At 44.5% G+C, this 245,544-nt stretch overlaps 8 protein-coding genes and 1 long non-coding RNA gene across 22 annotated transcripts; 5 read left to right on the plus strand and 4 right to left on the minus strand.

The window, feature by feature from the left end:
- The first annotated feature begins 1,472 nt into the window (after positions 1-1,472).
- Positions 1,473-49,732, plus strand: ATP10B (ATPase phospholipid transporting 10B (putative)). The gene is given in 22 exon segments (XM_038150144.1): positions 1,473-1,783; positions 3,121-3,315; positions 16,273-16,477; positions 20,110-20,195; positions 22,916-23,022; positions 26,590-26,721; positions 29,107-29,234; positions 30,364-30,616; positions 31,527-31,762; positions 34,298-34,477; positions 35,028-35,613; positions 36,122-36,228; positions 36,909-37,035; positions 38,530-38,714; positions 40,822-41,134; positions 42,284-42,360; positions 42,954-43,079; positions 44,170-44,370; positions 44,956-45,036; positions 45,143-45,247; positions 45,678-45,865; positions 48,404-49,732. Coding segments are annotated over 22 exon segments (4,428 nt in total). The 3' UTR covers positions 48,903-49,732.
- A 27,434-nt stretch (positions 49,733-77,166) lies between these two features.
- LOC119706476 lies at positions 77,167-102,643 on the minus strand. Of its 6 annotated transcripts, none has more exons than XR_005258549.1 (7): positions 102,304-102,643; positions 93,976-94,076; positions 93,118-93,341; positions 92,687-92,838; positions 80,634-84,409; positions 80,149-80,325; positions 77,167-79,350 (listed from the first exon to the last, which is right to left on the minus strand). It is a non-coding gene; the product is annotated as an uncharacterized LOC119706476 (long non-coding RNA). The 6 variants fall into 6 exon arrangements; XR_005258550.1 differs by lacking the exon at positions 102,304-102,643 and adding an exon at positions 96,243-96,435 and having other exon boundaries at positions 92,710-92,838; XR_005258548.1 differs by lacking the exon at positions 102,304-102,643 and adding an exon at positions 96,243-96,435.
- Positions 102,644-103,697: 1,054 nt separating this feature from the next.
- PTTG1 (PTTG1 regulator of sister chromatid separation, securin) lies at positions 103,698-107,996 on the minus strand. The gene is made up of 6 exons (XM_038150236.1): positions 107,834-107,996; positions 107,077-107,179; positions 106,580-106,758; positions 105,694-105,772; positions 104,801-104,947; positions 103,698-103,846 (listed from the first exon to the last, which is right to left on the minus strand). The coding sequence occupies exons 2-6, from the start codon at positions 107,156-107,158 to the stop codon at positions 103,767-103,769; spliced, it is 567 nt and encodes a 188-aa protein (XP_038006164.1). The 5' UTR covers positions 107,159-107,179; positions 107,834-107,996; the 3' UTR covers positions 103,698-103,766.
- Positions 107,997-108,114: 118 nt separating this feature from the next.
- SLU7 (SLU7 homolog, splicing factor) lies at positions 108,115-120,757 on the plus strand. Of its 3 annotated transcripts, none has more exons than XM_038150233.1 (16): positions 108,115-108,203; positions 108,598-108,774; positions 109,385-109,538; positions 109,758-109,838; positions 110,381-110,545; positions 110,691-110,756; positions 112,212-112,259; positions 112,754-112,885; positions 113,168-113,265; positions 114,650-114,717; positions 114,915-115,054; positions 115,810-115,971; positions 116,401-116,505; positions 116,691-116,765; positions 117,000-117,104; positions 118,056-120,757. In XM_038150233.1, exons 2-16 carry the CDS (start codon positions 108,611-108,613, stop codon positions 118,233-118,235), a joined length of 1,743 nt encoding a protein of 580 aa, XP_038006161.1. In that variant the 5' UTR covers positions 108,115-108,203; positions 108,598-108,610; the 3' UTR covers positions 118,236-120,757. The 3 variants fall into 3 exon arrangements, with proteins under 3 accessions (XP_038006161.1, XP_038006163.1, XP_038006162.1); XM_038150234.1 differs by lacking the exon at positions 108,115-108,203 and adding an exon at positions 108,245-108,459 and having other exon boundaries at positions 118,056-118,235; XM_038150235.1 differs by lacking the exon at positions 112,212-112,259 and having other exon boundaries at positions 118,056-118,235.
- Positions 120,758-129,403: 8,646 nt separating this feature from the next.
- On the plus strand, positions 129,404-148,827 carry SHROOM1 (shroom family member 1). Of its 4 annotated transcripts, none has more exons than XM_038150400.1 (7): positions 129,404-129,695; positions 139,186-141,984; positions 142,781-142,851; positions 143,587-144,165; positions 144,561-144,708; positions 145,861-146,133; positions 148,223-148,827. In XM_038150400.1, the coding sequence occupies exons 2-7, from the start codon at positions 139,291-139,293 to the stop codon at positions 148,475-148,477; spliced, it is 4,020 nt and encodes a 1,339-aa protein (XP_038006328.1). In that variant the 5' UTR covers positions 129,404-129,695; positions 139,186-139,290; the 3' UTR covers positions 148,478-148,827. The 4 variants fall into 4 exon arrangements, with proteins under 4 accessions (XP_038006328.1, XP_038006327.1, XP_038006325.1 ...); XM_038150399.1 differs by having other exon boundaries at positions 129,410-129,750; positions 144,558-144,708; positions 148,223-148,826; XM_038150397.1 differs by having other exon boundaries at positions 129,410-129,695; positions 144,558-144,708; positions 148,223-148,826.
- A 7,225-nt stretch (positions 148,828-156,052) lies between these two features.
- Positions 156,053-159,346, minus strand: SOWAHA (sosondowah ankyrin repeat domain family member A; the record flags this gene model as incomplete). The annotated part of the gene is made up of 1 exon (XM_038150586.1): positions 156,053-159,346. A coding segment is annotated over one exon (1,524 nt), but the record flags the coding sequence as incomplete, so codon positions are not given.
- An 11,085-nt stretch (positions 159,347-170,431) lies between these two features.
- SEPTIN8 (septin 8) lies at positions 170,432-205,890 on the plus strand. 2 transcript variants are annotated; one of them, XM_038150064.1, is made up of 10 exons: positions 170,432-170,599; positions 187,491-187,605; positions 188,878-189,073; positions 189,736-189,922; positions 195,073-195,234; positions 196,660-196,756; positions 197,089-197,257; positions 197,508-197,640; positions 198,317-198,507; positions 204,827-205,890. In XM_038150064.1, exons 1-10 carry the CDS (start codon positions 170,570-170,572, stop codon positions 204,879-204,881), a joined length of 1,335 nt encoding a protein of 444 aa, XP_038005992.1. In that variant the 5' UTR covers positions 170,432-170,569; the 3' UTR covers positions 204,882-205,890. The 2 variants fall into 2 exon arrangements, with proteins under 2 accessions (XP_038005992.1, XP_038005993.1); XM_038150065.1 differs by lacking the exon at positions 204,827-205,890 and adding an exon at positions 200,320-203,145 and having other exon boundaries at positions 170,435-170,599.
- Positions 205,891-210,769: 4,879 nt separating this feature from the next.
- On the minus strand, positions 210,770-216,696 carry CCNI2 (cyclin I family member 2). Its single transcript, XM_038150587.1, has 5 exons — positions 216,601-216,696; positions 214,300-214,371; positions 213,053-213,193; positions 211,804-212,038; positions 210,770-210,981 (listed from the first exon to the last, which is right to left on the minus strand). Exons 1-5 carry the CDS (start codon positions 216,694-216,696, stop codon positions 210,806-210,808), a joined length of 720 nt encoding a protein of 239 aa, XP_038006515.1. The 3' UTR covers positions 210,770-210,805.
- Positions 216,697-220,347: 3,651 nt separating this feature from the next.
- Positions 220,348-239,544, plus strand: KIF3A (kinesin family member 3A). Of its 3 annotated transcripts, XM_038150307.1 has the most exons (19): positions 220,348-220,464; positions 221,729-222,011; positions 222,656-222,800; positions 223,066-223,150; positions 223,613-223,718; positions 224,474-224,613; positions 225,281-225,478; positions 225,862-226,036; positions 227,036-227,125; positions 228,721-228,792; positions 230,671-230,679; positions 232,261-232,417; positions 233,235-233,415; positions 233,702-233,812; positions 234,577-234,702; positions 235,351-235,404; positions 235,554-235,622; positions 235,831-235,955; positions 236,470-239,544. In XM_038150307.1, exons 1-19 carry the CDS (start codon positions 220,459-220,461, stop codon positions 236,516-236,518), a joined length of 2,181 nt encoding a protein of 726 aa, XP_038006235.1. In that variant the 5' UTR covers positions 220,348-220,458; the 3' UTR covers positions 236,519-239,544. The 3 variants fall into 3 exon arrangements, with proteins under 3 accessions (XP_038006235.1, XP_038006236.1, XP_038006237.1); XM_038150308.1 differs by lacking the exon at positions 228,721-228,792; XM_038150309.1 differs by lacking the exons at positions 228,721-228,792; positions 230,671-230,679.
- Positions 239,545-245,544: the final 6,000 nt, after the last annotated feature.

Here is a 245,544-nt window from a genome sequence, read left to right on the forward strand (position 1 = left end):
GCATTTCAACCTACCTTGATGTATCTCAGATACAGAATGAGGATCTCTGACAGGTAGTGAGTAACTCTGTCACCTGCAACTTATATGAAGATATATATATATGTATAATGTGGTTAAAGATGTATGTAGTACAGTCTCTATCTGGGTCACTTTTCCATCCACTGTTCAGACCTTAATTTAAGCTGAAATCAACTGGGGAGTTAATTGCTCAGGACAAGAGCAAGGTGGCAGAATCTTCCAGGTGTCCAGTCTTTAACTTAGAAAATATAAACTGCATCATTTCCCTACAATGTTTTCACTGAGTACTCACTGTGTGTTTTTGGTAACCACCAACGATGGAATTTCTGCCTTTTCATTATAAAATCCTTCAGTATCACAGTTTAAAGATTACACTGCTAAGGACATGGCTCTAAGTTAGTATATGTTGAATATAACTTTGATTTCAGTCAAATACTCATTCATTTGCCCACTGGCAGAGTAGTTTTCTCTTCTTCCAAGACTCATACATGCACATATTTTTGAGTATTATTAAAGGTTTGGGTTTTTTTCTAAAGAAAGTCACATACTCTGTATTTCCCCCAGTCTAAATCAGGAGGATTCAGTTCACACGTTTTGTTCAGTGGAACCTTGAAGCTGCACAAGGCCAGTACCTTTTATTTTTGGTTTGCTTTTGCACATTTAGTGCCTTGTCATTCATTGTATGGTAGTTTCCAGTTCTCAAACTCATGCTGTTTGAGTGAGATTTTGCTGTGTTCAGACTGAGCATTACAGCAGCCACTCTTGTGTGGCTGGAGCCCCAGCTCTGGCACGCTGCATCACACCTGCAGCTGTGAATGTGTGAGCAAACCAGGAGACAAATTTTCAATGATAATAGGATTAGCATTGGGAGATTTAATTCCTTTATCTCTCCAACCCATAAAACATCCATTGTTTTAGTGCTGGCTGGGATTTTCCTTTCAAATCAGATTTCTTTGAAGAATTTGGAAAACTGTTACCTGGGTGTGGATGTGATTAAGCTGATGCTGCAGCTCTTTATTATCTGAGTTATTAAAATTCAAAACCTGAACCAGTCCTGCTACAAGTAAGAATGAACAGGAAAAGGATTGTAAGAAAGTCAGACATTTTAAGAAAAATGCCTGAATAGATTTGGTGGCACTTTATAATTTGAAAAATAGGATACCGGATTCATGATGGAAAAGTCGATGCTCACCACTGTTAAATTGGCTTTATCTCTGTCAATTTGCTGTTCTAAGAAACAGAAAATAGATTTTAGATTTATTTTTTTGTCCCCAGAGATAGAAATAGATTTTCTTATATTGAAGATTTTGTTTTGTCTTTTATTCTCTGCAGAAGTTCTGAGATCGAAGAACATGCACTGCACTGAGCAGGACAATTGTCTTTGTGTTAAACCTCTGCTTGCAAAACAAGAAGGGAGTTTTCTACCAGAGTGGAATTGGATTTCAGCACTTGTCATGCATTTGTCTTTCAGCCTGCCCTCCCTGCTGTGAATGGCTTTGTCTGTGGACTCGGCTCGGTACCGGTGGCAGCGACGGGGAGCTCACAGTCCCTCCCAGGCCCTGTCAGAATCAGCACCACTGCTGCTTTCTGTCCAAGCCAAACCAAAACTCAGCCTAAACACATGGAGGATTGTGCTGCCTGACAATGGGAGACAGTGGAAAGACTGCAAACGAGCTTCTACAGTTTATTCTCGAAACAGGATACAGACCACAAAGTACACATGGTTCACTTTTTTGCCCCAAAATCTTTTGAGACAGTTTCACAGGTAAAAAATTCATTCAATGTAGGCACACGGTTTGTGGTGATTGGGAGTGGGGCTGGCCCAGCCCCATCCCCAGTGGGCACAGCTGTGAGGAGCAGGTGACAGCACTGACAGCAATGAGCCATGGAGTGCCCAGGGGCACTGAAACCACCAAAGGGAGCAGAGGGCACACAGGGGCACTGCATCAACATGAGGGGTAAAAGGCTGGGGTAAAGAACAAGCAGGGCTGATGCTTGCAGCCTTCTGAAGTGATGGTGCTCTGTGTGGGCTGAGGCTTTCTGAAATTGTGTACTTTGTGTATTGTGGCTGTCTCAGCTGCAACAATTCAATGATCCTTGAGATTCAAGAACTCTCTCTGAAACCAATATTTGAGTGCCATGGAAAAGGGGTGCTTTTGTAGTTGCAACTGTACTAAAACATAGGTGATGATAATTTGTAACAAAATGGCACTCAGTTGACACTGAAATGGTGGATTAAAGCAAGCAAGGGAGTGTTTAACCACTGCTGGGACCAGCTTTTTTAATTGAATGCTGCAATAATTCAACTTGTAAAAAAATCAAATTTTATTTAAAAATCCTTCTGGTTTTGTGTTGCATAAACCTCTGGTTTTTAGAACACAAAAGGAATTCATTGGATATGTTGAGACGCCTCTGAAATTTTGTAGATTTCAGCAGTTCAATTTTGATACATTTTTAATGTTACAAAGTGACCGTCTACCAATGTAGAAATAGTATATATGTATGTGCAAGTGCAAGGTCAGGTTTCTTTCCAAGTGCTGGTTTAAAATTATGTAAACCACCATAAAGAATCAAGTCAAAAAGGACTTGATTCCAGGGAACTATCACCACAATAAAGAGAAATGGAAGTTGTATATCCATCTCTAGCTTTGAAATTTTCATTCTGTATACTAGATTGGCCCATTCCTAATTCAACCTGCCGTTTGCAGAATCCTTCATGGATTCCTGATGGGTACATTTCTATATATCCATTGGTTAGTTTTTTAAGGTTTGTTTGGCTTTTGTTTAATTTTGTGCTTATTTTCAAGACTGAAGTGGTGAGGGACCATTAAAGACCTTGGAGATCCCAGAGACAAATATTATTTCCAATGCGTGAGAAAACTGGAGGTAGCTATAATAGTATGAAAATGTATGTTACAAGCTCTTCTGAAGAAAAAATTTGCATCTTGGTTAAGCAGCTGATTAATTTGTTCTGGAGAAAGGAAAAAGAGGGTAGAGGAGGGAAATTATTAATGTTCCTTTGGCACAGAATGCGGGTTGTTCATTAAGAAAAGGATACATTCTAAATTCTGACTACTTTTAATTTATTTTATACCTTTTCAGGCTGGGTAATCTTTACTTTTTCTTTCTGGTGGTTCTGAACTGGTTCCCACAAGTGCAAGCCTTCCAAAGGGAGATTACGATGCTGCCTCTGGTTGTGGTGCTGCTTGCCAGCATGACTAAGGATGCTATTGAAGACTACAGAAAACACCAGTATGATAAGAAAATAAACTTTACTAACACCAGGGTATATAACAAGTAAGTAAACTAAATCAATTATTTATTTCCTTGCTTCTGTTGTGATAGAAACTGCTCATCTGATTTTACAGTAACTCCCTCACTGACCTTTCAGAACACTGTAAGTTTGGTAGAACCATTACAAAATATTTTTTTCTACCTTAAAAATGCCTTTTTTATCTTACTTAAATCATCTCAATATCAATGAGGCTTTGTTTCATATCACAACAGCGTGTGCTGATATATACAGGTTTTCATTCCAAGTTTTCAGAGCAGCTTGTCAACACACACAACGTCCTCTCCTGATAGCAGAAGGATCTGGAGGATAAATGGAACTTACTCAAGTCTGGAACAGAAAACTGGGGCTGCACAGAAGACTGGAACAATGTCTTTCAGATGTTTCACACTAAAACCAGTAATATAGAAATTAATGATCAACTACATTCCAGGTGAATCATATAGTAATAATCAGGAGATGAAGAATCAGGATGGAAAATCATATAATAATCAGGAGATGGAAAAGTTTTAGGACTTCCAGTAAGCAGAGAAATCAATACAAGCCAGCTTGGCTTTGGAGCTGGTGCAACACCTGTGGGAAGCTGTTTGCTCAGTACTGACTCAGAAGGAAGAAGTAATTTCACTGCAATTCTTGTTGCAACATTTCGATTTCATCAGAGTTTCTTGTCCAAGTACTAACTTGAGACTGCTTACCTTGTCACTATATCGTGAAGTCGTGAAGCAAATAGGAGTTTTCATTTAAAAGAAGTTTAAATATTTGTGTGTTTTCCTTTCTTCATCTGCCCTTAAGATCAGGCCACAGAGAAAAAAATTGCTGTGATTTACATACATGTCATTAGGTCTTCTGGAAATTAGCCCTCATCTGTGCTACATATTTACATGTCAGAGGAGGAAGGTTCAAAGGTGCCTAGGTGAGAGAGGAAGGCTTGGGGTCTGTTGGGGAGAAGGATCAGGAATCCAAGTACATTGTACTTCACTTGCTTATGTCTATGTCTGATTCCTCTGGCTACAAAATCATAGGTTTACTTAGCTTGGGGGAGTGGGAGTTAGTTGTTTGTTTAATAATAATCGATCTTATGGTCATGAAAACAAACAATAGATAAAGGAAATAAAAGAGAAATACTGTCTGTACTGAGGCTCGTAGCAATCCTTTGTTGACATCTGGGACTCGGAGCTCTGCCCATTACCTTTGAGCTTCCTGGCAACTCCCAGGGTTGTAAAATGATTCTGAAACTGCTGGAGTGACCTGTGAAAAGCGTGTGTGTGTTCTCAGCTTTGCCACTGCTCTGTGTTAAAGCAGAGACACTTCATACGAGCAGAGAAGGGAAATGGTCTGAACAGGGCCTCCAGGCATCTGCTGGCAGGAAGAACAAAACATTCAGGATGCTTTTGGCAGACGTGAGGTGCAGCTGCCCCAGCAGGATCTAGGACCTGGTGCAGCTGAGTCAGGATGATCCCTGGCCCTGGCTACGTGGAGGTTGGAGTGGAGGAGGCAGCCCTGGGATTCAGACATCTCAACTCTTCTCTCCACCATCTGGGAGTTCATTTGGACTGTTGAACTCTTCTGACTTCATTGGTTTTCAACTTGAAGCTACTTTTTGAAAGAAAAACAAGATGTCAAGGAAAATTGCTCCAGGCTGCTTCTCTAAAATGACATGGAAAAAACATTTTTTCAAGGAAACCTGCTGCCAATGTGGTGCTCCAGACACCGAAATCCAAAATGAGGAACTGGAGAAGAGAGGAAAAGTAAGGAAAAGAAAGAAGAAAAATGAAAATAAACGTGTGATCATCTCCAATTTGCCCTTTGGAAGCAAGAAGTGGAAGGAAAATCCAAACAGATACTATGACTCCAATGAAATTAAGACCACAAAATATAGCATCTTAACTTTCCTCCCTAAAAATATCTATGAGCAGTTTCACCGCTTTGCCAATATTTATTTTGTGTTCATTGCACTGCTGAATTTTGTGCCAGTGGTGAATGCTTTCCAACCAGAGGTGTCTGTGATCCCAATTTGTACTATAATGGCCATCACAGCCATTAAAGATGCTTGGGAGGACTTCCGGCGGTATAAACTGGACAAAGAAATCAATCACATGGGATGCTACATTTACAGCAGGTAAGCTTTGTATAGCTTTTATTACCAAAAACATTGGGTCAAGATCTTTGATCAATGCTTTTTGCTTAAAAAATTAATAAATAACTGCAGAAAAATCACAATCATTAGGTGAAATAGGCAAAAGTCATAGACACTATATATCACCTGGTATTTGTTCTCATTCAGGGAAAGATTTTTTTTAAGTATTATTCTAATATTTTAGTTGTTTGGGGTTTTTTTTTAAGTATTATTGAACTGGGAAGTTAAGTTTGAGTTTCACTGTATTGGTGTGTCTGTCAGCCTCTCAGACATGCAGTGCACTGAAAACAGCTGCTTAAAGAGCTGCAATCTACTGAATTTCTAAGACATTTTTCAAGAAGTTTTAATTCTACCAACCTAAGGTAGCACAAAACAAGATCTGTCGTGGGACTTGTTTGCATTCTTGGATGCCACAAAATCACTTAAAAATCTGGCCCTTTGAGCTACATTTTATTTTATACACTATGTTGTTAACTAGGTTTCAGTCATTTTTCCTTTCTTAGGCACTATGTAAAATCAACCTGTAAAAACAGTCTAGAAATGAAAGATAGTAATTTATGCCTCTGTTTAGTCTCCTCTAAATGAATCAACTACATGTGTCTGTGATCACTTCTTCAAAGTGCTTCATGACTTCTTGCTTTTAGGACATTCAGAAGATTGAAAATTATGTTTTATTGTATCAAAACTGTTCTCTCAGCAAAGTAGCAAATGACTTCTCCCTGATAAAATATCACATCTGGGAGTCAGAAGTGTGAAACTTTCCATCTCTGTGAATGTGCCTGTCCTCCCTCAAAATAATCAACAGTGCTTTATATAACATGTGCTTTCATGAGCAAGATCTTGCAGAACTGTGGCTTTTATCACACGGGGTTGTCATTTCTGTTTGTTTCTCCTGCATTTGTTTGTCAGATTGTTATTTTTATGTACTGCTGGTTAAATGGGATGGCAATAGGTTTGCTTGTTTAGAGGCTAAACTTAGGCCCACATATAGATAATGATTTGTCATTAAAAAAAAAACCTGCACTCCTCTCCTTGCCAACTTTTAATAAAAAGCTGGCAATTTACCAGTTTCTAAATATTGTGGATCTAAGATCTCTTCTGCGGTGAAGAGTGTCAATAATTGTAGCTCTTTGGGTAGGGTGGCAAACTGCCTCTTCTGTCTATGTTCAAAATTTCAATCTGGGTGAATGTTCCAGCTTTTCCAGTGTTGCATTAGCCTGTGAGGCAATGGATTATTTGTTAATACTTGTTAAAACTGGTATGGGATAGAATAAGTGGGGCAGTAGGTGCTCATGAATAAATCTCCAGAGGGATCTTATTTATTTCCTCTTTACACACAGATATCAGATATCACAGATCAGTTCAGATCTGAAGGCCTTTTACCATGGGAACATGAGAAGTAAGGAATACAATAGAACTTGTTTTGTATAAGGGAAAAATATCCACCATGGAATTACAACATATATTCCAATCCAGATTCAAGATTGTTATTCAGAAACTTGAGACAGGCCTGCCTCAAAATTGGTTAGTCCATCCCATAAAAAAGATTTTGATCTATGAATCAGTCTTGCCTAGGATCTTGTCTTTCACCAAAGTTTTATAGCCCAAAAAGGTGGTGTAAGGGAAAGGAAAATGTGAAGGGTTTCAGACTACAGCATTTATCCTGTCTGGAAAAATTGTGGGTAATAACAATTGCCATCAGATCAGTCACTACAGCTTATTATATTATGAATAATTTCAATCAGGCTTCTCTGGTGCTTTGGGAAGCTGATATTTCTTGTTCTTCTTGCTAGCTGCAAAGTCATGGAAGGGCATGATGTCTTCTAATTTTCTTCCATATGAATCATGAAAATAGGTAATTGTTTTAACATAGGTGAAAGTCTTTTTGGGACACTGCAAATTTTGTTAATCTTGTGGCAGCAAAAAGTTATTTCTAAAAGAACAGCTGATCTTCCATCCTAGATGAAATGTTACTTAGATTTTAAGAGGTAACCTTGAAGTGTATGCTGTCTTTATTTCAAATTTTAATAAGGATTCTGGCACCTGTTCCAAAATACAAAGGCAAACCAAACTTTTCCAGATACTGAATGTTCTCCAAAACTTTCTTGAAGACCAGGGGAAATGCAGTAAATTGCCCTCTTTCAGCACAGAGCAAGGGAAATTAAAATTAAATAGGCTGGCCTGTAAACATATTTGTTCTAATTTTCTTTTCACAGAGATCAGCTGAAATGGGAAATCTAGTCTGCTGGTCAAATGAAAGAAAAGACATTTCCAGTAGTGTATTTAAGGAATGTTTAATTGAAAAAATGAGAAACAATTAATAGGCATTAAAGTGTCCTGGGGAGATGCAATAACCCAGATGTTTGATTGAGGAGTTTGTACTTTTGGAACCAAAAGTTTTGGAATCATAATCTGTGCTGTTGGAACGAATAACACACCAAAAGGAGAGAACAAAAATTGAATTGCAGATGGTGCAGACCTGAACACAGACCTATGTTTAAATGTCTGCTTTCTCATGGTGCTCTTTAAAATATACTTTGTCTACTTTAAATGTCTCTGATGCTATACTTTATTACCCTTCTTTGATTTCATTTAAATTTCTCAAGTCGCCTGATTTCATGGAACCTTAATTAGTTAGACTCCATCCATAACAGCTTATTATAATCTTCAAATAAGTGTGATTTTTATCATATTCATTTTGTTGCACCCAGATGTGGGTGAGGGTCCATAGTGACACAGAGTCCCCAGGCAGGTGCAAAGGAGAGCTGCTTTATTGCAAAAACCAGGCCTTTTTAAGCAGTTAGCCCATTATCAGTCACATAGTTTTAAAGCATAACAAACATAATTCAACCAACCACCACAGACCACGATGTGAACACACAATGGTTATAGAACTTGTGTTCATACCCCTAATTCAGCTGAGTCACTTTCCCACAGTCCTTTTGTACTTAGCCAAAGTAGCAGGCCTGAGCCATGATTTCACAAGGGTAACAAGGCCCTTATTTATAAGGCTCTACCTACATGCAACATTCAAAGACCTTTTCATCAAGACTGGCAGAGATTGCTCTCTTCATCTTTCCTGTCAGTCCCTCCAAAGCTCCCATAGTTATTTTCCCCTAAACTCTCTTAATTTTGTCATTAACTTACTAACAGGGGCCAGCACTGAATGTGGTACACAAACCTGAAAGGGAATGCCAATGCAATAGTTGTTAAAAGCTATTATATATATTCAATTTTCTTGAAGTTCTATAATGTTTAATTGATATGTAATTATTATACAGCTTGACTGTGATATGCCCCAAGGGTTATATCAAGTTCTGTAAATACTCCATGGCATCCATACAGGTTTTTGCATCAATTGCACTTTTTTGGAAGATTAAACCTATTTTTTCCCTAGTGTTTTAGTGGACACTAAGATACAAATGCAAAGGCTATGCACAGCTCAGTATGGCACAGCAGCAGCCACAAAAAACATTAACATTATTTAAGCTATTCATATTTCTTAATGGTAAGAACCTAAATTCAGGTATCTGAGACAGTGACTCAAAGAAACCTTGTTTATGTGCCTTGAATTATCCTGTGGCCCTTTTGGAGAAGCAGGTAAGCCAACAGGCATCCTAAATGAGGTAGCCTGATTACTCTTGCCATAGAAAGTTCCTCTGTAATACTTTCAGACCCTGTCATTTTCAGGTAGCTCCTACAAGCATCAATCTCCTCCTCCTCTCTCAGTCCACTGAGGCCTGTGGCACAAAAAGTTTAGGCTGGCCTTCACTCTGACTCTTTGTCTACTTAGTGTAAGGTTTTAGAACATTTAAAGATTCTTGCATCAGCACTAACTCTGGGTTAGCCCTGGAGCAGACGTATAGAAAGAAGGAAAAAACAAAGTGCTCCTAACTGTGGTGCATGAAATGAGAACTGCCAACAGCTGAAAAACTGAAAGTGGCTTAATCTGGACCCACTGTTTTGAAAGAGAATTAAAATTTTTCAGTCGATTGAAGTATTGTGATTGTGTGCTGCAATTTTCTCTCTGACAGCAATGGATATTTGCTTGCCTGCAGGTGACCATACATACTTTATGAGATGCTGGGCAGCAAAGGCTGCCCTTCTGTTTGAACCTCCTTCATCTGCTCTGTTCAGCTGGATCTCTGAACAGAGGAGAGATTGTGCCTCCTGTGGATGCTCCCCCTGTCTGGGATAGTGCCTGGGACTGGTCAGGGATGCAGTGACCAGCAGAGGTGTGGGGCATCTGGACAAAAGCAGAGAAAGGGGTAGGGCACATTCTTGAAAACAGGAATTGACCTACTGTCAAAACTCAAGAGTTTGAAGAAAAACAATTTTTCTCTAGACTCAGAAATATCATATGCAACTCATTCAACCCAAGGTGAACCTGAAAGTTTGTAAAGTAGAAAGCAGGATGAGAGGAAAATCCCATTCTAACAAGGGCACAGTGAGCTGAAAGATTTCTTGCCAACACTTAATTTAAAGTGTTGGTCAGCAGCACTGAGTTTTCACTTGTTAAAGAGCCTTTTCTTTCTGTTCTATTCTTTTTGTTTTCTGACAAAGTGTAACTTTAAAGACTAGGAGCCTGCTGAAGGTTTTCGTGGGTTCATTTTATACACCAAAAAAAAGGGGGTAAAGCCTGTGTCCCATTCGAAACCTCACCACAGGCAAAACTGCAATCAGTTTTCTTGGGCATAGCAATATCAAGGCTTCGGTGGTACCAGTGGTACCTTTTCTGGACAGTGTATCTCATCAGCTGGAGGCTGAAGACCTCCTGAATAGGTGAATTCCTGTGACAGCCACAAAGCATGTCCTTGGATTAGTTGCAAGTTACTACCCCTCTGCCTAACGTTAAACATGAGTGTTGTTCTCTGGCAATGGGCATCCCCTGCTCTGCCATCCCTCTAATTTTTGTCTGCTCTTCATGTACTGTGGAAATTTTGTACCTGGTTTAGCTGTGGATACCTGAATTAGCAGTTAGTTGACTGAAGGTACAAACAGTGCCTTCTGCTTGAGGCATTCTTCAGCCTTGCAGTGAGCTGAGAAAATGTCCTTAACCAACAGAACACTCAGGTGTGTTATGTCACCATGACACTGCTTGAAACCAGTGCTACCAAAATCATGAAGAAATTAAAACACCTTATGTGGGATATGATGATTGCATTGTGAAGAATTACGGGATGAGCTGAACTGCCTGAATGCAAACCAGCTCTCAGCGGGTCCAGGCAGCACCACTTGGAAGTGGAAGAGCAGTGAGCTGCAATTGTTGTCAGTCAGGGTGTATTGCTACAGGGAGGATCCTCAGTCTCTGTGGAAGAAAATCCATAAAATGCATTACTAAAGCTACCACTGCTTCGTGTACTGCTTGATCAGAGCTTTCTTCAAGATCTATTACCTGCCAAGACAATTAAAGCTGCTTCACAGAAAAGGTGCAATGGCTTAGCAGCAGGAGCTAATGACTAAACGTCAAGACCAAATAAATAAGAATCTCTGGCTTTGGCTCAGAGACGTGCAAAATCATGTCCTCATGGCATAAAGATTCAACCTAACTGTCTGAACTTTTAAAATACCATTAAAACCCGGAGAGTGGCAGGTTTCTACCATGTGACCTCAAGAGCTACATGGTCATATACAGCTATGACTATCAAAAGAGCTGACGTAGGCTGTGCTTTCCAGAAACTTTACAAGTGAATGAGAGTCCACAGAAACTAATACTAATGATTAGGGGACATCAACTGAGTCACCTTGAAATTATCTGCTCCTTCCAGCTGGTGCCAGGAAGAACTGTAACAATAGTATTTTGTTCAAGGCAGTAAAAAAAAAAAAAAATACATCTTCCTAAATACAAAAATCTACAATTTACAAAATTAACCTAGTAAAGTCTAAGCAACGTGCTGTTCACATCTGTTTTATTTTATTTCTTCAAAGGTGAGTTAAAATAAATCCAAAATCATTTATATAAACAAATAATGCATTTATAAAGTTCTGGTACTTACTTAAGGTTTACATAAGCATGTAATTGGTTATGGAAGTTGAGCATAGGCTTGTGTCATTGAGAAAGTAAGTTACTTGTTATGATGCTATAGGCAGTTTAGGCACATGAGAAGATAGGATCTGTTATTAGCATTGAGGAATTTGGAAGGCCAGTGTGATACAAGTGTATGTACTTTATTAGACTTTAAAAAAATTCCGTTTCAGTTATTTTTAAAAGGTGCTTTTGCTGTCTTAACATAGTGCTCAAATCCTCAGAGTTTGGTGCTGTGGGGAAAGGCTGGGGCTGGGCACAGGACTGGCTGCTGCTAAATGACATTGCTGGTGCTGCTGGGCTGATGTGCAGGCACAAAAACCCCAATGGGATGGGATGGGATGGGATGGGATGGGATGGGATGGGATGGGATGGGATGGGATGGGATGGGATGGGATGGGATGGGATGGGATGGGATGGGATGGGATGGGATGGGATGGGATGGGATGGGATGGGATGGGATGGGATGGGATGGTGGCAGGAGCAGTGACAAACCCACACACACCCTGGCACCTTCCCATGCCCAGGCAGCATCTGCAGCTGAGGAACATCATCAGCCAATTGTGCTGTACTCTGACCTAAGGACAGTTTCCAGAATCAGTTCCTGTCTGGCCTAGTGCCTTCCTTGAGTCCTAAATCTGCTCCTTTGTCATCAGTTTTTTTGTTTTGTGGCAGTACTCCTAATGGTGAGGTCATGGACATGAAGTGATCTTTGAAAATATTTTGTGAGGGGTTTGCATATAAACGCAGATATAATCTTTGATAGCATAAAGCTGTGCAAGATTTTTATTTGCAAAAATAGACTGTGAAGGGTAAGCAGCTGTGTGATTCAACTTGTCGCCCATGTAGAACCAGCATCCCAGGATATTGGTGTTTTTTATAAAATAGGTGGTGCTTGAAGGAGGCCATTTTCAAATGTAGCATTCTAGCAAATTTACATACAACAAAATATAAATATGTAGGTTTCTCTGTTGACAACAGTGATATATTTTTCTATGTGCCATGACCTGGTGACAATTTGGGGGGGTAGTGCAGAGCAAAGAGTATCTTTATTTTGAACTGCAAAGGATATTGAGATGGAGCTTGCAGTAATTCTAGGGAATAAGATTCACTGGACTAATTGTCTGATAAAACATTTCTAGATGACAAAGATTCCTGAAGATCTTTCTCTAAGGCAATCTAGGAGACATACATGCTGTGGAGCGCATGTGAAAAATTACTTTTATTTAATCTTTTCTGTATAGCGGAACAATAATTTTTCTTTCCCTCCATTCAACGTGCATTTTGATCCAGTTTTTCTTTGAAACTTATCCTTATTGAATCCAAGAAAGTGAATTCAAATTGTTGACACAAATTCAGTAATTTATTCAAGTTCCACCACGATCTCCAAGGGCAGCATGACGTTTTAATGATCCTTTTATTTTTCCTAGAAATGACTTCATAAAATCTGTTTAGTTCAGGCTTTCTGTTCAGATTTGAGGGGTTCAATAACAGTTCTGGCAGACATCATCTTGACTGTTCAAGGCCTCTTTTCATTGGCAGTATCCTCTGATGGGCATCATCATGATATCTATGAGCAAGGGAACACTTTTTGAATGTGCTTTTGATAAATTGCCCAGTAAAAGAGAGCAGGGACTGAGGAACTTTTATCTCACATCTTGTCTTCAGTGTGCCACAGCCCTGATACCACATGCTGTAAGAATCAAGTGTTCAGATTCCCACCTATTGAAAATCCCCACCTCTGGTGATTTTTATTTTATTGGTTCAACGCATCTGCCCTTTTTGTGTGTTTCTCTTCAGACCATCTTGGGTTTATTAAGCTCCTCTGTTTATTTAGCAACCAGAGCTTGTGCTGTTAACTTTCATCACTGAACAGAAAATGGGCAGTGTTCCCAGTTACAGGGATTGCTGAAAGGAAACTGCTTCATCTGAAAAATCTTGTTAGACAACTAGGACAATGCTGCCGTGGGGTGCACCAGTTTCATCATGAAGTACTTTTCTTCCTTTCATCCACTGGCAATTCCCTACAAAGTTCTAGAAAAGCTTTGTACTATTTTTAGTATTTTTTGTTATTAATCTTATAATCAAAAATTTAATCTTACAGGTTCAGATGAAGTTTTCTTCAGGAGCAGAAAATGTGTATTCTTTGAATATTCGTTGGGATAGAGTGACAGTTCACCTGAAGAGAGGTCTGGGATTCTAGCAATCCCTGAACTGCAGTCCCTGTGCCTAGTAAGGCTTTTCCTCTGATCTGAAAGACGTCATTTGGCTTTTCTGACTCACTCTCTCCTCTGTAATTAGTGCTGGGTAGAACCCTGAAGCTTTATGTGTAATGTAGGTTTCATAGAGAGCAACTGAAAAAAAAAATTACAAATCCATGATTTCTGTGGAGTATTTGGGCTAATCTAGTTTCTTCCAGCTGATGTAGAATGCAGCCAGCTAGACAAGGCCCTCCTATAGCTTTTTATGAGTGGACAAAATCAGAAATATGCTCTTTAAACTTCTAAATTGTGCAAGAGTTGACGTTCAGAGAGGTAGGATTACCATGGAGAAGCCACAGTAAACATTATATGCAAACTATAAATGGCATTCAAATGCCTAGGATGGCAAGACAAGACATCTGCTTCCTCTAAACTGATCTTGTACTCTTTCTTTCATGTTTTAAACAAAAAAATCAAGAAGTCCTATTCAGAAGGTGTTTGGCATGGAAAGGATTGGTATTTGCATAGTTGATTTGTTATATTAACTTAGTATCTGCTTTGTAGAGGATTAAATACCCAGCATACACTTGCTAAAATACTTTTCAAATAGAAATTTAACAAGATTTTTTTTAAATGCATAGCAGCATCTAATTAACTTACAACAAACCTCTGTTCTTCTGTGTGGTCTTTTATGTCTGCTGTTGCACAAAAGAAAAAGGACATGCAGGTAAGCAGAATCAGACAAAATAAGAAGAATGAAAAATTCAAGGAAGAAAATTAGTGTAAGATGAAAAAATATTGCTACAGCCCCATCGTTTAGTAAGTGCTTCAAAAGCAGCAGTAAAGGGATTCCAATAATCAGGTTGGGGGGTTTCTGGTTTTTTAATGAAAAGTCATTACCCCTGGGAAATGGACAGAATTTAACTTCTTGCATAACCTGCACAGGTAGCTGCTTGTTGTTGTTTTGTGGATAAGGGCACGAGCCAAGTGTGAGGGTTTGCCTGGCAGCGTTGTGGCTGGCTCTGCTCTGCAGCAAGCCAGGAAAGTGGGTTATCAGGAAGCAGCCCTTGGCCTGGCAGTCAGGCAGTGCTCGGATGTGTGCTTTGAACTGGAGCAAAACACTTTATCTCTCCCATCACTGCTCCCCTTCTCATGAGCAAACACCTCAATGAAAGATAGTATTCTCCATCCAATAGATGAGGATGATTAAAAACTTAACCAAAAATGAGACTCTGAGTCATTACTAAAGGGCTTTAATTGTCTGTCTGGTAAAGTATCATGAGCATTTTCCCTCTCACAGAGCAAGGCATAGGATGATTCAGTTATTCATCCTGAAAAAATAATTTCCTCTCAAGGAGTTAAGAGGAACCAAGTCATTGTTGCAGTGCATTTTTTCCCATTAACTAATTTTCAAGCTTATTGTGTTGTTTCTGGTCTGCTTAGATGGTTAAGAGCAGTTGAAGGATTAATTACTGAAAATTAAACGTCAAAAAAGGTCTGCTATTTGCTGAACTTAGTTCATTGATGAAATAATAATTTCTTTTCCTTGAACCTCATAGGCTTTTTTTTTTTAATTTATAAGCTCTTTGTTTCTTACTTTAACTTTTCTATTAAATTTGGGCTTTGGTTGTATTTCTTTTTCTTAATAGTAAGGGACCATTTGTCAGTTCTTCCACCTTTTGAGGTTGTTTCTCTGCACTAAGTTAAAATTTGTAACAACCTCTTGAGAGTTACAAACTGGAAAGACTTGAAGCAAGTGTGGCTGAGGTATCAGTTTGCCTCTTTCAGGAGCTGTATGCTGATGTTGGAAAGTGTCTAGGAAACAGTCACAGTCAAAAACAATAATCTGAACTTCTTCAATAAGATACTCAAAAATACCTCTGTTAGTCTGAACTGCCTGTTATACTTTGTGCAGATTATAGGACTGGTGCTAGAATGAAAGAGAACTGCTGTAAATGTTTTATTCCATGTAAAGATTTAGTTTGAATGTGACACATGGTGAAGCGGGGCTGTGGAAGTGTCTGAATCATTAATTTCTAGCTTCTGTGTTGTGTCCTTTAAGAAAAGGTCAGTCCCCATGCCCTATTTCTATTGCCATGTCTGGGGTCACCATTTATTACCGTGGGTCTTCTGGGCAGTCAGGACTTGGTGAAGGGAAGGAGAGATCTTGACTCCATTTCAGAAAGTTGGTTTATTATATTATGATATATATTACATTTAAAAGACCACACTATAACTATACTACAAAGAACAGAGAGAAAGATTCATCAGAAGGCCAGACAGGAATAGAAAGGAATGAATAACAAAGTTCTGTGACTCCCAGAGAGTCCGAGAGCTGCTGCCTCCTGGATTGGCCACCAAGTAGAAACATCCCACACTGACCAATCGAGGAAGCACCTGCTGCATTGCACAGCAGCAGATAACAAATTGTTTACACTTGAAGCTGAGGCCCTTCAGCTTCTCAGGAGAAGAAAATCCTAGCAAAGGGATTTTCACAAAATATCACAACCACATATTTCCTCTTTTTGAAGCCCCGCAACCCAGCAGTCCTGCCTTGCTGGTGTCCCTCATCACCCACGATATGCTTTCAATGCAACAGGGAGGAACACGCTTACGTGGAGAAGTGCTGGAAAGATGTCAGAGTGGGGGACTTTGTGCAGCTGCAGTGTAACGAGATCGTCCCAGCAGACATCCTGCTGCTCCACTCCTCTGACCAGAACGGGATCTGCCACCTGGAAACCGCCAACCTCGACGGGGAGACCAACCTCAAACAGCGCCGCGCCGCCATGGGCTTCAGCAGCCAGGTCAGTCTGGGGAAACGCAGCGCACAAAGGGGCACGGCCACTGTGCCACAGCAAAGCCACTTCCATGGGGGATTTACTTCTGCGTGGCAATTGGAAGAAAGCTCGTGGTCACCTGCCACAGCACCCGTGGGTTTCCTTATGGACTCTGTGTCTCCGTTGTCCTGACACACCACGCTCACTGCAGAGGCAGGTGGAGGTGTGAGAGCTCAGCTGGGAGCTGCTCTGAGGCACTCTGGGCTGGCAGTTTAATAGGAACTCAAGGTGAATTATAATTTTTTTTAAAAGTTATATGTTTGACATCAGTTTGTGATTCACCAAAAAAATCACCGTTTCTTAAAATCACCATTTCTTTTTCATAGGCAGTATAATTTCCTTTTTACACTTTAGTGCTCTATTCACAGGGCTCATGTTGGATAAACCTGAAGTAAACTAGAAAATATGACTTACATATTGTTGTTGCATTTTCAAGTATCTTTAAACACACAGCAGGGCACTTTTTCAAATAATCTGGAACAAGTTTAAGGTGTGGTAGCACATGAGGAGGAAAACTTTGTTCCATTGGAATCACTTCAGCAGACAGGAAATAAAACCTCACAGATAATTCTAGGAATTACATTAATTTATTTAGTAATTAGTGCCCGTGCTGGTAGGAAGATCTTTTGGGGTGACTAGTGTATGGGACACAGCTGTCAGGGAGTGACCAGACATCAAATAAAGCACACCATTTCCATGGCCAGTTGAGATCAGGTGCTGTACTCCAGTGTTATTTGCTTGTTGTTCAAATGGAAATCACTTTTCAAAGACAATTAAGGGCTTTCTCATATTGTGGCATAGCACAGGCCTTTTCCAGTGCCTTCCAGTGACAATTAGGGAGAGGTTTTGTACCTGAGACACACTGGATATTTTAATATGTAAAGATTTAGCAGAAAAACAGTAATCTGGCTACTTAACATTTTTAAATGTTGCATTTTTGTCATGTAGGTCTAATGTACATGCTAGATTTTCTATCTATTTTTCCTTTTAGAGGAGAACAGGGTGCTCTGCTATAACACAAAATGCAAACTTTTGCCTCAGTTCGTAATGTGTGGAAGTCTTCCATTATACCAGAAAATATCCCCGTGCTAAATTATGCCCCTGACTGCCTATTCATGGTGATTTTATTTAGCCTTTGAGTTGTCATTGAGATAAACTGTATGCCTAGGAATGTCTATACTTAAGAACTCCTGTTACATTAACAGGGTGGAATGCAATTCTGGCCATGGTACCAGCCAGTGCTCAGGAAGGTCAGAGCTGACAAAACTTCCTGTATCACCCGGCTCTTGTGGTGTGTTTGTGTAAGCAGTGGGCTGGATGAAAAACCCCAGTGCATGTAGTATCACACTGCAGGTTTTAGTGTGCCAGCTTCTTCCTTGTTCTTTGAGCTTTGCTTAGTTCTGTGATTTATGAGCTGCGTAAACTCCCCTCAGATGTAATTCTGCCTATAAAGTGACTCTTTAAACAGGGAGGAAATAAATACATATCAGTGAGTTCTTCAGCTGGGTTAGAACTCACTGGGGTTAGTTCCTCAGTTTAGGATGCAAGAAAGGTGGAGAGAGACTATTTACAGGAGCATGGAGGGACAGGACAAGGGGCAATGGCTTCAAACTGACAGGAGTAGGTTTAGCTGAGATATTAGGAAGAAATTCTTCCTTTTGAGGCGGTGAAGCCCTGAAACAGGTTGTCCAAAGAATTTTTGGTTGCCCCATCCCTGGAAGTGTCCAAGGCCAGGTTAAACTGAGCTCTGAATCAACCTGGTCTGGTGGAAGGTGTCCCTGCCCGTGGGATGATCTTTAAGGTCCCTTCCAACCCAAACCATTCTGTGATATGCTTAGGAATATTGAATACAACTCTCTGTAAAAGACTGAGAGAAAGGATTAATTTTTTTCCTTTTATGATGTTTTCTAAATTGAATTTTCAAATATAAAATTCTTGTCATCCAAAGAGAAAAAATTTGAGACAAGAAACATTCTTCTATACCCCTTTCTACCTGGCAGCCCAATCATTTTCTTTTTTAGCAATGAACATCCCAGGTGACTTTTGTATCTTCCTGTTCTCCTGTTGTACAAATACTCCTAGCAAAACCAAACATGAACTGATTTTCCTGTTGAGTTCACAGAGTTGAACAAGATTCACCAGAGGTAAAAATTCTCTCTTAACAGACATTCTAAAAATACTCAGCCAGATGGGTCAGAAGGTATGCAAAATGCCCTTATATTCCTGAAGTTTTTATATTTCCTCCAACAATTTTTTATCATATTCTCTACTTGTTTGTACTCATATAAATGTATAAAGAAAAAAAAAAAGGAATATATGTAACATTTATGAAAAAAAGAACAAGTGAGAGAAAATAATGTAAAAATCAAAGCACAGTGCTTGCTTTAGAAAAAGTTTGGGAGGCCTAGTAGCAGATTTGATTTCCAGCTTTCCTAACAGAGTATTTTGTGTTAAGTGAGCTTCTGTTCTTTTAAAATTCTGTGACACAGCAATAATTATTATCCTTCACATTCCTCACATCCCATTTTTATTACATTTTCTTAATCAAATATCAAAGTTCTGTGTATTTTTCGGTTAAGACTAAATCACCACTTATGGCACCCAAGTACCTCTCATTCTGTGTGCTTTCTGGACTGCTTCATGCAGTCCTAACCCCAGGCTGTTCCCTGAACACTGGGGAACTCAAGTAAAATCCTGTGACTCAGTTCAACTCCAAACTCTGAGTGAGCCCTTAGCCTGAAAAGCTTTGTCTCATTCTGTCTCTCCCAGCACTGTGGGTTTATTCTACTGCCTTCCCTCTTCTGGATTTGTTCATCCATTTTAGGGTTGGGTGGTGGGGGTTTTATGCTCTTAGTCTTTTAGTTTTCTTTGATTTTGTTTAGTTTTAGTTTTTGCTTTTAGTTTTCTTTGTTTATGATACATTCATTCAAATGTGTGTTCTCTTTATGATTATACCATCCTGGACAGTAACATAAGTCTTCCAGCATAATTGAAAATCCTGTAAAATCCTGAAATTATTTTCATTTGAGCTTGCTCTTGTTGACTACTGTTTTTGTTTTATAAGTAATCTGAATATTTCACAGAACCATAGAATCCTAGAATGATTTGGGCTGGAAGGAACATTAAATTTCATTTTGTTCTAACCCCTGCCATGGGCAGGTACACTATCCCAGGCTGCTCAAAGCCCCATCCAACCTGGCCTTGGACACTTCCAGGGATGGGACAGCCACAGCTCTGGGCAACCTGTGCCAGGGCCTCTCCATCCAAACAGGGAAGAATTTCTTCCTAATATTTAATCTAAAATCTACTATCTTTGTTATAGTCACTTAAAATTAAGACAGGTGTTTCCACTAATTGGCACCTGTGATGTCTTCTTCAATACCCAGCATTTTCTCCACTTAATTTAACCAGTTGTTATTCCAAGAGGACGAAATCCTCAGCCCTTCTGAAGCTTTGCTTCAGGCTGAATGAGTTAAAATGTCTTTGTCTCTCCTTCCAGGGCAAGTGTACCAGCCCTGGTGGTCTAAATTAAGCTTTTTTTAGTGTTTAGCATTTCAAATACTCATTGGATCTGACACTCAGTGTGTTTTCTCTTGTAGGATACTGTGTTTGAACCGGAATTTTTCCAAAACACCATCATCTGTGAAATGCCAAACAATGATCTTAATAAATTCAAAGGTTATATGTAAGTACTTGTTATCCATAAATACATTTTAGATCTATACTGTGATATTCCTCTTGGAGGAATTGGATGGAAGGAACATATTGTGAGGAAATTGATGGTTGTCACAATTACCTATTCCCAGATTCAGAAGTCAATATGAAATGTAGACTTGGACCCTGTTTTGTGGCAAGGTAGAACCAAGGCTTGGCATTGCATTTACAGTTGTTTCCAACAAATTATTTTCACAGAGATTCAGCTCTCTTCAGAACTTAGACATAAGCTCATGTACATTTGACCTGATGATTAGACTAAACTAGATTTTAGATAAATCCTTGCAATTGTTTAAAGGTATCCAGCTGCATGGCTCCAGTTTCTCCACATTTACAGCCACAGGGAAAAGGTGTCCAAGATCTGATAAACAATCCAGAGTTTCTTCCTATTAGAAAGGTAGAAAAATCAAACATGCATGCAAAATGCTACTGAACTGATGCACTAGACTGGTATAAAAAAATAGGGCAGGTTTCTTTTTTGTCTTTCTTCATTAAATAATTCTGGTACAGGCATAACAGCAAATTCAGCAGATTTATCCCCATTTATGAATTATAAGGGAAATTTCTCTGTCATGGCTCATGTCTTAAAATTCTCTTACCCTCCAACACAGAGCAGCCTTTCCCAAGGCTCTCTCCAGAGCAGTCATCAGTGCATTCTTATTCCCACACCACAGCAGAGCATTGCCCAAAACACCTACTGCCCCAGACCAAATGCATGCCCCATTGTTATGCAAATAATTGAACTGCATGAATGTGCCAGCATCCTCACCATGCCCCAGCTTTGCTAAATTTACCAGTAGCTAAACTAGGAGTTAATGGCTTTGCAAGAAGCAGTGAGATTGTTGCACCTGGAGGAGCTGCAAATGGCTGGCTCTCTGGCAGAGCAAACCAGGGATTATCTCCCATTAGCACTGACCATACCTAATCTGGTTTTGAGGCTGTGCCCTGTAAGAACGGTGCCTCTAACAGCAATGCCATTTCTCCTCTGCTGCAATATCTTACAAGGGAAAAAGAGGCTGAGTTTGTATTGACTGCTGGCTGTGGTTGTTTGCTTCAGGAACCACTGGGTACAATCTAAATTGAAGCAATCCCCCCAGTTAACAAAGACCACTGAGATTATGGAAATGTAGTAGATATGTCACAAGAAAACACACACAAATATACACCCTTAGGACTCAGGACTGCCTTCAAAATATTCAACTCTCAAGTGAAAGTGTGTAACAGAAATATCTTTGGTGAATGCCTATTATCTCGCTCGCTTGATGCAACATAGAATTAGCTGCCTTTCTCTCCCCTCTTCAGGAATAGAACAAAGAATTTGCTGGGGAAAATTTACTTGCTGAGGGTTAGTGGAGTTTCTGTCTTTGGTCTGCTGAGATTTGAGCTATTTTGTAAACACCAATTATTTGGAGCAGGCTACCTTTTTGTCCACGAGCTTAATAAATTATTGAGGCTCTATTGCCCTGCTATAAAATAGCAGGAATACTCTCTGATAAAAATTATAAGAAATAACTTAGTGAAATCCATCTGACATGTCCAGTCACAGACAATTCTGTTCAAGGGGATGCAAGAAGGCTTCTATTAAATGAGTTCCCCAAGGCTGAATTTAGATTCCAAGAAAGACAAATTTCTGGCATTACATTTTTACAATTCCACCAACTATAGGTTGTTGACACCTACACCTTTTCCCTTGTCTAGTTTAAGTTGTGTAATAATGTGCAGCTGCACTTAGACATTGGACTTTGCTTAGCTCTAATAAAACACCTAGCCTTGCCCTTCATTTGAGTGATGAGACTATTTACTGGTAAATGAAACACAAAATACCAGACAGAAAGTAGAGAGAGATGATTATTCTAGGGAAAAAAAAGGTCTTTTCTCACCCTGACCTTTACATAACAAAACAAGACAAAGCATCTCAGCTTTGGTAAAGAAATAGAAAAAGAAAATAAAGATTCTTTCTATTCTAAAGAAAATAAATTCTATTTCTTTGGTAAAGAAATAGAAGCTCTCAGCTTTGGTAAAGCTATCAAGAGGAACCGACCAGTGAAAATAAAAGCTGTGGGTAGGGGTAGGTGTGTGCCATCAATTTTCAGAGGCAAGCAACAAATTTCCTGCCTGATGGGCACCAACGTTATGGTTTTCACCAGTTTGTTCTGCAAGGAGAAGGATCTGGTCTGTGATGAGGCACCTTTGGCCAGGATGAAAAGTCTTTTATCCAGAATGAGAATGAGGAAGAGCTCCTCAGCCCAAAGACTGCTTCAGTGAACTGAGATTCACAAAGACTTTGGTGGCTGATGGAGTCACAGAGGGTCTTGCAGGGTGTAGATGTATTCATCTGAACCTCTACTCATCTTTCTAAAATAAATTTGTCTGTAAGAAGTGGCAAAATCATTCTTGTTTTCTTTCATAAGATATTGAACCTGAAAGATAAGTTTCCAAGTGAAAGCCAAACTTCCTTTGTATTGGCATGATGCCACACACTGTGCAAGTGGTCTTTAAAAGTAAAACTTGGACTTCTCTGTAACTTTTTGCTGGAAAAGTTTCCTTGAAATTAAGGGGAAATAAAAGCAAAAAAAATGGCCTACAAAATTACTTTATTTCAACTTGAAACAGACACGCACGGGAAAATTTTCTTTAGCACTCCATTAGAACAGAAAAATTAATTGCTCTATTTGATTATATTTCTTCTAGGGAGCAGCCAAACCATGAACAGGTAGGTCTCAACATTGAAAACCTCTTGCTTCGTGGATGTACAATCAGAAATACTGAGGCCGCTGTAGGAATCGTTATATATGCAGGTAAGACATACCTTTTATTTAGGTAAACTGAGAATTTCCCTGTAAATATCCTTAAAAAATAAGTAAAGTCTAATATTGCAACATAATTTGACATTTTGTTTTAAAAACTGGCAGTGCGCAGAAAAAGTATATAACTTTTTCTTTTAAGTGAAGGCATTACTCATCCATCTCCAAAGCCAGCAAGTCTTGCACTGGGTCTTTGGCAAGTGACAGTATCCTTGTGCATGTCAAAATCTTGTAAAAATATCCAGACAAGTAAAAAATTGCTCAGGTGTACCTAACCCTCAGCTCTTGCTATACTACTAATTCCATCTGTCATAAAATCTACACAGCTGCCCTAAAGGAGGTCTCACTGGCTCCTCAGGGGAGAAACCGGAGCAGCTAAAGAGCTAATTAGGAAAAAAAAAAAGTCACCTGTGAATTTCATTCATGCATTCAATCTGTGCCAGTGCCAGCACGCAGGAGGCAGTGAGGCAGCAGCTGGAGGTGCCAGCAAAAGCAGCAGCAGCACAGGTTTGTGCTGACACAGACAGAGTGTGTCTGTGCAACCATGAACTTCATGCAGGAGGCACATGGACAGAGAGAGATGGTGCTGGTGCCCAGATCAAATGCAGCCGTGCCAGGTTCAGCAGTGGGTCAATTCATCTGTTTCTCAGCATCTTTTACCTTTGGTGTGTTACCACTGCTTTTACTCAATGAGCATGATTTATCATTGGCTTTGCCAGCTGTGTCCTCTTCTGCATCAGATAGAGTGTATCAGCTTCCCTCTTCTTTGTAGATTAAATAAAAGTCAATTCAAACACAATAATTAATACCATTAGCTATCATTATCTTTCCAGTAGAGTTATATTAACTGTTTTATGTCTAATCAGCAGCAAGGAGTTCAGGGTTTAGCCAACTAAAAGAAAAGAGAAGTCACACCTTTACCAGAGTCATTTAGCTTAGATTCATCTCCACAGCCAGGCACAATTTTCCTGACAACAGACTGTCTATTTCATTACCACACAAGTGGACTCTGAATGTCTGCAGCTCCCATACGTTTCCAAGGTAGCTTTACCTTTGCAGGTCTCTCACTGTGTGTCTCTGTGAACACCACGTGCAAGGGGGGTGCCCACCAGGTAGAGGAGGAGAGCCGGAGCCAAACTCTGCAATCTTTTTTTTTCGAAGCAGCTACTGTATAAAAATCTCAGTGGGGATCATTCCTGATATAATTGGAGTAATTTATCTTCCCTTCTCCTGTTGCAGTTCCTCATTTTCTACTGTTTAGCTCAGATTTCCCAGTATGTTCCCTTCACTGCCAGCACAGATCCTAATGTGGATCTCCATTTATGTTGCTTAAGCTGCCAGCAGAAAAGGTTGGAGTTTTAAAGTTATTCCCAAGACATGGTGGTTTTCATATGAGTAGGTCTTCAAATCAATTTCCAACTGAGTTCTTATTGTAATGTCAGCATAAAAGTTTTGGGGCTTTTTTCCCTAAAATTAGGCTGGCTTCAGTCACTATCAGCTTCATTTCTAGGATTCTTTGACATTGATTATACTCTGGCTTTTAATCATGGTCTGTGACCTTTTCTGAACAATCAAGATCAGTCACATAATAAGATGGCACACTTTCCATTTTTATGACTCTATTACTCCTCAAACTTTCTTTCTAATGGAAGCCTTTGTGAGGAGTGCAGCCATCACTTAGTGCAATCGCTTGGTCTGTGCAGTTCTCATCTGACCCGAGGACAGTTATACTTTTCATGGCTACCCAAATTGTTCTACACAAAGCAATAGCACTAAAGTACAAAAACCTCATTACAGAGTGACAGCCAATGTAGTTTTCTCATTCTGACTGGGACAGCAGTAAGAATTATATGCTTTTCATATACTAAAGTACCAGAAAGAAGTTTTAGATGAGCCCATCAGCATCTAGAAATAGAGAGACCATTGGGGTGGTAAGTGAGGTGTTGTGCTTCACAGCATAGGAAAGGGTGAGGATTAGAGGAGAACAAAGCAGTTTATTTCTCATAACTCTGATTTTCTGTTCCTTAGAAGGTGATATTTGTGTTACAGAAGTGTTCTTTTCCTGATATCACCTGAAGTGGAAAGGAATGGTAGAACTGATATTTGGAAATAAGCTCATCATGATTTCTTCCTGAAATAAATTCATCAACACTTCCTTGAGGGTTTTCTGGAAGGGATTAGAGGACTTTGGATTGTTTTGATTTCATTACAAAGCATTCCATTACACCCAACATGAAAAGTGAGGAACAAGATTCACACAGCTGCGGGAAGAACAGAAATGCAAGCAGCAGTGCTCTCCCCTTCAGTGTAGCTCTGTGGTTAAGAGATTTTGTTCACCAAAGGGAAGGCTTAGGGTTTGTTCTGAGTTCTGCCTGTATGGGAGTGAGCACACACCTCCTGCTTCACAGCCTGTGCACTGAATACCTGCCTAAGTGGAACAAGAGGGTTTGTACTTACGTGTGAGTTGGAAGGGCAAGAGCACTGGTGGCATAAACTGGTCCCACTGACACAGCTCCAGGTTATGTAAATAATTACATATTCATTGGAATAGCAAGCCAGGATCCCAGCTCTTGATTGAATGTCCTGAACATAAGGCTGGAGACTAATTTTCTCTCTAGCTCTCTTCTTAATTAATAACCACTGAGGTAAACCTGGAGTGAATCCAGCAGGTGTGATTGAACAGCACCTAACTTCCAGTTTTTGGGTTAAATCACTTCCCTAGAGAAACCTAAAAGGCAGCAAGGAAAACAGTCCTTGTCACACACATCATGCATATACAAATGAAAACTAAATGCAAGCCTGCAGGGTCTGTATTTTCAGGGAAAAGGGCTGCAGAAATAAACATAAAAGATACAAATCAATACAACAACAGATGGTGTCCAGATATCCCAGTTGTAGAGCCACGGTTTAGATAAGATTAATAGAATTTATGAAGTAATTTCTGCTTCTTGACTTCTTGCAGCACTCCTTTTTTTCATTATTATTATTACAGCAGCTCACTTCTATCTCACTAAGTTTAAGGATTAAGGATTTTTTTATTTCTCTTATGACTGTTTTGTCAGCACTTTACAACCAAATAGTGAAAAACTAAATATTATTGTTTTTCACTGAGTTGTTGAATTTTATTTAATATACAAAATGTAGCTAGTGGCTTTTGAATTGCTGAAAAATATTCAAATGTAGGTTTCAGGAATCTGTATAGCACCTAAACAGTTTGTTCATAAAATGCAAAAACATAATGCTATCATTCATTTTCTTGTTCTTCTCATGGATATTTGGCTTTTGATAGTTGATATAAACCTTATTATCCTACTTAATCTGCTGTCATTGGAACAGAAAAATGTATATGACAGCTGAAACCCATGATATAAGGGAGGGTTTTTGGTAAACTTCAAGATTTAGACTCTGATGTAGTCAGTCAAACAGGAAGATGGACAAGGAAAGTTCTGAATGTCAACATTAGCCATCCTGCTCTCAGTAGGGGAGAGAATACTTTTTAAAAAACCAAACCAAAATACAAAATATTGCATAAATATGATAAGATTCATTTGTGTTTTGAAGGTCATGAGACAAAGGCCATGCTAAACAACAGCGGTCCCCGTTACAAGCGCAGCAGGATAGAGCAGAGGATGAACATGGATATTTTCTTATGTGTGGGACTCCTGTTTGTGATGTGCCTTGTTGGAGCTGTAGGTATGAATCACTGACAAAAATCTTTTTCCCAAATGGTGATTAAAATTGATGTTATAGACATGAGTGAGATCTACAGCTGAATGCTCCTGGGGTCTTTAGGCTCCTTGGTCTTTCCAATAGGTGAGTTAAAATGGCAAATCTGAGCAATTCAGGTGAAGAAAACATGGCTATAAATGTTTCAGATAAGATTCATCCCCACCATGGTATCATACATGTAGAGCAAGAGAAAGCCATCCTGTGACTGCATTGTAAGAATTGATATTTGTCAGCTGAGATCTTCCTTCCTTCCACTTCCTGAGGGGTTGTTTGTTCTTTGTGCATAACAGCAAAAGAAAAATGATTTTGCTTTACTTTCATTTCAGTAGTGTCTTTCTCTAATATTAATGTTTGGGAGTGGTATTAAACAGAGACACACAATTTAGAACCCATGAGCTGCTCATAACTAATTCATTCAGTTTACATCCTCCACGGCTTCCTTCCTTCTCAAAAGCCCCTTTACATCAGGCTGTGAAATGGAGTAATTATGTTGGAATAGCCTGCATTTTTATGGGGTCTTCACAGGTGAGCACATGTGAATTTAGTAACTGGTATTTGGCACCTGACTGGAGTTTACTGGATTGGTAATCTCAAAAAGATCATTTTCACTGTGTGCAAGCACCTCCTTGCCTTCTGATGGCGATCTGTCCCAGGCCAGAATTAACAGGACCTCATATTTGGAGCAAAGGACCAAATTTTAAGTGTACTGACTTTTGAATGGGGCGATGCTTTAAGGAGATAGCAGGGGCTCCCATGAGCCCCTTTTTCTTTTAATGGATTTTGTTTCAGTGCCAACTTACTCAGTGCTACTGCTCTGATTAAGCAACAGTCAAATCAGGTTTTCCTGTGCCTGCCCTGGAGGTGTGTGGTGTGGCAACCGTCAGTCATCAGATGTGATACCATGGGAAGTAAGGATCATCCAAAACAGATGAACAACTGAACTGACTTGATCACTTCTTTAGCGTTACTGCTTCATGTTGCAGTGGGACTTTTGGCACCAAAATGGGATTTCAGTTTCACAACTGAGCTCTGTATGAGGGAGAGGTTTTATTTTCCTTGTTCCCTGGCTGCTGTTATCTGGATTTAGGGACTTGCCTTGTCTGGTGTGTAGGGGTTCTTGAGTAATAAAGTCCTTCAATTTGAGGTTAAAAGAAGTCTCAGATGAAAAAATTCAGCATTTAAAAAACAATTTGTCTGCTCACGTTAAAAAAAATATTCATAGTCTAAGTGAAAGACGTAGAAGTCCATCACCTTTCAGCCATCTAAAATGTCCAGAGGCTCTACCATGAGTTCTTGCTTTGCAGCCTTGTCTGAATGTAGGGTTCTAGGAAAAAGTATCTCTGGTGGATCAGTTATCAGGATTGTTCTTGCACACAGTGGTAAATTGGGGTAAGAAGTGGCTTATAGAGCAAAGCTGTCCTTGTACAGATGTGACTGTGGTCTGAAGCTGCCAAAAAGCATTGCTGAAATAATTTGAATATTTTTGGCAGCATTTCAGTAGGCAGATGCTGCAAAACAACTGCTTGGTTAACTGGTCTCAATGGAAGTTTTATTTGAGCTGGACTGATAGAGGCTTTTGGCATCTGGACAAATCATGCAATGAGGGAAACCAAGTTGTTTGCCTTAGCTCTGTGGGAAGCTTCTGATGCTGTAAATTTAATAACCTCCTTGACAAAAGTTTATTTCAATAAGGACAGTATAGAAAGTGGTAAAACAATTGTGATGGGATGTTGTTAAGTCCTGGAAGAGAGGCTTTGTTGTAGCAGTGCAATGATGTCTGCTGGTTTTTAAAACATGGAGGAAGAAGCAGTTTGAGATATGATTTATTTGAAGGAATGTAAAGATGAGTTGCCCAGACTGAATTTAGGTGATTTGTCAACTCTTAGCAAAGACAGATTGAAATCAAGAATGGTCAGGGAGAGTAGGAAATATTTTGGTTTGTCTATATACAAAAGTTCTATAGTTTACTTTTGTGAGAGGAAAGAGAGTCTTCATCTCTGAGGATCTTTACGGATAGATGATAGAGATGGAGACTTCCAGCAGGGAAACACAGAATGAGAAAAGATCTGTGCAGAGCTAAGAGCCATGGGGAACACCTGGCGAAGCAGAGGTGAATGAAAATATCCCTGAATGCTCACTTGTCACTAGCATATCAGCTATGTGCATGTGCTACAGAGCTCTGCAGGTGCTTTGCATTCGCCAAAAGATTTGCAGCATTGCTTGGGGAGCACTGTTTTGGAAATGCTCTCTCTGTTTTGTTAGCAGAGCAGTCCACATCTGCACATTTCAGAAGCTTTGTCCCTCACTCCACTGCTCAGCCGATTTCACTCTTGTATCTCATTCCCACAGGGCATGGCATCTGGACAGGAAACTTTTGGGAGCATCCACCCTACGATGTCCCAGACCAGAATGGCAATTTTGTGGCTCCAGTTCTTGCTGGTTTCTACATGTTCCTGACAATGATAATCCTGTTGCAGGTAAAAGACAAAAACCTCCCTGTTTCCTCCAAGGAAGAAGCTACTCAAAATTGAGTATAATCACTACAGAACAATTAATATCAATTAATAGCTGTGCAGTGCCTTCTTAATCCTATTTGAAAATATTGCTAGGAGTGTTTCAAATCAGCCAAGTGTGAAATAATGTTTCTTTTTTTCTTTTTTTTTTTCATTCTAACTGCATTTTTTTTCTTGCTATCAAAAAAACACAAGGATATAGATAGGAAACACATGTATAATATCTGTAACTCAGAATATCTAGCAGATGCAATAAAGAAGATATTTACATCCAAATGCCAGCTTTTTTTTTTTCTTTTTTTTTTCTGCCTATATTCAGAATTCCAAAATAAGAAGACCACTTAGCAGCTCAGAAAAACAGTGAAACAAAAATTGCCAAATTGCCAGTGGGGAATAATAACTAGGTATGGTTCATCTGGTCTAGGAAAGAAGCTAAATTAGAAGTAGGATACTTGTATATCTGAGTGTGATTAAGCCTAATTGGGAAAGAATATCTTATTGGGTGAGGGAAAAAATTACATTTACTTTTCAGATTTTTTTATGTCAGTGCTGAGATTTAAGTGGACAGAATTACTTTAATATGAACAAAATCTGAAAATAACTTTCAGAACTGCTCAGAGATTCCTTGGGGGATTATTCTTCATTACTGAAACAGAATATTTGTGCATCTTCAGAATTCATTATTCTTTCAGGGCAAGGAAGCTTGTGGATGGGAAGTGTTGTGTGCAAAGTAATGATTTGTGAAACTTTCCTGCACTAAGAGTCTGTGCTAGTCCATCCTTTCAGAGTTTCAGAGGGGTAAGAGCGAGAATGATCCTATGTCCAGAAAATGTGCTTTGTAAGGGCATCCTCCAAAAGACCCACCTTTTAATTTAGTACTCTAGGAATTCAGTCCTAAGTTTGCCACTTGTCCCTCTTTCTCCATTACTGTTGTGTGCAAGATTTTTTGCACCCCTGAATTCATCAGTCTTACATATATCTCTAGGAAGAGCTGTTTCTTTGGAAATCATTAGTATAACTGTGCCAGGACGTTGCTGATAGAAAGCAGTGAAATTTATCTCACCTCTCACTGAGAATTTAAACTCTCTTTCAGATTTTAATCCCCGTGTCTCTTTATGTGTCGATTGAGTTGGTCAAACTGGGCCAAGTCTTCTTAATTCACAATGACATTGACCTGTATGATGAAGAAGCAGATTTGCCCATCCAGTGCCGTGCCCTCACTATTACTGAAGACCTTGGACAGATCCAGTACATCTTCTCAGACAAAACTGGGACACTAACAGAAAACAAAATGGTATTTCGACGCTGTACTGTTGATGGAATTGAATTTTCCCATCAGGAAAATGGTGAGAGACAGTGTTTTATACTTGCTTTTTATGTCTGAGAAATTAAATGTCATTAATTTAAATATTAATACCAAAACATACTGAGCCCTCTGACTGAATGTAGAGTTTTTGTGAAATAGTCAGTTTTTGTGAGGGACTGCTGTTACAGAGATTCACAAAAGTGAAGGTGTTTTAAATGATTCAGAAGGCAGATGGGAAATGTTTTCCAGATCCCTCTGCAGGCACCTCCAGGATTTGCCCTGCATTCAAAGAGAACACTTTCATTTCTAAATGAACACCGGATGACCTTTTTTATAAGCTCACAAACTGATACTAGTTAATATTTAAACTCAATGGGTCCAAAAGTAATTGTTTCTGTGACTACGTAAACATACGCTTTTGTGTGATATGAAAAATACAGGCACTCATTTCCTGGAGTGGATCCTGGCTGCAGTCCGGGTCTGAAGGATCCTGGCACTCGGTGCTCTGAATTCACGGTGTTGACTCAGGCTCCTTCTTCGTCATTACTTTCGTGCTCTGTGTAGTGGAAGGGATCCTGTTAAGCTGGCAAGCAAAAAGATGTTTGTGTTCTGCGACTGAAAACATTAGCAGATTTGTGAATTACCATATTTCACTCTCCTGTTCCAACTGCAAAAAGCAGCTGAAGAGATGAAACATTAAGAGAAGCCCATAAAAGTGACTGATCACTTTAAAAACACATTTTTATTTTCTTGCAATAATAACAGTGGCAAGTGCCAGAAACGGCTGGACAGTGGGCAGTGAAATTTTTCTGGTGATGGCTTTTGAAATGTTTTGGCTTTGATTTAGTATGTTTCAGGGGTTTTAACTGATTGAGGAATTCCCCCCAAACAATGAAAAAAAAAAAAAAACAGAGAAGAATCAGAGGTCAGGTTTCATTTTTCTTTTACAGACAGGCGACTGAAAACACAGAAAGAGCTGGATTTAGACAATGAGGATTTTGCAAAGCTTCAGCACTTCACTCTTCCTCCCATGAATCTTGAGAGACCAGCCACCTCCAAGCACAGCACCGTGAGGCCTCTGAGGAGGTGCCAGAGCGACCGGGTGCGCTCCCAGGGACACACCAGGAGCAGGTCCCTCGGCCGGCGCGACAGCAGCCAGTCCCAGGTGGCCTTCAGCAGCCCCATCGTGAGTACCAGCACCTGAGCCAACACCTTCTAACTTACCCCTTCTGCTGCTTTTGTGATGGAAAGCTGTGGGAATCAGAAAGATGGAAATCTTCACAGACTCAGGAGGGCTTGATGCACAGCCTAAGAGGAAGTCTAGATTGATGTGAAAGCCAAGTACACAGACATTGAGCAGAGAAACCACAAACTTACATTTCTATAGAATATGCCTTGAGTAAGAAACTGTATTAGATAAGATGATGAAGGGTTTTGTAGTGTAGTGCAATAGAATAAGCTAAGAGTTCAGATGTTATAACAGAGACATTTATTTGTACATGTAATAGACCTTATTGGACAAAACTATCCACATTGCAGTAGAAAGAAGTATAGGTGACAGGTTAGAAAACAAAACACTCTATGGCAACTGTCCATTGGATTAGAAAGTTATATACTGTCTTGCAACAAAGAACTTGTGACAATCTTAGACTATGGCCGACTGCTTGCTGTCTTATAAATCTCATAGTCTTTGGGATGATGTTATCTAAGCAATAAATCATTCTTAGTCTGATCATGGTCCTGTCCCTTCAATTAACATGATAACAGCCACAGAAAGCCAACAGGTAGAGAGAAATCCAAGCCTTGCTGGAGCTGAGAAAGGGAAGGGGGAAACAAAGAATCTGAGTCGTCAATTGGAGCGTGCAGGCTGCAGTCAGGGGGGAGCAGGATCTGCTGCAATTTGGGTCTGAAGCTTCCCAAATTCACCCACAGCCTAATTAAAGTCAGACTGTTCTGCTCTTCTCGAAAGTTTTTTAAAAGACGTTTCAGACAAGGCTTTTGTGAACTTAAAAGGTCATACACTTTCAAAATTTGAATTCCAATTAAAATTAAAGGCCTGGAAAACCCATCCAAATCTTTTTTTAAAAAAAAATAGTCTAATAAATGCAGAATTCTCAGAACTCTATTTGCTGCAGTTGTTATAAGATCCTACTTACCTCATTCAATTCTGCTGTCATGTAGTAAGTACTACTCAGAACTCATACTGTTCTTGGAATATGGGAGTTCTGGAAGTTGTTATCCTAGTATTTTCCAGCCCAAACCTCATGAGTTGCTGAGAACATCTCTGTGGATTCTGAGAGCCCATGAGCCATGACTTGTGAGAGCTTCTTACAGGTCATGACTTTTGAAGGATGCTAAAGAAATTTCTTGCCAGTATATTTTCCAATTATATTTTTCACTGCCAGGCCTTTTCTTTTTCTTCTAGAAATAAACATTTTTTAAATTCACTGTAAAGCAATACCTGATGAACTAGTATCAAATGCCTCTTTTGCAGAAGAACATTAAGCTGCTGTTATGGAAATAACTAGCCTTAGCTGCTCAAAGGTGTCACTCTGTCTGGATAAATTTGACAATTTATCACAATGACAATTGAGAAGATGTAAAAATAGAGACATTTAGATATTGCACAGAGCCTGCCCTGTGTAACCTTTAAATGAGACATAGTACCATTCTACTACTATCCTTTGCCACCTGAGCCGATTCCCTATTAATAAAATGGGAATAATAAATTTTTGGTGTCTCAAAAGTTCCTGCCCTTTGGAACTTGCATCACCTCATCTGATGCATTTTTACTCTGCTACAAATCTGCAGCATCCTGAGTACTCCTGATATGCAGACTGTGTTTGTAGACCTGTGTGTATGTCAGCAGACAGAAGTTTGTAAGAAAAATCCATCTTTCAACAATGGAAAACGATAGAAAATTAACATTTACTCTCTCTACCTTTAGGAGTTCTTATGAATTAAGGGAGTGACAGTACATTTCCTTCTAGATTTAATAGTTCCAATAAGCAGTACCTTGCTATTAGAAACATTCAACAAAGATTTTCATTGTCCCATGATCATCAGGTTTTAATGCCATCAAGTAGAAGAAATGCTATCAAGTTAATGAGAAAACCTTAAAACTGAATGGCACCAGACATTTATATCAGCATTTTCACTAACAAAATCATTAACATTGAAAAGGTGGCAAATTTAAATTATTATAATCATTAGTGCTATTTTATTCAGTTTTCTTTTTTGCTTGGTTAGGGTTTTTAATATATGTTCAGGATGAAAATTCAGGTCAGCACTGTTTTCACTTAATGTGAAAAAGAATATGAGAAAAATTGTTCTGATAAATATTGATTTTTTTTGTTGTTGTTGTTTGTTTCGTTTTTAAAACCTGTCTCTGAGGCCACAATTAGCCTGTCCATTTTTTATTTTTCCAGAGGAAACTTTTGAGTTCAGAAAGTTGCTGCTGAAGTGAAATGCCCAGTAGTGCATTTTCTGATTTTCAGTAGATCTCAAAAGAAATAAAATTTCGAGATCATCTTCCTTTTGAAGATTCATTTCCTTCTAATTATCCAGTTATGCAGCTTTTTGAAAGACGTCTTTTTTTCATAGATGTTAAATACAAAAGGCATTTTCTAGGTCTAAATTCAAGAAGTCTGTGAAGCTGCCAGTTATTCCTTGAGGACAAGGGTAAATGAAAATAATCCTGACTGGGTAATTTCTCTTCCAGGAAAAGGACGTGACTCCCGACAGCAGGCTGCTGCGGCGAGTGCGAGAAGCTGCCCTCCAGACTGAGAGCTTTCCTCCTTTCATACAAATGAAGACTTCCACATCCTTTACTGACTTTTTTCTTGCTCTTGCCATTTGCAACACAGTTCTGGTCTCCACAGCTACTGAGCCAAGACAAAGGGTAATTTAACTTTAAATATATGAGGAAAACGGGTCATGCTTCCATTCAGCAACGTAGTGTCCAGTGAAAACTGAAGTGGTAAAAAATTGTTTGTTTGAGAGTTGTCTTCTGGTTCCTTTATATTTTTTGTAATATCTTCTACTTCCATGCCTGTGTATCCCTTCCTAGCTTGTATTCTTATGTTTGATGAATAGCTAAGGCTACCTCAGGATCTGCACTTTTTCTCTTAGATTTTGTATTATATATGCTGTAAGAAGTTTGTTGAACACACTGGGTTTTCTCTGATCTGCCAGGCAACTGACAGAGCTACAAGGGCTTCATTACATCTTTGCTTCAGAAGCAGAGATACAAATCACCATCAAATGTGGATGCCATCTCACATATTACTTCTCTATTAAATCCTTCCACCACAGTTAGATGGCAGGAGAGGGGAAAAGGGGAAAGTTGCAGTAATTGTAATTTAGGTGCAGAAAAGTAGAGGGAGGTTTTGAGAAGGCTCTTGAAGTTCACATTTATTTATTTTTAACCTTTGTTTTTCTCCTATTTCTAGGTCACAATCCCACCACCAATAAAACCTTCAGGAATCACCCTGGAGAAGATTCATCAGATATTTCAAAGGCTAAAATTAGCAAGCCTTAGTCAATCTTTTTCATCATCTCAGTCTAGCTCACAACTTAGTGCCAGCTTCAGTGCAAAGAACACCGAGGAGCCTCTCGCTGTGCTGGAGAGCTGTGACAATGACAATGACGGCTGTTCCAGCAGTGGAGGCCAGGAGCTCCAGGACAAGGGCAGCACAGAGATTGGTACTGCTTCCTTGGATGAAGTTTTTAGGTCTGCAACCAACACTTCTCTGCCAACAGACTTTTGTTACGAGGCTGAGAGCCCGGACGAGGCAGCTCTGGTCTATGCTGCCCAGGCCTACGGCTTCATCCTCGTGTCCCGGACGCCCGAACAGGTCACGGTGCAGCTGCCACAGGGCACGCTCCTGACCTTTGACATCCTCTACACCCTGGGGTTTGACTCAGTCAGGAAAAGGATGTCTGTGGTGGTAAGACACCCTCTAACCAAGGAGATTGTTGTCTACACAAAAGGTGCTGACTCTGTAATAATGGACCTGCTGGACAACTCCACCAAAGGTAATTAGCCAGGGAGCTTTTTCTGTTGTGTCTCCTAACAATAACTGAGCTGTGGTCTTTTCTGCATGAAATATTACATCTAGATATTAGGAATATAAAGAAAGAACAAACTTTGTCTAGTACTGTCCTTGCAGATCAAAACTGAGATATTTATTCCACTTCAGAAGTGCTTAGAATAAGGAATGGGATAATTAAAATTCACTGATAATAGTAACCCATTGTGTACTCTGCAATAATACTGTCATAAGGGCCTGGCTGTTGTTTTTCAGGTTGCCAGCAAGAGTGCTGTAATATTAATAAAAAGAAACACAAGTAATGTTATCTTAAAGGAAACAGGAGTTTTTAGCAAGATTTCAGCTTCTTCACAGCCAATACTTTTGAGCTTTTCAAGAACTTGGTATTTTAATGGATTCCATTTTCTCCAGTGCCTACTCCTTTTTAATCTTAGGCCATTAGATTGAAAATTATCTGTACTTAAAATATGGAATCTTTTCCTTGTGTTTCCCAGGTGACATTAGCTCAGACAAGAGACTGAAAAGAATAAAAGAAAGAACACAGAAGCATCTGGACTACTATGCCCATGATGGACTGAGAACCCTGTGCATAGCTAAGAAGGTGGGGGAGCACCAGGGTCCGTACGTGTCAATAGAACTGCTAGAAAAATACAGTAGTTATACTTCTGCTTCAGACAACCAGGCAGATATAGCCCATCTCTTTGTCCCTCTATTTCCCTTGTCTGGAGTATTTTTTCCCCTCTTTTTCTTCATTGTGACCAAATGAGGGGTTTTTAGTCAGTGTCAAAACATTTATTTCTGTTTCTCCTATAGTAACTCCAGCTGACCTACTCTACAATGGTTCCAAGCAAGAAACAGAGTCAGCAGAGCACCCAACCTTTTTCTCTTTTGCTTGGCATTCAGCTTACAAAAATCTTGCTCTCAGCCTGAATTAGTGTATTTTAGTGTCATACTTTTATACAGAAGTTGTCACTGTGCAACAAATAGATCATATTCAAGGTCTGGAGAAATGTAGATCAGCCCTCAGAAGCTATGTGCTCTCAGCTAAGCAAGAGATATGTGAGCAAGAGTTTCTCTACATCATGTTTTTGAGTCTCAGCTGTAGGTCATTTGTACAAACTACTTTTTCTTGCAGTTTTCTCTTGGAAAAGTCTGTGTTATTTTAAAGACGACACAGAACTTTACCAGTTTGGATACAAGTTAAGTCTCTGTGATCCAGAATGTTGGCATTCCTCTCTTATTTAAATTTCAAATAAACACTGTTTAAATTGTGTAATGCAGGTCTTGAATGAAGATGACTTTCAAAAATGGGCCAATTTTCGTCGGGAGGCAGAAGCTGCGATTGACAACAGAGAGGAGCTGTTAATAGAGACAGCACAGCATCTGGAGACCAAACTCACCCTGCTGGGTAGCTAAAAATAAGAATTGCCATTGCATGAAGCATCACTTGCTCTCCTGTGATAGTCTTGGCAGTATGGCAGTCAACAGCTTATACTAATTTATGTCTAAAATACTTCCTCTGTGGTTTGGAAATCTTCAGGCTAGGGAGATAAAATCCAATGACAGTGTCTATACAAGTTCTTGTGCATTTTGGGCAGCAGTAACTTTGAAAAAGTTACTTGCAGCTCTTGAGTGCCCTGAGCAAAGAACGTGCACATCAGCTGTTACTGTGGCTCAGCTGACACAGTAGAGAATGTAGTTCCCACAATTCAATTGTGCATCCAAATCCTTAGATAAACCTATAAAATACTATAAATTAATTTCAGTTTTGAGCACAAATTCTGAGGGAATTTTGGTAATTGAACTGTATTATAAAATCCAGTAACTTGAACATGTTTTGCTACTGAGTTCCTGCTGTTGTTGCATTGTTGTGCTTGCTTTGTGCACTTTGTAAAAAGATGTTTAGCATTTAAACCTGCATTGATTGACATTTCTGCATCATTCATCACCGTCATATCTAACAACATCATTCTGTTAAATTATGGAGCACTTTAGTGCTTTCTGTTCTATTTTGTTTGCAAACATTTTGTTCTTTACAACTTTGATTTTTGGAGTTGTCTCAGTCTCATTTTTCTCTGACTGCAATTTGTGCCCATACTTTGTTGGATGTCTGCGATTGCAAGCAATAGCTTCCATTATGGCTTCTCATAATCTCTGCAGTGATTTAAAAAATTAGAGTAATAATGGTAAATGCCATAAGCAGACCACATAAGAGGTAATGTAGATCTTGTCAGAGTCTGTTACCTTTTCCAATTACTAAGGCTCTATTTGCTTCCACACTTTAATTTGCAAAAAGTGTTCGCTTAGCCTAAATCAATATCTATCTTTAATGTACCACAGTTACAGCATCTTCAAGCTGACCTCTAGTGGAAGGGATAAGGAGTATTGTAACATTCAGATGGTCATTTCCCAACATCATCAGGATGAATGTTGGCATCTGCTTCTAAGTTTGTGCATGCTCAAAAAGAAAACGTACTGTACTGCTTCTTCTGCCTTTGATGGCTGAAGCGTCTGACTTGACAACAAGGACAGCATCCATTTAAATAGTCAAAGTTCATCTTTTCTGGTTGCTTTGATAGGACTTAATGCAGTAATTTTAAAATTCATATGCTGTGATTCCTCTGCCAGCACAGTGTCATTTTGGATTATTAGGAAGAAATGAAATGCATTGTTCTTGCAATGAAAAAAATGAAGAGACAGAACTTGACTGTTGACACGTTCAGACCTTAATCCAAATGCAGATCATGTGCCTGCATGTTTATTTGTTGGACAAAACCTTGGCTCAACTCTCAATAAGTTCAGGAGCGTGATTGGAAAGCAAAGAGCTTTTTTTAAACAAGAAAATAGCAACCTGATTTTCAAGAAAAAGAAAATTATTTCTCTTATTTTCCTATTTGCCCAGGAGCAACAGGGATAGAAGACCGCCTGCAAGATGGAGTACCTGACACTATTGTGTCTCTCCGAGAAGCTGGGATAAAAATTTGGGTGTTGACAGGAGACAAACAGGAGACAGCAGTTAACATTGCATACTCCTGTAAGCTTCTGAACCAAAGGGACACTGTCTTCACTATTAACACTGAAAATAAGGTGAGTAAAGGAAAACAAAATACACAAAATTTGCTATCTTACCCTTTCTTTGTGTCTTGCAGTTTGGCATTCCATTGCTTTGGACCTCACTTAACAAAGAACAGTCAAAAAACCCCAAATAACATTAGGAGCAAGAGGCACAGTGAGCTCAGCTCTTCCAAGGGCTGGCACAAGGCTGTGGAGGGCAGGCAGGGCTTCCTTGTGTGACCAGACAAGTCACCCATCTGGGTTGTCTCAGCTTTTCTCCCCAGAGAACCAGGGTTACCAATACAAGCTTGTTTTTCTCAATAAAGCTATTGTGAGGATCAAGTAAATACTGCTAAAATACTGTTTTCCTTATGGTGGCAGTTGCACAGAGCAGTGAGATGGCCTGGTTTCTAACTGCTTTTGTCTGCAGCTAGCAGCTCTCGAAACAAAAAAAAAACTCTGTGCAAATATCTATTTCTTTCAATGTCATGGAAATAGAGAAGCACACAAAGATGATGTGGAATCTGGCACAGAAAACATTCCAAGGCGTAATTCCATTTGAAACACATATCTGCTTTAACGGGAAGCAGCATGGATACATCCAGGATGGAAATTAGACGGTGGCTTGTGCCAGAGCAGAGGTGCTACAGGCAGGACTACCCTGGCTCCCAGAAATGCCAGCATGGGCACTGACCCACAGCAGCCTCTGTGCTTCCAGGCCCAGAAGCAGTCTGCATACACACGGGGACTTGTGGGAATCCCCATGGTTCAGGGGACACTGGAGTTTCTCCACAAGAAGATTTTGTTCCCTCACCTTCAAAATTAAACCAAAGACAAACTTCTGAAAGAGGCTCCCAATAACAGCAGTAAGGGACCCAAGTAATATATACAAAGCATTTAACCTGTTAATTTTGCTAAACTTATGTGAAGGTGTCAGTAGGAAGGGCCTCTCCTTACCCCTGAGCCCAGCAGATTATTCAAACACTGAAAATGAGATACCTTCCAAGAAGATGCAACATAATTAGGTAGCTTAGTGGATCGGTTTCAAAAGGCAAGTCAAGGCAAACCAGGAATTTCCACTACTGTTTTTGGTTTGTTCACAGAAAGATGACGTTTCTTCAATATTTTTAAGGGTTTTAAGTGTTCGTGCTAGGTGCAGGTTTTTATTAGATGTCAGAGGTACATTTGATTCCAGAACCTCCCACTTAAGTGTAATTTAAATCTTGCAAACATCCTACACATGTACCTTATGCTACATAAAGTGAAAATAACATTATAGAACTGAATCATCACTCAATAAAGCTGACAGAAAAGGCAGAAAGAGAAGTGATTAGCTCTTCAGATATTCAGGGCCATGCCACAGAAGGAGGACTTTGAGTACTAAGAGGGAGCAAAATAACTTTGATATCATTTTGGATTTTCTCTGATAGTGATGTGCCAATTTGGGAGATCTGAATGAGAGAGGTGAGAGCTTTCCCCTTAAATCTGTTTCTATCTAGTACTAAGTCAATTCCAGTTGTTGGCATCTAAAAGGGGACTTGATCCAACATGAAGCAGATTTGCTAAGACAGAAGGGCATTGTGTTTGAGGCACAGTGCTTGAAAATATGAAGTTTTATTTCTGTTTCTAATTGTGACACACGCCTGATATGTGACTTAGAAAAGGCCTAACTCTAAAAGTTACAGGGTAATTTTAAAAATGTGGACCTCTTTTTTTTCTCTTATTACAGTTTATTTTTTGTAGAAGCCAATGCTGCAATATTTCACATCATTCATATCACAACTAGACTTTTCAATCTCCTTAAAAGAAAATATTTTCTTTTTAATTTCTGAACTTTCAGCATAAATGCACACATGCCTTCCTGATGTAAAGATTATTAGATTTTCTTTTAGAAGAATTCCTTACCTCAGTTAACTGTCTGATAAAATGTGCAGTGTTTTCATTGAGGGATTGGATGGTATCATATTGAAATAATCTCCAATCAGATGAATCAGTGCATTTCTCAGTAAATTTCCCCTCATGTTTATCTGATAGGCTTAAACCCACTGGCATGATTATACAAACATGCATTTGGCACGGTGCTGTGCTGTAAAGGGAGGTGGAGATAACTATTTCTAGAACCACGTCTGTTTTCTCACAGGAAACTTGTGAATCTCTCTTGAATTTAACCTTGGAAGAGGTGAAGAAGAATTACGAGTACGACAAACCGCAGAGGAAATTTTTTGGCATCATCCCAACATCCTTCCCAGTCTCTGAAGCCCCCAGCCCCGAGTTTGGGCTGGTGATCGACGGGAGGACGCTGTCCATCATCTTCCAGGGAGGGCTGGAGCAGAAGTTCCTGGAGCTGGCGCGGCACTGCCGCTCCGTGCTCTGCTGCCGCTCCACCCCTCTGCAGAAGAGCATGGTGGTCAAGCTCGTCCGGAGGCAGCTGAAAGCCATGACCCTCTCCATAGGTACCTCCACTCTGCGTCTCACAGACACACCTGAAAGCAGGTTCTTTCTTGGACAGAAATGTGGGGAATACATTGTGCGGGGCAGATTTTTGTGTCTCAGGCAGACATCGTGAGGAAACAGCATTGATTAATCTTTCCTGATCAAAACCCATATAAAAGTCCTGCTTCAGCTTTCATGAAGCAAATCTGCCCCCCTTTAAACAGGATGAAGGCACTACAAATTCAGAATCTCCCAGCAGTCCTTTTCATGCACATCAGTACAAACACATGTACATATTACCTCCAAAACGTCCTTGTTTTGGGCCTGGAAATCACTCATCATTAGTCACTAGTTTGTCTTTTCATAAAGCCCTTTTCCTGTCAGATTTTCCCTGGTGAAAACAGAATTATCTCCAGAGTGGTATTAAGCACTGACTCGTTTGCCTTTTATCTCCAAATATTGTGAAATGCTTTGAGTTTTCTTCCCTGCTTTTGGTAAGTGATGCTACTAAAACCCTGGATGAATTGATTTAGATGACTCCAAACTAAACAAATACACCTCTGTGGACAAAACAGAAAAGGAAGTCTATCGTATGTTTGTAATATTACTTAGCCTTACAGTTCAAACCATAAGCTTTCAGCCTTCTGCTTCATTTACTTTACCAACTAACCTAATTTGCAATCTCCATATTGCAAGCAATAAGCATGGCTGTTCTTTCCCTGGAAATTTGGTTACATATTTAACATATTGCTGCAAGTTGAAATGAGCAAAATAATTCTTGAAACTGGTTGTTACATTGTCATCTGCAATCAAGTTTGTCACAGATTCAGAGAATTCAGTGAAATAGGGTGTTGCAAAACATGTTCCTGAGCATATGGATTTGGCCAAGCAGAAACACAAAATGATGCTGATGTAAATGGTGTTGGGGTTGCTGTGTCACCACCCAGCTGGTCCCAATGCTCGATTTTGCTCTGGTGGAGCCAGGGAAGGAGGGAGACCAAGACCAGAGCCTTGATGTTTTGCTTGATGCCACACATCAGTTCTCCTGATCAAGCTGTATAGTAGTACAGAATATTTGAAACAATCAGCATGGCTGAGATTAGTTCCTTCTTCTGTTGGAGGCACCCTTTCTTGCATTGTTATTGTTCCCTCCTGTCTTCCCACTCTAGGGGATGGTGCAAACGACGTAAGTATGATTCAAGCAGCTGATGTTGGAATTGGAATATCTGGCCAAGAAGGCATGCAGGTATCCTCTCAGTTTCTTTCTTCTTTTGTCAGGTAGTCCCTTAAGGCTTAACAAGTTTCATAGCAGCCCTACACTCTCAAGTGTCATCTTAAAAATGCAAGTTGGCATCATAAATTAATATGCAGTTTGTAATTATGGGTCCAGCCCCCAAAAAAAAAAAAAAAAAAAAAAAAAAAGAAAAAAGAAAAAAAGAGCATTTTGAGCCAAAAAATTATCATGTGAGATCATGTGAGGACAAACCTGTGTTTGCTCATGAGACTGGAAAATTAGCAGATGTCTGCCCAGTGTTAGGTGAGCATCTGGTTTCTGAATCTTCTCAGCTGCTGCATTTCCAGGTTTCCAGGTTTTGTGGATTCTCTTCCACAGTCTTCTGCCCTGTATCCTTTCCCTCACAACCCCCTTCCTTATTCTCCTTAAACAGAGAGTTCTGCTGAGATAGAAAGTTACAGCTATGTTCTTGAGGGTTCGTTTGTTGCTTTGTTTCTACTAAAATATTCAATAGTAGGAAATTATTTCAATGTCTATGTTCAAATTTCATTACATAGCGTGTGAAAAGGACGTATTGTAAATGACCTTCTCTCCTTTTCCCAAAGGCTGTGATGGCCAGTGACTTTGCAATATCCCGATTTAAGCATCTCAAAAAGCTCCTTCTTGTCCATGGACATTGGTGCTATGCTCGCCTGGCAAAGATGGTGATTTACTTTTTCTACAAAAATGTGGTAAGATGATTAAAATTATGAAGTTTTCATCCTAGCAAAGGTTAATTCCAGTTCTGAGGGTTTTCTCGGTTGTTTGGTTTTGGTTTTTGCAGGTTATACTCTTACTTTTTATGAAGCTACAATTCGTGTTTCTTCACTTAGCAAGTTTATAGTTTCCCTTGTTAGCAAGGTGCTGCATAGAGCATTGAGAAAAATACAGGCTCTAAATTTATTTTGAAATAGCATTATTCCAGAGGGAAAAAGGACTCAAGGTTTAGTAACTTTATATGGCAGCACAAGAAACTTTATTAATAATGCCCATGAGCCTCAAAATAAAATTTGCATAAGGAAGATCAGATTATTGGCACTTGAATGTAGATGAGTGTGCACTAAGAATTGCCTGCCTTGAAACCTCTGAATTTTTATAGGAACCACTTGCAAGTAATGATGCATTCATATCTGTCATTTTTATTAAAAATTTAATGTATATGCAAATGATCTAGGCATTGAAGTATGATATAAAGTGAAAAAAATTAAGTAATTCAATTTCTACAAGACTGGGAAAACAAGTCCATTTGACATGAAATACGCTCTGAGCATGAAAGGCTTTTTACCTAGAATTCAAGGTATCTGTTTTTTTGGTGAAGTTTTTAATAATTTTCAATAAGGATTACTTCTTATTACTGTTAAAATTTGTAATGGAAATGAACACTTTGCTTTTTTTGACTGGACATCCTTTTAGAGTTCAAAGGCTATTTATTTGCAATGTGAAATAGTTCTCCAGACTAGGATGCTGCTGTTCTTTCATCTCCCCCGTAGCATTAGGGAGCGGCACGCCTTTGATTCCACATGGACAACGAGATTCTAAAATCTGGTGCTCAGGGCTGTGAACAATTTACTTAATTATTCTCTGATGTGTTCTCAAAGGACCAGAATGGCTTTTAAAAAGCTGTATCACAGTGGATCACTGTGAAACAGACCCTTAAGGTATATTGCTTTCTGAAGTAGTGCCTTTAAGCAAAATCCTGTCCTCTGAGGAGGCTCTGTTAATAACCAGTGTCTCAATAAATGCCACAGGTGGAATTATGTGCTTGTATTTGCTTCTCCCCAGTGCTATGTCAACCTGCTCTTCTGGTACCAGTTCTTCTGCGGCTTCTCAGGCAGCAGCATGATAGATTACTGGCAGATGATTTTTTTCAACCTCTTCTTCACCTCGGTACCTCCTCTTCTCTTTGGAGCCCTTGACAAAGATGTTTCTGCAGAAACGCTCCTACGTCTGCCCGAGCTGTACAAGAACGGACAAAATTCAGAGGTATGTCATGACTGCTGAAATAACTGCTTGATAATACAAAGGACCACAGGGGTTTTTGTTTAGGAATGAGGGAAGGAAGAAAGGAGTTTAGACTTACTTGGAATGTTGAAATGACAGGGACCCAATCTTCTGTCTCTCCAGTAATGCATTCCCCTCCATGGGAGCTGTGACACCATAGGTCACTAGATAAATATGGCAAATAATCAAATTTAAATGGCACAAAATAAGTGTTGCATTACAAGAAATGATTTTTGACCAATTTTATAACTCCAGAAGGAGCTTGGATAAAGAATTTGAGGAATAAGATCCCTTGTGAAGGGATGTGACATTGGCAAAATTCAGCTTTTAATACTCTTGGTTGACTTGGTAACATTTCTACGGTCTATCTTTACTTAACACAGATAAAATGCCCATTTAGAGATAAGCCTTTGGTTTAATTAGCTGCTCAGGAGGTATTTATTCATGGAAAGAGACCAGTTAGCAATAATCAGTAGTCTGAATGGAAGACAAACAGCAATTATGTTTGCAGGACAGGCTAGAGACATATATCCCATCTTAATGACTGTTATCTGTAAACTCCTGCAGATATACAACTTGTCAGCATTTATTATTACAATGTTGGATGCCTTCTATCAAAGCCTCATTTGCTTCTTTGTTCCCTATTTGGTAAGTAACAGGCTTATTAATACTCTCACTCTCCTGTCCTCCTTAGAAATAGTAAATTCAGTTCTGAATAGTCAGGATTCACCACATCTCCCTGCCTGTTTTGTAGGTGTACAAAGACTCTGACATAGATGTGTTTTCCTTTGGAAACCCCATCAACACCATCTCCCTCCTGACCATTCTCTTGCACCAGGCTCTAGAAATGAAAACATGGGTACGTATTTGACCTGTTCACAGCACTGGCTTTTTTGTGAATGTTGCATCTTGTGTAGGCATAGAATTCTCTTTTAGAGTCATTTACCTGAATTCTGGGTCACAAAAGGTAAGTAACAGGTACACTAAGATTCCACAAAGGACCAGAATTTGTTATTAGCCCCATGTTAGTGCCTTCACATGCCCAGTGACAGAATCTGTTTCTATCGTGCCTTTGGACAGGACAGCACCAAATACTTGCGTACCTCAATATATGTGGAAGTGTTACTTGGAGAACTGTATTCACTACTTTTTTCTAAATTACTTTCTGGCTGTTTCTCCTACTGCAGATTTCAGTAAAATGCACTGTTACAAGCACTCTTTCTAGCTGTCTTTGTCCCCTCCTGTCTCACACCCAGTCAGGGTCTCACTGCCATCGCTTGTGCTTGCAGACCGTGCTGCAGCTGGTGACAATGATCTGCAGCGTGGCTTTCTACCTCATCTTCTCCATCATCTACAACGCTGCCTGCCTGCTCTGCAACCCCCCCACCAACCCCTACTGGATTATGGAGAGGCAGCTCAAAGACCCCATCTTCTATTTATTGTGCCTCATCACCCCTGTCATCGCGCTCTTACCAAGGTTTGAATGTTTTCCTCTGTTTTCCTTTTGTGGGTTTGCAGACACGTGAGAGAAGAAACAATTGTGATGTGTACAGATATGTGATGTGTCAGACACGTGCTGTACAGGGATAATTGATCATCTTGGAAGTCAGATGCCCGAGTTCAACCTTCCAGTTCATGAACGATTTGTTTATTCAGTTATATAACCCTAGATCAGTCACTATATATCTTCTACTTTTCCCTTTTCTTTTTGGGATGCATCAAAATTTACCAGTATAGATCTGCTATGTTCACTGTCATGATCACAATGTTGTTGAGCAGATCAAGATTATGAGCAAATCCTTGAAATTAGAGTCACTAAATATATTTTGGTTTTAAGTACATTATGATGCATTACTAAGCTGAATTTAAGAGCATTTCTATATGAAAAATATTCACTGCATCCTGAATTTTAGTTTAACTTTGTATTGCAAAAAATCAGATATGTTAAAGATAACTTTAATTGAGACTGGATAATATTTGGAGAGGGATAGCTATTGTGACATGTTGCTGAAAAAATGGTTTAAAAAACAACATGATTCTGTTCCCATATATATATTACCACTTTTGGTGTTCAGTACATTACTAATTCTTAAAGCAGGTATGTTTTGAGTTGCACAATTTGTTTCAAATATTTGTTTGTTATTTGCTTGGACATTGAAAGAAATGGGTTGGTTTGACTATCTTGCTAGTTTCCTTCTCATCCTAATTCCCATGAAGTAATGCAGCACACTGGTATTACAGAATTCAAGACAATATTTTTAGTATCTGATTTTGTAAGTGCTTTAAGGCATTAGAATCTGAGCCTTAACTTTGACTGAAAAGGAACTTTTCAAGAATAGATGGTGTTTTTCTTCAAACTATTATTATTTTCCCATTTGAGTTGAGATGCTCTTTTGATTTTATGTTATATAATATAAGTTCAGATCAGAATAAACAACACAATTCAGTAAGGTCTCATGTCTTCTAGGCAGGGCATCCTTTTCCAGTCTGTTTTGCTCCTGCATGACTTTTGTTTTCCTATCAGCCCTCATTCACAGTGACATTTTTGACCCTGAGCTTTCTGCTGAGAGCTGCATCAAACACGTGGTTAGAGAGCTTGTGTCTCCATCTTGGGAATTTAGCACACTTAAGATCCTTGCTGCCTCAGCAGGTTACTGAGGTTAAGGGTTATACATTCATATCTTCAAATCTGGACAACTGCTGCTCCTTAGTATTGGTACCCCAGATTATTTTCTGCACCCTCCTTCCAGATCACAGCAGTGGTGAAACCACCCTTTGCTAAAATGCACTAAATTTTAACTTCTATTCCACGGTCCATCACACTGTGCTGCCTGCTCCCCATCTCCTCATTTGGTATCTTGAGGTTCTGGGTTCCTTATGACAGGTTTTTTTAAAATAATTGCTCTCCTGGGTTCTTCCCCTCAGTACTGCCTTTTGTTTGAGCTGCAGCACTCGGGGAGCCTTGGCCTGTGCCCTGCCTGGCCTCACACCCTGCAGGGCTGTGGAAGGCAGGAGCAAGCGAGAGCAGTTTACAGGACAGGAGACACAGTTTCCCAACCCTTCTCTGTCATCCTGTCTGGTTTACCTGGAACTTGCACAAAAGATACAGGAAACAAGCTGAGGGGAGAGACACAGGACATTGTGACCCACAGCAGATCTACACAGAAAGTCTTGGGCTCTCCCAAGCTCTTAACTTCATGATCAGACCTGAGATCCTGTTGGGATTGACCAGCCTGAGCACAGGCACAGCAAATAAACTTTATCCACTCCGGCTCAAGCAAGCCCAAGAAATCCATTGCCTTAAAAGCCCTTTCTGTACTGTTGCTTGTTAGCCTTTTTAATCTTGTAAATCTTGTTTATAGAAACATTGAGCAGCTGGATGTGAGGGTGGAACCTTTTGAAATGCAATTTCACAGAGTACCCATGTTTGTTTTAAAATAATGTTGAAGCCACCTATGTAAAAGTCAAATCCTAATAAAAAGATGCCTTGAAAGAGACTTTGATTTTCACACAAAGCTGGCATGGCATGGAGAGAGGATGTATGCAGTCTCACAGCGCACAATACTTAGTTACATAAGTTCTCTGTCCTGCAAAGGGCAGGGAGGACATTTCTGTTGCTGCTTTCTGAAAAAACCCAAAAGCTGAGGTTTTTAACTTCTGGTTTTCTGTTATCTAACAAATTATGAAATCTTCTTAAGCCTGCAACTTCCATATTTTCAAATATTGCATCTCTTGAGGTTTTTTTCTATTTTTCTTCACTGTTCAGCAAACAAGTAGTTATGAATACTAAAAAAAATGATAATATATACATGTTATTGACTCTATACAGGTCAAGCTAAACATATAGTAACATGTTGTGTTAAGATCCAGGAGTTAACTTTCATCTGCCTGCTATAAGGTGTCTACCAGATGTCTGTAAAGCAATGAAAAATTAGTATCTGTATTTGGGACATGTGATGTAGATTATGGAATGAGCCCACTGATAAAAAAATCCATTCCCTTCCTCTTCCATCAGGTTCTTCATTTTTGCTCTACGAGGAACCCTTGGAGCATCTCTTGTTCTGAAAGCACAGCAGGTAGATAAACTTCCTAAGGAGCAACAGGATCGTGAAATCCAGAAACTAAGATCAAGAAAAGAAGCTGCTTCTAGTGCACCTGTGGCCTCATCTGCATCTAATGAGGACCTTGACCAAAGCATCAGCCACTTATGTGTGTCACCATTTCTACATCCAGCAGCAGCCCTGGCTCCCAAGGACACAGAAATTCAGGGAGTTTCTGCCTCTAATCCTCTCGGGAGAAGGACACATGAGGAAGGCTATTGCTTCTTTAACAGGTGGGCAGAGGAAGAATCTGCTGCTACTGATTCTTCAGCAGGGCCTTCCTCTGGCCACGATCCCCTTGTAGCCAGCAGGGAAACAGCTCCTGGGCAGGATGGTGGCAGACTGAGTAAAGATTATCTCAAAAACTTTAATTATGGAAGCCACCGGCGGTCAGTGAGTTCAGTGACACTCTGAAGAGATGTTCAGAAATGGAACCCACAGCCCATGTGGAGAAGGACTCAACAGGGAAAATAAAAATGTTTATGCTTAGCCATTATTCTCACCAAAAATGGAGAGAGAGGCAGCTGGAGTAGTGCAATAGCAACTCCAATATGCAACTTCAGCTGAATGCATCATTGCCTGGGTTAATCAGTCCATGACTTCTTGATCTTCCTGGTTTGGCCATGTCACAGGAACATTTCATGAGCATCACACAGTTGCTGAGAATTGTTCAATTACTTTCTTTCAACAGATATTTTTGTATCATATTAATAGGGAATATTTGTGAAGTTTCAATGTTATTATGCTATTGAGTTAATAGAAAGAGAATCCATTATTTATTAAACCAAGTCTTAAAACAACACATCCCACTCTAGATTTTTACTATCAAAGTCTTAAAAAGAGCTTAGTAACTTAAAAATTATAATCCTGCATGAAAAATTACTACCTGCAGATACTAAAGGTACTTGCAGAATAATAGCAATGGAGAGGCATTAGAGAATGTTCCGGGTTCTAATATATGTAATTTACGCATACAACAATATCAGCTCTACAGCATGTGTTCCCTGAAGAGTAAGACTTTTATGCAGATAGCAGTTTGACCTGATATTGTTAAGAAAAGGAAAATGAGCTTATAAAGATGAAAAATACAAATACTGAACTATGTGAACTGCCAAGAAAACTCTGTGGTAAGAGAAGTCTACTTCCTCATCCCTACAAATGTAGACAGATATAACAAGTCACATTCAAGGATTTATGTCCTAGAATTCTTAAGTTGTCCCTGATTTTTCTTCTAGAAATTCAGTTTCTTATTTCAGTTCTCTATATTGTTATGTGGTGCTGCTGCACTCAATCAAGTATGAATCCTGCTCCTCTGCACAGTTGGTCACATTCATTAGCTGATGGATCTCAAGAATGGAGATTTTGACAAGCCATATATAAAGGTCCCTAATCACACTGTAGTAAGTACAAGGTGTAAAATGACCAAAATATGCATAATGTGTTATCCCTTTTTTGTATCTCAGGGCAAAAAAAAGATGCAGAAGAAAACCATAAGATGTCACCATTGTAACTACTTATTGCAATGCAATGAAAGGTGACTGATATTTCTCATAGAAATGTTGACCAGTAAGACCATTTCCCAAGGTTTTCTTCACAATGTGGGATGAAATCTTACCCAGTTTAAAATTCAAACCATATGTACTTTTGTGAATCTACTACTGTTTCTGATGTAATATGTTTTTAACCTTTTTATACACGCTGTGTTTAGCTATTTGCTACCTATGACAACATGTGCTCTTTCTAATAACCTATTTAACAAATGCTAATTTAACTTCTGCATGTTATAATAGTTACTGTAGCTAGAGTCTTCAAGTTCTTACTTTAAAACAACTCAGGCCAAATTGAGTAGCATATCTGCCACTGGGATTTCTGATAGCCAGAGCAAGATTATCAGTAAGAACTCCTTTTGTTAGAGTATTGTCAGCAATTAAACAATTCAGTAAGAGATTTTTTTTTGCTTGATGCGAAAAATGAAGGAAAATAGTTATAGATGAGATTAATGTTATTGGAGGGCGAGATTGCTCAAATGTTTGCTCACTAGCTGGGAAGGGACCTGGGGCAGCAAGACTAAAGATCAATCCTTTACCATTCACAGCTTTTTTTTTCATTAAATGGTCCATTTCCCTTGAGCTTAAAGAGGATGTCAATTGCTTACATATTGTATTGCAAAATGTGAAGTATTTTATAGAAATAAGTGTGATAAGGCCATGCTTTGCTGTGCTGTTGAGAAGACAAAAACAGAGGTGGAGTGCTTTTCCTACTGTCACCCCTGAGCAGCAAACTCCTGCTTCCAGAGGCTGCTCTTCTGCATAGTAGAAACCCTTATCAGAAGAGCTAGATGACAAATGTATCTGAATGAGCACAGGATAGACAGGATATGTTTAACCAAATCTGGAAGACTTCCTGAATTGAAAGCCAAGAATTAATCTCATGTTTTCTCCTCTGCAAAACAGTTCTACCATGGATTTTGCCCTGCTTTAGGGTTAGAAATAGCATAGAGGGGAGGGAAAACAGGATTGATTAAGAACTGCAACAAAATAAGCCCTAAAAGCTATTTAGTGATGCATTTCCTGCTGTGTCTGGGAATAAAAGAAGTGGAAGAGTCATCCTCTAAGTAGTTTCTAGGCTGTAACCAAAAATAGTTATGTTGGTTAAAAGAAAGAAATAATCCAATTTTGCATGCCTTAAATAATTCTGTAGCTAAACATACAAACTGATAATTCTGTTGTGTGGTAGATTGCCACAAATGGTCCAATGGATGAATTTACCTGGAGAGTTTGCAACACAGAGGAAAACCACCCCTTCATTTTCCTTGATCCTTGAGGAGAGAGAAAGCTGAAATAAACAGAAGAGAAAGGCAGCACCATGCAAGGCTTGACCTCTGCATTGCAGCTGGCTCCAGACTTTCTGTATCTCCCCTCCTGGGTGACAGTGCTGCCAGCCATCCTCCCAAGCAGATGCTGCCTCAGTTTGGACCCATATTAACTGCTAAACAGTGTGATCTCCCTTCTGCTCCTGGCTATGCACTTACCATGAACTATCTCATGTTAAAAAAAAATGTTGAACAGGCACTTACTTCCCTTTGATCATGAGGTAAATTAGCTGAGACTATCCATCCTTTGGGGATGGAAGATCAAGAGAAAACTTTCTTTTCCAGTGAAAACAAGCCTACAGCAAGACAGATAGTCTCCTAAGGAATTTCTTTGGAAGAAGGGAAGTGTATTTACTAAATGGGTTATTTAGACCTAACTGGATTTCCAAGGTAGCTTTATTTATTTTTTTCAAGACATATTTAATAATACTGTCAAGGTCCATGTTCCATTAATTCTAATGTGAATGCTTCATAACAGAAAAGGTGTCTCATTTTTAATGTATCCTCGGGTGATATTCAATATTTCATATGCTTGGACAATAAAACAAATTAATGGAAGGAATGTGTGAAATTACTGCATTCTTTTTATTCTTGCCCATGATGTTATTTTAATGATAGTGCATATGGAGCAGTGCTTTGAGCTACACATAGCTTTACCTACGTGGAAAAGAGGAGGTGACATCTCACACAGAGGTGAGCAGGAACTGACCTGCCGGGTCTGTTGGCTCACAGATGCAGTCCCCTGCTGCTTGCAATGGTCAGTGAAGAGCCATGCCTCATGTTCCCAAATTCTGGGCTCTTTTAACAGGAGATGCAGGAAGTGCAAACACATACACCCCTTGTTCATGTCTGTCTCAATACAGGCAGCTGGAGATGTCTCTGGCAGTCACTGCTGATTATCTGCTGCAAGTCAGCAATAACTGTGCACTGTAAAACCCAGAACTATTCAGGTGGGAGAGAAGAAGGATTCCAGCTTGTTCTCTTTCCTTACACATCTCACTTTTAATACTCTGTGGAGATGGGTTCTCTGCTGAAGCACAGCGAGCGCTACTTTTCCCAAAGATGAATTGTATTTACTTTCCCACTTTGTTGGCTGGTGCTGAAATGTTTAATTCATTTGTTTGGCTGTAGTTTGAGATATGAGTACAGAGCTATTAACTTTAGGGGTAAGGTGACTGCAGGCAGGATGTGGCATGATTAGATACTTGTAAGCAGCACTGATGAGTAAAAATATAAACGTGGAGACAAGAGGCTCTTGAAGATAATGATCACAGAGGGTGGGATTCAAAAAGAAGACCCAATAATACTGAAGAGCTATAAAGTACTTTTGACATTGCCAGGGACTGGAACTTGCTGCAATTATCAGTACAGGAGACAACTGCAAACAGAACTTGCTGTCTGGCTCTTTAATAAAACACCAGCTCATGCTCATTTACATGAAAAAGGTGGAGACTGAATAGAGCCTGAATCATTATTTTTCAAAAAAGATCTGAGGACCTGTGGTCTGAAGGCATAGAAAGCAACAGTTATTCCCCCACATTCCCAGTGCAGCTACTGAAGTATGCTTCCACATCCAGCCATGCTTTCCCTGTTAGTGCCCAGAGAGCTGGTGTGCTTATTGTGTTCTTCAGCAGGAGAGCACAGCTCTATAAATTATCAACATAAATGACAAAAGGGTCAAGTTTTGGCTCACAGAGACTAAATTTTGACCTTCACAGAAACCATGTCATGCTGCTGCTTTCTTGTACCCATTACTGTACAACACCATAAAGCTGAGACAAAAATTTAATGGAACTGGGAGGGGAAGCAGTAAAAATATTTGCAATAAATAGACAATACAATGGAAGAAGAGCTGAAACAGAGATGGTTCCTGCCTTTTGTATTCCTCTTTATTTTACTAACATTTTTCTATTTAACATCTAATAAATCATTTAGGGAATTTCCAGACATTTATTGGTTTTATTCAAAAAAATACAAACAGAAATCAATAGAGTGCAGGCAGGTCAGCTGAGTGCATTTGAAATCAGCTGGCTTCCACTGGAGTTTTAATAGTGCCTATCTCATTTTGTTAATACTTTAATTCTAAGGGCTTTTGCCAGGAAGGACAAATATGTCAAAGCTCAGTCCGAATGGATCCTCTTTCACAATGTTTAGGCAGCTTGTGGCCAGTGATTTCATGGTCTAAGCCAAGATCTGAAGAGCAGAGGAGCCTTTCATTCTGTTCCTGTGTACATGGGATGGAATGGGAGTGAACTATCAGTATCAAGACCAGGAGTAATGATAAAGGAAGAACATGAGCAAGTCCAAGACCTTCTGGAGCTTTCAAACAAATTCTTGAACTGCTTTCCATCAGTGTGTTGACTGATCCAATGACTGTTCAGATGTCATTAAGGGCTTTAAGTGTCCATGTAACATGCTTTATGAGAAGAACAAGTGAAGTGTGCATTCATGCATGTTCCTGGTAAACTGCAGAGGACTGAGAAGAATTGCCACACTCTTGCAGTAGATAAAATGAGCACAGTTTTAATCATGTTTTAAGAGGAGGTAATGCTGTAAAGACTCAAATTGGATTTCTCAAATTTTTTTAATGTGTAAATACTGGGAATCTGTTCTCAGAATCCTTTGCTCAATTTCATAATCTTCAATATCACAGTAGGGAGGGAATATAGCACACAGACATCAAAGAGACAGAATTGTGCTTGCAGCTATTAGTTCTTACATTAAAAAAAAAAACCTAAAGCTAAAATTTAGAGCCAATAGGAGTCTAACTCTCCCACCCTCTTCAAAAACGCAGTCCAAGCACCACACCAAATAAACATTGTAAGTCCTAATACTGATTTTGAAGGCAGGTTATTTAAAAGGAATGTTCTGGCACTCCATGTGCATTTGACTTGCATTCTTTAAAATTTAAAATTATTTGCAGTTTCTTGAGATTACTTAACTCCTTATTTGTGATATATTTTCACAGAATCAAACAAAAGTCCAGTGTCTCAGGAGAGAAAGAGAATCCATGTCACCTATTTGTCTACGCAAGCCTTTATTAACAAAAACACCAAACTCAAACCCTGTGAGAAAGGGGATTAGCCCTACAGTGGAACATGCTTGAGGAGAACCTGCTACTGGAGTTTTGAAGATTTATCCATGATTTGCCATCAAAATAGTTTTTCTTTACTTCCAGTTTGTAGAAATATCTAACATCAATGGTGGGGATCTGAAACAAGCTCATATGCTGTGAAGACTTCCATGGTGTACAAAGCATTATTGGAATCTATTTCATACTCATCTGTTATTGTGAGCATAAAATGTGCAAGTGTTCCCCACTGCTGTAAATGTCAGCATGCTGGGGGCAAATGCTTTGATTTTCTATCAGCAAATAAGGTTAAACTATATAGTGTTTAATCATGCTTGGCGAGAGTGATGAACTTTAAGGAATGAGTTTCCTTCCAATCACTACATCTTCCATTCTGAAAAGCATTTACGGGATCCTGAAAAAAACTTCCTCAGCCTATAGAGCACTAAAATACAAACCATTTAGACATAAACATTACTGTGATTGAGGAAATCAGGTATTTGAGCATATAATATGCAAATAAACTTTGAAAATCAGACCTCTGATTTTCTGGCACCTCTAGGCAGTGAAATTTTCTGCATTTATAGAAGAGTATACATTATCTGGTAGGACACAGCCTAAAAACTGTTGATTTCTAAATAAAGCAATTGTATTTACCAGGCCAGAATGTAAGTGGTTAGAAGGTAGGAGTGCTCTGCTAGAGTAACTGAAGTCTGGGGTTTTATCAGTGTGGAGAATCTCACCTACACTCCCCACCTGCTCATTCCAAAAGGAAAGCTGCAGGTAAAGGCATGGAGGAGACTTGTACAGGGGTTTAAAAATATAAAATTTCAACTATCAAAGGCATAGTGGAAGATAATACTGGTAGTATCTTAGCAACCAGTGAAAATTCAGGAAAAGCTGTACAGGAAAATCAGCTACAGCCCATTTTAAGGCCCTCTCTGGTTTACATTTGTTATGTGTTTCTGAAACTGGCTTTTTAGTCACAGTATTTGAAAATATTTTTTATTGTAGTACTTCATCATCTTCAGTTTCTGCTGAGGGAAGATACATTTTTATACTTGGATCAGTAATTACAGATTTATTAGAGCAATTTCATTAGTGTGTGCCTGCCTTGAGGGCAGAGTAGAAGAGCCAGTAGTGAAAGGAGGGGTTGGTGCTGTGCCCTGTGGGGTCAGTGGCAAACACAGAGACAGGGCCTGCCTGCCCTGAGAATCAGGACAGGTCTTATGTGATAGCTTCACCTTTTTTTCTGATTACAGTGGTTTCATCAGTGTAACTACAGTCTAGATTTTCAGGATTTCTGTGGTCGCCCCGCTATACAAAAAAATTACACTTTTTTTTTTTTTAATCATCTGAAGTAAAGATGTTTGTTTCATAGCAGTCAAGGGGCTTATGGCAAAATTTTATCACAATGCAGAATTAATATGGCATCAGCCTGTTTTCAAAACATCAGATTTCTGTTCAGTGCTTTTGGTATAAAAATGCAGAAATCTTGAAGGAAAATGGAATTTGCAGAGTTAGTCAAATATGAGAATAATTGATGCACATAAATGCCAGTACATTAAAGATTCATATTCACTTTGTTGCTCTTTGATTGTAGGAGTTTCAGCACCTATTGCATGCTATTATTTCTATCATTTTTAACCTCCATTATAATGGCAAACATCAAAATTTGAAAACTATTTCATTGAAAGTATGTCCTTAAATATGTTCTATTTGTTACATATACTAATGTTTGATTCTCATACTGGAAACTTACAATTACCTAAGGAAAAGCAGAAAATAGCTTAAAGTGAAAACAAGTTTTGTTTCAGATATCCAAAGTCATTTTGTGGGCAACCCTCTGTTTTGCAATTTATTCAGATCTGCTTGCTGTTCAGTGATAAATGAAAACCTTTCTAAAGATTGACAAGAAATAGGAAATTATCCAGAATCCCCTAAATGCTCACCTTCAAGAAATATATTGCCTTAATAGACTTTATCTTGCTCTAATCAATACAGTCTCAATCGAACAGATTGTTTCAGCTCACAAAAGGCAAGCAGACAATTAATTGTAAAAACATTTTTATTGGCTTGTGTATAGTTCTTTCTTTGTTAAGCCACTAATGGCTCAACTGTGTTAAATAATCAGACTCTTGGGAAGAGGAAAATAAATCATTTTACTGAATTTCTGATAAAGAAATTGTATATAAGTAGTTTTAATCATGTTTCAATAAGACTTAAACTCTATGTATTGAAACTCTCTGTTACCAACAGTAAGGTGTTATAGGTCTTGCTATTTACTGTGAATTCATCCCTCTCCAGGGCCTTTTGTCTAGCTACCTGACTTGGAGCTGGCTCCAGGGCAATTTTTAATTAGTATGTTGAGGTTAAGTTGTTGCTCGCTCGCTCCCCAGGCTGTCCTTGGCCAGCCCCCTAAGGATGGTCTTCCCTCAGCACAGAGGTCCCAGGCCAGAAAGATGCAGGTGCCAGCAGCAAAATGGATCATTGTGCTGCTAAAACAGAAACAAAACGTGCCTTGGCAAATGTCTTTTTTCCAGAGCTATCTGTGCAACAAATGCTTTAAAAGTTTCTCCTTCTGCTACAGCACTGAAACAAAACCAAAATGCACAAATACCTCAAACCCACCAGGTCAGGCTGCCTTGCAGGCCCACATCCCCTAGCAGGGTCTGGCCCTGGGGAGCTCTCCCACAGGTAAACAAATGATCTGCTGTAGGTTTCAGCAGTCACAGGTGCCACTCAGGAATTCTGACAGAGGAAAACACCTCCAGGAAATGGGAGCCATCTCTCCATGCTTCCCTCCCAGACGGTAAGAGGAGATAATAATCCTTTCCTCTACATGGAACAAGTGATATGAGAATAAGCAGGCTTTAAGCTGTAGGGGCAGGAATGTTGGCAGAGGGAGAGGATGCTAGGCAGAAAATATTTGTGCCAAATGTGGAGAGAATACAGATCAGATTTATCAGGAGAAATCCCTACTATTGTCTTTACCTTATGACAACTAAATTTCAGAGGGAAATGTGAATAGATTCACAATTTAAACAGTACTAATGCCAATAGTTAACACCTTGGACAATAAACTGGAATCAGCCTCTTGAGCAAGTACAAACATTCATCAGCACTGTTTCATGTCCTGCCACTCCAGCAGCTGACACCCATGACATTCAAATTTCTTTAAGTCTTTCCAGACAATAGTAACAAGACCCTAATGGACAGATTGCACCTGTCCATTAGACTAAATTGACTAGTTTATTGTCTTCATAGTCTTTTGAAGAGTGATAAGCAACAGCTTGGGTTAACAGAGAAGATTTCTGGATTACAGCCTTCACATCCATCCTGGGAGGGGGCTGATGCTGCCCTCTCTGGTTTGGAAACATTCAAATGAGACTGACTGCCAGCAGGTGATGCTACATGAGAAAGCTTCTGAGCTGGGATTCCAGATGATGCCTCAATCCCTTTATTTGAACAATAAGGGAAAGAGTGGCCGGAGGAGTAAGGAGAGGTAAGCACTGTGTTAATACCTGGAGACCAATTAACAGCAGAGCGTGAGCTGCTCAGGATCCCTGAGATGGTCTCAATACAGAAGATGAAAGTTTTCATTTTAGGTAACTCTGAGATTCCACTCAGGGCAACAGGCAGCTAAGCAGGGGGTGGCATTCACACTAGCATACTGATCCAGCACCCTGTCTTTCAGGGAGACTGGGAAGAGTCTTGTTTTTCATGTATTAAGTACTGAGCCCTCAAGATAAGAATCTCACCCGGTCATGCAAGGTACCAAGGGGTTTTTTTTCTTCTCAGAATGTCTATGAAAAGTGATACTCAGTAATTGAAAGTAAAATAATGAGAAATACTCCCCCTTGTTTTTTGTACTTTATGGGTAGCTTTTTTTTTTTTTCAGCAGCAATGACTTTCTGCAGACACCTGCTGCACTTGCAAACACAAATTTTTGCCTGCTCACTTATGCTGGGCAGGATCCAAGATTCCCAGAAAGAAAATCCTTACCAGGCAGTCAAGTGGGCAACAGTGCTACAAATAGTTCCCTCTCGGCCAGAAGCTGAAGGCTTTATTTATATATGTATGTGTGTATATATATGATGTATACATATTTATATATCTTCATATTTAAATATGTATACATCATACATACGTGTATTTTGATACAATGGATTGAAATGGCTGGACATGGCAGCTTGCTGTCCCCAAATAAATGTGAGATAAAGCCTGCTGAGCCCACACCCAGCCACAGCCCTCCCAGGGGGGCAGGGAGTGCCTGATCGAGGCCAGGGGAGGAAAAACGAGGCAGAGACTTCAGAGGTGAGCACACGGTGGCCATGAGCAAGCAAAGAGGCAACCAAGTTTTGCACCTTGCTGCAGATACCAGCAGGTTTCTCTTTCTAAGTCACTGTTTCTTGCACAGATGCAGCCCAGATTTATATAATGTTTTATGAAATGAGTTTCCATTTGCAATCCCCATCCTTTGCCTTCTTGTTTCTTCTTCTTCTTGGATGTTTTCTTTCTGCTTCTTATTTCTCGAGGAGATCTGTAAACATGAAAAGCAAGAATGGAACAGAGCTGAGCTAATTAACAGCTGTGTTAAGCTATTATTTACCCTGCACAGGAACACATCTTAAATCGATGCCAGTTTGGATGACAGAAATGATACTGGAAGAGACAGGCCAAAGCCTTGAAAGCCCATCAACACCCTCTTTTCAAACTCACGATTTTGCTTCAGAACAGTCCACTGAGAGACATTTCCCGGCTCCATAGGTCCCTCCCTGGAGGAAAATTTTTAGAAACGCATTTCTCACCAATTCCAGGTAAATGAAATCACCTTGTGAACAGTCTGAGTCAGTGCAGCACGATTACTATTTCAAACAGGGAAGAAAGAAATCAGGAAATATTTGTCTTAAGGAAAAAAAAAAAAAAAGGAAAATAAAGAGAAAAATTTACAGGACATTTGCTCTTTTCCTCCTTTTTGCTGTCATAAAATTCTAATATTACCTGTTATGGCACCAGCTACTGGGAAGGAGCCAGAAAAAAACAGTGCTTGCTCTGGTTAAGGATACATATTTTCAGCATTGACTCATCTGTCCTGGCTGCCCAAGCACATCATGCACATACATATGTTTGTTACACAGACTGGGTTCATGTGGGTTTGCAAGGGCTCTGACTGAGTGTGGAGGAGGTTGCAAAGATGCACTTCAGCTCAGCTGGTCTGCATTTCAGTGCAGGCAGCAAAACAAGAATAACTACAGCTCAGGTTCAAAGCTGTGAAACTTGTTACATTTTCTGGATCACTCTATGTTGTTGCTCATGCAGATACATGAATTTGCTCTGAAAGCAACATGGAAAGACTTGCATTGGCTTTATGAACCAAATCACAACTGGCAAAAAATGCAATCTGAACTTGCATGCAGAAAGGAAAAAAGCCTCTGTCAAAATGAAAGCAGGATGTTTGGTTGGACACACTGCATCAACATTACAAGCTCTCATTTGCTCAGCAGACTGAGGTATGGCAGTGTCACCTAGCAACTTCTGAAGGGCATTCAGACTTGGCCATGCTGAACTCCACAGAAAAGCCTGTACACATTAACTTACAAACCAATATGTTTTATAAATTTGTCAAAAGCATCACATTTGATATTAAAAAATTAACACTGTACAGGAGGAAAGGAATCAAAGAATAATTGTCATGCTGGCAGTAATGCAGTGGGGGGAGTGGAACTTCTAAACATGAAATGCTGTAACCCTGGGAAATAAAGGTGTGCAATTCCAAAGTCTCTCCTCTGAAAGGTGTACAGGCACGCCCAGAAGATTTATAGACATGTATGTATGAAGGTGTCTATGTACATTACTTTAGAAAGGTTCCATGTTTTTTCAGGTACTTATATTAGCTCATTTTCCAAGTACTTATATTTGTTATGTTTTGTCCAAAGTATTTAATACTTCCTTGTATGTACAATTCCTTATTCTTCAGTAAGTCTGTACTGAGCTGCTCTCAGCTCTCAAGAAGATCAAGGCATGGAGCATCATGGTGGGCTGCACTGTTAAAATCCAGTCACTTCCCATGGCATTGGCACTGCCAGGACTAATGGAGAAGATAAATCTGTGTGGAAAAGTTAAGCCAGAATGAACAGGCATGGTGGGCAGCAAAACTTGGGCTGATTTTGGCTGATGGATCAGCTCTGGTGAGGATCAAGTCAGCTATTCAGTCTACAGTCTGTGAGCTTAAACTACAAAAAACACAAGAATTACTAGAAGTTAATTTAGGATTATAATAACAACTTTAATAGGGTATTTTGAGTGGTTCTACATGAGGCAGGTTTAGGCATTCCTCTGCACAGCTGAAAATAAAAAACGTCCCTTGCAGTGATTTTCTAGGTTTTATTTTAATTATTAAAAGCTTTTAGAGAAGAAAAAAAAGGAAAATTTCTGAAGAATTTTCATACTTGTAATGCACCAGGGCATTTGCTAAAAGTAAGGGGAACAGAAATTCTAGAAAAAAACAGGAGTGGGTGCACATCACATTGCATTGTCTGGCTCTTTGTGATTTCCATTCACCCACACAGAGTCTGCAGGTGAATTAGCTGCTCCCTGCAGCTCACCCCTGCACTCTGGCTTCTCTACACTTGCAGCCATTAGTCACCCACAGGTCATGCAGAGGGACTGCTCCAAGGTGGGGGAAAGAGCAGGTGCCAACGGGCTCTGCCTGCAGGCTTGTCTGAACAGGCTGTTCCAGAATACATCTAAGAAGTCTGCAATGATTTAAATCAAATCTGAGCCTGAAAAAGAGAAGAAGTTTGAGTGTAGGGGGAAAATAAAAAAAAACTTAAATGGAAGCAAGAGTGGAAAAATCTTTTACAATGACTCTTAAATGTCTCCCCTCCAAAACTTTTCCTCTGTTGCTTTCCTCTCATCTCCTGTGACTCTTGGGCTTAACCTCCTTTCAAACACCTGGACAGGCTCTGTGGGGCCCACCTGGCTTTGAGACTGTCTGTATTCCCAGGTGGCTGCTCCCTCCCCATGCAGGAAGGGCTGGCAGGATCAGATCTGTAGGGCAGCAGATTTCACACAACAAACATGATTGAGGACACTGATTATTCCTTGAGCCCTCTGTAATTCTCATTTCAAGTAATTTTCAAGTAATTCTCATCTCAATTAATTTTCTCTTACTGTGGCTGAGCCACGGGCAGAGCTGAGGTACCCAGAGCCCTGCTGGACCCTCCAGCTGCAGACTCTCCTGCCTGCCAGGCCTGCAAAGTGGGGGGGTGGCGGTGTCTGGGGGTGTCCTGTACAAAATAAAAGCACTGTTACTACTACAGTGGTTACACACTAAATCATTACCCCTTAATAACATGGAAGGTCTGACCTCAACCTACACATTTATTTATGCTGGGTCATCCCCATGGCCTCACAAACCAAAATTTTTATTGAGCAGTATTTCTCTTACACCACCTATATATATATATAAAACAATTATATAGAATGAATGATGGTAATTAGAAACTAAATCTGGCCTTGCTGCCTCCAGTCAGAACATTTTCTACTCCATGGGCTAAGATGAAACCACACCAGATCAGTGAGACAATTTTTAATCATAACAATGCTTCTTATCTCCCTGTTCTTCCCTCAGCTCCCTTCCAAGGCTGATATTTTCTGTGAGAGAACATAAGCAACTTGTTTTCTCCTAAAGTCACTGAGCAATGTAGACTGCCCTGCAAAGACCTGAACAGGCAAAAGCCTTGCTGCCTGGAAACCAAGTGTGATAAAAAGTGAAGTGACACCTCTCAGCAACAGCTGTTCCCACGGGATGGAAGGTGTCCTGTTATCCTTCCATGCTCTTGGGGAGCAGGAACAGCCTGGAACCAAGCAGAGGACACCAGAGCAAAAGAGTTTCCAACACACAGTAGCAGAGAACTCCCCTTTGGATCAGCAAGAACATAACATAGGATCCAGCAAAAGAAAGAGTAAAAACCATTTATTTGATGGGGTTTTTTCTGACCAACAAATTAATCACTGGGGCAGTTATCAATATTACATATTATATGCCTTTCCAGAGTTTTTGGTTCTACATTCCTGTGGTGCCTGAACAGCAGGCCTGTAAAGCTTCATAGACTGGACTTTGGCTCAATCAGACAAAGCTACCAGCCTCTCCTAAGAATAGAATCCTGTAACAGGGAAAAACAGCTTGTTTCCCTGAGAAAGGGTTCGAAGATTGGGACTGCTTCTTGCCCCTCTATAAGCTACTCTAAACCATCAAAGAGAAAAATGCAAACAGTATCTGAAAACAGATGCTTGTCAGCATGTAGGCATCTCTGGTGAACTGACCAAGTGTTACAGGTAACAATTGTCACTGACCAATTAGAAATAGGCATTATATATTTGTAAAACTCTATATAATGGGACATGGGAATAAACCTTTACTTTTCTTGGCTTCATGAACAAGAGTGTGTCTAGTCTCTCTAAAGTGAGGTCAACAGCAATTCCTTCCATCTGCAGTACAAACTGTCTCTGCCTTTTTATTTTTTAAAGCTTCCCTTTTCACCTCAGCACTACTTTCACTAACAAATAGACTACATCTTTCTGCTTCTTTCATTATTACTTTGCTCTACAGCTGCTGGAGAAAAGTGATGCTGAAGCAAACCCAGACTGCTACTGGTTACTTCTGTAACCCCAGAAGAAGTTTGGTTTTCTTCATCAGAACTAAGTTCCCATTTAGGAGACAGATGGAAAAAAGTTCAATTAGTTGTACAAATACTTCACAACCATGGGCTGATGAAGTCAGCTTCAGTTTAATGCTTTCTCCTGTGGTGATGTTGTAGCACCAGCCACTTGCACTTCTTCTCATTGATAGAAGAAAGGTGGTGAGAATTCACAGAAAATTCAGCATTGATAGAAAGATGGCTGGTGGGTGGGATACAAGGCAGAACACCCTGACAAGTGCCTGGCTGACAGCACAGGGAGGTACTTGTGAGCTGATGAGCACCAGCAGCAGTGAGGGAGGGGAGGTGACTGGAAGGCACAGGAAACCCAACGCACCTTTCTCTGCAGTGTGTGCAACTGCAACAGAAAATCAGTTTCTGTTCTAAATTGTTAAAAAACTCTTTGTGTTTATCAAAAAAAAAAATGCAAATCATGTAATTTAGATGACTGGCAGCTGTAATGGGCTGTAGAATGGTACTCTGCCAGTTTAAGTGGGATTGGGAATGCAATCTGATCTCAGAGCTGAAGAAAGAGCTCACAACTGAGGTTAAAGGCACAGAGACAGAACAATCTCCTGTGGAGCATCCCCAGACTAACAGTGGCAGGGGGTTAATGGGCCTTTCCAAAAGAAACCTCCTATTGATATGTCCCCAGTTTTGCTCCTAATGGCAGGGCTGAAACTGGAGGCATTAGATCAAATCACAATTCCTGATAAATTTATCTTCAGTGGTGGAAAAGGCCACTCCCTTCTACTCCACTAGCAGCTGTGGTCTGCTGATTGAGAGGGTCTGCCAAGATGCTGATATTGCATTTCCATCCAGAGCTTCCATGCTGGGCTGGAGCTGCAGTCAGGTCACACAGAGACAGAGGAGAGTCTGGTGAAATTCCCCAGAGAAGGAGTTTTTCCTCACAGCTGTTCTGGCTCTTATGCACATTCCTCTGTGATCTATCCCTGGGCAAAGGCACACAGGCTGCTTTTATCTGCCAGTGACAGCCAAGGTCACTGTTTGACACTGATGTGCAATGGTATTCCTGGGCTTCATCAGCCCCCTGAGCATGTGAATCACACTGTGGGTGGCTCGAGCTCCTACAGACACCAAAGGATGACCAGCTCCCCTGTCTCTCCACCTTCCTGCCCATGCACACTGAGGCCTGGGACTCAGGAACTTTGGGAAGCCCTGCACCTCCCAGGAGGCTGCAACCCCCCCTGGCTGAGGCACACGTGGACATCCCTCCTTCCCTGCATCCCTCCCTCCAGAGAGCTTTGTGCCCAGCCCCTGCAGCCCAGCCAGCCCCAACACTGCTGCACATTCCCACGTGTGGAGCCAGTTCTCTGCCAGCTAGCACCAGCCTGGGGACCATGGGCCCCTGCCTTCAGTGCCATTCACCCACCATCAGCTTCTCCTGAAGGTCAGCCCTTCTGAATTCCCACACAGCTACTCACAGACAAAATAACTAGCTCACAGACATTTTATTTTTCTTTTTAAGAAACCTTGTAGTATTGCAGTTCGCTCTACTTTTCTCGTTTTATTAATTTTGCTATGGCAAAATGAAAGCTGATAAATTAGAGACTTTTGTAAGGCCCACAGAAAATTAGGTTATATAACATCTTTTTTATTTATTTAGCTTGATATCAAAGTTGTTTCTTATCGTTCTTCAGGTATATTGTGCTCAGGAAAAAATTCAATTTTCTATTCAACAAGGAGGAGCTGATTTTTCTACTGCTGATTTTCTGTCTTTTTCTCAATTCTCACTCTGTTATTGGGAGAAAAATAACAAGCTTAGCTGGAGCTGGAGGAACCCTTCCAGCTTTGCACGTCACGCCGTGCCATTCCTCACACGATCCAAGTGGTCCACCTATTGGGCTCTGCTCGACAGAGCAAGCACCAAAGTCAGAAGTACAATGATGTTTTTCTTGACACAGTTACTTGCTGATGCTGACAAACAGAGTGACAGCTGTGCCCTTTTTAGGGCGAGATTTGTGCAGAAAACAAAGTCAAAAAAATAATTTCCTCGGGCGTTTTTCCCCCCTCTCCTGCTCTGCTCCTGCAGTCCCAGCTGTGCTGAGCTCCCGGGAAGCAGCCAGCCTGGCTGGAGCTGCAGATGGGTCCCACTTTCCCAGTCCCAAATCCTGCTCTCCATGGCTTCTATCATGTCTTGAATTGTTTCCACCACAAAACAGGGTTATTTTACATAAATTCTGATGGGAAGAGTGAGCAGACACATCTACACCCCCAAAACTGAGAGGAAGTAAGACGGAAGGAGAAGCAGGAGGGTAGCTGGAGACAGAGGTACCTCTTGGGAAACCCAGCAGGGCTGTAGGGTTTGGTAGGGTTTGGTAGGGTTTGGCCCCTTTCAGATTTACACCTGGCAGTGCCAGGCACAGCAGGATGGGGAGCATTCAGCCACCTCTGGCTGACACTCACTGGAAAAGCTCAAGGCTCCTGCCATGCTGCATTTCTGTGGAAGGATCCAGCAAGGAAAAACAGCAATCAGCAGGAAGCAGGCTTTGGGGTGCAGCTGAAATGTCCTCTCTCTGCTCTTCCCTGTGGCCACAGGCTGAGCAATCTCAGCCCTTTGCCCTGCTTCCCCCAGTCGGGCTGGAGACAGTGTGACAGGTGCACGAGAGCCCTAACAGTACCCTGATCCACCTGCAAAACACAGAAATACCAAAAATCCTGAGGAAAATCCACCTCTGCCTCTCCCACTTCACCGTCAGCAGAGCAGGTCTTCCAGAAACCACACGGCTCCCGGGGAAAGCAGAAGCACAGGCAAAGGTGATTTGCTCAAGGCTACCAGCCCAGTTACTGGTGGTTGCAACCACTGCAAATTTCATGTGATAGCTGTCATTTCATGGCTCCATTCCACCCAGAGAGCAGCGTGGGCAGCAGTGCCGCGAGTCACACACCGAGGCACGAGGAGAAGCTGGGGGTGCTCACGGGCAGGCTGGGGTCTGCTGCCCACGCAAGGATACGTGATGCTAAATAGGACCAAGGCATGTGGCAAAAGGTGTGCATCACTGGGAGCAGGGGCAGCGGGACAAATGGACAGTTGTGTGAAAGGACACCTGTGTGCATGGACACCTGTGTGGATGTACACCTGTGTGCATGGACACCTGTGTGCATGGACACCTGTGTGCACCTGTGTGCATGGACACCTGTGTGTATGGACACCTGTGTGTATGGACACCTGTGTGAAAGGACACCTGTGTGCATGGACACCTGTGTGAATGTACACCTGTGTGCATGGACACCTGTGTGTATGGACACCTGTGTGAATGGACACCTGTGTGCATGGACACCTGTGTGAATGTACACATGTGTGCATGGACACCTGTGTGCATGGACACCTGTACACCTGTGTGTATGGACACCTGTGTGAATGTACACCTGTGTGCATGGACACCTGTGTGAATGGACACCTGTGTGCATGGACACCTGGGAGGGGCACTGTGCACTGAAGGGCCTGAGCAGGTCTCTCTCACGGCAAAGTGCTGAAAATATGTAACTACTGGAATAACTAATCAGGACCTGACCCAGCAAATAGATAAGTAATTGCTGGAAGGCCCCAAGGTTCAGCTCCTGAGCTAATGCTCTAACTGTGTGTGTTAATCTCAATTATGCAGAAAAGCCCATACTTACTGTAATTGCAATCTTGGTATTTGATATGTGTAACAGAAAGGGACAAGTCAAGTGAATGTGTGGGTGACACCACTGAGAGAGAGCACGGAGAACACCGACAGAAGTCCTCATCTCCTTTTTGGTTTTAATAAAAAGAGAGTGTGACATCAAAACTCCTCCATCTCAAGAATCTGCCTTCCCTGGGTGCCATGGTGCTGCTCCAGAAGCACCCAAGTCAGCAGAAGGGGCCATGAAATTAAGGTCTCAGCAACCTGGAAACTTCAGGGCATCATTCCAGCATTAAACTGGAGAAGACATGGTGGCTATCTGTGAAACCAGGGGAAGGACAATAAACTCAGGGCAGGGGAGAGGGGCTGGGGCACGAGGCAGGTGGCAAAACAAACCTGAATTGCTTGTTTGGAAGGAAAGGAAAGGAAGGAAGGAAAAGTGGGAGGGAAGAAGTCAGTTGTTTCTCAGCCCAAGACACAAGATACCAGGAAATTTTCCCAGTGCATAGAAATGAAACATTACAGGAGAGAAATACTTTCTATATCTGTGGGTGCTTACATGTAATTTGGGGCATTAATGCAGCTGGAAATGACCCTAATATCACACTAATCAATTGTGATTTTCAGTATGACTTTCTATCCCGTTTCTTCTTCACACCTACTGGCCTGAAAATGGCAGTTCACCTGTTCAGATTTCATCATTAGATCTGGAAATTATCAGGTTTGTGCTTATATAAATATAATGAAAAAAAATCAGTTCTTCTGTTTAAACAAAAAGTAAAATAAATCCTTACACTTCCTTTTCTTTTTTTTTTTTTTAATGACAACAAAACTGTAAACACAGGTAGGAAAATAATTAATGCTTTCTAAGGAACTGTCAGGTGTGAAAAATATTGGAGGCTCAACAACCATATTAACGCTATGAAAAGTGTTAGACAGCAGATTATAAGATATGTATGACAGAAATTAAGACAAGAAAATCCTGTGCAAACACCCAATTTTTTTTCTTCTAGAATTAGGGCTGATACCCAGCAGCTGGCCGAGGGGATAGGGTCCAGGTCCACCTAGGCAGAGAGCCTCACCAGCAGTAAGTACCCCCAGGCAGTCCCACAGGAGCTCTGGGAGCATTGCTGTCTGTGTCAAAAAAAGGGCAGAGTTGTCTCATCCCAAAGACAAGTGAGTTCCTACAGCCATGCTCCTTTGTGACTCTGAACATGAACACCCCCCAAAAAGGTCAGGTTCTACTTGTTCTCCAGTGTCTGTAACCAGGCTTAATGAGCTGGGGTACTTTTCAAAGATGACCTGTCTGTGCTGACTGTGGTGCTCCCAGAGGAGCTGGTTTCAGGGATGACCTCTTCCCTGCCCCTCAGGGCTGCATGCTTTAGCTCCAGGTGCTTGGCATCCTGCCCGAGTCAGGTATGGGGAAAAGGCACTTAGTCCATCCAGCTGTTGATAAGCCCAGTGAAGAGTATCTGCCATGTCAGTCTATAGATAAAGGACTGTGACAGGAAAACATACTTTTCTGTAATAGCCTGAGGTTTTTGCTTTTAATCAAAAGCAAAATAAAACCTCTGAAATGCATCAATTTCCCATTAGAACTGGAAATGTAATGACATCCTACGATATTGCCTTTACATTTTAGTGTTCCGCTGACATTTCAGGAATTAAAAATGAAAAATTAGCTTTCAAAAAGCAGGATCTTCTTGATTAGAAAAACTTGTTGAAATTGTAACAGAAAGATCAGAACAATTTCATTAGTCTTCATTAAAGAAAATTAATATTATTTCTATTCCCTCAACATACAATCATCTATTACAATTATTAATATTGCAGATGTTTCTTTTGTCCCAGCATTTAATGTATAAAGCTGCAAACCTTCTTGCATGAAAAACAACTTATGATCTCTAGAATGACACGCAGTTCATCTTTTTTAAGTTCATTAATTTTCTGTAAATAGGGCAGAGTCGCTTTGCATTGTTCGCATTAATGGAGAGCTCAGAGCAGTTTACCCTCTCACTACTTATCATTCATTTGGGTGATAATTTTTAAAAGCTTTTAAATTAAAATGGTAAAGATAGTTAGGGGAAAGATACAGCTTTTCAGAATGTTTCAAGCATGATAGATTATCCCAGCAAAAAAAGATGTTTCTCATTTAAGAAATGTGCCAGCGCTGCCTGCACTCCAACCATTGCATTTCAAGGTATTTTTCAAGCTCCCCCTTGTTTTAGGCGGCTTGCCCATATCCATTTTGGAGCACAATTGAACCAGCCTCCTGCCTGAGTCCCCCCCAGGGGCTCAGCCTCACTCAGCTTGTCCCAGGACAGCTGACAGCACCGGGGTGGTGGCTGCACCCTGGGGCCTGGGCTGGGACCAGTGACCCATCGCAGCGTGGGGAGCCAGGCCATGCCACCAGCACAGCGACGGTGACACCTCTGGCTGAACTGGTCACCCTCAGCCTCTCTCAGGGCAGGATTCAGGGCAGAAGGAGCTGGCACAAGGTACACCTGGTACCACATTTGCAACCTCTTTTATGCATGCTCTCCTCATGAAAAATGCCTGTGTTTGTGGTAAGAACATTGCAGCCAAGGTATTGAGGAAGGAGCCCCTGTTTCCTTGGTTGTCACCCTTCTGCAGTGAGACATCTCTCAGCCCTCTATTCAACAAGGGAACTCTTCACCACATGTCCCAAAGCCCATGGGAGCTCCTCAATCCCACACAGTTCTGGCAGCAGCCTGCAGCTGGGACAGTGCCTGCGGGAATGCTTCTCTGGGGAGCTGCTCCTCAGCTCAAGCTTTTTTAAAACTTCTGTGTTTCTGGCAATAATCATTCATTGTGTTGCAATCCAGGTGCCCAACATACCAGTCAGGCACTTTTTGAAAATGAAACTTCACTTAAAATAAAAGAAGATGAAATGAGTCCCCAGCACACATCCAGGCAGGTGAGTCTGTTCTGCTGTGGCAGGAGCAAAGCCATGGATCCAGTAGGCTGATCTACACTAGAAGTGGTACATTTTGTTTGGTTGGATTTTGTTTGGAGCTCTGTGATAGACGGTATCAGTGTGATGTGTTAACTTTTCAACCAGCATCTCCCTCTGCTCCTGCAAGAATTTTGGTTGCCTGTCACAGGGATTTGGGATGGGTAGGAAAACTTAACTAGCTCTGGGGAATGATTTCATTTCCTTTCAAAAATCTGCTTAGAGGCTCTGAGTCAAGAAGGATGAGGAAAGGCAAAACCAACCCAAAACAGTTGCCCATAGTGGCAGCTCCCCTGACTATGGAGCGAGCCCAAAAGCCTGGCTAACTTAGACATAGGCTTGGTGGGCCTAAAATTAAAACAGAAAGCAGCCAATACTCCCTAACTTCACTCAACTATTTTAAGAGACATTTAAGTCTCCTTCTAGAACCGTTGTCACCTCATCAGTTTCCATTTCTAAGCCAGAGACACTTTCAAACCCAGTTCCAATCTCAGCCTCGGCTGGTGATCCTGCTCTAAAGCTCACACACCAGCCTGAGGCCACATTTCAGCCCACCCCCAGGCAATTTTAGTGCAGGCACAGGGGAATACTGTCACAGAAAGCAGAATCAAACTGTCAGTGGCCTCATTAAGAGGGCACCTCAGTCCCCTCTCCTGGAGAGCAGCACACGGGTCTTTAGCAGAACCAGAGCAGCCCAGGCTGGGGTGAGCCCTCCTGCACTGGCAAAGGAACCAGCAGAGAGCAAGGTTTGTTAGTTCATACCTTGCCTTTCCTAATGGATGTTACAGATATAAGTCCTGATTTTTTGTCAAATGGGCAGCATATGATTTCCCAGCCAGCTGTGCCCAGGTGTGAACAGACAGAGCTCCTGTGAGCTGTGTCAAACTGGGAGAAGGCATTTAGAGCTCCAAGGCTCACCCTCTGCTATTCAGACTGTCTATTAATCCAGTCTGACAGGCATTTCTGTGTGGGACTGGAGTGTGCTCTGTGTGTGCTTGTTTGCCTGTGTGCACACAGCTGTGGTTTCTTGTTATTGTTGGAAACAGTCAGGTCTGTGTCCCCCACCTGCTCTTCCATCCTGCTCCTTTTCTTGCAACAGAGTGAAGGAGCTGTTCACCACTTGCAGGCAAACCTGACCTGTGGCAGATCTGCTGATTGTGACTTCCATCCCTTCCCTGCATCTCCTGTCAGAGCACAGCTCCACTGTCTCTGCTCTGATTGCCATCCTCCCAAAACACAGGCACTCGCTTCCTTTAAAGCATGAGAGCCACCTCACTGAACACAGAGATGCACATGGGTTTGAAATTAATCTTGGGACAAATGTCAGCAAGAGCAGGCTTTTGCCCCATAGTTAACACAGTCTGAGGAGGCAGACTGACACCATCTAGGATGTCACATTCACCAACAGAGAAGAGTTTGGCCCCAGAAATTAGCAGCTCACTGCACTGAAATATTTGTGAGACTCCTCAGTGACTGGGGAATTGTGGTTCCTTTTGAGTCAATGGTGCCCTGGATCACTATTTTACTAGAAGGCAGGTGTCCCCTTCCCTTCACAGAGAGATTTAAAATCCAATGTCATGCGCAGAAATGAAGAGGTGACAGAATCAGACCTGACTGCTCCCAACAAAAGTTAATAGCAAACCTAGGCAACACACACGTGGCTCCGTGGCATCCATGCTGAGGAGCTGGTTTGAGCCAGAAAGCTGGACTCCAAGGCTGTTGAACCAGCTGGGAATATTGATGTGATTAACAATGATTTGATTTGGAAATCAATGTGAAGGAGGTTGTTTGCTTGCTTTGTCCAATTTAGTCCCTGAAATACTGGGTTCAATACAGGGAGAAATCCAGCCAAAGCAGGAAGGGGATTCTGAGGAGGGCTGGAGTGGGGTGTGTTTGTTATTTTATTCTAGCTGGGGAAAACTTGAGCATTCAGTCAAATATTTTATGTGTGTCTATAATAATCCAAACAAAGGAACAGCTGACAGCCCATGGTCATTTGAAGATGGAGCAATTTCTGTTTAGCAATCTTGCGACTCCATTTTCTCTATCTACATGCAAGACTTCCTAATAGTTATGTGGGTTTGCTGCAGTTTAGCTGCTAATGAAATACTATGAATTTAGAGGGAAGCCAACACAAACACGAAGTCTTTAAGAGAAATATTAAGAAGCCATTCCCCTGGGTCGCAGAGCAAAGAGGCTGCATAGGCACAGCCATTAAATATTGCCAGGTGTAAGATATTGGGCTTATATTCTAACCCTAGGAGGAGTGATAATTCATCACATATAGTTTGAATTAGAAAGGAGAGAAGCATTTTTTAAACTTTAGTCACATTAAATTGTCTTCTCCACTTCAGTTCCAGGGAGCTGCTACTGCCAATAACTCCTGGGAGCAGTGCAAGAACTCCTGGGTAAAAGTGTAGTGGCGTGGTCTGGGAAGCAAACTAGTAGTGATAGATAAATGATCTCTCCTGACATTATTATGTTTTTTTAAATGCATGAAAAACTCAGTGATGATATCCCAGACCCCACATAAAGTTCTGATACTGACATTATTTTTTTGCTAAGTAGCCACTTGCTCCATAGAAACCACTATAAAATACCACACAGCAAAGAGCAGTAAGTGTCACACCAGAGGGAAAAGCTTATCATCTTAGTATTGCCCTTGGGAAAGTGAACCTCCTTAAAATCAGCAGCTTTTCCTGTCATGATGTAATTATTTTATTATTCACTGTGGGAAAATGAGGTTTTTCCAGTCCCTCACTATCCAACAGGTTACTCAGACTCCCATGAAATGCTTGGTCTCTGCATTTAATTATTTTGGAGCTGTAGGACTCTCCCTGGCTTGAGCAAGGATAGATGGCTGATGCTCAGACTTCTGTAAGGGAGGGAAGTCCATGGAACACAGGAGCAGGACAGCCCTGCCTTGGTGCAGATCCTTCCCACAGGCACAGGCAGCACTGGCTGGCAGGGCTGCAGGGCAGGGACCAGAAGCTCTGCCCACAGCAGACAGAGCTGGATGATTCCCATCCCCACAGCCTCTAAGACTGTGCATCTCTGGGTACAAATGGAGGTGCTGGAGGCTGGGTGAGTTCTGCTGGGCAGAAAGCTGAGAACTGGCTGAGCAGTGAGCAGCACTGCCCATGTGTGACTGGAGTCACTGACAATCCTGGATACCCTCTGGTGAGGCTGCTCACAAACATCCCTTTGCCACCCTTAGGACCATCCTCTCCACTGGAGCTGTTCTCCTTAAAGACTAAAATTTCTACCTTCTCAGAAAGGTGTCACCTTTCTGATCCAGTTCCTGACCTGACAGGAAGGAAGTACCTCCTTTTGAGAAAGGAAATCACATCTGCAAGATTTTCACCACAGTTTCAGTATGTGGCCTGGACTCCTTTGACAGAAGAGCTTCATCAGCTGAAGGTACCTCAGTTCCTTTGAGCTGTGGGACCTCTGTAGCTCTGCTTTCTGTGCCAAGACATGTTTCCCCTTCAAAGAGTTCAGGAAAACTGAAGTAGCTATGGACCAAAAGAAGTGTCAAAATATCAGCTTATGGAGGATGCTCTGCTGCTTAGAGCAGATTAACACATTCTGCATACAAAAAAAGCACTGAATGGAAACATTCTCTGTATTTGGACACTAGGAAATACCAATATAATCCAAAGAAAAGCAGAAGAGTCCAGCAGTGAAAAACACCATCAGCAGTGAGGCTCAGCCCAGAGTGCTGCAGTTACCAAGTGAAAATGATCAGAGCAGTTTGGGCTGTGATCACCTTACACTCTGGAGGCTTTTCACTAACCTTTTATCTGCAGCTGAATTTCTCATGCATTTGACAATTTAAGTTGTGATTCAATTCACTGCAATCTCCTCATGAGTCATTACTGGAGCAACTCCTATGCAAAGGTAAAGCATTTTAAACAAATAGCTCTACCTTGCCTGAGATGGGTTGCAAACCCCAGCTGGTCACAACTAGACATTCAGACAAAAAGGATTTCTATTCTCACAGGTGACATCCATTTACACCCACTGATGCATTTTTATTTCAGCAATTCAGTGTTATCTTTCAGCCTTTTTGTGAAAGCATTCAGTGAGACTCTACCTTTTTATCAGGTATTTGAAAATATATTTACTCATTTACTCAGATAGAAAGACCTTGATGATTTGGACAGCAGCCATGGCTTTACAGATGAAAAAAAACAAATAGTTTTACAATTAAAATTATTAACTAATTTGAGCAGTTCTTCAGTAAAGGCAGAAGAGGAGACTACTCTCTCTCCCATGTGTGAAGAAGCAGTTTTGGTGCCTCTGTGCCTTGTGGAAAGGCAGCTCTACCCACAGGAGGGCAGTGCTAGATCAACTGTTCCTATTTCTGTACTAAACTCTCCCAGCATAGCACCTGCAGAGCTGGCTCTTTCTCTTTTAGACTGTCATTGCAGGCAATGTAAAGGCACAGTACCAGCCCTCACAGCACTCCATGGTGACAGGGTCTTTCACTCTGTGTCCAGCCTGAGCCAGATAAAAGCTTTCTTAGCTGCAGTGCTGCCCCAAAGATCTGCACTCGTAGGAATGCTCAGCACTGGGTCAGGGCTCAGCCCTGGAGACAATTGGCTCAGTATTAAGCCCAGCAGCCACCTAGACTTCTACCCCTAATTCCAACACCATTATAGACTAATACCACCACTGCCTGTACAGCAGTAGCTGAGCCAAATCCAAACCTTGCATGTTTGTGAGACAGACTTGGCTTGCCTTATATTATTGGTTTTGCCCTGTTGTTCGTGCTGACATCAGCAGTGTTGACAAAAAGCAAGCAATGCATTTTGATAAATCTGAAGATTGTGTTTGGCTTCCCAAGCAGCTCTGCAGCTTCACAAAAGGGACTGACACGCTCCTGCAAACCAGGAATCTTCAGGGAAGGGGGAACGAGATGAAGCAAATGTTCCTCAGGTTCAACTCGGCAATCGTCTGTGCAAACAGACAATTCCTGAAGCAAAGGCAACCACAGAGCTATTTTGACTAAATAAGCCTGGGATCACTGAATCTTTCATCCTGCCAAGTTCTAGAAAGGAATGGGAAAAGTTCACAGTGCCAGTCAGTGAAAGTAATGATTTTGAGAGCTCCCCCATTTTGACTTTACCCCTTGTTCCACTACACCTGTAAATTCTTTGCTAAATTTTGTATTTTTAAAGTAAAATCATGAAAACACAGAAGGGTTTGTGTTGGGAGGGACCTTAAAGATCATGCAGTTCTAACCCCCTGCCATGAGCAAGGACACCTCCACTAGACCAGGTTGCTCAAGGGCCTATCCAGCCTGGCCTTGAACACTTCCAGGATGGGGCACCCACAGCTTCTCTGGGCAGCCTGTCCCAGGGCCTCACCACCCTCAGAGGGAGAAATTTCTTCCTAACATCTAATCTAAACCTACTCTCTTTCAAATTAAAGCTGTTCCCCTTTTTCTATCACTCCATGCCCTTGTCCAAGGTCCCTGTCCAACTCTCTTGAAGCCCTTTCAGGTACTGAAAGGTGATCTAACGTCTCCCTGGAGCCTTCTCCAGGTTGAACACCCCCAGCTTCCCCAACCTGTCTCCATAGCAGAGGCTCTGCAGGCCTTGGAGCATCTTTGTGGCCTCCTCTGAACCCACTAAGTCCATGTCCTTCTTCTGATGAGGACCCCAGAGCTGGATATAGCACACCAGGTGGGGTGTCACAAGAGTGGAGCAAAGGGGCAGAATTCCCCCTCATCTGCTGGCCACCGTGCTTGTGATGCACCCAGGACACATTTGGCTGTTTGGGTTCTAAGTGAACATCACTGGGTCACGTTAAACTCGTCAAAGCACACTCCCAAGGCTTTCATCTCAACTCTTAATCCATCTTTGACCCAGCCTGTGATTAGCAATCCCTTATGTTTGGGATTGCTCTGACCTACATGCAGGACCTCACAGAATCACCAGGTTGGAAGAGATCTTCAAGATCATTGAGTCAAACCTGTTCCCTGACAGCACAACTAAACCATGGCACCCAGTGCCACATCCAGTCTTTTTTTAAACACATCCAGGGATGGTAACTCCATCACCTCCCCAGGCAGACCATTCCAGAATTTTATCACTCTTTCTGTAAAAAACTTTTTCCTAATATCCAACCTGTATTTCCTTTGGTACAGCTTGAGACTGTGACCTCTCGTTCTGCCAGTTGCTGCCTGGAGAAAGATACCAACCCCATCTGACTACACCCAGCTTTCAGGAAGTCGTAGAGAGCGATAAGCTCACCCCTGAGTCTCCTTTGCTCCAGGCTGAGCACCCCCAGCTCCCTCAGAGGTTCCTCTCAGGGTTTGTGTTCCCAGCCCCTCACCAGCCTCGTTGCCTCCTCTGGACACGCTCCAGTGTCTCAATGTCTTTCCCCTTGGCCCTGCTGAAGTCCGTGAGGTTCTCTCCATCCTGTCCAGGTCCCTGTGGATGCCATTCCTCGTCTCCAGCTCCTACACAGCCCCGTGCAGCTCACAGAGGTGCAGGGGTGCCCTCCATCCCTCTCTGCCCGTGCTCGTGACAAAGCTGGCAAACAGCACCAGGGTCTGTTCAGCCTCCTGAGGATGCCACAGCTCCTTCACAGTTTCTAATCTTATAATTACTGGCAAAGGTTCCTTCTCAGTTTCCCACTCCCCAGAAGGCTCAGCAGGCCCAACCTGTCCCACTTGATGCCCGCTGTCCCTTCCCCGCTGAAGGCAGGAGCCGGTTCTTCATTAATCCGAGATCCCGTTCAAACAGGGATCTGTCCCCGCCAGGGCTCTGCCGCGACACCCCTGCCCTCTCCCGGGCAAAGGGAGCCTCGCACCGTCTCTGCTGCTCCGGGGAACCGGGGGAAATCCCTAAAAACCCCCGAAAAGCTCTGAAAAGCCCCAGCCCGGCTGGCTCTGCCCGCTCCCCGGCACGCCGGGACTCTGCGGCGGATGGCAGCGCACAACAACCAAACAGCCAGATGGCAACACGCAGATCTGCCGGGGATAGTGTAAATATTGGGTTTGCTCAAGTAAATATGCACGTTTTCAGACTCTCAGCCAAATTGGAAGAGTATGCATCAGAGAACTTGGCTTTATCACAAGATTTCTCAGACCTCAAACCGAGTTGATATGAGCTGGTTTTATTTAGCAGAAGTTCAGAGAACTCGTGGGTCAGGAGTAAGCAGACAAGAGGTGCCAATGCTCACTTATACAAACAGGTGGCACCTGAGGAAACTGTCTGCCCACATCTCAGACAGCTTCCACTGCAAACCAGTAGCTTCAAACCTGTCCAGGAAAAAGGAAAAACAAACAAAAACTCAAGAGTGATGGGGCAGTCAGGCACCTAGAGCAGACAAAAATCCTGTCACTAGGAGCAAACTGCAGCACGGGGAGCTGCCTAGCAAAAAGCCCTGGCTGTTACAGCAGTAATTACATAAATCCCTTCGATGCATTTGTGTCAGAAGCATTGATCAAGAAACAGTATTAATTAGACCTAATCCACACCTCGGAGGCACCAGAAGGTATCAGCATGGCTCCAGGGGTTTAGGGCAGCAGACTGTGCATTTCAGCAAGGTTTCCTTAATTTCATCCTCTCGAGTTTGAAGGCATAAAGACAGAGAGGAAAGGAAGAGGGAAGAAAACAAAAGAAAAATAGCAGATTTGCAAATTTAACCTTTCCAAGGTGAGTTGTGTGGGAGGTTAAATACTGCTGGGGCTGTGCCTGAGTACCCTGTGATAGTTTGTGCCTTTGAGAAACAATATTGAAATATCACGGAGATACCAAATAACCCAACTACAAGCACATCTATTTGCTTCTCTCAGAGCAGACAAACAACAGGCAATTCATGAGCAAAGGGCTAAATGAACCCCCTGAGTTATTTACTGCAGGAAGGCAAAGTCTGACACCCCCAGCACTGCTCCACCCTTGTGCCAGCACTACTGGTTGCCCTGTCCCCCCAGTAAAAAAACAGGGTCTGCAAAATAGTGGGAGGCTGGCACAGACAGAAGGGAGGGGCTGGCACTTGGAAAGTGCTCCAGGTCTTAGGCTCTGAAGAGTTAAAGCAATCAGGGGAATCATAAACAAAAACAAAACAAAAGAAATAAAAGGGGGAAAAAAAAAAGCTAAGCAGCAGCCCTTACAACAAAAATGCATTTTCCAAAATTAATGAGATTTTGATAACACCCCCTTTAAAAATGGAATATTTCAATTTTGAAATGTACAAAGACTAAAATCTTCATAAATATCCTATTAAGAAACTTCTGATGCTGTTTTAGGTTTTCCATTGAAATACAGTGCATGGAGGTTGCCATAGCTACAAGCAAATTTTTAAATAACTGTTTTTCGTCAGAGCAGCTGCAGTATCCTACAGAAATGAAGTGGGGAAGCTGGAAGGAGTCTGACCAAATTCAAGCTCCTAATCAAATGACTCCAAGATTTTCATAAACACAGCTTAGAAACTTTTAATATAGGTCCTGGTTTTTAGAGAAAATACCACTCTGTTGACAGGACCCCAGGAAATGCTGTCAGCAGTGCCAGAGATCTCAGTCAAGAGAAGAGCTTTGTTTTCATGCTGGAAAACACAAAAATTTCCACTGCTAAGCCCCAGCCTGGTACAAGTCCCCAGGTACCAAGGGATGTGCTGCAGCCTTGGCTTGCTCTGAAGGGCTTTGTGAATGAACTGCTTGACTGGCAGCAGTGGGCTTAAAAATGCCCCAAGAGCCACAGATTTCTGATCCCAGGAAAAGCTCTTCCTTGCCTGAGCTTGTACAGGGAAACACAGAAGGGAGGAAATGTGAAAAACAAGTGAAGCTGTAAAACACTGGCAGAAGGCTTCTGAAAGGCTGTGATTTAGGTGGACCTTGCTCCAATGGTGTTGAGTGCTTGCTGGGCATCAGGAGGCTGTTTCTTCTTCTGTAGGATCTCTCCCTGGCTTGAGTAGGCAGAGCAACGTTCTGTGCAATAGTGTGAGCAGAAAAGAGACATTTCTGCACTGTGGGCACCTGTTTGGGGGAGGCTTAATCTAAGGACAAGACCGACAGCCTCCTTTCAACCTGTAATGTTAACTGTGGCAGAAGTCCTACAAAACTTCAAATAAAATCATTTTGTGCCCTCAGGCAACTATGTCCCTGTGTCCCAGTCCATAAAACAAAAATAAATAAAATAAAATTTGTCAATGGAACATCAAGAGATTTGACTCCACCAAAACAGTAATTGAATTGCCATCTATGGAAGGTGGAAATGCTTGGCTGGGTTTGGGTGATTTTCTAAACAACAAATTAATGATTATTATTAAAAACACTATTATGAATCTGAAGAAACCATCTCAGTGATTACCAGTTTTATGCACATTGCTGCATTTATCTACTACCTGTTTCTGAGAGGTACCTCCATAGCCCAGTGGAAGTGCTTCCTCCTGCCAGGGTGGGGATGCTTGAAGGCTCGTGTTGCACTGCTCTGCCACCACCTGCACAGCAGAGGAGTTTACAGGCAAGCAACAGATATTAATCCATACAGACAAATCTTCTGGACAAGGTAATTTTATTTCAAATGTGATTTAAAATTCCCTTGAAATGAAACAGCTTCCTTTCCCAATGACTGTATGCTTGTTTTCTCCAAAATTATTCTGGGGTAAAAGACAAAGAAAAACAAAGGGGAACAAAGTCAGAAAAAAACTTTAAATAAAAGTTAGAAAAATGAAAGTTAAAAAAGCTATCATGGCAGATTCTCCTAACAAACTGCTTTTTTTATTAATTCCAAGTACTCAAGGAAGTGTTCAAGGCCAGGTTGGACGGGGCTTGGAGCATCCTGGTCTAGTGGAAGGTGGCCCTGCCCAGGGCAGGTGGTTGGAAATTGATGATTTTTCAGATTCCTTACAAACCAAACTGTTCTATGATTCCATGATTCATGGGTACTGAGGCAGTTTAAGTTCTATCTTTAGCACAGAACAGAAATTTTTAAGAAAAGGTGGAAAAGTCCCTCATTTTAGAAATTAGATACCTCATGGCAGGCAGAAACATCTCAGGCACTCAGTGAGATCCTGGCACAAGACTGTTCAGCTGGCTTTGCCCAGCATCCCTCTCCACAGTGACAGTAAGAGATCAGAAAGTGGAAAAAAATAATGATACCAGAAAGACAAGCTAGTAAATATCTTTTATAATGTAAGTTATAAAAATTTCTCTTTGCCAGTGTGAAAATAGGCTAGCACCGCAGTGAGGGAGGGATGCCAATGAACAGAGAATTCTGTACTGTGCATGTATCCTGTCAAAGGGTCACACCTTCCTGTATATCTTTAGGCATTAACTTTTCTGATGTGCAGTTGTTTTTTTTTTTCAAGGAAAGAAACAGAAGATTAAAAAAGCACAACCTGCTGTATGGTTGGGCTGCCAGAAAAAGAGATTGTGAGTCATTGCAGGCTACTGACCTTAGTCAGCATATTGTGACTCCACAGCTTTCCAGCCCTGCTGTTCCTTCCTTCCCCAGGGCAGGTGAGAGGCTGTCAAAGCTGCAGAGGCACACTCACACTCACAGTGAGTGCTATTTCTTCTCTCAACTGTGCAGACATCAGGATTGCTGAACCCAACATAAACTCAGCATTTTCCTGGAAGGGAAAAGAGATGTTAGCCAAAAAGCCACTGTCTGCAAGGGCTACCTTGGCCTGGAGAGCCAAAGAGCAGGAGGGGCAGAGCCTTCTCCAGAGCAGTGAGCAATGCACAGCCACTGCTTGGAGAGTCCAAAACGATCTGCTGAGAGCCCTCCCTGCAGCCTGCACTGAGCCTCTCCTCTGCATCCAGCAGGCAGGGCACACACAGGGCAAGGCAGAAATGCAGAGGCTGAAGGAGAGGATGATGGCTGGGAGGCAGCCAAAGGGAGCAGCGGTCAGTGCCACAAGGCACCTCCTCCCCTTACCTGCAAAGGGAAACACAACAGCACCTCCAGACCAGGGACTGCTGCAGCTCCTCCCTCTGTGCTGCTTTGCTGTTTGCTCCCATTTTGCTTTTGAAGCAGTTCATCAGGCCCTCCAGCACAGGAGGTTTGCTTTTTCCACCAGATTCAAGCGTTATCTTGAAGCAAGGAGAAGATAATCTTAGGTAATGAGCCAAAAAAAAAGGTAATAAAATTTTTAAAAAGAGGGAGAGAGATAATACACAACATACAGGGGAAAAAAAGCAAAAAAAAATCTTCAAGAGATGTGCCCTGAGAGAGGCAGGGATGGATCAAGGACCAAGAAGTGGGGACAATATCAGTCAAGGGAGGGGAAGGCAGCAAACCACACAAGCAATGTGGTGGCACTGGGGCCCACTCCTACAAGAAGAAGTATGTAGGTGTTTGTCCTCATTTATTTGTTGTGAATAGTAAGCAGAAAACCACAAGTCAAAAGCAAAAAGCATGCAAGAGAATTCAGAACTTCTCCATTTAAAGTGTTTGGTCTCTCAGTTTGCTCATCTGCAAAATGCAGGTGCCCTGCTGGTCTGCCAGAGCTGTGCCAGGGGGATTCAGCCCATTGATTTATTCAGAACAAAATTAAGAGAGTGAGATCTGTGAATAAGCACCAGAAGGTGCCATAGGTCAGTTTAAAAGAGATATAGAGAGAGTAAATATTTTTAGGAAAAGCTTTACTTGTGCCCAAAAGTTGGTTTTAATCTATATCAGCATTAAAAAATTCAGGTGAAGTCACCTGAACGCTTCTGTACTGAAAAATGAAGTGAAAAATCAGAATTTCACTTTGGAATGAAACATTTGGCTCAACAGACAAATCCCCCAGAAGAGATGCAGTCATCAGAGTTGTGATGCTTCAACTGCTGGTGACTGTGCATGGAGCTGGTAGACTCAGTAAAGATTTAGAGCCATTAATGTACCTGATGTGTTGTACATCTGACAGAAACCTAGGACAGGAGCCACTGAGTCATTTTACCTTCAGCTCTGTGACCCTGCACTCCCCCATGTGCAGGCTGGGGGTGTGAGGTGCAGGCTGGGCCATCCTGAGGCTGCCCCAGTTAAAGTGAGGCAGAATAAACAGGAATATTGTGAGGCAGCAGAATGAGAAAGACAGATTTACACTGGTTTGAAACTGCACACTAAAAATACTTTCTGTTCTCCTGGAAAGGCACAGCAATGTCAGTAGGACAGCCTGGGGCTTGAAAACTTCTCTGGTTTAAATATATCAAGAATATCCCAAAAGAAGATGCTTTGTCATGAAGGGCAAGCAAGCCTCAAAAGCAGCCCCAGCAGCCTGGGCCCAAGGAGAGCTCACCGAAGGGTTGGTCACTGCAGGGCTGAAAGGCAGCCTTGCATCTGCTCTCAAATTAGCTCTGTATCTACTCATTTTATTCTGTTCTCTCACCAAGCAGCAACTGTAGAGCACAGAAACATCCAAGCAGCTCTGAGAGGAAAAAGGCTTGAGAACAATGAACCCTGGGAACAGCTTTTTCCTTCACCCTTTTCCACATGAATGCTCTGATCAGAACATATACTTGCTCAGGACACAAATACCATCTATTTTTTTCATTACACACAGGCTATGAGGCAGTTTTCCTACATGAAACATCCTCATTGATGGAGAGCTGGAGCCCAAAGCTTGACAGAGCTTTCCTGACTCTCCCCTGGACACAGCCAGCTCCATGCACTTGGGAAGGTTCAGCACCCCGCAGACGTGGCCGCCAAAATTTTTGTAGTGCCATCCCATTTGCAGTTTGCCAAAGGTATGGTGACCTGGGAGTTTGTAGGGGGTGAAGAACCTCACCCTGGGGGTACACACACCCCTCTGGCCCACCCAGGGCACCCTCTACTCCAGTGAGTAGATCACAAGAACCAGCCATCACCGGAGTAACAACAGCCCTGTATGTGCTCCCTGCCTGCATGATAGTGACTCCTTCACCCCTCTGCATTTTAACTACTTACCTTAGTTTGAGACAACAGTGCTACTATTAGTTCATTACTTATTCTAGGCTTATGATAAAAAAAAGGCATTACTTACACCACATTTTTGTTTTGTCACACAGGTGGGATTTCAAAGACTTCTGTACTCCTTGATTTCATCCATGGCCTTGTTACCAGCACGCACACATCACCCTCTGTGCTGCATCACTGCCCCAAGGCTGGGCTGCACAGTGAAGGAAGAGGATGAAGCTCTGCAGCATCTAATATCCACCACACTGCCTGCATCAGACATACTGTAAATTGTCCCATCCATCTCTCTTCTTTTGAAGATTTTGCCAACTCTGACCTCAAATTTCATTTCCTCTTTCTGACAGGGATGATAGAGGAGAATAAAAAGTAAAAAATTCAATATCACCCTTTCCTCTGTTTCTCCATCCTGTTTAATGGATATTCCCAGAGCAGGAGCTGGTGGAACCAGTGAGCTCTTTCAGGAACTGTAATCTCTAAACTGGTGAGCACAATACATCTCAGACAGCTGCAATTGAAACTCTTCAACCCCTAGGACAAAAATTTATACGAAAAGTATTATCAGTATGAAGGTACATCTGTATCCACAGGCAACAGTGATTAATATCTGATTTTTTTGTGTGCAAATACATATTCAGAATGAAAGGCACACGGCAGTTTTAAGCTACTTAGCTGAACATGCTCTTCCTGCACCTGTGGGATTTTAGCATTTCTATGTTTTTAAGAGCTCTGTAACACAGGGATAAGATCAGTTATGATCCACTTTACTGAGTTGGAAAAATGTCATTTAGGTGTTATTATTGCAGGAAAGAGGTGGGAAGCTCGTTGCTAATTGTAACTCTTTACATGTTTAAAGACAACAATTACTTTTCCTGATCCCTGAATGAAAAATTTTAACAGAGGTCCTCCAAAAAAAAAAAATCAACCTGTGACCTGAACGAATTCCCCCACAGAGGGATGTTTGTGCTACCAAACCTTCAAACAGCACTTACATTGCCATCACTAATTACACTGGAAACTCCCTAAACCAAACACTTTGGGAGCACGTCACTAACCTCAGGGAAGGAAATCTGTGTTTATAGAAGTGGGCTGGTTGGCTGGTGCAAACAAATCAGCTTTATGGTCACAGCTTCTGTCAAAAACGGGTATTTGGCACAAGACAAAGCAAATGAGGCAATAAGTGCACAGCAGTGGTACCAAGAGAGCAGGGTACAGTGGATTATCAGTTGGCAAATTTAGTGCTCAGCCCAAGGGAGGTGCAGGTGTTCCACGGTTTAAAGGAGCTCACCACAGCTGCCCACAGGAGAATGCACCACTCAGCAGGGTTTGGGGACCTTCTCAGGGATTCAGATGTAACCTTGATAACAATGAGAGGAAAGAATCAAGCTAATCAAACAGTGGGTAGCACCACAGAGACTCTGAGTTCAGAAGAGATTCAATCACTGCACAGCTATTTATCCTGAGAGAGTCAGGCCTTTGCAGTGACCCCTCCCTGCTGAAATGATTCACATCACTCGTGCTTCCTCTCCTGCTTGCTGCTATCACCACAAGAGGTAGAGAATGATCAAGTGCTTCTTTGATGTCCTGTGTATGTGAAGACAGAAATATCCAAGCTGAAGAACTGAGCCCCATGGGTCTGACAGCAGATTCAATTACAACCCATGGAATTCAGTTCTCAAAGCTGAGAATAAATGACATCCATTTTCAGGCTGTCCCAACACACGGCAGTATCTCATACTCCTGCTGGCTCTCTCCAGTGCCTGGCCTTCTTCCAGCAGCTGTAAAACAAGAGTGAAAACTTCACTGCAGCCAAATCAGCTGTTCCCAGACTATAGGTCAGAAGCAAAATAATGGCACTAGGATATATATTTTGAAAAATGAGCTATTTTATATATATCCCTTTGACACCAGAAGTGGCCACACAGAGAGGCACAATGTGCCCTAACATGTTGCAGAATTCCTAATAACAAAAAAAAATGTACAGCCAAGGAATATAACACTAAAACATTTTGCACTTTTCTGGAAGCCTTTCAGAATTTCAAAGAGGTGAGTTATAAATTTCCTTCTTTTTTTTTTTTTTTTTTTTTTTTTAAATACAACAGCACAGACACAGAGGTAAAATCTGCCAGAGTCACTCAGCAATCTTGTTAACAAAATAATCCAACCAGAAGCTGAAAAGAAGGAAATCTGGCACTGGTGCAGCCCTGCAGCGTCATCAGAGTCTGTGAGGCAAAAAAGCAAGTAGGAGCCTTCAGCATAACAGCTGCATGGTTGTGTACTGACACAACTTTGTCAAATTGTCACCCTCATCTCGGAGTGACAACCCCACCCAAAGGCGCTCTGGAGCACAGAAAAACACTGCTCAAACATGCTGGAAGTCAAAGGGACATCTCCCACAAGGAAACATCTCATCACCTCTGACAAACCTAGGAGAAATCACAAGTTTCATTAAACTACATATCCCAAACAGGGAATTTTTGAAGAAAAATAGATGTTAGATGCATATATGGACTATATATAAACAGTGTTGGGTAAGTTATTAAAAAAATTCAGATTTATTCGGAACATTTTAAAGATACTTCTTTTTGTTCCAGTGAGATGAGGTCTCAGAAAAAAATCTCTTTGGTTTCAATGAAAAGAATATTTGGTCTGAAATAAAATATTTGGATCTCAAGGGGATTTCAGATTAAATCTTTTAGCTTTAAAAACTAAATTTAAGGAAATTCACTGAAGAGAATGGCTCAAATAGAATTATTTTGGTTTGATTAATTGACTTTATTAAGTTATAAGTATTTTTTTCAGGGAACAATCCTTGCTAACACCCCATGCTACTTTCCCAGTACATCAGCCTCACATGCAGCCCCAGCAGTGTTGGCAGGAAAGGCAGCAGTGTGCCCATGTCTTTACAGCTCTAATTGTCTTCTCAGGCTGCTGAACCAGTCAACCAAACAACAGAAATTAAAAATATACTTCTTTAACTGTTTCTCTTGCTGGGAAGGAAACCTCTGAACAAACATATTTGCTAAGTAACTGCCGTGTGGTACCCACAGCCCAGCTCAGTCCTACCCATCTGTCACTTGACTCTGTGAGACAGGGAAGAAAAATCAAATTAACAAAAGTATCATCTTGCTAAGGCCCTCAAATAGGACAAAACTTCAACTGCAACTTTAAAATAAGGTACTGTAACAGTAAATTCTGCTTGTCTGATATTTCTAATTTGTCACTGGAATACTGCTTGCTAAGATCACTGCTGAGTTAATTAAGCAAGACCTTCACAAGCAGTGAATACCTCTTCCAATGCCAAACAGGAAAAACATCTCATGATCATCAATAAAACATCCTATCCTAAAGCAGAGAAGAGGTCAGGAAGAAGAAAGGGTGGAAGTGTCTATCCCTTAGGACAGTCTCCCCATCCTATGGAAAGTGCATGGCATTTCCACAGAGGCACTAGTGGGGTCAGCACCCCAGCTGGGCACAGACAGCTTTGGCACTCACCATGGCACAATCTGGCATACAACGAAAGAGAAAACATGAAATGCCCCTCCATGAGACCCAGTTACAGAGCTGCAGTAGCTCTAAGCTGCCCGGGCCAGAAGAGCTGAGCACTGGGGTGCTCCCCAGGCCTGTTCTCACAGGACCCTGAACTCCCCTGTGCCCTGCCCGGGTGAGGTCCTGCAGAGCTGCCTCTGCCAGGAGATGGACTTGGAGAGAGACAGCCCCAAGGCAGGGAGGCAGGAGAACATGCTCTAAGATTGCTCCCCTCCCTCTCAGAACCCTGGGATGGATCTGTCCCACAGTGTCCCCAGGGAGGACAGAAGCCCAGCTCTCCAGCAGCACACCTGATGGTTTAGTGAAATCCCTAAGGAAAGGTACAGAAGGGCACATCCTCATAATTCCACAGCCATTTTCCAGGTAAGTTGGCTTTACAGGTTGTTTTAACTAAGTAGGACAAAAGGTCACATTCTGTCTTTCAGTTTGCCTGCAGAGTTTAATGTCATTGCCCTGCATTGGTTATCTCTCATCTTAAAAACATGCCAGTTTCTGCTTTGACCCTTCATGAACTTCATACGTGACATTCTCTATCCTACCACTGTCCTTCCAGGAATAAATCCCTCCTTCTGAGAACCCACTTACTCCAGGATTAAATTCATGCATTTGCAAAAAACAAGACAGCCCATAAAATTATATTGTTCTGCCTTTGCAAGAGCAGTGAGGAGGCGAGTCTTTCCAATGGCCCATAAATCTGCTTCTTGGAAAAACACTATTTTGTTCTATTCCAGCAAGGTCCCTTAGTACCTCATAGCTTGGAGACCTTATTACACCAGATTTAACAATTCCTACAGGACAGATACTTAATAGACAATCATCCTATAAAGCTTTACTGCTACACCAAAAGGCAAACCTTTTTAGAGTGATTGAATAATGTTAACTGCCTGAAGACTATTCTTCCACAAGCTTTCTTCTTAATTAAATATATTTTAACAGGAAAAGAACATAAAGATCCTAAAGCCATCAAGTTACTGCAATGTGTAAATTCTCTGCATTTTCCCTACCATTCCTTATTTTTATTCTCTATGCTGCCATTACAACCTTTCTTTTTAGTAAAACATCTACGTTTGTCCAAACATATAACCAAAGAGTGAGATTTTAATGCTTTTTAACCAGTCAGTTATCTACTGCAGCTTCACATGAAATCCAGACACTACCCAAATGAGCTCATCATGGCTGGTAATTAATTAACACAGATAGGGAACTTGAAATAAAATATGAATATGGTCCCATTTCATTAGGAGCATAAATCATCTTTTTCACCCTTATTTCATTAAATATATTTTCCCCACAGCTAGCAGAAAAATGCATGTCTCACAGCTACACTGACAGCTGGGTAGTTGAAACAAGAGGGCGAAATGGAAGATGAAGTTATTCTGGAAATTTTGATTTTTTTTTTAAAAATAGGAAAACTCACAGTCAGAGAGGAGCACAGTGGCACCACTGTGAGGCAGGCAAACACTCGAGCCCAGCAGAAGCTCTCAGGTTCAGCCGTGCTGGCTGTGCTGCAGGGCAGAGCTGGAATTTCAGTCCAGACCATGGGCCATGTGCTCTGCAAAGCCAGAGTGACCCGCAGGGGAGTTGTGCTCACTGGGCAGGTCTGCCTCGAGCACGCCCTGCAGCACCTCCAGAGCAGCCTCACGCTGTGAAAACCTCTGGCTGGTGTCATGAACCCAGAGCTTGATCTGTAAAACCCAAACATTCAGTCCTCTCCATTTAAAAATTACCCATTTGTTTGATTTCACCCTTTTCCCACTCAACCCAGCACAAGCAACCTCATTTACTCTCCACAGCAATTCCAGTTCCTGTAGGAGCTGCCTGGGTGCTGGGCTGTGGGGAGCTCTCAGCTAGGGTTACCTCACACCAAAAACAATCCCACCCTTTCTGCACTGAGCAGGTCTCCTTCCATCACTCCCTTTCTCAGCAGAGCAGCTCTGCCACACATCCACAAGAAAGTCTTTACTCTGGTGCCTAGGTACAGGGCAAACACTGCCCATATCCTAACTTTAAATATTGTAAATCCCTCTCAGTACAGCTCATATGCAAGTTTGCAGGCAGAGTGCTCACACACAGATCTTTCTGTGCTCTATAAAGATCATGTTTGCCCACGAAAAACCCAAGGTCGAAGTTTCAGCTCAGGCTTAAAGAAAAGCCTCACCTAAGCTTTGCTCTTGAGCTCTGCCAGCATCAAGCAGCTCCCATTAGACACAGACACCGGTGTCAAGCACGCCCTGCTCCCAGGCTCCCCTCGTATCAGTGAAGCCCACAGGCAATGCCAGATGAGGAACTGTAGATATTCCCTCCCCTGAACCCTTCAGGATGAAAAATGGAACAGGTCCATAACACCTTTGGCCCAGCAAATACACAGACACTTTCATTATTTCCACACCACAGAGAAAAATAAAAATTTAATAATCTGGAATGGATAATTCTTATATTAAAAAAAAAAAAATCATGATGAATCAGATCAGCCCAAACACATATTTTGGGTTGTCCAGAAACAAGTGCATTTGTTCCAAAAATGCTTTCTGGAACTTCCAGTTATTTTCTGGCTGCTTTTTAATTTTAAGAGATAGTTACATTTCTATTGCCAATGTCTATTCCACAAATAACAAATATTCAGTTTCTTCTGCTGTAGAATTATCTCACTCTGCTTATCTTGAGGTTCAATTCTCTTGTTTCCATTTTAATCACATTTTCCAACACAGTACTTTATGCAACAAACCATTTTCCTTCATGGAAGATAAAAATGCTTGCATATTCCTTTTCATTTTTTAAATTAAATGAATATTATTTTTTGACCTAGAATTTACGATTTTTTCTGCATTTTTTCACTAAATTGGAAAAAGAATACATGGCAAAATACACACTAAGCATAAATCACTAAGAAAAACAGCATTTACACTATCAGCCATCTATATACATTACAGCTAGTAAAAACACTAGTATCAAAAGTGCATAATGAAAAGTTATTTCCTATTTTTAAAAAGTTCTGGCTAACAGCAATAATAAAGACTTCTAATACTAAGTATTATTTTTAGTAATCACTACACCATTTACTTACAGGGTAGTTACAGTACAGTATAGTTTCATTTATACTCAGCCATAATATGTCACAGCCCTGGAGACAATTTCAGCAAGCTTTATGCATTGAAAAATAGAAACTTTTATGGGCTCCATGTTCTGGCTTTTTTTATATATGCTTTCAGATGGCACTTAGTAACAGCTGTACTAACAGTGCCCAGATGTAAGGAATTGGAAAGCCAATTTTCAGTGTGCTAACAAGGGCAATGAGAACTGAGACGTTAAAAGCCCTTGCAACTGCTCAACCTCTACCTATTCTTTCTAATTTCAGCAATAAAATTTTACTGTAAACAAACAAGAAGTTTCACACCAGCTGACTGAGGACAAAGGAAAAGTCCTAACTCTTCAAATACAGGGCTGTCCCAAACCCAGTGACTCTTCTTTCCTTGGTCAGGATATCTGATAACCATGCCCAGGGCAGACGCTGGAGGTGACAGATGTACTGTCTCCAGCAGGGTGGGAACTGCTCAGCTGAATTAATTCCTGATAAATGGAGTGGAACACAGCAAGCTCAAAATGACTGGTCAATCAGAATGTTTCAGAAATAATCTAAACACCCAAAATAGGAAGATATAAAAAACAACAAACAGGAGAGAGTGGATGACCATTTCTTATCCCTTCTCAATTTACATATTTTTAATAATTCAAGAGTACTGGCAATGTTTCTTCTGCTGAAAGTGCACAGGTACTGACAGTATTTGTCACTACATAACTACTAGACTATATTACTAATAGAAAAACGGTTACATTCTCGGCAAGCAATTAAAAACAAACAGGCAAACATCAATTAACCACATTTTTGTAACCCTCCCATTATTTAAAAAAAGTAATGTCATCATCACCTAACAAGGAATTTACCTGGAGAAGCACAATGTAATAAACAACTGTAAAGCTAGTAATCCATTAGAAGCTAGAGATTTCTTCAAACAGGTTTTTTATATAAACACTTAAAATACAATAAGGTGCTGTATTTATATTGTAATTACACTGTAGCTATTGAAAATAAAATATTCTAAAGATCAAACAGCCCTTCAATACATGCGTGGTTTGTGCCAATACTAATGCACTGAAATAAACGAGTGCAATATCAGAATAACGGAACAGCTCAGCAGTGGAACTGCCCTGTCAGCTCAGAGGCACCTGCCAGCCTGAGAGCAATGAGCTGAGCCCTCGAGAAGGCACCCGAGCCCTGCTCCATTGCCCTGGGATGGCTCAGCCCAGGGGCTGTGAGCTCTGCTGCCAGACCCCAAACCAGGCCATGACCCATTGTGTTTAGAACATGAAAAACCGAGAGCTGGTTTCTAGAAGCTTCCAGAGACTGCCTGCAGGTACAGATGGCTCCTTTTGGGGCACGAGAAATGGTCCAAGATTTTTGTTTCATTAGCAAACGCTAAGGAATGCTCCCTACAGCCAGTCTGTGGGCACCTGCTGCTTTCCTCTGGGGTACACTCACCTCCTAATCAAAATTTTACATCTTGCTCTCCTTGAACTCATCAGATCTCATTTTAAAGAAAATAATTTAGGTATTATTTAGCTTCAACATAATCACATCCAAATATTTAGGCAAGTATGTTGTCTACAACTAATGATTCCATGAATTAAGATTCCATGAACTTAAGATCACTAGAATTGCCAACAAGGACCTGAATACCCGGTGTATATTAAAGGTTTAAATCAATTTTTTCAGGCTTCTCCTTGATGAATCCCCCAAGACCATCCCAGGTAGTCACTGATATATTTGAAACCTCTGTCTTGCAAAAGAGGCCCCCCTGGAACCCCGGGCCCTTGTCCTGCTATGCTGGTGATCCTCAAACTCCCTCTCCCAAAGAACTCCAGGCCCTGCTTACCCAACCACTGTTTAAAGAACTGTGAAGCTCTGTCCCCAAAGCACATTTAGATGGAGTCCAGGTATTTGAAAAGCTGCAGAAGAGAGAGCAGCTGGATTTGCTCATGAAATTACGGAATAGATTCAACAATGATAAAATCTATTTCAATCATGAAAACTGGTGTTCATCCTCTCTTTTGAGAAAAGATGGATAATGTGTTCATTTTGACTGATAAAAAGACATTTTAAAATGACCAGAAAAATTTATCATCAAAATAATTCACATTTTAATCACCATTTCCCACAAAAAAAAATTCATTTCAACATTTTCCCAGATGAAGATGAAATACAACCAAACTATGGCAATTAGTATTTTTAATCCACTAGCCAAAAGAAAGAAATCATCAGAAAAATGTCATTTGGCTAAATCTGGAATAATTTTTTTAACTATTTTCTAAAAGTAAAATACATACATTTGAGATACATTACATAATATATTTTGGCCTAAAACAAAAAAAAAATTATTTCTTTTTCCATTATTATTTTTGCATGTGACCAACTAAAATGCAAACAGGTTTTTTTTAAAGAAAAAAATTAAAATTTAATTCTCAAAATATTTAAATAAATTGACTTTTTGCTTACTTACCCAAGACTATTTGCTGCACTCAGGTGAGCTTTGTAAATAATTTCAGTTCAGTCAAAGCTGCATTTTTCAGTAAGCAAAGTAATCAGAAAAATGAAAGAGTTACTGCCTGTCTCTAATCACGCTAGTGGAGGGAGGGGAGCTGCCTTATCCTGCAAACTCCAGAAACCCTTCCCTGCACCAACCCAACAGGGAATTTGTTGGAAATTCCACCACAGGAGAGCAGAGATTTCTCCATCCCTTTTTTCCATGCTGCAAAGCAAATTTGGGTGCTTTGATAGATAAGCTAGAAGCACATACAAAAAATAAAAATAAACCATTTCAAAATAGTAAAGACTTGATGTGGAAGAAAACCAGGGACAGCAAGTTGAATTCTTCTGTTACAACCAAACATTGTAGTTTCTAAATCAGTAGCATTTGATGAAAAGAAAAAAATACATACATCAATTAACTCACATCCTCTCCCTGTTTAAATAGTTGTTATTTAAGTGGGTTAAGATACAGATTTAAAAGAAAAAAATGAACATATATAAATCATAATCAAGGAAAATACTAACACACATAATGATACCACCACCCCTTATTTCTGAATTCCATTTGATTTGGCATAAAGTCACAACAGCATTAGAAGGACAAGAGAAAAAATTCCTGCGTGGTAAAGAGAAGCACTAGAAAATGTGCAGATTCCCTGACACAACAGTATTTAAAAGTCATGTGAAATTTCTCATCACTTTAGCATAAATATAACTCAAAATTACTTCAAAGACTTGATATTATGTTGCATTTACAGAATGTAAACCCATCAAAGCCGACAGAACTATCCTGGTTCAAAACTGGAGGAATTGAGGAAGAAGTTGACATTTTGATTCAATCTTTAATGTGCAAATTACCTTTCACATATACAAAGTGTACTGGCACTCAGGCAGAAGACAAACATGTAATAAATCAGCTTACATTTTTTTTCGGCTCTTACTCACAGTGGAATCCCCAAAATTCATTTTATTTTATCTTTTTCCCACTCTTCAGCTTTTTCTCTTCCATTTTCTTTCCTCCTCTTCAATCAGCACAGGTTGGCATTTCTCGTTTTCTATTCTACACTTTGCTGTCTACAATGGAAAGGCGGACAGACGGACAAACAGCAGGGACAGAGTCACTGCCAGCCCAAGGTAACCTCCCCGGACTCCCACACTCTGCAGGATCTGATGCTCTCTCAAAAACATTTTAACTTTATAAAGGGAAGGGAATCAAAACTCATTTGCATATGGGTTCATTCCATCTCTTCAGCTCACATGTTTATAGCTCTGGAAAGTCCCTTTCTGATTCCCTGGCTGATAAGGAGTCAGGAAGGTAACACGGCCCAGCAGAGGTGAGACTGTTTTGCTGACCTTGCAAGAGGGGCATGCTGAAGCGCTCCATTCACCGTGCTGGGAGGGCTCAGCTGGGAGATCTGGGTGCTGTTTATCCTTTAGATTTCAAGGCTCAGAGCATGCAAGCAGAGTTGAAGGCTCAAGTCAGAGAAACCCCCACTCTTGCGCAGGAGGAAGCTCTGGTCAGGGCTCGATACTTCGGCTTCCTGTCTGTACACTACGCGGTCTCATCTGGGGAAATCCTGAAAACATTATCAGATGCCTGATAAGCTCTTTAGCTTTCAAGTACATTGTGATTCAGTTTCGGTCAAAACCTCATTTGAATACAGTTTTAAAGTCTAAATAAAAAGTGAGACTCTAAAGGAGAAGACATTAGACATGCAGCCTAACATCTGTGCATCCAAAACAATGTGGCTGATGTTTGATACCAGCATAAACAAATCTGCATTTCCATATCTGCACCAAGATGGTCAGAGCGTGTGTTCAGCTTATTAAAAAGGAGTGGAATGAGCTGTCTGGTTAATTAACACTTTTATTTATCCACAAACACAGCAGAAGCAACAGCACAGATTCCTTACTCCATTCCAACGTTGTTCACCATTGACATGAGGCAGATTGTTTCTGAGAGAGAAAAGCTGCTTAAAACTCTGATGCCCACCTCTCCCATGGGCTTTTCTGGCAAAACTGGCAAGTGACAAGACTTGTTTTGTCCCATGTAAACACCTATTTGCCAGGCATCAGACAGATTTTTGCAAACCCCGTTCACAGACTCAGAACAGGTTGACAGCATTTAACCCTGTGGATTTAGCCCTTGAAGAGAAACCTCCACCACCTCCAACATCTTCCAGTTCAGATGGGTATTTTGTGAGGACTCACCCACAGGAAACCACTCCCTCTCCACTGGTTATCTGCATCCCAGTCAGGCCAGGAGACTTTTCTAGGATACATTCCAGGAGGTTCTCCTTCACATACAACTTCTGAAGACAAAGAAATGCACTCCATCTATGAGTCTGGAAGCAGCTAGGAGCATTTTCCCATGTATTGCATGTCTGCAAGCAGAGAGAGCACACTCCCAGCACAGAAAACCTGTATCAAACACTCTCCATGACAGCTCTGATGTTCTCTGCTGCGCTTGCCCCAGGGGTTACCACAAAAGCATGCACATGTATTTATCAGCTACCTTGGAGAAAAAGAAAATTTGAAATATATTTATAGTTAATAACCACATTCCTCTGAGTGAGTACAGAAGTTCAGGCTGCCCATACTCAGGGCAGAGATATGTACCATCTTTTGTTTCTTCCCAAGATCTGGTTTACAGATCTTCAACTAGGCTAATACACAGGTCACAATTCACTAGAGCAGAGGTTTCAGACACAAAACCACTCACCATTTTAATACCCACATCAAAATACATAATAACAGAGATCCCAAAAGCATATGAAACTGGGATTTTGCTTTTTAGCAGCATGAGAGATCTGATGGGCTAAAAAAATATCATTGTGCGAGCTCTCAGATGCTGCCCTGGGTCACATTTGTGCACAGAGAAGCCAAGGCTCTAGTAAGACTAATCAATAAGGATGCTTAAATGGATTTGAATGAGTCAGTGCACAGGAAGAGAGGAACAGTGAAATCTCAGGCCGGGATTCATCTGTGTTTGCAGTGCTCACTTGTACAACTTTGAAAATGCCTCCTCACTCTAGTCTCGGATTTAAAAACATCTTTGTAAAAGACACTGAACTAAATTAATGTACTCCCTGCTGAGCAGTACGTCCTTGCTGGTTCCTTAAGTAAAGATAACTCAGGTTTCCTGTGTCCCAGAAGGTAGGTGTCATTGTGTGCACGTCACAGCTGGATAACCTCAAGCAGAGAGCAGCTGAACAGAACCCAAGGCCCTTGGGGAAAGCAGCACTTTCCTCAGCCCTCAGCACATCCTCCAAGCAAAAGCAGGAAAGTGAACAGTAAAGCCAAAATATGTACAGAGGCCTTTAGAGGGCAAGGATAACAGGACAGGTTCTTCACTTTGCTTGTGAAACAAATGCAGGGACCAACACAGGGGGCAAGGAAAAGAAAGTTGGTACAGACTGGAAGAGACTGGCAGTATGCTGTGCACTGCTCCTGACAGCTGACATCAGTCAGGACACTTATTATCATCTTAGCATCTCATCTGGAAAGTTCTGAAATTAATTTCTTTTTTGACAGGAAGTCTAGATCTCAGCCTGAGTGGCTGGAATCTCTTGAGGCAATATCGTGTTAAGCCAAACAAGAGTACTCTCAGAGCAGTACTCTCAGAAACACATGCACGGTGACGCAGTGCATTTTAAGGACACTAAATCACAGCCCAGGCGCCACAGCACCTGATAGTTCCAGCTTCTCTGCTCTCTTTACTGCTGTTCACTGTGTTCTTTACCAACAGAAGAAGCTGCCTTCCTTCTTTCACTGAGGGAGAAGGTCCTCCCAGAAGGGAGGATCTCTCCCAAGGTAGTTAAAATCTTTACAGAAGAATAAAACATGCAGGCATCAGAGATAAATCATGTCCTGTATATAAAATATCTTCCACAAAAATACAGCCTTCAGAAAGCAGAGTAGACATACAGTCATTTCATGCATGATTTCATAAATCTTTCATCCCCATTTAGAGTATTTCTTTGTGACAGGCAGTGAGGTATGAGTTATGAATTCCAACAGGAGCTGGAGCTCAGTCCCATTGAAAACTACAGCAAAACCCTCATTACTTTTGAAGAAACTGGAATTTCTTCTTCAATACTCTTAAAAGCAACTTTCACTTTGTTTCCCCTGAGAGGTTAGTTCTGTGGGTCTTTTGCTATACAGAACCTTATACACATACATATATTATTTTTTACTTTTGTGCATCTACTTGTCTGGTTTCTTTAAGCTGCATTGACTTACAAATTTTATGAGCTCTCCCTCTGATTTCTGTCTCATTGCTTTAATACCCAATACATTGAAGACAGCTTGAGCTGACAGAGAAACTGAGGAAATGCTTTATAAATCATGCACCTTTCACAGAGCACTTGGCACATTTACAAAGGCTATGGTCATATCACAAGCCAGGTAGGATTTGATTAGCCATTTCACCACCCACCCACTGTGACAGGCATATAATTAGGACACCGTGCTCCTACCTCTTAGGCAAGCATTGAAGAGCTGTCAGGCATGCCTGGGTAGCAGAAAGGAGAAGGGATGGTAGAAATAGCTCTTCTGTGTGCTCCTGATGACCTGTACAGCCTCCAGAAGCCAGAGCTCAGCTCATGGACAAGGCTCACAAAAGAGGGAGGAACATGCCAAGACAGGAGAGCTGCAGCACCCTCCATGACATGTTTTTCTAAACTGGGAAGTGTTCCCAGTAGGAAATGCCTGCAGAGATTCATACAGAGGCATTAACCTTCCCCCTAGAGCTTGTTTGTGTATGTGAGTGCATGTACATGCACATATTTCTTATCCTAAGAGAAGATTTTTGCTCCACAGTGGCACAGAGGGCTGGGATGTTGCCAGAACAGCCCACAGCCCCTGCAGCTTTGCTCTGTGTCCCTCATGACAGCCAGATTGCTTGTCCCCGTGCCTTAAACCCTGTCAGAGTTTTTCTACTCAGGTTTGTCATTCCTTTAATTATTTTCCTGTGACTGGCTTTAACATCTGTGAAAATAAGAGTCTGAGAGCCAGTGCAACACAGTCAGACCCCACACAAACCACAGTGCACCCAGAGATCTGCTCCCACACCTGCATCCTGGCCCCCATCTCCTCTCACGCCTCCCTCCCTGGGACAAGTCCTCAGGTTGCCTGCACCCTGTCCTTGATACAAACAGTGCTCCCTGAGATGAATGCAGCATTTCAACAGGTAAAAATATTCCCCTGTCAGCCAGCTCAAGTGAAAAGAAAATGATGCAAAGCACCAGGCAGCCCAGTACAATTTCTCTGACAAGCTTCACTCTGCAGTCAGAAGTTAGAAAACAGGAAGGTTTCAAATGAGTTACTAAGGCAGGAAGTGAGTCAGCCCTGAGCAAGAGGGACAGCAAACAGCAACCCCTTCCACCACAGACAGCCAGGCAAGACAGGGAGCCAGGCACCAGAACCAGAGTGAGCAGCCTGAGAGCAGAACACATCAGCAGGGCAGGAACAGAGAGGAAAAGTGACTCCTCTTCTCCAGCCACGGCCCAAAGGAGGGAAGGTTTTATCCATCCAGAGGACTGCCTGCTAACCAGTCTTCCTTCTCCCTGCAGCCCTAACCACCAAGCCACCAGCCCATCCCCTCCCACCCCTGCCCAGGCACACCAAGGCCTCCTGTGCAGCTCTGCTCAGGAGCAGCTGAAAGGAGTCCTCCAAAACAGCTCAGCTGTGAGTGGGATTGCAAGTCCCCTCAAGCATCAGAAATCTGAATCCTGGCCTCTCACACACTCATTTAGGTGCTTTCTGTTGGAAATAGAAACACCAACACTTCCTCCTCAGCTGCCATCCCACTCTGCCTGCGTTTCACATGAGACAAAACTGCTCTGGAAATGGTCCCATCAGCCTCCACAGGATAAGGAGGCCAAGGAGCATCTTAGCTTAGGGGTAGAGAGGACTCTAATTACTCGCCTAGAAATAGATGTTCATCAGAGAATTCATCTGCAGCAAACAGAAGAGCCATAAGCCACCAGTGCCACCCCAGCTGCCACTGCCAGCTCGGCACCACATTATGGCAGGAGTTGTGAGGAGCTGCATTTTGGGCATAGGTACAAAAGAGGCCCCAGTCCTTTTTTAGGTGAACCTCCAGGCACAAAAATTACATCTAGAAATAGAACCTAGGGAGGGAAGTCACACAGGCAGAGCTAAAAATTAAATTCTATATACTGGACAGCATTCCCCATCACACCAAAATGTTGCACTCCTGGATGTAGTGCCAGGAACAATATTTGGGCCTTAAGCCTGGACAGTCACACAAGCACTGAAACCCTCCATGGATAATAAATCCCCACCAACTTTTGCAGATTCCAAAACTGGGTAGAATACTTAAAGAATTGGCTGTTCCACAGGTGATGCATCTGGTTCCTATGTGTTGTCCTCTGTTTCAAACACATTGTTGAAGATATCAGGAGGACAAATGATGTTCTGCTCTCTGTATGAAAATTAGGAGGCTAATTCCAACTGAAAAAAAAATCTGGAGGACAGACAGAATTGGCTGGGTTCCAGCACTAGAAAAGGCCCTTGCCTACAGGAGATAATAATCTTCTGTAAAGCATCAAATCACTGCAGCAAAAGACTTAAGAATCACAGCATGGTCACACACACCACGTGGGGGAACCAAGACACAACTGAAGAATAAGATGAGCTCCCTCAAAAGCAACTAGATCTTAATGCAAAGCATTTCCAGATCCTTCCTAGTTTCAAAAGAAACTCAGACTAAGGCATGGGAAGCTATGCACAGAAGAAAGCACTTCAGGAGAAGGTTTTAATCCTTGAAAGAAGCCGTTGAGAACTTGTTATCTGAACAAAAAAAAAAAAAAAAAGGCTGGAGCAAGACTGGGTAGAAGGTAAAAAGCAAAATCCAGAATCTAGTTGCAACTTGCAAGTTTTGAATATCTTCCAGTGCAATAATCATTCTTAGAAAAATGCTGTGCTGTTGGAATAAATTTTTCCACAGGAATGTTCCCATTCTCATTTTGGCTTTTTTTTCTCACACATGCTTTGAGAGGTCAGCACACTCTTGGAACCAGGAGGCATTGTATTTACAAAATGAAGTTTTGTAAACTACTTTACACAGCAAGGTTTTTTAAGTCAGCTTTGGAATAAGAAGTCTTGGTTCCATAATTAGGGGACTCTTTAACTGACAATTTTAAAAACCTTTAAAAAATGTATCAGCCCCTTCACAAAATCCAGGAGAAGAAACATAATAAGCTCTACTCCCAGCAAAGGAACACACAGCTGCTAAAAACAGCTCTCAAAGGTTGTGTATTATTTAAGAAGGAATATGATGGACAAGGACTATACAACACCTGAACAGCCTCAGGAAGAAAACAGTACAGACAAAACTTACAAGCTGAGAAGAAGTTCAGAAGAAAGAGCTGTTCGCTACTGGATATGTTTAGGTGAACAGAACTTGATACATTCCCTGAAAATAAGCAGAATTCATCAGAGAGAATCACAACTTATTTCTGCTGCCTGAAGTTTCCACAAGCAGCAGGTACAGAAATCCAATTGTGGTTAATTGTATTTCAAAAGGAGATTGTGATCATGCTGAATGAAGTGGAAAATCTTCTGAACTAATAAATCCAGCAGCACCTTATATTTGATTAAAGAACAAGATGATAGGTGAGTTAAACATGATGTTAATTTATTGATTCTTGAAGCTGGAATGATTTTGGTCACCTGGCTTACAGAAAACTGAAGCCAAATAACAGCTGATTCATGCTTGGTTTTCTCTGGTTTTTGTTGTCATTCCAAAACTGAGTCATAGAGACGTTGAAGAACCTGCACTGGAACAACAGACAAAGAAAACACCTCTGTTTCGGAATCAGATGTTCCCAGATGGGGACATTCCAGCACAGAGGGTGCCCATGCCTGCTGCGACCTGCCCTGGGCACAGCCTGCTGCTGTCACACACGATGGCTCAGCAGCACACGGACCCAGCTCTGTGTCCTTGCCCAGCACAGTGTGTTATAGATGGATAATGAGATGATTGGCTCTCGCAATTAAAAGATAACTATTGTGTGAATATTAAGAAAAGCTTTAGTGATATATAGTTATGTTGTTGTAGGTTAGATGTCCTCTGTTCTCCCCATAGTTCCCTTTTCCCCCTGTATTGTTGCCATCAGACAGCCTGGGTTGTCCAGCACAGGTAAAAGAAGGTGTGCACATGTGCCCCTCACCTGGGGCAGTTGGGAATGGAAAAGCTTGGCGCTTAGGGGGTGCGGCATGGCAACTCCTGATCTCCAATCAAGTTACAAGAAAGCAGCCTCCACTGATAAATGGCAAAGAGCTGACTGACAGACTTTGGGAGGGGCCAGGGCTGGCTAATGCAACCCCCAGGAGTATAAAAGACTGAGCATTGCTCTTGAGGATGAATTGGCCATGTGGTACGCACGAGGGGCAGTTTTCAGCGCTGGAGCTTTTTCCTTATGTGGTCCTTTGTTGTATTTTTGTTAAGGTTTAATAAACCTTTTTAAATTTTCAAAGTGAGCAGTTGTTTCTCACAAGCACAACACTTCAGCCCCCGTAGGCACCTCTGGCACACAGACTGCTGACACATGGACTGCTCACACCTGTGACACACGGGCTGCTCACTGCTCACACCTCTGGCACACAGGCTGCTGACACATGGGCTGCTCACACCCCCCGGGCCACTTCGGAAGGGACACTGGCCATGATGGCCACTCACCCCACAGGGTGGCAGAGCTGCGTGTTTGCCCTGCCGGGCTGAGGGCTCCCAGGGCCCTGCAGTCGGGATTGCCGTGTAACAGCCCCAGAACACCCCTTGCTGCAGGGCCAGGCACACACTTGGGCTGTGTCTCTGCGGACAGCCCACCAGAGAGCTAAGAAGGAAGATTTGCACTGCACACCCCCGGCTCAGCCCGACCCACTGCACTGAGGGACGGCTCATCTCCTCTCCACGTTCCCAAGGGCACATGCACACTGCAGCTGGGAAAAAGTGACTATTTCCATGGGTTTTTCCTAAAACACGCTCACATCCAGCAGATGGCTATTTACAGGAGACTAATACAGCACCTTGCTTAGATGCCAGACGAAATTTGAGCAGCAGTGGAGAGAAAAGTAAAGTAACAAGCGGGGAAAGGCCCCCTGGGTGGCTGGGCAGCCATGGCCCTGGCCCCGCTCACAGGGAAAGCCCTGCTTGCGTTTCGAAGGACGGCTCAGGCTTTGCCTCGCGGGAAGGCAAGGCTGTGCACCCCGCATCGAGGAGGGCTCTGGGTCTCGCTGGGATCCGCGTTTCGCACGGACTGCTGTGGCCCCAGAAAGGGACGGCCTGATACTGCAGCGCCCGCGGCTACCAACCCCGCTCGGCGGGCACCGCGGGGCTCCCCCTTGTCCCCGGCGGGGCTGTCCCGTGTCCCCAGGCCCCGGCGGGGCTGTCCCGTGTCCCCGCAGCCCGGGCTCCCTCTCGCGGCTCCGCTCGCAGTCACGGCCGCACAGCCGCCTGCCAGGGCCTCATCATCGCCCCTGCCGCCCTCCGGCACCTGCGGCCCCAGGGCTCGGCACGGGGCGCTCCCTCCTAACGAGAGGGGAAAAGGCTCCAGGAAAGGGCAGCAGTACTACTTAGCTACATTCGCCCTGCAGAGACTTCGTGCAGCAATAAACCAGAAATAGTATGTTCTGGGGCGCATTAACCGTTGTAAGAGCTATGAAGCTTTGTGTGGAAGAGGAGATTCATGGCTTTGCTAACCCTAGAGAGACCAATTGCCTCCAGGCTTCTCCTTTCTGTTCTTTCTAGGCAACGGAAGATTAAAAAGTGCTCGACTGATGGACTGCTCCCTGTAGTCACAGTGTAAAGGCACTCCGAATTGCTTAGTGCCCACTCGTGTCCTCCATTTCCCATTAACGAGGCGCTGAAGCCATCACAGCCACCTACACCGAGTGCGAGGTACCAAAGGCATGCAGCACCACAGCAGCGATTTCAGGAGGAGGAGAAGCTCGAACAAGGCTGTTACCATGGTGCCACCCACTGCCAGAACTCTGCACACAGGATGGAGTAGCTGATGTGCACTGAAGTAACTTTACTGAGCCTGCTAAGAGATTGTTTTCATGTGCATCTCCAAATTCTCCTTACAGAAGTTCAGGTAAGGGCTTCAAGTGACTCTCACAGACAGAATAGCTCTTTTGCAGAGTGATAACCCACTCCTGAGCTCCCAGTCACATACCCATGAGGTCTGTTAAAGGATGCCACCACACAAGCATTCATTTTCATTACAGCCATGCCTTTACAATCCCCAATATCTCAGATCTTTGCAGGAAGCATAAACTTATCAAGCAAGTAAACCCAAATATTAGAAGCAGTTTTTAGTAAGATCACTGTTTTGGAGGAAAGTGCTCAAACAGCATTTTGAACTCAAGTTGCTCAAGTCAGCCTTCCTAACAATATCCCAAGAGAAAACAGAACTTGGTACGTATGAAGAGCTGTGTGTGTTACAGCTACATTAAAGCAGCTAAGGAAGTTGATTCTTTTAGTCACCAGTAGAAGTCAGTGCTAACACCTACCTGAAGCAATACAAAATTCCCAGTGCTCCTGTGCCAGCACTTCATGGGCTGACATGGAGCAGGCTTGCAGCTCTGAAGCCATGAGTTTACATTTTCCAAAGAGAAGACACTGCCTTTGTGACTGGTCTCTCCTGGAAATCACCAAGAGCAGGAAACTCCACCCACAGATGGAGTCTCACCACAGCTTTGTCCCAGAAATTCTCAGGAATGTGCATTTCCCTTTAATCTCAGTCAGAGTTGAACAGTAAATGAGAAACATAAAAGCCAGCTGAAACAAGTAGAACATTCTAATGAATGTTTAGAAAATTAAGCTTTGTAAAAGCAAAAGCTTCAACCTGCATTAACCAGAAATCCTAATGAGAGCAAAAAAAGCCTGAGATGAGGTTCACTGTAGCAAACAATTTACTTAATCCTACCACTACCATCTTATTTTTTACACCACAGCAGCACTCATCCTGTGCAGACAGACTGCCAGTACTCCCAAGCCTGACTCACCCCATCTTTCTGCACACCCATTCCACCAGCCCCACAAATAAGTATTTAAGCTCCAAAATTAAAGTCTGTCAGTACCAAGAGGCCTGTAAATCTGAAATGATTTAATTACCTTTGTAAACATTATGCAAATACTCATATTCAGTTCACTATAAAATCCTACAAGCATGTTTTAAATGCTTTAATATGCATGTATACACACATGTGGACATGGCCCAAAAGGCTTATTTATTTGATTGCACAAAGATCTAGGTTTTTGATCATAATGAGTATTTCAAAGTAACAAAAAAATCTCATTTCACCCTGATAAACTTCCATAACACATATGAAGTACTAGTGTCTCTCTCCCAGTGTGGTGTCTGTACCTACAAAGAGTGACTACCTAAATTCACATTAATGTCATATCCACACTCATACCACTGCTCCCTGGGGCCTCACATACCAATGTGTTTACCTGTGTGGCTGCCTACCAAGAGGCCACGGGATGGCACTGTGTAACCACATTGAGTGCCTCAGTCACAGGCACTTTCTGCAATACAGATCTACAGCTGCATAAGAACCCAACATACACCATATTAACCACTGTGAAGAGCAAACAGGTTCAAAGGGAAAATACCAGAATACCAGCTCTAGTGCTTACTTTACACTAGATACAAAATTGGTTCAAACCCATGCCTGTTTAATGGACCAAATTAGGCAGTGAGGTCAGAAGGATTTTGGCCTATCATACACACTCCAACCAGCAGGTACCAACTCTTAGATATGGGTGAAAATAGTGCATTATAGCCTTGCTTAGGAGCTTATCCAGGCTCTGCTTTACCTGCTTGTCAGATTACCTCCTCCTCAAAGCTCTATTTTGCTATCTACATCTTGGGCTCACTGAAAAAGAAGTACAATAGCACTTAGGTAAAACTAGCCTTTATTACAATACAGAACTATATGAAATTGGATCTCAAACTTCAGAGCACACATTAAACATCATAAATTGGAGGTGGCATGTCAATGATCTCATCAAGGGTAGCAAGGAAGTCAGCAGTTGATTGTAGCAAGTCTGAAAGTTAGAAAAAAAATCAGATCAGTCTCTCAGACTCAGAATGCACACAAACATAAGCTAGCTCCCAGCAGCCCAGCATTAACTTGTTGAATAAGCAAGGGAAATACAGCTTCATTGTAAGCCAATGCCACCTAACTGATCAGTTTGCAATGCACCACAAAAAGATGCTCAGTGTATTGCTTTCCACTAGGTAGAGTTGATTTTCTCCACAGTGGCTGGTATGGGCTGTGTTTTGAATTTGTGCTGGAAGCAGTGTTGCTAACTCTAGAATGGTTTAGTTGCGTGAGCACTGCTCAGCAACAGAGTCAAGGCCTTTTCTGCTTCTCACCCCACCAGTGAGGAGGAGGCTGGGAGGGCTCAAGCATCTGGAAGGGAGCACAGCAAGAACAGCAGACCCCAATGGGCCCAGGGACATCCCAGACCATATGGTGTCATGCTCAGCAGACAAAGCTAGGGGGAGAACAAAGGAGAGACACTTGGAGTTATGGCACTTGTCTTCCCAAGCCACCATTGCATGAGATGAAGCCCTGCTGTTGTGAGGATGCTGAACACCTGCTTGCTGATGGGAATTGAATTAATTCCTTGTCTTGCTTTTCTCAAATGCATGGCTTTTCCTTTAGTTATCGAAATTGCTTTTATCTCAAAGCACGAGGTTTTTCACATTTTCTCTTCTGATTTCTTCCCCATCCCACAGCAGGGGGAACAAGTTGTGTGGTGCTTGGTTGCAGCTGGGTTAAGCCACAAGTCCGACAGCACTTGAGACAATTGCCTGAACTGGCAGTGCTGGCCAGGTACACTGAGCTTGGCTACACAGAAGAAGCTGCTTGATACTGGTGCACTGCTCTGGTAGCTCAGACAGCAGCAGCAATTCACTGCTGCAGCCAACTGGCTTTTTGCCCTAACCACTGATGAGCATTGTGTGTAATGAAAATCATGCAAGCTTCCACTTACTGGATTCCCATGAAAGCTCTTCAGTCTTCCCTGGTGAAGAAGCCATGTTCACATATCTGTCATATGCCCTCTCAAATACCATGATGGGAATGCCACACAGGTTGATGTTTAGTTTGTCTTCTTCAGGAAGATCAAAACACTCAAATTCTGTTTAAGAAAGATTGTTAAGTGTGCAGTTATCTGGGAAGCTGCAAACTTCTAGACTAAATTAAATAGGAGCCAACCACAACAGTCTCCTCTTATGGGGTATTTACTTGCAGTTGCACCTTTCAGTTGTCCATGAAATCCCGTACACCAACCCTGATGCAAACACTAGGCTGCCCAATAGAACTGCTAATGCACAGCAGTTAGTAACTTCAGCAAGCAAAGCATGTATGTTTCACCACCACGGCAGGCTTTGGCACAGTAGTTTGCACACATCCACATGAAGATGAAAGCTTTAAGGGCACACTTTGAAGGACTGAGAATATCTGAAATGGGTTGGCCAGAACAGCTTTAGAAGTTGCATCTTCAACTATTATATCCTAGTGCAGTAGGAATCTCTTCAGTTACAAATCTTGGCACGCTTTTCTGTATTCCTTTGAATAGTCTATTAGTTATCTACTAGTCACTATTTAGTGAACTAAGAAGCTAATACCTGGTTATTTGGAATGTGTTTCCTGTCACCACAATAAGAGACTCAGAATAACACATCTGAGGCACAGCCATTACTGTCAGAAATACTCAGCTCGTTCCTGTTAAAGTATTTCAGAAGCAGCAAGCACCCTTGTGTTTCTGAAAGGACTCAGGAGAAATGCAATGCTGGCCTGTGTGCCACAGTAGCTTGGACAAATTCTTACACCACTCATGAAAGTCTTATTGTTAATTTTAATAATTACATCCATAGTTCTTACCTTCAGGATCCAAAGGAAACATATTTTCTATTTCTGGCCAATCTTCTTCAGCCACTGTATGGCAGCTTTCTAATCCAGTCTGTTAGTCATAAAAAGAGGAAGTAACATTATTTGAGCTGCTGTAGAATATTTTGTAGGGGCTTTCTTGTGCTGTTCAGGTCTACATACAAGCATACCTGTCATAATTTTCTCAGTCAGCCCTCAATTCTAATGTCTTCAACACAAATAATATGAATATGGGCAAATGTTTCAGCTGAGTTTATGTAGTGCAGTACTATATGTGGTGGTAAGATGACTGCACTAGAACAGGTAACTCTTGAGGTGTGGGTAAGACATTAACTCAGACTATTTTCTCTAGCACCATCTACATAGGTGCCCTGCATTTAGGCAGAATAGAGTTATTTTTCTTCCTAGCAATTCTGATGAACCCGTGTTTTGGATTCATGATGAAAAGCAGCTCTGTCAGCTATTGCCAAGCAGTGTTTGCACAGTCCAGGCCTTCTCTGCTCCTCACACCCCCACCAGTGAGGAGGCTGGGGTGCACAGCCAGGCCAGCTGACCCCAGCTGCCCAGAGGGATATCCCATACTGCACGGCATCTCCGCAAGGAAGATTGGTGGAAAGGCAGGGCTACCACTGCTCTGGGACTGGCAAGGCATTAGTCAACAGGTGGCAAGGAATTGGTTTTGTTTTTCTTTGAGATTTTTCACTATTAAAATGCCTAAATCTCAGCCCATTATTTTTCTCACATTCACCCTTCCAATTCTCACCCTCTACCCCATCAAAGAGGGACTAAGGGAGTGTAGTGCTTAATTACACCCCAGTTAAATCACAGCAGGTACATTATGGATTTCCCCTCCTCCCCAGCATAAGTGTGTTGTACTCACTTTGTTCACAGTGCAAGGCTGACTTTTCTGTATCAGGTTATCCCTCTTGCTCGTGACTCCTTCAGCTTTATTCACATTTCCAAGAGCCTTTCTGACAGAGCGAGATGCGACTGGAGAAGTACCGATTGCTTTTTTAGGAAGGGGAGTGTTAACTTGTGTTCTTTCAGCTAAGACTTTTGCTGGAATGGGGGGAGAAGAAAAAAAGCTTCAGCAACCCTAAAGCTTGCCTAAGCAAACTTTAGCAACCCTAAAGCTTGCACATGCTGGAAAACTAGCTGTCATGGAAATCACTGTTCACCATCTGTAACTCATAAGCCACACTTATGACAAAAGCACAGAGTTATCTTTAATTTTATACCAACTGAGGAGCTTGGAAGAATTGGTTGGGTAAGTGGATTTATTAATAGAAACCTGTTATCATTAAAAGCAGTGACTAACAAAATGTGATTTATGCCCTTCACTTGATCCCTTACTGGCTCAGGGCAGCAAATACGCACAAGATCCTGAAGGGAGCTTCAGGTGACTCTTGGGAGCAGGAAGGTCACTGTTCTCCTGATCAACAAAGATCAGAGTTGCCATCTTCAGACTGATGAGACTACCCTGTAGAGTCCATAGAAAAAAAAGGGAAGGCACTTCTTGTCATTTGTCTCATCACAACACACTTTTTAAGCAAGCCCCATTAAAAATAGAGCTGTCACATATGGTCTCCAGACAAGGGACCAAACCCCTACTTCCCACCATTATACAGCAGCTCAGCAAAAGCCCCTCAGGTTTGAAGGCACTATTAGTGCTCATCACTGCCTTTACACAGGTGAACAAGCAATTCCCCATTAAAGAGAGCTGCAGGAAAACTCAGAACCACAGTCAGTGAGGCTGGAAAAGATCTCTAAATAGTCTAGTCCAACCTAAACACCACCATGGCACTGAGTGCCACACCCAGCCTTTCCTTAAAGGCCTCCAGGGACAGTGACTCCACCACCTCCCCGGGCAGCCCTTTCGAATGCCTAACCACCCTCTCTGTCAGGAATTCTTCCTAATGGCCAACTTAAATCCCCATCAGCAGCTTAATGCCATTTCTTTTTGTCCAGTTGCTGGTTGCCTGAGAGAAAACACCGATCTCCACGTGGCTACAACCTGCTTTCAGGTGATCGTAGTGAGAGATAAAGCCCGTCCTAAGCCTTCTCTTCTCCAGGCTGAGCACAGCCCCCGCCCCTCCTCATCACACCTGTGCTCCAAACCCTTCCCCAGCCTTACCGCCTTTCTCTGGACGAAACTCCTTTTCTCTGTACAGCCCGAAGCACAAAGCAAGATTGGCAGTCCCAGCGCGGCCGTCCCACGATCCCTCAGCTCATCCCAGAGCGCACCAGCCCAGGAAAGGCCAGGATAAACCAAGCGCGACCCGCTCCGGAGCACCAGAGTGCCGTACGGGCCAACGGCGCGGCTTTTAAACCGGCCCCGAGCCGCCCATTGGCCGCTTCGACCCACGCGCGGCAGCCGATTGGCTGAGCACGCGCGCACGCGCGGCCGCACGCGAGCGCCGGGGCGGGGCGGGCACGGGGAGGCGGCTCCGCCCCGGAAGCGAGCGCGGCCGCGGGGCATTGTGGGGCGGCGCCGGGCCGGGCAGGTAAACAGGGCGGCGGCAGCGGGCCGGGGGCCGGGACCGGGCTGGGGCCGGGACTGGGACTGGGGAGCCGACAGGGGGGTTCTGTAGGCTCCGAGCAAGTGCTGGCGTCCCCCGCTCGGCCCTGCGCCCGGGCCTGGCGCTGTTTCCCCGCGGTCGTTCTCTCGCGTCTGTTCCGGGGTCGGCGCGGGCCCAGGGCTCGGTTAGCTGAGTGGTAATTCCGTGCTTTCGGCAGTGGCGCTTGTTTTTCAGGCCAGAGGTATGTCAGGAACGCATAATACGGAGTTGGCTCGTTTCACTGGGTGACAAAATCACGTTGAAGAGCTGTGATGTCAGAGGGTATTGATCTGCAAGGATTTTCTTTTGTTTTCTAATTTTTTTTTTTTTTTCTGCTAAGGATAAAAGCCAAAATGGCCTCGGGTGCGGTGGCCAACGCCCCTCCTGCAGGAGGGGCAACTGATGTGAGCCTGGAGGAACCAAAGAAGATGACGAGGGAAGATTGGAGGAAAAAGAAAGAATTAGAAGAACAGAGAAAACTAGGGAATGCCCCTGCTGAAGTGGACGAAGAAGGAAAGTATGTTTTACTAAAGCTATGGATGTTCTAAAGCTGCTGAGGAAAAATGTCTTTTTGAGTTGTGGTTACAGAGCAATTGTGAGGGTAACAAATGATTTCAGCGTGAGTTACTGTAGAAGTAAATAGCTGAACTTTGTGTTTTAATATTCCAGTCATGAGATACTCTCTAGGAAAATGTAGGTTCAGTGTTTGTTTTCTGGCAGCTACTGACAGATCTGCTAAGAAGTCCCATCCATGAAGCTAATAACACATGGTATTTTAAAAGAGAGCAAAACATAGCACAGGGGTCTTTTACAGTGTGCCTCATCTGTTGCCTCTCCCTTGCTTTCCCAGGGCTTGTTCCTTCTGAGAAATGTTGCTATTTTTTTTTTTGCTCAGTAACATTACACAGAATAAGCCATTTGCTTTGGAGTCAGGAGTTTAGGTGAATTCAGTGGCAACAAAGTCACAAAGTCTGTGTTTATCTAACTGAGAATTTACTGTGGTGTACCAACTTCATTATTTATTACCCCTCCTGAAGCACTTGAACTTTAATGAGAAGGTTGTTTGTTAGCCTGAGTTGTTTGGGTTTTTCCCCTGCCACGCGTTCACTGCTCGACATCTTTTGCAGAGATATCAACCCCCATATTCCTCAGTACATCTCCTCAGTGCCGTGGTACATAGATCCTTCCAAGAGACCCACACTAAAGCATCAGAGGCCTCAGCCGGAGAAGCAGAAGCAGTACAACTCCTCTGGAGACTGGTACAAACGAGGCGTGCAGGAGGTGTGCAGGGCGCTCTTCTCAGGAAATGAGGGGTGGGGTGGATTGCACGAGGAGATTTCTGGCTGTGTGCTCCTGAAGGGGGCGGGGATTCTTATCCAGCAGGCAGCACAGGCGTTTGGGCTTTGGGGGAGGCACACGCTCCTGGGGGGCGTGCAGACACGGGGCTGTTTGGGAGCCCCGTGTGAGCCGTGCCAGGGCTGACGCTGTGTTTGCCCCCAGCACGCCGTGGCCACGCGGTACCGCAAAGGAGCCTGCGAGAACTGCGGGGCGCTGACCCACAAGAAGAAGGACTGCATGGAGGTAACCCCCTCTTCATGGCTTTGGGGGCTGTGGGAGCTTAATCTCTGGGAAAAATAGCTGGCTGTAGATGGAATACTGGGCTTGGAACAGCTGTTTTGTAAAATGTTACAAGTAGTGAGAGATGGCCTAGAAATTTCTAAAGAAATTATTAATGAAGAGGGGAAGTGATACAATTCAGTGTGTCATCCATCAATTCTGTTTGTAATAAGATCTGAAATAATAGGTGAAAATGTTATTTTTTTGTTAATTGCATTAACTCAAATGCTGTTATGTCTGTCTTCCTGCTTCATCTCAAGTAGAAGCTACCCCCAGAAACTGTTTTAATTGCTTCCTTAATTGTTGAAAATATAAACAAGAATTTATGGGGTTTGAAGTCAGTTGAGCTGCATAAAAGTACAGAACTATTTGCATTTATTTACAATCAGAGCCTTACAGTGCTGAATTTAACTTGCTTTACAGAAGCTTGATTGATAGTATTTTTTAAAGGGTATGTGAGTGAGTAACCTAACAGACTGATCTAACCATCTTTTTTTTTTTTTCAGAGACCCAGAAAAGTTGGAGCAAAATACACAGGCATGAACATTGCCCCAGATGAGCACGTGCAGCCTCAGCTGATGTTTGACTACGACGGGAAGCGAGACCGGTGGAATGGTTATAACCCAGAGGAGCACATGAAAATTGTAGAGGAGTACTCCAAGGTTGACTTGGTACGTAGGGGCTGTGGTTTACCGGGGAGAGAGTTAGTGTTGGGTGTGGCTGGGCTGGGAGGGGGACACTTGTAATGGGCTCTGTTGATATTAGAGTTGGTGCTAAGGAGAAATGTTTAAACAAATGCATTTTCATGCTGCACAGGCCAAACGTACACTGAAAGCCCAAAAGCTTCAGGAGGAGTTGGCATCAGGGAAGCTGGAGCAAGTGGTGAGTAAACTTTGCTAATCTATTTTTGCTTAGGCTGAATAAATACAAAACAAATTATTTCTGCTTTCTGACTCTTACTCTCTACACAAGGTCTGCCATTAGGTTTTATGCCCTTCAGTAATTTAAAGGTTTTCCTAGCACCAGCATGTTCTGTGTCACACTCAAGAACTTGAAGCATCTTCTTTCAAATGAGAATTGCTTTGTGTTCCCCTTACAGGCAGAAATTCTGTGTGATTATTGTTGTTGCTGAAATTAATGACATGGAATTTTGGGTCAGAAGAGCTTGTTTTCCATGTAGTAATTTTTTTTCATCTACCAAAATGCTTTTCTCCTATTTAAAGATTGGTACGGTCTGCCTCGTGCTGAGGTGTGCAATGACTGTGCATTGATTTAGTAATATTTAATATAAATTGGGATAGGAAAAGTGTTTCCTTAAGAAGAAGCAAATTTAAGGTTTAAGATAAAGGTTTAAGATAAAGGTTTAAGATAAAGGTTTAAGATAAAGGTTTAAGATAAAGGTTTAAGATAAAGGTTTAAGATAAAGGTTTAAGATAAAATCACTGCACAGTGACTTACAAAATGGGGAAATAAACAGAGACTGCTGCTGGTCAGAAGTAGGTTTTTTTAGGCCTCCTTGCAGAGGCTGTGCTGTCCCCTCGTGGGTTGTCACTAGGTGGCACAGTGAGCTCGATCTGCCACCCAGCCCAGACTGTCGTGCTTTTTACAGACCTCCCAATAGAAGAGATTCTTGCTCTTTTCATGCCCGTCCTATGAAGCAAACACTGTTGGCTTCTGTATATTTACTGCTTATTAGTGGAACTGTAAGAACAAAAGTTTGTTTAAGTTTAAGAACTGTCTCTGAGAGAGAGGACTGAGACTGATTTGCACAGTCAGTGCTGCTCTGTGTTCCAGGGCTCACAGCTGTTCCCATCTTCACTGCTGCAAGTATTTTTCAGTTAATGACTAAGCAGGTTAAGAAAATAAAACCTGGCTGTGTTTGTTGAGCTTAAATTCTGCCAAAGTGCTTAGTATTCCTGTAAATCCTGACTAAATTCTTGAATTTAGAATCAGATCTCCTGAATTCTTCTTTAATCTTTCAGAGCTGCAACTTGGTTTTATTTACGTGATATAATATGTTATAGTCTAAACCCTCAATGTTCAAAGGCATAACAAGCTCTAATAACAGCTATAGTTTTAGAATTTGCTGTTCTTGCAAAGAATTAGAAATTTTGTTGGAGATGCTGTGAAAAGTTCTCCCACATGTGTCTGTCACAGAGACAGCTGAGAGCATTCTGCTAGAATGTTATGAGGCAGTGTTTCTGCATTTGGGGCCAATGGTAAATTGTATTTTGTATCCAGCATGAAGCTCTGCTTTGTTTGCCCTTTGTATCCCTGCCATCTTGCTTTTTTCCACTATCTTGTCTTCTCTGCTGATGTGCTCTTTGTTTGCTGCAGAACTCCCCAAGACACCAGTGGGGAGAAGAGGAATCAAATTCACAGACAGTAAGATGATTACCCGCTGCATCACACCACGGGCAAAGAAAGAGCCTGTAGTTAGTGCAACAGTAAAACAAGGGTGGCACGAGGGTTTGAATGTTGTGTCCATGCCACTGCCTACCTCTTCTTTTGGGCAGAGGTTGCAGGATTTCATAAAGAGGCTTTTTGTTTTAATTCCTATGTGTTGTCAAACCATAGAGATGCAAGCACATAACTACATTTTAACACATAGTATATTTTTGCCAAAATAACTTTTCTTAATATCATCGTAGTTATGTTTTGATAACTATTTCCATAGAAGGAAGTGAAAATTCTTTAAGAAGAGTCCTGAAGTGTTGAATATTAGATTAGCCTGAGAGTACACTTAAGCCCAGGTAAACTGTGCCTCCTTGTAACTACAGGGATTGCAGAATTTTAAGGAAAGCACTAAAATCAGATTGTTGTACATGTCTCCAGAGTGAAGGAACTCTTTTAGCTAGAAATTTTCAATTTCTCCTTAGGAAAGAGATCATAACAGTGAAGATGAAGATGAAGACAAATATGCAGATGACATTGATATGCCTGGGCAGAACTTTGACTCGAAAAGACGCATCACAGTCCGAAATCTACGGATCCGGGAAGACATTGCCAAAGTGAGTAAAGAGTTCTGTGCAGATCTTCTTCTGTGTTCCTGGGAGTTAATTTCAACAAATTACACATTCAGTTATTAATGACTTTGTTTATGGGCCTAGGGGTTTGGAAGTTAAGATCTGTTGTCAGATCTGTTCCTGTCCATGTTGACTTCATCGAGGTCATCCTTTTCCACAGATAGAACTTCTTAAAACATGTAAACTGGAGGATACAGGAATAACCTCAGTTCTTTCAAAATCATGAATATTAAGTATCTTTTTTTGTTTGTTTTTTTTTTTCCCTAGTACTTGAGGAATCTAGATCCAAACTCTGCTTATTATGATCCCAAAACAAGAGCAATGAGGGAGAACCCTTATGCCAACACAGGCAAGAATCCAGATGAGTAAGTTAAAATGAGGTCATGCTTGTATATCCAACAAAACTCTTAAAAATTACATTAATAGTTTTATATTTTCTTTTACCTGTATGTCCTTTAGCTAATGAATTTCTAGTCAGTTACCTGTGCACATATTAGTAAACCTAGAAAAAATGTTTATTTAGAAACACATTTTGGTTTAGTATATAAAAGTGGTATTTTTGTAATACTGACTGATCCTTAATCTTCAGGGACGTATGGACCATGGTTTAGTGTAATTATCTGTACAAGGGCTAGGACACTGCTGCATGTAGAGGTGATGCCTGTAAACAATAATTATATTTATGTAAAATATTTCAGTAACCAAATCTTAAACTTTATCCCTTGTTTCTTGATTCTGGAGACTAGCGTGGTAAGTTTGTGGTACCTAACAAAATATTTTAATTAGGAATAAGATCTCCTCCTGTATTAATGGATTCTGCATAGAAAATGCAGTGTGAAAGCTTTGGCACTGTCTAGATAGCTTAATGAAAGCTGCCACAGGCTGGCTTTTGGCTGCACACTTGGCTGTCTCCTTAACCCCCGAGTCAGACACTTGACCTGTGTTGTGCTGTGAACATACAGAGCAAACAGGTTGTGAGTAAAATGTATTCAGAGAGCAGTAATTGGATTAGCTCACTGCCATAAATAGAATGGCAGTACCTAAATGATAGCAAATACTGCTCTTTCCACCTCTCCTTGCCCCCAGCTGGAGTACTGCCAGTCACTTGGTTTTTTTAGATGCAGATGTTTTTGCTTCTCTATCAAGTCATAATTTGACCTTTGTTGAATGTCAATTTCTGCCCCCGTTTTGCAGATTGTAAATGTTTCAGAGTGGCTTTGGGAAGAAGAGAGAGTGGGGAATTGGATTGCTAGCATTTTTTGATCCTCAGTGTGTGTTTCATGTGCTGACTGTGCATCTCTTCAAGGGCTGTGCACAAGTGTCTCACTTTGCTGAGAGCAGTAAAGGTATCCCAGGCTTTCTTAAGCTCAGCTGGGTGTGGACTGAAGAGTCAGAAATCCAGGAGTGAGAATCACTGTGCTGGAATAGCACAGACTGTTTATGTGTATTTAGTGTGTAACTAGGTCCAAGCTTAACTTCTAATGCTTGGCATCTCAGACAGAACTCCAGGGCTGTGTCATGTGTCCCTTGAACACAGACATCACCGTTTTTGAGTGGCTGTCTAATGCTGCCATGGCTTTACAGGGACCAGAGGTTTTTGTTTCATATATTGAGTCAGATGCACCTTTTTCTCCTTCTGTTCTTAACTCTTAATGTACAAGAGAAATTTTTACTTGCCTGTTGCGCTTCTGTGTTTGCATTTGAGAGGAAATCACGTTACAAATGCTAAGATTGTGTTCTTTTCTGCAGAGTTGGCTATGCAGGTGACAACTTTGTTCGCTACACAGGAGATACAATTTCAATGGCACAGACCCAGCGTAAGTGGGCTTTGGGGTTGGGGTTTTTGAAGGAAATTGACTTAAAATACTTAACAATGCTGCTTTCTTGCAAAAGAGGAGTAAGTAAATCTTTATAAATTGAGGCTTTATTTGAAATTGCTTCAGAATTAAAGGATGTAATTTGAATGTGTGTCAGTTTTAGAGTAAGTATTGAGTGGAACCTCTTGTGTACGCAGTGTTTGCCTGGGAGGCTTACGACAAGGGCTCTGAAGTTCATCTGCAAGCAGACCCCACCAAATTAGAACTCCTCTATAAATCTTTCAAAGTGAAAAAAGAAGATTTCAAGGCACAGCAGAAAGAAAGCATCCTAGAGAAGGTAATAGGCATTTATTATTATTAGGGTTTATTTAATAGGAATTCTGTTGAGTTTGAAGTCTGGGTCTTGGGGAACAAGATTACTAATCCTATGTGAGAGGGCATCAGCTGTTCTCAGCAGCTTAGACTTAAAATATTTTTATATTTATACATATGATTCATCAACTGATGAATTTTATTTAGTATAGGGACCTTTGAAGGTCTGCTGTTATTTACATTATTGGGAGCTCTTCCCTAAACTGTCAGAATTTCTCCACTGAAGAAATTAGAATTCCTTTCTGACTCAAATTTTGGGTACAGTCTTTTAGATAAATACTTATTTTATATTTTGCAACTGGTGTCTTGGACAGCTGAAAAAGAATAATCCATTTAGATTTTAACCATGTCAACATTCAGGTTTGGAGGGGGGCAGGAAGTTTTACTCTGGTTCTACCCAAGCTGGTCTTTGACTTGGTCTCTAAAGATTTTCTGCTTTGAGTGAGGAATATCACTGTTGTCATTCTCCAAGCATAAAACCAAACAAACAGCACAACAACAAACCATGTGCACACCAAAACCCCACTAAACTAAACACCACAGTGGCCATAGGAGATGATGTATTTCTGTCTTAACTCTTCACTAAAGATTAAACTATCTTTGTCCACTTTTGTGCCTTCTTGACAAGGTACCAAAGCTGCTGTTTTTTAAATGTTTGTTTAACTGTATAAAAGGTGGGTTTTTCCAAAACTATTATGTGTCATTTCTATTTGCATTTAGTATGGAGGACAAGAACATTTAGATGCCCCCCCAGCTGAACTGCTGTTAGCTCAAACAGAAGATTATGTGGAGTATTCTAGGCATGGAACAGTCATCAAAGGACAGGAGAAAGCTATTGCTTGTTCTAAGTATGAAGAGGATGTGAAGATCAACAACCATACAGTAAGTCCTAGGTTGTGTTTAGAACATGTTTAAATTAAATACCATCCCATTGGAGATACATTACGATACAGTACAATATAATTATTGCACCAAATACATTCCTCCTGGCTTAATGTGACACTCTCCCTTTTCTGCTAAGGAGAAACTTCAAATTGTCATAGTTGTGATGTGAACTTGAGGAGTTGCATGGCAATCTTAAACTAAAGGAGAAGTCACTCTATTCCCCTTCCACTTTGAATATAAGTTGACCACATCCTGTTGTGATTCTCTTTTTTGACAGTGTACCTGTAAGGTTCATGTAAAATAGCAGAAGTATTTCTCTTAGATTCCTTTTGCACTGTTTGATTAACTTGCTTACCAGGACATCAGCTCAGGAGTACATTTAGCCTGCCTCTTACAGGAGTAACTGTGTGGTGTGTTCTCTTGCAGTGCATTTGGGGTTCATACTGGAAAGAGGGAAAGTGGGGTTACAAGTGCTGTCATTCCTTTGTCAAGTACTCCTACTGTACAGGAGAAGCTGGGAAGGAAATTGCTGTAAGTATTCTCTTGTTTATTCATGTGGAAAGAGCAAAAAAAGCATTCGTATTCTTACTTAAGGTTTAGACTGTTTTGCTTTTTGAGGGAGGCTGGTTTTTTAGTGATTTGTGGGATTTTTTTTTGTCCTTCCCCTTTCAGATATGGTCAGTAACAAAGTATCCTTGTTCTTGTCTGTTGTATAGAATGCAGAGGCAAGTTTAATGGAGGAGCAGCCTCAAGAGGAAGAACACATGACAAAACCCAAAACGCTCATGGAGGTAGGATGTTTCCCTTTCTCAGGAAGACAGATACTTCTCCTCAACATTTTATCTACTAACTTCTGTAGAGTCCTAATCAGCCTGAAAATTACTAGACTGCATTATTAGAGCATTAACATCTCAGTTTAAAACTAGGCGCTCAAGTAGGATTTATAGAAGTTTGGATTTAGTAGTTTGGGCATTATTAATGTTGGCAAGTTGAATCTTAAGAGTAACTTGTTTCCCACCTTACAGATCCACCAAGAGAAACAGAAAGAGAAGAAAAAGAAGAAGCACAAGAAGAGCTCGAATTCTGACAGTGAGGGTGAAGAGAAAAAGAAGCAAGAAAAACTAAAAAAGGTGCACTATAATCTTCAGTGGCTTTGTGGCAAAAGGAACATGACATTTTACAGCATCAGTTTTATGAAGCCCATCATGTAGTTCTTGGTGATATACCATGGGGTAGTTTGATGCTAATTTTGAGCTAAATTAAATTTTAAATGCTGTAAGATGTTCTAAAGTCCATCCCCTATTCCTCAGGCAAACCTTCAATAACTATTTAGTTTTGAATACTTAATTTAGATGACTTAGAACATTTCATGTTTAGGCACCTACTACACCTGTAGGTCTATAAGAGATGTGCAGGACACAATGATTTGTGTATTGAAGAAAAATGGAGAGATCAAAGGCAGTGTTAAATCTTAACTTAGCACTTTGTATCCCAGGCTTGGCCCAGGCTCACAGCTGATGTAATGAATCCATGCCCTGTGCCATCCCCAGCTGAGCAGCAGTGTGCTCCCGTGGCCACAGCAGCCTGCCTCCACTGCTCTCAGAGGAAACCTGTTAAACTGTGCTTAATTAAAGCAGGGTACAAATGCAACTTCTTTTCCAACAGTAGTAGTTTGAGGAATGAGATAGCACATAGCATTTAAAAATTAAAACCCAAAACATACAACAAAAAATAATGAACAATTCATTTGTGCTTCCTAGATCACTATTATATTTTAGGTAAATCCTCACTATTATATTTTAGGTAAATCCTGTGAGTTTCTTACTTGAAGTTGACTTTTGGAAAGAGATTACAGTGTCTTGTTTACTAAATAGCATTTTACCGTAATTTTATGTTAAACACCAGAAGATGAGCATTAAGTGAAATGTGCTGTGGGTGAGCCAGACAGATGTGCATTGCTTATCCCACCCTTGTGCTTGCTCCTTGCCTGTCATACAAGAATCTAAGACAAACCTTCATTGTTGGGTTTTTTTGTCTACATTTCACTGCAGAATTTTTGATTCCTTTTGCTCTCATTTCAGGCTCTGAATGCTGAAGAGGCTCGACTTCTCCACATCAAAGAAATCATGCAGCTAGATGAGAGGAAGAGACCATACAACAGCCAGTATGAAGCCAGGGAGCCAACAGAAGAGGAGATGGAGGCTTACAGAATGAAAAGGCAGAGACCTGATGACCCCATGGCCTCTTTCCTTGGGCAGTAGTCTCAGGAGGCATCATTCCAGTACATTAGACTTTTCCCACAGTTGTTTACAACTCTCTAGACACTCGATTCCCTTGCACATGTCTAAAATGGCAGAAGCCTTTCTGTGCTCTGAAGAAATTTGTGAAAGCTTCTTTCAGCAGACATGAGCAGTCTAGTACTTACTGGAATTTTGTAAATGAGTGTGCATGTATACAAATACAGGCACATATACACACACACATGTGTAATATATGCATAGATAAAATACATAAACCTGCCCTGTAAGATCTTGAAGGAGATCTGACTGAAATCCTAAGTTTATTTGGCCAACTAGTATGTATAGATATACATATTTGGCTAACTAATACATAAAGTTGTGATACTGACTAGTCAGAAGAAATGGTCAGCAGGTGTCAATATAGAACAAAAATTGTTGAGAAAAATTGACACAACTACTACTAGAGCTTCTTACTTGTAAATCCTGTATCATGACTGGAAAAGAATACATAGGTTTTCAATTACTTTGCAGCAAGTACTTTGGAAATGTAAAAGTTAATTGCTTTATTCTGGTTAAATCAATATAAAGATCTTAAGTGCTGTCTAGCCTTTTAAATGAAAGGGTTAGGTGAAGCTGACTGTAGTAGTTTTTAAATTCCAGTTGTTTATTCAAATACATTTCCACAGAAATTTCAGTTGTAAAGATCTGAGTTCTTGGGTTTCCTTTTGATAACAGTGTCCTGTTACATGGTGTGACACCAAGTGTCAGGCTCTAATCCCATGTGAGAACCTGAAGCAGCATCTGCTTTGGTTTGGCAATGTTAGTCCTTAAACTGGGAGTTTTCCCCTTTGAACTAATTTAAAGTTGAAGAACTGGGTGAAAAACTGCACAGCATGACTTTAGAGTTGGAAGGCTTGGGAATTACTTCTGTTGAGGCTTAAACTGTTTTTTCCAAGAAAAAACTGCTCTTTTGCACAAATAATTACATACAACACATACCTGTGACTGTCTGTGTGATTTCACAGACACCGAGGACTGAATGTTTTGATTTGGCACATGTAGCTAATGATAGCAATTCTGCACTGGTTTGCAATTTGTTCTGTATTAATATGATAAGTTGTTGTCATCTTATTGCAGAAGTTCCATACTGTTGTCTCCTTATTGCAAAAGTTTCAGACCTTCTTGCTGTTTTCTCATGGGCAGCTCTGCAGAGCACTGACTCCAGTTCCCTTCTCACCCAGCCAACCTGCTCTTTTGTAGCTCTCTTCTTCTCCCTGGTCACATCTGTGGCCTGTTAAAGTCAGGCCTGTTCCTAGTCTTTAGTAATTGACCCAGCTGTGACTCCTTAGGGGTGAGATTACTTTCTACTCTGTCTGTATTTTCTTATATGCTATCCCCCCGCAATATGTGATGCTCTGATTGGTGATCAGAATTTTGAGTATTTACTGTGTGTCTGATCCTTTGCCACTTGAGGTTGTGCCAGTGTGCCCTGCAACTGCTGTTGGCTTGGTCAGTGCCAAGTTCAGTTTTAGGGAAGAGGAGCTGTCAGCAGGGCTCCTTGAGCTATTTACATACCTTTCTCAAAGCTGCAGTTAAATTTTTTTTAGATTAAAGTCTGAAAGACTTTATAAAGGAGGTAATTCAGAAATAACACAGGAAACAACACAAAGGAAATGTCAAGGCTAATTTTGTGGATTCACTGCACGGAAACTTTAATACATCGAGTCTTGACTGAATTTATGTGAAGTCATTGGTTATGGATTAAAATTCAGTCCAAATTTAGGATACTTAGATTTCACCAGTGAGTCAATCCCAAGCACTTGGGGCAATAGTTGATCCTTGCCACATCTTTTACTGTAAAGGAAGAGAGCTCCTTTAAAGGGTTGTCAGGTTATTTATTTTAACCTTGAGAGGACAGTGTGTTACCCTGAGACTTGTTCTTAAACAGCTGCAACACTTATCTGATGATTTAAAAAAACCTCATGCATGCATTTCCAGCTGGAATACTCCAGTCAGATGGATAAACATTTGTCAGAATAAATGGCAGGAAATGTGAAGCAATGCTGATCCACTCAGAACCTTCCAGGAATAAACAGACCTGTCTGGTTTTCATCACGAATATGAAACAGAATTTCTCCTCTTTGGGAGTTTATTCTGGGTGCAGCATTTCATGCATAGAACTGTGTAAGATTATTTCTTGGATCATGAGGTTTTTTGTACTTGCCCCAGTTACTATACAGGCTTTTCCAAGAACGTGAAAGGAGTATGGTCAGAATTTAAAGATAGCATTTTGCTCTTCACCTGCCCAGGAGTAATTATGCATTGGGCTGTCCACTGAACGTAATAAAAGCAGTAAAATAAAGCAGTCCTGCTTTGAAGCAAATGTTTCATGCTAATAATTTTTATGATAATCAACATAAATCAGCAAGGGGTTTTTATGTGGAAAAAAGTTTCTAATATAAAATGATAAATACTTACTTTTAGATCGTCAACAACCTTTCCATGGGTTGGGAAACAAATAAAAATACTTTTTTTTGAGGTGAGTTTTGTGACAATCTGAGAGCCTGTAAAACATAAAGGTTTGACCCAAGGGTTTGTCAGACTTCTATAAAGTTAATAGAAGCCTTTGTACTGGTCACACCAGGCTGTACATTTATTGCTACAGTTGAATTTTCTGGTATCTGAAAACATAAGCCCTTTTTACAGGCCCATTTGTAGAAGACTCAAGAATTAATTACTTTTCACCATACATTGCAGAAACCCAAGCATTTGCAATTTTAAGTTGCTGACGCTGTCAAAACTGTCCTGAGGAATGCCCAGTATCTGTTCTCCAAGCTGCCCTGTTGATGTCTCCAGTCCAGAATCCTGATTTCTGATAGGATTCCTTGGCTTGTGCCAGGAATGGTTGTTCTCCCCTGCTGGGCTTGCTGCTCACGATGGCACATGGCCCCCACTGCTGAGGGATTCATGCCTCCTGGTCCTTCCAGCCTAAGATCAGACACACAGTTGATATTTCTGCCCAGTCCAGGCGTAGTGTGGTTGTTCTTGTGGCAGGTGTGCAGTTTGCTCCTCTCTCTGCCTCCCTCTCCCTTCGCCTCTCCCTGCTCCAGGAGAGCATTTGTAGATGCTCCAAGGCAATTGAATTGTAAGATCATGAGTAATACCTGTTGTGCTCGTGGTGTTTGCTGCTTTAGCTGCCTCCAGTGCTGCTGGGAGGCCTCAGCAGGAGTTAACCACTAAAAGAAGTGTCTCCCTTTCAGGAGTGTTTGGCAGCCCTTGCCAGGTAAATGGCTGTTGGTTCCACTGCCTCCCACGTACACTTTGGTCACTCTTTGATGGTTTTGAATACCTTGGGGTGGGGGTGGGGGGGTTAATTTGGGGGGTAATTGGCACAAATCAAAATCCTGTACTTTCAAGTTTTTTGTAGATAAGCTGAAAAAGTGATTTCTGATACGATTTGAAGCAATTCTTGCTTAACTGATTGATTTGTCAAACTGTGTGTGATGGGACAATGCCAAAAAGCAGTTCCAGCAGATCTTGGCTGACAAGGTTCTCTCATGCTTCTACTTGTGCAAAATTTTGAGTTTTCAGTTCCAATCTTACGAGAATTCCCAACAAACCCTTGACTGCAATAAGTTGATTAACTGGAGGCTCTGTAAGCAGCATCTGTTCCTTGGGAAGCTCAGTTAATATTTCTGCCACGTGGCATTTCCCAGCAAGGGCTGAACAGCCCCACAGATCCAACAGAGGCAGCAACAGAGTCAAGCTCAGAAGTGCATGGATGTGAGTGACTATGGGATGTCTCAGTCCCTCCCTGCCCTTCCTTTGGCACCAGCTGCTCTCCTTTCCCCCAGGCAGATCCCCAGCACAGAGGAGACATCTCAATCCCTGGTAAGCAGCATGGGCTGTGGAATTGCTTTGGTGCATTTCAGAGCTGCCTCGGGGGGTTTGGGGGGGCTCAGTAGGATCTCTTCTACCACACCAATGGAATTTGAGCTTATTCCTGCTCTGCTCAGGTCTCTTGGGCTTAAGAATCTGCCACCATAACCCGAAGTGACCCTGCCAATGCCCACAAAGCTGGCCTGGGGCACAGTTATCTAACACGGGAAATCTGCTCTGGTCGATGGAGCAGGGAACTGGAAATAAACAACTTGCTCCCTTTTGCCTTTAACTTACTGCATGAAAGTGGGTGAACAGCTGTGTAGCCCCAAAATGTCCATTGAGGAGCTTTCCTCAGCTCTGTGTCTGAGAAGCATTGAGTTCATAGCACCTTATATATATAAATATATATATATATAAATATATATATATATATTGCAAGTAATTTTGCCTAAATTATATAAAACAATGGGAAATGGGAAAAGGAATTTGCACATATTAAATAAAAAGGAAACCTCTTCCAGGTTTGTAAGTCAATTGTCATCATTAGACGAAACTAATAGAATTTCACATGGTCTATCTGGGAAAATTGCTTATTTTAATGTATATAAAATCAAATTTGAAAAGCAGAGATCAGTTGTAGCATCTTGTATATCCCCTCATAGGACTTTCAGAACTGACACCTTGTGTGCTTCCTGTTTTCTATTAATAACTTCTTGCAACTTTACCACATGAAAAGCATCTTGAAATTTGTTCCTGAGGTTTTTTCTATAGTGAAAACTCTTGCAAAAGTTGTTTGGAAATTTCCATTGTGCATGGCTTACAGGATAAGGTTCTTATTAGCAGGAATGTTTCCTAGAAAGGAAAATATGTGCTTCCTAAAATATTAAGTGTAAAATGGGTTTGATATCATTCTGTCATCCCAAAGCTTTCCGAAGTTCAAAGGAACTCCAGAATTTAAATGATTAACTGGCATTTCCAGACTCCTGGCCAAACTAACTCTTATCACATCTGAATGTTCTGTTATTAATGAGCCAGGTTTGCTTGGAGCCTCTGAGACCCTTTTTACTGTTTGATTACTAGAATAATATTGCTTTTACTTGTGAAAATATGTGCTCAAGTTGTATTGGGAGACAGCCGGATTTTTTTTTCTTTTTTTCAAAAGCTACATTGGTAGAATCACAGGATGGTTTGGGTTGGAATGGACCTTAAAGATCCCTAGCTTCAGCCAGCCTGCCCTGAGCAGAGACACCTCCCACTAGACCAGGTTGCTCCAAGCTTTGTCCAGCCTTGGCCTCCAACACTTCCAGGAAGGAGGAGTCCCTGCCCAGAGTCCACATTGCAGAGACATACATCAGATCCTGCTGGGTCTGCACATTTAAAAGCTCCACTGCAGAAAACAAAAGCACACAAGAAAGAAATACCTGTTGTCAGTCGTTCTCCTAAATTAGTCTGTTGTCAAAAGCCAGACCTTCGTGTTCTGTATCTCTGCTGTCCCCTGGTAATTTTTGCTTTAAGCCCTCCCCCACTGCTGGGTTGTGGTTTCACTGCTGTACCTTGGTTTGTCTGGGACCATGGCAGAGCTGCCCTGCACTGGATCTGGAACTTCATCGTGTAATGCTCCTTTTTCTTTGACATCTAATGACCACAGGGTTTATTTAGCCTCCTGTAACAAAGCCCCATTGTGCTGGAGTGTTGTGAGGGAAAGCAAAGAATAGCTGCTGCCTTGCTGTGTAACTGCAGTGCAGCCTGCCAGGAGCCCCCCTTGGATTTATTTCTCCAAGTGCAGAGGAGAGCAGCATATACTTGATGACAAAAGCAGGCAGCAGCTGGCACTGCTGCTCCTCAGCTGGACCCTTGCCCCAGGGGAGCCATCATGTCCCTCTCTTACTTCTCTGGCATTTTACAGCGTTTAAAGAAACAAAACATCACCCTTCCTATGGGAGCTGTTTATTTACACGTTGTACTGCTCTTTTAATACCTGTCTGCAAATGAAAGTCCTGAACACATTTTTTAATGTAGTGACAAGTGGTGTTTAAATTCTGCTTTTATAAATACCTGGAAAAATGAGAGCACCCAGCTTCTGAGGAATGACACATTCTCTGAGCAAAATGCCCTGATTCTTTTTTGAAGGCTCTCTCTTTTAAAGAGAAGAGTTTTGCCATTAATCTGTGTGGAATCATTATCAGACTGAGTGCAGATTTCTGGTAAATCTCTGTTTGATGGTAGAGTGCTGGACACACACCTGTGCTCCAGGTACACACCTCTGCAGGGAGCTCAGGGATCCCAGGCTGGAGGGACAGGCCCTGATGCTTTTTATGTTTCATGTCCACACTCCTTTTCATACTGAAGGAAGCTCAGCAGCATTCTCCTCTCTCTTCTCTCTCCTTTCTCCTGACATTGATTCAGAATTCATCCAATTCCTCTGATAAGACTTTCAGCTCAATAAACCACCAGGAAACTAAATAAAAACCCCAATCAGCTTCAGCCAGATCAGCAAACTGAACCAGCTCAGCAGAGTTCAAGTTCTAGAGCTGCAGCAGGCTGGTGTGGAGGAAGGGGGGGGAGAAGGGATGAAGGCAATTCTCCCCTTCCAGCAGCAGCTTGGACTCATTTCCATTGAAATGGCTCGAGCAGATTCTGTTCTGAGGCCCAGGGATCGCTGGTGATCTGTAAGCCATACACAATAAAGTTCAGCTGCTTTGAGAAAAAAATATAAAACTGTGAAATTAATTAAAACCACTTTTCCAGGCTGGCACAGCCCCTTGAACCAGAAAGGGAAAATGTTCCAGTGCTCTGTGACAGGATATTCTCTGAAGGTTTTCCTGTGGGTTCGAAGAGCCCAGACACTGCTGGTATAGTATTTAAATGTGCTCATAACCTGGTTTCACATGGAAAAACAAAATTTGGTGAGCTAAATATTTGTTTACTTTTCTAATGAGGCTTCCAGATATTGTTTGATTGTTCCCACCTAAAAAATCTACCCTTACATATTTCACCAGGGACAAATAATGTAACCTTGCTCAGTCAAAACTCCTAGTGAAGATTTACTTGTCTAAAAGAAGCCATATCAATGTAAGGTTTTGCAAACGTGCTTTCCCCAGCACACAGCTGCTTCCTCCTGCTCCATGCTGCAGCCAAAAACCTGTTCCTTGCAACTGCTTATAGTGCTGAGAATTGGGAAGCCAGCCTTGGAAGAAGCATGAGGAGAGGAAACTCCCCTAAGCTGCTTTGGCTGCAGAACATTTTGTATGAAACCAGGGACTGAAGGAACACGGGGACCTGTCTTTGATCCATGGAACATCAGGATGACTTAGAACAATAGTAGTGACTTTGTCAACCTTTCTTCAATAAACCATTGCAAATTAACTAGATAATAGGCAGTGTAAAAAATAGTTGGTTATGTACGGTTATAAGGTATTGCAGAAGGATTAAGTCCTGTAGGAATTATTGGATTCTAGTGAAAAAATAATGAATTTGTGTCAGTAATGACACTGCCTTAGTCCTCTGTCCTGGTGTGGTCACTAGGTAGGGCAGCCCCATCTGTGAAGAGTGGGGTTGATGAGATCTCTCAGGGATATTATTTTGTCCATTAGGCTGCTGTTACTTGGATGGTTTTGGTAGCTAAACCCCAGGATTTTTATTTTTCCTTGATATCAGTGCTGACCTAGTTCTGCAGTGAGTAACTGCACAGCCATCTGTATCCCAGCTGATGCCAAGGAATGAAAATATCCCTGAAAGGTAACAGCCCTCTGGCTGAGGGGAGTTTAGGGGCAGCATTTGCTATTTGTGTTGCTTCTCCTTTGGACTGCGCCTTTCAGCACCTGGGAAAAAAGGCTGGGAAGGCAGAACAGCCCTGAAGGGCTCAGGGGGTTTGGCCAGGCTGCCCACAGGTCCTCACTGGGGTTTGCTTTATCCTGCCTTATGGGGTTCAGCCAGTAGTGGTTTGGTGTATTCGGGACCCTTCAAGAGGAGAGTCAGTCACAGCCATGAGAAATTATTTTAATGTTGAGTTTCTCTGCTGTCCCTCCTGCCTGAACATATTTCTGTGGTGTTGGCACTGTCCACTGGCAGTAAAGGGGCAGTGGCAGAACATGGGGTGCCAGTGAAGGGGAAGCAGACATCAGCCCTGCTTGTGCTGAGCATTGATGGCTGCAGGTTTTATCCAGAATTGCAAGTTCCCGCTTTCAGGAGCTGCACATGAGTGCAGGACACATCCCAGCGCAGTGCAGATTAGGCAGCAAACCTGTAAAGTAGCATTAAGATGCAAACTTTGGCCTATAATCCTAATTATTGCTTTTCTACTCTCAAGCAGTTTTGTGCAGTGACCGCGGCGGTGCTCAGAAATGAAAGTTGTGCCAATGGCAACCCCTGACATGGTTATCAGGGGTGTCATGAGATTTTATGCATCTCTGAAAGCACCAGCTGTAAAAATTCAAGGCTTTCGTGAAAGTCTTAGCTTTCAGTTAAGAAATCCACCATGTATATCAATATTCTGAGTTGTGAGGAAAAGTTTGAAAACACATGTGTACTCTAAAAGTTTAGGTACCAAAGGACAAGGAAAATGAACGTCAGCTCTGTTGCTTTTATAAAATCCCTTGTTTATTTTAACTCTTGGCCCTTTTTATTATGGTTACTGTAAGTTTGTCAGTTGCAAACCTAAGCAACTTTGTTATTTGTAAATATCCTGACAATACTTTGGTTATTTCCTAGTGGTGGTGAATGGATGGTGGAGCAGTCCTGGCTGGTTCAGGGGTGAGGTTTTTGCCTTGCTTCTGTCATGTTCTCTGGCACTAATGTGTTCCAGTGTTTTTAATTGCCAAGAGCAGCTGTAAATTCTCTCTTTGGGGTGTTCCCATCACATCTCATTCAGCCATTATTAGTCATTACCCACCTTACCCTGTGATTGAATCCAAGGATAGAGCAAAGGGCAATTATTCAGCCCAAATCTACAGGACTTCATGTGAAGGCAGTGGGAAGGTTTTATTGCTAATATTTGTGACACATGGATTTACTGTGGCAGTTGGGGCCCTAAAGGAGGTCCCACCTGCTCCCTGTTAGCTCTGCTCAGTGTTCCACGTGTGAGTGGGACTGCAGAGCCCTCCTGGAATCCAGCATGGGAACAATTTGCCTCTGTGAGTTGCACACCACTAGAGCTGCAGACCAGATGAAACATCTAACAACTTCTTTACAAGGCAACTGGTTTATAAGTGAGGAGGAGCATTTGGAACATGTGATTTATAGTTGGGAATATTTTATCATTGGTGAATGCTACTGTCACACTCACAGTGCTGTGCATCAGTGCGAGTTACTGGTGAAATTTCCCCTGGTTTAGAGCTCAGGCTGGGTGACACTGTGGTGACAGGGCAGTTTCAGGTGATCTGCTGACACTCTGCACCTTGCAGAGGCTTTCAGCACCCTCAGGTTACGCAGGGATTGTGTTTGTTTTCAAGATTCCCACAGTTTTTAATGGGTTTATCCTGACTACAGTATGGTAAGAAGAGTGTTGTTCATCCCCAATTAAGATACAAGAGACACTTCATTGAAGGACCCTTGAACCTGGATGTCTGCACAGCTGTGTCACAGAGACAGAGGTCGGGCACTGTGCTGCGTCTGGAAAAGTCTGGACAGTTCTGATGTGTTGAAATGTCTTTTAAAATCTCCTTATACATATAAGGGCCAAACCTTACAAAGATGTGTGACAAAGCCCAGAGCCAAACCAAACTCCCCAGAGTGAACAACTGCTGCAGGGTTCAGCTGCTGGAGTCCTGGGAGAGGCAGGAGCTGGTGAATTAACTCTCTGAGGTGCAGGGTGGAACGATGGCTTTGACTTCCTCTGTTTTCTCATGTGGTAGGGTGGAACCTGGATTATTCCTGTAGGACTGAGGCCAGGCTTGTCTACAGCACTGTCCCAAACTGGTGATTCTGTGAAAGACCTGCACCAGCGTTTCACTGGCAAAAGGAATGTACAAAGGTCCTGTGCAGAGGAGGCACCACTGGAGCTGCCAGCTCTGCCCCCAGACCAGGGTTCTGCTCATCACTTGGCAGGAGAATTGCTCAGGTTTGCCTTTTTGCAGCATTTTTTTCCTTCTCATTTCTCGGACTGCTGGAAACGTCCCCTTTCCTCCTACTGCAGAACACTTGATCAGATACCAAGCCACTGCTGTGTGAAAATACCATTAAAAGCAATGACTAAACACTGAGTTAGTTACTGAGTAACTTCTCAGGAGCCCTTCTCCATACTTGGGGAGTTACTGAACTCCCCAAGTGTGCTGGTGAAAAAAAATTGAGCTGTGGGATGGCCTATTTGTATACAGGACTTTGAAGGGGAGCCTGGGTGGCTGCTCACAGGAAAACACAAAATACTAATTAAATGAACAATCAGTGAATAGTATTGCAGAGGCTCTTCCTGCTCAGGAGAAGTGGATTGAGACTGCCAACAAAAGGATCCCTGTCCTGTCCAGCTGCTCTGCAGCAGAGCTCCAAGCTCCCTGGGATGGAGAGCAGGGTGGGGCCAGGCACAGCCCAAAGGCTCGGCTTGGCTCCCGCTGGAGACCACTTCTGTCCTTCCCAACGTGTGAAAACAACACAGCCACAGGTCAGCAGATTATTTTTGTGGGAAATGAGGAAGGAATGCCCAGTGTTCCCTGGAGAGACAGCACATAACAAATCATAGAGCTCTGGCCTGCCTGGCATTATCCAGCTTAGTTTGAGGGAAAAAATAGTGGCACAAAATCAGCTTATTTTTTAAGCCCATCTGGAAACTAGTGGGAATTCATCTCACTGAATAAGGCCATTATAAATTATATCAGGCTTCATCACATATATTTGGGGGCAGAAAAAACTTATTGCAGACACTTGAGTTTATTCAGTCACACAACATAGATGAAATCCTTCTGTGTACTTTTCTGAAGAAAATATTTAGAAATAACTTTAAATCCCCACAAAACAAAAACTGTAGTATATAAAACACAGCTTCAGAGTTGCCTTGAGCTGCATTAACTTTTACTGTACAACCCTTTTTCTCTCCTCCTAAGAAAACAGTACATAATCTTTTAAGAAAATAAACTCTAACTCCTTTGTTGGATTAAATCTAACTCCTTTTAGCTGGATTTAATTCATTTTTGTCTAGCAGTGCTCCTCAACTGTCCCAGAGCAAGGGCTCTTGGCCAGTATGCAGTGACCTCAGGCTGGGGACAGCACGGGATGCTCCGGGAGTGGGGACAGCCCGGTGGGATGCACAGGAGCGCTTTGGGCTGCAGAGGCCTCCCCTGGTCTCTCCTCTGTGGCCTTGGCAGCGTTTTCATGGAATTTTTCAGCGGTGCCCACGTGGGAGTGGTGGCGGCCGGCCAGGAGCTCCAGCGCTGTGTTAATGATTGACTGCCGGGATAATGCAACAGCCCAGCCCCTGTGTGCCGGCTGCTGTGCCCCGCTGTGCCCCGCTGTGCTCCGGGGCACACAGACCGGGGCAGCGCCCGCCGGGCACCGGCACCCGCCGCCGGCATGGCTCCCGCTGGCCTGGGACCGAGCTGAGGGGACAGGTGAGAGATGGGAGCGGCTCTGACACCTGGAGAGCACGAGAGCTCGGTGCTGAGGGGACAGGTGAGAGTGGCTCTGACACCTGGAGAATATGGAGAGCTCGGTGCTGAGGGGACAGGTGAGAGTGGCTCTGACACCTGGAGAGCACGGAGAGCTCGTCAGGCTGTGATCTGCAGAGGTTCTGCTTCACCGGCTGTCAGATCTTCTCTGCTGTGGGACCAGAGCATTGGCTTCTGTTTCATAGAGAATACTGGAGGTAGAAATGGGCACTGTCAGTGCTCACTGGGAACCTGCCTTCAGATGCTGCAGCTGACAGGTAACCTGTGTGTGCAAGGTGTCCCTGCCCATGGCAGCCAGGGGGGACTGGATGAGCTTTCAGGTGCCTTCCAACCCAAAGCATTTTGTAGTTCTGTGACTAACAAAACCAAACAACATCTCTGTCTCTGTGTGTGTGTGTGTGTCTGTGTCTGTGTTTTGTAGATACCTGGTACATATTGCCTTCAGCAGTTGCTGTGCTGTCTGTTTGTGTATTTGCTTTATGCAAGAAAAGAATGAAAAGAACATTCTGGTTACTCTGGTGTTTATACTGTGTTTGCTGTAAGTCTGGAGAACAGGATTCTGCTGACCCATGGTCTGAGGAGATGCTCCTTAGCCTGTGGATAAGTGCCAGTGTTTGGGGAGGGATTCAGTGAGATCCCAGCTGCAGACCTCTGAGGGCCACAGTGCGTGGTGTCACTCGTCTCTCCTGACAAGCAGATTTTCCTTTACCTCAGCAGGGTCCCTTGAGCAGCTGGGGGACACCCCACGTGTCCTTGGCCCTCAGAGGGTTTGGTGCAGTTTGGCGATCCATGGGTTTGGGTGTTTGAGGCACACCCAGCCGTGCCAGGTGCTTGTGGCCTTGTGGCACGGGTGCCAGTTGGGTGCTCATGGCATCGTGGCAGCCACCCGCAGGGGGTTTGGGGGGTCTCAGCAAACGAGGAGGTGTAGAGTGTGCCATCCCAGCTGGGCAGCCTGGGGCAGGCAGAGGCAATGGTCCTGCTGGGGAGGGATGGCATAAACCTGGGGCATCAGCCCATCCAGGGCCAGGCAGGAGCTGGTGGAGGGTGGTGGGAGGAGAAATGTTGGACAAACAGCTGTGCAGGGGCTGTGTTTTCTGCCAGTCCTGTCTCCCCACCGAGGGCCGCCTCGGCTCTCAGGTGCATCTGCTGCCAAAGCCCACGTGCTCCCAGCCGGGGCACCCTCTGTGACAGCCAGCCTGGAAACAGAGGAGGGGGCAGGATGTGTGTTGGAAAATATTAAAACCACATTTTGAAATGTTTAACTTGGGGCTGGGAGCTGTCTTAGGCACACATGGTTGCACCAGACCACCTGAACTTCAGGGCTTGTCCTCGGGATCTCTGACTGGGAAAGATGGCATTTTCGGAGGGAAATGTGTGAATGTAACCAAACACAGAGGACAGAATTGAATTTGTAACAGAAAAATTGTCTTTAAAATGCTAAAATTATCAGTGTGTTGTAGTGTGTAAGGGACCAATTGCAGTCCAGCTGTGGGCAGTCTGGAGTGTCATCTGAGTCTAACACAGTCACACGAGCTCTGCTCTAACCTTCAGTGTACAGATTATGTGGGGGTTTTTAGAATAAATAAAATCTAGGTCTGTGCTAAGTGGGTCAGGTAAAGGGTCTGGCAGGTACACATTTCTACACAGAAATGAGCTACCTTGGTACAAAATGTACTTAATGATTCTCCAGCACAGGCGATGTTTGAGGCTAATGGTGAAATGCAGATTATAGAGGACTGATTTGGGAACTCAGAGGGGAATTTCTGTAGAATGAGTTAAATATAGAAAGGTGGATCTGCAAAAACTCACACCTCTCTGTTTGGATGGGGACTAGCTGGTATGAAGTGCTCCAGGAAATCACTCAGTCTCTTGCTTGTATGTACCCAGTAGACCCTGTCACTGAAACTGCCACTGCTCTCTGAATCACTCACCTGATATCAGAGGTGAACACCTGTCTTGCAGTCACCTGCTTAGGGAAAGTCTCTCACAAAAGCTCTGAGTGCTGCCTTTTCCCAGAATTGAAGTAATTTATGCTTCCCCCGGCATTTTTCCTCTGCCGTCTCCTGCCAGTCTTGCAGCATGTCTGGAGGGAGGCTGAATGAGGGTGGGTTTAGTTTGGATACTGAGAAGAAATTCTTCCCTGTGAGGGTGGTGAGGCCCTGGCACAGGCTGCCCAGAGGAGCTGTGGCTGCCCCATCCCTGGAAGTGTCCAGGACCAGGTGGGATGGGGCTTGGAGTGAGCTGGGACAGTGGAAGGTGTCCCTGCCCATGGCAGGGGTGGAGCAAGGTGATCCTTGAGGACCCTTCCAACCCAAACCATTCTGTGATTCTGAGATGTTCTTTGCAGACCAAGGGTTTGATTTCTGCCCCTAATTCTGAGCAACCCCTACCCCACCACTAAACCTGCTCTCATGTAACTATTGGATATTTCCAGATTATTTTTAACTACTAATCCAGGTTTTCATGTTTTGTTGTGGAGACCAGGGATGTGTTCAGTGAGATTAAGTATAAACACTGATGAATTCTGCCCAAACAAAAGCTTTGGGAAATTACTGGAATGCAATATAAAAAGGAACAGAGCAGTCTAATCTATTATTTCTTGTGTATATTTGGTGGTTTCCTCTTGTTCCAGTGGAATGTTGTGTAGTAACTGGATACTGCATTACTGTCTGCCCCAGCCCAAAGGCAGGCGTAATTATATTTAACATCTGGATGAATTAGGCTGAAAACAGACATCCTCTGGAATGGAATAGTTTCTCTCTCCTATGTCAAAATAAGAAAGAGCTAAGGGCTTTTTTTAAATACCACATAAATTGATATTACTTTATAATCCTTGATTTATATACAAGAAAATGGAAGTGCTAATGTTGTTAGCCAGTTATGTTTTAGACTGCTGCTATGAAAGACTGGAAAATTACATGATTTCCTGAGGGTAGTAAGGTATTAAAAAAATTAATTTGTAGTTAGGAGGAGTGTTGAGAAGCTGAGAGGCCTGGGTTCTGCCCCTGCTGGGGGACTCCAATGATTTCATGGCAAGGCAGAGTCCTGCTGGTGTGGCAGAATACAACTGAAGTTTGTAAGATACACTCTGAGGATCGGGGAGATTGTTTTGTTGGACGAAGCTCCACTTCCACCCCTGTGCTCGCTTTCTCTGTTTCATGTCTCCAGTCTCCTCCTCACTTGTGTTCAGGGTTGGGAAGTTTTCCAGGTGCCACAAGTGGATTCCTGTGCTGTCCTGTTCTCAGGGATAATCTAGGTGAGCCAGCCTGGCCATGTCACCCTCTGCTCTGGGAAGGTCTGCTGGGATTCTCTGTCCCATATTTTACCTGGTTATCCCTAGATGGAAACAACTTTGGGAATGTAGTGAAGAGAGTGCATTTCTAGATCTTCATGAAGTTCATAGCACACAGTCTAAAGCTTGCAAAGTTCAGCAAAAAGCTTCTTTGTACATTAAGGGACCAGAGAATGAACTTTTTGATCCATCTGAAGCCATAATTTAAATTATATAAACACATATAATTATAAACATAGATATTATATATATATATATAATCCCACTTCATCAGGGTGAACTGTACATTGCTCCTTCCCCAGTCAGTGCCTCTGGATCCATCCTTGCCTAAAACTGGAGCTGCAGCAGGAATGTTTGTTCTCATTGCAGGTTTGTCTGTGGAAAACATATCTACAACATGTAGAAATTGGAATCTGCAGTGTTGTTCTGGCAAGACTCTTGGACTGCAATTACAGAGCCATCCATAGAGTTTCTGAGTATAGTTTTATATTACAATAAAGCATATGTAGGTGCCAGAAAACCACAGTTCTTCAAAGATAAGATGGCTGCATGACATTTCCCAGCCAGCCAACCCTCACTAGTGAGTTTGAGTGAGTGTCAGCTCTCCCAGAGCTCTGATAAAGCTGGAAAAGGCAAATTCTGATCCAGGCAGTGCTGGGAATACACTGAGTTTGGGATGTGTGGTAGCTGGTGAAGCTGCCTCTAATAAGCACTTGGGTTTTTCTAATTATAGGCAATTAATAATGAACATGTTTTTAAAACTGTGCTCACATAGATTGCTAACCAACTACCAGCTCATAGGATTCTGGACTAAAGCCACGTCAGTGGAAGGAGATGTTGGATGGATTACCCCTATTTAAAGGCCAGTTTCTTCTCTTGTGAGCTTGACTTGCTGCCTAGGCTGTGGGAAGCTCAGTGCAGCCAGGGGCAGGTCAGAGGGACTATGAGAATTTTATTTTTCCCTGATGTTTCTTGGACAGCCTTGCTGGGAAGCAGTCAGCATGGTAGAAATGAGACAACATCTTTATTATAGGTATTAATTCTATTCTATTAATTAGTTAATTTAATAAAATATATAGTAGTTCTAAAGACATATGTTTAAAACTCAACAGTGTCATTTTTGATTTTTAGTACTTTAGAGTCTGTAATTTTTAATGCTCTTGGGGTGTTTTTGTAGCCTGTAAAAACAGTGTGGGGCTAAGTTTATGTCATCAAATGAATTTGATTAGATTTTAAAAAGAAATAAGGAAAATATGATGACATTAAAAGAGATAAAATGGAAGTGGTTAGGAAGAAATGCATACATTTGGGATGAAACTCTGATTTCTGACAAACTAATTTTCTGAGAAGCATTTACAGAGTTAGAAGAAACAGCAAGTGTTTGGTGTTTAATAGAATAGAGACTAATGCAGATGGAAACCAAGGGAAATTGTTGAGGCTGAATAAGGAAAGTCAGGGAATTCGAGGACAATGGAGAGGTATGCAGTGGGTGACTGCTCTAATTAAAAGGTCAGACTCCGCTGGGTGCTCAGAAAAGGTCTCTCACAGGGCTGTGAAGCATTGCCAAACCTGATCTTCCGCATTAATTCCTGGGCCAGAGCCTGGGCCACAGCTCTCACCTCCAAGAGCAGTTTATTTGGGCCATGGCTTTCATCACCCCATGTTAGGCAAATGCCAAATGTTCCTGTCCATCAGGGATGTCACCCCTTTGGGAAGCGGGGCCGGGAAGGTGTAGGATGGACCCACTCTGGTACTGTGGCTCCAGCAAAGCTCCCTTGTTGGTCACCAGGGATCTCTTCCTCCTTAGAGAGCCTGGCCTAGCAGGGTGAGGAAGATCAGGAAGGTTTGTCTATGCCCCTACACAGAAAAGGGGCATAGACTCAGATGCATTTTATTATTATTATTACTTTCATCCTTCTCTAAATTTCTCATGACACTTTGATGGCTCCAGAAAGCCTCAAGTGTGTATCCGTGGGTCTTACTGGAAATGTTTACATTCCTCAAACTATGGTGAAATTTATTTCTGTGTACACAAGGCATAAACCTCCTCTAAATCCCACTTAGGCTCTCTTTTGGGACTGTGTGACACTTTGACTTCCCTGGCTCCCAGTAGCAGGGTGAGCCTTCCACGGGGCCTGGAAGCCAAATGTGAGGTTTTGTCCTTGGGTGTTGATGTGCAATATCCTTGGTAACCATTACCTACCTGCACAATAGTTCTGGGAATTGCACTAAATGAGAAAAACATGGATTAGAGTCTTCAGAAATCTTAGCAAAATAATGCAGATTAGCAGACTGTGTGTTTTTTCAGTCAGCCAAAGGCAGTATCATCTGCTATGTTTGCCTTCCTGTTAGAAACCTGAAGTTGAAACCCAGGGGGATTTAATTGTTGATTATAGGCTAGAAACAAATAATAACAAAGGGAAAGTATCTATTAAAAAGAAAAGGCAGAGAAAGAGAGAAATAGTGACTTTCAGAGATGCTGGGCACACAGGCAATGCCAGCCACACTTTCCTGAATGGAGTATCCTTCAATTTCTCTCACCCTTTCAACAGTCATGTCAAAGTGATGGAATTTGAAGACTTCAGATATTTGTCTGGAATTTCTGGATATTTCAGAGTCTGGTCAAAGAAGCAGCTCTTATTTCAGATATCTCATATCTCAGAGATGGAGTCACTGAGAATGCATCCGTGTTGTGCAGGGGCATGGGTTCTGTCTCTCTGGCTGGAGGCCTGGGAACCTGTGCTAGATCACCAACTGATGACCTGCTGAATGTTTCTGGGATGCCAGAGACTGCACCTGACTTCCCCAGGATTCTGCACCTGGCTTCCCCAAGATTCTGGCCTCTCTAGGCTGCCGTGGGAAAGCCAGGAGGATCACCTGCTAAAGCAAGAATCTCTCAGGTGATCTTTTGGTAGCAATGAAATCTCAGGGTCTGGGGAGCAGATGGGTCAGGTGCTTCAGCCTGTGCAACAGACTGGAATCTGAAGAATTCCAGTTAATATTTACATCCAGTGTTTACCCTTTGATAAGGAACAGGTCATTCACTAATGTGGACATGACATAAGATTGGGAGGTTGTCAAGGTGTTTGCTTTGTGTTTTGCACACTTGTTCTCTTCTGGAGAGCCCTTGTGTACTGCAGTTTGATCCAGTTCAACAGCTGTGGGTTTCCCCTTCGTTTTCGTGGAGCCATCTGTATAAAAAGGGCAGTTAGACAACAAGAGAGCTCAGAAGGTTTGAACTCTGCTTGTGTTCATTAAGGAAAATTCTCATTCTTGCTTCTGTGATGGAAAGATTGTGTTGGTCACTTCAAGGGAGCTCCACAAGTGCACAAATCATTGCAGACTGTGTTATATGCCAGGGGCCATTTTTCCTGGGTTGTTGAGGGCAAATCAGAGGCAGAGAGAATACCTGCGTTTCTGGTGGGTGGTGATTTGTTTGGGCAAGCATTGTATATCAGTGCAAGTGAGTTACAGATCAATTATGGCACCTGGCGAACTCTAAATGAGGTCAAACAAGACCAAAGTGTAATTATAATAAATCTTGCCCTTGTAAGACAGGTAAGTTGTTCACTGACTGTGGTCTGGAGTCACTAGGTTTTCTCTGTACAGAGTTAATTTGCCAGACACGAGGCTTTGACATACTGAGTTGGTTGCAAAGAATTCAGGATTGTGCAATGCAGATCACCTTTCCCTAGAACAGAACAGGTTGATGTGGATTGAAGTTAAGTTAGCCTCTCTTTTTAACAACAAAAAACAACAACCAAACTACTTTGGAACTTAATAGGTTGATAGTGGCTTTATTTCTTCCTTGGGCATGGAATGGATATACTTCCCTGCATTCTTACACTGTTACTACAATTCCCTTCATCTTTCAGTGATTTTGGTTCTGATATACTTTAGTTTAACATTTTTTTTCTTGCTTTCAGTGATTTACAATGCAAGCAAGTGGGTCTGGAATGGCACATTGTATTCCAGCCTTGCCAGAATGTATCTGAGAGCCAGAGACAGCACAGTCCCTGAGGGAGCTCGGCCGCCTCCCCGCTGAGAGCTATAATGTCATTGTTCATGTCAGCTGAGTTTTAAGGACATTCATGATTTTCTCTCACATGGGAAAGAGAGGGCAGTTTCCACATAGTTCTTTGAACACATTGAGATAAATTATTCTGCTGCCAGGGTTTAGGAAATATCCTCTTCAAACAAACAAGACACGTTTTCCCTTAGTGTTTCAGTATCAGTCAGAGCTTCTTACCTCAATTTTCTAAGATACTGAAATGATATTTCCTATTACTTCTGGTATCATCATAAAATCCCGAGTCAAAAACTCTTCTCTGCATTGCCAACTTCACTGTAAATCCAATAAGGAGCTTGAAACAATGGGGGAAAAGAGATCTTGGGAATGACTGGTATAGGAAACGAGGAGAGCACTTCCATTGATAGACATGAACTAAATCACAACAGTTACTTGGATTCTGGACATTGCTGTGAAAAGTTAGAGTCAAATTCTCACTGTAAATCAGGGTGGCTCCATGAGCTTCCATGGAACTGTGCCAGCACATCCCAGACAAGGACTTGGCTCCATCTATTTACAGCACCATCAGCAAGAGCTGCTTGGAGACGTTCCACTGGGAGAAAAATTTAATTAAAACAAGGGAGATAGGAATGACAGAGCAATCTGTCTTCTGGGTCTCTTGTGGAATGTGACTCCTGTGGGGTTTGATCCTGTGCACCCACAGCACCTCCAGGTCCTGCTGAGCTCTCCCAGGAGTCACTGCCAGGGGCCAGAGCTCCAGGGCACTCCTAGGAAATGTGACTGCAATGGGGATACACCGTGCTACCCTCCCCGTCTGCACTGAGTGCCATTGCAATCATTCAATGCTTTTTTTTCCTCATCTGTTTCAGAAAATCCAAGGTTTTCCTTTCACCAAGTATCTCAGGTTTTTATTTCTTTAAATTCCTTAACACACCAGGGTGGAAAGGATGGGGAATGGCATCACCAGCCACTGATGTTTCCTATTTCCTTTGTGACCCTGTTATTCACAGACAGACAATTAAATTTCATGACTTTGTTTTAAATCATCTGTAAAGTGGGAGAGAACTCCAGACATCCTTGAGTTGGTTTCTTACTAAAATGTTAAAAAACAAAGCAAGCACACAGAAAAAAAAAAAAACAAAAACAAAAAAAACCAGCAGGCAAATTACCAGTTTGTGGTAATTTGTTGGGCTGTTTTCATTTCCCAGAAACTAGTTAATTTATTTAGTGTGCCCCACCAGTCCCAGTTTCATTTATAGATTAACTTGTGTATTTTGGCTCCTATCCATCTCTTCCTTTGGCTCAAAATGAATGATACCAGAACTGTCTTTGAAACAAGGCAGGAATGTGATTTTTTTTTTTTTTTATTAAAGAGAAACAGCACCCTGAAACCTCTCTTTCTGCCAGCTTTTTGAGGTCCCACCGCAGAAATAGGCAGATTAGTGTCTGGTGAGTTCCACCTTTATGAATAAATCAGACATGTAATATTCTGGAGGGATCTGGACACAGTTTGTGTCTCCTCAGAAGGCCTTTTTCTGGAGCAGCTTGTTGATGAAGCTTTTCAAGATTGTTTGTTTGCTTTCTTTTAATAACTAATTGGTTTCTAGAGCTGATTTAGATGAGAATTACTAAACGAGGTTGCTGGTTAGCACCAGGCTGGTGCCAAGTTCAGTCTTTAATTTGGGGCTCCTCCTGCCTGGGAGCAGGTCAGGGGGTTTGAAGCTGGCAGAGGGGCTGAGAGGGTCAGGCTGTTGGTGTGAGAATCTCCTGCTTGTCTTCTCTTGGCCCATTGGGTTGCTGCTTGTGGAGATCCATTTGTTAAACTAAACCTATGGGCATCATGGGCAGCAATCAGAGAGCAAGTGTCAAGTGCTGCTGATAAACACAGGCTGGTTTCCAGACTCTGCAAAAACTGTGCATTTTTCATACGTGAACTCTATGCTGGTGCTTTTTCCTAGTCCATTTAGGGGTTTGCAGGGGAGTTCTGAGCTGCAGCCATAAATATCTGGCCATCTTTTAAAATCTGTGACTTGGGACTGACAGCAGAATGTCTCATCAAGATGCTCTGTCAGTCTCAAGCACCTTTTTCTAGCACTCTGGGAAAGGTTTTCCAAGATGTGCCAGGAGAATCCTCCCACTGAGTCTTTTTCACACATTTCTCTTTCTTTTTAGGATCCTCTAGATATTACTGGAATGTAACTGTAGAGAAAAATGTTCATTTCTAACAACTCAGTTGTGGGCTTTTAATCAGACTTGGATTTCTGGAAATACTTCAACATGACTTCAGCTGGGAATGAGATAGAAAGGTGGACTCACAGGCAAGGTGGCAGAGCTGGGAAGCTGGTAGAGCCTGTGGCCTCTCCTGAAAATGACCATCTTTTGTCAGTGAAGTCAATCAGCAGCATGGACCATCTCTTGCACCTCCCTGGCAGGGCAGACTCTGCTTACAGCTCTTTCTCAGGAGGATCAAACGTCCCAGAGTACCCCGCACCATCGTGCCAAGGTGAATACTACTGTGTGCCTCCAGAGCAGGCCCCGTACATGGACTCGGAATATGTGACAGGAATTTATCATCTCAGTGCTGCCCACTGTGCCCTCAGATCCCCCCAGCCGCCCAAGGCACCAGAGCTGAGCACCCACAGCAGCTCCCAGAGCTGTGGAATTACCCCTGCCCAAAGGACTTCAAATCAGGGCCCTCCAGCCCTGGCAGCGCCTCCGCTGTCCCCTCCCAGGCACCTCGAGAGCTGTAACTCCACTAACAGGATTTTGGACAAGCCGAGAGAGAGACAAGGCTCTGCAGGGCACTGCAGCATGCAGCCAGCTCCTGGTGTGCCCCACAGCCAGCCAGCGGGCAGGCATGGACCATGGAGGCAGCACTGGGATGCAGTTGCAGAGCAAGGTGTAGGGCCTCCTAGGGAAAAGCCTCTGGAAAACCAGGGCCTTTCTTCTGATTTTACAAAGGTATCAAAAGTTCAGCCATTAAAGACAGAGGAAAATAGAGAGTGGAGCCCATCACAACAACCTACAAAGAGAAGCAATCCACACGTTTTCAGGAGACCTTCTTCATTCATTTTTCAAGAATATTTAAAGACAGACTCTGTGGCAAATGTCCCCAAAATACTTTCTGCGTATAATTCAGGTCATGGTAACAAAATTCCCAAAGAGATGAACTCCAAATCCTATCACCAAGCACATTCCAACCCCAGTGCTGTTAATGATACACAGGAAGTCAAACAGTGTCCCAGGGGTGTGTGTAAGCCAGGTGCCAGAGAAGCAGCTCTGCCAAGCACTGTGCCAGGGCCCAGCCAGAGGAAAGAGTCCTTGCCCTGTGCTCATGGCCCGCTCCGTGCTGAGTGGCATTCAGACATGGATCAGGATGTGTTTGAGGACAGCTCAGAATTAAAATATATGGAGAATGCTCTTCTAAATAAAAATGCTCCCAGGAAGCTGAACAGTTATGCAGACAACAATCAGTGCTGTGATTCTGAAGGAAAAATTATGAGCAATATTAGGGAACCAGTCCCAGACCAGCAAAACAAAGTGCAGAGATCACCACTGTCCTGCAGCTGCAGTGCTGTGGAAGTGGAGCACCCTCAGTGTGAGGAGCTGGATCAGGGAAGGAAGCAGTGCTGTGATGGCACAAGCCAAATGGCTTTTTTCAGACCAGAGTCCACATCTCAGTCATTACGTGAAATCCAGAAAGGAAACCAGGGTAACAACAGCAGTCCCGACCTCAGCACGTGTCTGGAAGAAGAGGAACCCCACATCCAGAAACAGCAGCCTGTATTTCAAACACAGCTCTCAAGACAGCTTCGGGGGGACCACGCTGGTGAACAAATAACCAGGCAGGCAACTCCCATGCTTTACTATCTGTCTGCAGGGAAAACCACCAATGTCCTGCACCCCAACAAGGACTCCAGGAGCTCACCAAAGGAAATTCCATCAAGCAGCTATGCTGCCACAGCACAGTGTCTAGAGACACAAAGAGAAGGCCATCAGCTTCAGAGGAGCAGCCACCACCATCAGCGCAGTGCTGATGATCTCCAGCTTCAGAACAAAGATCTCATTTTGAGGAGTCCGGCCTCATTCACAGAAGAGAGTTTCCAGAATGACTACATAGAGAAACTTAAAGTGGCTCAGAAAAAGGTTCTCAAAGAAACCTCCTTTAAAAGAAAAGACTTACAGATGAGTTTGCCTGTCAGACTGAGACAGAAATCCTCTAAAAGGCCATCAGTTGAACACCTTCGGTCTTTCTCGTTATCCAGTGCAAGTGAGGATGCCAAACCTGTTCCTTGCTCCCCCTCTCATTTAGAATCCTTGGAAAGTTTCAATAGAAATGAAGAAATAAGGAAGCCACAAAAAGGTCAAGCAGGGGGAAGGAAAAGGGTAACTCAAGAGCAAAAGAAACTGTGCTACTCTGAGCCTGAGAAGCTCAATCACCTAATGGATAAGGAAATATCATGGAGTCAAGTTAGGGATGAAACCACTGAGCAAGGTACAGTGGCATCCAGGAGAAGGGATCTGGAGAACAGAGGAAAGGCATTTTCCAGTTCAACTGTCTCCAGGACAGAACTGAAACAAATCCAGCACAGTGCACTGATCAAATACATGGAACGAAAGATCAGTCAAAGACCAGGGGCGTCACAACACCTCCCAGTGCATAAGCCACCCCTGCAGGAGAGGCTGTCAAATCCCAAAGGTCCTCCTGGCCAGACTTCCAACCCAAATGGAAGCAGGATGATGCAAAATGATGAGGTTTTCTGCCAACTTCTCTCTGAACAGAAATCCCCAGATGTTTTTTCCCCTTTGCCTTTTGCTCCCCCACTGAACGTGAGCAGCAGGTGCGATCCCAGCCAAGGGGACAGGAGCTGTACCAGCAAGTGTCCATCAGCTGAAAGTCTCCCACAGACAGGGGATTCTGCATCTGGGAGAGCTTCTGAGAGACCAAAATCCACTCCTTCTTCCACACAGGTAAGACACCAGTACCTGAAGGGGACATAAAGAAAGTCAAGAGGGGCTCTGGCATTGGAAGATGCATTTGCAGACCACGCGCTGTGTGCAGGATGAGGCTGTTTGTGCTCCAGCAGTCTTTATTGTTAATGACAGCAACAAAATTAGAGCCCTATCCCAAAAAAGTCATTATAGGGAGAATTTTATAAATGACCGACCCTTTTCGGCTCCTGAATTTGAAAGACAGTAGCTGTCAGTATTGTTGAGGATAATAAAGAAGATAAAGAGCCAAAAAAATAAAATTAAACATACCACTAAAATTACCCTTCTGAAGAGACTGACAAACTTCCACCAATGGTGAATTTCTGAATTGTTATGACAGTAGAGGTATCTTTTGTTGACAGCTGTTCTTTTGGTTCTCTAGGGGGAAAAAAAATTGATGCTACCTAGGAAGAGCGTAATAGCAATTTAATTAATAAAAAAAGAGGCAGACAAAAACACCTCCAAAGATTAAAAAAAATAATAATAAAAAAATAACAAAACCCAAACCTTTCCCCCTAGAAAAAACAACAACCAAACAAAACAAAAACAAAAACAAAAACAAAAACAAAAACAAAAACAAAAACAAAAACAAAAAAAAAACCACACACACACACAAAAAAAAAAAAAAAAAGACCAAAAAAAAAAAAAAAAGACAGTGAACCTACTTGGAGCTCTACCATCAGCTTCCCTTTCTGGGAATAACAAACGGGAGTAAAATTAAGCAGCTGCCTCGCCTGAAATGCCGGCTGCCCCAGTGTGCTGTTTTCCCTTCCAGGACTCGTGCAGATGTGCCAGAGGTGCAGCAGCACCGCGCCGGAGCTGTGGGAGCTGCCCCGGCACCTCCAGGTAAGGCTGCGGGGCTGTGCTGGCTCCAGCCCGTGTCCCACGGGTGGGACCCCAGCGCTGCTCCCCGCCTGCTCTCTCGGGACCCTTCGTCGTCCATTCGGGAATGTTCCCGCTGCTGTCTGGGTCAGCCTTTCAAAGGTTTCCACGGCGGGCAGGGCAGCGCCAGGTGCCCCCGAGCAGCTGTCCCTGCCCGGCCGCGCTCCATCGCATCTCCGGGATCGCAGCTCCCTCCGCCGAGCCTGGAGAAAACAGCATTCCCAACAGCTCGGAGATGCACAGTCCTAGAGAATATGTGTGATCAGGACTGGTGCAATAGGGCATTTTGTTGTGTTTTTTCAAAGGAAAAAATAACTGTGCCATTTACACATATCTAACTAGGAAGCTTGTGGTTTAACTCTCCATATTTGCTTTGCTACTTTGAGGAGCATCAAGGGAGATAAACATTTGAACTCTGTCTCAGCAAGGCAGTGATGTTGACTCCATTGTAGTAAAAAGTGTAAAATTTCCACTCTTTCAAAAAATATCTCAGTGGTTTCTGGAGACTTGAATGTCTTATTGAAAAAAAAAATTATTTTTTTTAATTGTCTAGTTTAGCAGGTTAGCATAAAAGCAACTGAAAGTTCCAGACAGAACCATAACATCAGAAACATTTGATCATAGCTCTTAAATAGTCTGCAAAAAATCTGTTATAAGAGGGAATGTCTCAAATAAAAGGAACTGTCTTCTACCTTACAGTTTCCATGATCCTGAGAAAGATGGAGCCAAGAGTGGTGAACATAATGACATAACTGGACGTGTGTGCGGTCAGGATAAAAAGGAGCAGACTCCTGAAATCCCCATTCCTGTCCCAAGAGGTGGAAGCAAGGAGAGTGCTCGAGTGGAGGAGGAATGCAGAACTCAGTCTCTGGGTGGGAATGCTGCACTCAAGCATCCAGAGCAGCAGCAGCAACCTGCAGCTCCAGAGCAGGGAGTGCATCTCCACACAGCACCAGCTCAGCCTCACCAAGGACACAAACAGCCAGCCAAAGGTCTCCTTGCCCAGGAAACATCCATGCACAGCGACCACGGGGATGTTCCCCTGGACAGGGACACACACCTGCCCCAAAGGAGGCTGCAGTCCTCGCAGGACCAGCGAGACCACGAGCTTGCTCTGGAGATCATTGCCAAAGACAGCTCTCTGGTGGACATCCTCATGCCTCATCCTCTTAGAAAAACTGCTTTGGACCTGATGGAGGGCTTGTTTCCTGTTAACATTTCCATGCTGGATAAATCACGCAGGAAAAGGGGAAAGGCACAGCATGTGCAGGAAAATGAGTGAGTAGACAAAAGCCATTATCTAGCACTTTGGTCTATTTTCATGTACAGGTACTATACATACTGCTATGAGAGTAGTAAGATGAACTTAAGCACATTGTTTCATTTTTGTTTAGTTGGAAAAACATATTGCTTTCTGATTTACATACCAAGAAATGTCTGAGGCTAAAGGTATATAATGAAAGAAAAGTGTTTCAGTGGTTCCTTATTAAAGGGACTCGTGACAGACCTTGGCTGCAAATCTTTTACTCTATATCTTCTAAAAAATAAGAGGATTTCCTGTGGTGAGAATAGAGGAGAGTGATCCTGAAGTCAAGATGGATAAAACCATGAATTCAGTGTTAGTGAACAAAAGTGTGTTTGCTTTGGGTATTTATTTTCTGTTCCAATAGCAGGAAAAGTCATGGAGATGGACCAGAAGAATGTCCAAAATCTGAACATGAAACCAAGCAAAGGAGCAAAAATCCTGCATGTTTGAGAAACCAAGTCCTGAAGAGGAACAGAGACAGCACAAACGAGCTGGATGACATCACATCTAAGAAAGTATGTAGATAACCATCACAGGAACCACTGTTTTTCCATCATGACAAAGAAATTCTTATTATTGTCATTATTACTATGTATGTTTTTATCCCAATAACGTTTCACAGGTAACTTTGGATCAATTTTTGCCAGTAGGTGAAGTCCTGGCACACTGGCATGTTGATCATGAATGGTGGTATTTGAATCCTGCCTGATTTGACTCAGATCTCTCATCTATCACCATTAAAGGTTTCCTTGCACCTTGCTTGCAGCCAGCTCCTGTGCAGCAGCAGCAAACTCACAATTTAACACTCAAATCTAATCTCAAAATCTGTAAAATAAACTAGAACTGGCAGCCTAAATAAGAAATATTCTTTACTCTGAGAACTGGCAGCAGTTTCTGCACATTCCAGGGTGCAATTCATTCCATACATGCAGAGAATGGGGGGCACAGCTGGACAGTGACAGAAGTATGGAGCTTGGAAGGATGATTATGTGGCTTTGCATAGTTAGGTGGGCTTTTCCCCTGGCCATGCTCCATCTCAGGTAATGGCAATCTGCTTTCCTGAGGCTCCTCCTGCTGTGCACATTTCCTGCTGTCTTTCTGCTGCTCCTGTTCATGGTGGCACTGTCCAGCTTCCAAAGAAGCTGGTGGTGTGCTCCCACTCAAGCCTTGAGGCCTTTTTCCATATAATTTCCTGTGAAACAGCCTCCTCTGATTACTTTTCTACCCAGGCACCGTGGCCTGCTTGAATTGCCCATGGAACTGACTTTTTCTGTGCATATGATAAGTGAAATTCCAATCAGTGCTTCCAAAGCTTGGTACAGAGCTGGGACTTCATGCTCACGTCTTAGAACAACAGTTCTGTGTAATCATGGTATAATCTTTATTGCAGTTCCCTTCTGACTGATTGGAAGCTCTCTGAGCCAGAGAATACATCACCAGCTAAGGTGATTACCAGTAATTTGCTTTTCAGAGTTTGAGAATTAAGTACAGCTTAGAAAATATCGCTGCTTTCCCCCCTGCTTTTTTCTTTCCTGTAGCTTAAAATTATTTTAAAAGTCAAAAATTTGGCCAAGACAATGTGAAGAAAATCCATTCTCTAGAACCGATATGGATTCTCTTTGGCAGTAACAGTTCCTGTGATTTTTTTTTTTTCCCATTTTTTGCAGCTGGAACTCATGGCCAGTCTCCAATCCAGGCTGCAGGCGCTGTGGGAGGAACAGGAGCTGGTTCTCCTGGAAGTCAGGGAATGTGCCAAGTGGGGCGAGGAGCTGGAGGTGCTGGTGCGGGAGCTGTGCAAGCCCAACGAGTTCGAGCGCTACCTGATGTTCATCGGGGACCTGGAGAAGGTGCTGAGCCTCCTGCTCTGCTTGTCCAGCCGCCTGGCCCGGGTCCAGAATGCCCTCAGCAGGGCGGATGGCAGCACGGAACCTGAGGAGAAGGTGAGAGACAACAGAGCTGCTGGATTGGTTTGGTCCACTTCTTTCCAGGTGGGACTTCTTCAAGTCCCAGGGCTGAAGCAGAGCAGATCAGGTCCCTGGTGAGGAGCAGGGTGCAGTGCTGGAGCACAGCCGTGCAGAGTGAGCCTGCAGCTGGGGGCCAGCAGCAAAACCTTCAGGGGTGGCCAGAGGCGTGGCCCTTGGACCCTCGGGCTGCTCCCTGGGGAGTAGCTCCAAACCTGTGCTTTTTGTGGGTTTATTTCTCCACTGATAATTTCATGGCCTTAATTATTTGCCTTTGAAATCATATTTCACTAAATGGGTTTGTCCTAGTGAGCAGGAAGGTGTGGTCATACCTTGAGATAAAGCTCACAGCAGTTTAATTCAACTAGCCAGCTTTGATGGAAAATGATGATTTGTCTCACGTCACCAGGAAATAATTTCAACTCTTGCAAAGTCTCCTTTTTGCTGAAGAAGAAAAGCCAAATTTATCCCAGGAATTATGCTTCCCTGCTATGCTTATTCCTCTTAGACATGTTTTTATCAACACAATACCTGCTGTAATCTCTCTTTTGGAAATTTGAGAAGCTTAGAGTTAGAATAACTGGAATTTTTTGGAGCTGTGCTGCTGCTGACCTATATCTCTGGAGGTTCATCACAGTTCACACAGAGAATAGCTCAGAAAAGGTCCTCTCATGCAGTGTGACATAGAGAGCCAGGATTCACCTCTTCCAAAATGTCAGTTGTGTTAATGTAATAATTTTAAACAGTATTTCATGCTTACTTTCACTTTATAATCTCTGGAATTACATTTATATTCTTCATAGGAAACACATTTAAATAATTTATTCAAATATTTGAATAAAATGCCTAATAAAGACTTGGTTAAGTGCCAACATTTTTCACAACCATCTCCCACTGCATGCATTTGCTTTCATGTCAGCAAAAAAAGCAGTCTCAATCTTTTACTCCATTTCTGGGGTGTCAGTAGTGACCATTGCTCTGTGCTCTATTTATGGACACTGTCCTGAAACAGAACACTTTCCAGCAGTGTAATCCCCATGAAAATTATTACAGCTGAATGAGAGTTAGCTAAAAGTGAAAGGTACAAAAATCCTGTAGAACAAGGAAGGCCCAACTCTTTAAAAGAAGCCTTTGATGAACAGTCACTGTCTACATCACAGTTATTTTACCACACTGATACCTTTCCGTAGTCTTAAAAAATGGAGAGCCAGACACAGTTAAGGAATAAAGGGTTTTTACCTGGGTATTTAATAAGGATCTTTGTGGTGCCCCACTTTGCTAAGGTGGAATGCACTGCAATGAACACCCACAATAGATGGCATATACAATTTTTAGACCTTTCAAATCAGCATATCTAAAGATGCCCCAGTGAGAGGCTTGGATTAACGGTGTGATCTCCCCCCATCCGGAAGAATTCCCCCTGGATGGGCTAAGTCTTCATTTCCAGGATATCTTCTAGAGAGCACTTTGGTTTCCCATGATACCGTAGGGTTTTCCCGCCTCCAACTGTGAGGCCTCCAGGGTGTTTGGTCTCCTGGCCTACCAGAATACCAGGACTATGCTGAATTATCAGACTTCAGGAATTACAAGTATGCATGCTAAGACTACTGAGGATATATAAAAGGTATCTAAAAGGTATATAAAAGAAAAGGCAAAAAATCATCTTGGCATCAACCCAGACTTTTTAATAGAAGCCACTCTATCTTTTTAATATGATAGTGGCACTCTGGCCACATGCAACACACAAAACACAAAGATACATACCTTAAAGAGCTTCTAATTGAATGAAGATTGTTACAGGATACTTTAAAAGGACCAGAATGTTAAGTATATTGATTTTTTTTCATGTGGGCAGCATAGGAGAAGTGAGCCTTGATGGCATTTACCGTGGCTTTTCCTTACAAGCCACAAGAATGAGTAATTCAATTGAGAAAAAACTCAGGTGGAACACAAAGCCCACAAGAGGAAGTAATTAAATTAAATCGACTGTGGCTTCCAAATGAGGAAACAGAGCCTGCCAGGAGTGATGGGTTCTCATGGTGTGCTGCTTTGTTTTTGATTCCATTAGCAATCGCTGAATGAACGGCACAAGCTCTTGTCTCGACAGCGGGAAGATGCAAAGGACCTGAAGGAGAATCTGGACAGGAGAGAACGTGTGGTCTCTGGAATCCTTGCCAAATACCTGACAGAGCAGCAGCTCCAGGACTATCAGCACTTTGTTCAAGTCAAGACCTCCTTGCTGATTGAACAGAAGGACCTTGAAGAGCAGATTAAATTTTTCGAAGAACAATTAGAAAATCTCGAGCAAAGCATCCCCATCTAACACCCACCACCAGGCCAGACAGTTTTATATGTTATATGTGATGTTTCCCTGGAAATCCACAGGCACTCTCATCACAGGGCTCAGTTTGCTGGATTCTTCCAATCCTGTTTGTGCCACAGCACTGACAAGTGTTCAGATGTTCTGGGATGCTCCAGGCACACTCTGGACGTGCCCTCCACTTGGACAGGCCAGCTGACAGCATCTCACAGTGTGTAGCAAACTGCCTTGTGGACATGACTGATAGGATTCATTGCTCCTATTAACTGAAAGTTTATTTCCCCTTCCTCTTTTCTGTCCATCTGTTTCCAGATTGACATCATCTCAATAAAAGAACCATACAAATATTTGCCTCTTGTGGGTGGGCTGAGTGTTTGAAATGAAAAATTATGTGGGTGTTCAGATTTGAATTGGTGATTGCACAAAGCCATAGGAAATGTTATGGACCATTTCAGTAAAACTCCTGCACTCATTTCTACTGTTTATATGTGTGACACAGTAAAAATATGCTGTAATGAAAGAAAATAATTACTTCCTTTCTTGGCAGTTATCACCCATGAGTCTTTCCTGGCTCTGTGTAATCCTGGTAGGCTGTTCAGAGGAGGTCAGAAAAAGCATGATCTTCACTGATATCAAAGAGCCAATCAGTCACGTAGCCAGTTTAAATGAACAGTTTTGTGAATCACAAACTCTGAGCTTATTCCTGCACAGTCATTTGCAAAGTCCTTGCTGTGCTTTTGAAGAATTTCTTTTTCAAGCAGCACCTTCAGGGGGCTGTTTTTAGGCAGCTTTCAATTGTCAGCATGCACAAAAAGCCTGAACATGTGGAGAAAAGCCCTGCTGCAGACTGGGCCAGGAGGAACCACTGGAAGAGATTATTGTTTCAGTGAGACTTTATATAATCCGTTGGCAAAACTCTTTTAAGCCAGTGTTTGCATTGAGTCAAACCAGTGGTGTTGCTGTATTTAAAATCTCACTGTGTTTTGTTTGCAAGAATTGAGTGAGAACAATATTCAGCCTAAACTACATACCTAGACCATGAATAAGGCAGCCACTAATTAAACTCAGGTTTCTTCCACAGCCAAAATAGATGTTCATTGTGCCATGATGGTGATGCTGGGCTTTACCAAAAAATGTTTTACTAGTGGTGTGTGTCCTGGCTACAGTAAGTGTCCCCACCACTGAGAAAAGCTGTCCTGCTCCTGAGGAATCTTCTCTGGAATTGCATGTCACTGGACACAAGAACCCTGGGAGCACAGTGACCAAGCTGCCAACTGTACTGTGGTTGTCTGAAAACCTGAGGGAAAATGGCCAGACACTGTAGAGCTTGTGAGTAATCTGCACAGTGGTTCTCAAAAGCCCATAAATACAGGTTTTTAATACATAAATCAGAAAGCTGCCTTTTGAAAATGTTTTTAAAATAACAGAAGCAATGTTAATGGAGTCAGTGGAGAATTTATAGAATACTAGCAATGTTAAATGAGCTGTTTACATACTAGCAATGTTAAATTAGCTGTTTACATGATTTGAGAAGCCTGACTTGAAGGTGCACTTTATTCTTATTATTCCTAGTTGAGGGGAAAGCACCTGATTGGAAATAGGTGTTTTGTAATTGAAGCTAATGCTTGCTGTTAAGGGGAAAATGGGTCTGCCCTGTTTAGCTTATCTTTTTAGGGCATTGTGCCACGGGGAGGGCAATTGCTACCCCTTCCACAACTGGCATTCACACATATGCTTCAAAGAGCAATAATTAAAAATAACTTTGACTCTGTTTAAAAAAAACAATAGGCTCCTTGGTACAGTGTTAGACTTTAAATTCCAGGCAAAGTGAAAAATGGACCAGTGACAGCATCAGAACCTCTCTGCAGGCAAGCAGAGACGTCCTTTCAAAGCACCAGCAGGTCTGGATTGTCAGGTGGGTCTTGGTTTTGATACTGATCATTTGTTAAAAAATTATTAGGAGGGTAATGAGTGAAAGTTCATCTGGACCTCGGCCATGTGCAGCATTCCTGGCACACCAACATACTAAGGCATGGTAAGTGCCCCTTTCTGCTCTGGTCAGCTGTGGCCTCTGAAAGTACCGACTGAAGCCAAGAAATAGTTTAAGCACATGCTCTTGAATCCTATTGCCTTTTGCTGAAAGTTTGGTATTTAGAGCACTAGTTACATCCCTATACCAACACATGGCAGCTTTTTCCCAACTTCAGCTCATGCAGTGTAGAAGGCAAGATGGCCAGAAACGCAGAGCATCTTCATTTTACAACACTGTGACCCCACACTCCTCCACACTGTGCAGTTTTTTCTGACCTTTTACCATCAGAAGACAAAATTAAGACCTGAACTCTCAATAGCAGTAACTGGAGGTCTTTTGGGGAAGCAGATCCACAGGGATTATGGCAATAAAAACCTGTGCGTGCTTCTGTATATTTATGTACATACCATTACTCACCAGCCTTCCATCCGTGACCCCTGCAGCAAGGGCACTGAGTTACCTCTGGCCGGAGCCCTGGAAAGTCCCAGCTTCAAGAGACTTCTGCACCTTGGCAACGCCCCCGTGCCGGGAGACCTCTTATGTAAACGAAGTCAGGTTGTGTGAGCTGGGGAAATGCAAGGAATGAAGAAGTTCCCTGGTACCTGAGCCTCCAGGAGAGCAGGCAGGAAATCCCCGCAACTGCCCAGCCTTGGGATCCTCCTGCTGCTGCCTGCCAGCCTGATCCTTTCCCAGGTAACACGTAATGTGAGCCCAGCTCCATGGAGAATTGTAATCGGAGCCCTGCGGGGAGCTGTCTCCGTGAATTAATGACGGCTGCAGCCAGGAGAGCGCAGAACAGCGGGGCTGAGAAGGAAAAGGTGAAAGAGGCAAAACGCAAGCGCCCGGATCTCCCCGTGGCGTGCCGGCGGTGGGAGGCTGGTGGGGTTCCAGCAACGATCTCTGCATCTCGCTTGGCCACCCACACACGAGTGCCGTGAGGGGAGACTCTGCAATAGCTCCTGTTGTGCTGGGCGAAGCAGGTGGGCCGGATTTGGGTCTAAGAAGATGGCTGGTACTGCCCGAGGCAGAGCCCGAGCCTGTGGCGCCCGCTGCGGGAGCGGTCAGCAGCAGCGCATCTGCCCGGCTGAGAGCAGTGCATCGGCCCGGCTGAGAGCAGCAGCGCACCCTGCCCGGCTGAGAGCAGCAGAGCACCCTGCCCGGCTGAGAGCAGCAGAGCACCCTGCCCGGCTGAGAGCAGCAGCGCATCTGCCCGGCTGAGAGCAGCAGCGCATCTGCCCGGCTGAGAGCAGCAGCGCATCTGCCCGGCTGAGAGCAGCAGAGCACCCTGCCCGGCTGAGAGCAGCGGCGCATCTGCCCGGCTGAGAGCAGCGCATCGGCCCGGCTGAGAGCAGCAGAGCACCCTGCCCGGCTGAGAGCAGCAGAGCACCCTGCCCGGCTGAGAACAGCAGAGCACCCTGCCCGGCTGAGAACAGCAGAGCACCCTGCCCGGCTGAGAACAGCAGCGCATCTGCCCGGCTGAGAGCAGAGCACCCTGCCCGGCTGAGAGCAGCGTCCTGGCAGCGACTGAGACATGTTAGACACAGTAGCTCATTTAGAACTGCATTTAACATCCACTGCAATGTGTGGGAGTCACTGCTGGACCAGGAGCTGCTGTTTCAGCCTTTTGGGCACTAAATGGAAGGATTTTATTTTGTTCTAAACCCCAGCCTCAGTTTCTTCACTAGGGCATTATGCTGAGGGACCTTTGTATGTGGAACTAATTAAGGAACAGAGAGCTGCAGGAGTTAATGCAAATGTACTCTGAAAAAAGATCCGTTTGGTGCTTGTGAGAGCTGTATTTAATAAGTAGAAGGATGTTCTCTCTGCTTTGAGAATTCATGGCAACCATCTGAATAAATTTTTTAAAATAAACTCGGAGCAGCATTGCAGAACTAATGTTCTGTGCCTGCAGGGAGCCCACATAGACATTAAAGAATAATCAGCCTGTAGGAATCATGCAACCTCTGGGGTTCACAAAAGGCTCTCAAGAAGCAGCACTTGAATTTCACTGCTAAATGAAGAGAGGCATTAAAGGTTATCAGAGACTCTGAAATACCACATGAGCCTTGAAGCTGAGTCATCTCATAGAGAAATCCACAGAGAGACAATGGGCTGCGCTGATAGTCTTGATTTAGACAATAAGAGACATTTCTAAAAATGTAAATAAAGACTCAGGGGTCTTTCTAATGGGCCCAGCCCATGGTGGAGGAGTAAGAACATCCCAAACTACCTCAGAAAGGAACCACTTGTGAAACAATCTCTCCAGAGACCCCTGCCCTGTGACAGCTCCTGATGGCATGGCTGGTGCCTGCAGGACCCCTTTCTGGGTGCCAGCTGCTCCCTGCTGAGCACAGGGTCAGTGTCACCAGATGTCACAGTGGCTGCTTGGAGAGGTCTGCTCTGGAGCTGACCCCAGCCTGGAGTGAAGCTGTAGCTCTGTTGCAAAGGGGAAAACTACCATGGGAGAGTGGTGGAAGAAAATAAAACAGAAAAATCATGGTGAGAAAATCTGTCTGTACAGCTGCAGTTTGTTATTGTCACCGTATTGGTGAATCTTATTGGTGTGACCATCTGCCTCATGCAGGAGCCTCATGCAGGAGTGGGTGAGGACACAGGGGAGGCCTGGCGCCCCAATACCTCCCATCAAGGGCTGGTGTGTTTGGGTATCAGGTTCTATTCAGTGGAAATGAATGTTATTTGGTTTGTGTCAGCTGTGACTCCACGGTGCTTGCTGTGCTTCTCAGCTGGAGTCTCTCTTCTTGTCTGGAGGGTCTCAAGGGATGGGGATGGATGATTCTCCTCTTGGGAAATGGTGGTTTGGTTTGGCTAAGAACTCATGCTTTCAGGTGAACAACAGTGATGCCCTACCTCGGACAAACACAGAGCAGAAGTTCTACCAAGAAAGGGAAAGCTGAACACTGCCAGCATAATTTTTATTGTGTACATCTCTATTCTCTCTTCAGAGAAAGGGAAGATGTACTAAAGCTGTGCTAATATTAACAGTATGGATCTATTTTGCGTGGTTCCAGGTTACACAGACAGTGTAAAGGCTCAAAGTGCTTAATGAATTGCTTTGTCTTCTAAATTATTGAAATAAACCTTGAAACTGGAATAGAAATATTCTTCATTAGGACACTGAGTTTTTGATCTGTGTTGTCCTGCTCTGCCCCTGCTCTCCCCCTTCAGCAAACAAACACCACACTGTTTGTGCCCGTGCTACATGCTGGCCAAGTCCCTGTTAACAAACTCTTAATTTGGGGAGTCCCACAATAGTACAAACAACTGGAAAGGACAAAAACCGCCATGCTGCTATTTTATTCAGATTAATATGCAAATCAGGAGGCAAGTACATCCAAGGAATGTAGGTCATGGTGGAAACATGAAGAGAGGCAGCAAGAGATGAGCAATGGGCAATCAGGGGACTGTCTAGAAACGCTTCCTCTACCTCCAGCTGGTGGCTGCAGCTCCCACTGGTCTTTTGGAGTTACTGTGACTCTTCCACTGGACCATGGGTTTGTGATGAAGCTGAAAGCTCAGTAAGACTCCTCTGCAGTGCAGGAACAGCGTTTCCTGGGTTTTCATAGTCCACATTTCTGCAGCACTCACAAAAGAATGGAGACAGCCAAAAATCTCTGTGAGCCTGACCACAACCACACTGTCTCACACTGCTCAAACAGCCACATCCGGGAGGACAAAGTCTGTCCCTTTGTGCAGAATTGTGGTTTAGGGTTTGTTTGCAGAGCTCTCCAGAGCAGGTTTTTGAGCTGATACTCCTCAGAACAAAATGTGCCAAGGAACAGACAAACCAAGTTATCCTTAGCAGGCAGACTGAGTCTGGGTCAGGCAAACAGTAGCTTTCCTGATGCCTAGTGCTGCTGCATTAAAATCTGAGCTAGTTTTCATTTGTGTAGGCCTCCACTGAATGCGCATTCACAGGGTGGGGGGAATGACATTGCTCATGCTGCCTACAGGCCTAAAAGCATTATCTTGATTTCAATTTGCATATCAGCACTGACTGTGTACTTTAAAGAAGTGACCAAGGTGATTATCTACATTTTATAGCAGGAAAACTGAGACATGCTGAGAGGGCAGGCTAATACCACCAAGCTGCTGAGTCCTGCCCCTGATCTGTGCCTTCCATCTCCAGCCTTCCCCACCACTAAACCCTCTCCAGGGGGCAGGAGCAGAGCTGAAGGGGGGGTGGTGCTTAGGTTTTTTGGTTTTTATCTTTCCTGCTCTTAGCTTTGATGGTGCCTTGGGCAGCTCCCAGCTCTGGGCTGGGCCAGGGATTCAAAGGCTGCGTGTCCAGCCCGTGGCACAGCCCCTGCCCCAGGCCAGCGTGCTGAGGGAACCCAGTCCTCCCCTCAGCTGTTCCTGTGAAAACATCCTGGCTAAACTTCACATTCGTCAGGTGAAAATCCTACTGTCTTCAGCCAGACAGATTTGGGCTTGAAAATGAGAATTAGAGAGAATCAGTCAAGCTAAGGGAGTCATAAAACAGCCCTGCTTTAGCCTTTTGCAGGAAAACACTCTCATGATTACTCATCACCCTACAGTGTACAGTGTCCCTTCCCACAGTTTGAAGGATGACATTGGAACCCAAAACACAGCCAGGCTGATGGACTGGTTTTACTTCAAACTGAAGGCACTACACATACCTGTAAGATGAGAGCAGTGTGTTCTCAATGCTCTCAGTACTCGTCTGCACCTGAATTTGAACTGCACTTCGTGTACTCATCCCAGCCTCCCGAAATACCATCCTTTCCTTCATCAGCTCAACAAGGAGGAGGAATGAGCTGAGTCACTGCACAAACTTGCTGGCAGAGCCTGGCCCGGCCTACCCCACCCACAGCACCTGGCCTTGTGAGCACCTCTGTGACACCAGCCTCCTGCCAAGCCTCCAGCACTCCCTGGGGAATGCTGGAAGAGGGCTCTCACTGCTGGCCATTTTCTATCACACCAGCTCATGGCTTGGATGCCTCCGAGGAAGGAGTAATGCAGAATTTTCTTGGTGATACATGTTGCAATGAAGTCTTATATCAGGTGTGACTTCTTTGACAAAACAAGAGCGAAGCAATGAAACCTTCTCCCTACTTTCCCAGGGTGAAATCACAGCCATGCTCTCCAGATTAGTCAGTGGGGTTTTTAAACACAAAACACTCCATCCTTGAACCCTGCCTCTGGCTCATGCAGGCTTGACTCTGAATGAGCACTAAAGTTCAGCAATGTTGTCTGAACAGGTATCAAGCCTATACTCATAATTATTGAACAAACTTCTCAATAAGGCCAAGCCAAACTGGAGTGTTTGCAATTCCCACAGAAACAGAACGCTTTCACCAGGCAGTGTCAGTGCCTCAGAGGTAACTTGAATGCACACACACACTTCTGTGGTTTCAGGGGAGAAGAAAAAAAAAGTTCTATGTCTGTACACTTGGAAAGACTCTTTAGAACAGAGCCCTGTTTTTCCCAGAACTCTGCAAGCTGGCAGAGTGCAGCACAGATCACAGCTTCAAAGGACCACGCTGGTCAATGGTTACACCAACTGCTAGAGAGCAAATTGGATTTTATTTTTTTAAACCCTACTCCAGATATAGAAGTCATGAGGTGCTTGATCATTAACCTCTGCTTAACAACTTAATTAGTTCAATCCAGAAGCAGACCGGTGCAGAATAATCCAGGCTCTTCCTAGAACAGGTGCCTCAGAGCTGGCTGCAACCTCTGATCACAGTCCCAACGAATGTCCCAACTCCAGGAACTTCAGGGAGAGTGTTTTGAAGTAAAGAAGGAAGTGCCTCCATCTTCGGTCCTACAGCATTCCTCGTGAGTGTTTAGGACAAGCCAATTAGAACCAATTACAAGTACAGAAGAAACCAAAACATTCCTGAAGTCACTGACCTGGAAAGAAAGGCAAAGCATGCAAACTGGTGTTTCAATGCAGAAAGCCAAAGAGAGCCAGTGCAGCATTGCTCTCACCTTCAGCACCTCTCAATGATACAGGTTTCTATCACAGTTTTAGAGAAAACGTGCTGGTTTAGCAGACTTGCTCCAGAAGTCAGATTCTGTTCACAGCTCTGCCTCTTGGCATTAATTTTAACCAAGCAGTAATTATAATAATAATAATCTTACTGCAAACCTAACATGCAGTTAGCATGCTTTTTGAGCTATGTGTAGTTCTATATATAGAACAATTATGTTTATCATTTAAAAGAAGAACAAGAATTCATTTTAGGTCAATGATTCAGGGTGTTAAGATAAACACTGCTTCAAGAGGTCATGCAGAGGTTCTATCATGAAACACCTAACATTACATAAAGCCCCGTGTTTATAAATATTTATTTTAAATAGGTCCAAATGGGCCAAGTTTTAAACAAAAAGAATGAGAGATACATGCCTAACTTTGTTTCCAGTTAGCTACTCAGAAACTCTGACAGATCCAATTCCTAGTTTTTCAGTTCAATTTTTCACTATCAATAAGGTTCTTTATTCAGCTTAAGTTGATTGAACAACAGTGAAGTTTAAATGTTCACAGTATCATGAAGATATGTGGTAAGTACCACCTGGTCAAAAAGTCTTTCAGGAAGAGAGAAAATCTTAAACCACAAGCCAAGATTTCAAACTGAGGTAGACAAGTCATGGTGACGTGAGTGCTGAAGGTCAGGGTCTATCTTTTTAAGTAATTTATCTAATAAAATGCATCAGGCAACAATTGAGATTGTCATGTTAGTATTTCTGATGTGAAATACTGAGTGAGAAGCTCTCAAAGTGAGAAACTTTGTTTTGAAAAAGTATACAATTTTTGTAAATAGAAATATCCTTCTACTACCAAAATAATCAGAAACATCATAGAAAACTATGCATCTTTCTTCTCATAATTTAATCCTGTTAGATAACAAGCCTTGTTAAAGTAGCCAGCTACCAGCTTGCTGTTCACAGTGTAAAATATGCAATCCTTCATCTTGCTTCTGCTCTCCAGCTGAAGAACACAGATCAGGAAGGCTGTACCTCAGGCATTTTGACCTGTCCACACATACATAAGCTGTTTTAGTTTTTCAACCGTTAAGTATAAAGTTTGTGGTCTCCACCAACAGATCAGCACGATGGTCATACAGCATGGATAGCACTTCCTGGCAGCTCCCTTTCCACAGGCACCTGGGGCTGGGTTTCATGCTGTGGGCTTTGGATGTAGACCCTGTCACTGATTCAGTTAAAAATCCAAAAAGACAGACACAGAGAGAAAAAATCCAAACTGCTTCTGCAAGAGAAAGCTGAGACAGCAGCCGTGCTATTAAACCGTTTTGACCACAGTAAGGCAGAGGCTAGTGGCCAAAGAACAGCTCAGAAACGGGTCTGCGTTTCACGACAACCTCTTCCTCCTCCTCCGCTACCTCAGAGAGCGAGGAATATGAAGGGAAGCCCCCTCTGATCTTTGGCTTCCTCCTCGGGCCCGTAGTGGCAGTCAGAAGCTTGTTTAAAGTTGAGGGCTTCCTTAAACCCTTGGTGAGATCATAGAAAGCCATGTCATCAGATATGACTCCCAGGAAAGTGCTAGTGGAGCTCAAGATTGAAGCTGCAAGCTTTGTAGACTTCTTGATGGGCACAGAGTGTTCCATGTTTTGGGAAAGGCTGGGGTCCCCCAGCAAACGCCTAATTGTAAGGGATGTCCCTTCCTTTAAGTACTGGTGCGGCTTCTTCCCACTGTAGTCCCTCAGGTCAATCTTGGCGTGGTAGCTGTAGACGAGCATGGTGATGATCTTCTCCTGGCCGTGTATAGCAGCCAGGTGCAGCGCCGTGTAGCCACCATGCGACCTGGCATCCACATTGACGCGGGACCCGCCCTTCTCGGCCGCTCGGATGATGTTGGTCACCATGTCGCAGTTGCCGCTCTTGGCGGCCCAGTGCAGGGCGGTGAAGCCGGAGATGAAGTCCCTGCGAGCCGCCAGGCTGGCGTCGCCCAGCAGCAGCCCGTGGAGCTGCTGCGTCCACTGCCCGTCGGCCGCCAGCACCAGCCACTGGTGCTCCGCCTGCTCCAGGGGCACCACCGTCTCCTCGCTGGCCCGGTGGTTCTTGGGCCCCCTCCGCAGCCCGGGCGAGCGGGACCCGGCCTCGTCGTCCAGCGGCGGCGGGGACAGCGGGCTGGCCGCCTGCTCGGGCGGCGCCGGGGCGGCGGGGGCCGGCACGCAGCGCACGGGCAGCATGCAGGGCTTGGGCGGCGGCTCCCGCCGGGCCCCCGCCGCGCCCCCGGGCAGGGGCACGCCGCCGCCGCCGCCCTGGAACAGGCCCCGCAGCTCGGCCACGGCCCGCGGCCCCGGCGGCTCCTCGGGGGGCGTCCCGGCGGGGTCCGGGTCGGGGACGGGAACCGGGTCGGGAACGGGAACCGCGGCAGGGGCGCCGGCATCGCCCCCCGCCGGCGGGGCAGCGCGGAGCTGCCGCTTCAGCACCACGAACTTGACGCCGTCGATCTCCTTCACCGTGGCCACGGCGTTCACCGCCGCCTTGAACCGCTCCCGCCGCGCCGCCCGCCCCTCCGCCTCCCCGGCCCCGGCCCCGGCCCCGGCGGCCTCCAGCAGCGGCCGGAAGGCGCTCACCAGCTCGGTGTTGCGCACCCGCCCGCCGCGCTCCCTCAGGAAGCCCATCACTGCCTCCGCGCTGATGTCGAGCTCCGCCATCCCGCCGCCACAGGTGGTGCTGGCGGATCCGCCTCCGCGCGGTGTAGGATGCCGGGAGCCCGCGGGGGTGGCCGGGCTCGCGGGCCGGCGGCACCTGCTGCGGGCAGCGCGTCCCGCGGCCGCTCCCACGGAGCCGCTCCGGCCGCCCGCCCCGCCCCGCACACGGAGCGCAGCGCCCCGGCCCCGGCCCCGGCCCCGGCCCCGGTCCCGCCCCGCCCGCGGGGCGGCGCTGCCGGCAGGGCCCGGCCGGGCGGCGGGAGCGGCGGCACCGCGCGGGGACGGGCGGGCGGCGGGGGCGCAGATCCGGCCCCGATCCCGACCTGAGAGTCGGTGCGGGCACGACGGTATCGGAGGCACCTCGGGCAGGACCCAACGTTTCATCCATTTACTCGTCTTCCAGCTTCTTAAAACGATTTTTTTTTTGTTTGAGGTTTTTTGTTTGGTTGGTTTGGTTTTTGATTTTTTTCACTAGCAGATAAGTGGAGCAGCATTGGGTAGAAATCACTCTGCAGAGTTTGGTCTCCATCGCTGGAAAAGCCTCAGGTGTTCTGTGGGACCTGTGATCCTACTGGGCAAGAGGCTGATGCCTCAAAATTAGCCAGAAGACGGGTGGATGGGTCAGTCTTGAAATATACTCACCTCTGTGTGGTACTATATATTATCATATGCACATACATAATAATATATTATTATCTGTGTCTTTTACCTGTGTTGCATCTACAATGTGGATGTATGTGTCTATTTAAACAATGAATTATTTACAGCATGGCTGCTGCTGTTCATGTCCACCAAAAGAGAGAGCTTCTCTTTTTATAGAGAAGCTGTCTCTGCTGTCTTACCACTTACTTGTGCCTAAGTATTTAACATTACTGTTCTCTGCTCTAAAGGAGAAAATAAATCCCAGAAAAAATGCTTTTCTCCAGGCAGAGTAGGAGGACTGAGGACCTCTTGGAGGGATGTTCAGCCTGCAACTTGTTTTCTCCTCTGAATGCTGCAGTTAAGATCATTAAATCGATGCCTGAGCAGTTTGTCTAGGAGAAAAGCTAGAGAAACTGAGAACAGAATGAACAGTCAGCGTGGTTTGAAGACAGATAAAAGTAACTGTATGAGAATGGGTAAAAAAATGCAAATCAATCTGGAGTTGTTTTCAGTCTAAAAACTTAATTAAATGGAATATCCTTTTATAACCAAGTGACCTGCCTTGTAGAGAAGTCTGTGCATGTAGTCTACCTGGACTTCAGCAAAGCCTTCAATACTGTCCCCCACAACATTCTTCTGGAGATGCTGGCAGCCTGTGGCTTGGAGCCCACTCTTTAAAGGGTTAAAAACAGCCTGGATGGCTGAGCCCAGAGAGTGGTGGTGAACGGTGCCACATTCAGCTGGTGACTGGTCACTAGTGGGGCTCCCCAGGGCTCAGTATCAGTCTGTTTAATATCTTCATTAATCATCTGGACGGGGGCTGGAGAACACCCTCAGTAAGCTCACAGATGACACCAGGCTGGGTGGCGGTGTTGATGTGCTGGAGGGTAACAAGGCTCTGCAGAGGGGTCTGGACAGGCTGGATCAATGGGCTGAGGCAAACGGTGTGAGGGTCGACAAGGTGAAATGACAGGTCCTGCACTTCAGCCCCTGCAGAGCTACAGGCGGGGGCAGAGTGGCTGGAAAGCCTCCCAGGCTTTCCCAGGAGAACCTGGAGGTGCTGGCTGACAGTGGCTGAGCCCAGGTGGGCAAGAAGGCCAAAGGTCTCCTGGTCCGTATCAGCAATAGTGTGGCCAGCAGGACAAGGACCGGTCTGGCACTCTGGTACCAAGGCAGGTGCCCAGCACTGGTGAGGCCACACCTCGAGTGCTGTGTCCAGGTGAACAATGTCCTTCGATTCAGGAAGGACATCGAGCTGCTGGAGGTTTTTAGCCTGGGGAGACCTTATGACTCTACGAGTACCTGAAAGGAGGCTGTACAAAGGTGGCGTTTGGCCTTTTCTCCCAAGCAGCAGTGACAGGACAAGAGGAAATGGCCTTAAGCTGCACCAGGGGAGGTTCAGGTTGGGCATCAGAAGGAATTTCTTTACAGTAAAGATTTCAAACTCTGGAATGGTCTGTCCAGGGAGGTGGTGGGGTGTCCATCCCTGAAGTGTTCAAGGAATGACTGGACATAGCAGTTAGTGTTATGGTTTAGTAGACAAGGTGGTGTTTAGTCAAAGACTGGACTTGATGATCTTAGAGGTCTTTTCCAACTTTAATGATTCTCTGATCAGTCTGTGTCAAAGTCTCCATTTTGAAGGCAATGTGACGTGTGTCCTCCTTGCTGATGCTGACTTCCCTTCTGCCTCTTTTTTACCTTTACTGAGGGTAGGAGGGCCTTTTCCCACAGACTGCATTTGGCATTCTTTCCCCTCGTCTCCATCTTTGTGCAAATGTCTGTAAAACTATTTCATGTTTTGCTAACGAGCTGGCACTGAACCAGTTCCTCAAAATAATTTTGCTGCTCTAATGCTCTTTCACATAATAACAGTGTGTAATCTTGCATTAGTTCTGTGTTTCTATGTGAATTGCACACCTCCCATTACTGTCTTTTCACATGGCCTGAGCAGCAGCCTTGTCCTTGCTGAGGCAGCCACTTGAGCAGTGCTCTGCAAAGCTCTATAGCTCATGGCATTGCCTGCCCTATGTAGAGAGCTAAAAATGACCCTGCATCCAAATACTAATTGCTGTGCCTTGTTTTCACTGTTCAGATCCTTACTGAATCCCTTGCAGGCATAAGAAAATCTCAGCAGTCTGTGATTTTTGCATTGCAAACTTTCAGCTGTACCCTAGGATTATAGTTCATATCTGCAAATGAGAGCGAGGAGGAGGGAAAATGATTCAGAAGAACAAGCTCTTATAAAAACCATTTTCTCATGTTACAAATGTTAAAGGGAGAAGTTGTTTCAGTTGCTTGAATTGGTTCAAGCACGGGGGTGGAGGGAGAGAGGAGAATCTCAAGCTCACTGCTCCGTCCCTGTGTGCACAGCATCACACCCCTGCCCCCCCGTATCCTTGGAGACCCACAGGGCTGCTGTCACATCCCACCTGTGTTATCCCCAGCACTGTCGCATGTCCCGGCTAGATGGTGACAGGGGGCGCGACAGAGCCTCCTCTCTTCGGGCTCCGCTGGGTCCCAGCTGCCAGCGGAGGCGCAGCGCGGAAACAAAAGAGCAGCATCACGGGTCCCGGGGTAGAACTGGGGTGACTTTATTTGATGGTAAAACTCCCCCTCACCAGGGTCCCAGGACCCCGAACTCAGGGCAAACAATAGCTTAGAAACGTGGGGAGGTCTCAGGGGAGGATACACTCTTCAATTAATCAGGAGAACTGGAGGTAAAATACAAGGTAGGAATACAATGTATAAACCCATGAAGAATTTCAAGGGAGAACAGCTTCAGTGAACTAATGGGGTTTGAAAGAATACAAAACTGACAGGGAAGTTTCTAGGGAGAAGGGAGGATCGAGGAGAGATTGGCATTTAATGGAAGGAGGAGAAAGAAAGTTCTGGGGAAAGGGTATGGATAGGAGAAGTTAACAACTGGGAAGGGGAGGGGGTTTAAACTTGGCAGGGAGCAGCTAGATAACAAACAGAAAACCAACACTTAACTAAACTAAATAACAATGAGGGAACAAGTCTAGTTTTAGAAACATAAGATACAAAAAAAGAAACCTGTGCCACTCTAAAGGCAGGGAGAGAACAGCATAAGGGAATTACAGAATCATAAATCAACAGTAAACATACTAATAAAACTAAAGAAAACACACTACAACACAGCACCATTCCTGCAGAGGGATGTCCCAGCACCAGGCTCCCAGGACACCTCACTGCTCCACACCCACACAGCCAAGCCTCTCTGAGCACTTGCAACGGGTCAAGGTCCAAAAAAAGGGGAGTTCCTGAGACCGTTCCCCTCTGCAGATCCTAGCATTCCCCATTGCTGCAGAGCAGAAGAACACATAGCCGGGAGGCCACAGAAGAGGAGACAGGATGTTTACGTATGCACCTCGTGCCAAGCAAGTCTGAACTGGTTGCTCTGGTTTAACTGCCCTGGCACAATGACCTCTTTGCCCAGGCAATGCCTGCAGCCACCTGTTCCACACACGCTCTCTGCATGGGCAGCCCATGCAATGTGGTTGTGCTCCTTTTCACAATCTGTCAGTGGGTTCCAGTAACCTAGCACATTAACACATTTTTAGTAACCTGACACATTAATGTGGCTGTGCTCTTTTTCACAATCTGTCAGTGGGTTTTAGTAACCTAACACATCAACCTCCTATATTATTTGTAATAAAGAAGGAAACAACACTTCTGGCTAATCACCCCTACCAGTTCAGACCACACACATCCTGTTTGCCAGTCTTTCCCTTTATCTGTTGGTGCCTTTTGGTTGCCCACCATTCAGGATGAGTGCCAAGTACCAGATCCAGCTCCCAATGAGCTCCTCTTAGCCTGCTGAGTGCTGGTCACACTGATCAGACTGTGGAGCAGAAATTAAACCCTTTGAGTGAATTTTATTAATACAGATAATAAAATCCTGGAACATTATGGGTGTTATATTCATCAGTCATCCAAAATTTCCAGCCTTAAAAACATGAGAAGTTTTGCCTCTGTCACCAAAAACCCACAAGGCAAGTATATCTTCTTGGGCTATTTACAGAATACTGTGGGCTGCTTTGTAGGAGATCTCAAGCAAACTGTCTTGATATTTTTCATTTATTGGCTGAGACAAAAGCAATACACAGAAGCCCATTATTAGATTAATTTACTACTACTTTTTTATACACAAATATTGCAGTTTGTTATTCCTGCATCATAGGCTGTAGACAGCTGGCCTCTATAACCATGTGACTGATGAGAGTTAGTTACCTTTCTGTGAAGAAGTTTCCCAAATTCAAATTACCATTATTACAGTGAAGTAAACTGCCCAGTGAACCTGGGAGCTTTCCCACCCCCTTAGAGGAGGAAGGTGAAGGTTATAGGACTGCAATTATCCACACCACACAAAACCAGGAAATAAAGTGGGAGATCAAGCACAGGATCTAGTCAAAGCAAAGAAGTTTCTACTGCCCAAAACTGAAGGAAGTGGTACCCTAGGTCTCACTCTGTCCCACATCACATTCTCAGAGCCACAGGGAAAATGAGATGCCAGGCTGGAAGCAAAAGGGGAAGAAAAGGGAATGTGAAGGATAGTCCCAGTCAGACAGGATGCTGCTGCTTTGTAGAAAGGCAAAGCTTAGCTGCTAATGACTACAGATGGGACTTCTACCTCAAGGAAAACTTATTTTCCTCCAAAATGAAATCAGGGTTGCCAGAATAAATAGGATTACAAAGCCAATGATTTCCTACTTTTCTTGTTAATATATTCATGTGAAACAAAGACGGCACATTGTGAGGGAAAATAGCTCTTCCTTTGTTCCATGGAGAAATGCAGTAATCTTCCCCAGATAAACAATTGAGCAAAAGTCTGTGAAGGGGGGGGATGGAAGGGGGGGAAGGGGAGTGGAGATTATTTACAGATAAAAGGCATTTTCTCATAAATGAGAAGGATTCAGCTCTAACTCAAGGTCCTCAGTAACCAGTTCAGAAGGTTTCCTAAGAGCAACCGTTCAAACAGTTTTCTGTGTATCTCAGAGTCTGTATTTATTAAATACTGCTTGTTCACACAGATGAGGCAAGGATTCATCCCAAGCATCCTCTGGTTTTCAGATGATGCCTGTGAACTCGATGGGATTTTAGCAGGATAATGCAAACCTGGTGTGAGGTTCAGTGTGGTAAAAGAATCATCAACTCACAGAATCATTTGGGTTGGAAGGGACCTTAAGGCTCCCAGCCTCCCTGCCATGGCAGGGACACCTTCCACTATCCCAGGCTGCTCCAAGCCCCATCCAGCCTGGCCTTGAACACTTCCAGGGATTGGGCAGCCACAGCTTCTCTGGGCAATCTGTGCCAGGGCCTCACCACCCTCACAGGAATGAGTTTTCTTCTAACAGCTAATCTAAATCTACCCTCTGCAGCACTTCAGCATTAGGTGGCAGGGAAATTTGGGGTCTCTTTCTGTACAGAAATAGACCTACAGCTCCTATTGATGTCCAGCTTAGAAAGATAGCACTTCTGGAGAAATGCCTTATAAGCTCCATATATTGTTGATATAACCAATGAAAGTTTAATGAAGTGCTTGGTGGTGTTGATGCTAAAAGAGTAGCTATAAACCATTTGATTTCTAGTAATCCCCAGGACACACAGTGAGAAATGAATAGTTATCCAAAAGCTGCTTTGTCTGGCCTGAGTTGAAAACCCTGAAGGAGATCTGTTTATCTGCACCACCTGGATTTAAAAATCAAGGATTTTATTTAGCCCTGAAAAGTTGGAGCCATCTTCAAAAGGCCTTGGTCTTGTTTCTGTACTCATGTGGCAGGTGGGATGATCTCTTGCTCTTTGTGCCTGCCTGGGAAGCCAAAGAGGCTGTGTGATAGCGTTTATTTCTCTCCACTTTCATTGCTTATACCTGTGCTCACAATGTGAAGAAGTAAAGCACCTCCTGCTGATCTCCCCAGCCATCAGGACCGTGCTGCTGCAGTGCCACCATCCATGCAGAGAGGGGCATTTCCCCCCTGTCCCCAGGACAAAGAGATTCCAGGGACACATTTGTGCCTCTCCAGTCCTTTGTGCTCTCTGCCCCAGGTCTTCACCTGTAAAAAACACATAGCTCGTCTTAAATTCCCTGTGGTTTTAGCAGGTACAAATATTCCATGAAATTTAAAGTCCTTGCAGGAGCATTCAGCACTATAATATAAATTTAATTACGGAGCTATTAGGAATCATTTGCATAACAATTAGCAATTAAAGGAGTCACCAAATCCAAGTCACTTCTCTTGAAGCAGTTTTTATGCAACTGAACCTTTTGAAAACAGCAGGTTTCTCTTGATTTGGCATTAGAAACAGTGGGCTTTTTGAAATAACAAGGTGATTGAAAATAACTGTGAGCTTTTGAACAGTGCTCTGCTGTCACAGAGATCTGCCCCAGGCTGGTGGCAGTGCTGCTGGACAAAGGGACAGAGGACTCCAGCTCCAGGAGGTCCGAGCAGCACAGCTCAGAGGCAAGAGGCAGCAGTGCTGGCTCTTGATCTGCTGCAATGTCTCAAAATTTCCTTTGTGCTGACCTGCAGCTCACAGAAACCAGCGACTGTTTGGCAATGAATGAACGAGAAGGAGGTTACAAACCAGCTGCGGGCCTGATGGTACTCAAGGCCAGATACAGAGAGGTGAGAGAAGCAATGGGGGAACCATAAATTCCACAGGAATTCCACTAATTGCCACAGACTGTTACTCACTCAAGACTGTGCTAAATCTCTGGAGTTAAAGAACGGAGACACAAGGAAAAAGAAAAACAGGGGGGTACACATTAGAAGGGGGTATCAGGCATTTTGGGAAATTTGCACCTCTCAAGTGCCTCAGCCAATGGGGAAAGAGAGAGGGAAATGTGGCTGGGAAATTGGGATAAAAAGGAGGCTGCATGCTCTAAAAATTTTGAGAGACCCCAGGGGAAATGCCCCATGGTCTCTCTCTTTTTTCGAATAAAGTTACAGGACTCCTCTGTCTCCTTTTTGGACATAAACTTCTGGTGTTTGTAGATTAATTTTCCTGACAGGAATCAGCTTTGGTGAGCCTTGTCTTGTTATGCTGTACACTTTATTGTAACAGAATAGAGGTTTTACTGAGTCAAAGTCAATTGCCTCTCCAAAAGTACCTGGTATTATGGCATTTCAGGCATGTGTTAAGCAAGAGTTTTACATTGTCTTAAATAAGGACTCACAAAGCTGATTGTAAAGTAAAAGAAACAAACAAAAACTTTCAGATCTTTTTATCTGTTTATTTTTACTTCTTTGTGATATATGAAAGCAGACTGGAAAGTCAACTCTGCTTCTGTATTAACTGTACACCAGAAATACCAGATTTTAGCTTCCACATTTTTGCTGAGGGAGCCAGGGAGAACTGGAGAACCTCTGGGAATCAGCCAAAGAAACAAGGTGATAAAATGAATGTCTGGTCTGCAGAAACATTTCACTTGCAAAGAGTAAATGAGTAAAAGGTTCAGCTAGCTTCTAACACTGCTCAGGCTTGGCTTCAGGTGCCAGGGACCAGCAGGACAGCTTTGCTGTCCCTGGCAGCATTAAGAGCTGTGGCTGTGACAGCAAAAAGGTTGGGGGTGGTTTTGGTAATTTTTGGTGAACATAAATTAACAGATGGTGTTCAGCAATGACCTTTTTAGAGAAGTACATTTTTTAAAACCTGTCTTTATCCACAACTAAGACATGGATTAGCAGAATTAATTTGGTTGTAGGCAGTCTGCTCAGGAAAGAGAAAAACAGCTCCTTTGACCTGCACTAGATCTATCATATTTCAAAAAGCAAATAATTTGGATTACACCATCTCAGAAAATGCCTTGAAATTGCTTAAAGGGAGAACACAACCTTGTCCCTAACCTCTGATGCCTCTAACCCATGCCCTCCCCCTTCAATTACCTACATCTAAGTTTATATCCTGTATTTCTCCAGCATAAGCACAGTGCCCTTCTGGAGTGAACAGTGTTTCCCAGAACTCCTGCAGCACTGTGTAGGTGGAACACAAGGAGGCTTGGGAAAAATCAGAGAGGTGGAGATGTAAAATACAGACACCTGTTGTAACCCAGCGACTCAGCGGCTGCCCTGTGGCTGCTGTGTGCACCGAGGGAGAAGCAGCCCTGAGGATGGGCTTTGAGCAGCTCAGCTGAGCAGATGCAGCCTGAGAGCAAAGGAGAGAGGGCTCTGTGAGTCCCCAAAGGTCCTGGGGGATTTCTACAGAGCCCTCAAAACTTGCACAGTAACCGCTCCACTTTTGTGCACGCTCTGCCTTTCTTTGACTCCTGTGTGTAGTGGTGAGAGGGACCAATCTGATTTTTATGTGTGCCTCAGCATATATTCTGTTCTCATAGGGGCAGCCTGTATGAGCCCTGTCCCCTGGAGGTTTCTCCTCGGTCAGGCCAGGGAAAGCCTCCAGGGTCAGACTGTGAGTGACCCCTCACTTGCTTGGAGGTCCACGAAGAACACACGGGAAATCAAGCTGTGGGAAGAACCTTAGCACATAAAAGCAGCTCACTGCGACACAGAGGAGCCATTTGTGCTTTGGGTTTCTCGGAGGGATCAGGGGCTCGTTTGGAGGGTCATCTTGGTCTTTCTCCCCCATCCTGCCTTTTCTTCTCTGCGGTTCTGCTTCCCTGCCTGCTTCCCCGTGGCCGTGAATCATCTCACCACCGGCACGACCTCGTGCTCTGCTGCCTCCCGACGGAGCGGCCGCCGCCGCAGCCAAGAGCCCCACGGTGCCTCCCGGGCACAGCCGCCCCACCGTGCTGGGCACCGTGCTGGGCACAGCCACGCCACCGTGCTGGGCACAGCCGCCACACCGTGCTGGGCACCGCCGCCACACCGTGCTGGGCACAGCCACGCCACCGTGCTGGGCACAGCCGCCCCACCGTGCTGGCCACAGCAGCCCCACCGTGCTGGGCACCGCCACCACACCGTGCTGGGCACAGCCGCCACACCGTGCTGGGCACAGCCACGCCACCGTGCTGGCCACAGCAGCCCCACCGTGCTGGGCACCGCCACCACACCGTGCTGGGCACAGCCGCCACACCGTGCTGGGCACAGCAGCCCCACCGTGCTGGGCACAGCCACGCCACCGTGCTGGGCACAGCCACGCCACCGTGCTGGGCACAGCAGCCCCACCGTGCTGCCCAGGCACCGCCGCCAGCCTACACCCTGCCCAGCCTGCCCCTAGCCGAGCTCGCTCGTACCTAGCCGCGACCCCCGCCGCCGCTGTGTTTCCTTGCTCTGCCCGCCACCCTGCCGCAGCACCAGCCCGTGGTGACCGGCCTGTCGCCGCCACCCGCGCCCCGCCGCAGCCGCGCCCCTGCCCTGGGAGCCTGCAGCCGCTCCGGAGCGCGCCCGGGGCCGCGGCAGCCCGTGCCCCGCCGGTGCAGGGACACGCAGCCTGCTGCTGCTGCTGCTGCTCGGGAGCCACGGGAGCCACGCACACACACCGCGGCTGCAGCACGCACCTTCCACCTGCCGAGTTGATGCTGACAGGTGACGGGGTTCTTGTGGTAACGCTCTCCCTGTCTTCTGTTTCCTTCTCATCTTTTCCCCTTTATGCTCGTTTTCCTATTCCCCCTTTAGTTAAAACACCCTTTTGTATCAATAAACGGTTCTCAGATATAATATTGCTGGGTTTAAGCTTTATTTTCGTCCGAGAAATCTATCAAAAGAATCCTCCCCGAGTCCCCCTTTTGTAGTGGAACGGGACAAGTGGTAGAAGGAATTATTTTCTTGGGGGGGGGTTCAAAATGATCCTCGTGAGTCTCCTCGTCACAAAGAGTGTTGTAGGCAGAAGTATTTGGTCTCTTTGACCAAACTCAGCTCTCCAAATCTGAAGAGTGGATTGCTCCGAGAGAGAAGCTGAGGAGGAAAGGTGAGGACATAGCAGAGACGGAGGGGAAAGCCTCAGACGAAACCAGGGCAACAGAGAGATCAGCGGTGCAGGTCTGGTTCAGTGCCCCAGCAGCACCGGGAGCGCACATGGCTCTGGTGAGCAGTTCCTGGGAAGCTGCACTGCAGCAGAGGGCACCAGAAAGCAACAGAACCCGCTCTGTGCTAGCAGCTCGTGAAATACCAGTGTCTGCGTTACAGAGACTGGCGGTGCCCTTGGCTCTGTGCCTTAGGTGGGAAGGAACGACGAAGAAATACTGCACAGCTCTCCGTGCATGCTTTAAATTGGCACAAACGCGGGCAGCGTTAATGGCCGTGCGCCCCGTGTCGCGGCTCAAACCCCGCTGTGCTGCCACTCTGGCGTGGCTGCCGCGTGTCACAGAGGCACCGCTGCCCTGCGGAATGCCACGTCCTGGGCGTGTGCGGCCCCTGCGGAGGATGCTCCCGGCCCTTCCGCAGCCACACTGTCCCTTCTGCTGCCAGGCCCCCCGTGCCATGTGCTCGCCCCCAGACCGGCACCTGACCTCCGGCAGGGGCCGGGAGCTGTTCCTCGGTTCCACTCCCCTCGACAGCCGGGGGTGCCGCGCTGAGAGGAGGCTGTGCCGGCCGAGAGGAGGCTGTCCCAGTCGAGAGGAGGCTGTGCCGGCCGAGAGGAGGCTGTCCCGGCGCTGCCCCGCCCCGGCCCGGCCCGGCGGTGCCCGTCCCCTCGGCTCCCCGGCCCGGCGGGCGGGCGGCGCCTGCGGCGGCGGAGGGCGGCTCCGGGAAGTGGCCATATTGGATCCATTCAGCCGCAGCCACTCGCGGCGGGCAGCGGCAGCAGCGCTCCCGCCGCCGGAGCCGCGCCAGCCCGGCCATGGCCGCCACCGACCTGGAGCGCTTCTCGGTGAGCAGCGCCCCGCTCCCGGCCGCGCAGCTTGCGGGTTCTTTGTGGCTCGGGCGCGGGGGAATAGCCCAGCGGGTGGTGGGTCCCGGGCACCGCGGGGATGCGCGGCCGCTGCCCCGCCGGCGGCGTGGGGGGAGCTGGGCAGGGAGCGCGGCGATGCCGGGGCCGGTGCTCACCCGGCGGGTGCGGGTAGGTCCTTGCGGGAAGGTCCTGCCCGCGCCGGGGCCGGAGGGAACGGCGGGTGAAGGGCTCCGGGGCCTCGCAGCCCCTCTGGTGCCGGCACCGGCACGGTCGGGGAGTCGTGCTGGGGTGGCCGGGATGCTCCTGGAGGGTACCGGGACCCGTGTGTCTGCAGGCGCGCATCACCCCGCAGAGACAGGCGGCAGGAAATGGGGTCAGACCTTCCCAAATAGCGAGTGTTTACATACCGCTGGTATCCAAACACTCTGCAGTAGTAACTTAGCGGTGTGTATACAAAACAGGGAGAGGCACGCTGATTTAAGCACGGGTAAAGCAAACCCTTGAGGCTGGCTGCTCTCTGAGCCAATGGATGAGGAATGCTGTACAGCAAATATGGAGCGTGACCTGTGCACTGCCGCCTCTCTGCAGCTCACATGTTGTATAACTGCTATCGGAAGTCAATCTGGCTAAAATCTGTCGGCCCAAAACTATTCTTTGTCTACAGCTTGAATTTTTTGTTGTTGTTGGAAGGGCTGTTCTCGTTAAATAGCTTGGTGTTGTGTCTTGTACTCTCTCAGAGCTGAAAACATTTTTACCGCATTAAATAGCACAGCTCTCCAAAGTCAAAGTAGTCTGGTGTGATATTACTAAATAAATGGGAACAGCAGTGGTGGCTGGCTGAATTATAGGCATGCCCTTTGAGCACAAGCAAGTCCCTGCTACTGTTTTCTCTGTAAGCTACTTTTTGCCAAGGATCTCAAACCCTGCTTCATTTCTTTGAATCCTGGCCCAAAAGTTTCCAGCTCAGGAATGACTTTTCAAGACTGTAACTTACTTAAAACTTGCATAAAGGAAAATTGAACTGAGGCTCTTATTTAAGAAAGCTAATGTTTCTAGGCTCTGGGAGGAGTAGATTAAGGGAATGACAGTGACAGAGAATAAAAACACCCAGACTCTCTCACTGCAATTCTTTCCGCACTTGTATCATATAAAAATACTTTTAATGTTAATTTGGTGTGCCTGCTGTTGCCTGTGCAGGTTTCCATAGGTGTTACAGGAATCTAAAATATTGCCTCGTTCTGGAGAAAAATAAATTAATTTGCTTTTTTTTTGGTGTGTACTTACATCAATATTCTGTCACTTTGATTTTTAAAAAATGGAAAAGGGGAAAAATCCTCCTGAAGGTGTTTGGCTCTCATTTTGGCATCAAAGGGAAGTGGCTGGGCTCCAGCATGGTTTGAGTGCCCAACTCCATTAGGAAGAAACCTGCTTGCTTTGTGCAATGAGCAGGGATGGGTTTATAGGGATTTTGAGGGTGGGAGAGCATCCTCTCGTTTCCATTTGATGTGGGGGAGACATCTGTCCCAGCTGCTGTTTCCTTTACCCCTAGCTTGCATCTCAGCTCTTGTTCCTCCAGCATCATGGAAACCTCATGATTCAGGTGCTCTGAGTTGTTCTTTCTGAAGGGCTTACAGGTTTCTTGTTGCCATTTTATATTACCATACCTCAGCTTCCTGAGCATGAAGTCCATGTGGGAGTAGCTTGTCACTGCCAAGCAAAGGTGATGATAAATTCACTTATTTTTACCAGCTGTTTGTATTTGCAGTAGGAAGTAATGCTGAAAAAGCTTCTGAAGTGGAGTTTTGATACACAATGGGTCATGATTGGTGAAGCTATTTATAGGTATCCAGCTGACACTGATATCCTGGAATGCAGTGACCCTTAGGTTTGGATAATGTGTTTTGAAAACTCCCCAGATGCACGCTTCCCTTGTGCAGTCCTCCAGATTGCCTCTGTCTCCAGCACAATAAAGTTCCCTTCAAGTGCTGCTGTTGGAAATGACCAACGAAAACAAATGAAAGGAAGCTCACCCATGGAAAGCTGCCTCTGAGGAAGCAGGATCACACCAGTGGTGCTAAACACCATCTTTGTTTTTGTGGCTGTAGTGTTGTGAGAGAGATTTGCTTCAACCCCTGGAGACTGAAGTTTTCTGCTCATCTGCTCTGGTAGCCACAGCTGTGTTCAGGGCTTGGGCTGCAAGCATCACTTCTGGAGCTGCTCACACCCAGGGTGGAAGGAGAACTGATAAAGTTTAGTTCATTTATGAAACACTTTTATTTTGTCATTAAAGTTCACAGCTTCTCCATTGTCTGGGCTGGCCAGTGCTGAGTTAGCACATGTGGTGACTGTACTGGAGCAGACACTAGCAGTATTAGCAGGGATGTTGGGATGTTGAGTGGGAAACGGCCCAACCACCATGGAAGCCAGAAGGTGCTTGAAATGCAGGAGCTCTGAAGGAGCTGGGAAAAGCTGTAAGGAGAAAAAGTGACAGAGAAGTGACTGGAGATGCATTGGAGAATAAATGGGATGAGATGTGAGACTGAGACTGTAAGACTTCTGCTTTCCCAAATCTGTTGCTTTCTCTCTTTTTAAATAAAACACTGCTGCTTAACTGTCTGCACTAACCCACAGCCTGGCATGCTGGTGCAAAGGCAGTGGGCTCCAAACTGAGCAGTTCTGTGAGAAGAAGCAGGTGTCCTCAGTCTCAGGGTTGGGCTCAGAGAAGAGTTTAATGTGAAAAGCTAACTTTGTCTGATTGCTCTGTGGGGACACCACGCCTGCCTGCACAGACAGGGATGTGTGAGCACTGATGCCCAGGGCAGAGAGCACTGGACACATCACATGTACCTGGCAGTGTGTGAGCTGTGGCTGGGGACAGCTGTCCATATGCAATCCTGAGATTTCCCTTCGTGTAAGTGATTGACAGCTAGGCTGGTACTGGCAGCTTTTTGATAAATTAATGTTCCTTAGAAGAGCTTGCAGAAAAAACACCACTTTATACAGAGGAAAGCTGAAGAGCAATTTCTTTGCTGGAAGTAGACGATGGGATTTGCTTTGTCTCAGGGAGTTGCTGAGCTTGGGGAGGATCTGGCAAGTTGGTCAGCTGTGTGTGAGCGTTACCTGTTTACACACCACTGCCTTTCTGTCACCTGCTCCCAGCTCTGTGGGAGGAGAGGGACCTTTGGATGGTGCCTGTTCCTGCCACAACTGCCATTGCCATAAACTTCATGTGTTGTTGCTGCTGTCTGTAAGCTCAGGTTCACTTAATGACTGCACAGCCTAAACCCACTCTTCCTGTAAGGGGCCAGTGTGATGCTTCAGTCTGTGAGAGATGGGCTTGGGGAGTGAGCTGAGAACAGCTCTGTGGTTCATGACCAGAAAGAAGTCTTATCACTGCAGCTGCTAAGCACAGGCTTACATTTTCTTCTAAACGAACTCTCAAGGAAAGCCTTTCCATGGCTCAATTCCAGTGGAAAACGGGGCTGATTTGAATTCAGACGTTCCCTCTGCTCTCTTTTTCGCCCAGGCAGTTGGCACCATTTGGAAGTTCCAGTATTAAATCTCTTTGTCTGTTTCTGCATTCAGTTATTTTACCTTTTGCCTGGATAAACTCAAGTGGTCCCCCATGCAGCGTGGAGCACAAGTGACAGATTTTTCTCTGAGCTGGTAGCAGGCACCAGAAAGCCAACCCAGCAGGAGCAGCCCTTCTCCTCCCTGCGCTGGCCAGCTCTTCTGCCTGTGGTGTATGCTTTTTTGGGAGGGAACGATGCAGAAAATGGCCTTCCACTGGAGGGGACAAATTGCTGGTTGCATCTCCAAGCCTGAGATCTCTGCCCTGGAATTTCGCCTGTCCTCATGCAGGAAGCCAGCTCTGACTGCCTCAACCACAGAATCTATTAACTCAACCACAGCCCATGGCAGTTAAACACTTACTTTCAATGTATGCACTGGGTACAGATGTTGCCCAGAATAAGATGCTTTTTGGTTTTTTTTCCTCTTCCCCGCTGTGGTGCTGTCACTGCTGGTGAATCCGGGGTGTCTCTTCCTCCTGCAGCAGAGATGCAACATGTTGTTCTGCGTGGGAGCTCCCGAGCTCTCCGAGGCACTCATAACTGCAGTGAGCGCTCAGGCTGTGGGTGGAAGGACGTGAGCTGGCGGAGGCTGAGGCCGTGTGTGCCCTCGGCATCGGCAAAACAAATGAGAGCCTGAAGAATAACTCCCTTTCAGGAGGCCGGCACGGTGTCAGGGCTTGTCATCTGTGCTGTGCTGGCAGCTGTCAGCCAGTCCCCAGCGTTGCTGGAAGGCCAGAAGCTCCCTAAATATTATCTTCTGTGGCAGAGCGGCAGGGCTGTCTGCAGCTGCGGGGAGAGGCACAGCCCTGTCTCTGAGTGCCCCGCTGTCCCCAGTCCTGTCGTCTCAAGGCACCGCTGTGCAAGCCAAGGGCCCATCACTGGGCTGTTTTTCTGCCTGCAGGAGCAGCAGTCACGCTCATCTTTCCTTCCCCTGCTCCTTTGGCTCGGAGCTTGGGAGGGGGAGAAACTGGCGTGATGCTGAATTGGCTTTTCCTGGGTTGTGCAATGAAGAGGAGGAATTTGGGAGGTGATGGGACTGAAGGAGACGTGCAGGGCGTGGGCAGGCTGCACGCTTCACCCCACCTGTGTAGGGTAAGGGCACGTTTATGGGATTAGTTTTGATTATACGGAGTGTTTTGAGCACACTTCAGGCTGTGGATGGGAGAAGCTGCCCTGTTTGTTTCAGATGCCCTGTTGTGCAGCCTTTGGAAGTAACATTGTCCTGTCCCATACTTGTTTTGTTGAGGTGGGCCTTGCATTTATGCAGAATCCTCTTGTTTCTCTTCTTCCCCACATCTGCATAGCTGCAGTGAGCTCTGGCTTTATACCTGAAGCTTTGCATTTGTATTCGTGTATCATAGAAGTGTCAGACAGCTAAGAGAGCCCACCTCTTCTCCCAGAGCAGCCCAAGTGAGGAAAAAAATCCTGAAAGTGCTCTTTGTCCTCAGTCCCAGCCACGTGCTTTCCTTCCCGAGCCTCTTCTCTGGCATAAGCAGCCATGATCATCCAGTTTGTGACATTGGGATGCAGAAGGTAAACCCAGACAGGGAATCAGCATCCTCCAAATGGGGTGATAGGAGATGTTCAGAGAGGAGTGGTGTCAGTGAGAACCACAGGATTCTTGGACGCAGCCCTAATCGCCGCTCTCGGCTTGTGGCTGACCAGGTCAGGGCTGTGAAGGCACCACTTTTAGATGTTCAGATTCCTTTGTGAAACCAGAAAGTGTCTGTCTCCCACACGCATGAAATTCCAGGGATGTCAGACAGCTGGAGCAAGGTTCCCATCGAGCTCTCTGTCTCGGGCTCTTGCCCTCTCTGGCTGCACCGCCTCAGACCCAGACTGTCGCAGGGAGCTGTGGAGCCAGGGAGCCTGGGCTGGGTTTCCATCCAAGGGTTGGGGTTCTCCCGTCCTCATCACCATTGCATGAGATGCTGTGATGAGTTTGCGTTTTGTGTGCAGGGAAACAAACATGTGGGGAATGCATCAAGTCCCCACAGGCAGCCTTCAGCTGGCCCTGGCTGTAACAGGCAGGGCTCAGCCCTCAGCTCCTGCCCTGCTGAGTTCATGTCTGCCTGCACAGGGCTGTACAGACATGCCTTCAGCTGTGGCTGCTGTGCTTCCAGAGCTGGTGGTGATGCTGGGAAATGGAACCTTCCCGTGTCTGCCAGGACCTCCCTGCAATCCTCAGCTCTGTTGCCGGCAGAGGAGGCCGTCCCCGCCGTGTTGCAGTGTGTGCACCCCTGGGTGCCCGGGCTGTGGGGGCAGAAGGGCATTGCCAGGTCTCTGCTCCACACCCTGCTCACAGCAGCCCTCCCTCCTGAGCCACACTGATCCTGGCTTTCAGCTCTGCCACAGGGAAATGCTGCCTGGGGAAGGTGGCAGCTGGCCTCCCAGCAATGTTCCCCTTCCCCTTTTTCTGCAGCAAAGGTGCTTCCAGCTTATATCCCTAAATATAGATTTATTCTGTATTTTCATACAGAACAAATAGTCCTTTCAGCTTATCTTTTTGCTGTATTTTTCAAATAGAGGTTTTATTTTCCTTTTTTCTGTTGCCTTGATTCTTCAGATTAAAGGCATTCTGTGCTAATACACTTGGAGGCTTTCTGGAGGCATGTGTTAATAGGATATATAGCAGTCAGCTTATTAGCTCTCAGAGGAGCTGAGTTGCTGTGGTATATTGTGGGATATTCTCTTTCTGATGTCTTCCAGGCATTATTACAAGAAGATGTGGTCAGCTGGAAGATCTGTTGGTGGAGATGCTGTGGGATGGTTGCATAAGGCAAACTGGGAAAAAGCATACAGTGCTGACCAAAAGCTCTTGCGTTCCCATTATATCTCTGTTCCCTTCTCTAAAAATATACTGGATAATAGTATTTATTGTAATTGGGCAATAAATTCTGGAAATGTATGTGGGAATGAGCCATGTTTATTTTAAGTGGTAACTAAAGCAAATAAGCTTGGTGACTGCTATCCAGTGTGGCTTGTTTGGAGTGATGGGGATCCAGATCCTTTTTCCCCTCTTCCACACTTCTTTTAAACTGCTCCAAACCTTTTTCATTCCAGACCTTAAGGGTAGGCACTTAGTTTATCTCCTGGCTTTGTCCCACAGCCACTTGTGTTTGCCAAGTGTCTCCTCTTCCTCGTGGAAGGATGCTGGGAACCCAAAGAGATTCCTCAGCTTAGAGCAGCTGAGTAAACTGGGAATGCATCGCTGCCTCGGGTGAACTTGGAGAAAGCCTTATCTAGTACAGGCTAAGATTAGGCTCTTGACAGGGTTAATTGGGGAGTCCATTAACTGAAAAGCCTCAGCAGCTTCTGAATAAATAATTTTTAAAAGAAACTAACTAGGGCAGTGTTGGGTGGCATTGTTTATATTTCAGGATCTTTTTTTTCAGTCTGTTTAAAAAGTTTCATTTGTATTTTGGACTTTGCTTGGTTTTGAATAGTTTATGGGGGATGGAATTCTCAGGCTGCCGAGAAGCTGAACTTTCTCATCCTTTAAGGTCATTTTTGGAGGAAATGTCTTTCATTTTTGGTTCCATAGTTTTCTTTATTTTTAACCAACTTTCCTTATTCTCAAAGACAGCCTTCATGTTTGCAAAGCACTATGCATAATGCCTGGTAAATCCTGCTTTGCTCCTGCTAAACTCTCGTCCAGGACTTGTGATAGAGGCAAAATGCCCATTTAATCCTCTCTTGATTAAGAAAAACCTCACAATTAATTAATTAGGCTTTATAAATGTTATAGGGAAATCACTAAATAACAGCTTAAGAAAAGAGGCATGTGGGAATTTTGCTTGTGGTGAAAAAAAGAGAGGAATTTAAGCCAGAAACAGTCAGTTTGTTTGCAGAAAATTAAAATTGATGTTGCATTCACAGGTTGTGAATGGATCAACTTGGATGTGTGTGGTATAAGAAGATGAGGAGCTTTACTCTCCCTCGAGACTTGGCTTTGAGCATGAGCAAAAACTGATATTTTAAGCCTGTACCATTTGATTTTGTAGATGTGTGTAGGATTTTTATTTTGTATTCTGTGGTTTGTGGTGTTTTCTTGAAGGAGGAAAGGCTGCTGGGGCTGAAGTGATGCTGAAGGCAGTGCCCTCAGCTCAGCTGTGTGCTCCCAGGTGCTGAAGGAGCGGGCTGGTGCAGGAGGGGAGCCGTGCAGGGTGCTGGGAGTGCCCGGCATCCGGCTGGCTGCTGGGATCCAGCACAAGGTGTGCCCAGCAATCCAGAGAGCTTTGGCACCAGCCTTGGCTACAGGAAAGCAGTTAAGGAGTTTGCCTAAGGAGTTCCTCCCTTCAAAGGAGCTTGGCTTTCTCACTGAAATCCTGTCCACCTACTTAGGGAGGAGGCTGCAGTGTGTGCTCAGCACTGGGTTTTGCTGCTGTGCAGCAGAGCCTTTGCTTCCCGAGGCTGCCCTGGGGCACGTGGGACATTGTGAAACCTTGGCACTGGCCCAGGGATATTTTGAAATATTTGTTTTCCATAGGTGCTGAGCATTGCACTTCACCGTGAACTCCCTGGTCACTTGGCTGGTCTTAAAGTTTGTGAACAGCTCTTAAAAATGGGTCGAAAAGTTAAAGACAAGAACCTCAGCTCCTGACCCTTCTTGCTTCTGTAATATAAAGTGGCTCTGATTTTTACTTGGCATGTCTTGGTGGTGACTCCATATGTGGTTTCTTCAGTGATGTTTTTGCCTGCCTGCAGTGCAGCTGGGAGCCAGGAGGGATATGAATAAAGGCTTGAGTGTCTGGGAAAATTCTTGGCATTCTTAGAAGAGCGGTTTAACGGGGAGGGGGGCTGGGAATTGTGTTGGTTTAGTGTGAGGTTTTTTGGGGGGACTCCAGTGTAGGCTGGAAGCTTATTGTGAGCGTGCAGCAACTGGAGATGGCTGGCTGGCACAGCGTCCCACACACGGAGAGCTGGCTTAGATGTGGCTGTGCTGCTGTGTGCAGCCTGTTGGAAAACAGAAGGGAGGGAAGGCACTTGGGGCTCTGCCCTGCCATTGCTGGGGAGAAGAGCAGTGCTAGGCATCACCATGTTACCTTTTACAGCTCTTTAGGGTTGCTGCAGCAGGGAAAAACAACAGTTGCCCTCCCTGCACAGGCGTGGAAGGCTCATGGTCTCAGGTGCATCCTGGTTGAGTGACTGGGAGCAGGAAGTAGCAGAGAAGATGAAGCTCTTCATCTTCTATTGTTGGTGTTGTAAGACAAGTGGTAAACCAGCAGAAACCCCACATCTGTGGGTTTGTTTTTTCTTCCTTTCTTCTTTCCCCAGCCTGTTATTAAGTGCTCCATGATGGGGATCTGAAATTTTAAGCCCACCCTTAAGATTAACTGAAAACCTTCAGAACTGGCTGTGTGCTTGCACTTTGCAAATCTCCTTGAGATCAGGTGCATTTAGATGTGACAATCTACTGGCCAGCCCCAGCTGAGTGTGCTTCATTTTGTCTCCGGTGCCAAAGGCACCCACAAGGTCACGCCTACTCCACCTCTGCTGAGCCCTCTGTTGAGACTGACTATGCTCAGAATCCTCTCACTGTCAAACCTGGTCTCATTACCTCTCTTGGACCATCTCCTTCTGCTTACTAGGCTGCAAAGTGCAATCTCATTCAGTGGTGCTGCTATCCATCTAATAGTCATTAGCCTGGGAGTACAAGACAGGTGATGTTTTCAGGTGTGTTAGTGAGTGTTTGGAGTGTTGCTCACACCACAGAGGTGTTTTTTGTACCTGGGGTGTGTGTTGCTGTTAAGTGCCCCTCAGCTCTGAGCTAGGCAGAAGAGATTTTCCTTCATGGAAACATGAGTCGGTGCTCACTGCTGTCTCTTTGCAAATGTCAAGTGGCATTTATTGAGCCAGCATTCAGAGATGGAGAGATTCTCCAGAGAGAGGTAATTTGTCAAAATTTTCTGCATTGATCCAGAAGCTGGGCCAAGCCCCAGGGCGTGCCTTCTTGGACAAAGGAGCTGAATTTGGCTTCTGACACTGTTTGCCCAAAGGTCTCTAGGCAAGTACTCAACTGCTCCATGACTCAGTGTACTTGTGAAATGGTGATAACTCCAAGTGCCCTCGCAAGGAATCTTGCAGCAGTGGCATTTGGGGGAAGCTGTGGGGCTGGGCTAGGGACCTGCATGTGCTGGACCCTGAAGCAGCCCTCTGTGTTTCGTGGTTTGTGGAGCTGCTGCCCGAGGTGCCCAGCCTGAGAGGGGCCAGGCAGTGCCCGTGGCTGGCGCTGCAGCTGCTGCCGTGCCAGCACACGAGAGCCTGTACCTGGGACCAGCTTGCCCTGCTGGAACTGGATAAACAGCCAGATATCACTCAGTCCTTGCTCTGCTCAGTTGCAAAAGGAGACTCCCTGCACCAGGATGGAATGATTTCCTGATTCCATGTCTTTCCATGCAGGAGACAAGGGAATAGCATCCTACAAACGCCACCGGTGCATGTATTAATCTTTGTGTTGCACACACTGCTGTGGATTGTGGATGGGGCGTGGAGAGGGTGAAGTCATTGTTTTGTGCCAGCAGCAGTGCCCAGCTGTGCCGGGTGCCGGGCCAGCCCCTCGGAGCTCTGCAGTGGCCGTGCAGGGTTTGGGGAGCCCTCCCTGCTCTTCTCCTGCTGCTCTCTGAGTCACTCTGCTCAGAACCTGCAATCTGCTAGCTCTGGTTTTTCCTTCTGTTTGGATTTGACTGTAGGTTGGAGGGGAGAGGATCTGTGTGTGCCTGGCACTCCATGTCCACGTGTTCCCTGCAGGGCAAAGCAATGCTCCCCTGGGAACAGCCGGTGCCACAGATCTGCTGCAGGGCATCCCTGTGACACAGATGATGTGACCCAGGCTGCAAAGCACGGGAGGATTTGTCGTGGTGTAAAGTCAAGGTGACATCCAGGATTGAGGAATTTAAAAACAAAAGTGTGCCTCATTAGTGGGAATTGAAGTGCTGTGGAAAAGCGCCATGCAGATGTTGTGTTGTTGCCTCTTTGTGTTTTCTAAGTGTGTGTGTGTAAAATATAAGTGGGAAAACTCTGGGAAGAGAAGGACCTGAAATTCAGCTGCCTAGTGAGCTCTTGGAAGACACAAGCTTCTCCCTGTGTGGAGAGCTGCAGCCTGGCCACAGATCCCGGGCTGGTGGTGCAGAGGTGCTGGAGGCAGCGTTTGGGAGCAGCAGATACCTTTGGGTTGAAGGTCACTGCTAAAGTGTAAGCCCTATTCATGTAGCAGAAAGGAGAGAAAACTCAGTTTCCTTCCTTCTTGCCCTGTAGGTCTTTGCTGTTTGGCCTTGGAAAATGTCAGCTTTTTATTCCTTCTCACTTATGTTTTGTTGGGCTGTAGAAATGGGAAAGGGCAGCTCAGATACAGAAAAGTTCTGTGCTGTCCCTCAGGGTATACATCCAGAAGTCATCACTGTTTGTCAGCTAAACCATGTGATGTTTTGTTTTCCCTCTTGATTTTATTCACCAGTTGCTTGTGTGCTGATGAAGCAGGGCCCAGAGTTTACATTACAAGTCCCATCATGCCAGGTTCACCATTTAAAAATAAGTATCAGCATTTCTGATTGTGGCATTCCATTATGCTTTTGTTTACCCATATGCTTTCGCCTGCATCATTCAGGAAGAAAAAGCCCAAGGGTTGTCTCAAGCAGGAAACACAAGCATATGTCACTAAGGAGAATTTTGTGGTGGGATTATTGAAAGATGATACTTCTAGAGATGTTTATTTTTTTTAACCAACTGATATCAGAATGATCCTCTCTATACAAGGTCCACTCTGTTTATAGTGCTCCTGGTGAAAGCAAAGGAAGCAGGGCCAGCACATCTTGAAGCAGTCAGCTGCTCTGCACCAGGAGCCCCAGCTAGGAGCTCTGCAGCTGAGGGGCAGCTGAACATGGAGCTGGTCCCATTGCTGACATTCCCCTGGGTTGTGCAGGCAGTGGTAAAACCACTTTTCCTGGAACGAGCTGCTGAAAAATGTAATGACGCAGAGTGAAACTGATGCTAATTTGGAGGTGAAGCATGAAGAGAAACTGTGATCAGGTTTTTATTTTTTGAAGAATCATAGGCACCCAGTTTGAAGCTGTACCTATGCACTTCTCACAGGTTTCTTTTATCACTGTCTGTGAAGAAGAGCCAAATTAGTATGTGGTGAAGTGGTGACCCTCTTATGGGCACCTGGATTTGGTCTTTCTGATTGTGTTTCTCTGTTGCCCTTTCTTGTTTGACTCGCAGTAAAGGGCCAAATAACATCTCTGCAGTGGCTGTGGTACTCGCAGTAAAGGGCCAAATGACATATCTGCAGTGGCTGTGGTACTCGCAGTAAAGGGCCAAATAACATCTCTGCAGTGGATGTGGTACTCTCAGTAAAGGGCCAAATGACATATCTGCAGTGGCTGTGGTGTGTGCCAGCTGCCCAGAGCAGTGCTGTCCCATCTGCCTGCCAGCCCTGCGGTCCTGCCGCAGGCACGGCCTCGGCGACCCTGCTGGGATGGGCTCAGAAGCTGATGTGGGTTTGAAGAGCAGATTTTGGTTCCCTGGGCAGCTCTGAGCTGTGTGGCCACAGGAATGGGCTGGTGTACCATTGTGCATCCCAGATGCACCCTCAGCCTCCAGCGGGGTGTCTCCAGGAGCTGGGGTGCCTGGTGCATTTGAAGCTCTATGGTTGGAGGTTTCATTTCAGTTCTTGTGGTGCTCAGCTAAACGTGTCCATCTCTGCTGCCAAGGACATGTCTGTCTTTCTGCTGCATGCTAAGAAAGGGGTCCTGTGATGTTGCTGTCAAATCAGAGCTAAAGATACATAAGATATCTGATACATCCCTCTGGGATGGCTGCTGTTCCTGTGGCCATGCCCCAGATGCCATTTCTGTGCCTGTTGCCTGGACAGAACATTTGTGAAAACTTAGGATTTGAAAATACATAAGTTCTGCTCTGCCCTTATGATGAATCTTTCATTTCCCACAAAATTCCAGATTCAAAATATTATTTATCCCCTTGGCTCTCTGCTTCAAGCCTGAAGATCAGCTCGAGGCACAGAAATCTTTGAAGAGCATGTTCAAAGCCTGCAAGTAAAACCCTGGCAGCTGCCCCATCATAGGATGTTATTAATGACCCAAGAAGGGATGTTCAGGGCTGCAGTTGCTATTTGAGGTGAGAGTTCCCACCTGCAGCCATTGCAGACTCTTAATTATCATGCTGTGTAATGGTGAAATGGGCTTCAAGAAAGCTGGGCTGCCTCGTGGTTATTTGCAGCCCCAGGATGGGGTCCTGCCTGCTAAGAAGCAGCAGAGTTGTCTCTGCAGGCTGTGAGATGGAGGGGCCTGGTTCACCCTGAGTGCTGTGGAGGGTGGGAGTGTGCAGGGAGCAGTGCAGCTGGAAAGGGCAGGGCTGTGCTCCTGCCCGGCTCTTGCCCTGGCTGATCCCAGCTGGCTCTGCCGTATGACCTGCCCAGCTCCTATCCTGTGAGGCAGTCTCATTGCTGGCAAAAGTATGGAGAAAATTCTGCTGAAATCCTTAGCTTTTGTTTAAAACAAACAAAAAGACAAAGAAAACCCCTCTACATTGTTGCATTAGTGCTTCCCTCATTTATTGCAGCATTTGTGTTCTGGATTGATTATTTGTGTTGAGTGTGGCAGGCTGGCTGTTTCTGCTGGAAGGGTTTCCATTTGGAGTGTGACCTTGTCTTCACTAGCAGGTGAACTTTCAAGCTGTCCTTGGGCCACCCTGGCACGTGGGATCTGGCCAAAAGGGCTGGTCATTTGGGGCTGCTCATTCAGGGCGTGGTTCCTTTCCAGCGCAGGTCCACACACCAAACTCCACAAGTGAGCAGTGGTTGTATTCACAAGGCTGCCAGCTTTCCAGGCTCGATGGATTGGAGGGAAAGTATAAAACAGGGAAAACTTTTTCCCCCTTTTCTTTATTTTCCTAGTCTTCCTACTTCCCAGCAGCTGTTGCCATTGTTTATCCTAACACAGCAAAATCCCTTTGGAGCTGAATGACAGCTGAACACACTGCAAGCACAGCAAATGGTTTTCTGCTTTGGTATCAGCAGTGCCTTGAACTTGAACCAGGTTATTTCTGCTGCTTACAGAAATAAAGGAAGCTGCATTTCAAGGTTACTTGCAAAAGTTATTCCAGTGAAGTTTGGCTCATTGATTTAACAGCTTTGAGAGATGGCGAGCAGCTCTGAGTAGGTGTATTCCTGTCCTGTAGTGAGCAGCGACTGAGTGCCAAAAAAATAAGAGAGAAAGCCCTGTGTGATGCATTTGGGTTTCCTGCAGCCAAGGCATGACTGAGTTCTCAATGCAGCCCTGCCTGGCTGGAGCCTATTTAAATGCAGCCTTGCTGAGCTGGAGCCTATTTTAAAATCTCGAGCAGTGGTGCTGCCTGTTGCCTGGAAACCTCCTCCCAGCCTCAGGCACTTTCAGCCTAATCATAGCCATCGGCAGCCTTTATTTATTTCCCATCCAAAATGTCATTCCAGGCTTCTGGTTTGTGTTTTTGTTTGCTTGTTTTTGTTTATCACTTCAAATGGAAAGACACAAAGTGTAACCATCAAGCCCAGTGGCTTTCTGTGGGAACAGCCGGCCCGGCTGTCACCGCATTGCAGTGCTGGGAGCTGGCATTTGGAGCTCTCTGAGCTGGTGCCTCGCAGGGACACAGGGAAGATGAGAAATGGGGCTGGGAGATTGGGCTGAGAGCCTGAGGAAGCCCCCCGAGCTCAGCTGGTGCTTGCAGTGGCTTGCTGTGCCTTGTGACAGCCTCTCCTCCAGGGGAAAGCCAGACCTGATCAACTCTGAGTCTCTGCCCAGCTCACACATGCCCAGAGTTCCCTATCCCAGTGTGGCAGTGCCACCCCATGTGAGATCCACAGCTCAGCACTCGGCTGACTGGAGCACCACAGATTCACCTTTAAACCCCCCTGTGTATCCTGGGGTCTGAGTTGGAGCACCTTTAAACCCCCCTGTGTATGCTGGGGTCTGAGTTGGAGCACCTTTAAACCCCCCTGTGTATGCTGGGGTCTGAGTTGGAGCACCTTTAAATCCCCCTGTGTATCCTGGGGTCTGAGTTGGAGCACCTTTAAACCCCCCCATATATCCTGGGGTCTGAGTTGGAGCACCTTTAAACCCCCCCATATATCCTGGGGTCTGAGTTGGAGCACCTTTAAACCCCCCCATATATCCTGGGGTCTGAGTTGGAGCACCTCCCTGTGCTGACAGGTGAATGGAAGAGAGTTCAACTTGGAGAGCCCCCTGTCTTAGGGGCTGGTTTTATTTTTAATTCACCTAAACTCTGGTCATCTCAAAACCTTAATTGCTGACATCAGTTACACATGGAAACTTTGAATGATTGCTCTTTCTGCTAAGTTAGTGAGTGTGATTGATCCTGATTGGACAGAATAGGATGGGTCACAGGAGCCCAGCTATGATTCAATTGTATTTTTGTCCAGGGAGTCACTTGGGAAAGCACTGTGCTAAAATAATCTGAAAGTGGGTAAAAAATGCTAAATGGGACAACCAGAAGGTTTTTGTGTGAGGCATGGAAGTTGTTTCAGCTGTTCACAAGTTGTTCTTGTGATTTAAATGATTTATTTTACAATACTGAGAATATTTGTTCTATCAAAGGCAGAGCTAAAGGGGGCTTTGACTCAAGATGCAGTTGAACAAAGGTTTGTGTTTTGTTTAGCAACCTTCCTGCAGGCACAGAGCAATATGCAAGGCTTATCACATCGTTTATTTTCCTCTTGGCTTCATTGAAGTTTGACAGGCAGCTTAGGCTCTTCTCAGGGATGCTCTTGTCTCTCAGTCTTAGTGCTGGGACATTGAATTCCAATTGTCAGGAACAGACAGAAGAACCAGAGCCAAACCAAGGGCAGACATTTTTCCATTCTCATCTTCTGCGTGTGCTGGTGATTAAGAAAAACAATCAATTGCCAAAGAAATAGTGAGGGTGAATTAATCACAATTCATTCTCTGAAGTCCTGTCTCCTTGCTTCTCTATGGGTGGCTGGGAGCCTGAGGGGCTCCAGGGGTGGAGGTCTGTGGTTGTGATATTTTGTGAAAATCCCTTTGCTAGGATTTTCTTCTCCTGAGAAGCTGAAGGGCCTCAGCTTCAAGTGTAAACAATTTGTTATCTGCTGCTGTGGAATGCAGCAGGTGCTTCCTCGATTGGTCAGTGTGGGATGTTTCTGCTTGGTGGCCAATCCAGGAGGCAGCAGCTCTCGGACTCTCTGGGAGTCACAGAACTTTGTTATTCATTCCTTTCTATTCCTGTCTCGCCTTCTGATGAATCTTTCCTCTGTTCTTTGTAGTATAGTTATAGTGTGGTCTTTTTAATGTAATATATATCATAATATAATAAACCAGCCTTCTGAAATGGAGTCAAGATCTCTCCTTCCCTTCACCAAGTCCTGACTGCCCAGAAGACCCACGACAATCAATGGTGACCCCAGATGTGGCAGTAGAGGTCTGGTCCCTGGGTTCAGCCATCATTTCTTAGTTGTGCAGAGAGGTGTGCATCTGTTGAAATTCCAAACTTACCTGGTTTTAGCCACTAGAAAGAGAAATGACCCTTCTGTCAGCTCCTCTTTGCTGGACTTTATAGCTGCTCTGCTCTGCCTTTCTGTCTAGCACAGGTCGTGGAGCCGCTGTCTCCTCGGATTTTGTTGTCTTAATTCCTAAGCAAAGCCTCTACAGGTGATCAGCCTCTGTGGGGGAGGGAGGGAACAGAAGGGAGAGCAAAGTGCACACGGGGGAGGCAGGAACAGGAACAGCAGAGGAACAGTGGAAAGCTGTGTGGTCACAGATGGTAAAGCAAGAGGGTTCCTTGCCCCGCCTGTGCCACCGGCTCCCCCAGTGCCTGAGTGAGCAAACCTCGCTGCTTGTGGCCATGGCAAGGGGGCAGGGACAAGCACTCAGGGAAAAATGCACAGTCTGTCAACTGAATTCACTGCTGGAGGGCTTGAGAAAATAAAATACAAAAAAAAGTCTAAGAGAAATGAGTGCTATAACACACCATGGTAGGTTTTCCTTTGCTAATCTCTCCCAGCTGCATGCAGTTGAAGCTCACACTGGTGTTTTCTTTACTTTGGAGCCTGGTGGCTTGGTTCCCCCAGCTCCCCACAAAGGTCAGTACCTCACACCCTCTCCTGTGGTTGGTGGCTGCTGGGGGGTTTGTGCTGTGGTGTGCCAAACACAAGCCCTTGAGGGCACTGCTGGGCTTTGCAGTGCCCAGGAGGGTGGGTGGTCTTGGGCTCATCAGCCTCATTTGCCATCTCAGTGCAGTTTGCTAATCTGGCTTCTTCTCCCTGGCAGAATGAAGAGAAGAGGAACCTTTCCCTGGGGGGCCATGTGGGCTTCGACAGCCTCCCGGATCAGCTGGTCAGCAAGTCTGTCACACAAGGCTTCAGCTTCAACATCCTCTGTGTGGGTGAGCATGGCCCTTGCAAACAGCCATGGGGGGAGGCTGGGACCAGCATTTGTTGAGTGTCCTGCTATGCCACAAGCCTTGGCAGTGACTTCAGCAAGTCAGAAATGCCAAACTCTTAAAAAACACATTGAGTCAAGCCAGGAGGATTTCTGTAATCAGTGGGTTATTGCTCATCATCTCTGCTGCAATAGCTTTGCAATAGGAGGGATCAAAGGAAGGCTATATATAGCAAGTTAAGTGTTTCCATATGCTAACTGGGGTGGCTGCATGAGCAGCTTTTGCTGGGTATGATGTCTAGGTAGATACAGTCAGATGCACCATGGGTTATGTGAGAGCTGCTGTTGGTAACTTGGTTATTTCTGAGTGTGAGCCTGCCCCCCCCAATCTGGTCACAAGAGGTTTGTGTCTGAGCTGTGCCTAGTCAGTGCTTTCCAGGTGTCAGAGGGTGTTAAGCGTGGTCATCTCTGTGCTTAGAAAGAGAGGGGAACTGTTCCTTACTGACTTTAAAATAACCTCGTTATATTCTTGGCTTTTAATTTTGGTGTTGATGTGATCTAGCATCAGCCAGCGGTGCTGGCTGGAGTACTAGAAACCAGTTCCTTTCAGTGATGAGATGAGCATCATTTCTTTTTTGGCTGGTTCTTGTATGGTATATGAGTCTGAAGTATTGTAACCTGCTAGACCAGCAGAAATACAGCAGCTCCTATGGCTTTGTGTAGACTATGCAGTGAAGGTTATTTCCTCAGATTTTGCCTCTTCACCCCCATGACCAATAGGGCTGTGTGTAGTGAGTAAGGGGTTTAAATGAGGCTCCTTCTAGACCAAACTGGAAAATATCAGTCTTGTTTCATTACCAGGAATTCAAAGCCTTTCTGGCTCACAAACAGCTTGTCAGGCAAATATTCTGGGATAGAGGTTTTTGTGAAGCATCCCAGGTGTCCTTCAACAGCTACTAAAATTGTCCTCTCCACAGCTTGTCTAGTGCAGAATCCCAAGCAAAGTCAGGGGTCGTGGAAAGGAAAGCAGTGTGCTTTGCTGTGCTGCTGTGTTTTGTGTGATACTGGGAAGCAAGACCCAAGTGCTCTGTGTTGTTTGCATTAACATGAGAGACCTCCAGGAAGGCAGACACCTGTCTGTGTGACACCCGTGTGACAATTACGTGTCTGTCCACGAGCCATTCATGGTGACCTTCCCCAGTGTCATTCAGTCCTCTAATTAACGTCCTTTGTGGCCAATCCACGCTGCAGTGAGCTGCTGGTTTGTCCTCCCTAGGTGAGACTGGCATTGGGAAGTCCACGCTGATGAACACCCTGTTCAACACCACCTTTGAGACGGAGGAAGCCAGTCACTACGAGAGCGCCGTGCGCTTGCGGCCGCGCACCTACGACCTGCAGGAGAGCAACGTGCACCTGAAGCTGACCATCGTGGATGCCGTTGGATTTGGGGATCAGATAAATAAGGACGAAAGGCAGGTCTTGTGCCATCTGCTTGGTGTTTCTGCCTCGTGCTTAGACATCGACTGCCTGCAGTTCCCCTTGCAGCGCTGCAGAAGTGTCTGTGTCTCTGGTAAAGGAGTCGCTGTCTGTAGTGGCTATGGTTCTGGGCACAAAGGGTAGAGGGTGAACAGCCAGAAAGAGAGGTCACAGGAGGTCTTTCCAGCAGGGATTGCTGTCCTCCCGGAGCATGAGCTGTTAACCAGCTGTCCTCAGAGCAGGGTCAGGAATTATCTGTTCTGAACGTGTCTCATTTAACTACACAGATGTCTTGTTCAAGCCCCAGGTAAAGGCTTTCTGGGATTCCAAGGTGTCTTGGAAGGTGTCTTGGTTGTGTTGCATTGCTGCAGACAGATGGCTGAGCCCTGAAATCTGGGCAAAGTTTGATATGAGGAAGTAGTCATCTTTCTGTGCTCCACTTTCCTTAGCCTTTGCAGTGCAGCCTCAGGAATCTCCAGCAACCTTTGGATTATAAGGTCTGTGTGTAAACACCACACTTTTCCCATTGTAAAGCTGAATTGTTTGAGTCTTATAACTTGGTTTTAGTGATATCATGGAACATCTGTGAGAATTCCTTCAGCCTTAGATGGTTTAGATTTGTGCTGCAGTAGCTGGTTTGCTAATGGGATGGTTTTAGTTACAGGCCAATCGTAGAGTACATTGATACGCAGTTTGAAAACTATTTGCAAGAAGAGCTGAAAATCCGCCGGTCTCTCTTCAACTACCACGACACGAGGATTCACGTCTGCCTCTACTTCATCACCCCCACCGGGCACTCGCTCAAGTCCTTGGACCTGGTGACCATGAAGAAGCTGGATAGCAAGGTAGGGGCTTGGAGACTACGGTCCCTCTTTCTGGAATGCTTCTCTTGGTGCTGCTTGTCCTGTGGAAGGTTTTGTTCCTTCTGTGCAAGTGCTGGACTCCTTCCTGCACGGCAGCTGAGCCGTTCTTAGGACTCTGGTAAAGCTTTGTCTGGCCTGGGCATTGCTGAGGTCCTGTGCTTGTTTTCTCACTGGCTTTCCTGAAGAATGTCAGGGAAAGCCTGTTTTCCAGTTGGTTGTGTAAATTCCAGAGTGTCCCTCTATTGTAAGAACCTTACCCAGATTAGCTGATATTTATCAGAGCCATCAGCTGCAGCTCTGTTGGGTGTGCAGGTGAGGATGCCTTCCAGCTTCAGCAGTTAGCTTGTGGAGTCCCCTTTGCTGTCAGCAGGGACAGGGGGCTGAGAGCCCCCAGAACTGTAGTTGTCCTAAGGTGGTGGTCAGTGCTGAGGAGACAAGGGCTGAGGGAAGCATTGGCTGTGTGTGCTGATGCACAGGGAGTGTGTGAGCTGTCACTGCTGGCATGCCAAGTGATCTGGATAGGAGATCACAGTATCTTCTTAAAGTGTAGATAGGGTGAGGAATTCTCAAGGTCATAGGAATCCTAAAAGTGGGTGATGAGAGGGTCTGCTGGGTTCTTTCTTTGTGCATAAGGTGTTCTGCCTTAGGGGGCAGGGTGTTACCCAACCAACTACTTACTTATGTTCATGCAGCTGGGAGCATGCTTCTGACATAGCTTTGGGTGTTCCAGCTGGCTTCCAGGGAGCTGCAGGAGGCTTCAAAGGTCACTAGTGGCAGTAATATCTCTTCTTTTCTTCTCTTCTCAATGATTTCCTGTATTGTTTTAGCAGCAGGGTGGTTCCTTTCAGGTGGCAGGTGCTGTTCAGCCTGCAGAGGGACAGGCATGGCAGGTGGCCCCCTGCAGGACCTGGTGGTCCCCTGGATTACACTGTGAGGGAGCACTCTCTTCCCTGGCTGTTGCTCATGTGCAGTTCTCTTGGACTTTCCTGCTGGGTTGAGTTCCCCTGTGCAGTCCCTGCTGCTTGCCCTTGCCACCTAGGGCTCATGGCCTGCTTTCCCTTGGCCCCAGTCCAGAGCAGGCACTGGCTTCCTGTTGCAGTGGGCTGTTTGTAGCTTTGGCTGTTACACTGACTTCATCAGGAATCTGAAAACTTTCCCTTAATAAACTTTTGTCTCTTGGTACAGTGCCAGCATTACATATTCCCAGAAATATTTTTGGAGGAAAGCTTTGCACTATTGCCCTTGGTGCTGGTAGTCCCACAAAGCATTTCTCTCCTTTCCTTCTCGTTCCCTACTTTTCACATCTCCCTGTGGTTGCCTTTAATGTGGTCCTTTGGTAGTACCAGAATAAATCCTTTGTGCTTGTGCACAGATGAAAACTTTGTGCGCAGGCAAATTTTTTATATTTCCAAACTTCCACTTTAATAGCCCTCTCTTGGAGTCATTTTATGCCTTTGTTCTCATCTCCCTTCTTGCCACAGCATGAGAACATCCTGGATTTCATGCTGTGGTGGCCTCACACAAGTGGGCACATGGAAATGAATAAGCAAGTGGAGCCCATTGATATTTTCTGGGCATCAGGGATTTCTGTTGCATTTCTGCACCGGTGTCATCCCAGGACATGGGAGTGCTTCCCAGGCACTCCCTGAGGGTTTGTGCACAGCAGCGCTGTGCCCTTTCCCACTACAGGCGAGCCGTTTGTGCTGGGGCTGCTGTGTGGGCAGGGTGAAGGGGGGTCAGCAAAGCCCAGGCAGTTCTGCTCTCGGTGGGAGCAGTGGGTGGTTACTGAGCAGAGGTGGTGTGCACTGGCTGCTGTGTGCTGCTGTGTGAGCACACCTGAACCTGCTGATATTGAGAGCTTTGTGTGGCCCTTGTTTTACAGGAGCCTGCGGAGATGGAAGGTGCATCAGAGGCAATGCTCTGCTCTGCTGCTCAGCCTCTGGGACTGGTTTAACAGGGAGTTTGTATGACTGTGGCTCAGTTCCACCTTTGCTTTAGCCCACAGGTGACATGATGTGTGCTCCTGGGCAGGCTTTTGGCTCTCTGTGACAATTTCAACAGCCAATCTTGCTTTTAGTGTAAAGTCTACAAAATCCCTTCTGGGTAAAGCTTTGTAAACAAAATCTTCCATTGTACTGTAAGACAATATCTCTTTGGCTGAGCTCATGGCCAGCTGTTATCTCGGCTATTTACTTACAGCCAGAGAGCAGAAGCATCTTCACAAGTGGTTGTAGATAGGTGGAATTTGGCTGGCTGGCTGCTGGTGGGAAGCACATAGGGCCTGACAGGTGTGGGATTTCCACTGGGTTTAACCTGGGACAAGAAGGAGATAAATCATAGTGCATTTGTATCAGATGAGAAGCTGATTTATTGAATTAAAACCCAGCCCTGTCAGGGGAGATGGTGGTGCAGTGTGTGCAGCCATAAGGGTCCTGGAGCTCACTGCTTGTCCTGGATGGTTTTCAGTCACCCATGTGCTGCTTGAGCTGTGGCTGAGTGCCTGCCCTCCCAGAGATGGCACATCCTAGGCAGGTGGGGGTGCTTCAGGCAGCCTGTGCCTCAGCTCTGTGGCTTCCAAAGTAGGATTTGCCTGTTGGCTTCACTGCAGCTTGTGTTCAGGAGCGGTTTGGAGATAGGGAAAAATTCAGCTGTGTTTCACAGGGCAGAAGTGCCTGCAGTCTTACTGCATCAGCAAAATTATTTTCTACCAAATGACAAGTTCCTGTAAGTTTTATTTTTGGAGATGAGAAGCAACTCTGGTCAGAAAGACTTGAGAAGGAGGTGCATTTTTGTTTGTGTGCATGGGAGCTCCCTATCCTGCCTGAAGCACAGACTTCCTCTGGTCATAATTGCAGCTCCAGAGCATGGACTGACAGGCAAGGGCACACTGCACCCCTGTCACGTTCAGGGGGTGACATGCCACTAGTCAACTGCATGATTTTATTACTAGATCTTCAAGTAGAGAATATTGCTCTTCCACCATAGATACAAGAATGTTGTTCTGGGATTTTGCCTTCAACCCAAGGTCAACATTATTTGTGTAAAAAGAGTGGACAGAGAACCCTCGTGTAGTTCTGGCATTCCTTCCTTTTATTTGGGTTTTAAAACCTGCTCAGCAGAAGAGGTGGCTTTTCTTCTCTAGCTAGATACGTATTGTTTTGTCACTAATCTCTGTGCCACAGGCTTGGCCTTGGCATGGAGGTGGGTATGTGGAAGGTGCTGTAGGGTCAGACATGCAGTTCAGTAGCATCTCATGTCTCCTTGGTTTCTTGTTTCCAAACTCTTCCATCCTTTCCCTGTGTTGTGAGGGAATCAACCCATTCTAGACTTAGGACACGCTCAAATGCCATATCCATGCCTCCCCAGTATTGATATGGCTGTTGATTATTGGAAACACAACTTGTAAAACCCCTTTGTGTGTGAACTCCGTGTCAGAAGGTGCCTTTTCAAAATACGAGAAATCTGGTTGAGGGCACTCCAGCCAGCCCTGGTTTGTGATTTGAGGAGTGCTGAGACCACAGTGGTGACCACAGAGCAGAGCCTGTCTCCTCTGCTGCTAGAAAGCTGCTCCAGGCTCTGCACCCCTGCGTTGCTGTAAGCAGGGCTGGAGTCCCTTGCTAAAAGAAGGGGAAGTTGCTTGGGCTGACCAGAAAGGGGTGTGAGCCCTGAGCTGACCCTTTTTCTGTGGGAGATGGTGAATCCAAGCCTCCTCAGGTCTTAGCAGGTCAGGGAGACACCCAGCTGTGGTCATGGCCCTTTTACCTTTGTACTGAGGATGTGGACCTGCTGAGCAGTGGAGCGAGCAGCAGGCCTTTTTCTGTGGGGGCTGTGCTCCTTGGAAAAAGAGTCTAGGCCAGTGGCTGAGAAAAACAGGAATTTATTCTCTCGGATACATTTGCAATGAGTAAACTTAGACTATTTTCATTCAGAGTAAGTAAATGCTTTTGTGTTTAGTGAGTGCTAAACCACTAAACAGAGACAGGGAGGGGGAGCGGTGGTGCAGGGAGAACCCAAGAAGTGTGGAAAAAACACTGACCTACAAAGAACTCGTGCTGGGAAAGCAAAGCCATTTCTTTTAATGGGCACCCACTGGAGACCAACTGGTTGCTGTGAATTTCAGCTCTGTAGGACAAAAAGCGTTGGCTGTAGGGAAATGTTAGATGGCAAACCAGACTTTCCCCTGATCTGTCTAAATTCTCGTGTTTCACTGCTGTGAATTTGGCTGCTGCTCAGACAGATGAGTTCTGCTGTTTGTTTAAGCAGTGGTTTCAGTATCACACGTGGCTTTTCTGGGCGCAGCAGCATTGTCTAGCACAGGTTCCTGTGACAGATCCAGCCTCACTGTAGCTCTGTTAAGCATGAGGCTGTAATGAACCCCATCCCTCCTGATGGATGTGGGATGTGGCCCTTGTTTACTTTTGATTTTGGTTACTTTCAGTCTCCTTGGGCGCAGGGAGACCTCCTCCCTGTGCAGCTGGTGGGTGGCTTTGAAGCCCAGGAGGATGAAGTTGTGGGGTATAGTGACTGCTGGCTGATGTGAAGCCGAAGCTGAGCAAGAGCAGCATGGAAATAAATAAGTCTGCTGTATGGCACCCTGCCCCTTTCTCCATATAATCCCCATGGCACAGCCAAGTTGAGATCCTCACCAAGAGGCTCATGGAGTCCTTGGGGAGGGTCATCAGCTGCTGTCAGAGCATCTGAGGAGTCTCTGCTCTTTCCACTTGAGCATGGGAAGGCTTCACATCAGCTCAGTGTGCGTTTCACCCTTGTGCTTGTCTTGTAAAACATCCTGTCAGCACAGCCAGCGTGGATGGGTGACAGCTCGGATGTGACAGCTACGCTGTGCCTGCCCCCCTCCTCGTGTGTGACAAAACACAGGGAGAGCGGGGCTTTGATTTGCTCCTTGTGTGCTTCCTGCAGGGTGTGTGGTTTATCTGAAGTCGTGTAGCCAAGTGAGTCCTGGAGAACTCTTCCCTCTAGTGTTCAGCTGAGCTGGGCTGCAGCTCCTGTGTAAACAGAGCTCCAAGGTGATTTTGGGAGATGTAAAACAGCCAGTGGGTCAGGATCTGGGACACCCCCGGGCTCAGCTGCTCACCAGGGTGTTTGTCTTTCCTTCCTCCCCTGTGCTCTAGGTGAACATCATCCCAATCATTGCCAAAGCAGACACCATCTCCAAGAGCGAGCTGCACAAGTTCAAGATCAAGATCATGAGCGAGCTGGTCAGCAATGGGGTGCAGATCTACCAGTTCCCCACGGACGACGAGGCAGTGGCTGAGATCAACTCTGTGATGAATGTGGGTAACTGCCACTCCCATCACTGCCCAAAGTTGTGACCAATTAAATTGCTGCACAAAAACACATCTGAAGGGCAAGTTTCATTGGGAATGTCCAGACACTGAATCTGTTGGAAAGCTGAGCTGTGGGTCTCACAGATGCTAAAGGCTGTTGCATATAGAATTAATTAAAATGTGGCTCGTGTTTAATCTGGGGACTCTCTGGAGAAACTTAGCTCTAGAATTTATTTTATTGAATTTTTCCAAAATGCTTTCCTCAAAATTAATTCTGTCTGTTCTTAGGTTGCTTTGTGTTTGAGGAAAAAGGGACTTTGAATAAAATGTGACAGTTAAGATTTACATTAGTCTTGTGACTTAAGGAGGCTGACCAGAGAAAACCCAATTTAAAGTAAAGTAGAAAATTCTTTAATCTCTATTTTGTCTTTTTTGAAATTCAGAGATCAGATTCAGACCTGACTGAAGCACATGCAAAAACACTTTTAAGCTTCCTGTCTCCCAAATCAGAGTGAAGCTATGGCAGTAGAAACAACTGAAATATTTCCATGTTAATTTTATAAATCTAAAGTAGCTTTTTCATCAAAATTACTGTTTTCCTGCATAGCTGTTTCTGATTAAATTCTTAGTTTTTTCTGTCACCCTTCCCCCCGCCATTTTTTTTTTAATTCAATCACCAGTTGGTTTCTGGGTGGACTGGGTACATGTGTTCACTTTAATAGTTCTTTTTTTGCTGAAACCATGAGAACCTTGGAGGATTCACTCTTACTTAAATAATTGCAAGCTGTGTGTATTGGAGAGGAAAACAGGAGTCATGCTTGCTTTTTTTTTTTTATTCTCCCCTTCCTTCCTCCAATGAAAATATATTTGGCCACTTCTCTATGAGTTCCACACTTCTGGATCCATTTCTTTTTAAACGTGAAGGATTTTGTCAGCCTCACCCTACTGAAGCACCCACTCCTTCCTCGCAGTCCCGAGGAGGGTGTCCTGTTTCCTCCCTGTGCCTGCTGCTTTGCAGGCTTGGCGAGCAGTGGGTACAAGTTGTATCCTGCACATGTCCCTTGCAGTGCCCACACACTCACTGCCGTGCCAGGGCCTGTGTGTGGATGTCCCTGGATTTCAGCGAGGCAGGGAGTGCCCCACTCCTGGTGTGTACAGCCTGGCAGAGGGATGGAGTAGAGCACTAATGACTGCGGTGTTCCTACAATATTCCCCAGCTGGTGCAGCCCAGACAGCATTCTCTGCTGTGGCCCCTCACCACTCTCTGTAGTAATTTTTCAGTTTGTAGTAGAGATTGCTCTGAATGTCAGAAATTTCAAAGAAAGGGCTCATGGAAGCGGCTGCTGTGCCTGGGTGAGGGGGAGCTAAGGGTCAGGCTGATCTCTGGGGGTCACCCCATGCACTGAGTCCCTGCTCTTGGCTGTGTTTCAGGCTCATCTGCCCTTTGCTGTGGTCGGCAGCACGGAGGAGGTGAAGGTTGGGAACAAGCTGGTGAGAGCTCGGCAGTACCCCTGGGGAGTGGTGCAAGGTGAGCGGCCCGAGCCCACCCCAAACCCCGTGTGTGTCAGGCAAACCCTCCCAGCTCTGCCCTCCAGCAGCACCTCTGCATGAAGGTGCCCTGTGACAAGCAGTGCAGGCGTGTCCCTGCAGCCTTTGTGGGCTGGCTGGTCTTCCCTTTGAGTTGCCATTCCTACGGCAGGTAGGAAGGTCAGCAGGAATCCCTGCATCCCGGGGGTTCTGTTGTGCCCTGAGCAGGACAACATGCTCCTCAGGATGCGAGTGTCTGGAGCCAGTCGTGTGTGCTCTTGTGTTCCCCCCACCACACCTGCAGTTTGCTGACTTGTCCCTTCCCTGTGTCAGTGGAGAATGAGAGTCACTGTGACTTTGTGAAGCTGCGGGAAATGCTGATCCGGGTGAACATGGAGGACCTGCGCGAGCAGACCCACACCCGCCACTACGAGCTCTACCGGAGGTGCAAGCTGGAGGAGATGGGCTTCAAGGACACAGATCCAGACAGCCAGCCCTTCAGGTGAGTGGCCTTCACATCTAGCATCAGTTTAGAGTGAGGGTTTGGTACTGACAGCCCCAAAAATGGGAAGTTTGTGGGTGAAATCTACAGTGCCAGGCTGGAAAATGCCAGCGCTGGGTTTGAGCTTTGCAGCTGATTCGGATGTTCCCTTCCCTGCCTGTTTTTCCAACAGCACAGACAGGCATGCATTTCCTCATCACTAACTCATCAGTATCCAGAGAGTCTGGATTTCATTTGCTTTCTTCCCCAGCCTCCAAGAAACATACGAGACCAAAAGGAAAGAGTTCTTGGGTGAGCTCCAGAGGAAAGAGGAAGAAATGAGACAAATGTTTGTTAACAAAGTCAAGGAGACAGAGGCAGAGCTGAAGGAGAAGGAGAGAGAGGTGGGTGTGCCAAAAATTTGTAAGGAACCCAAACTGCAGCCAGCAGGGAATCTGGGTCTGGGCAATGCATGAATCCTGGAAAGCACATTCCAGCAAAGCTCACCAGCCAAAGCACAAACACATCACTGGTTTAGGTGCCTCAGAAGCTAGTCTTCCCTGTCCTGTGCCACGTGGAAATACAGCTGCTGCCTGGGAGTGAAAGCCAGTGGCAGGACGTTTAGGTGAGCATCCTTGTCACAGAAACTCGCCTCTTGTGGCTCTCTGGACAGCAGAGTAAAGGGGGCAGCTAGGCTGGAATCCCCAGTCAGAGTGAGTCTCGTGGAGTCCCCGGTGTGAGGCCTCAGGAAGCAGCTGTGACTGGGGAGGAATTAAATGGGCCATCCTCAGAACTGGTGAGGAACAAAAGATCCTGCCATGTCCCCAGCCCCTGTGCAGAGCCAAAATCCCCTGTGCTCATCTCCAGGGCTCATGCTGCCTCTGGTTTGCTGTGTGGTGTCAGGCTGAGCTGAATTTATTGTGTCTTCCCTGCTTTTGGTGGCCCTGGGTGCTGTGTTCTGGCAGCAGATTGGTCCCTGTGGTGGGGGTTTGTGTGGGAGGTGTGACAGGGCTCCTGGGGCAGGGTTAGCACAGCCAGAACCAGCTGAATGCAATGCTCAGAGGGTCTGTCTCCTGCCAGCTGCATGAGAAGTTTGAGCACTTAAAAAGGATACACCAGGAAGAGAAAAGGAAGGTGGAGGAGAAAAGGAGGGAGCTGGAGGAAGAGATGAACGCCTTCAACAGGCGGAAGGTGGCAGTGGAAACCTTGCAGTCCCAATCCTTGCAGGCTACCTCACAGCAGCCGCTGAAGAAGGACAAAGACAAGAAAAAGTAAGTTTCTGAACTGGAGTCTTCCTCCTCTGCCACTGGAAAGCTGGGAGTCTGCTCACATGCTTTAAGGTTTGGTCAGTTGTTTAAACATCATACAGAAAGAAGGGGATTTTGGAATCCTAACTCCCATCCTTCTGATTCTTTGCTTAAAGCAGAGGAGAGGTGAGCCCCTCTGTGCCCAAGCACTGGCCAGAGAAGCCTGGGCAGCTGGAGGTGGGAGGGATTTGCAATTTGGGGCCATTCTCTAGAGGCTGATGGGCCCATGGGGTTCAGTCTTGCCTCTGTGATAGCCAACTCAGGTTGTGAAATGGGGCTCCAAGGCACAGTTCTGATTACAAGAAAATTCTTTTCCCCTAAAGGCAGAGCTCTTAGCTTGCTGCACATTAATTGACATTGCTGGAACAGGGGTATGTAAATATTGGTGTTTCAGCCGCCTGATTGTGTAGTGATAAACCAGGAATGGGACAAACAGGTTTAAAAAGAAAAGATATTGTGGGGGTTATCCTGCTTCCAATTCAAGCCAGTCTCTAAGGAACACTGGCTAGGGAGCAGAATAAGGAGCACTGTCATGCAAACTGGTAATTCTGCTATTGCAGCATTTTTTGTTGCTTCCCCATGCATGAAGGAGCTCAAGAGTCAGAACTGCATTCTATCAAACCCAGAGCAGGCTGGTGGCAAGGCTTTCTGAGCCTCTTAATGATGGCAAGAAAAAAAGACCAGGAAGAGTAGCAACACCCAAGTTCGTGCTTGACAGCACAGCATTCAGCTTCTCCCTGCTGATGAGATCTTGTGGTCTGTCATTCCCCTGCTGTGAGCTGCAGCACCAGAGGAGCTCATTCTGTGTACTGACATCCTAGCAATTTGTTTCTTCCTGTGGAAGATAACAGGGTAGATTACTTGAGTATTTCGTTGGAATGTAAATGTGTTGGTGCTAAAACTGAAGTGCTCTCTTCTGCAGACTGTTCAACATGCTCTGGGCGTGGCCCACCTCACGCACAGAGTCTAAATGGTTTGTAAAATTCTTTGCTGAAAATAGGGTTTAATCTGAATGAGGAGCTGAATCCTAGGGCTTTCTTGGACCCAGAACTGCTTGGGGAAGGTGAGCACAGTGGTAACTTGGGCAAGTGATGCCAGCAGCAGGCAAGGACTGTGAACATGACCAAGAAATGCTGCAGCTCCTTTTGGCTGCAACAGAAAAGGTTTTCATGCACTTTGCTGGGTTTAGCCCACCTCCAGCTGTGAGTCTGGACTGTTCCCTTTGGGGTAGTGACAGAAACGAGCCGTGGTCAGGAGCAGGGCTGGGAGGCAGCTCAGTGGCATGCAGAGGTCCCAGGGGCACCCACAGCCTGGGCTCTGCACACTGAGGGACCCCACATGGTGCTGGGCCAGGGGGGCTCTAGATCTAGAGCACAGCTAGAGGAGGTGCACCATCACCAGGACGGTTTTGGATTGGGTTTTTTTGTTTGTTTTTGTTTCTTTTCATAGCTCAAAATATGGGGTTTTGGGATTTCTGCTCAAGTGAAATATTGAGGAGAGCTAGTTGAACTCTATCATCTCCTGGTTCAAGGCAGCGTTCTTAGTAGCTTTAATAAGTAGAAAATGGTGATGGAAGAACTGCAGAAGTTGGGGGAAAGAGAAGTGTTTGTGGTGCTGAGCAGGTTGTGCCAGGCTGCTCTCACCTGAAGCCTTCAGCTGCCCCAGCAGTGTTTGTCCTCCTCCTCCTTTTTTTGTTTTAACATACTTCACTACACTTTGTTTTTGTTTGATTTTCATAACTTTAATTCATGCTTTTTTATGTTTTGTTTCTTTCAGTTAATCACACACAGACTTTCAGGCCAAGAGTGGACTTGGTGCTTTCATGTGTTAAGTTGCTTGAGTTTCCCACCCTGAGTGACCCTTCTCATAACATTGTGTGAGTGGACCAAAGTGAAAGAGAAAATGAGCATCTCCGGTGGTTGCAGTGTCCCGACCTGCTGTTTTCTTTTCAGAATTATCAGGAGGTTTGCAGGAAGTAACCTTACATCTACCTTTTATTAAACAAAGCCAACTAATCCCTCAAATAAGATGTTTTGTTCTAAACCCAGTGATGGAGCAGCCGTGTATGAAGTGACCATGACTGAACTCGTCTTACCACCAGCTAAATAATTGCTTTCTGCATTTTTTTTTAATTGGCCAAGGTGACTGCTGGAGGCTCATTGACCTCCCCTGTACATGCACAGTGAGAGGAGTGGTCTGAAGAATGCTGAAATGTTTGTTTTTCTAACAAAATTCTCTAGTTTTTAGAATGGGTGGAAGAACACAACATTTAGGCTTTCTGCAGGAATCTTAGTCAGAGTAACCCTCATTCCAGTAATTCTGTATTAATTCCTGAATTACTCTAAACACTATCTACATCATTTATAATAATATATATATATATATAAGGAGAGAGAGAGTGGTTAATAAAATTAATGGGACAATGTTTTGAATTTTCTTTACTGCTAAAGTAGGACATTTATAGAGAGGTTTTTCATAAGAGTTTGTTGTACAAAGTGGAACTACAGGATTTGTGTAACATTTCAGTTGTCACTTACCAATGTATTTACTGTTGTGGAAACTATTTAAGCCAACATCTTTTTACTCTTTAACCTTAAACCTAATACGTGCCTAATAAGGAGAATCCCCTGCTCTTGAGCTGTGCACTGTATTTATGCTGACAGGCTCTGTCCCTCTTAGAAGGTGCTTCTTTTGACAATTCCTCATGCCTAGAAATCACAGCCTTGTTTTCCTGAGCTACTGAGCTCAGAGGAACAATTAGGATCAATATTCATTTTTTCCACTCAAACCATTTTGTGACTAGGCAGGGCAATGACTGAACAGAGACTTCCTAGCTGTGTTGTCATGGAAAAATAGTTGGATCCAATTCCATCCATCCATCCATCAGATCCTAGGCTAGATGAAAGGAAATATATTAACCCTCACATAGTGTCTTTAGAGTTTATAAAAACACTGGCTGGCTAAGTGTTAGTTGTGAATGTATGTGGCTTTATTTAGTTATTAATATTACAGGATTTTTCTGATAACCTTTTTTTGTTAAAAACTTGTCTTTAAGCTGTCAGCAAATTCCTGATGTGCCGTGCAGAAGATGCAGGGCCCGGGTCTGAGCTGTCACAGGGCAGCATTTTGCTGGATTCTGAGGTTCTATAACTGTCGTGTTCCATTAAAGCAGCTTTTTCTCCCCTTTCTAAATACATGCTCAGGTATTAAACTGTTTTCCAGTGGACATTGGCCTTTTCTGTGGACATACTGCCAGTGCTGCTTCATGCTTGTAGGAAAGAACCTCACAAAGATCTCACTGGTACCTTTTAGAGCAGGCTTTTGTTGAAAGAATAAAAATTCTGCACTTGTTGGGAGTCTGCTGAAAGCTGGACATTTAATTTTTAAGGCTGTGCCTCCAGGTTAGATGTATTTTAAAGAGGAACTATCAAATGTTAGGGGGGTTAGTGTGGTTTTCTCAAACACATACAAGGAACCCAACCTTCTGTTTTATGCAAGAAGACAATTCCACCTCACCTCTCACTACAGACCAATCATGTAGTAGATTATTTTTTATTAATCTTTTGCTAATGGGAGAAACTGTTGTGCACCAATTGCCTGAGCAGGCCATGCTCTTTGGTTCATTGTTCTGCTGCCCAAGGCCAGTGCTGGGATGAAACAGCTGCTGCTGGTGTGCACCCAGCTGCCTCGCCAGTGTGTTCCCATCAGCAGTTCTCTCCTGATCTCATGCTGCAGCCAGCAATGTCTATGCAAACGATTTCTCTCTGCCCTGGCTCATCAGAGATCAATTATTTTTTCCTAGAATAACAGGTAGTTAAAAAATATTATTGTAACAGAGAGTAAAAATCTTCAAATCCATGGGCATTGTGGAGAAATTTACAGCATTTTCTGAAGAAGACATTCAGAATGTATGTAACAATATTTTCATGACGATGATTATTATATTACTTTGACTTTATGTTGTGACAGACATCCCTTGTCCTTGTAGTTGCTTGTTCAACATCATAATCTCCCCAACAGGACTCGGTCATATTTTTGTCCCCAAGTACTTGTTTTTTTCTGTTGGCTGAGACAAGATTTAAGTATTGTGGTAGGATAGTTCTGTGTCTTGTTTTTATTTAACAAATTACAAGTATGTTGTGATGCTGATCTCACCCAGTCTGAAGACTTAAAATCTTGTAGGCTAGAAAAAGTGAAAGAAATACCTTTCAGAAATTATTGAAACCATCCAGCTCCACGTCTTTTTCAGCTGTTTTATATATTTATCTGTAAAAGATTGGTATTAATGGGAAAAACTATCCATTTTTTTTATCATTTAAACGTTTATCGTCCTGTATGTTGTCTGCTTTCTAAATTAAACTGTGTTTTGTGGGTCTCTGGGGGGGGTCATGCCTGGCTGAGGTGGCTGCCCCAGGGGTGTACAGGGGGTGGTTTGGAGCTGTGGAGGCACCTTGGGGACACAGCCCTCTGGGACCTGCTGCATCCCTTTGCTTTGTCATTCCCAGCGTGTTGGGGTTCATGGTTTGTTTTGGTTTTTTTCTTTCTTTTCTTTCCACTCACTTTGTACTTTTTTTCTTTTATTAAATCTCACGTGTATTTTGAGTTTTTGTTGTGTCATTTATTTAGTGGTGCATTTTCTGTGCAATCTAATTATTTTCTGTATTATCTGTCACAACAGTAGTGTGTTATGATTGCAAGCTTACCAGTCACAGGCTGTCTTATGACTATTTGGGACAGTCAAGACTATAATTAGCTAATTAATTAACAGCTAGCTAATCATAGAGTATGTGGAAATGTACTTCCTATGTAATCTGGGGAGAAATTCTTAGGTATTAATCCAAAAGCTATCAGTGTTTGGGCAGAAGGAGCTTTGAGGCTTGTTGGTACATCTCCTTTGTGAGATCTAGTGACTGAGCACGGGGATGTACCAGCAGCTTTGCTGATTTCATGGTGCCCAAAGAGGTGATTTAAAGGTAGGGTGAAAAGGGAGCAGAGGTGGAGAGGTTTCCTGGTGGTGTGAAAAGGGAGCAGAGGTGGAGAGGTTTCCTGGTGGTGTGAAAAGGGAGCAGAGGTAGAGAGGTTTCCTGGTGGTGTGAAAAGGGAGCAGAGGTGGAGAGGTTTCCTGGTGGTGCATCCAAAGCTGTGTTTCTTGTCTGGAGGACATTATAACTTAGGTCAAGGCCAACCAAAGAGCACAGCTTTAGTTTGCTGCTCTGCTTTCAGAAAGCTGCTGAAGCTTTACCCAAAGGTTTGTTCTCAGTGTCTGCTCTGGGCCATTGCTATGTACCAAGTTATATTCACTCACCTTTGGGCCCTTCTGGGGTTTGTTTGGTATTGGACTGAGATCAGTGCTGCACTTCAGACACTGCCAGTGAGGAGTTGGGCTGATGCAGAGTGTTTACTGTAGCAGTGCTTCTGGTGGGAGGTTTTTCTGCAGCCCCAGCTTGAAGAACAAAACCAGGTTGGTGATCCTGGCTTCCTCTCAGAGCTTTTTTAGGAATATGCAGCTGGAAACCTTTTAGGCAAAAGCTTTAGTAGAGAATTACCAGTTGATACCAAGTGGTTTGTATGAAATGTTTACATCCTTTCCCATCCCAATACATTTTAAAGCCAAATCTGGAAGACCAGAGAGGAGCACATGCATTCAGGTACATCAGAGTTCAGGGAACCGAAGGTGATGGAGCTTTTACAGGTGGGCCACCTGGTGATTTGGATGATGTTCATTGGCAAGTGTCTTTCCAGAGGAGTAGTGTTAAGAGCACTCATTAATACTTGTGCAAAGCTCCTAGAGATGCTTTGAGGAGGAGGAGAAATGCATAGGTTTGTTAGAGAAGCAGTGAGGTGGGTGCTGCCCATGCTTTGCAGTTCCCAAGCCCAAGCCCAGTGGCCAAGGCCCCAGGACATGATGGCACTTTCCTTTGGGAGACAGCCCCACCACCTCGGCTGTCCCATCTGGAGAGCTCTGGAGCTGTGAGTGATGGAATGGGGTGAGGACCCTGCAACGCCACTGCTCCATCTGTGTGGGCTGGTTGGCTGCTCTTGGGGGTCTCCATCAGCAGTCCTTTCTCCTGTTCCATCAGCAGTCTTATCATTAAAATTTTAAATCAATCCTTTGATTACTAGTTCCAAACAAGATGTTGACAGCGGTGAGATCTTCTCCAAGTTGCAATGGGTTAAAATCAAATGTCTGTACAATAGATTGGTGCTTTGACCTTTCATGCTGTCTTTACTTAATGTAAATAACTGAAACTTAAATGCTGATTTTCTTTTGTTCTTTCTATAGCTTCTTTAGTCTTCCCAGTGCGTACTCCATAACAACAGGAAGATATGTTAATTAGAAGATTTATTAAGGCCAAAACATCTCATACAGAAGAAATTAATTGGTGCTTACACCTTTAAGCTTGCAATATATTGCACAGAAGAGAATATGTAGCAAGGACTAAAATTCACCATGTCTTTTGATGGGGAAAAGTTTGCTTAATCAGGTTTCTTGGTAAAGTTGAAATCCAAGATACTTGCCAAAAGGTAAACTGCTAATTCATGCTGCTGCACGGCTGGCACTAAATACAGAATGCTTATTCTGGGGCTCTTAGCCCAAGGGAGTTAACATTGACTGACTCCAGAGAGGTGAGGGACAAAGCTGGGGTACTGTGAGGGGCTTTCAGCTTTGCTGCTCGAGCTGCTGCAGTAGCAGGGTCCTGCAGGTCCTCTCCTCAGTCTGGTTTTGGGGTGTAACTGGGGAACCTGATGTCCCTAACCTGACATCCCTAGTTTGACATCCCTAATCTTTCAGCTGGATTCTCACCTTTCATAACAATAACTCTTCTGTGCAGCTTGCTTCTGTATACTTACAGGTTTTATAACCAAAATGTCCCAACCTTCATCTCTTTAGTTTTCTGAGGGCTGCACGTGGTGCCTCACCCCGTAACCCCTTCCCCAGAGCTCCCTGCCCACCTCCCCTCTGCTGCTTTGGGGCCAGGTAACCCTGCCTGGCCAGTCTGGGCTCTGCTCATCCTTCTGGGATGTGATGGGTGCAAAGGGGAACCATGTTAAAGCACAACTAAATGTTATTTATTAATGGAGGAGAAATGGTTTAAAGCTGGCGACTCAGTGTTCCTGGTGTAAGTTCTGTCTTTGTAACAGACTGACTTCCCCTTACACAAACACTTTTCTTAAAAAAAAGGAAAGGGGAAAAACAAAGTGTGATGTCTGTGCCCCAGTAACTTCACACAGGAACAGGGAGAGGCCCCAGTTTATCTTTGTTTTAAACAACCTTGTAAATGAACCTCAGGAATGACCTGTACCAAAGCTGGGTTTAATAAAAACAAAACTGACTTGTTTAACAAACATCTGTTAAAACCATGGTTTGTACACCAGGTATAACCAGAACAATGTCCTCTGTCCCTCTGTGGTCCCAGTTTCCCCTCATTAACCCTGTTGCCCTCTGATTAAAGTGTGATGTCCCCTGTGCACCCCGATGTCTTGGCACCTGCTGTCCCGTCTCCCTCCTTTTTTCCCCGACTGCTGCATTCCCCACTGCCCCGAGACTGAGAAGATAAGAGTGGCCAAAAGCCAGTCTTTGGCAGGAGCTTTGAAGAAGTCTCACCCTCACCCTGTGCCCCTACCTCATGCTGGTGGTGTGACCACAGTGGGACAAAAGCTGAGAATGGGGAGTATGGGTGTATGTGACAGGAGCCCCCAGGCTCCCGCAGAGGACATTGTGTCCCTGTAACCCTCCAAGAGACAGAGGCTGGTGTAGAGGTCCTGACTGCCCCAGACACTGAGTGCCTGTCCCTAGGGTGGGTGACAAGTGACAGTCTCCAAACCCTCTGGATGCCCTGGGATTTAGAACCCAAGTCAGAACTGGGAAATAGATTGCAGCTGTAACAGGTACGTGGCCTGAAAAGGACTGAACTGGACACGTGGAGAAGCTGTGGAGGCTGCTGCCACTTGCAGGCATTAGGGATGAAACTCCACAGCAAACATGTTCACCCCATGCTCTTCATCCCTGCCTGTCCCTGCTGCCACAGTGGGCAGGGATGAGACACCACTTGTGCCAGGGGAAGTGGGACCAGCTGGGGAGCACCAGGGTCTGACACAGCTGTGTCTTGGGGCCATGACTTCAGAGCTGGAAGTCTGCTTAGGAGGGCTCTCTCTGTCTTCCTGTCTGTGGTGCCCTGTAGGGAGTGTGGGAAAGCTGGAGCTGTGTGTGACCGTCAGGCTGAGCTATGGTACAGCCTCTGCTGCTGCTTTGAGGCTGTTCTAAATGTGCTTATGTTCCCTTTTGAGGCAGCCACTCTGATTCCTTTGGCAAAGCTTTCATCCGGCTTGGAGCTTTTGTCAAGTTAGATTCCCAGCAGGATAGGTAAATTGGGAATAGAAGCTTTTTGTTCTTTTTCCAAATTGCTCAGAAGATTTGATTAAGTTCTGTTTGTCATGACCATAGTTAGGTCACTAGGGGGATTACACTTGCATGTCTTGCTGAGGAATGGGAGGGGGCTCTGAGACCTGCCAGAAGCTAATGCATCTCTCCATCTCAGTGCACTTTCTGCCTTCCTAAAGAATTGAACTGTAAGTACTGCTCAAATTCAATTTAACACACCAAAGTCAATTAGCAGGAAAAAAAACTAATAACTGTATCGCTGCAATGCCACAAATGAGGTATGACTATTGCATTACTCTTGCCTTTGCAGTTTTCTTGTCTCTTGGTCAGTTCTCTGACCACAGGAGTTTATTTATTTGTGCAGCTCTTCTCCTAGGTCATCACACACCCTCCACAATTAGTGCCACTAAGTCAGGCTTATTGCCAGAAGCACCCCAGTGAGTGCTGTCTTGAAATGGGGCAGCTCCCTCCTCACCTGCAATGGCTCCTGGGTGACTGCATGAGCTGTGACATGGTTTAGCTGGGGGTTATGGATGGGGGACATTGTGGTAGATGGGAGGATCTGAAATGCTTTGCTCTTTCTGTAGGTGGTTTAAAACAGCCACAGAAAACAGTTCTGTGGGTGCTTACCATAGGGGATTTCAGGTGTAATTGCAGCTTTGTTTACAAGGTGGTGGTAGCTTCAGGCATCTGTAAATCTGGCCTGAATTGAGGCAACAACAAGAGGAGTCTGGGTTTGAGAGGTGTGCCTCACCTGGGCCAAGATACCCCAAGGGAAGGGACCTTACCAGGTCAGAGCTCTTTGAAAATACTCTATAAGCATTCTCTGTAGTTCTTCTGGGAGTGAATATTCCCCAAAACAACAATCCTCACAGAGCTAGCCACAACCACATCAGACCTGTGCCAGCACTCCCTGAATCTGGCACATTTTCACCAGTAACTGGTGTGCAGCAAATGGGACCTGCAGTGGTGAGTTGAGCTGCAGTTGGAATAAACTCACGTTGTACACACAGTCCAAACAGGTAGGCACACAGGTGAGCTGTCATCCTCTCTGAAACTCCCTGGGCAAAATAATTGTTCCTGACCCTTCTGTGTGTGGGGAGTGTTCATCTTGTCACTCATTGGTTGTCCAGACAGAGAGGGGAAAGGTGTTAAAGCTTCTGACCCTATACTGCTAGAAAAAAAAAAAAGAGAATCAGTGCTATTCTCACTACCCAAAAAGCTCCTTCTGTAACAAGAATGGTCCTGTGCAAGAGCAGCTCCTTCCTGTACCTGGCAGCTCATTCTTTGGGGTAGGAAGCTCCATTCTGAGCAATGGCAGAATGAAGAGGTAAGTGACATTCTTAGCCTGTGGAAGCCAAGACACAAGTATTTGTTCCTTTGTGGTAACTACAGTGCTGGAATAGGTTGTGGGAGGGAGCTGTGCTGCCAGAGAAGCAGCAGTGTGTCCTGGGAGCACAGGCAGGCTCCAGGTGAACTGTTCCCATCTCAGTGTGGCATCTTGTACCCTGACTGAGAACATGGAGCCCTAAAGGGCCTTCCAGCACTGCCTTTATCTTTTAGAATTAACCCCTGTAATGTACACTTTTGCATGTTGATCACAGAGATCTGCAGAGATTTTGAAAAGCAAGTTTGTTCGTGGGTTTCAACACTTCATCCAGCTGTAGGCAAGAACTGTATCCACAGGCTCACAGCTATGGGGGAAAACACGAGGTTAGGATTGTTGTGGTGTCGAGTTACAGCATGTTAATCACTGTGTGTAGAACTCTGCTGCTGGCATTGCCACGGGTACACGCAGCTGATGACAGTGCTTGAGATAGGGCAAGGGGATGGGAGGGAAGCAGAGCCCATCACACAGCCCAGTTTTCTGCAGGAATTGGTGTGGGCATCACCTTTCAGCTGGGCTATTCCAGGACCACAGAGACCAGGCAGACCAAGCTGATGTTTATTTAGTGGAAACTATTAAAGACAACTCGCCTCCTTCCAAAAACCAGGCAGTCAACTCACAGCTTGTGAGAGAAAAGGAAGGTGCTGCTCAGGAGGAGGGAAGAGCCCTACCATTAAATGAGAACCTTCCCTGTGGTAGCATAAATAAATGCCATGTTCCAAGCATGCTGCTGCCTGACCCTCGAGTATGCGGGGACCTCACAAACCTCATGTGGTCTAAACCAGCCCCAAGTCCTGCTCCTGCAGCATCCCAGGCCTGGGCAGGGCCCCCCCTCAGCCCAGCATCCACAGCGTGAGGTAGCTTTGACCCGGCTCAAGGGAATTCTGTGACTTTCACTGCTGGTTCAAGTCATGTCTGTTCACACAGGTTATTTGCACTAAGTCTCCATTACTGGATGTTACTGGAACACTTGGGGGCTTCCTTTGTGGTTTCAAGAGCTGCATGGCTTTCTCCCTGCACACACAGCGCTCCCTCTGGCAAATTTAACACTTGAGAAAGCACAAACAGCTGCTCAGCACATCAGTCCTGCATGGCTGGTGCAGGAATTCCTCTCCTACAGGATAAGGCGATGAAGAAGGGGAGAAGGCCAGAAACGTTCTTCTTGCACTGATGAGTTCTGCATTTACACAGCATTGTCTCCTTGCTCCTGTCCCATCTCTGTCTCCAAGTTATTTATCCCATGTCATTACATGAGACACCTGCTCAGTATTTAGCCTGTGCCAGTCCATATGAAACCCCCTCCTGTTCTGTGAGAGGATGGCAGGTATGGTGCTGTTACCCATCCCCTACTGGCTGGATTATACCCTCAAACTACGGTAACAATCACCTAAAAATGCCTATTGTTTAAAACACTAAACCTCCACTAAAAGGATTTGTGAAGCTGGCTTTTAAAAGTGCAAGAGTGGTTTAATCTGACCTTTGTAAAACCACTTTGCTATTAAGATTAAGCAATTTGTAAGAAATAATGTGGTTGTAATGGTGGAGGGGAATTATTAAAAGCATTTTATTTTGTCTAGTCTGGTAAAACAGAATAAATTTTAAAAACCCTCACCAGCACATGCTGGTTGGTGAGAGCTCAAGGCGCAATGGTGATTGTAGACAAGAAGTGATTTCCCACATTTCATAGGAGCTGTGATAGAGTCTGTAATGGCTTAACCAGGAAAAAGCACGGATCCCAGACCCCTGGATTACAAGGTAAGGCCTTAAGGAAAACTGGAGGTTTGATTCAAGCTTCTCACTGCTGAATCAAAACCTTGGTTCCATCTGAGATCTCTTGCAGAGGCAGCAGTGGGGGCTGCCCGTTCCTCGACAGCAGCTCCTGTTCAGCTCCCATGGGCCGAGCCAGATTAGCTCTAATGAGAGAACAATGGTGTGAGCTGGATGAAAGGCTCAATCTGTCAAACTTCATCATGGCTATTTTAAAAATAAACTCTTGAGGCGTTTGGTTCTCCATGAAGTTTGTAGCTGCCTGCCAACTGGATCCCTGGGCTGCAGAACTGTGACCAAGTCCCTCCTCTCCCCAGCTTTCTGTCTTTACATAATCTTAAAAGCGAGGTGGAGCACATACTGCTTAGGAAGGACATAAAAAATGGACTGATTATACCAAGTGTCTTTATCCTCTGAGAAGCACAATGACACTTTTGTCCTGTTATTTTAGCTGTTCTGTTTGCTGGGACCTGCTGGTTCCGCAGGTGCTGCTTCCAAGGCAATAATTCTCCACGAGTCCTTTTTGGGCGGCTGTAAGGGAGGACAGGAGCAGCTCAGTTGAGAGCATGAGCCTCCTGTGTTCATCCTCCCAGCACTCACTTCCCCATCCTCACTGTGCAGGTGTCTGAATCCATCACAGCATTCTTCAGTCTCAGTGGTTTGATCAGGAATTTGGGCTGCAGTAGGTGGGAAAGGGGCTGAAACAGGCTGGCTTACAGCAACCCTCAACCTCCCTTGTTGGGAACTCTGCCGTTCAGAAGGGTGCTGGCAGGTAGCCTTGCCTTGGGATGGCCCTGCACAGCTTGGCTGATGGGATAGAAAGTATTAACAGCATTGGGTGCCTGCAAGCACATTAACTCTAGATCCACCAGCTCTTTGCAGTGCATGAATTCAGTGCTGTTCACCCGTAAAGAAAGATGCAGATTTATTGTGAGTTCTGGATATGTGACTCCCTTGTCTGGCCACTGCTCCTGTCACTTTGTAATTAGGGGGAGCGTAGGGACAGGCTGCATGCCTCAGTAGATGCATAGCAGCAATATGCTGTTGATCCTGATGGAAAACTCTTATCCAGGAGCTCCTGACAACTACCCCTATAATTACTACTACTTCTACTACACAGAACTTGGGCAAATGCTTCCCCTTGGCAGGAAACAGCGGGGACAGCACGAGACCAGGTTATTTCAGACACATTCAAGAACTTAAAATGGGTGGATGGCAAGCTGATAGCCTGGTTCTTTAGCCTTCTAAGTGTGCTCTCTTAAAAGGCATGTGTTTCATGAAACTGGGGAAAAGCTTAAGAAAAAAATAGAGCTTGTCTTGAATCATTAGAAGTCAAACTGATTATATTTTTAGAGCTATGTGACTGTACTTAAAAGTTTTCTCAGTGTTCAGAAGGAGGTTGAGGAAACTGGGCAGATTTCTAGGTGCTCTCAGACTCTCCCATCATGAGAGAATTTCTCCTGGCTCAGGATGCAGGCAGCTATCTGTGGCCAAGAATTTGGAACCCTCCCTTCCCTGCCAAAGGGATGTCCCTCTCCCCAGTCCCACCCCTGAACTGCACTTTTGTTCCCTTTTGTTAGCACCAGCAAGGTCTGCAGCAAAGGCGGAACTAGGACACAAGTCTCAGGAGCTGCTGAAGTGCAATATTGGCTGTAAATACACATGGCTTTATTCTTTATCATGTCCTGCTTTCAGGATTTGTGACCAAAGGCCATTTTGCTTCCTACCTGTGCTTTTTTTAGCAGATCAGTAATAACAGGAAACCAACCAGGAGTCTGCCTCTCCAGCTCCAAGGTGATGATCACCAAAGCCAACGTGGAGCCCTTAAACTGCACAAGTTGGTGGCAGGCCATACAGTGCTGCAGCTGCTTGGTCAAGAGTGCAACGTGGAGGGAAGGATTCCTCTGAGGCAGTCTGGGTGGGAGATGGGGCCAGCTGGACATCACCATGGCATGGAACTGCAGAGAAGATAAAGTGTACATATATATATATATATATGAAAAGAAAAGCAGAAGTTAGTGAAGTTATATGTTTTCATGTCATCACCCAGAAGTACAGATGAATTTCATCTCATATCAGGAAACTTGAAGGCTTCCCCCACCTTTTTTTTTGTGTTTTGTGTTCATACTTGCCAATCATTGAACTGTTTTTTTGAGGTGATAATGAATGTACAAGGTCTATGTTTCCTAACAATTTCTGAGGATTCTACATTATCCGGATGGCTGTCAGGAGATTCCATTCAGGACAGCAGCTCCAAATCCAGTAAAACCAGTAATACTGCACTCTGAATTCACCAAGGAAACAAGTACCTACGAAAGGCAGTTTTCACAATCAGCAGCCTAAAATGGCTTAATATTTGCACATAATCTTAAAATAGGGATCCAGGATATGTTCATATCACATGAATTTTGCCTTACTAGTACATGATCGTTTCTTGAAGACAAAGTTTCATTGTTTCTATTAAATGTTTAGTAACTGCAATGTGAACTAAGTGCCAGACCAGGGTAGTCTCATTGCATAAATGAATAATGGGATGAAAAGGAAAATGGTTTAAGAAAAAAACCTATGTGGGAAATGTAGCAAAACTCTGACAGCTTTGTATGTACAGTATTAGTAGAAGGGAAATAGTTAGAAATATTTTTGCAGCTTGTATTTAAAAAAAAAAAAAGAAGGCATATAGTTGTGCATTATGAGAATCTTTTTAATGTCCCTTCAGTTTTCCTTTAAAGACAAGAGTAAATTTTTTTGAGCAAAATAGAAGGTTTTAAATAGTAGAAAATTTTAAAAAAATTTTAAAAATATAATTACTGTAATATTCTTTAAAAGGCTTGAAGATAGGTAGGAATAGGTAGTTTGCCAAGAATCTTGGGAAGGATGTGTGGGTGGGTGTGTGTGTGCATCTGTGTTTTTTAGTCTTATTTGATAAGGAGTTGTTTCTTTAAAGAAAAAACATTGCAAAATGTAGTGCTTACAATGTTTAAGAAATCAATTGGTGTTTCTGTGTAAAGATCCCACTGAAGCTTATCCAGTATAATTCTTTCCATTCTCAAGATCTCGGCTGGAGAGTGTTTACATCTGCTCTGCACCGCTAGCGTCTGCACTGATGGTATTACCTGTAAAAAAATTTTTAAAAATTAAAAAAAAAATAAAGAAACCAACGTCCTATACAGTGCTGTGTGCGCTTCTCTGTATTGTGAAGGGATCTGACAAGCTTATGCAAGTTTATGTTAAGCAGAATGCTCATTCAGGAGATCTCATCCTAGGTACCTCCCATCCTCCATGAAGAGTGGTCCCTGCTCAGCCCAGGACAGCTGCTGCAGACCCAGCCCACAGCAGGAATGATGCCGGGAGCCTCCCCAGTGTGGCATCAGTGATGCACCTTCCCTGCTACCACTGGCTTTGCTCAGAGTAGGCTTCCTGTCAGCCTGTTTTCAAGGCCTGCTGTGGTTGTCTTGTTTCCTGTGGTCATTGAGACAGCTTATTCTTTGTAGCTGAGAGGAAAAGTACAATAACCTCAGTGTAACACCACCTAAGAAATGCTGTGGAGAACATTCACTACCACGGTGGCTGTTTGAAGAGATGTGTATATCTGACTCCAGTTCCTGGTTTTCCTCTTGTTTTGCAAAGCAGAAGGAAGAAAAGAGGAGGAATGCAATCTGAAATGCTTTTAGCTAATGAATGTAAATGCCTGCAGAAGTCTATCACTGCATTTTTGCCATGAGAGCTATCCTGTGTAATTTCTCACTGGCTGATGACTTTTCTTTCTCATCTTGAGGAGCAGACATGAGTCAGTTCCTCACAGGGTTTGGAAACCAGTTTTGGCTCCGAGCAAACTCATCTATTTAAAGCTTCCTCTGAAGAGCCTCTGCTCTGTCACACCTGCTGTGCCCTCCCAGGAGCTGTAGCATGGGAATTGCAGCCCTCTGATGGGCATCTTGACTGTGCCCTCAGACTAAGCTGTACTGTAAGCCATGGATTCTGAGAAGAGGAGAGAGGTTTGAGGGCAGGACAGAAACACATCCATGACATAAACAAAAACGAGTCATCCGTAAAGGCCACAATTCTTTGGGGCAACTATGAAACAGGACTGAAAATGCTACTCTCTCCTCTTGAGGACTACTTAGGGTAAACAAATTAACACTTTTTCATTATGTCCAAGTTATTGAAAGATCTGGAAACATGAACAATTTTTAGTGTGTTTAAAATGAAACATACAGACCTCATCTTCATTGGTTTTTGCTGCAAGGACAAGGCAGGAAATAGCAATGTACTGCAGATATTTTAATTGGGCCTGAAGGGAGAAGAAAACACTGAGTAAAGAAGATAAGAGTCTTGGGGGAAATAATTGTCACTCTGTGATACATACACAAGTTTCAAACTTTCATTTAAGTTACAGTTGCTTCTGAATTAGTTTAGCTAAAGAAGCTGGAAATAGAACAAGAAATTCAAAGTGAAGCAGAATAAATCCTCTTATAGGTGCCATTTTTATTCATGTCTCTCACAACTTTTAGACTCTGCAATGTCACGGTATTTACACTGCAATGCTGCTCCTCACTTTCAGATATTGGTTCAGATTGGACTTCAGGAAGAATTTCTTCATGAAAAGGGTTATTAATATTGGAGGTGGGAGAGGGAAGTGGGAGAGTCAGCATTCCAGGGGGTGTTCAAGAAACGACTAGATGTGGGACTTAGTACTATGGTTTAGTTGACAGGGTGGTGATCACTCAAATGTTGGACTTGATCTTAGAGGCCTTTTCCAACCTTAATGATTCTGTGATTCTATATGCCAGTATCAGCCTAAATAGAATGGGGAGCTGCAAGGCTCAGCTCAACTCCTACCTTTGCTGTAGTTTCAGTGGCAGAAAAGGTCAACCCCACAGTTTAATTAAAAATAGTAGTCTAGAAAACAGAATATTAAAAGTGATAATGTGAATAATTTCTGTTTAGCAGAGAAAACCAGATGAGTTCTTTGTACTTACCATAGCAGTTGGACTAAGTTCACATAAACAATTCTAATGAGGTCAGTGGAACCTCATCAAACACTCAAGTACATACATGTGTATGTGTGTGTGTGTGTGTATATATATATATATATATATATATACATTTGCTTAATGGCCTTCCCCAGGAACGACCCTGACTGCTCCCTAAATCTGCTGCCAAACATCATCCCTGCTTTGTGTATAAACTGATTACATGCTCCTTACATTCCCAGTCAGTAATCTAGGCAGGGAAAAGCTGACAGAGATCTTTACCTTTACTGATTCCAGCAGCCTGTTGAAGGTGCTGGTGGCTAAGGTGAACGTTTATGGGGAAAACTGGAACTGGGAGCTGATTTCTGCAATCCAGAGAACTGTTTTTTTGTAACCTGACAGAGAAATATCTGTGCCCTGAGGGGAAGGAAAAGTTAGAAGAAAAATACAGTTAGTGCTTTGATGATTTTGTTAACATATCTCCAAAGGAAGACTCAAATCTTTTTAAGTGCTCTAATTAGCATTTTAGATGGCTGGAGGGTTGAAATTAAGGAAGTTGTCAGCTGTATCCACAGAGGGAGGGCAAGGGCACATTTTTGGAGCAGTTTAAAGCACATGTTCCACTCAGCCAGCCTCAACAGAGAAACTGGAGTCAGGAGTAGGTTTTGATTTACTCTGCAAGAGTTTTACCACCCTTGGATTTGCTGAGTGTTGGGACCAGAGCCAGGTTTGTGACTCCCCAAAGGTACATGGCAAAATGTACTGAGTTTTTTCTTTCCTGTATTTTATTTGAAGCTGCATTCAGGTGAAAGGGAGGACTGTGGCTGCTGTGAGAATAGCACCCAGGAGCCATGGAACATGCCTGAGCATTGTCATAGGAGAAGTAAAAAGGCCAAGCAGCTACACAGAACAGACAAGACTAAACTCCAGCTTGTTTAATATTACTCATCCCATTATCTGTTTCACTGTTTTGCTTAATCTGGTAGTAAAAGTACTAGATAAAAAGTAGCATTTCTAGACTATTGCAAAGAAGGCTGTTAAGGCACTTCTGTGCATTCTTCCATGGTTCTGCTGCACTTACAGAAGCAGCCAAGCAAAACTGTTTTGCATTGTATACAGAGGCCGTGGTGTCTTGTAGCTTCCTAAGGCAGCTTGGAATGGGACTGCGTTTCTGTTAGGCCTCAGTGAATTCCATCTTCTCCCACCATAACAGATGGAATTCACAGATAGTGCTGAACACAATCAGTATGTCAAATTTATGGTTTTACCATCAATTGGCTGCTCTTACCTGCTCTACCACATTATCCCAAACTATTTCACATTTCCCTAGATTACTTTTCTGGCTGAGTCAGGGCAAAATGCAAAGCCCCTGCTTTATACAAAGCATCAATAAAATGTAAAATGGGATAAATACAGACACTCCTGCCCCTCCATTCCTTAAGCCCCATGAGGGATGACTTTTGCATTCAGGTGAATCAGATGGCATGATCAGCACTGCATGGTTGCAGGGTCCTCTAGGGAATTCCAAAGAGGACAGGGGAGGATACCCTCACAGTGGGATTCTGCAAAACTGGCACTTTCCAAATGCTGGCCTCTCTGGCTAACGCATTTTCCAGAAAAAAAAAAAAAAAAAGGCAAGTCATGAGCTCTCTATATGTCCAGGACACTTCATGGCAGCTATTTGAGCCAGGAGGAAACTGGCTCAAACAAACAAACAAATTGGCTCAAACAAACAAAATTATAAAACAACATCCCAGCTCCTTGTGCTAAGGATGATTTCCTCTTTTGATGCCTTTCCAGTGCTGAGAAATTAAGAGCAGCCACAGGACTTGTTTGTTTGCAGACAGAGCAATCCTGATATGCATTTTCCCTGGAAGTTCCTTATGAAAGAAAATATGTCAGATGGCTGAACAGCAACACAGTCCACTTCTTCACTCCTGGGCTGTGTAATGGCTAGAGAAACCTTGGGTCAAGCAGTCCGGGTTACTCCATTTATCCTGTTTCACACATTCGGCTCTCCATTTGCCGAGCTATTACTCTGCAACCTGTTATCACCTGATTTCAAGTTTCTGGCAAATAGAGGCTTATGGTCTCCATTAAAAGGCTCTAAGTTGACTGTTCTTAGGAGGTTTATGAATTCCCAATTAAAAGTTTTCCTCAGAGCAGTTTAATCTTTGGAGATACCACTTCAGAAGTTCCCCTCTCCAGAATAGGGGGAGTATTTACAGGAAATAAACATCTCTGAACCATATCAGTACCACGTCAATGAGAACATCCAGCCTGAAACTATTTCAAGGCTTACATTTTGGTGTTTCTTTAACAACAGAAAAGAGATGTTACTAGATACAAAATTCCTGCTTTTCTTTCCAAGGAGTGGTGAATGTGGGCTTCCTCACAGTTTTTTTCGAGAAGCTCACACCATTATCTCTGCAGTTCCATTAAAAAACCCAAAGTGACATGAATCCTCTGGAAACTGCTCTACATTTCTAAGGCTGGAGCTCTGTGAGGTTTCCCTGAAAGCAGGAACCACATGAGACTAACTTCCCTTGCCACTGCGTGTCAGAGCATCCAAAGCCAGACCGCTTCACAGAGGGAGAGCTGGCAATGATTTATCTGACCGGTCTGATGCCCTGAGAAGTTTACTCTTGTGTAGCTGGGGGGGAAATAATAATTAAAATCTCGCCCTCTGGCTAGTTCCCACTGTCCTTGAGAACGACACGGAGCAGCTCCCGCACCGCCAGCGCTCAGACAGCCCCTCCAGCCCTGCCGAGTGCCCGGGGGGCGATGGGGACCCCCGTCCCGTCCCGCCCCGTCCCGAGCGCGTCCTGACCCGCCTGCCGGGGTACCGGGCACGGGGCACCGGCGGCGCTCGGCGCGGCTCCGCGGCGGGGCGGGTGCCTCGGCTGCTGCGGCGGGGCCGGCCCGGGCGGGCGGCGGAGAGCGGGGCGATACCTGCGGGGGAGCAGCCCCAGGCTGCCCGGCGCCCCCGCCAGGAGCTGCGGAGGCCGATCTGCGGGGCACGGCTCGGCTGCAGCGCCCAGCGCGTCTCTCGGGCCCGCGCGGCACCGCCCAGCTGAGCGCCGCCTCGGCCCGTGCGGGTCTGTCCTACCTGTCCAGAGATCTTCGTGCCAGGCAAAGCGCTCCCGGGATCCGGATGAAATTCTGCCACGGTGATAAACACTGTAAGCTTCAGCATAGCCCCCAAATCCGCTTGCTCCCTTCTCTGGCACTGGCTGTTGCCTTCACAGAGGCGCTGTCCCTTCTCTTTGACTTGACTCGCTCCAAAACACACATTTGCTGGATCCACACAATCCCAGCACCTGCCAGGACCTATTTTCCTTCCAGTCACAGGAAGTATCTTTTCTCTGTGTTTTTCATGGAGCGTATGCACTCTTGTCCCCTCCGAGGGCTGGATCTCTCTGCCAGCATCCGTGTTTTCACCCCAAGTTTTCTTCCACCCAGGATCTTTCCATGTCTCAAAGCCACTCTTAGCTTTCCCCTCAGATCCTGGACCACTTTGTTTTCCTCCTGGAGCATTTTCTGAGGGAAGCTGGTTCCAATATTTTATGTTAAACCTTTTCTCGTTCCTCAGCTGTGCCTGCCTACACACGACTCTCTGTTCCCTCACCAGCCCCTTGGGCTATACATTTTCTGGTGCTAAATTATTAGTCCATGAACCTGTGCGTGCAGCACAGCTATGAGTAACACCGCGGCAGTGTGTGAGGAGCAAAGAGACTTTGCTGAGTAGCTGGTCTTCAAGGTTCCTGACTCACCTGATCGTGCACACCTGGGGCTGAGGGAATGGCCTGTCCTGTCATTCCCGGTGTGTGCCCAGCCCCGTGATACACCGGTCAGCTTGGTGGGGGAGCTCTGCCAGGTGCAGATCAGCCCTGTCCACATTCCTGCTGCTGCTTACATCCCTCTGGCAAAAACACAGCACAGCCGAGGTACAGCCCTTGGGTTGTGTCTGTGCTTGGCACTGGGGATTCCCGGCCTTGCCAGGGATCCCAGGCCCCAGTGGTCCACAGCAAAGGCGATGAGGGGAGGAGTGGGACTGGAGCAATGCTCTGTGACCGGCCAACGGGATTCGGGTGTGCAGGAATACCCGGGGGGAAGCGAGACAAGTGTGATTCGGGGCATCAGGTACTGGGGAAACTATTCCTGGACCTCTCCTGTTGAGTAAAATTGTCTTTGACTCTTAAGGACATAGATTATGAAAGGACAAAGTCAGATTGCTGGAATAATTTAATCTAATTCCTTTAAGTAACTGACACATGGACAGTGTGATGTTGAAATGCTGGGAGTAGGAGAGGAGCAGCTGAGGCTGTGGAGGAGCCTGACAGTATGCTGCAAAACTTTACACTAAATTACAAATAACTTGGGAATGTTCTTCATTAGTGCAAGAATAACTCATTTATGTGCCACTTGGACTGTATCGTTTGTATATATTTAAGTTACTCTGCAGTTCCTCTATTTCATCAGCAATTCAAAATGTTACAGTCAGGAAAAGAAAGAGATTTTCTTCCTTGTGTAGAGAACAGGTTGGGGCTTGCAGCCCTGTCAGAGACCCAGAGCCCACTCAGACCCCATGGAGCCCTTCCAGAGCAGTGGAGCCTTGTCAGAGCCTCTGGAGCCCTGTCAAACCCGCTGGAGATCCCTCAGAGCCCTGTCACCCCTCAGAGCCAGTCGGGACCGCGGCTGGCCCCGCTTGGAGCCCTGTCAGCCCTCACAGCCGGTCGGGGCTCCGCTTGGAGCCCTGTCAGCCCTCAGCCCGCGGTCGGCCCCGCTTGGAGCCCTGTCACCCCTCAGAGCCGGTCGGGACCCCGCTTGGAGCCCTGTCACCCCTCAGAGCCGGTCGGCCCCGCTTGGAGCCCTGTCACCCCTCAGAGCCGATCGGGATCCCGCTTGGAGCACTGTCACCCCTCAGAGCCGCTCGGCCCCGCTTGGAGCCCTGTCACCCCTCAGAGCCGGTCGGCCCCGCTTGGAGCCCTGTCACCCCTCAGAGCCGGTCGGCCCCGCTTGGAGCCCTGTCACCCCTCAGAGCCGGTCGGGACCCCGCTTGGAGCCCTGTCACCCCTCAGAGCCGGTCGGGACTCCGCTTGGAGCCCTGTCACCCCTCAGAGCCGCTCGGCCCCGCGCTGTCCCCGCTGCCCCCGGGCCGTGTCCGGCTCGCCCCGCCCACCCGCCGTTCCCATGCCGACGGGGCGCCCCGCCCCCGCCGCCGCTCCGCCGTCGCCATTGGCCGGGCTCCGCTCGGCCCCGCCTCCCCCCGCCCGCCGTTGGTTGCGCGGCCGCCGCAGCGCGCGGGGGCCGGCGCGGGGCGGGGCGGGCGCAGGCGCGGTGCTGTTATTGTTCCGCGGTGCCAGCGCCGGGCCCGGGCTGCCGCGGCCGCCATCGCTACCGCCATGCCGGTGAGATGCGGGGGGACGCGGGGTGTGGCCCTCGGGGCCGCCCGGGCACTGCGCACCTCTGCCCGGCAGAGCCCGTCGGCTCCGTTCCCGTGTGCGCGCGGGAGCCGCAGGGCGGGCGGTGCCCGTCAGGCCGAGCGGGGCGGGGGCTGATGAGGGGCTGCGGGCGGCGCCTTGGCAGCGGGGAGCGGCGGTCCGGCCGCCCCGGAGGGTCTCGTCCCGGGGGCTCGTGGAGACACCGCATGCCGCTCCTGGTTTTGGCTGGCGCCCCGTGTGCTGTCCCTCCCCCGCCCAAGTGGGGCTGAGCCGCTCGCTGCGTTCGGCAGGACGGCAAAAGCCGCTGCTGAGGCCTGGGAGGAATCGGGGCAGGTGGCAGCTGGAGGGAGAGGCGCTTGCAAAGGGTTTCTTTTGGCTTGACATTCAGTATAGCTGCTCTAGGAGCAGTTAAACTCTCAGCTGCAGCACCTTTAGCCCACGGGAGTGTCTCTTAACTACATTCATCAGCCGTGCTTCAAAATTTGTTTCGGTAACTACATGAAAGAAAATGAACGTGAGGTTTTGTAATACAACATTCAAGTATTCTAAAGGATTAAACTTAAGCATGTATACTGAGGGTTGTAATTAAAATGAATTCCCTTCAGCCAGCACTCCCTGGTGTCTGGTTGTGTGCTCTGTGAGGTTTGAGAGTGTTTAGTCAGTGTTACTGAAAAAGAATTTTATGGATGCACCGAATTCCAGCAAACTTGTTGCAGATTGCAAGGTGAAATTGTTTCTTGGAAAGATTCTTACATGATGTTGAATGTGAAATGCTCAAGGTTTACTCATTCAGTTTCCATGCTGGCCAACTGAAGAAGATCCCATTGCATGAATTAGTGTGTTATTCTCTCAGCTTTAATTATAAACCAGTCCTGGTTTTAAGTCCCCAAGTTCATGATCCTCTGGAGATGTAGCTGCCCAAGCTGATTCAACAGTGTTTGTGCTTAAACACGCAGTAGTTTCATAGTGGGAGATGGCAGGGCTAGATTGGTTGTTAGGAAGAAATTCTTCCCTGTGAGGGTGGGGAGGCCATGGCATAGGTTGTCCAGAGCAGCTGTGCTTGTCTTGTCCCTGGAAGTGTTCAAGGCCAGGCTGGAGCATCCTGCTCCAGTGGAAGGTGTTTCTGTCCGTGGCAGGAGGTGGAACTGGGTTTCTTGCACTCCAGACCTTTCTGTGATTCCATGTTAACACTAGTGTTACAGCCTGTGTATTTTTGTTTAAATAATTACAGATTAACAAGCCTGAGAAGCCGGACAGGCCGGAAAGCTGTGACAATGTCAAGGTGGTTGTTCGCTGCCGGCCTCTCAATGACCGGGAGAAGGCTACGGGCTACAAAATGGCCGTGAATGTGGATGAGATGAGAGGAACTATAACTGTCCATAAAACAGACTCATCCAATGAGCCTCCTAAGACATTCACATTTGACACAGTGTTTGGACCAGAGAGTAAACAGCTGGATGTCTATAATTTAACAGCAAGACCTATTATAGATTCTGTCCTAGAGGGTTACAATGGTAAGTCCCTTGTTGTAAGGGAAGAATCCCTTCCTGTCTCCTATTCTTTGCTTCGTTAAAATTCCTGCTGATCTTGTGTAAGGGAATTTCACCTTCATGGGGCTGTAGCCTCAGATCATTTCTGTTGTGGCCTCTAACTTAAAATAGTCTGAAGGTACTTGCTGTTCTGAGTGCCTAGTGGCTGTACCCACTACTGTCATTAAGAGTGATAGATGGGTGATGAAGGAGACTCCTCTGAGGTCAGTTAGCTGCATGTTGTTATCCTTTATCTTCTCTTTGCAAAAGATCCGCACTTATGTCATTATCAGAATTCTCAGTGGCTCCTCACTGTACAATTTCAGTACCCAGTGGAACTGAAGTGTACTAGCATTTCATGCTTTAGTCACTCTGCACTTTTAAAACAAGCTGGCTTTTTATTAGACATCTTGCAGGCTGGATTAAGCAGCAGATAGGTCCTGTTTGCCCAGCATTTCTGTTACTCCAGCCTTGTATTCCAGTAGCTACTGGAATGGGTGGAAAATTTTAACTCCATGAAAATAGAGATGTTTTGTGCTATCAGTCTAAGAAGGGATGAAGTAAAACTGCAGTTAGAGTTTAGAGAAGACTCGGCTTCTTAAAGTTTCTTCTTTTATCTTATTCTTCAGGTACTATTTTTGCATATGGGCAGACTGGAACAGGCAAAACCTTCACCATGGAAGGGGTCCGAGCAGTTCCTGAGCTGAGAGGCATCATTCCCAATTCCTTTGCCCATATATTTGGTCACATTGCCAAGGCAGAGGGGGATACAAGGTAAATTCTTTCCCTTGACTGCTCCTGGTTTTGGTTTTCCTTTGGTTTTTTGTTTTTTAATGTGAGTCCATGTGCAGCAGGAGCCTGACCTTGACAATGATGACAGAAATGGTACTTCCCAAGATGAAAGGCTCCCACGTAGGCAGTTCTTGAGGGGCAGCAGGACTGTGTTGGTGTTTCAGTGTTTTCTTTGCACTCTGTGGCTTTGTATGTGGGACTTCAGCAAATGTTTTGCTAAGTGAACTCTCCAGCTGTTCCTCTGCAGGTTTTTAGTTCGTGTCTCTTACCTGGAAATTTACAATGAGGAAGTGCGGGACCTGCTGGGAAAGGACCAGACACAGAGGTTAGAGGTGAGCCTCCTCTTCTGAATGTGGTGTTTGTTTTAAATCAGAGCAATATTCTGTTTTAAAGTTCAGAGAAGCACTTGCAGGGGAGTGGGAGGTTGGGCCCCTCAGCAGTCCTCTTTCCTTTGCGATGCAATAGCTGGATGTCACTGCTGGCTTCTTTAAATTTCTTCCACTTGGTCAGTTGCACAAATTGGCTGTTATGCCTGAGGCAGTTTTGTACCTGCAGTTCTACCCCAAAGACCCCTCAGCAGTCCTGAGAATTGGAGACTGGGATTTAAAATCATGTCTTTACAGAGGAAAATTGTAGCATATTGTCATGCATGAGTCTTTATTCCTTATCTGCTCTGAGTGGAGTGTTTTATGTGCAAGCGAGAAAATGGAGGAGTAAACCACTATACTGTTACAGTATCACTTTGCTGTGGGGGATCTCCTAGGGATGCTCAGTCTGAACTGTTTCTCTCTTAGGTGAAAGAGAGACCTGATGTGGGAGTTTATATCAAAGACCTTTCAGCTTATGTTGTAAACAATGCAGATGATATGGACAGAATCATGACTCTGGGCCACAAGAACCGTACGTAGCCTTGCTGTGGGCAGGTTTATAGCTCAGACAGAGTAAAGGTCTGGTTGCCAGACCACAGTAGGAAGTCCTAGTCCTGTTGCTGGGAAGAGTGCTTGGTTGAACAGAACAAAAAGGGTATCTCCTCCCAAGCCCCTTTTGTGCAGGGTCAGGTAAAGAAGGCTGTGCTTCCCGCGTTGGCCAGTGCCAGTGGGGATCAGCAAAGGGAGGATGCAGTGAGGGCAGTCAGTGTTGTCAGAACTGCTTGTGTGTCTCTTGGTCCTTTTTCCGCTTCAGTTCTGATCAGGATGAACATCAGCCCTGTGCTGTAAGTGGGAGGTAATTCATTTTCTGGAAGGCTTCTTAGTTAAGCTCAGATTATTTAATGACTTAAAGTTCTGATTCCTGTTCCCCTTGGCATGGATTGCTGTGTTCTTATTTCCCAAAATACAACTGTTTTCAGGGATCTGCTGTGAACACCTTAAGCTATTGATCTTTAAACAGATGAGGACAGTTGCTGGTCTTGGGAGTCTGTGTTTGTCTCAGAGCTATAGCAGGCTGCAGGACCTTCTACTAGTCCAGGTTGGAAGTGTACTGCAACTTCAGTGCCCAAGAATAGACTTTGCTGCTGAGTCTGAGCATCCCTCTGCCATCTTCTGGAATACAGGGTTGGGTAAAGAGGTGGGAATGAGTCTCCTCTGAGAGCAGGAAGAGTTAGAAGATGATGTGATTAACTCTGGACGCATCACTGCTTTTTTCTCTATTAAAAGGTTCTGTTGGTGCCACAAACATGAACGAGCACAGCTCTCGCTCGCACGCCATCTTCACTATCACCATTGAGTGCAGTGAGAAGGGCGTAGATGGCAACATGCACGTGCGCATGGGCAAGCTGCACCTCGTTGATCTTGCTGTGAGTAGGACCAGCCAGGTCTTTGGCAAGACATTTGGTTTGGGTTGTTGAGGTTTTTCCAGTGGGTTGTGACCATGTTGTTCATCACTTGCAGGTTCCTTCCCTCAGTGTCACACTTTGAACCAATGTAATTGTGCTGGTAAAACATGGCTTTAGCCCAAGATTTACACTGAGGTACCTTTCCTTGGGGAAGATGCAGAAAAAGTGTGACTAAAGGCATTCAACTTATTTAAATGCATTTTAACTTACTTACATGATATGTATATGGGATGCTCTATGAAACTCTTTAGAATAATTGCAGTGTTGCTGTTTGCTGTTTCTCTGCTGATAGGAGGGGCTGTAGATGGCGGTTGGCAGCGCCAACTGGGGGGCCTTTTAACTGCTGACTGACTTCTCATAATGTTTTTGTTGATGGGGAGGAGACTCTCCATTTTCCCAGCTTCATTGCTTTAAGCAATCCAGAATTTGCTGGCACTGAAGGCTTCTGTTGAAGACTTGTTTGCCTTGTCTCTTTAACAATGCCTGAGATACTTAGCCAGGTTCTCTAATAATGGATGAAGTGGTTAGTGACATGGCTGCTAGCAAGATGTCACATGTAGCTGATTCTCTTTGGAGGGAGATGTATTAGAGGATCTGTTTTAACTCCTGCTTCATGTTCCCTTTGCAGGGTTCTGAAAGACAGACAAAAACTGGAGCCACAGGGCAGAGATTAAAGGAAGCCACTAAGATCAACCTCTCTCTCTCCACATTGGGCAATGTTATCTCTGCACTGGTGGATGGCAAGAGCACCCACGTGCCCTACCGTAACTCCAAACTCACGCGGCTGCTGCAGGACTCCCTGGGGGGCAACTCCAAAACCATGATGGTAAGCTAAGAGATGCCCTTTCCAGTTCCAGCTATTGGGCTGCATTTTTGCAGAGATAGCATAGTGACTTGAACAGCCTGGTGTTTACCTCACTAATCCTAAGCTGTTTGCAGCTTAGAGAACCTTCTGTGTGCATCTCTTTCTGTCTTTTCTCCTTGCCTCTGTATAGATGAGGTTCTAAACACAGCACATGTGTACATAGATGCATGAGATCAAACAGAACCTGTACTTGGGTGGTCAAAGGTGGCTTCAGTGTAGAAGCAGCAGGAAAGCTTGGGTAAGAGTGGCAGTGTGAGACTGTCAGAGCTGGGGTGGGGTTCCTGCAGTGCCTTGTGCTGGACTCTGATAGTGTGCTGCAGTAACTTGGTCTCCGTGTGTTGCAGTGTGCAAACATCGGACCAGCAGACTACAACTATGATGAGACCATCAGCACTCTCAGGTATGCAAACAGAGCCAAAAACATAAAGAACAAGGCCAGGATTAATGAGGATCCCAAGGATGCTATGCTCCGCCAGTTCCAAAAAGAAATTGAAGAGCTTAAGAAAAAACTGGAAGAAGGTGAGACTCTCCTTCCCCCTTGTGTTCCTGTCTGCATTATGCTTATTCTGTTTGAATGGGAACATTCTTTGCTACTCGAATATGTATCATATGAGGTTGGCCGCTGGTGCAGGTCGGTTTTCTGGTTTTGTTTGCCCTGCTGGATGCCAGGAGAGGTGTCTAAGGCGGCTCGTGGGGGTCCAGCTTTCCCACTAGGTGGCACTTGGCACTAGGGTGAGTGGTGGCCTCTGGGCTGGAATCTGTGCCCGGGTTTTCCTGGGTTTCCCTAGCAAGCACAGCTGACATGGTATCGGGAATTAAACTGAGCTGTACCAACAGATCACACTTCTTCTCTGGCTGGGGAGGAGGGATGCATTTATCAGCAGGAAAATTGAACCAAATTTGTGGTGCTGCAGCTGGGTTTCTAAACACTGTAGAGTAACAAGAAGCCTCTTGGACATGAAACTTCATAGGCTCATGTCTCTTATTAGTCCATGAATATGGAGTGATGCTACTCGAGGGATGCTTGCTAAACAGTGACGAGATGTCACAACATCTCTCTCCAGAGATACTCACAGAACAGCTGTAGCAGTAGCTCCAGCATGACTTGCTGTTTGTTGTCTGCCCCATTCAGAAGAAGCAGGAAGTGGTCAGTAATGCTTCTTTCTTTTTCTTTCCTCTGAGATGGAAGTGTAAGGTGGAAGAGAAGGTGTAGTAGAATCCTGCTAGGAAAACTTCATAGTTTCAGCTGTGCAAAGATGCTCAATTTTCCATAAAAAGTATCCTCTTGAGCTTTAATACATACACACTGACATCACAGCATTCAGTTGCTTATCCTGATTGTCCTTAAGTTTCCTGAGCCTTGGCAAGCTGTCTGCTTGGGCAACAGTTAAGGGCTTCTGCAAGTACTCATAAGCTGATGTCGGGCACTACTGTGTTTGGATAAATGCTGCTGTCAGAATAACAAGCTGATATGAGGTGAAGGAAAGCTTTTGATAAAAGCACACTCTTTTCTTCTAGGGGAGGAGATCTCTGGTTCTGAAACCAGCGACTCAGAAGAGGAGGATGAAGATGGGGAGATTGGAGAGGAGAAGCGGAAGAAACGGCGGGGTAAGACAGTAGAGATTCCTGTCAGTGCCAGCAGTCTCCTCTTACCCACAAGCTGGTGTAGGAAATGTAGCCAGAGCCAGGCAGGGACAAGAGGAGTTGTAGAGTTGCCCTATGCCGCTGCAATTATCATGCCTCTCCTAGAAACGAAGCCCTTTGGTGCCGTCTCTGCAGATGGACGGCTCCAAAGCTGTGTAGTACCTGCTTCCACTTGGGTAGCTGCGCTTGTTGTGGCATCATCCTTTGTGGTGGCTCCCTGGGTGCCGCAAGGTGGCTGCGTATGGCTTGTGGTGGTGTGGAACTTCCCCTGCTTACAGAGGTGGGAGGAAGAAAACACCAAAGATCATTTGTAGGCAGGTGTGGTTTTTATAGCCATGGGTATGATTGGAGGGGAATTTTGGCTGTGGTTTAGGCAAAGGATTCATCTGTCTTACAGATCTTCAGTAACTGACTCTTCTGGTGTCCTATTTTATGTTGATAGAGGGAAAACTTGACCTTTGGGTGTCTTTGTGCTAACTGAAAAGCTTAATGGGAGCTGCACATGCTTTTTATGGGAGCAGTCTGCAAATCCTGTGGTGGAGTTTCCCTTGTCCCACATCAGTGTTAAACTGCTGTGTATAATCTAAACTTCAATGAATGTTGCTGAACCTGGAACTGCAGGTCACTGTGTACCATGGGATGCTGTGGCTTCTTGGGAGCTTGCTCTTCTCCTAGAGCCTTGCTAGTAATTCCTCATGGATAGTAGAGAAATCAAGCCCAGTGCTACAGCCCAACTTCCAGCTTCTCTGCTAAACTTATTTTGACATTCAAACTGCCTTCCTGTCCTGAAGCACCCACATCTGTTGAAAAAAAAAATCCTGTTAAAGCATTCCTGCTTTTAGGTGTACTCTTTTCATTTTGGTGTCTGTCCAAGTAGTCATAAATTGCTTTTGCCATGCCTTTGGTGATAGTTGTAACAAGTTCATTTTTCACCTTTTGGTTATTTCTAGAAGTGGAAAGTGACCACTGTCTCCAAATGTCCTGTCCAAATCTCCTCCCAAGAGGAGACCACCTTCAAAGTGCTGCTTGGAAGGAGTAGAGGGTGAATAACTGACTTATTAAACTCCCAGACAAGTTACTCTAGTTAAGTTCCCTAAGGGAGCTGCTTCACAGGAGTACACACTGACTGTCCCTGTGTAAGCTGATGCTGCCTTCCAGAGTGAGAAGTGCACATTGCCATGTGTGTAAGACTGGAAAGGATTCATGGTCACTGAATCCTCTGCTATGGCAGATATCCACAGCCTTCTCCACTATGATCTGGTGTTCTCTGCTGTTGTTGCTTGAAATGGAAGCTGCCTTGGCATGTTGTTTTAAGCTGTAGTCTGATTAAGATGGGTTTTAACTGAAATGTCTTTCTGAGCATGCAGTTTTGTGCTGGGAAATGGAGGCTTTGCAAGCTGAGTCTGGGAGGGATCCTAGCAAGTGCTTCCTAATGGGAACTTGTGCCTTTTTGAACTAGGTTGCTGGCTCTTCTGGGTTTCTTTCCTTTAGAACTAACTTCCCATCTGCATGTTTCTTCCTCTCTGGGTTTTTCTGTGGGACGCATTTCTGTTTTCCAGGCAGTAGCAGCAGCAGTAGTTCAGACTCCACATGCTCTGTCATAGAGAAACCTCTGGATAAGTCCTTCACTAGTGAGTGGGAGCTCTTTAGTCCTTTAAGCTTTGGCCTTTCCATAATCTGCACACTCCATTTTGCAATGTTGCACTCTTCCCTGCTTTGTCTGTTGGAAAGATAAACCTCAGGCTGTAACTCTGCTAAAGCATGCCTTTCCTTTGCTGCTTCCATGCTTGAAACAGTTACTCAATGTGTGCATTGTTAGCCAGATATGAGAGAGAATAGGAAAGAATGTAGTAGGCTGCTTGAGCAAGATTTAAAGGTAATTGAGAAATAATAGGTTAAAAACATCCAGCTTGTGTTAAATGTGTCTTTTAAAATACAGGGGAAAAAGCGGAGCTAAATTTTTAATGGGAATTGCTACAATATTAATTCATAAAAAGGAATGCTAGATATGTATTCTGTATTATAATGGACCCTGCCTTCTCAAAATCAGTATTGGAGAGCAGTCAAACAGCATGAGGCTTATACTAGCAAAAAAAAATGTGACAATGTTTGGTTGTTTGGCTTTATTTTTGCAGATACTTTAAAAAGTATCCTTGGTGGTTGGGGTTTAAGTGCCCCATAATACTAAGTTCTTGATCTCTGTGGGACTTAGTTCAGAGGAGCAGGAGATCCAGATTTTGGTCTAGTAGTGAGGATTTTTGAGGATTTTTCTAGTAGTCTCTGCTCCTGGGCAGAGAGGTCACTGTGCCTGTAAAAACCCTACAGTCAGTGAGGACTGAGGAGACAAATCACATCTTGGGACTCAGCTTGTGGGGACTTCACCTGGTGTTGTTTTTATCCTGACAGAAGCACTCCACTCTTCTCCCTGTGTGGACAGACCCTGGAAAGTATTGCTGTGTAGTTCCCTCACTTTTACAGTAGTGATGTTACTGGAAAGCCTCAGCTATGAGAAGGGTGGTAGCAGGGTTAGAGGGAACACAACCCAGGGGAGACCTTTGGTGGATCCTATGACTGTAGCCTGGGAGTTCAAATTGCTTCAATCCTGCTCCTTTAAAGCTTGCTTGGACCCTGTTTTATTTGGATGAGGACAGTTAATAGCAAACTGCTGATGTGTCAGCAGGTGGATGAGTCCATCTCCTGCAGGTTTGGAGACAGCTCTGTAGGGGAATCGTGCTGGGCTTTTGGCAGTTGGGATAAGTGTAGCTTTTTGTGGTTTGGGATATTAACTGTCCTCTAGTGTGACCCTTCTGCATGTGGTGTCTTTCATTAACCCTTTCCTATCTTGCCTTTTGTGTTGCACTTGCTTGAATAACCAAAAGTGGCTCTATACCTCTATGGAAGCACCAGTTACTGCAAATTAACCTACTAATCCCCTGTGTAATTAAATGGAGAAATCTTGTGTTGAGACTCCCTGTGTGCAACTGTCTTGTATCTTGCAAAGAATTGGCTTGGAAATCTTGGTTAAAACTTAGAACATGTGTTCTGGATGCTGATATTTTACAGGTAATATAAAAGAATTGGCTCTCTTGAATGTGGGTAGCATTACGTTTGTTAATTGAAGGAGAAATCCACCCCCTTTAACTGTTTCTTAGGTCATGATCCTTGCAGCTGGCTCCTAATGTTGTGTTTAGATCCAGCATTGCATTGAATGGGCAGAAGAATGCAAGAGTGAGCTGAAGATTATCCTGGATTTGCAAAGCACTCTGAAGCACAGACACATTCTCTGCTTTAGCGTAACACAGTGCATTAGTGTTTGCTCTAATAGAGGGGTTCTTAGTTATGATTATCTCATATTTTCTACCCTAGTAACATGAATATAAAATTTGTTGTTTGTTCTGGTGCTGATGATCTTTGTCCAAAATGATCAAAGCAATAACATTTTCTCTCCTCCTCTTTTTATGTGTTTGCTGCCTCTCTGCGATTTGCTTTCTACTTCCTCTTAATGCAAGATCAAGCAGGTTGGTGTAATTGATTTTCACCTCCTTACATTTGCAAAGCTTGTAAAAGGATCTTACAGCTTGCTTCACTTCACCTTTTTCTCCTAAACTGAGAATATATAGGTCTGTGTCCTAATAGTAAGAAGCCTTTATCTGACTTATCTCATATGATGAGCTCTGTGTAGCACTTCCAGAAAGCTTCTTACTCAAAGGCTAATTAGTGAGAGATTTTTGCACCACAAGCCCAGAAAGAATCATCATCTGATTCTGAAGTGTAGCAGATGGCAATGAAGATGTTTGCTGTGGTGGTGAAGTCCTTGCCTTGCAACAAAAGTAATTAAAAGCTCTTGTGCACACAAAGAACTGTATATGCAGATGTGAAAATATGTTCATGCATGTTTACATATGCAGTACACTTCGCTGGCGTGTTTATGTGTATAATGTATATATGATTATAAACAAAATGCGTGTATATAAATGAAGCAGAATATCTTGAAGACTGGAGGAGGAGAAGCCTTTTACTGAGCAGCTTCCTTGAGTGTGCTCTGATGATGTGTATTATGTCACTGTGAAAAACAGTCAGGTGGCAGTCAGTGGCTCCTGTTAGTTTCAAGCACAGCTAGATTCTACATGGTTTTTACATATCTGGAAAAAAAAGCAAAACAAGAAAATTATGGATTCACTTGTGAATAAATGGATATTTAGGAGTTAATTTGGAGGAAATGCATTCTTATTCCACACAACCCCCCAGGATCTCTATGTTCACCTGCCTTAGGCACTCCTGAGATTGCAATGAAAGTTGGCTCAATACTTGCGAAGTGGCTTTCTAGAGCAGCAGCCTTACACTTTGTTTCAAATTTGGGGTGTTTGGGGCCAAATCTTGAGGTCAGTAGGTTCAGTGAGTTGCTCTGGCCACTCCCTTTGTAGCCCTACAAGACATGGACCTGGTGTGCTGCTGTGGTAGTTGTGTTGTAAAGACACAGCTGATTAAACCAGAGCCAACCTTGGTACTTTCAAATGTGTGGGTAGTCACTGTTACATAGACCAAATATCATCAAGAAGTTTCTTTAGTTGCCTGGTTTTCATAGGGCTGTTCTGAATTTCTCTATTTCCATAGTAGTGTTTTCTTAAAAATATCTACATGCTGACTTTGGAACGGGTAAGCCTGTAAGGAGGGCAGTGAATGAGTGGAATGGTAGAGATACTAATCTGAAATTTGAGTAACTCTTGGTAGCTGTGGGTCAAGCCAGTCTTGTGTTTTCCTTCCTGTGGCCTGATCTGCACTGTTGGAACATCAGAGTTTCCAGATTGGGCCTCTCTTCAAGCAGTGTTCCTTCTTCAGGTGTTCTTTGTATGTTTTATATTTTGGGGGCATTAGGTTCCAGTGATAGTTACACAGCACTGCTGCTCCATAGGAGCTGGTGACAAGTGGCCAATGTTAAAAAGGGATTTGAAGGACTGAGTTTTGCCCATTTTGAAGCTGATACCTAATGAAATTTTTGTTAATTGCAAGTACTGAATCTGAACTTCAAAAAAATGCTGTGATACAGAGGCTGTTTTACTTTTCAGTGAACTAACTTGTTTTACCATTATCTTTCAAAGGCAAAAAGAAAGTTTCCCCTGATAAGATGGTAGAGATGCAAGCAAAGATTGAGGAGGAGAGAAAAGCTCTTGAAACTAAGCTTGATATGGAAGAAGAAGAAAGAAATAAAGCCAGAGCTGAACTGGAGAAGAGAGAAAAAGACTTGCTCAAAGCTCAGTGAGTACCATGCTCTGAGCAGTTTGTGTGGTTGTGTGGGTTGTTCCTTCCTTAATCATACAAATATCTGGAGATGCATGGTAAGGTCCCTGTCAAACTTTGTAGAAAGTGAACATCACCCCTTGCTATTGTCAAGGTGAAAGAGGAGCTTATTGTGCTTTGAGAGCATAGAGTATGTGGGAAAGACAAACTTTTACCCTTTTGCCACTTCTTAACTTTACTTAGTTGTGCAGGATAGCCTAGAAACATAAATTGATCTCCCAAGAGCTGTGAGGAGCAGCAGTACTGTTCTGTAACAGGCCAGGTTTCCTGCAGCACAGTCACAAGTGTGTAATTGTGGGTTAGGGGTGCTCTATTCTGAAACCAGAAAGCTACTAAGGGCACACTACCCTGTGCAAATAGACTGCTCCAGCAGCAGCCAGCATTCCTGGTTTGCACTTCAGCAGCTGCCTTGATCTCTGTTCACTCCCCTCTATTTCAGCAGCTGCCTCTGGGCATTGCTGTGCTGGCAGGGCCCTTTTGGGCAGAGGGTGCCTTGAGTAGCCTGCTGATGCCACTGGGTGCTTGCAGCCCCACACAGAGGGGCATTGGGAAGCACTTCTCTGCTGACCTGGTTTTGCTTGATAGAAGGTGTTGGGAGCTGGAGCTTGGGGAATTTGCTGCTTTCACATGCACTGCCTCACCCCCAGTTAAACCCTCAGCAGGAGGACAAGTTTTTCCAGCCCTGTGAGTGCTGTCTGGGCTATAAAACCAAGCTGGACCTGATGCCTGCTGAGCACGGTAGGACAGGAAGTCTCACACCTACCTGTCTGTCTAGGCAAGAGCACCAGTCCTTGTTGGAGAAACTCTCTGCATTAGAGAAAAAGGTGATTGTGGGAGGAGTGGACTTGCTGGCAAAAGCAGAGGAGCAAGAGAAGCTTTTAGAAGAATCAAACATGGAACTGGAGGAACGAAGGAAGAGAGCAGAGCAGCTTCGGAAGGAGCTCGAGGAGAAGGAGGTGGGATTATCTGCTGTGGCTGTCTGCAAACAGCAATGGCAGGGCACACCAGGATATATTACCCACGTGTGGCTCTGCTCTGGAAGCTCTGCAGGAGCCACCCCTCCACAGGTCACTTATTGGCTGTGCAATAGATCTGAGATCTGAGCCAACCTGGCTCAGCCAGGGCTCTGTGCTCTTGGCAAATGCTTTGTTTATTCCAGTAGTTTTTCCTCTTGTTCATACTGTTGCAGAGAGTTTCTGTGATTGTTAATGTGTGTGTGTCTGTGCTAAATGTTGTCCACAGCAAGAACGCTTAGACATCGAGGAGAAGTACACCAACCTCCAGGAGGAAGCACAGGGGAAAACCAAAAAATTGAAGAAAGTTTGGACCATGCTTATGGCTGCAAAGTCAGAGGTTAGTATCTAAAGTCCTCAGCCAGTGATCCTGGGAGGCACTAGAGCTGGGAAGGGTAAGCCATCATCTTTGTAATGCTGGAAAATGTGCTGTATGTTTAGAAATGTCTTTCTGTACTGTCCATTTGGCTCACATAATTCAAGAATACTAAGTCTGGAATTAGGGCTTTAGAACAGCATGTTGTAGAGCTTTTTCCCAGGTCAGGCTGAGAAGGGTTACCTGTGAGACCCTAAGGTATAGAGAACTTCAAGGAAAACCTCTGGTTATTTCTGAAATAAAATGCAATGCTTTTTGGCAGCCCCATGTCCTGCTTTGCTGCAGCCCAAAGGCTTCTCTGCTCTGAGCTGCCCGTCCTTTAGGACTGCTGCCCCTGTTACCTCATCCTCAGTCACTGGATCAGTGTATCTTTGGCTGGTAGCTGGAGATCCTGTTTCATAAAAAATGCATTTGGTCTTTGGGATCAGAGATTTTCCTTGAAACCTTGCCAGTGATGCAACTTGTCTCATGCTCTTCATCTAGTCTTAGCTGAATCAGCTTGGATTGGCAGAAGGCCAGTTTTGGGTTTATGAAACTGAGAACTTAATGTTGTTTTCAGCCATCTCTGAGCTGAAATGTTTCAGACGATTTATTGTTCAGAGATATTCTGGTATTCTGGTAATAACCAGAGTTTGCTTTTGTTTTCCAAAACCTCATACAGACAAAAGAGGCTGTTACCATGTCTTAAGATAAGTCTGATGCCTCTCAAATGCCTGTTTTGTTTTCAGATGGCAGATCTACAGCAAGAGCATCAGAGAGAGATTGAAGGGTTGCTGGAAAACATTCGGCAGCTGAGCAGGGAGCTTCGTCTTCAGATTCTCATCATAGACAACTTCATTCCTCAGGACTACCAGGTGAAGGCAAAGCACCTGAGCCTGGGGCAGGAGTTGTACTGAGCTAATTTCAGTTCTCTTGCAGCATATTTTCCTAAAGGCTTATAAAAATAAGAAAACCACATTGACCACATAGTTAACTGGCATATTCACTATGTGCCCATGCAGTGGGTCTTTTCAAAATCTTTTTTTTTCCACTAGCTTGAAGTTGTGCTTACTAATGTCTGATATTAACACAAAGACTGGATTTCTAAATCTTTGACATTCTTTGTGACTCCAGTATACAGAAAATTCACAATGAGCTTAAATATAATATAACGCACATTATTTAATGGGAAAAGGGAAATTCTTTTTATGGTTTCCATTTTTTCCATATTGCAGTGTTTGCTTACTGCTGTCTTGATGGTGTTGGCATAATGGAGACCCCATGCTTTACGGGGGTCTCCAGTACATTCCATTTGGGAGTGGTATTTTTCTCTTCTGTAGACTTCAAATTATAAATGGGGGAATTTTTTTGCACAGGATGTAGCTGTCCTGATAGGAACAACTTGTAAGGAATCAAGACTGTTCTTCAGCAGCTTGACCGGGCCTTAGGATGTATGCTCTGGAAAGTGCACCTGGAGGGTAGATTGTGCAAGTTTAACACTTACTGTCCTGACTTCTTTGTAGGAAATGATTGAGAACTACGTTCACTGGAACGAAGACATAGGAGAGTGGCAGCTGGTAAGAATGGTTGCCTGGTTTGTGTACAAGCTAATGTTACTATGAGCTTCTGAGGGGTTTCGTTGAGCCTAGGAAGTAACTGATGAAGCTGTAGTCAGTTCTACTATGCACAGTAGATTTTACTAACAAACCTTTTTTTCTGCTTACAGAAATGTGTTGCATATACAGGAAACAATATGAGGAAACAGACACCTGTCCTGGATAAAAAAGAGAAAGATGTGAGTGACTGTACAATTAATGTATTGATGTATTGAACTGTACAGGCCCAAGTCCTGCCTGAGGTTGCCACTCTGTATTTAGAACCAAACTGTCCAATCTCAATTTGCTTTTCTTTTGAAGATATGGGTCTTTGAGTATAATGAAAGCAGCATTGAGTGTATAAAATTATTTGATGACTGTCTTATGAGATTTTCTGGTGTTTTTTAGCCCTTTGAAGTGGACCTTTCCCATGTTTACTTAGCCTACACTGAAGAAAGCTTGAGGCAATCTCTGATGAAGCTGGAGAGGCCGAGGACTTCAAAAGGAAGATCCAGGCCCAAGACTGGTAGAAGGTGAAGAACTCTGGGGTATTTATATGCAATGAGGGATTTACCCAAGGGAAGGCTGAAGTTTTGTATATGCAAACTTACCACAAGTCTTCAAACATCTGTTTAATGAGAAGGCAAAATTTTTGCATGGTATAGTTCAGTGTTGCCAGGTGTGACAGAATCAAGTCTCTTTACTGCACTAAATCTTGTCCAGAAAGACTTGTCTAGGGATTTTCTGGTGTTCTTTTGCTGCATTCTCCTCTTCCAGCTCCCTGCTTTATTTTGCTGCATTTGGTGGTCCAGTTTAACCCAGTCTGGCACATTGCCAGTGCAAACACTGGTACCAGTGGAGAGGAGAGGGCTGTTGGGGAGACTTCAGCATATGCTTTCTTGTGCTTTTTGTTTGGTTGGTTTTGCTTATGGAGAAGTCATGTCATGTAGTTTTGACTTTAAATGTGGCTGGTCCCTGTCTTTCCTAGACAGCATAATGATGTGTGTGTGGTGTTGTTTTTCCCTTTCCTTTCTGCTCTCCAAACAGAAAACGTTCGGCCAAGCCAGGAGCTGTCATTGATTCCCTGCTGCAGTAGTGTCACCTGGTCAGAATTCCTGTAAAAATCAGTGAGTGTATAAGGTTTGGCCAGAATATGGAATTCAAGAGATGGCACAGTTTGACATGGCTATAATTTTTTAATTTAAAAAAAAAAGTATTTTTCCTTAGTTGCCTGTATATTGTATGTTATATTAACATAATATTAAACTGGTATGTATGATTGATGGTTGTGAAATTCCATGTATTAAATGTGTTGTGCAGGGAAGCTTGTTGGTAATCCTTGTTGAAATGTATAGAAATAGGGTTCTAGATGTGTGTTTAAGTGCTAGATGTATTAGTTCAAAACAGTTAATGAAATCCTGAAATTAAGGCTGGTAAATCTGACTTATGCCCTGCTTTGCACATAACTGGCAGCTTTCACTGTTGTCCTCTGTTGCACTGATCTGTGTTTGAATGTAGTTGCTGCAAACCTTTAAGAGCATCAAATCTTTTTATTTAATATTCCTCACTGTGGCTGTTAACACACTGTGTTATGTGTTGAATACACAGTCCTTTTCCCTTTTTGCTGTCTTGCTGTACAGAGAAAGTAGCTGGGTAGGAAAAATATGAACCACAAAAGTCTTGAGATTTCTGAAAAGGGACCATGGGTGTCTAAGAGTTCTTTTTATTTTTATCAGTTTGTGATCTGCTGGCGCTGTGGAGAATGAGCCTTGGATATTAAGGCAGAAGAGAGCTTTTTTTCCTTCTTTTAAGGCTGTGTTACTTTGGCAGCTTTTTATGCTTCAGGGCTGGTATTTTTGTGTGAGTAGTTTTGTAATCTGAACAGCTGAGGTGATTTAAGGAGGATGCTGTAACACCAGGACTTGGTGTCAGCCATGGGGCTGTGGCACTGTGGCTCTGTTTCCTCATCTCTGGCTACAAGGCACTGGGCCACTGCCCTGTGCTGAGGATAAATTTGACTCTCCTTTAGTAAAACAGAAGGAATTGTCCAATTTTCCCAGAACAATATCCCCTGACATAGCTGGTGCTGTGTTCCTGTGTATACTGTGTGCATCTCTGGCTACACTCTGAGAGGACAAAATTTTTGGTCTTGAATAATAACCATTTATTTGTGATGGCTGCTCTTTTTATTTGATATTTATGCTGCTAATAGACACATATCACTTTAATATGTTGCTTTTGTGCCACAGAGAAAATGTATCTCCTTCAGACTGCCTGTGTTTTATAACTCCTCACATCAGCTGTGGGTGTCTCAGCAGCTCCTGTGCAGGGTGGAGGGATGAGCTGTGACCTCATCTTAGTGTTTCCTGGAGGATTAAAAGCTGTGATTGCTCACAGGGGAAGTGGAGTCCTTCAGTGTGACAGAAAACAAGACAGCTCCTCAGGTGTCTTGAGTCCTTGCTAGTAGCCACATCTGCTTTTACCAGAATGTTCCTGTGAAGTACTTAAAGACATTAAATTCCCTTTCTTTCTGTCATTATGGTTATCTGGAGGTACCTTGGGGTCTGTGACAGGATCTGTAATAGTTAAAACTGGTCTTGTAAGGACATTTTTTGCTCTGAAGGATATATTCAGTGCTATTCTAAACAAGTTGTAAGCTTTTTCCTGGTGTTTTTAATGGGTTTTTTTTCAGGATCATGACCTGGAAGAACATGCTGCCCTCTCTATTGGGGGGAGTGTCACCTGAATTCATACAACATACAGATACAAACACTGGCATTTGTTTTTTCTAGCCTAGCATTCAGGGGTAAATACTCAGAAACTTTCTTGATTGAAGCTGTAGTTGGTTTTGCTGGTGAAGAGCTGACCTTATCTTAAATGTGCTTGAATAGAGTTGGATTATCTCTTATTATATACATACTTCTCTTCAAAATATCCAGACTGAAAATGGCTTAAATGCTGCTTCAAGTCTTCCAGTTCTGAGTCCAAGCAGATAGATGCATAGCTGTGGCCTGTACTAGTTCTCAGAACCAGAGATAACGTCTGTTTCCTTTTTGTGTTGTATCTTGTGCTAACATTTATTGAATGATCTGGTTTTGCAGGAGTTAAACCAGAACTGTGCTTTCAGAAAGACCATTGAAAATCCTTTTACCTGACAGGTATCAGTCACTCCAAGATACTGCTGTGAACCATGGTAGTCTATTTCAAATATTGAAATATTTAAAATACTTCAAATGTAAAGGCATGTGATTTACAATTAACATAACAGTCCTGCTGCTGAAAACCTTAGTACTCTGCATGTTTAAGTGAGCCTTGGAGCAGGGGTAAACAATAAGTAATTAATTACTTGCATACCTTTAATTGGCAGATTGGTGAAACTGGTTATCTCCTGTTGCAGAGGCTTGGAGGACAAGTTGTTTGCTCTGTAAGAGGATTTTAAATAAAGTGGAACACTCGTGGTCGTGTGCCCTGTCACTTGGGCTCACCTGTTAAGTGGTGTATTCTGTTGAAGTTCTGGGATGTTTCTTGTAAAACCAGGGAGTTTGGCTTGTGGATTTACCACATGGGCCCTCTCTATAGCCCTGCCCATCTGTGAATGTCTAATGTGTTTTAATAAGGAAAGGATTTGATTTATATGGACTTTTAAGAGCTTAATACAGCCTTTCTTGTTGCAGGTCAGTATGTGCTCTGTGGTATTTATCAAAACTCATCTTACATGACATATACTGTGTGAGCTCATCTTTGCATTTGCTAACAGAAGATTCTCCTCATTCCAGAACATTGACCTTAACAATGAGATTTTTGCTTAACGTTGTATAAATGAATTATTTAATATTTAACTTGTTCCTAATCCTTTAAGAGGAGGGGAAATGGTCCTTAGTGCCTTTTACTGACTACACTGTCTGCACATGTCCAGCTTCCACCTTTCTCCACAGTTCTGCTTAGCCAGGCCTGCATAGAGGGAAAAACTGCTAGTCTGTATAAATTGTCTTTGTTTGTTTTTTTAACTCCGTTTATTCCTGACTATTTCTTGTTTTATTAAAATTAATTAATTATACTGTATATATCAATATTGTGTCCCTGGAGCATGTTCATACCGTGAAATAAAATTCTTGATTCCTAGTTCCACCCTGTGTGCATGTTTTCCAAATAATATTATACATAGCATATCTTTTTAACTCAGTTGTGTCAGGACTGGATGAGGAAGGGTGGGTGAGGTGTCTCTGTGGCTCTGAGCTGCACAGCATGCTGGAGAAGTGTTTGAGGTGTGTTGGAGCCTTGTTGCCAAGCCCAGGGCAATGGACAGCAAGACCTTGTGGAAGATGGTGTGCATCCAGCTGCAGTAGTTGCAGCTCTGTTTGCTGCATGAGCTGTGCTGCTTGGCAGTGCCTGTGAACCCCCAGCCTGCTCAGCCCCAGGGACCAGGCTTTCCATGGTCTGCAGCTTCTGCAGCTCCCCAGAGTCCTGTGACTCAGCTGGTGCATGAACCAAACCCTGCCCAGTCCCAGCCTCTCACTCCTGGGCTGTGCTGTGTGTAGAGATACCATAGAGGCTCCAACTAAAGTGAGGAGAGAATGTCAGACCTGGCATGGACTTTGGAGTTCCCAGCTTTCAGGAGCATGCCCCATTTGTGGCCTGGCTTCTCCCCTCTTGGGCTTTTCTTTCTGTTTAGACCTGTGTTCCTCTTTAAGCATGAGCTTAATTCCATGGCAGGAGAAATTGTTTGGCAATTCCTGGCCACACTACCCTTGTTCCATAGACTTGTAACTCTTTTAACTGTTGCCTTGTGTAATGTCCTATACAATGCCAGCACATTTAATCCAAAAATACATTTATTTAAAGAATTATTATACATAATCTTTGAAAAATAGGGTCATAGCTTAAAAACCAAAGTGCTTTTTCACTTCTGACTCTTATACTCTTCTTGGAGGACGTGGTGTAATTCCTTGAGGAAATTCTTCAGTGAGGTGGTGCTGCCTGCTGCCACAGGACACGGCTTCTGGAATGGGAAACAGGGGCTGTTAAAAAGCTTGCAGGGGTGGGATTGGGTTCTGCAGCTTGGGTTGGGCTGCTAAGGATGGACGGAGAGTAAAACAAGAACGGTGACCAAGGGAGAAGCCTGAGGGCTGTGGGCAGTGCAAGAACTGTGCCTCACCTTGTGCCTTGCTGTGCTCCCCCAGGCCAGGCTGAGCAAGTTGTCGTAAATGCCCCCGAGGTACCTGTGGCAGCTCTGGCCCTCCCGAGCAATTGTGGCAGCTCTGCATAAGATCTCTGTATTGTTGCCTCTCTGGGAAAAGACAGGTGACTCTTTAAAAAACTCTTCTGTATAGTCATGGCTTATTAGCAGCAGATTAAAACACTGCAAATAATAAATTTCTACTCTAAACCAGAAAGTGAAAATTGTGGTTTGAGGTGCCAAAACCTCCCTGAAGTTTCCCAGCTCCATCTGTGCACATCTGGCACTGGTCCCATTCCTTTCCTGGTGAGGAGGAATCGACCCCTGGCAGAAGCTGTGGCAGTGTGGCACAGCAGCAAGCATGCCTGTGCTGGAGCATCTGTTCCTGCTGCAGCTGTGGGTGTGGGACCCTGTGAAGCTCGTTTGAGCAGGCAGGGAGGCTACAGGAATAACCTGAGAAGAGTTCTCCTTCATTAGGGGTTTGAGAAGTCCTATAGCAGAGACATGTGGAAGACAAGGAGTTCATAAATGAAGCAATGGTGGCAATAAAAAAAACATCTGACTTTTTTCCCTGGGGGATGTTCCTAGTGCTGCCTGCTCTATCCCAGCTTTCACAGTATCTTCAAACAAGTGGCCACTCTGTCCCTGTGAGCACGGGCAATGGTGAGTGTGGGGTTGTGCAGCATCTCGGGCATCTCCTCTCACTAGCAGGGCTGCTCCCTGTGGCAGAGGGGGTGTGGGTGTCCCCTGCGGGGTGCCGAGCCCCAGCCCCCCAGTGAAGGCTGCTGCGCTCCTCGGGTGCCCCCGGGCGTGGCATGAGGTGAGGGCATGGGCTTTCTGTGAAAACAGGAACTCAGGGGCTGGCGAGCGTGGCTTAGGCAGCAGTTTGCAGAGCAGAAAGAGGCCTTATTATCTGCTATTAAATCTTGTGCTGACTGCAGAGCCTTCCCCAGATAAGGGGCTGAAGAGGGATACCCAGCTCAGGATGCTGTGCAATAGGTGTGTGTGGGTGTCTGAGCTGGTGACAGCTCTCCAAGGCAACGGGAGTTCCTCGCTCTGAAAAGCTGAAACCTCTGCTGCCCAAGCACAGGTGCCCATCCCTGCCCTTCCTCTGGGCTCATCCTGTCCCCAGAGTGGCCAGAAGCCACCAGTGCTGCTTTGGCTGGAGGTGGAGATGGGTGAGGGCACCTCTGCAGGGCACTGGGAATGGTGAGAACCAGCTGGGCAGCCCAATGTTTGTGCTGGGGCTCACAGTGGGCTCCTGCTCCTCCACAGCACCACACCAGGAGAGGCAGGACCCCAGGCTTCCCACCTGCCTCCCACCTCCCTGTGCTCTCCTCTAGCCCCCAGCACCCTCCCAGCACCCATCAGAGCTATATGGTTGGGTTTTTTTCTTACCTTATGATCTGCAAAAATATTTATCACATTCATCTTGTTACAGGAAACCTTTACAAAGACACAAAGGAGAGGAGCAATCAGGCTCCAGACAACACATCCATCCTGACGTGCACACACAGACACACATCCATCCACCCCCAGGCCCCAGGAGCATTGTGAACCCCGTGCTCTTCACCTTCCTCTGGCTCAGCATCGCTCCCTCTGAGCCTGGTGAAACAATCTGTTCCTCCCATCAGTGGGTAAAGCACCACCCAGCCCTACCTCCTCCTGCAGGAGCCTGTCCAGCAGCTTCATGGTCTCCTTCAGCATTTTGGTCCGTAGTGTGTGTGGTGATGGAGTAACCACGTCACCCAGGCAGGCTGACAGCACCGGGAGGGTGAGCAGCACCTGGACCAGGATACTCATGGCCTGCTTGGGCTGTTCCCCCTCAGCTCTTAGTCTCTGGATTGTTTGGTGACCTGTAACTGTGTGCGCTTTTCTGGAGGAAGCACCTCAATTTATTACTGTAAAATTGCTGAACCAGGAGGAAAAACTTATTTTTCCCTTATAGGCACTTTCCAAAGTTGCTCCCGATTAGGAGAGCAACAGCTCTTTTTTGTACAAGTCAAAATTTTCTTCTGATCTTGCATTATGAAATTTCCACTGTAAGGTGAGAGAGGCTGGAGTCAGGTGGCATACAGTATATAAGCATACAGCATAAGAATCCCCTAAGGTTTGGGGATTCTCCATTTCTCCATATCTCAAAGCTTTCTCTACAAGGTGAATTGGAAGTGGTTAACCTGGGTAGCCCACTGCTCTGACACACTCCAGTAGCGACACTTTTCTTTTTATTTTCCTTTGAGATCCTGCAAGTTCTTCTATCATGTTTCATTTGAATATCTGCAGATCATGTAGAGCATCCTTCATCTGCACACTGATTTCCGTCCCTGGGTTTCTGAACCTGGGGAGGAACAGAAAGAATGGCAGAGCTCTGTGGGGACAAACTTGGGCAGAGCAGGGCATCAGCCTGGGGAGTCTGAGGAGAGCTGGGGGCCCTCCCGACCAAAGAGGATCCCCAAACCAGTGTGGCATCCTGCATGGCTGTGTGCAGGGAGGTGGTGTGGGAATCAGGGTCCTGCTGTGTCAGTGCTGGGGGTTTGTGGCTCTGTTCCAGTTTCAGGGAGCTGCAGGCTGCCCTGTCCATCCTGCCCTGCCTGGGGAGCAGCAGCCTGAGCTTTCAGACGATGGGCTCTGCCAGCCCCACCAGCCGGCGCTGCCACAGGAAATGGCGCTGAGAAACGCTGAGCTGGGAAACTTTGGAGTTTTGTAATAACTAATAGGGATTTTTCTAACTCAAACAGCAACTTGCGAGCAGATAACAACTTGTGAGCACTTGATGAATCCGGGAGTAGCCAGACTGAGAGTAATTTTGTTTGTCTGGCTCCGAGATGCCCCGGATGAAGTTCAGTGAAGTCACTGACACAAACAGACCTTTGTGAGGGATTTGCCAGTGGAGAGCTGTGCTGTTTCCTACCTCCCTGCTGTGGAGAGCAGCCTAGGGAGCATGCTCTGGCTGTGTGACTGCATCCATGGCCTCCAGGCATGGTGGATCCTCACCAGCACGCACAGAGCTGTCCCGCTGCTCTGGGATCAGTGGTAGTGGTGGTAGGATCCCTGCCTAAAACTGATGCTGGAGAAAGTGATGGAGGCAGTAGCCCCATCCTGCAGACACAGGGATTCCCCAGTGATCATGGTGGAAAGCTCTAAATCAGTGAAGAGAAAATGCTCAAATCACAGAAAAAGTTAACCTTTGCTCTACTCAGGCTGAATCATGGTGGAAAACTGCATTGCTGTGCGATGAGAAAGCCACCAGCTGTGTTGGGTTTGCATGGCAAGGTTTCGATAGTAGGGAGCTACAAGGCTGGGTTCTGTGAGAAGCTGCTGGCAGATTTCCCAACGCCTGATGGAGCCAACTCCAGCTGCTCCAAGAGGGACCTGCTGCTGGACAGGGCCCAGCCCATTGGCAGCAGTGGCAGTGCCCCGGGGAAAATCCCTGCACAGCTGCAGCTGGAAGAGAAAGGAGAGAAAATCAGGAGTGAAGTTAAGCCTGGGAGGAGGGGTGGGGTTAAAGTGTTTTAAGATTTAGTGTTTATTTCTCCTTATCCTATTCTGATTTGATTGACAATAAATTGAATAATTAAATAGCTAAACTAATTTTTCCCCAGGTTGAACCTATTTTGCCTATGACAGTAGTTGCTGGTTGTTTTTTCCTTGTCCATACTCTGACTCACAAGCCTCTTGTTATGTTCTCTCCCCACTGCCCAGCTGAGGGTGACAGGGGTGCTGTGGTGGGACCCTGACATCCCTCCAGGGTCAATAATCCAACACAACAGCAAATTAAAAGATTCCCATGTCCTTTCCCAAGGGTGGGATGGAGCTGATGGCACTGATGGCCCCATTGCTCTCTGAAGGGACAGCTACAGCCCCCGTGGGGTCCCCACTGTTTCTGGAGCCCTGGCTGTGCCTTCATCCCAGCCACCATCCAGGGATGAACGTGCCCTGTGTCCCTACCAAAGAAAGGTGCTTGATTCAGAAATGTGTCCTCAGTTTTTCTCCTCTTGGAGCTCCTCGTGCTCGGTGGAGCTTTCCCATCCCACAAGGATCCTGCCCAGGCTCTCCAGCACCAATCTGCCTGTGGCTGCTGAGCCTGGGCTCTGCCAGAAGCCACAGTCACCAGCTCAGATCTCCCTTCTTTGTCCCAACAGGAAAGATTCCAGGACAGCCACTGAGACAGAGCCTTGAGGGTTTGCCCAGCTGTCACATCCTGCCTGTGGAGACTGGCAGCTGGTGGCAGCAGGGATCATGGAATCATAGAATCACAGAACCACAGAACAGGTTGGAGGGGACCCACAAGGGTCATTGAGTCCAGCTCCTGGCCCTGTACAGCACCATCCCAAAGGGTCACACCTTGTGCCCAAGGGTATTGTCCACGTTCTGTTCTCATGCGTTTCTGCTGCTGCCATGCCTGGTGCTGATAATGCTGGGGTTTATCCAGGGCAAATCCCAAGGCTGCAGCTGAGCCCCTATTGCATGCGCTTGGAGCAAGAATAACAATTTCTAGCAGTTATTGTGTGGATTTATTTCCTACATGTGTGCTGCTGGCACCAAGCAGGTTCTGGTCTGTAAGCCAGCCCCATCCCTTCCCTCTCCCATCAGACAAGCCTTCTCCTGCCTGCAGCTCCACTTTGGCTCCTGCTGGCTCCCCCTTCAGCCCCCAGACCACAGCCTGCACCCCAAAACCCCTCTCCACCATGGCCCCCCAAGGCTCTCTTCCAAACGAGGGCTCTCATCCTTCCTGCTCCAGCCCTTCCTTTCACCAATTTCCTAAGCCACAAGCCAGGTGGGTTCTTTGGTGCTTTTCCTTTCTCAAGGCTTTGCTCCCGGTGGCAGAGTGGGTACATTTCCCAAAAATGCCAGCATTCCTGACCAAGGAGGCAGCTCCCCCAGTGCTCCTCACTAACTGCTGAAGGTAAGAGGGAAAGGACAGCATAAACTATGGACACCAAGAG

The sequence above is a fragment of the Motacilla alba genome, chromosome 13, assembly GCF_015832195.1.
Source record: "Motacilla alba alba isolate MOTALB_02 chromosome 13, Motacilla_alba_V1.0_pri, whole genome shotgun sequence".
In the NCBI taxonomy this organism is placed as follows: domain Eukaryota; kingdom Metazoa; phylum Chordata; class Aves; order Passeriformes; family Motacillidae; genus Motacilla; species Motacilla alba.

What these genes read in the sequence shown, in the direction of transcription:
- SHROOM1 (XM_038150399.1), top strand. Translation starts at nt 139,291, where the DNA reads ATGACTTCAGCTGGGAATGAGATAGAAAGGTGGACTCACAGGCAAGGT. An exon ending in AGCTGCCCCGGCACCTCCAG is followed by an intron (nt 142,852 to 143,586) that starts GTAAGGCTGCGG and finishes TCTACCTTACAG; the next exon opens with TTTCCATGATCCTGAGAAAG. An exon ending in ATGACATCACATCTAAGAAA is followed by an intron (nt 144,709 to 145,860) that starts GTATGTAGATAA and finishes CATTTTTTGCAG; the next exon opens with CTGGAACTCATGGCCAGTCT.
- SLU7 (XM_038150233.1), top strand. Translation starts at nt 108,611, where the DNA reads ATGGCCTCGGGTGCGGTGGCCAACGCCCCTCCTGCAGGAGGGGCAACT. An exon ending in AGAAGAAGGACTGCATGGAG is followed by an intron (nt 109,839 to 110,380) that starts GTAACCCCCTCT and finishes TTTTTTTTTCAG; the next exon opens with AGACCCAGAAAAGTTGGAGC. An exon ending in ACAGGCAAGAATCCAGATGA is followed by an intron (nt 113,266 to 114,649) that starts GTAAGTTAAAAT and finishes TCTTTTCTGCAG; the next exon opens with AGTTGGCTATGCAGGTGACA.
- PTTG1 (XM_038150236.1), bottom strand. Translation starts at nt 107,158, where the DNA reads ATGGCAACTCTGATCTTTGTTGATCAGGAGAACAGTGACCTTCCTGCT. An exon ending in GTTTCCTTTGGATCCTGAAG is followed by an intron (nt 104,948 to 105,693) that starts GTAAGAACTATG and finishes TTTCTTAAACAG; the next exon opens with AATTTGAGTGTTTTGATCTT. An exon ending in AGAGCTTTCATGGGAATCCA is followed by an intron (nt 103,847 to 104,800) that starts GTAAGTGGAAGC and finishes TCTAACTTTCAG; the next exon opens with ACTTGCTACAATCAACTGCT.
- CCNI2 (XM_038150587.1), bottom strand. Translation starts at nt 216,696, where the DNA reads ATGACTTGCCTTTTTTTTTTTTTTTTTCTGGAAAATGCGTTAGCCAGA. An exon ending in TGCAGAATCCCACTGTGAGG is followed by an intron (nt 214,372 to 216,600) that starts GTATCCTCCCCT and finishes TTCTCCCTTCAG; the next exon opens with GCCCAATTAAAATATCTGCA. An exon ending in CAAAAACCAATGAAGATGAG is followed by an intron (nt 213,194 to 214,299) that starts GTCTGTATGTTT and finishes ATTTTTTTACAG; the next exon opens with GTAATACCATCAGTGCAGAC.
- KIF3A (XM_038150307.1), top strand. An exon ending in AGGAGCTCGAGGAGAAGGAG is followed by an intron (nt 233,416 to 233,701) that starts GTGGGATTATCT and finishes TGTTGTCCACAG; the next exon opens with CAAGAACGCTTAGACATCGA. An exon ending in ACATAGGAGAGTGGCAGCTG is followed by an intron (nt 235,405 to 235,553) that starts GTAAGAATGGTT and finishes TTCTGCTTACAG; the next exon opens with AAATGTGTTGCATATACAGG.
- SEPTIN8 (XM_038150064.1), top strand. Translation starts at nt 170,570, where the DNA reads ATGGCCGCCACCGACCTGGAGCGCTTCTCG. An exon ending in CAGATAAATAAGGACGAAAG is followed by an intron (nt 189,074 to 189,735) that starts GCAGGTCTTGTG and finishes GGATGGTTTTAG; the next exon opens with TTACAGGCCAATCGTAGAGT. An exon ending in TGAAGAAGCTGGATAGCAAG is followed by an intron (nt 189,923 to 195,072) that starts GTAGGGGCTTGG and finishes CCTGTGCTCTAG; the next exon opens with GTGAACATCATCCCAATCAT.